Source organism: Sminthopsis crassicaudata, chromosome 1 (assembly GCF_048593235.1).
Source record: "Sminthopsis crassicaudata isolate SCR6 chromosome 1, ASM4859323v1, whole genome shotgun sequence".
Taxonomy (NCBI): domain Eukaryota; kingdom Metazoa; phylum Chordata; class Mammalia; order Dasyuromorphia; family Dasyuridae; genus Sminthopsis; species Sminthopsis crassicaudata.
This window is the reverse complement of record NC_133617.1, coordinates 545,919,395-546,170,566: the sequence shown is the minus strand read 5'-3', so window position 1 is coordinate 546,170,566 and position 251,172 is coordinate 545,919,395. Positions and strand designations below refer to the sequence as shown.

The 251,172-nt window shown below is 32.8% G+C and overlaps 1 protein-coding gene, 1 long non-coding RNA gene and 1 pseudogene across 5 annotated transcripts; 2 read left to right on the top strand and 1 right to left on the bottom strand.

The window, feature by feature from the left end:
• Window positions 1-25,704: 25,704 nt before the first annotated feature.
• GRAMD2B (GRAM domain containing 2B) lies at window positions 25,705-95,777 on the bottom strand. 4 transcript variants are annotated; one of them, XM_074281959.1, is made up of 14 exons: window positions 95,603-95,777; window positions 52,818-52,934; window positions 46,859-46,973; window positions 45,937-46,003; window positions 44,839-44,942; window positions 38,975-39,070; window positions 37,163-37,234; window positions 36,644-36,724; window positions 33,501-33,612; window positions 33,051-33,173; window positions 32,610-32,697; window positions 31,369-31,467; window positions 29,550-29,643; window positions 25,705-26,882 (listed from the first exon to the last, which is right to left on the bottom strand). In XM_074281959.1, exons 1-14 carry the CDS (start codon window positions 95,701-95,703, stop codon window positions 26,841-26,843), a joined length of 1,311 nt encoding a protein of 436 aa, XP_074138060.1. In that variant the 5' UTR covers window positions 95,704-95,777; the 3' UTR covers window positions 25,705-26,840. The 4 variants fall into 4 exon arrangements, with proteins under 4 accessions (XP_074138060.1, XP_074138059.1, XP_074138061.1 ...); XM_074281958.1 differs by having other exon boundaries at window positions 32,610-32,700; window positions 95,603-95,776; XM_074281960.1 differs by lacking the exon at window positions 95,603-95,777 and adding an exon at window positions 74,302-74,602 and having other exon boundaries at window positions 32,610-32,700.
• LOC141550871 (uncharacterized) lies at window positions 75,069-182,010 on the top strand. Its single transcript, XR_012484692.1, has 3 exons — window positions 75,069-75,105; window positions 82,558-82,606; window positions 181,906-182,010. It is a non-coding gene; the product is annotated as an uncharacterized LOC141550871 (long non-coding RNA).
• Window positions 88,219-93,555, top strand: LOC141552249 (PHD finger protein 6 pseudogene; annotated as a pseudogene).
• Window positions 182,011-251,172: the final 69,162 nt, after the last annotated feature.

The following is a 251,172-nucleotide window of genomic DNA, read 5'->3' as shown; positions in this document are numbered from 1 at the left end:
ATGTAGAGATATGTAGAATATTCTCATGCTTATCACTATGATGATCATCAATTTAGTCTTGAAGTCATGTGGCTCTGTGGATTAGTAGATTACTATAATATAGGCCCTATATAGTTCTTCCCCTTCAAGTTCACAATCATTTAAATTTTTTTAAAAATATTTTTTTATTTTTAAAATACCTGCAGAGATAGTTTTCAACATTCACCCTGCAAAACCTTGTGTTCCAAAATTTTCTCCCTCTCTTCCTTCCAACCCCCTCTCCTAGACAGCAAGTAATCCAATATAGGTTAAACATGTGCATTTCTTCTAAACATTTCCACATTTATCATGCTGCACAAGAAAAATCATATCAAAAAAGAAAAAATGAGAACAAAATAAAAAGCAAACAAGAAACAACAAAAAGGTGAAAATCTATATTGTGATCCACATTCAGTTCCCATGGGCCTCTTTCAGGTTACACATGGCTCTCTTAATCACAAATCTGTTGGAATTAGCTTGAATCATCTCTGTTGAAAAGAGCCACTGTATCAAGAATTGATCATTACATAGATTTGCTTTCTTCTAGCATCAGCTCATGTAAGGTACTCTAGGTCTTTCTAAAATTATCCTGCTGATTGCTTCTTACAGAACAATAATATTTCATAACATTCATGTACCATAACTTATTCAGCCATTTCCCAACGGATGGACAAATCACTCAGTTTTCAGTTCCTTGCTACCATCAAAAGCCTGCTAAAAACATTTTTGCACATGTAGATCTTTTTCCCTTTTTTATAATGTTTTTGGCATATAGGTCCATTACAGACACTGCTAGATCAAAGGGTATGCACAATTTGATAGCCATTTGGGCACAGTTCCCAATTGCTTCCTGAAATAGTTGGATCAGTTTACAACTCCACTAACTATGTATTAATGTCCCAGTTTTCCCACATCCCCTCCAAAACTTATTATCTTTTCCTGTCATATTAGCCAATCTGAGAGGTGGGTAGAGGTATTTCAGAGTTCTCTTAATTTGCATTTTTCTAATCAATATTGATTTAGAGTGTTTTTTTTCCTATGACTAGAAATGCCTTTAATTTCTTCATCTGAAATTGTTCACATCCCAAGTTTACAATCTTGATATGAGGATCATTGTAATAAAACTTGTATGGTTTTTATAAACAAAAATCTATTTTTATCATCAGGTTTTTCTATTTTTGTAACTGTATCTAATTGAGATTCAATATGATTAAGAAATCCAGTATTGATTTTTAAGAAATAACTGTAAAACACTAATAGTAGTTATGTGAAAGGCTGTAAATATATCATGATAATATTAATTTGTTTTATTTCAGTCAGGCATGCTCATTTCCAGGTCATTTAATCAAATAACCTTGATCAAGTTGGATTTAAGAATGTTTCCTATAAGAAGATAAGCAGCATTTGGATGGTTTTTTTCTAAATCATTATGTACGATTCTTTTTTAAAGTTTGCCCTCTCATATTTTGTTGCATACTTTACAGTAGTTTTTCAAATTGTTGTGCCGAAATACAGATGTTATCTGTACTGAAGTTTATATTTTTAATTGTTCTTTTTACATTTTACTTATTAATGTTTTTAAAATGCTGTATGATTTGAATTGCTGTGGCCTTTTTTGTATAGTCCTAATTTCAGGTTTTTTCTAAGAGGAGAATAAAGTTCCAATTTGGGACACTAAAATAATTTCATATAGCGAAACTTAGAATGCTTTCTTTCTAAAGTGAATTTCCTAGCAGTAACAAATAATTAAATTATGTCCTCTTCCCTTTGACATTGGAGTAATTGGTTATATTAAATCAGATTTGGAGGTAGAGCATTTCTGTAGGTGTGAAGAAATAAAGTATTCTTAATATGAAAAAAAATTGATCATTTGCTTTTAAAATATTTTTATTGAAATGCTATCATCAAAAATTTCCCCATATCCCTTATCTCCCTTTCCAGAGAACCATCTTATATAACAAATAATATTTTAAAGACAAAAAAGAAAAGAAATTGATAAAACTTATTAAAACATAAAAAACCCTGAAAATATGTTTAGTATATTATACTTGAAGACCTCCCACCTTTGCAAAGAAGAGGAATGGGGATGGCTTTATATATTTCTTTATTGGAGCTATGCTTTTCTTTGTAGTTCGGCAACATTCACTTTTGATTTTTTTTTTTTTTTTTTTTGGTCATACATTGTTGTATCATTGTGCCAGTTGTTTCCTTGGCTCTACTTGCTTTACTCTTCATCAGTTCTTATAGATCTTTCCATGTTCATAATTTCTTATAGCACAATAATATTCCATTATATTCATATAATATATTTTATTTAGCTATTCCCCTTTAGATAGGCATTCACTTTGCTTCTAGTATTTTGCTATTAGAAAAAGTGATGCTATCAGTATTTTGATATCTTTGGTAATTTGCTGGGTGTAAGGTGAAACCTCAGGATTATCTTGCAATTCTTTAACTATTATTAGTGATTTGGATTATTATTCTCTTCTTAGTGATTTGAACTATTGTTTTATATGGCTATTAACAGATTGCAGTTCTTAGAACTGTTTGTTTATATCTTTTGTTTGTATAGTGGGGAGACATTCGGTTATATCTATTATTTATCTATTTCAGATACCAAAATCTTATTTGAGAAATTTGATACAGAGGGTTTTTTTAATTCATTTTTTAAAACTGTCTTATTCCTATTTGCCGATTACTTAGAAAATCCTAGGGAATCATCAAAGACACAATTGAAACAATATCTTCAGGAAAGTTGTAGCCTACAAAGTGAAGCCTTAAAAAAAAAAGAATATCAGTTAAAAAAAAATCCATGAAGTAATAATAAGGAAATCCCATTCCAAATAATTACAAAATTACATAGAATGTGGGGGATTCTGTCTACCAAAGCAGACAAAATACTTGAGCAGATTCAATGACAGAATGCTTCTTAAATAAATAGTATCTGTATTGGAGCCATGCCAATATTATAAAAGTGGCAATGCTACTAAAGTTGATTTGCAACTTAAATACTACCCTAATAAAACTACCAAATGAAATTCTTTACAGAATTTGACAAAAAATTCATCTAGAGAAATAAAACACCTGGAATGTCCAGGGAAATATATATCCAGGAAAAGAGGTGGGATTAAAGGAAGAAGAGTATTTTTGGAATACAAACTATATTATAAATAACAAAACTATTATTGATTAAAAATAGGTAGTTTCATTAGTAACATGTTTTATATTAAAGATCAAACCTTTAAAAAAAACTAGGAGGAAAGCAAATTTTATATAAATGTGTTCTTAACTAAATTTGAGATATAATAACAATGACTAACATTTCTATAACTCTTACTATATATATGCAAGGTACTGTTAAGCACTTTATAATCTCCATTTCATTCATATAATAGCCCTGGAAGGTAGGTGGTATTATCCCCATTTTACAGAAGAAAGAAGAGATTGTGTGATGTGCCCTAGTATCATAGAGTTAGCTGGATTTGAAATCAGGACTTTCTGGCCCCAGGCCCAGTTTATACATTACATGATCTAGCTATCAATACAAAAGATAAATACATAACTTTGAATAAAAGAAATTGAAAAGCTTTTATATGAACAATGTATCTAGAGCCTTTTGTTTTCAAATTTGGGGGAATGTATGCTAAATTAAAATATACAAAACTTTTTGTATGAACAACTATACTAAAACAACCTGTAGGTATTTAGGGGTCGTGTGCTTAGCATTATCAGCCATAAAAGAAATCAGAAATAGTGCCATTGTCTTTTGAAAAACTTGGAATTTACATAGGAAAATGATGTAGACTATGTACATAGAGAAGTTTGAACATTACCTATAATAGTTAAATTGTGCTATATAAGATTAAGTATCATTGAAGCTCTGAGAGGTGGAAATCAATGATTAATATAGTACTTTAGAGTCCTCACAACAACTCAGTGAAGATAGTGCAAGTATCATCTTTTTATCACTGAGGCAACTGAGGTTTAGAAATATGGTCATTTAAATATGGTAATAAAGCTAATAATGTTCAAGTTGTTATTTCCCCTGATAAACTAGCCACACAGTTTCTTAATCATCACATTTCAATAACACATTGAAACATAACCACACTTAAGATCTTACTGCCTCAGAATCAGGACATCTCTAAGATAGGGAAATTTAAAACTCGCCATAATTTGTCGTCCTATCTCTCTTAAAAAAATATCTATATCTATATCTATATATCTATATATCTGGTTTCAAAGTATATATATATATATATGTATATACTTTGAAACTTCAGTTCCTTGACCTGTTCACTAGTATGTCTTCCATATTCATGCTTCCCTTTCCTCCATGGCCTACCATTTTAATGTTTCACTAGCTCTGGTCAATCTCTGCCACTGCTACTCTAGAACATGTGAATATTTCTAGAGTCAGGAGATCAAGTTAATTTTTACCTATTGATTATACATAACCTTAGATGAACCTGATTTTTTGCTAGACAATTTTATTTGGTTTTTACCAATTCATTAACCCTTTCATATAACAACTTCCTAACCTTTTATTTTTAACACCAATCTATTCTGTTACATACAAGTGACTTAAGCTACCTAATTGAGAAGACTGAGATCTTTCTGTATGAACTGAAGCTATACAAACCAAACTCCTTGTCAACTTTATTCTTTAAAACTAAATAGTGTTAGTCTCCTATCCTTCCCTCTAAGTCACAGAAGAAATTTCTATTACTCTTTAGAACTGATGGATTCATCAGCCTGCACTTTTGATCCCATTTCTTGATTCCCTTTTGAGAATATTGTTCCACTAGTCCCTGTTTTTTGTGTTTTGCATCTTTGATTTCTGTAACTGGTTTTTCATTTGTATACATTAGATCTTCCTAATTAAAAAAAGCCTTCCTTAGCCTCTTCTAAGGCTGTTTTTCCTTTGCTGCTATAATTTTCTTAGTAAAAGTTGCCTTCATTCAATGGCTACATTTTCTTTTAATTGTGTAATTCTGCTTACTTCCTTACTTTCCTGAAACTAACTTTAAGATCACAAGGGAACTCTGCCAAAGTAATCATGTTTTCTTCATTTTTTTTTTTCTATTTTATTAATATGACTACTGTTTTTGACACCACCATATTTACTTCTGGTTTTTCTAATTACTTTTCTCTCTCTCAAAAGATCACAGGCCTTCAATTTAAAGGACCATAGAGATCATATAGTCTATCCTTCTAATTTTACAAATGAAAGGAAGCTGTAACAAGGAAATAATTTCACAATGTCTATAGACATTCAGGGATTTTAGTGACTTTTTCTATGCTCTTCTCAAACCGTTAACATGGATTTGGCCTGAGCTCTCTTTTCTTTCCCTTGTTCATATAGGTTCAATTTTCTCTCCCATATCCATTTCTGCATTTATTTTTTTCTTCCTCTCATTCTCTCTACCTTTCCCTTTGCTTGTCTCTCTCTCCCCTCTCTGTCTTCTCTCCTCACCTTTTCTCCTCCCTTGCCCCTCATGAAGACACCATAAATGGATTTATCTAACCACAAAACTTTGCAAAAGTCATCCAGAAACATCATGAATATAGAAAAGAGATTCTGCCAAAAAAGTAAATTACGGTACAAACAAATTTCCCAGCATGAGTCATACAAACTTATAGTATATAGAGCTAAAGCAGAGGCCTTTCTCAATGCTGTCAGAAACTTATAACATGAAGCTGCAGGTCCTGTATAAGTAGTCCCTATGAACATTTAGAATGGAGATTTCCCTAAAATTGCAAGTCTTGTGTTTCTTTTGAGCTACTGCAATTATGGTTTGCTCCTAGAGCACAATGCCTTCTTTGAAGTGGACATGTCATGCTGGGTAGACCTTTGTCAGTATCTCCCATGTCACACAATTGATTTCAAAGTTCTTCAGAGAGACCTTAAGAGGGTCTTTGTATTGCTTTCTCTGACCTCTGGTGAGGTTCTGTCTTCTGTGAATTCTCCATAAAATAGTCTTTTAAGCAAACATACATTTAACATTTGAACAAAATGGCCAGCTTATTAGAGTTGTGCTCTTTATTGTATATCTTCAATGCTTAACAATTTAACTCTAGAAAAGACCTCAATGCTCTTACATTATACTGCCAGGTGATTTTCAGAATCTAAAACAATTCAATGGAAGTGATTCAGTTTCTTGGAATGGTGCTAGTATACTATCCAGATTTTACAGACATACAACAGTGAAGTCAGCCCAATAGTTCCATGGACCTTTTATTTGGTAGGCGGCTTAATACTTTTTTCCCCTCACACGTTTCTCCAAAATCCCCCCTCTCCCCCAAACAGTTCTGGCAATGTGTGTCACCTTCATCATCTATATTTTTATACCATCAAGGTTAAGTGAACTTAGCCATAGTATTCATAATTTTTCCATTTGCTATAACCAGTGGTCAAAGAGTTATAACACTATTAGGTCTATTTCCAAAGGTGATTAGAGATAAAGGAAAAAAAATCTCTATGTTCCAAAACATTTATAATAGCACTTTTTTTGTTGGCAAAGAACTAGAAATTGAGGGGATGCCCATCAACTGGGGTATAGTTAAACACGTTGTAGTATGTGATTATGATGGAATATTACTATGCTATAGAAAAATATGGAAATACCTATGAGAAATAATGAAGGATGAAATGAACAAAAAAGAATGTTCTGTATAGTATTAGCAATATTGTTCAAAGAAAAAATGTAATATTATAGGATCAAAACAACTACAAAGGATTTATGAAGGAAGCTGCTATACACCTGCAGAAAGAAAAAAAGTGATGAACAGAAGTACATATGTAGTATGGTTTTACGTTTGTGTGTGTGTGTGTGTGTAATGGTGGCCTCCTGTAGTATTGGAGTAGAGAGGGAGGGAGAAAAAAGGAAAAAATATGACCAATAATCACTTTCTATTAGATAAATGAACAAAAGATAGAAATGGTTCTCAAAAGAATTTTAAAGTGTTCATAATCATATGAAAAAAATGCTTAGAGAAATGTAATTTCTCTAAGCTTTTACCTCATACTCCATATATTGCAAAAGATGACAAAAAAGGCAGTCATCAATGTTCAAGGCTTTGTGAGATGATAAATGCAGTAATACATTGTTAGTGGAACTGTGAAATGGTCTAATAATTTAGAAAGGCATTCGGAATTATGAAAATAAAATTACTTTAGTCCATATCCTTTGAATCATTGACAGTTTAACTCTAGAAAAGACCTCAATGCTCTTATATTGCTAGGCTTGGTTGTTGTCTTTTTTTTTTTTTTCTTAAAGAAGACTAATATCACTGTTGGAGTTAAGATACAATATGTGCAATTGTGACTGATTGGACCAAAATAAGTTTAGAAGGCTCTATTATCATAGATTCAGCACAAGTAATCCATATGCACCTGGGTTTATGACCTAAGAAACTTATCTATAAGAAGAAAGTTCCCCCCCTCCCAGATACCAATATATGTACAGCAGAATGTTTTGTGATAGTAAAGAATTGGAAACAAGGTAGTTGCCTATTGATTGGAAATAGACAAAATAAATTCTGATACATGAATGCTGTGATATTACTGGGCTGAAAGAAATTAAGAATGTAATGAATACAGAGAAGCATGGAAAAATCTACATGAACTAATGAAGACAGATGTAAGCGGAAATTATATATGCAATGACTACACAACAATGTAAATAGAACAACCATGCACAGAAAAATATCAACAGTTAAGGTAGCAGATTATAAAGATCAAGCGTAATTCAAATTAAGAGATAGGAGCAGACATTCTCAACCCACCGCTTCATGCAAGTGAAAGGACATTTATATTACAAATTGCATAATTTATTGGAATTTTTAAAGTGCATTAACAAATTGTATTGTTTTTTCATCCTCCTCCTCCTCCTTTCTGCCTTCCCCCCCTTCCCTTCTCCTCTGTCTTCTTTTTAAGATACTATTTGTTAGATGAGATATCTCTCTGAGATTGGGAGAGTGAAGGTAACTTTGATGATATTAAAAAAGATATTAATTCAAACTTATTTTATTTTTTAAAAAAATCTATTTAATTTTTACAAAAATTTTATGCATAGGTAATTTTTCACCATTGACAATTGCAAAACCTTTTGTTCCAACTTTTTCCCTCCTTCCCCCCACCCCTTCCCCCAGAAGGCAGGTTGACCAATACATCAAACTTATTTTAAAAAGAAAGTTACATATTTAAAAGAAAAGTTTTAATACATAATATGCATATAGTATAGTATGTATAGTACATGTCTTATAATATGATTAAAGTATACAACTCAAAATTTCAAGTGTAATTCTCTCCTTTTATACTATATATATATGGAGATTGAAATTTTATTTGGTATTTGTTGAGTTCAGGATTTTTTTAAAGGTGAAGAACCAATACTTGTATGATTTCCTGTCACTTATCCTCTTTTACACCTCTGTACAAGCCTCATGGATACCAAAGTATGCAGGTATTCAGCAAATCTTTCCAGTTAATTGAATTTGATGAAAAGTAGAGCTGGTACTCACTTCACACATATTAGGTTTGGGCATACCAGAGCTGATACTTACAATTTCTTTATACACAACATATAATATATATATAATAATATATTTTTGTCTTTTAGTACTACAAGCAAAAACAAATGTTTCTAGAAGTTTGAAGGTACTTTCCTTCAAATGTGTCATAAATTAGTGGGATCTGTGGTATCTAATACAACAGTATAACCCAAATTTTCAAGTCTGACCATCATCTCCATGTGGGATTCAAGTGGAAAACACCCCTTTGAAATTTCTTATGGGATCATGATCTTTGCTTGTGAGAATTGGGATAGTCTCCTTCCTGGTCTCATGTCATTTTCCTAAATCTGTTGTGGTCTTTAGCTTCTGTGCCACTAGAACTACATTCTGTTTATGAGAGCATAAAACCAGTATGTAGCCATATTCTCCACAGTTTTGATAGAAGAATAGTCTGTCTTTCTAGTTTTCTAGTGATAGTATTCATATTTTAGGTTAGTTTGTGCTCTACTCCCTTTCAACAATTCCTTTCCCGGTAGAATTAGTTTTCCCTATTTCTTATCAATATTTCTGTGAGTTTCTTCAGTTGATTCTGCACCAGCAAGGCTCATCCCCTATTTGGTTATCTTGGATGATGCATGAGGAAAAGAGATAAAATATCTGTGAAAGTGGTAATTTACATTCATTCAGATGCTCCATGTATTTTAATTTAATTCATTTTTTTACATTAATATTTTGACATATCCTTAAATCACCATAGCTACTAGTCCTTTGGCTATTTGTTTTAAATTTCTCTTAGCTTCTTTTTTTTTTTTTAATTATTTTAATAGTTTTTATTTACCAGATATATGCATGGGTAATTTTACAACATTGATAATTGCCAAACCTTTTGTTCTAATTTTTCCCCTCCCCCCCAGATGGCAGGTTGACCAATACATGTTAAATATGTTAGAGTATAAATTAAATACAATATATATATACATGTCCAAACAGTTGTTTTGCTGTACAAAAGAATTGGATTTTGAAAGAGTGTACAATTAGCCTATGAAGGAAATCCAAAATGCAGGTGGACAAAATTAGAGGGATTGGGATTCTATGTAGTGGTTCATAGTCATCTCCTAGAGTTCTTTTGCTGGGTGTAGCTGGTCCAGTTCATTACTGCTCTATTGGCACTGATTTGGTTCATCTCCTTGTTGAAAATGGCCACATCCATCAGAATTGATCATCATATAGTATTGTTGAAGTATATGACGATTTCCTGATCCTGCTCATTTCACTCATTCTTAGCTTCTTTTTCAAGAAGAACTATTCCTTTCTGTATTATTCTCAATATGACAAAAATTTGAATAGGAACTCCCTTTTGTGATGAATGATATTGCCAAACTCTGAAAGCTTTAAGTCTTCTGACACATTAAGTGCTCTAAAAATTATTTTTATACTTCTATGTGTGTATTCCAGATTTTCTCTATCCTAGATCCCACAGATATTTTAAAAACAAAATCATGTTTTTGAAACATGATTGAAAATTTAATAAATAAATCTAATAAATAACTAATTTTAATGAAAAAATTTCAACAACAATTCCTCCCCCCCGCCCCCCGAGTACTATTGAACATATTTTAAGAAATAAGCAAGGGTTAAATTGTCTTCTGGTCTAGTCTTTTAAAGATCTTTAAGTTCTTTTCATGGAGGCAAGGTGTATATGCTTGGACTGAATTCAGGTTTATCCTGCCAATATTACACTAATATAATTGAAGTACTTAAGTCCTGATAAATAACTAGATGATAATTCTGGGAAACAATGGAAAGGGGAAAGGGCATTTCAGAGAAAGAGGAGGAGGCAGAAGGAAATTATTATCTCACATACATTGATAGAGCTAATATATATCTAATAAATGTATCTCTCCATGAATACATATATATGTAAAATCTATTTGTATACATATATATATGTAAATTCAGATATATGGGTAAATCTATATATGTATTAGATATAGATTTCTACATGTAGTTATATACATAATATATATGTATGTATATATATATGCATGTGCATATATCCACACATGTACACATGTATTTCTAATTTGATTCATATCTATGATGTAGGTGTATGAAGTCATAGGGCTTATTCATAGGGCTTATGTATTTTAAGGGTGGTTATGAAATGGATCATTATACCCTTAGAATGCAAAACTCAAAGTTAGTTCTATTGTAATTTTGCTAAATTTTCATTTGTTGATTGCTTGTCTATATAGATGCTGATATAGTCCGAATAAATACTGATATTAAATCAATAGAAATTAAAGTTTCACCTTTGCTTAATCACTGGATCAGATTACTAGTTTTTGTCTCTAATAGAAATGTTCACTTTTTTTTTTTTTGCATTTAAACAGATCAAGACAACTTGCCTTTTTAAAAATTAATTTATTTTGTAAACAGTATTTATATTTCTAATTACATGTAAAAATAGTTTTCAACATTCATTTTTATATTTTTTGTTTTCAAAATATATATAGATAATTTTTCAACATTGACCCTTGTAAAACCTTGTGTTCTTTGTGCTTTCCCTTCCTTCCCTCTACGTCCTCCCCTAGATGGCAAGTAATCCACTAAATGTTATACATGTTAAAATACATGTTAAAACCAATATTTGTAAACATATTTATACAATTATCATTCTGCACAAGAAAAATCAGATCAAAAGGGGAAAAATGAGAAAGAAAACAAAATGCAAGTGAACAACAACAAAAAAAGTGAAAATGATATGTTGTGATCAACACTCAGTCCCACAGTGCTCTTTCTGGTTGTAGATTGTGATGTTCTCTTCTCTAAAGTGTAATGTTCTCTGGGTTTCTTGGGGAGCTTTAGTTTCAGTTCAGTTCAATAATCCCAAATGCAGCCAGGAGTTAAAAGTCCAAATCCTTTATTTTCTCCTTCAAAGTCTTGAATCTTTTCCTGGAGCCCAGTTAGCTTTAATAGAGGCCTATCTCTCTCTTTGGTTCTGAGAGCTCTCTCGAAATGTCTCCAGCCAGCACAAAGGTGGAAGTTGGAATGAATCTTCTCCATCTTCGAGAGTGGGATGGTGGGCTTCTGTGGGCTTGTGTTGAGCTTCTTGCTTACATTTCTGCCTGACTTGTGAATCTTCTTGAAGTCCAAGAGTGGGCTTGTGAACTCCTTATATATGCTCTCTAAAGGTGTGAACTAAGTACATAAGCATTAGTACCTTGTTTCAAGTTCTGGCCCATAACAGTAGATGGTTCTCTTCATCACAAGATCATTGGAACTGGCCTCAGTTATCTCATTGTTGGAAAAAGTCATATCCATCAGAATTGATCTTTGTATAATATTGCCGTTGCCATGTACAATGATCTCCTGGTTCTGCTCATTTCACTTAGCATCAGTTCCACAGGCCTTTCTAAAATCATCCTTCTGATCGTTTCTTATAGAACAATAATATTCTATAACATTCATATACCATAACTTATTCAACCATTTTCCAACTGATGGGCATCCACTCAATTTCTAGTTTCTTATCACTACAGGAAGGGTTGCCACAAACAATTTTGTACATTTTCCCTCCTTTAAGATTTCTTTGGGATATAGGCCCAGTAGAAAAACTGCTGAATCAAAGGGTAGGAACAATTTGATAACTTATTCAACATAGTTCCAAATTGCGCTCCAGAATGGTTGGATCTGTTCACAATTCCAATAACAATGTATTTAGTGTCCCAGTTTTCCCACATCCCCTCCAAAATTTGTCATAATCTTTTCTTGTTATCTTAGCCAATCTGAGAGGTGTGTAGTGGTATCTCAGAATTGTCTTAATTTGCATTTCTCTGATCAATAGTGATTTAGAGAACCTTTTCATATGACTAAAAATGATTTTAATTTCTTCATCTGATAATTATCTGTTCATATCCTTTGGCCATTTATCAACTGAAAAATGACTTGAATTATTATAAAATTGAGTCAATTCTCTATATATTTTGGATATGAGGCCTTTATCAGAACCCTTAAATGTAAAAATGTTTTCCCAATTTATTGTTTAACTTCTAATCTTGTCTGCATTAGTTTTGTTTGTATGAAAACTTTTTAACTTAATATAATCAAATTTGCCTATTTGGTGTTCAATAATGAGTTTTACTTCTTCTTTGGTCACACATTCCTTCCTTCTCCACAAATCTGAGAGGTAAACTATTCTATGTTCTTCTTATTTGCTTATAATATCATTTTTTAGGTCTAAATCATGAATCCATTTTGATCTTATCTTGGTATATGGTGTTAGGTGAGGGTCAATGCCTAGTTTCTGCCATACTAGTTTCCAATTTTCCCAGCAGTTTTTGTTCAGTAGAGAGTTCTTACCCCAAAGCTGGGATCTTGGGTTTGTTAAACACTAGATTGCTATGGTTATTAACTATTTTGTCCTGTGAACCTAACCTATTCCACTGATCGACAACTCTATTTCTTAGCCAGTACTAAATGATTTTGATGACCACTGCTTTATAATATAGTTTTAGGTCTGGCACACTAGGCCACCTTCATTGGCATTTTTCCCATTAATTCCCTTGAAATTCTTGACCTTTTGTTCTTCCAAATGAACTTTGTTATTTTTTCTAAAGTGTAAAATAATTTCTGGAAAGTTTCATTGGTATGGCACCAAATAAGTAGATTAATTTAGTATTGTCATTTTTGTTTTATTTGCTTGGCCTATCCATGAATACTTGATATTTTGCCAACTGTTTAATTCTGACCTTATTTGTGTGGAAAGTGTTTTGTAGTTGTGTTCATATAGTTCCAGACTTTCTCTTGACAGATAGATTCCCAAATATTTTATACTATTTGTATTTTGAATGGAATTTCTCTTTGTATCTCTTGCTGTTGGGCTTTCTTGGTAATATATAAAATGCTAATTATTTATGTGGATTTATTTGATGTCCTGCAACTTTGCTAACATTATAAACTGTTTCTAGTAGTTTTTTAGTTGATTCTCTAGGGTTCTTTAAGAATACCATCATATCATCTGCAATGAGTGATAATTTAGTTTCCTCATGACCTACTCTAATTCCTTTAATTTCTTTTTCTTCTCTTAATGCCAAAATCAACATTTCTAATACAATATTGAATCATAAGGGTGATAATGGGCAACTTTGTTTTACTCCTGATCTTACTAAGAATGGTTCTAATTTGTCTCCATTACATATGATGCTTGCTGATGGTTTTATATATATGCTACTAATCATTTTAAGGAAAATTCCATTTATTCCTATACTCTCTAGTGTTTTTAATAGGAATTGGTGTTGGATTTTATCAAATGCTTTTCTGCATCAATTGAGATAATCATGATTTTTCTTAATTTGATTATTGAAATAGTCATTATTCTAATAGTTTTCCTAATATTGAGCCAGCCCTGCATTCCTGGTATAAATCCTAATTGATCATAATGTATTATCCTGGGGATTACTTTCTATAATCTCTTTGTTAATATTTTATTTGATATTTTTGTATCAATATTCATTAGAGAAATTGGTCTATAATTTTCTTTCTCTGTTTTTATCCTACCTGGTTTAAGTATCAACACCATATTTGTGATAAAAGGAACTTAGTAGAGTCCTTTATCCCCTACCTTTTCAAATAGTTTATATAGTATTGGAATTAATTGTTCTTTAAATGTTTGGTAGAATTCACATGTAAATCCATCTGGTTCTGGAGATTTTTTTCTTAAGGAGTTGATTAATAGGTTGTTTTATTTCTTTTTCTAAAATGGGACTGTTTAAGTAATTTATTTCCTCTTTTGTTAATCTCGGAAATCTATATTTTGTAATTATTCCTCCATTTTACTTAGATTATTAAATTTATCGACATGTAGTTGAGCAATGTAGCTCCTAATTATTGCTCTAATTTTCTCTTCATTGGTGGAAAGTTCTCTTTTTCATTTTTGAGACTAACAATTTGATTTTCTTTTTTCCTTTTTCTAATCAAATTAACTAAAGGTTTCCTTTGCCTTTTGGAATGTCAGATTCCAGGCCCTTTGATCATTTAAGGTGGAAGTTGCTGGGTCCTGGGTAATCCTGATTGTGGCTCCTTGGTTTTTAAATTGTTTCTTTCTGGCTTCTTGAAATATTTTTTCTTGTTCCTATAGTTCTGAAATTTAGCCACGATCTTCCTTGGAGTTTTCATTTTGGGATCTCTTTCAGGAGGTGATTGGTGAATTCTTTCAATGTCCATTTTGCCTTCTGATTCTAGGATATCAGGGCAGTTTTCCTTTATGATTTCCTGAAAGATAATGTCTAGGATTTTTTTTTTCCATCATGGTTTTCAGGAAGTCCAATAACCCTTAGATTGTCTCTCCTAGATCTATTTTCCAGGACCATTGTTTTTCCTAGGATGTATTTCATATTCTCTTTTCTTTTTTTCATTTTTTTGGTTTTGTTTGACTGATTATTAAAGTCTTATTGAGTCATTCACTTCCTTTTGTTCAAATATAATTTGTAGTATATTATTTTCTTCAGTTACCCTTTTTAGCTCCTTTTGTATTTGGCCAATTGAATTGTTTTATTCATTGCATTTTTTTTTCCATTTCACAAATTCTGTTTTTCAATGAATTGGTATCTTTTTCATATCTATTTTATAAAATTAGTTATATGCTTTTCCCATTTTATCAAATCTATTTTTAAAAGAGTTTTCTTCAGATAATTTCTGTTTTTCATTTTCCATACCCTCTTGTAAAGATCTTATTTCTGTTCTTCATTTTTCTTCTAATATTCTTTTAAGTTTCTTTTTGAAATCTTCCAAGAAAGCCTTATGAAATGGGAACTAGCTCATATCTTCTTTTGGGGCTTCCTCTGGAGTCGATAAGCCTCAAACCTCAGAGTTTGAGGTCTGTTCTCTTTCTCCATAAGAGTTGTCTATGGTTAGAGTTCTTTTTGCTTTTTTTGTTCATTTTTTTCTTTTTTTGAGTTTGAGATCTGCTCTTAAGGCAAAGGAGCAATAGCTGCTTTAATTTGCCTTGAGGCTGATGTATCTGACTGACTTCAGGTGCTGGGTAATCACAGGCAGGTGCTGAATTCTTCTGGGGCTCAGCAGCTTTCAATTTGCCTTTTGTATGATTTTTTGGGGGTGTTGCTCCCTACTTGCATTCAGGACATAGTAGCCTAAGAGCCTCACAGAAGATTCCCTAATTCTCTGAAGCTGCAACACTCTGGCTCCCTGCCCCAGCTTCTTGCCTTGGGCTCTCTGTACTGTGGTCTGGGTTTGACAGACTGTCCCCTGCCAGTTTGAAACAGACATGTTCTGAAGTTCTTCCAAAGTATCTTTTGGAAATGAGTTGTACTCCAAATATTTGTGTGTTCTTTCACTCCAAAACCATTTTAGAGGCTGAATCTACTGTTGGTTTGAAAGAAGGTCAAAGGAGATCACAGAAAATCATGTCTTCTCTCCACTTCTTGGCTCTGTTCCAATATGTGCAATTCTTTTTTTTAAAATTTTTTATTATATATATATTTTTATAATATTATCCCTTGTATTCATTTTTCCAAATTATCCCCCCCTCCCTCTATTCCCTCCCCCCGATGACAGGCAATCCCGTACATTTTATATATGTTACAATATAGTCTAGGTACAATACATGTGTGTGAATATCATTTTCTTGTTGCGCAATAAACATTAGAATCCGAAGGTACATGCAACCTGGGCAGACAGATATTAGTGCTAACAATTTACATTCACTTCCCAGTGTTTTCTTCTCTGGGTGTAGCTACCTCTGTCCATCACTGATCAACTGGAAGTGAGTTGGATCTTCTTTATGTTGAAGATTTCCACTTCCATCAGAATACATCCTCATACAGTATTGTTGTTGAAGTGTACAGTGATCTTCTGGTTCTGCTCATTTCTTTTTTTTTTTTTTTTTTAATTTTTTTTATTATATATATATATATTTTATAATATTATCCCTTGTATTCATTTTTCCAAATTACCCCCCCTCCCTTATTCCCTCCCCCCGACGACAGGCAATACCATACATTTTACATGTGTTACAATATAGTCTAAGTACAATACATGTGTGTGAATATCATTTTCTTGTTGCACAATAAACATTAGAATCCGAAGGTATATGCAACCTGGGCAGACAGATATTAGTGCTAACAATTTACATTCCCCTCCCAGTGTTTCTTCTCTGGGTGTATCTACCTCTGTCCATCATTGATCAACTGGAAGTGAGTTGGATCTTCTTTATGTTGAAGATTTCCACTTCCATCAGAATACATCCTCATACAGTATCGTTGTTGAAGTATACAGTGATCTTCTGGTTCTGCTCATTTCACTCAGCATCAGTTGATTTAAGTCTCTCCAACCCTCTCTGTATTCCTCCTGCTGGTCATTTCTTACTGAGCAATAATATTCCATAACTTTCATATACCACAATTTACCCAACCATTCTCCAACTGATGGACATCCATTCATCTTCCAGTTTCTAGCTACAACAAAAAGAGCTGCCACAAACATTTTGGCACATATATGTCTCTTTCCGCTCTTTAGTATTTCTTTGGGATATAATCCCAGTAGTAGCGCTGCTGGGTCAAAGGGTATGCACAGTTTGATAACTTTTTGGGCATAATTCCAGATTGCTCTCCAGAATGGCTGGATTCTTTCACAACTCCACCAGCAATGTATTAGTGTCCCAATTTCCCCACATCCCCTCCAACATTTGTCATTATTTGTTCCTGTCATCTTAGCCAATCTGACAGATGTGTAGTGGTATCTCAGAGTGGTCTTAATTTGCATTTCTCTGATCAGTAGTGATTTGGAACACTCTTTCATGTGAGTGGATATAGTTTCAATTTCTTCCTCTGAGAATTGTCTGTTCATATCCTTTGACCATTTATCAATTGGAGAATGGTTTGGTTTCTTATAAATTATGGTCAGTTCTCTATATATTTTGGAAATGAGACCTTTGTCAGAACCTTTGTTTTTAAAAATATTTTCCCAATTTGTTACTTCCCTTCTAATCTTGTTTGCATTAGTATTATTTGTACAGAAACTTTTTAGTTTGATGTAATCAAAATCTTCTATTTTGTGATCAATAATGATCTCTAGTTCTCCTCTGGTCATAAATTCCTTCCTCCTCCACAGGTCTGAGAGGTAGATTATCCTCTGTTCCTCTAATCTATTTATTATCTCCCTCTTTATGCCTAAATCATGGACCCATTTTGATCTTATCTTGGTATATGGTGTTAAGTGTGGATCCATATCTAATTTCTGCCATACTAATTTCCAGTTTTCCCAACAGTTTTTTCCGAATAATGAATTTTTATCCCTAATGTTGGAATCTTTGGGTTTGTCAAAAATTAGATTGCTATAGATGTACCCTTTTTTGTCCTTTGTATCTAATCTGTTCCACTGATCTACCGGTCTATTTCTTAGCCAATACCAAATGGTTTTGGTGACTGCTGCTATATAATATAGCTTTAGATCAGGTACACTTAGACCACCTTCCTCTGAGTTTTTTTTCATTAGTTCCCTTGCAATTCTTGACCTTTTATTCTTCCATATGAATTTTGTTGTTATTTTTTCTAGGTCATTAAAATAGTTTCTTGGGAGTCTGATTGGTATAGCACTAAATAAATAGATTAGTTTGGGGAGTATTGTCATCTTTATTATATTCGCTCGGCCTATCCAAGAGCACTGAATGTCTTTCCAATTATTTAAATCTGATTTTATTTTTGTGGCAAGTGTTTTGTAATTTTTCTCATATAATTCCTGACTTTTCTTTGGTAGATGGATTCCCAAATATTTTATACTATCAACATTTGTTTGGAATGGAATTTCTCTTTGTATCTCTTGCTGTTGCATTTTGTTAGTGATATATAAAAATGCCGAGGATTTATGTGGATTTATTTTGTATCCTGCCACTTTGCTGAAATTTTGAATTATTTCTAGTAGCTTTTTAGCAGAGTCTTTGGGGTTCTCTAAGTATACCATCATGTCATCTGCAAAAAGTGATAGTTTAATTTCCTCATTTCCTACTCTAATTCCTTGAATCTCTTTCTCGGCTCTTATTGCCGAGGCTAGCGTTTCTAGTACTATATTGAATAGTAATGGTGATAGTGGGCAACCTTGTTTCACTCCTGATCTTACTGGGAAAGGTTGCAGTTTATTTCTATTGCATATTATGCTTACTGACGGTCTTAAATATATACTCCTGATTATTCTAAGGAATAATCCGTTTATTCCTATACTCTCAAGAGTTTTTAGTAGGAATGGATGTTGGATTTTGTCAAATGCTTTTTCTGCATCTATTGAGATGATCATATGGTTCTTATTAATTTGATTATTAATATGGTCAATTATATTAATAGTTTTCCTAATATTAAACCAGCCCTGCATTCCTGGAATAAATCCTACTTGATCATAGTGTATTATCTTGGAGATGATTTTCTGAAGTCTTTTTGCTAATATCTTATTTAAGATTTTAGCATCAATATTCATTAAGGAGATTGGTCTATAATTTTCTTTCTCAGTTTTCGATCTACCAGGTTTAGGTATCAGTACCATGTCTGTGTCATAAAAGGAATTTGGTAGGACTCCTTCATCCCCTATTTTTTCAAATAATTTATATAACATTGGGGCTAATTGTTCTTTAAATGTTTGGTAGAATTCACATGTGAATCCATCTGGCCCTGGGGATTTTTTCCTGGGGAGTTGATTAATAGCTTGTTCTATTTCTTTTTCTGAAATGGGACTATTTAAGCAATTTATCTCCTCCTCTGTTAATCTAGGGAGCCTATATTTTTGGAGGAAGTCATCCATTTCACTTAAGTTATCAAATTTATTGGCATAAAGTTGGGCAAAGTAACTCCTTATTATTTCTCTAATTTCCTCTTCATTGGTGGAAAGATCCCCCTTTTCATTTGTAAGACTATCAATTTGATTTTCCTCTTTCTTTTTTTTGATCAAATTTACCAAAGGTTTATCTATTTTATTGGCTTTTTCATAAAACCAACTCTTGGTTTTATTTATTAATTCAATAGTTTTTTTACTTTCAATTTTATTGATTTCTCCTTTTAATTTTTGTATTTCGAGTTTAATTTTTGGTTGGGGGTTTATAATTTGGTCTTTTTCTAGCCTTTTAAGTTGTAAGCCCAATTCGTTAATCTTCTCTTTCTCAATTTTCTTCAAATAAGCCTCTAAAGATATAAAATTTCCCCTTATTACCGCTTTAGCTGCATCCCAAAGATTTTGATATGATGTCTCATCATTATCATTATCTTGGGTGAAATTGTTAATTGTTTCTATAATTTGCTCTTTCACCCAGTCATTCTTTAAGATGAGATTATTCAGTTTCCAATTACTTTTTGGTCTATTTACCCCTAACTTTTTACTGAATGTAGCTTTTATTGCATTGTGATCTGAGAAGAAGGCATTTATTATTTCTGCCTTCCTACATTTAATTTTGAGATCTTTATGTCCTAGTATATGGTCAATTTTTGTATAGGATCCATGAACTGCTGAGAAGAAAGTATATTCCTTCCTATTGCCATTCAGTTTTCTCCAAAGGTCTATCATACCTAGTTTTTCTAATGTTCTATTTACTTTTTTAATTTCTTTCTTGTTTGTTTTGTGGTTTGATTTGTCTAAATCTGAGAGTGCAAGGTTGAGATCTCCCACTATTATAGTTTTATGTCTATTTCTTCTTGCAGTTCTCTTAACTTTTCCTTTAGAAAGTTAGATGCTATACCACTTGGTGCATATATGTTTAGTATTGATATGGCTTCATTATTTATGCTACCTTTCAGCAGGATATAGTTTCCTTCCTTATCTTTTTTAACGAGATCTACTTCTGCTTTTGCTTGATCTGAGATAAGGATAGCTACCCCTGCTTTTTTGGCTTTACCTGAAGCATAATAGGCTCTGTTCCAACCTTTTACCTTTACTCTGTATGTATCTCCCTGCTTTAAGTGTGTTTCCTGTAGGCAACATATTGTAGGGTTCTGCTTTTTGATCCAATCTACTATCCGTCTCCGTTTGATGGGATCGTTCATCCCATTTACATTTACAGTTAAAATTACTAATTCTGTATTTCCTGCCATCGTATTATCCCCAGATTATGCTTTTTTCCCTTGACCCCCCTGATCCCCCTCCCCGATATTTAATTTATAGACCCCCCTTGTGACGCGCAACCCTCCCTCTTTTTTTTTTTTTTTTTTTTTTTAGGATCCCTCCCCCCTCCCTCCAAGTCCCTTCACTTATTCCCCTTTTCCTTTTCCCTTTTCCTCTCCCCCCTTTTAATGAGGTGAGAGAAAATTCTCTGAAAAACAAATATGTTAATTATTTACTCTTTGAGCCTCTTCTGATGAGAGTAAGATTCACACAATGATTCTCCCCCTCACTAAGTTCCCTCAGATATGGTGTATTTTCTATGTCTCTTCCTGGGATGTAGTTTCCCTCTTTTTATCACTCCTTCCCCTTTTTCTGAACCGACCTCCTTCCCTTTACTACACCCCCCTTTTTTTCTTTTATATCAGTAAAATCAAATTATCCTTGAGTATTTTTTATATACCCACAACAGAGTTACAGTTCTCAAGGGTTCTGTGTACCTTTTTCTGTTTCTCTTCAGTCTTGTGGATGTAGATCAAATTTTTTGTTTAAGTCTGGTTTTTTTCTTAGAAACATATAGAATTCCTCTGTTTCATTGAATGACCATCTTCTTCCGTGGAAAAAGATGCTAAACTTAGCTGGGTAGTTCATTCTTGGTTGCAGTCCTTGATCTTTTGCCTTACGGAATATCAGGTTCCAGGCCCTTCTATCTTTTAATGTGGAGGCAGCCAGATCTTGGGTGACCCTTATTGTGGCACCTTGGTATTTAAATTGTTTTTTTCTAGCTGCTTGCAGGATTTTCTCCTTTGTGTGGTAATTCTGCAGCTTAGCCACAATATTCCGTGGTGTTCTTTTTTTAGGGTCTATTTCAGAAGGAGTTCGATGAATTCTTTCCACATCTACTTTCCCTTTTGTTTCTATTATCTCTGGACAGTTCTCTTTGATAATTTCCTGTAAAATAGAATCTAGGCTCTTTTTTTGGTCATAGTTTTCTGGAAGTCCAATAATCCGCAGATTATCTCTCCTAGATCTATTTTCCAGGTCTATAGATTTTCCCAGTAAGTATTTGACGTTGTTCTCCAGCTTCTCATTTTTTTTGTTTTGTTTGACTGATTCTTGGGTTCTCTGTGAATCATTCATTTCTATTTGTTCCATCCTGACTTTTAAGGAGTTATTTTCTTCTTTCACAGTTTTTAGTTCTTTTTGTAAATGCCCAATTTCGTTTTTAAATGAATTATTTTGCTCTATTGAATTTTTTTCCATTTCCCTAATTTTTTTTTTTTGAGAATTATTTTCTTTTTCCAATTCAGAAATTCTATTTTCTTGAGACTTTTTTATCTTTTCCAATTCAGAAATCCTACTTTCCTGTGTTTTTTTAACCTTTTCTAATTCACTAATTTTGTTTCCCTGCATCTCCTGTGAATTCTTTATTTTTTCCAACTCCAATTTCAGGACGTTGTTATTCTCTATCATAACTTCCCTTTCCTTGCCCCATTTTTCTTCAATCTCCCTCAATTTCTTAAGAGCTTCTTCTAGGAGAGAGTTATGTGATGGGGGGCAGGAATCGTTCCCCTTTAGGTTGTTATCTTCTGAATCTTTGCTGTTAACTTCCTCGGGGTTGGATACCCGCTCTTTCTCTGTATAGAAGGAATCTATAGTTTTTCTAGCTTTTTTGCTCATACTTAAAAAATGTTTTGGGGTCTGTCCCTGGGGTAGGAAATTATTTACTTCTTTACCAGCTTCCTCCCAGACCGGATGGATGCAGCGGCCCCTGCGCCCGCGCTAAGAGAGAGCTCTGGGAGAGAGTTCCCCACCCCCTCCCTGGAAGCGCCTCAGAGGTGATTAGCACTGCTGTGCTTTGAGGGCGTAGAATAGTGAAGACAGCACGAAGCCCAGCCTATGTGTCCGGGTGGGGAGTGGATGTCTGCAGCAGGTGACGTGAGAAGCCCCTGCGCTCAAACTGGAAGTGTCTGCCAGAAACCGCGGTCCCTAGTTCAAAGGTTCCGCTTCTCTGGGACTTCCTGGAGCTGAGTTCCACTCCCTCCAGCTAAGCTAGGCCGTGTGTGTTGCCTTGGGACGTATCCACCCACTTGTCAGTCTCTTAACTATTCTCAGGAGGTAGCTGAGGCCACACCCCCTGGTGCCAAGTCTGCCCCAGGGTGGGGGGGGGGGAAATCTAATCTGAGTTTTAAAATATTTTGGCTTTCTCTTCTGAACTGCTAAATAATTAGCAGAGAAGAGCTAACAGCCTGTGCCAGATTCCTTTACCTCAGTGGCTTCTCTGATCCCAGAGCCCTTCCCAGCGCAATGGGCGCAGTGTGCCCCTACCCCACTGTCTGTGCTGGTCTTTCTTATTCCTCCCCTGAGAACTGACCTTTCCTGTTGAAACTCCAGATTCTCTTCAGCTGGTAAGTCGTGCTTCCAGTCCTTGTGGTATCTATCAGTCCTGAGCTAATTTTGAGACTTAATTTATCTAATTGGTTGTGAGGGAGTGAGGACGTTCACTGAGTAGTGTGTTTCTTCTCCGCCATCTTGGCTCCGCCCCCGGTTCTGCTCATTTCACTCAGCATCAGTTGATTTAAGTCTCTCCAAGCCTCTCTGTATTCCTCCTGCTGGTCATTTCTTACAGAGCAATAATATTCCATAACCTTCATATACCACAATTTACCCAACCATTCTCCAACTGATGGACATCCATTCATCTTCCAGTTTCTAGCTACAACAAAAAGAGCTGCCACAAACATTTTGGCACACAATATGTGCAATTCTTAAAAAAGGTTTCCATGTTTATCATGAACAGCTTGCCTTTTGTGAAAGAAAAATATATTACAACTTCTTAGAGTGAGATGCTTGTGCCTAAAATACAGAAGTAGTTGATATTTGTTACTTCTCCAAGTTTACTGTACCCTTTTCTTTTCCTAATGATTGAGTTTGCAATTTCTTTTGGCAATAACTTGGCAGTAGTAATAATTTATAGAAAGGAATTTTAGTTAATTAACCCTTGGGCGAGTGCTAGAAGAAAGTGCCCTCCTCCTATGGGGATTATCTATGGTACAGAGAGATGCCTGTTTCTTGTGTAGCAAGTACTGAGAAGCTAGAGTACCTGAGACTTGAACCCAAGATAGACTTTGGATCTGGAACTTGGAACTATGCCCAATGATTTTGTCTAGACCCCACCCAGATGACTTTATACATTCAGGAAATCATGGAAGAGTTTCTATTCAGGGCTACACTTCCATGTTTATGAGCTGTGAAATTCTGAAAAGTCTATTGTCTTTCAATCTCTTTCCTTTCCTTACAAACCCAAACTCTGTTCTCTGGCCACACTGTGATGTCAATCACTTAGCTCTTTCTTTGGCTATAACCCCTGAATTAGTGACATTCTTTTCCCTCTTCCATCTAACCCATTGATGAATTAGTTAAACTACATTATCCTCTTCTCTGGAAATTTTTGACCTCTTATCATATCAAGGATCATGCACTTTTAGCCTCAGGCTTTGCCTTCCCATACTATACATTGCCTTTATTCCTACATATCTGTAGGAATCTGTAGGATCTCTAAGAAACTGGAGAAAATAAGGAAATCATGTTAACTAGGCCTACTACAAATTTGGGTTACATAATCTCTATTTAGCCTAAACTATTGGAAGTCCATCCTTTTACACTTTTCTAATTTAATCACTATCTCATTCACCATAGCTTCTCTTTCAAACCTTTTCATCTTTTTCCAAACCTCCCATGGTTCTATTTCCCCACAACCTCTCAGCTAAGAAATTTGCTTCATAATTTACTGAAAAAAATTAAAAGATATTTGCTGAGAGGTTCCTCTTTTTCTCTTCTTCTAATCTCACATCTCCCCAGATACCTTATGTCTCTTATTCCTCCTTCACTCCTTTTGATAAAGCAAACCTATTGTTGTGGTATAGCTCCTAGGGAAGATGTAGCAATATTCCTAAAGTGACCTGGGAGTGCTAGAAACAATGATAATTGTCAGATAATAATCTGTAGGTCAATAGCACAGTTGCTGAGTTCAATAGTGTGGTACGGTTTCACCTCTAATTCAACATGGATGTGGCTCCATCTCTGAGCCCTAGAATTAAATATTCCTCAAGACCACTCTGCAGTTTTACCTCTAAGTGACAGAATTCAATAATGGTGCAATTTCACCCCTACCATACCTCAATTTTACTTCTAAGCATAAAATTAATTTTTCCTATAAAATTATTTTCTTGCTCCTGATTCTTTGCTAAATTCCCTTGGAATTTAGCCTCCTGGCATAGTAAATCTTTACCTCTTAACTTTGAGACAAACTGAGTTTATAAATTCTTTTGCCATATCAATGACACTGACCTGGGGATGCTAATATTGTTGGGGTATCTTAAGCCTCAACACCATCACTATGCACAACTGATCACATTCCATCCCATTTTCTCTAGTAAATTATTCCTTTTATTATCTTTTATTTATCTTCAAAATCTCTCTTTTGGCTATTTTCCAGGATATACAAATATATCCATTTCCACTATCCACAAAAACTCCTTTGAAACATCTATCCTCTCTTATTATTGATCTATTCCCTTCTCTTCTGTCAATAATGTGCCTCCATTTTCTCTCTTCTTAACTTATTAAAGTTTGGCTTCCAATCATTCAATCTTATCAATCATTCAAAACTGCTTTCTCCAAAGTTAATTCAAAAGCAACTCTGACATCATCCAACTCTTTATCCTGGATTCCATTACAACCAGGTTAGGAACCAAATTTCCTGAAGCCTGCAGAGATGGAATAGTTTAAGACAATGATTGTTGGGTATGAGGAATTAACTAAGTGAAGACATTCTCATGAGAAAATAGTATTAACTGTGATTTAAGACTTTATGATAACAAATAGAGCTATAGCTAAAAGTTGCAGGTGATTGTCCCCTCCTATTTCTGACTATTTCTTAATTAGCATTTAAGTACTTCTTTTAAAGGTGATGATAGCTTTGAATTATTATTCAATATTAATAATAATAATATTAACTTATTAAGAGCTGATTTTTTTGCCGGTGGGCTATCAAATACAAAAGAGACAATCAACTTATTTTATTAGTTTATTTGATTTAATAATAAAATACATTTCATAGAAATGATTATAAAATGTGTTTTACAAATGGAATATTTTGTACTTACAGATCTTATAGTACATAATGACAACTTAGTAAATAGAAGATATAGCAATTTCTTAATTTCACATGAACAAAAAAGAAAAGTCCATTATTATCTGTTGAAATGGATTTCTGTATTGAATCCAAAAATTACCTTTAATATTTATATTCTGTGCAAAAATCACTGTTATGCTTTTTTTTGTTTTAAAAATTAGTTTCTCAAAATGAGCTTTAATATAGGGCTCCAGTCCCATACCTTTTTTAGGGAAAAATCACTTGGAAATAGACATTAACTACAAGAAAAGAAAAAGCCAACTGAGTACTTAAATCCACTTTGTGTATTATTAATACTGACCCTCTATTGAGAAATTAAAATTCACGGTTTATTTAAAAGAGGATAGAGAAATAGGAGAAAAAAGCTAGGAATTTATTTTGCGCATTCTGGATCATTTACACTTAGGCTTTTAAAAGCCTTAATTAATTTATTTGGGCATCTATCTATTAGGCACTTTAAAAAGAATCACAGAGTATTAGCAATGGAAGAAATTTTAGAAGTAATTTATTCCAATCCCTATCTAACTCATGGATCCAGTCTGTATTTGAATACTTCTAGATATGGGAATTTACTTTTTATGAGGTTGCCTCTTTTATTTTTGGACAACCCTAAATTTATTGCCCAATTTTAAAGTTAAAGGTGAAGAGTTTTAAGGGATAAAGAAAGTGTAGAAAGGAAGAAGTAAAACAGAGTGGAACATGTTTGCTGATGTTACAGTCACTGTTGTATCTCAGTCATCCAAACCTGAAGACACAGTTATATGGAACAGTCTCCTTTGATATATCCAAGGAAATGAGATCCATTCTCTCCATGAAGTAGTAGTGAAAACATCCTCAGAGTCAATGTTAATATTTATTGCACAATAATCAAGTCACTTCCCATTTTCTTTAGACAGTAGCCATAAAGTGCAAAAGTGGCTTTGGATTTCAATTAATCAGTGTCTCTGTCCAGCAGAGTGCTCTCCACAAATATTGAAGTTGCTTTTTAAAAGTTGGCCCCAAGCAATCAGATAAGTCAGTCACCATTCTCCAGTAGCCTTTGTAAATTGTTTTGTATCTAAAAATGATATAAATGAAGTTCCCATTATTAATAATAATGATCATAATTCATATATATATGCATATATATAAAAGATTTAAGATTTACAAAATCTTTCTGTATCATAGCTTTATGTATTGTAGATTACATAAATACCATTATTCCCACTAAAAAGATCTGAGATTTAGTATGGCTAATTAATTTGTTCATGGAAATAGTAAGTGATATAGCTAGGACTCAAAACAAGGGTTTTGTACTTTTGGCCTTTTCATGCTATTTACCATTCAATTCAATTTGTTAAGTGCCTATTATATAGTAAACACTGAGCTAGGCACTGGGAATACACAAAAAATAAAACAAACTTGCTTTCAATGAAGGGAGAAACAATATTACACTCATAAATGAATATAAAATAATTTCTTGGAAGCATGAGGGTACCAGCAATTGGGGGGAATAAAAAAAACCTGGGTAGAGAAGGTACTGTCCAAGGTAAGCTTTGAATGAAACCAGAGATTCAAAGAGGGGGAGATGAGAAAGGACAACTTTTCAGACAGGGGGGTATTCTTTACAAAAGCATCTCCTGTAGAACTATTAAGGCCAAATTGTTTCCTCAAAAGCAAGATTTTTTTTTTTTGCATGTGTTTTGTTTTTTATATTTTAAGAAAATGATTGTTTTTTGACAACTATTTAGATGAAACCATTAGATCTTTCTATATCAAAAGGGTATGTGAATTAAAAACATGGAATAAGAATCGAAAAGAAAAGCAATACACAGGAACAAGTAGCTAAATACCCCTATGCAGGCATGAGAAAGTAATATCAAGGTCTTGCTTAATTCTAAGTATTACCTAAATATACAAATAAAAGAATTGATCCTTGAAAGCACAAACTGAATTGCAGATGATTTTTAAAAATTATATTTTATTTTTTAAATTAACTGGAATTTATTTTTTCTTTTCTACTTTATCTCACCTCTACTGAAAGAAAGAAAGAAAAACAAAACCTCTCATTTATTTATTGTGCAGAAATACATCAACTGCAGAAAGTAAAATTTATTGCTATTTAGATTATCTAGACTGTGATTTCCTATGGCAGAAGAATGCACTGATAGGAGAAAGAAGCACAAAAAACAAATGGAAAGATAAAAAGTTAACTCTATTCTTTTTTATGTAACATAAAGGTGAACATCACTAAAACTTGCTATGAGATTGGGGGGGGGGAAATGTCAGTAAAAACAAGAGGAGCTTCTGAACTGACATCATGTATCCTCATTTTCCAAACACCGATATTTTTATTGCTTTAAGACATTTCCTGTTTTAATGCTCTGCCTTCTTTACCTCAGTTGAAAACATCTGTCTTCTTGTCAGACTCAACCTAGTTTATATTTCCTTTGAAGATTTCTCTGATTTTCCCAGTTGAAAATTATCTGTTCCAAGAGAAGTGATGGACTCAGCATACAAATTAAAGCATTTTTTTGCATAACAATGTGGGAATTTGTTTTGCTTTACTTTACATATTTGTTATGTTTTTTTTTTTTTTTCCTTTTTCATTTGGAGGTAGGGAGATAAAAGGATGAGAAAGCAGGCATTTTTTTTTTAGTTGAAATAATAAAAGAAAATTCTCTCCTGACTTAAATTTTCATAAAGATTCATAGCTTTAAAGCTGGTAGGGATTTTAGAGGTCATCTAGGCAACACTCTCAGATGAAGAAACAAGCCAGCAATCTTAAAATGATTACACAGGTATTAACCAGTGGAGCTGGGACTTAGATGTAGGTCCCTTTTACTCCAACCCCCACTCTTTTCAGTATGCCATGCTGTTCTTTGTCCATATCACATTCTATCTTGAGTTATGCTTATTTATGTAAATGTCTTCAATTAAGTTTTAACCTTGAGATTTTCTTCTTTGTATTCCCAGTGCATAGTGCCTCATACTTCAAAATTAATTGAATCAGTAGCTTACACATGACATTTTAAAGATCAAATGAGAAAATGTATGCAAAAGTGCTTTAAAAGGTTTCAAATATATAGTAGTAATTGTTAGAAAGTAGTTTTGTTAGAGAAGAGTAGTTTTTGTTGTTATTATTGTTATAAAAGTTTCTTCTTGATTCTTTATTTCTTAGTGTTCTGAGTGACAGGTCTTTGAGACCAAGAGACTTATGATCATAACTTGACAATCATCTTCAAAGAAGCAGACATTTAAAAAAATAAGGATCTATGACTATAGTGAAAATTGAATCTGCAGCCAGGATACCACATCTGAATTCTAGCTTTGGATTTAAATGTGACCCAAAGGAAAATTATTTAATCTTCTCTTGAATCTCAGTATTTTTAATCTTTCAAATGGGAATGAAATGTGCATCTCTTAGGAAGGAGAAATACCACATAGTGTAGCAGGTATGATATCTGTTTAGGAAGAAAGTCATAAGGCATATAGAACATAATATCTGTAAAATATCTGAAAATACTAGACTATCCCCAAGAGAATATTCATGTCCTACATATAGGAAGTAGTGATGTTGCTATACCATCATCCTACTGTTAGCTTTTTTTGAACATGGGACACAGGAATAAGAAAATCTCACACAGGAAGTAGGGCAGGATCCAGGGAAAAGCCTATAGCTCAACAATGTTCAACATTTGGTATTTAACATTTAGGATCCATGCATATAGGAATGAAAAGCCACCTTTTCCAGTTTTATTATATTGGCTGTTAACTCTGCACAGAGAGCTTCAGTATTGACTTCCAATTGTGATCCCAAGGAATGTGATGCTTTTTGTCTGTAAGAACAACAATAAAAACGAATGAGGAATGCAAAGGAGAGCAAAAACACTGAAATTGCACAGAACAAGAGAAAGCTCATAAAGGAACAGTAAGTACTATACTCACTAATAAATGAGATTATAGCTACTCATATACTCCATGTTACATGCTTTAGGGAACTAATTCTATAAGAATTCATCAGTCTAGTTGTATGTATTCTATGACTGATATTCATATTAAAATCTCATATTCTGTTGAAAATCAATAGAAGCTATTGTTATATTCCTAAGAGATTTCCATTTTTAGTAATGAATGTGATTTTTGACATACAAAAGGAATATGCTTTTTGATGAATTCCTTTTAATAATTTCCATGGTATAATTCTTGATCCTTGTAGGGAACTTATGGTTGAAGGTAGGGGTAAGAAAAATGTGGAGGAAGACCAATTGCAGAAGATCAGATACCCTAATACTGAAATTTGTACCAGTAGTCTGACCACATAACTTGAATCTTATGGGACAGGGAAGGGGCCAGTAAATGATGTGCTTGTATTCTGCAACTAATGACAGATGATATTGTATTCTGGATCCTTAATAACCACTGATGTAAGATAACACATGTTACAAAATATTATTTGTTGAATTTGGATAATTTTGTATTTAGCAACCCTAGGTCCTTCCTGAAAATTATTAATTTGTATATTGTCTAAGAATTACACTGAGATATTTCTTCAGGCTTTTTTATGTGGATTTACAACGTCATGAAGATCTGTGTTACTTGGACTTTTTTTGTAACTAAAAGACAATGTATGAACTTCTCCAGTATCCAGAGATCTTTTTGGAATTTGGAATATAGATAGATATACCAAATACATGCCAGGTTATTTGCTAAGGACAGAGGTGACAATGTCAGTTTGAAAGGAGAAACAGCTTTTATTTTCTCACTCTAGACTGTAATTCATTTTCTTTGAGACTCATTTGAAGTATAGTGTAGGGAACTCCTACCTTGACTGAAATGGCAACTGCTTTCACATAAGAAGAGCACTATATTGGTCCAGACTCTAGACTAGAGGAACTGTTATTGGCATATGGCATTATATATTATATAAATGTATATGTATGTGGGAAAATTTATGTAAAGAAACAGAAAACTCATAGAGAAGTTACAACTCATGAAATGGGCTTTAAGTTGCATTACTAAAAATAGAAATATCTTAGTAATATGACTAGATAGCTTCTATTGGTTTAAGTTGCTTAAATAGTTATTATCATGAATAAGCCATTCCTTCAGAGCAATGAACTTTAACCACATTGATTTTGTATTGCCTGAAAGTTTTTCTTATGACATATGAATTAATATAAGAAGTTACTCATGGAGAAATTTGCTGCATTTACATTTTCTGCTTATTTACTCTTACCCCTTCAGTAAATCAAATAATATAATCTATGAATTGATCAGGAATAAATGAACATTTAGGGTATGTTAATAGTTCCTTACAGAAATTCATCCTTGGAAAAATGATAGTTATGTAGCTGGATTTACTGTTTGGCATACCACCACAACAAAATAGTTTAGAGACTACAACTTTATTTTTATATACCCTCTTCTACTTTCCAGTCCTCAGGATCTAGCATTGTGCCTCACATACAGCATATGTTCAACAAATATTTACTGAACAGACCTAGTCAAACACTGTCCAACTACAAATGGGAGACAATCATAGTAATAAGATATTCTCTTACTCATGAGAATCAACCATAGAGGTTATTGATCTAAGTCGTTCCTCCAAAGCATTGATTCTGTGTCTCATGTAGAAGGTAGAAAAGATAAGTGCACATACACTGCAAAAGAAAAGGAAACACCACTCTAAGTTTTTGACTAGGGCACAAATGTTTGTAATATAATTCATCTAGAAACCATAACAGAAAAAAAATTAGGTTTTAATTTTTTACAAATTTCTTCCCTCTCAACAGCCCCATGAAGGACAAGCACTCCCATTTTATAAATGAACAAACTGAGACTCAAATTGTTGAAGTGACTTGTTCACAATCATATAGCTAGTGAATGTTTTAGTTGGATGTTAAACAGGTCAAGAGATATATCTTGGGTCACACACAGTCCATTAATTAAAGTGCTATAGGAATCAAACTCAGGCTTTGGGATTTCTGGTCCAACAGTCTTTCAATTATATTTCAATGATTTTCAAATTAAGGGGGAGAAAAGGGTCTACTTGTCAAATCCTCAGTCTAACCTGTGGTTATTTACATGTATATTTACAGTAGTTAGAAATCTCTTTCCATCCTCCTGGCAGTTGGAGGGGGGTAGAAAAAACAGATTAAAATCATTGAAAACTTCATTTTAGCTAGTTGTAATTCCTTCTTTTACCAAAGTAATAAACAGGAAGTCTAATGATTTAAATTTTATAGCTTAAGAAAGCTGTAAAACATTCCCAACATTGTGAGGAATCACTAACAAGCACATAGTTAAGCAATGGCATTGCATGGATCCAAATCTTGATTCTTAGGAATATGCTTTTTTCTACTATACAAAAACCTTCATTTTAGTTTTCCTACTGTTTCTCCTATTTCCTAAAGAAGAAGCATTTATAAAGAGATACCTTTTGCTGGTTGGTTAGTTGGTTATTGTCCTTCATTCTCAAAGAGGACCAAAATGACATCACTATGTTAGAGTCCAGTTACAGTGTGTCTGATTGTGGCTAATATGAGATCAGAATGCTCTGCCACAGGTCAGACACAAATAGTCCCTATGGAATTTGGGGTGGACTCTAACTTTGCACATCTCATGTTTCCTATGAGTTAATTCAATTCTGCTCTGCTCTGCTAACTAGCTAAAAGGAATGGGGTGGAAAAGAAGACTTGATGAGTCAAATGGGCATTATAAATAACTGAGAGTTAAAGTTAGTGAAGATGTGAAAGTATCACAGACTATTTGCTTGTCACTCATAGTTAATTCGTGTACTTACACAACTGCATAGAGTATGAGAATGTGGCGGAGTGTCAGACATTTCTGGGATCTTAATTTATGGAAGACTCCAAAGGCTCCTGACTGACCTGCTGAAAGCAAACTGGCTTTAAAATTTAGTTCAATGCAATACTTTACAATCAATGTCCTAATAGCATACATGCACACAGACAGATAATTCGTACTTTAGAAAATTTTTTTTTTCTGGTAATAGGAGCAGAAAAACCAGTCCTCCCAGATGCCAGTTTAGCTGCCTGCTTTAACTTTTTCCCCATAAAAAACCAAATTCAATGACTTCTCACCTTTTCAAGGAACCAAAACAAGTAGCCTAAAAGTTCACAAGAGGGAGAGAGAGAAGAAAAGGCAAAGAATAGTTCCACACTGGACAATTTGGACCTCAGCAATTACAAATGGATGGCCAGAAAACACCTGTTATTCTTACTGTATCCTGGAGGGCTCTTGGCTTTTCCTTTGGGCACACAATTCACATGAGATTCTGTATGAACTGATTTTGTTTCTCCCTTAATGACTTTCAGAACTGTCTGGGACTCCATCACATGAAAATCTGTCAAAACAAAATCAGGCTCCGTGCAAGTTTGCCTCAGGTGTACATTTTAATTAGTCATCACATTAGAAAGGGAGCAAATCCCCAATTGGTTTCACTTTCAGAGAGTTAGAAATATTTTGATGGTGACTTGAGAAATACTGAGAAAACTAAGAACAAATAGTATTTGTATGAAGTTTTAAAGGAAAAAAAGTATGTGAAATTAATGATTTCACCCATTAATTCTCCCCATCATTTCTATGCCCACCCTTAACTAGGAATGTAAATTTTTTTTGGACCTTATACAGAGAATTGAATTTTTGTCCATCACAACAATGTCCTCCAGACCTTGAGAATTTTCAGATTCAGGAGTCTGAGATCCAGAACTGCTATATTCCTTCCTTCCTTGCTTGTTTTGCTGTACCACTCCATCTAAATCTGACAACTCATCATTGGAATCCTAAAGAGAAAGAATAAGGTCAGAGACTATTTTTGTTTTACTAAATAGCCGACTTTTATACATTTCTGGTTTTCATATTTACCAATGATCCATGTAATGGATAAAATGATCTATTCTATACTGTTGGAGATTTCTCTAACTGCTGATCATTTAGTATAGAATTATTGTATCTGATGGGCAGTTAGCTTTATGTCTGTAGGCAAAAAGCATCTAGTTTTTTGAAGCTACAGATGGCTGGAGAAGAAATTTAGGAGCTAAAACTTAAATGTTTTTCTATACTCACCAACCAATTTACTTAAAGTGTAATTGGCACTTCAGAGTAAGGAATTCTACCATTTGAAATAATTATTAGAAAGATGTGAGGAAAACAAATGTGAGGTAAATTATCTTAAATGGAAAAGTGAGAAGTGAAAATATAACATAAAAAAGGGGGAAAAAGAGGTGGAAAAGTGGTAATCAGCTCTTAAAAGCAATGCATAATTTTAATATGTCCTTTTCAAGTAAAATCAGTCAGCAGAAAAAACTGTTTTGAGACTTAACTTTTCCAAGGAAGATCTAATGTGAGTCATTGATTCCTGGAATTTTAAATTAATGTTGTTGATGGAATTACTGAAAATCAAAATAAGAAATTTCAGAGATTTTTCATATGCCACTAATTCCCTCAAATTATGTGGGAACTGTTTTTGTGTTACTGTACAAAGTCATCATAATAGAAACCATGGCCTTTTTTTTTTCCAGTCCCCATATAATTTGAGGGAAACAATGGCATATGAAAGATCCATGAAAGTTCCCCTTTTAATTTATTAGCCCAGTAAACTCCCAAGAATAATAAACTCCCAAAGAATGTCTATTATTCAGGCCAATGTTTCTCACCTTGTAACCCAAGAACCACTGCAGAGTTACTGAGTTATTGCAGAATCCTTGAATCCATATATTCAACAACAACTATAATTTTGATCTGTTTTATTTTAACCAAAACATGCAGTTATGATTATAGTCAAAATTATATGGGATTTGTAAGATTTTTGATGTTTTAAAGGGAATCTTTATTCCTTGCTGTTTTTTTTTTCTCTCTCATCCTTTGTATCTATTTTATATCTATCCTGTCCCCAAGTCTCCATTATATTTTCCCTCCCTTTTATTTGTATTTTTGTTACCCTGTCCTGTCATCCAGAGCATGTTTCTTCCTTTTCTGAAGGAATTCAATTGCATCCCTCCCTGCCTTTTGGGAATTTGTTCCTTTGATCATTTTCTCGGATGTAATCTTTTCTTATCTTTTGGTTCCTTCCTAACAGCTTAAAAACATGTCCTGTATATTCCCCATCTTAAAACACATTTACATGATACTTAATGCAACTCCATCCTCTATTTCTTTTTCTCTTTACAGTCAAACCCTTAGGAAATGTCATCTTGACTTGTTGCCACCACTTTATTTTCCAGGCAATTCTCAACCACTTGCAATCTGGCTTTCAACCTCAGCATTCAACTAAAACTATGATCTCCAAAGTTTTTGATGATTTCTTAATTGCCAGATCCTTTCTGTGGCATCTGTCACTTGAGCACACCTTCCTTCTACATGTTCTCTTCAATTTTGGCTACTATGGTATTGATGCCTCCTGGTGCGTTTACTAAGGCAGCTAGATAGCACAATGGATTGAGCTCTAGGTCTGAAGTCAGGAAGATCTGAGTTCAAATCAAATCAAAATTTGCTTCTTCTTCCAAGGCTCTGTCTTGGATTCTGATGTTTTTCTATATTCTCTCTTGGTAATCTCATCAGCACATCAGTAAATATAGGAACCCATGATTACTCCCAGATCTATGTATTTAGCCTAAAAGTAATTTTTAATCTTTATGTCTGTGTTGCCAACTGGGTATACTATTGGCAATCTAATATTCAATACGTGTTCCTCTGTAAAATACCTCCCTCCAAAATTCCCCATGTTTGTTGAGGGTAACAGTATCTTTCTAGAAGATTTTTCTAGAAGACTTTTGCAATCCAAAATTTTCCTATTTCATATTTAATAAAATTTCATATTATTTGTTAAGTCTTAATTTTAACTTTACATCTTTCCCTTTCTCCCCAATTATAAAGCTATAATTCTAGTTTAGGCCTCCTTAACATCTTGACTGAAGTATTACAATAGCATCCTAATTACTTTCCTTGATTTCAGTTTTTTTTCCCATATAACTGTAAAAATAATCTTAAAGTACAGGTTTGACCATGTCATTCCTTTCCTCAAAAATTTGTCTCCCAGTTGTCATTAGGAGAAAAGTATATATTCCCTAGCTTGGCATTTAAGGCCTTGAAAATTTAGCTTCAATCTACTTTTCCAAAATTATTTCATTCAATTTGTCTATCTAGTCTATATTCCAGGCAAATGAGCCTATTAGCAAAATATAATAATAAATAAATATAAACAAATAAATAGATAAAAAATAAATAATAAATTTCCTCAAACCAGTATTCTACACCTTCTTCCTACCCCAGTCTTTTCATTAACTGTCTCTCATGCATAGAATATAGTCCTTCCTTATCATTGCCTTTTACAGTCTTTAGGACTTGGAAGGGGGTTTAAAATGGAGATTTTTTTGGGGAAATTCAATAGTGCAAGAAGGGGCCTATAGAGGTAAAGGAGAATGCAGTTGACATAGTTGAAATCAGGTAGCAAAATTCAGAATTAAAGCATGGCTGGTCTATGTCCTTACTCAAAATGGAGGTTCTAGAAGAAACTTCCCCCAATAAAAGGGCTCTTTTGTCAGGACAATATCTTGTCCACAGAGCCTCTTTATTGCCATAGAAACTCCAATCTACTAGTGAACCTTTTTTTTTTTTTTTTTTTTTTTTTTTTTTTTTTTTGTAAAAGGAAAAGGGGTAGTTTCTGAAAGTTTTTATTGGAGCATAGAATTTTAAAGCTTATACTCCTGCTGGCTGGTCACACTCAAGATATTTGATTTGTTCACTATCTCTTTAAAGTCAAACTTATTGGATATCTTTGTGTTACTTTCCAGACAAAGATGTAGAGAAACCTACCAGAGGCAAAGATGAAGGACGATCAGCCCGGAAACTGTTTTCAGGAGATGAAAGACTGGGGCTGTTGCCCACACTTGTATTCTGAAAATCAGTGAAGTAAAAAAAAATATTATAAGGTTACAAGGCATTTGTGTCATTGTATACTGAAAAAAATGATGGAATTGAAATCAGAATCCCAACTCTGCTAATTATTACCAATATAATTTATAGCCATCAGTTTTGTTATTTGTAAAATGAAGTTATTAAATTAGATGACCCCATTTTAAGTCCCTTCCAGTTGTAAATCTGAAATTCTAAGTTAGAAACAGCATACAAAAAGGTAGCAATGATAGTTCTCCTAACTAATCAGGATGCCTTTTTCCTTTGTTTCTCCCTTCTTTTCTGTTTAAATTATTAGTTTTTGAGAAAACTAATTGATTGAATATAGGATTTCATAGGAAAAATTAAATAATACAAAAATAATTTTTAAAGGAGAAAAGAAGGGTTTGGGGACATTTAAAAATATATGTCAGTACTTACTTCTAGATGGCTGCATACTGATTTTATTAACTTGTAGGTTGTATCTCTGGAGAGCAAGGAAACGAACATGTGCTGTGAAACAAACCAGTCCAAACTGTTACAAATACGAAAAGTGGCAAGATTTCAGAAAGACACATGCTATATTCTTTACATTTAAGCTAAGTGCATATAGACATTCTTTTTCACTCACTTATTCTCATTCTTCCTTTTCATTCTACCTTTAGCCATCTCATTTTTCTTTCCTCCTACTGAATAACAAAAGTCATAAATAATGAGGACACTTTGATCAATTGGTCCCAGCACCTAGCCCTTATATATAATTCTCAATACAAAGAGAAACATGATTCTGAGCCATAGAGGAAAAGTTATATACCTGAGAAGAGATCTGATGACTTTTAGTAGGTCTCCTTTAAAGTTTGCTTTCAGAGACATTCAACAGTTTTTATTTTTTTTAATTTAATTTTTATTTTATTTTATAATTATAACTTTTTTTTTGACAGTATATATGCATGGGTAATTTTTTACAACATTATCCCTTGCACTTACTTCTATTCAGATTTTTTCCCTTCCTCCCTCAACCCCCTCCCCCAGATGGCAGGCAGTCTTATACATGTTAAATATATTACAGTATATTCTAGATACAATATATGTGTGTAGAACAGAATTTCTTGTTGCACAGGAAGAATTGGATTCAGAAGGTAAAAATAACAGTTTACACTCATTTCCCAGTGTTCCTTTTCTGGATGTAGCTGATTCTGTTCATCATTAATCAATTGGAATTGGATTAGCTCTTCTCTATGTTGAAGATATCCACTTCCATCAGCATACATCCCCGTACAGTATCATTGTCATTCAACAGTTTTTTTTTAAAAAGTTACACTAAAACCTAGACTTACAATTGAAATGTTCCCAGGAATTATAAAATAAAGTATTTCTTTCCCATAACACTCATGGCTTTTCTGTTTAGAAATGCTTAGAAGTGCAATATGTAAAATAAATACAACCAGAAGAACCACAAAGACAATTTGAAAGCTTTCGACTTTAAGAGGAAAGGGTTACTAAGAATGGCAATTTCCAATTTGGGAAGAACTACATAAATAAAGAAATGAAATAAATAATTTTGTCCCCTTTAAATTCAGAAGAATTATTTTATCACTGGTTTGTGATTAAGACTTTTTACCCAAAGAGAAGCCAGATATGTATACAGGAAACATTTGCCTAGGAATAGCCTTCCAAATAAACAAACATGTCGAATCATTCATATACACCTAACTTATCAGGATAAATTTTTAAATTTTATTCCATTCTTCTCTCCTCAAATTGCAAGTTTTAAAGAAATGTGACTAGTGATTGAACACAATATTTCATAGGAATAACCAAGAACTATATTATATAATTTTGTTTTATATATATATATGTTATATATAATTTTTTAAAGAAGAGAAGAGAGATTTGAAATAATAGACATGTAAATATATCACATGAAAAAATATCAAAATTTAGTAGGTGCAAACAAGAAACAATTATAATTAGTTCTTCTCCTCTTCTTCCAGACTTCTAAGTACCAAGGTAGCACTACTATGTTAACATGTAGAAATATTGACTTTAGGGCTTCAGGGTCATGCAATGTTATTTGCATGCGAAGTTTTCATAGGTTTTGTACATGATGATAAAGATGGATATGCACCATAATTTTAGATGACTAGAATTTAGGTGATCTCCATTAAGTCAGAAAATAATAAAGAGATAGATGAGTAAATACTGTTATATACATATATATACCTATATATATATGAAATGTCTCATACATACCCTTTCTGTGTCTGTTGAAATAATCAGTGCATTTGGCACCAACAGGGCAGTTTTGGTTTTCTTTATTAGAGTTACTGAGAGTGCTGGAATACAGATCTGTAATGGAATCATCAAATAAATAGTTCAGGTTTCCACAAAAATGGATTAAAATCTTCATGTTATTATTGTAAGTTAAAAAGAATATCATAGTAATAATAAATCTAAGCCAAACTAAATACAGTAATAAGTTCTATAGCTTTGATGGAGAAAAGTGAACTATAAAGAATGACAAACAGGTTATAGTGGGAAAAGGAGGGCTGGGAATCATGACACATTAGCTCTTCATGGTCCTGACCTCTCCTCAGTTGCTCTGAGAACCAGAGCAGACTATCTTGCCTCTCTGAGCCTCCTTTTCTTTCTTTTACTTTTCTTTACTTTATTGTGAATTTAAGAAACAAAACAATCATTTACATAATAAAGTGCAATAGAAAAAAAGGGGACTCCACCTGAAACTATAGATTTATCATGTACAACTTGCTTTTCCTTTTAAATATACAGCAAAATAAACATGTAACTTTTTTTATACCTTCCTTTCCACATCTCTCTAGCTATCATTAGACACAGATGTGTATGTATGTATGTATCTACTGCATAAAATATATATATATATATACATATATATATATATATATATAGTTTTATATATAGTTATATATGTGTGTGTGTGTATACATACATTTATGTACACACTCTTAAGTATGTCAGTTGTTTCTATTACTGCATTTTCCCTTTATAAGACCTTAAATTAATTTGGTTATTCATAACAGAATGACTTGGTTGCTCAAAATTGTTCTTAAAACAATATTGCTGTTACTATATACAGTGTTATCTTGTTTTTGCTCATTATTTTGTAGGTCTTTCCGTGTTTTTCTAAAATATTTGAACTTATCATTTATTATAGCAGGTAGTATTCTATACTGAATATATACCTCCAACTTGTTTAGCGACCTCTTCTTTCCACCTCCAGTTTTCTTTTTTCATAAAAAGAACTAGATTGTACTACAATGGTGATTCCCAATCTTTTCAAGTATGAAGATTCCTTAATGTTAATTAAAAAAAACAATAACCCTCTGAGTAGATACATTAATTATTATGAACTATTGATTGAAAAAATTATGATTAAAAAATCTGCTCTAGATTCAGAGCATTCAGTGATACCTTTAAATGAATTTTTTTATGAGATAATATATATAAAAGTGCTTTGTAAACTTTGAAGTTATCAATAAATATTAGTTATTATCATTGCTATTAATCTATATTAATATGCTATATTATTTAACTATATATATATAGCTATATCTATTTAGAAAAGTTATATATATATGTGCAAGTTATTATTAAGTGTGCTTTGCTTATTTTATTCAGTTTATGAATGCTTACTTATAGATTCATATACAGAAATAGAGAACATTTAGAGGATTGCTATGGCTGATATTCTACCCTATGGAATTCATTGTACTAGAAGAGCTCTAAGTTTCCTTATAGTTTTAATATTTTATGATTCTCTGGTTCAAGAATGTATAATATACATAGTTGGAGTTATGAGATAGATACTCCATTTAAGAATTTGCCACTCTTTCTATACTGTATCCTTCCAACAGAGTTTTGTCAAAGGAATGATTAAATCGAAAATTTTTTATCACTAAGGGAAGGCAAGGAGCATTTATTAAGTTCCTACAATGTACCAGAGTAAAGTGCTTAACAGATATTATTTTATTGGGTTCTTACAACAACCTTGTAAAATTGGTGGTATTACTATTCCTATTTTATAGTTGAGGAAATTAAGGCAGACAAAGTGTTAAATGATTTGCCCAGAGTCACCTAGCTAGTAGATATTTGAGATGGAATTTGAACTCATGTCTTCCTAATAATAGGTCTAGTACACTACTCACTATACCACCTAATTGGTTTAATAAAGAGGCAGAGTAATATGATCAATATTATCTCTAATAAACATTTCTTCTCTCAGTAGTTACACTTATCTATTTATTTACTATATAATTATGTTTTATGCTTTTTGGTGTAGGCTTAATTAGGGAAAGATGAAATCTTTATATATTAGAATAGTTAGCTAACATGGTTGATGAAAAAAATTCAATATCCAGCTTTGTTTCTAAGGAATTAATTCATATGCAGGTCAAGAGACCATTAGAGTTGAAAGTGAAACATTTTGTACTAATTAAAGTAAACTAAATGTGTGACCTTGATCAAAACATTGAATCTTACTGATCCCTTGTAAAAACCCATCTTAAAATTAAGGGGTTTGACTAGATGGTATTTAAGGTCCCTTTTAGTTCTGATTCTAATATGTAATTTATTTTAGGTGATATTCCTATTCACCAATGATTTGCTATGAAAGAAAATTTCCAATATAAACACAACACAGGAAAGATTGAAAAAATGAAATATTAAGAGCAGCGTGTAGTCAAATGTGAAGACAGTTAACTATTTTACAAAAAGAATCTAAAGCATAGCTAATCACAAGAGATTGAGCTAGAGCTATCTAGAAGTAGTTGATTGTGATATGTTCTAGAAGAGATAAAATAATAAGGAATAGATACATGAAGATGAGTAACAATCCAAGAAAATTACTCATTTTCTTAATCAAATGACAAAAATATCAAATCATATGTTGCTATAGAATAAATTTTAGACTAAACATTATAAGTATCCTAGAAAAGAAGAATTTTAGGCCAATTATTTTATGTACTAATGAATGAACTGGAAAAAAATCATAAAGCCATCGCTGACTGGGCCCATTATAAATTTATGCTATCTAATCCCACTTGCAGCAAGGCAACCATACTGGATTTCTCATCCAATTTGCTATTATGTTTTCCAAGGTCTATTCTAAGCCATCTTGTTTCTCTATTAATCTCCTCCAGTGTTTGTTCCTACTCAGCTGAGCACTTTACTTCATACTTCCCTGAGAAACTAATGGTATTTGCTGTGAGCTCTATCTTATCCTCTCTTCAACTCACATAGCATAGAAATCTTCCTCTTTTTTCCCCACTTCTGTTTCAGATGAAGAGGTGGCCCTTTTTTGCCAAGAATTATCTCTCTCTCTCTCTCTCTCTCTCTCTCTCTCTCTCTCTCTCTCTCTCTCTCTCTTTCTCTCTCACTATATATATATATATATATACATATATATATGTATATACATATATATACATATATATATATATATATATATATATATACATATATATACATATATCCAGTTCTTCAATACCAACAGGCATTTGTCCATGTGACAACTTCACCTTAGCTTCCAAACCATTCCTTCTTCCCACCTTCCCTATTCTGTCAACGGCAACATCATTATCTTAGTCATTAAGGCTCACAAATCTAGGTGCCACCCTCAACTTTTTATTCTCACTCCACATATTCAATCTATTATCAAACTTTACAGTTTGTATCTCTACTTCTTCTCTTGTATATGTATGCATTTATTTTCACTACTGACATAGATATTACTCTACTTTAGTTCATTGTCACCTCTTAAACTGACAATTGCAACAGGCATTAAATTGGTTTCTTTGCTGCAAGAGCTCACCTAAGGTGTTGCCACAGAGAAAAATAAGGCTCTCTGGTAGCTTTCTATTTTAAAAAATTTTTCTTGGCTACTCAGTTCTTATATCAGTTTCTCAATACCAATGAAGCTTTGTCAGCACCTACTAAATTTCAGTATCTTAGTTCAATAGTTAGTGAATATTTACTAAGTGCTTGTGAAGAGCCAGATACTGTGCTAAAGCCTCAGAATATAACTAAAGGCTAAAATATAATGCCTATCCTTAACGAGCTGTCATTCCAATGGGGAAAGCAATGTATAAATAATTATGCATTTCCAAAGTGTAAATGAAATTTAATCTCAAAGGGAATTTGGTAGAATAAGTCTCTTGCTGAAAGTGGATTTGAGCTCAGTCCTAAAGGAAACCAGAGAAACTAACAGATGAAAGAAAAAAAGAGTAAAGATATGGGATAAAAACACTGATGATGGAAAGTCATAGGTGAGGAATAGGAAGTAGGCCAATATAGATGGATTATAGAATGCACAAAGGTAAGTATAGAAATATTAAAAAAGTAAAAACGGTCAGATTGTGAATGACTTTTAAATGCCAATCAGAAGATTTTATACTTGATATTTGGAGTTAACAGGATTAATGAGACACAGTCAGGACTGAGCTTTAGAAAAATCAGTGTCTGGTTCAGCTTTCATCTCCCTTTGGAGGCATCTCAGCCTCCCTGAGAAGTCAGGGGGCATGACAACCTGTGCTTTACTTGAAGCAGAGATACTTGCAATAAAGAAGGATCTATATAATAATAGCAAAATGCTTATAGTTAGTACATGCACAGTGTGCTATAGTGATGTAATTGTACTAAGGTATTTAAGGTTGAGAGAATTTGAAATAAACGGACTCCATGCTTGACCATCCATGTGAGTCCCTGTTTCTTCACTCTTCTTCTAATATCAAGGACTCATGCTGGTATTGAGATCCTCCAGAGAGCTAGTCTAGATGGTACAGGGGAGAAAGATAATTTCTGTTTGGATAAGTTGAGTCTGAGATGGCTATAAGATATTCAATTTAAGTTATCCAAAAGGCAGTTAATTATGTGAAATTCTACATCTATAGAGCTGGATCTATAGATTTGGGAATCATTAATTGAATCAATGGGAGCTGACGAGGTTACCAAATAAGGTAACACAGACAGAAAAGAGAAGAGAGTCTAGGAGAGAGCTTTGGCTGATACTTATATAATGAAACCCTGAGTAACTAGGTGTGACAGAGAAAGATGAAGTATTGATGGAATTACACCTTAAGGCAAGCAGGGAAGGGCACTAATGGGGATATAGTCCTCTCTGGAGGTTGGGGATAGTCCCACCTAGCTATGTCCAGTCAGAAATCTGACCCTGTCAAACCCTTGAGTAAATGTCTCCTATAAATTTTTTGCTGAATCCCTTTTAGGGTTATATAGCCCACCATGGGACGCTGCCTTGTGGTTTTTCCTCTCCCCCCATGCATCATAGTGTCTTTCCGCTCATTCTCTCACTGTGTCTCATGCTGTCTTTCTAAGGGAATATTACAATCTACTACAACATCATGGGATATTCCCTTTCTCCTGGTTAATTGTGAGTTCCACTAGTAAACTTGTCTTTTTCATTGTTAATTGTTAAAACCCCTTTCTTCGCTAATTATATGTTTTTCCAACTCTCTTTCATATTTACCATTCCTGGTATCTATTATATTTCTTCATTTTGTCTGCAATCTCTTCTCAAAAATAAACCAATGTTTTGCCAAAGAGAATGGCCATTGTGAATTTTGTCATTCTCAATATTTGATGCAGAAATTTTTCTCCTAAAACACATCATTAGGTGCTTGAATCACATCACTCCCAGTTAATGGGAGTGTTCTGGATGAAGATCATCAAAGAAGACTGAGAAGTATCAGTCAGAAGCATCCAGATTAATCTGGAAAGCATTGTCAAAAGCCTAGAGAGGAGACAGTATGTAAGAGGACATGTTGATCCACAAAACCTTAACTCTTTTTTCTAAGTTATAAGAATGATTTGCTATATGGCAACAGGAATCTAATATTTGCATAAAGAACTCATGGAAACTAGGTATAAAAAAGTAAGGATTAAAAAAGAGCTATATTTATAAATCTTTCACATGCCGAGTTTATGAGTGATAATATTTAAATATATATATATATGTATATATATATAATATATATATATATATATATACATATATATATATATATATATATTTTTTTTTTTAAATCTCAAGAGGCTTGTTATTTCTCCCCCAATTACAAACTAACCTTGGTGTCTTTGCCAAAGACTTTGGAACAGAAACAAATCCAGTTTTCTGATACAAACAGTTTTCCTTGGTATAGTATTTCCTTCTGCAGAGCACAAGTAAAACCTGAAACCAGGTATAAAAATATTCTATTATGCAAAAATTTTTTTCAAAGGGAACAATATTTTTGGTTAGGGAAGCATAGAAAGGGGATATATACAATTTATTATCTAACTTCATACAATACTTGCTAAATTATGAATTTTTAATGAAATAAAATTACTTATACTAGAAAGGAGAAAAATTCTGTTTTATAAATCTCAATAACTTTGAAACCAAACTGAAAAATAAAAACTGAAGAGCCATACTCCCATTTAAAGGTTTTCCAAAAGTTTTCCAAAGTAAATATTATTCTCCATATGAGGACACATTGATATATCACATATTCTCCTATTTTTCTTCTGGGAGATTTCAAAGAGACTAAGTTTTTCCGAAGTATTTCTCACTGAAGTAATGGCACTTCATGATATATACTTTCCTTTTAGAGACTGTAAGAAATATCCAGAACTATACTTAGAATATTTGTACCTCAGACAAATGAAATGAAAGTGGCTTTTAATTCATTTGACCACTATGGGGAATACAACGGCTGGAGAGTAGTAGAAGTCCGCCAAAGAGGAGCTTATCTAAGTTACAGCTAATAAGGAAAAGAAGTAAGGCATCTTATAACTTTCCATTTTAGCAAATATTTGGTAAATAGTGTTTTCCTCTGCACTGTTAAGACTTGCAAATAATATCAGTATCCTCTAGATTTTGGTCTTCTGAATAAAGATTCAATTATCCTATCCTAGTTGCAGCTCTAGAAGGATCTTGAAGAACTTCAGTATGTTTTTACTTTGGAAAGATAAGAATGAAACATTTGAAAATTGCTGTTTTTGTAGCATCAACTTTCACAACTTTTCCACTTAACTGTCTTTATGGATCAATTTCAGCAATAGTCAATTGTCACCACTGGTTTTGGAGGTCTATTGAATCTAGTGATTTACCTCAATTAATTTTCCAAGAGAGAAATATGTAAAACATTAGAGTTAAAAAGAAAATAAAACAGAATAACACTTACTTTGTATCAGTGATTCCGCACTTGGGACTTCAAGAAATAACTTGTGAAAGTGCTTGTTTGCCTTATACTACAATGAAAACAAAATATATTGATGATCTTCATTAATCACTGAAGATTTTTCCTTCTTCAATTGTCATGATTTACCCAAATCTCTTACCCACCCAAACTTCTTCTTTCTCCTCACTACGTACACCTGAATATGGATATAGTGACATTAATTTTGATATATTTCTTTAGAAAACAAGTGAATTTTAAGTTGTTGGAGACTTTTTCCTCCCAACTATATATCACAACAGTGAGATCAACAAGATTAGTGAATTACAAGTGGGACAGAAACTGAATTATGGAATAACCTTTCTGATCATATTGGTGATTATATAAACTCTTGCTTCTCCCCCAGGTCTGCACTAGAAAATTTTGAATAGGAAATGAGATGAAAATTCAGAAGCATGAAAAAGGAAATACACTAGATTTAATTTCCAAGGCTTCAGTTTCTATGTCTGTTAAAAGTAAATATTTCATAAGATTCTTCCAAAGTATAACAAAATATGTATATATGTATATATCCAAAACATCTCAGATTAAAACAGTTTTACAAACTCTAATGCAAGTAACTTCTCACAACACTATGTGCAGGAACTAGCTCTAAGTGCTAAGGGAGAAATGAAGGTATAGTGCATATATTCCTTGCTTTTATGCTGCTTACAATTTATTTTATTGGCTTCTTTAATGTATTCTATTTTGAGTCATCTAAAAAAATCACAGTACATAAATTTTAAAAAGATAGGTAGTCTTAGTCTGCAAGCTTACAGATTATTTAAATTTCCTTCTTTTACTTCTTATAATCGGAATTCGAGCTATCTTATTATTTGTTAAGTGAAGGTGGAAAAATAAGAAAAGGAAGAAGAAAAACAAGAATTACCTGACTTGTAGAGTTTAATTTTTTCCTTTCAGCTTTAGAATCGTTTTTGTTGTCTGTTTTAGAATCACTCTTACAGTCACTCATTAAGGAGAAAACATCACTGCTGGTCTTTGATCTGGAGAGAGAAAATCCTAGATTTCATGAAACTAATATTTTGGTTATGTTTTTTCATTGATCTTCCTTAAATTATCCTGATTATTTTATCATCTCACAATATAATAACTTAATTTTTCATTTCCAGGTCTTGAAAGTCAGTGTAATACTATCTGAAATTTATTTGACACCTTCTTTTTGATCTCCAGAGGAACCTTCCTTGTAATACAAGAAATAAACTTTAGAAGAAAGAAATTCTATAGCTGCAAAAATGGTAAAAAATTTTTAAAGAAGAATTTGCTGGTTTCAAACTTTAATCAATATGGCTGCTGTAGAGTTTTATATATCAATATATTTTCAATATGAACACAAACATCCATTTATTGATTCACTTCAATGGTTTTTCTGAGTCCTATGCAAAAAAGTATTTTGCTAGGCAGTAGCTGTCTTTAGAAAGTTTACAATCCATTTGAGAAGACAAAAATACACATACAAAAATTAAAACATAATACAAAGTAATATATGTGCCAAAATGAGTAATAAAGACAATGAATACTCCAGAAGTTAGTAGAATGGGAAGCATCTATGGTTTTGATTATATTGTGGGAGAAATGGATGAGTATTTGTTTTGTTTCCACAGTTATAAAAATTAAATTGGAGAAATGAAATTTAAATTAGAAAACTGAAACCCATAGGGATATTGGGGTGGTCAGAATGGAGGTTCTCTCCAACAATTAATTAGTTGTTATTGATGACAAAACTCATTAATCTGGCAAATGTTAAACTGATATTTTAATTATAAAATATTTTACCCATTTTTGAGACTTTTTTGTGTTACTCTATTAGTCAACATTTTAGGCTAGTTTGGATTACTGGATTATCTTATAATTGTCCAACATTTTAATAGTTTTTATTTACCAGATATATGCATGGGTAATTTTACAACATTGACAATTGCCAAACCTTTTGTTCTAATTTTTCTCCTCCTTCCCCCTCCTCTGACGGCAGGTTGACCAATACATGTTAAATATTTTAGAGTATAAATTAAATACATTATCCAACATTTTAAACCAGAAGGATAGCTCTACGCTGCTTAAGCTAAGGGAAAATGTGACTTCTAATTTACTAAGAGAATGCTAAACATGAAATTGCCAACAGCTTTAAGAGACTTGCTTAAGTTACTTGTTGAACACATGGAGAATGAATATCACCCAGGGGAAGTCCTATCTCAGTATTCTCTAGAATTGAAAGCCTTTATAAGATGGGTTCATTCTCATACATTTTTGATGTTTTAAGGGCTGCAGTTTTCCATTCAAAAATCTCTCTTCCAATAAACTCAATTGAGTTACTCTCTTCAGTTGTCTCTGATGTTTCTCTCTTTGACATTTTTGTAACAGTGAATTAAGCTTCTCACTGTTAATCATCTCCCTCTCAGCTAACCAGGACTCATGCCTTTTCTCTAAAAATAACACAGGATTGTCCCTCTGCAAAGTGGCCTCAGGCTTGGACAAAAGCAAAGTTATTTCTTCCTTAGGCCAAAGCCTTTTGTAGTCTAGTAAAAGTCAGCTATGGAAAGCTTGAGCCCTGTAACTTCATGGCATAAACGCAAATGTTAGCAATTTAAAAAAAAAGATGATTTTTTTTCTGGAATTTTAGAAAAACAGCCTATTACTAGTAGAACTCACAATTAACCAGGAGAAAGGATATACTCCTTGAGGTGGGAGTATGCCCTTAACTAATAGGCTAAATCTATAGAGGAGTTGAACACCTTACAGAGTTAGTTAGCTATAAGAAAGAGAAAGACACTATGAGACATATTGGGGGGCATTTGAGAGGAAATTACATGAGAAGTGGGGGAGGGATGAAGAAAAAGTCAAAGAGCCTTGGTGGGGGTTCAGCAAAGATGTTGTGAGCCATGGACAGAAATTTAACCTCAGGGATTTGATATAACATGGATTTCTGGCTGGACACAGCAAGGTGGGCCTACCCATAACCTCCACAGAAGCTGGGACTATAAGGTTAAATTGATCCCCCTTAGTGCCCTTCCTGCTTGCTTCAGGGAGTCATTTTATCAATGCTTCAGGTTCTCTCTGCCAACCCTATCTGAAGCCTGAGGGAAACTGTTCCCTTTATTGAAGTTGTGTTCTCTTTAAGAAACTGTATTTCCTTTTGATCTGGTGATCAGGGGCTGGAGTCTCAGCCCCTCTTGGGGAAGGCATATTCCCCCAGATAAGTTATTTTTCTGGGATGCCAGAGCTTTTCATTCAATTAGAAATCCTGGTCAAAAAGCACTCCTTTGAAGTGTTGTTAATTCCAATAGGAGATCTGGGCTGAAAATTGATGAGCATCTAAGCCTTTGAACCTTGGCTCCTGAAGCCCCAAGACTCCTTAAAAGAGCAATATCTGGACTAGTTCCTTGCAGATGGCCCAAGCAATTTGCTCTTAGCATCAAAACTCCATTTATTTAATAAGTCTTTGCTACTATAGAAGTCAGTCCCTTGGCAAACTGATTTCCATCCAACAATAAACTTTCATTTTGCAATTAATAATTCAGGAATAAGTGAACTCTTTCACTTTTAAACCTGCGACCAATTAAAGGGGATTTTAAACAACTTTCTTATTGTCACTAACCTCATCACCACTGGGAATTGAGGTCATTCAAACCTCATCATATCTACTATTCATGATCTGATCAGGGAGATTTTTAAATGTAAGACTAGAACCGTTAGCATTGCAGACACTTATAAGAGTGGATCCCATCATCTTCCTTGACCTGGAGGTCTTGCTACTCTAGACTATTGAGATAGGAGTTCTCTTGGGTGAGGTCATTCACTCTTCATGTGTATTTGTAACCATGGAATTAAATCCCTTTCTGAAGGTAGACATGCTCAGTATTTTCTCAACCAATTAGGAATTAGATATTGTTCTGCATATGCAACATGCAGTACAATTCTTTCTCTTTGGGCACACATACTGGGATATTAAACTATAAAGAAATTAAACTATAAAAAGGAAAAGAAAAAAAACAAAGCAAAGTAACACGATATAGTGGAAGTACTGAACTTGGATTTAGGTGAGACTTATGTTCATATGGTGTCTCCAATATATTTGCCATATCTTACTGTTTTTACTTCCAAAACACTTTTCATATTTGCTCCTTCCCTCCACTCATACAAAAATTGTCTTAAATCAGGCCCTCATTACTTCTTACCTGTTCTATTATAATAACCTAGTCTTCCTAACCCAAATCTTACATATCATCAACCAATCAATCCACATACCTGCCAAGGTGACAGTTCCTTAATCATAGTGGATATGTCAATACTTGGCTGTTTATTTTCTCTTAGCAAACACAAACTCTTCCTTAGGTATTTAAAACTTTCCCCAAATTGGCTCTAGTTAGTAAGCATTCATTAAATGCTTACTATGTTCTAGGCATTATTCTAAACACTAAGCACACAAAGAAAGGCAAGAACAAGGCCCTATATTTTGTTTTTAAATTCTAAATTCTAATAGTACAGAGAAAATGCAAATAAATACATATATACAAGATGAATACAAATGGAAGATAACCTCAAAGCAAGGTGACTTAACACAGGGTGAATCTGGTATGATCTTTTGCAGAAGGCAGGATACAGATGAGTACTGAGGGAAGCCAATGCAACTAGGAGGCAGATATGAATTGAGAAAGCCTTCCAGTCATGGGGAGCAGTCAATACAATAAGATGGAATTGAGAGATGGAACGTCATGAGAAGAACAGCAAGAAGCCAGTTTTATTGGATTATAAAGTACATTAAAGGGAAAAAAATTATAAGAAGAATGGAAAAACAGAAAGGAACCAAGTTATGAGTGTCTTTAAATGCCAAAGAGAAGATTTTATATTTGATCATGGCCATGCAGATAGGTAACAGAGTACATAAAGTGCTGGGTCTGATGTTAGGAAGATTCCTCTTCCTGAATTCCAATTGTCTTTAGATAGTTAAAAGCTGTGTGACCTGGGCAAATCTTTTAACCTTCTTTGCATTAACTCCTCATCTGTAAAATGAACTGGAGAAAGAAATGGCAAACCACTCCAGCATCTTGGCCAAGAAAACACCAAGTATTATCATGAAATGTTGGACACGACTGAAATGACTGAATGATAAAAATTGGCAACCACTAGAATTTCCTCAATGGAAGTGTGACATAGTCAGACATGAGCATTAGCTTGGCAACTAAATGAAAGACACTTTGGAATGGGGAAAGATTTGAGGGAACAAGACTAATCAGAAGACTATTCCAAGTATGAGGAAATGAGAGTTGTAGGGGTGGAGAGACAGGAAGATTATTTATATATATAGATATGTATATGTATATGCTTAGCAACAAATTGTAGATGTGTGGTGAATACAAGTGAGGAATTGATGATGACAGAGAGGTTGTGAGCTTGAGTAGGATGGTTTTGCTTCAACCAGGCATAGGAAAGTTGGTAAAGGGAAAGGGTTTTTGGGAAAGATAATGAGTTTTGTTATGGATGTATTGAGTTTGAGATAGCTATAGTCAACTACAAGACATCTAGTTTTAGATGTCCAAAAGACAAGTGGGGATGCCATTTGGGAGTTCAGGAAAGAAGTTAAAGCTGGAAATATAAATCCAGGAATCATTTCAGAGAGGATAATTGAAACCACAGGAGCTAATGAAATAATCAAATGAGATAGTAGTACAGAAGCAAAAGATAAGACAGTCCAGGAGAAAGAGTCTTTAGGGATATTCAAAATTATTGGGCATGACCTGAATGAAGACTGGTCAAAGATTAAGAAGGGTCAGGCAGATGGATAGGAGATTAACCAGAAGAGAGCAATGTCACAATAACCTAGAAAAGAGAGATTTCCAGGAAAAGAGAGTGATCAAATGTTTAATGCTGTAGAGGGATTGACTGAGAAAGTCATATTTGGTAATAAATGATTAATATATTAGAAATTAGTCAAGTTTTTTTGGGGGGAGTGTATGTGTGGGTATGTTTGTTTGTTGAAATCTGTTGTAATTTTGGGAGGTTACCTGACATATAGAGATTAGAGAACTAGCTTTGAATCAGAAATATTTGAATTCAAGTCCTGCTTGTGCCAGATACTGGCTGTATAACCTGTTTTCCCTCATCCAACAATGGCTACTATTTCCTAAGGGAAATTTTAGGAAGGATTTCAGTCATGTTTCACTTCATTCTTGAGGTTCTCAATAGAATCTTTCTCCTTGATAGCATATTGCCCACTTTTCACCTCCTTTTCCCCTAGCCCCACTGATTAATGCTCACTTTAACTTAATAGTGATGTGAGATAGAATTAATATTTATATATTATAGGATGTATAACTATAGTGCCTAAAACTCTAACATTGAAATTCTTGAATCCATTCCATTCTATTTCTTCTAGGAAAAAGAAATAGTTTGATATATAGTATCAGAAAACGAACAATCAATTAATTGTTCAAATAAGCAAATTCTCTTTTGCTTCTTCTCTTCTCTTATTATAACTTACCATTTGAGAGATTTAAATATTGTTTTAGATTACTATTTACTAGTTATCAAATGATTCTTCTTTCTTCTTCCAGTCAGTCAGAATGTGTACATATATCTATATCTATATGTACATATAGATAGATAGATATAGAATTCTATCTATCTATATATATATACATTTATATATATATCTATATATAAGAATATACAGTGGAAGGAAGATGAAAAGCTGCCATGAATTAAAGAAACAAATCCAAGTTAAATTATTTTCCAACAAAAATAGTATGAATCTTTAAAAATAATTTTCCTGGAATAGTTTTGTAAAGGTTTGTTTAGAAGTGAGTATTTTCTGTTTGGATTTAGGACTTTACCTTAAGCAAGTGATTTTTTTCTGGTCCAATGATTCTATCTCTGGAGATACTGGCATCTGTAGTATTGATGACTTGCCAGCCTTCTTTTTCTCTTCCACACCATTTTCAGCTTCTGAACTACAGAAGAGAGAAAAACATTTCTCCTTAGACATGAACAATAGATAGGAATAAAAAGTAGTAAAATAACTCAATGTTGTAAAGCACAGCTTTATCTTTAGTGTTCTCAGTTCAGACTTGATATTGAAATAAATTATACACTTGTGAATCATTGAACTAAGGAGATTTACTTTGTACAGTACATATACAGTGGCCCTTGGTTGCTCTGGATGTGGATCCTCTTGTCTTTATCTGGAAACATACCTGGTCAAAATGTCATCAGGGCATGTTGGCTCTTTTGATCTCAGGCATACAGCAACTCTAAGAAGCCCTAATTATAATGGCTGGGACTTTTTATACTTTCACTATAAGAAACTGCCTCAGGAAAGGTAGGGCCAATCAGTTCTGAGGAAGCTATCTCTGAGAGAAGGTCATTGAGGTTATTTGGGGTGGTAGGGGGAGGGAAGAGGATGGGAAGGAGGTTATGGAAGTCATGCCAGGAAAATATTGTTCCTATTACATATTGTCTCTGCTCCAAATTACTGTGTCACTCAGAGGTCTGTGTTTTTAAAGTGATCTAGCACAGGTTAACAATCCTGGAAGTTGTAAAGCAGGTTACCTAGCAGTCTCTCATGACTCTGCTCAAGTTCATGTTTCTGGAGACCCTTATCCAGAAAGACCAGAGTTCATGGAACCTTTGGCAGGCATCAAGGGATAGCCAGAAAAAACCATGGATCTTCAAGGCATACTTCTTTGCATACCTTCCCCTCTACCATTGCTTTTTTTTAAATCTAAAAACTGATTATTCACAGTTTTTTGACTATAATATTAATTGTGGAATGATTCATATTCTTGTAGATTTTACTAAGTTCTTTATATATTTGTCATATGAGAGCTTTATATGAAAAACTGTCCATATAATTCCTCCTATATTCCCACCCTTTTGATCTTGGATACATTTTAAGAATTTGTACAAAACCTTTTAATTTACTCAAAATTATTCATTTTATACCTCACTCTGCTATCTCTTGCTTATTCGTAACTTGTTTGATTATCCATAATTCTGACAAGCATTATATTCTATATTTAAATTTTTTGCAATATTTCTTTATATTTAGGTCATGAATCATTTTGACCTTATTTTGGTAAATGGGATAAGATATTTATTGGTCTATGCACAATTTCTGCCATACTACTTTCAAGTGTTTTCAGCAATTTTTTAAAAACAAATAATGAATCCTTTTCCCAAAATTTTAAGTCTTTATACTTGTTAAGTATAAGATTACTATATTTATCTGCTTCTGTTAAATGTACATCTACTCTGTTCCATTGAACTATCTTTCTATTTCTTATCCAGTACCAAATAGTTTTGATAATTACTGTCTGAGAATATAGTTTAAAATCTGATATTGATAAATCTCTTTCCTTTACATTTTAAAATCAATTCCCTTGATATCCTTGACCTTTTATTCTTTCAAATGAATTTTGTTATTATTTTTTCAAATTCAGTAAAATAACTTTTAGTAATTTGATTGGGATAGCACTACATAAATAAATTAGTTCTGGTTAATCTTGTCATTTTTATTATGTTGGCCCTTCATACAGATGAGTATCACTATATCTCCAATTATTTAAATCTGATTTTATTTGTATAAAAAGATTTAAAAAATAATTTTCCTCATATACTTCCTGGGTTGTACTTCTAAATATTTTATACTATACAGAATTATTTTAAATAGAGTAACTTTGACTGTCACTTCTTCCAGAGTTTTGTTTGTAATATATAGGAATGCTGTGATTATGTGGATTTACATTATATCCTGATACTTTGCTAAAGTTATTGTTTCAATTCATTTTTTGATTGAGTCTTTGGGATATTCCAAGTACTTCATAATATCATATGCAAAAAGAGATAGTTTGTTACCTTGTTTCCTAATCTGTTTCTATGTTTTTCCTGCTTTTATTGCTATTGCTAAGATTTTTAATACAATATTGAATAAATTGGTGACAGATGCATCCTTGTTTTACACCTGATCTTATTGGAAAGGCTTCTAGCTTATCTTCATTACAAATAATGTTTGCTTTTAGTTTTGGATAACATTTTTTTTGTCAATTTATGAAAAAAATCCATTTATACCTATATTTTTAAATTATTTTAAATAGAAATTATTGTTGTATTTTATCAAAAGTCTTTTCTATATCTATTGAAATAAATATATAATTTTCAAAACCTTTTATTATTGATATGATCAATTATGTTAATAGTTTTCCTTATGTTAAACCATTCATCTCTTCCTAGTATAAATCCCACTTACTCATAAGGCATAATCTTTTAAATATGTTATTATCTTTCAGCTACTATTTTATCTAGGATTTTTGCATTCATCATCCTTCATGAAATTTGTCTATTTTCTTTCTCTGTTTTTACTCTTCCTGGTTTAGGTATCAGTATCATATTTGTTTCATAAAAGGAATTTTTAGGATTCCTTCTTTGCCTTCATTGTAAATACTTTAAAAATATTAGAATTAGTTGGTCTTTAAGTGTTTGATAAAATTTACTTGTAAATCCATTTGGTCCTTGTACTTTTTTTCTTAGGAAGCTCATTTGTTCAATAGCTTGTTCAATTTCTTTTTTATAAAATCTGTCTATTTAGATATTCTATTTCCTCTCCTAATAATTTAGACAATTTATACTTTTGTAAACCTTCTTTCATTTCCCTTACATTGTCAAATTTGTTGGCATATATTTGGATAAAATAATACCATATAATTTCTTTAATTTCATTTTTGTTAGTGGCACATTCACCATTTTCATTTTTAATACTTTGATTTCCTTTTCTTCTCTCCCTTTGTCTCTCTTTTTTAAACCAAATTATCCAATTGTTTATTTTATTATTTTTTATATAACTAACAATTTGATTTATTAATTAAATCTTTTTACACTTGATTTTATTAATCTCACTTTTAATTTTTAGAATTTCCAATTTAGCATTTAATTAAGAAATTTCAATTTTCTAGTTTTTAAAATTGTGTCCCCAATTCATTGGTCTGTTCTTTCTCTGTTTTATTGAGGTGAGTTTTTGGAGATATATTCTTTTCTCTGATCACTGCTTTTGTTGTATCCTATAAATTTTGCCACATTGTTTCATTGTTGCCATTCTCTTTAATGAAATTATTTGTGTTTTATGATTTGTTCTTTTACCCATTTATTCTTTAAGATTAGGTTGTTTAATCTCTAATTTGTTTTGAAAAAATGATCTAAGTCTTTGTTGATAATTAAAATGAAAATTTAAAAAACCTTGAGGTGTAATTTTATATCTATCAGATTGACTAAAATGATTGAAGGGAAAGTCACAAATGTTGGAGGGGATATGGAAAAATTGGCTCAATACTTCATTATTAGTGGAATTTTGAACTCATCCAACCATTTTGGAGAGCAATCTGTAATTATTTTCAAAAAGATTATTTATTATCTATACCCTTTAACCTCACAATAACACTACTAGATCTATTTCCAAAGATGATTAAGGAAAAAAAGAAAAGAAATCATATATTTTAAAATATTTGTAGCAGTTCTTTTTGTTGTGGCCAAGAACTGGAAATTGTGGGGATGTCTGTCAATAGAGGGGAATGACTCAGAAACTTGTGGTATATGATTGTGATAGAATACTATAATGTTATAAGAAATGATGAGCTCAATGATTTTAGAAATATGTGGAAAGACTTGCACAAAATAATGAAGAATGAAATGAGCAGAACAAAAAAAAAAAGAAAAAGAAAAAGAAAAACACTCTATACAGCAATAGCCATATTATTTTTAAGAACAACTCTGAGAAACGAAGTCATGGTGACTATTATCAATACCCAAATTAACTACAAAGGATGTATGAAGGAAGACTATCTACATCCAGAGAAAGAACTGATAAAAAGAAGTATCTATAGAAAAATTTTACATACATATATGTGTGTATGTATATACGCATGTGTATGTTTTTATGTATGAATATACCTATTTATGTCTAATGGCAGCCATCTTTAGGGTGGGGGAAAGTGAAGAAAAAAAGAAAAAAATTTGTATGATAGCTATTATACATTTAAAAGGAATAGTAAGTTATATATAACAGATTTGCAGGTTCATGTGCCATCATGTTTTTTTTGTTTGTTTGTTTCATTTTGTTTTGTTTTTTTAAAGAAAAGCAATTGCTTTTCTTTTACTTGGTACTAATCACTACTTAACGGATGATTTGGGGTCATTATCCCCAGAGTTGTCTATTATGGATTGATTTGAGGTAGTTCCATGAGCAAGATCAGTAAAACATAGGAGGCTTCTATTGTTAAATGGAAATAGTATGTTAAAAATTACGCTTGTTTAGGTCCCTCTAGTGTGAGTACTGTTCACAAACAGACTGTGTCAAGAAGCTACTGCCTTCAGTCTAGATCTTGAAACCTTGTCCTCTTCACTAGCTCAGTGATTTCCAGCTGTAGTGACTCGAGTTCTGAAAAATGCCAATTTGCCTAGTTAAACATTAGTTTCATCTGCTATAAAAGAGGCATATGCAACTGAAATTCTGCAGTTATTAATATGACACTTTACTATAGTTAACTGATACAAGAAGAATTGTTTATTGTGCTAGAAGTATCCATACAAAGGACCTGACATTTTTGGATCTCTTCCTGCTCATCACCATTTCTCATCAGATGAAATCTAAGACTACATTATATGCTGTAATTCTAATGCTCTTGATGCATGTATGGTTCATTATCACCCTTCTAAATCACAGTATATTATGAGCTGCAAATATGTGACATTACTTATCACATTGGTCAGACTGTGAGACTGTCTTTCTAAATAGGGCAGGAAATCTTAGGATTTTTGGCTTTTATCAAATTCTTTTATATTTTTATTTTGTTTTTGTCTTGTTTTGTTTGTTTTTGGTTTTTCCTTTCCCTCTCTTTTCATCCCATGTCAGGAAGATTGTCCAATAATTGAAATGGTGAAAGGTCCTTTAGAACCCTACTTCTTAAACTGTGGTTCATGGCCCCATATGGGGTCTCATAACTAAATGTGGTGGTTGCAAAATTATGATTTGTTATCAGTAAATATTTGATTTATATACCTATTTTATATATCTATAAATCTGGGGTCATGTAATAATTTCTCGGGCAAAGAGGAGTCATGAATGGAAAAACTTTAAGAAGCCCTGCTTTAGAAGATCATTAGAACCTTCCACCAAGGACTGGCATATGATAGGAACAGCATTTTCCTGACAGAGCTTCACTGATTTCCTCCCCCAAGCAACCTAATTGGCATAGCTTCCCTGAGGCAAATTTCTTACAACTGAGGCAGGATCCAGCTTCCCTGGGGCAGCTTTCTGGGGCAGCTTTCTGGTTTGGGGGCAGACAGTATAGCTGTGATTTCTTAGACTTGGTAGGTGCCTGAGATCATCAGAGTTGTCATACTTGGATGACATACTGATCTGATGAGGTCAGATGGAGACAATGTAGGCCATATCTAGAGAACTCATATACCACTGTAAGCTTGCTCTATATCTTTGCTTTATTTGGACCTCCTTTGTTCAATAATAGTGTTTCATTTCATCCCACTATCAAACTAGAAGTAAGAGCATTCTGGTTGTATCTCAGATGTCATACATCTAAGCTTCCAACATCTACCATCATAATTCGATTATTCCAAGTATTGTACCAGGTATAGAGGAGGGAATCCAATACTTCTTTTCCTCTTCACAACAAAAATGGAGACAAACAACTTTAATTCAACTCTTGAAACACTTGGCTAACATGTCCACCCTACTAAAAAGTTTTATATGCATGTGTTAGTCATTCTAAAATAAGGGTATATAAGCAATCATACTGGCATAAGGTCTTATTAAACTATATCCTATTTGTAAATAAGAACAAATGTATTATTTGTTATTCAGCTCAGAAAATATTTTTCTAATTACAGCAAATTTTTTTGATTAAATCTTTTTAAAAATCTACTTAGTCTTTATAGTACATAAAATCTATCATTTAATTTCTTTATATTAATAAAAGAAAAGTCTGACAAAAATCCTATCTAATTTTAATATATGCTATTTATTTAGAAAAATCTGTGTTGCTGATTGCTTTAGTTATACAATTGCTACTAAATATATTAGATTTAACATATATTTCTATGATGTTTAGCATACATTGGAACACTTGCCATCTAGGGGAAGGGATGGGGGGAAATGGGAACACAAGGTTTTGCAAGGGCTAATGTTGAATAATTATCCATGCGTATGTTTTGAAAAATAATAAGCTTTAATAAAGGGAAAAAATAAAATAAAATTGCTGCTAAAGTGTACAAAAGTGATTTACCAATCAATTGTTTCATTACATATATATTAAATTTTAAAAAGTCATCATATCCAGTTATTTTCTAGTCCAGAGTAAAATAATCTATTTTTAATTCATAAATAAAGAAAATTTTCCTTTAGTTTCCTGATATAATCCAATGATTTAGAGTTAGAAGGGATTTGGAAGAATAGAACTTTAAGAAAGGCAAACTTAAAAAAAAGGTAAACTGGACATTTGTATATATAAATACACATGAATCTTGTTTACCTTATAGCTGTTCTACCCTTACTGATTCTTCATCATATCCAGTATACCATGAAAAGCTACATATACCCATCTCAGGTTCTGGGAAGGTAGCATTGGTAGGAAAAAGATGTGAAATTGGTCCAAAAAAGAATTGGGATAGGAAGGAAAACTAGTTATTATAAAAGGGAGAAAAGGTAAGTAAGAAAAAGTGGAAAAAGGACTCTGAGGAAATCTCATGATCCATAAATTTTCATTTTAGGATTTTTTCTCATGCTCAGAATGCCATGAACTATATTTCTATAACATTAAAATATATTAATGATCCACATCAAATGAAAATTCTTAATAGATTAGCAACCATGAAGCTATTTTATTTCACTGGTCTTATATTAATTCAAACAATAAGCATATATTAAGTGCTTTCTATGTGCCAGACTCTGAAAATAACAAAGACAAAAACAAAACAGTCCTTGCTTTTAAAAAGCTTACATTCCACTGAAAGATAAGAATATAAAAAGTGAAAGGAAGAGAGAGAAGAGAAAAAGCTTTTACATAGTATTTACTGCATATCATATACTGTGCTAAGTTTTATAAAGTCTTATTTGATGCTCACAACAATCCTGTGAGATAAATGCTATTATCATTTCCCTTTTATGATTGTAGATGCAGGCAAAGAGAGGTTAAATCATTTGCCCAGGGAGGGTCTGATACCAGATTTGAACTTGGTATTCCTAACTTCAATCCCAGATCTCTATTCACCACACCACTACTTGTATCTAATGAATTATATATGAGTCATAGTTCATATACCTGATTTCAGCAACAATTTCCAGAAAAATCCTAAAATTCATTAGTAAATGGTTTATGAATACAAATGAACTGTGCTGTGGAAATACAAATGATGTACAGTGGAAACAGTTCACTACAAAAAGTTATGTCAAACCTACCTCATTTACTTTTTTAGACAGAATTACCAGACGGTCAATCAAATAAATAATGCACAGTAAATCATAAGAAAATATAATAATATTTGATTGTATGTATTGCCACTGAAATGGCTTTTTTCAAAGGCCACTGATGTTATTTTACTAAAATCAAAGGCACCTTTTATTTTGAACTTGAATCCATTTCCTAAAAGGAATTATGTATTGGATGTAGAGTAATTATAGTTAAATACAAAAAGTGAAAAAAGAAATAACTTTAATAAGGTAAGATCCTAATTAATTACTACTGTAATACTTTAATTCTTATTCAGTCAGCTCTTTTATTCACCAGCCTCTGTTGCCAATGCAAAGAACATAAGACAAAATCAAAATTTTATGCAGAGATGCATCTTGGGATTCTTTATTGCTGTAAGGATTTTGCAGAACAATCCAGAAAACTATTCTTATTATGCCAGAAAAATAAAAATGGTTCAACATTAATCATTGAGAATTTAATGCAAGACTTTAATAATGCAGAAAATGTCTTTGAAAAATTGGGATATTCATTTGAAAAAACCAAACCAAACCAAAAGGACAGACTTAAAAGGATTTTTCTTTAAACAATCAGTAAAACAAAGCTAACAAAGGATCAACTCTTGAAATTTCTTCTAGTAATAAAATAAGAATGCCTCCTTTCTTCATAATTACTTGACAGAGTTCTAGACTTTAGCATTAAGAGAAAAAAATGAAAAGCACAAAAATAGGCAAGAAACAAAACTATTATTATTTGCTGATGACATGATGATTTAATTAGAAAACAGAGAAAATTGGATAAATATATACAGAGAGAGAGAGAGAGAGAGAGAGAGAGAGAGAGAGAGAGAGAGAGAGAGAGAGAGAGAGAGAGAGAGAGAGAGGTAGTAGAAATATATAAAATGAAAAGCCATTCCCCAATAGAGCAAAAAATTTAAAGAATTTTCAAAAGAATTACAACCTATCATTAAGTCCCCTGTTGAATATTGCTTCAGATATCTAACAATAAGAGAAATCCTAATCAAAACAACTCTGATGTTTTACTTCATACCCAGTATATTGTGAAAGATTTTAAAAGATGGGAATATAATGTAATTAGTGTCGGAGGGACTGTGGAAACTGCATTTGTTTATTATTATGGAAACAACAATGCTTTATGGAAAACAAAATGCTTTGCACACTTTCAATGGTTATCAACTGATTTAGTGTCAGCTATTGTCCACTCAGTCCTCAGCTCAGTTCCTCCTAGATGTTTACTGCTGATGACATCACTAACTCAGTCAAGTGAGTCACAGATAACTAAAACATGTTCTATAATTTCGAGCAACTTTAATTCTTTCTCCTTAACCGGGCATGATTATTCTTTAATAAAAATATCTGACAAAAAAGAGAGATAGCATAGTAAAAACAATAATTACAAATTATGTCCCCATAAACCTGGGACACACTGTACCATAAATACATGTAATGTCCATGGAACAAAAACTTGAGCACAATGGTCTGAGTTACTTTATAGGGAATAGATGTGGCCAATGCTACTCAGTTCCTTTATCACTAGTGGGTTCTTTCTATAGAATTTCCCAATTCCTTTTCCCCTGCCCCCCCCCCCCCAAGATCTCTGATAGGCAGGTTACTTAACTTGGACTCACACTATCTGCTGTTCTCTACAAGGGAATTCTCAATGAACAGGGCTCTTCCTAGAGTCAACGGCCAATTCTCTCTTTTGACTAGAGAGCATACTCCTTAAACTTGCATTTGGCTTTGAGTGAATGTTTCTCAGTATCCACATCTATCTGGAATACAGTGTCTTTATTCTCCCAGCTGTTTATTAAATTCTTTCAGACTGACTCTCCAACTTCTGAATGGGATGTCTTCTTTCGAAAAAATACCTCTGACAATGGGGGTGGGAGGCTCAGGATGAGGAGGGGATGGGGAAGAGGACGTTGGAGGGAGGAGAGAATTCTTCCTAAGATGAAGAACTGGGTTTTTTCCTGATTACTAACGCTTGCCATAACTGCCTTTAATTGCTAACTGTCTCATTGCCCTCAGTGATGTGGCCAATTTTTAAATCAGTCAACTTTCTGGAGACTGTGTGTGTGTGTGTGTGTGTGTGTGTGTGTGTATTTAATGAAGAGGATGACAGTATTTAAAAAAATTGTAAACACATTAAAACTTCATCTGTTACTTTGTCACCTAAACTGGATAAAATATCAGGATGTGACATTCAAGTTTATGTAGATTTATCACTTACACAGATTTCTGTATTTTAGTCTCAGAGTTTTGAAAACTGCTCATGTATACAGAATGCTTAAAATAGAGCAATTACACAAAGTTTAATCTCACTAAAATAAAAAATGCAAAAAGATTACAAAAAAGATGAAGTATTTACAACATTCCTTCTACCCTTCAACTTTTTGGATTATGTGACATATTAAGTGGGTATCTAGGTGGCACAATGGATTGAGTGCCACGCCTGACTACAAGTCAAGGAAGACTCATCCTCCTGAGTTGAAATCTGGCTTTAGGCACTTACTAGCTGTATGACCTTGGCTAAGTCAGTTAATCCTGTTTGCTTTGGTTTCTTCTGTAAAATGAATTGCAGAAGGAAATGACAAACTTCTCCAATATATTTGCCAAGAAAGCACCCAATAGGGTTATAAAGAATTGAACACGATTTAAATGACTCAACAACAAAAAAGTGTTACACAGAAATTTCTGGACCTGAATTTTGTAGGTAGTCTTATTTGTACCTTCATTTTAAGGATAATTATTGTGCCATGCTGGAGGTTGTTAGCAAATATATGAATTATTTTTGCTTAAATGTTATCTACTATAAATACCTGTTTTTTTTTTTTTTTTCAAAAAAACCAACCGACCAACCAATCAAAGGAAAAAACCAAAACAAAACCCAAACCTCTCAACTTCAAGGAAAGACAACAGGTATCTTTAACTTCTTTTAAAGAAATATGTATATTTATATAAAAGTTCTTATTAATCCAGAAAATACATATATTTGCTTTGTGAAATAGCAAGTTAAGCCATTTTGCAATATAAGAAAATGGGTGTCATATTAGTTGTGCCAAAACAATTCATATGTGATTATTCAGAAGTATTAATACTTCTTATGAAGTATTATAATACCTTATATATTATATGATAATATAAGCATTATTATACCTTCTTATGAAGATTAATGTATTAATTACTCCTATTTTCCTGAGACAAGATTTTTTTTGAAGTCCTACTTTATAAAGAAAATTTACCTATGCAGGATCATATGATATATCAATGAAAAAGGTAATATTAATGTAGCTTAAGACCTAAATTTGCCTTAAGATCAACTATTAAAATTAATAGCACTCCAGGTCCTCAAAGAGAATGACAGTAGGCCTAAGAAGGTTATAGGACCCTAGATTTAGAGCTAGAAGGAACTTTAGAGTTTATTAAATACAGGACCCTAATTTTATAAATGAGGAAATTAAAACTGAGGACAGATAAACTCTTGCCCAAGGTTACAGAGTTAATAAGTACTTGAGCCAGTTTTTGTGAATTCAAGCATAGTACTCTATCCATTATTATGCTACTGTTTTTCAGTAATTTAAATACTTTCTTCTCTTATATTTGGTTTCTTAGTTTCTTTCCTTTCTTTTTTTTTTCTTCTCTCCCCTCCTTGCCTTTCTTCCTTTCTTCTTTCCTTCTCCTTTCCTCCTCAAGGGAAGGCCTCCTTCTTCCCTCCCTCCCCTTTCTTTTTTTCCTTCTCTCTGTCTCTGTCTGTCTATCTGTCTGTCTCTCTTTTGTCCTACTCCTCTTCCTGTTCTTCCTTCTCCTCCTCCTCTTCTTCTTCCCTCTTCTTTTTCCTTCCTTCTTCTCCTTCTCCTCTTTTTTCTTCTTTCTATTCAGACTCAACTTTTCCCTCTCCAGTTGTACAGAAATGTTTTGGATTTCCTTTCTTTGTATAACCTTTTTTTTTTCTATTTGGTCTTTATTCACACTTGTTCTTAAATATGAAGTCTTTGAAAGTGTAGAAAAAGGGCTGAAAACTTTTTATTTTTGCAGCTTGGAAAAAGCCAGAATAAATTTTGAGAGTGGAAATGAAGTTTTTAAAAGTTAACCTTCAAGATGAATCTATTCTATATTCATGCTTTAGAAAGATTCTTTGAACAAAGTGTATAATGATGTAAATGAAAAGGTCACTAAAAGGAAGTTAAATTATGAATAAATGAAATACTGCTACTAATAATCTCAGTGAACAGATCTCTCCTTCCAGCAGAGAGGCAGGGAACTATTCTGGCAGAATGTTACATATTTCAGTAGATAAAGTCAACATGTTTGTTGTTTTAGCTTCTCTGTTTTTCTTTTGCAAAGGATGGTTCACATTTAAGGTGTCTGTGGGGCAACATATCAAAAAATCACTATTGTGAACACGAAAAACATTACTAAAATTTATTTTTCAATTTAAAATATTATTTTAGTATTTGTGGCAACAAAAGTAAATGCAGGGAGATGAACCAGATGTTAAAAATTGTCCTAAAGTGAAAGTTTATTTCTTTGACTATATAGTAGTCTATAAACTGAAATTCACATGAAGTCAGTCTTTCCATGAAGATGGATAAAGGAAACATAGACTATTAATATATTCTGAGTTCCCATAAAACTGGGTGAAAGGCTGTGAAATAAGTTCTTGGTTAAAATCAAATGTTTCTATCATTTTTTTTGAGGGGGAAGTGGTCAGATTTTTTTGCTTTCATATGTTCTTAAGTGATACAGTTCAGAGGGAATTTTTAGTAATCAGAAATTTCAAAAATAAGTAAAAAGAAGCATAGTTAACTCTCTTTTATACTTCATATATATTTCTTAGACTTATTCAGAACAAGAAGGCTTAATGAACAAATCTTTTACTCCATAGCCCTAAGTTTCTCAGGCACAGGGAAATGGCTTCTGGGAGTGGCATCTTCATAAGAGTTGCTTCTCATTTTTGAAGTCTTAATAAGAAGCAATAAGAATGATTGGTTCTACTACTAATAAAATTACCTCCTACAGATTACTATCTTCTTTTATTGGTAGAGGCATTAGTTCTACTAAGCAAAACAATAATTGCATAAATATATTATTTGATGAATTATATTCTTAATTATGCATAATTTAAGTATTGAACTTGCTGGATGATGTTTTAATTTGAAAGGGATTTATTTTGGGGTGGAAGGAGTGGGAAGGGGGAGAGATGAGTCATTTTATGTATACATTTTTAAAGTTAGGTGCTAGCACTTTTGTGAGATGCAAGAATTAGATAAGAAATATTTAAGAGGTCTGTCTCATTATAACAAAGTAGATTGTTTTCCCTTTTGCAATGGCCATTTGAGAAGATGTGAGGAAAGCATATTTTATTTAGAATTAGAAAACCAAAATTCCAATCCCAAGACTGTTACTTGTTGTGTTATCTTTGGGGAATCTATAAAGATGGTTGAAATGGTCAGATAATTTTTAAGGTTCTTTCTAGCTCTCAATTTATTGATTGATAACATAGTATCATAGATGATTTGGTAAATGAAAAAACATTTATTTTCTGTCATAAAAACAATGAACTTTATCAATCATATTTTAGGGAAATGAAACATTTAATTTCAGGATAAAGGTAAAAACATAGCATATCATTGATTTATCTTTGATTACTCATAACAGAAATCAATGGTATACCAAAGAAATTTCCTATGCTGTGTCCCTATTAGGAAAGAAACAAGACTAGAAATCCCCCATTCTTAAATTACTGATGAATCCTGATATCTCAAGAATGCTGCTGGGATTAGGGAGTGATTCCTGAATAGAATAATTGACAAGGCCTAAGTTCCATGTGTGGGTGTATAGAGCCACACCACATAATTAGGTCTCTGAATATAGAAGAGATGTATGAATTCATTCTCAACATCCATACTATCTTCATTTTATACCAGCTTTTGCCTATGACTCAGGTATAGTTCTATCCCCAAGTTATTACTACTGTTGTTCTTCCCCATTCCTTTAGTCCTGGTCTAAAGAGTATATGCATGAGGAAATGTTGAGGAATAGATGACTTGGGTAATAAAATGACATTTGACTTAGACACTTTCCTTTCTTATGTATGGTCAACATAAATATATGGATGTTACTTTTGTTAGAATACTAAAATGCCATTCAGTATAATTTTGCATATGAACTATATGAAGTAGAAAACTTTGCTAATTTAATGTGGTTTGGTTAATTTTGAACTAATGAGATGTGGGATGTTACATTTATTCTAATGCTTTTTTTTTTATTGAAAAGAATACTTGATCTAGAAAGAAATTTAGAATTGGGTGAGAAAAATTATTTGATTTTTACTTTTAAGTCGTGATCCCACTATTGACCTCAAGGTGATAACTGGCAAAAAGAAAGTTCAAATATACATCAAAAGATTCATAACATCACTTTTTAAACTAAACATCTGCATTTATTGGGCAATGGCTGAACAAATTATAGTAAAGTTAGAGGTTTAGAGGCAGAAATGACCTTAGAAGTCAACTATTACAACATCTTTATTTTACAGTTTGGGAGGCCAAAGAGACCAAGTGATTTATGTAAGGTCATGTAGATAGAAAGTAGCAGAACTGGGATTTGATTTCAGATCCTCTGGTTCTAAATCTAATGTTCTTTCCATAGTAGTATATGCCAGTCATGGGTGTAATAGAATAAGGAATTATAAGGAATTGAATTTGAGGAATTCAAAGAAATGTAGGAAGAACTTTGTGGTCTAACAGAATGTTAGAAAACAGTATCCAAAATGATTACAAAAATATAAATGAAAACACTAAAATATAAAATATTTGAACAGTATCATCATCAACTTTAGATTGAAGAATGAATGATGAAATAGAATTTTCTCTTCTTTGCAGAAAGGCAGTAGAAACAGACATAGAATGTTAAATTTGGGGCTTATGTACTGTTACTTAGACATTTTACTTTTTTTTTGTATGAGATGGTACTCTAGGAGGACATAAGGAATGGATAATGTAAAAAAAAGCCTCCAAAAGAATAAATTTAAAAAAATAAATGTGGAGATCTTGGCACAAAAAGTATGAAAGATTATAATTCTCAGATCTCAAATCTCAGATCTGGCTTTGAGTAGTTCCAGAGATGCCAAAAATCTCTTTCATTTTGCCAGTCTCTTGTAATTGTTTTAGCAATCCTAGAACAACTATTTGTTAGAATTCGCTATGTATATGTAAAACCTGTTGCCCAACTAGAAACAGTCTTGTTCTCCCACATAAATTACTTAAGGCATTACTCGATGCATTACTATACTATATTAAGAAATTTGTACTTCTGAAGGAAAATAGTCTTTCTTTAGGATTAGGCTTTCATAATGACAGATTAGGCAGCTGTCTATATAGTGTGAGGAGTAGTACCATTTGGAAGTCTTTCCTACTCCAAAATAGAAACAAATAAACAACATATACAGATACAAAATATCTCTAGTAGGCTACTTAGGCATAAAATGTCATTGTTTTTAATTAATTATTTTTGATTAAGGCATTAATTGGGCTGTCAAAACATAAATATCTTTAAAGGAAGAGGTGTCATATTAAACTGTTACCATTCACAGATGCCTTAGAGTGAATTACTTTATCAGAAGTTTCCCTTGCCCCCCAAACTACTTGCAATTAAAAGGAAAGACAAGCTATAGAACTTAAAATTTAGAAGGTATAAGAGGTTAGAGTCCCAAATTTCAGGGGCTAGGATGAATAAGACAAGGTAAAAGACCAGAAAGGAAAACAGGAGGATGCTCCTATAGGTAGATATAGTTAACTAGTTCAACTTTAGTCTTTTACTCTCATCAGGGCAGCTAGATGGTATAGTTCATAGAGTACTGGAGTCAGGAAAACTTGAATTCAAATTTGACTTCAGCTATGTAGTTCTGAGTAAATCAATTAACCCTGTTTGTCTTGCTTTCCTCATTTGTAAATGAGTAGAAGAAGGAAATAGCAAACCATTCCAATATCTTTGCTAAGAAAACCATGAATGGGATCATGAAGAGTTGGACGTGATTGAAACAACTGAATAATAATAACTAATCTCAAATTATTTGCTTTCCTATCCTATTGATGCTTATGCCTTGCCAGATTCCAAAATTTTGATTAATTATGTTTCTCTGTTCTTATTCTTTAAATTAACAAACATTTATCAAGTAACAAGTATATGTCAGACCTTGTTTTGAATGCTGGTGATGCAAAAAAAAAAGCAAAATTTTTCTACATCTTCAAAGAAATCACATTTTAATGGGGGAGAAAATCAGAATATACAAAGTAAATATAGTGAGAAGGTAATCTTTGAGCAAATAGTAGTAGCAGCTGCCTAATTTGCAGTTGATATGATAATTATTATGAGAAGCTTCCTAGGAGATCTGAGTTTTAAATGAAGTTATAGATTCCAAGAGATGGTAGTGAAGAGGTAGAGCATTTTTGTCATTGACAATAGCTGTTGAAAGGACACATAGAGAAATGGAGTGTTATAGGAAGAAAAACAGTTGGTCAATCAGTAAGCATTTATTAAGTGCCAACTATGTGCCAGATACTGTATTCAGAAAGAGACAAAAGATAGTCCCTGTCCTTAAGAAGCTCATAATCTAATAGGGAGATAATAAGTAAACAAATGTGTACAAACAATTTATATACCAGATAAATAGGAAACAATCAACAGAGGAAAAGCATTGGAATTAAGAAGAACTATAAAAGGCTTCCTGTATAAAAGGAGATGTTACCTGGGAATTGAAAGTCAGGCATCAGCCTGGATCAAAGGAAATGCATAAAAGTAAGAGATGGAATGCCTTATTGTGGAATAGTATGGAGGCAGTGTCACTCTATCAAAATGTATGTGGAGGGATATAAAGTGTATGAAGATTAGAAAGATAAGTGGCTAGTTATGACAGGCTTTGAATGCCAACTAGAGAGTTTGACATGATTTTGGAAATAATAGAGAACCACTTGAGTTCATTGAGTGGGAAAAAAAGGAGTAACATGATCAGATATGTACTTTAAAAAATCACTTTGGAAGCTAATGAGGGACTAATTAAAGTGGTAAGAGACTTGAGGGACTAATTAAAGTGGTAAGAGACTTGTGGCAGACGGATCAACTAGCAAACTATTGCAATAGTTCACTCATGAGGAGATGAGTGTTTATGTCAAAGTGGTGGTAATGTTAGGGGAGAGATTACCTTCAAGCAATGTTGCAAAGATGAACAGGCTTGGGAAAAAATGGAATGGGGTAGAGGAGAGTAAGATATAGGGGAAAAATCAAGTGTAGGTTAGATGGGAAGAAACTGAAAATTAAAGGTTTAACAACAAGGTAGGGCAAGGTTTAGATGGCTTTATGTTGCATTATCAGGTAACTATGACCTGGGATCCAAAAGACCTAGATTCAGGGCAGATAAAGCCAAGAGGATTTTAGGAATGAATCAGTGGCAGGATAGATAGTAGGACTTGAAGACAATTACAAATGATCACTAACCTAATCAATAGTTAGTAACTGCTAATTAGTAATCTAATTTTTGATCTAATCCTGAAGGGTTAGAATTAATTACTCCCATCTTTTAAAAATGTGACCATACTTAGTATTCTGATTAGTCTCCTCATCAGTAAACTTCTAGCTGCTGAATCATCTTGATTGTCTCATGTAAGAAGTGGTGCTGGAGATAAACTTTGAAGAATGCTAAGACTTTAAAATACTTTATAGTTTATAATAGACTTTAAGTCCTTTGTAGTATATTTCCAGGAAAACTTGGGTTTAAATCCTGTTTCTGACAGACACTGGGTAGATTCCTTAACTTTTCAGTGTTCTAATGCTATAAGATTATATATAGCCAAGAAGGTATAGCCTACATTGGTAATCATAGGGTTCCTTATCCTTTTTTTTTTTTTTTTTTTTTTTTTTTTTTTTTTTTTTTTTGCAAATTAAGAAATAGAAGAGGTAAAGTAACTTATTTATTTGTCATACAGGAAGTAGCATAATGGAAACCTAAATTCTGGTTTCCTTATTTCTAGTCTAATGCCTTCTAACTCTAATATTTTATGTCTTTATAGCTGAATAAATGTAAGTTAAAATGATACAATTAAATTGAATTAAAATTGATATATGAGATGTCATTGATCTATGAGATGTTACAGTATATTTAAAATGTCATAGATGTATATAAAACATTAGAAGTCACTTATTCCAACTGTTCTATTTTATAGATGATGAAGGAGAATCTTTAAGAGAGGTGGTTAAGTGGCAAAACTGAGATTCAAACTTACAACTAGGAAATCCAAGTTCAGCATTTTCTATTGGACCACACAGCTTTCTGTATCTTATAAAATTAATATACTTCAGGATTTCTATTACCTAATTACCTTATCAAATGTTACATCTATCAGATTATAGGATCATCTTGCATTACTGAAATGAAGACAATTCTGATTTATGATTCATTAGGCAAGAAATAGAAACATAGTTTTAGTTGTTTTTGTTTATAAAAAAAGGTTGGGAGGAATTTGAGATAAAAAACAAATACACTAACATATACATATTAAATTGTTTGAAGTACCTCTAACTAAAAGAAGGTTAGTTAAAGTATAGTTCTTAAATGGTTTAAAAATATCTTGCAGTTTGAAGAGGGAAAAGATTAAGTGGCAAAGCTTGTTTACCCTGGCAGGTAGGCACCTAATCAATGCTTGTGGATTGAATGATTCTAAGACTCAAATTACACATGTCAGACCAAACCTGATGAAATTCATTTAAATAAAATTGTGAATATTTATAAGATGACCTTCTTTGAATTTGAAATATAAACAATTTATCATTTGGAGATCATTACAATATTTTTGCTTGACTCATGTTCAATGGGAATTGTCACAAGATATAAGGAAATATTAAAGAACCTAGATATACATAGTGACTATTTCTGATTCTATAAGCCTTATTTATAATGCAATGTTTTCTATGTACATTTACTACCATCATCATGTCCCTTAGACATTACAAATAAAATGCAGGTCAAATGACTTGCCTTAATGACCATCAGTGTATTTCAACTTTATTTCTCTACTTAAAAGAAAATGCTTTGTTAAAAGAGAAATACTACTATTTTATAATATCCAGGAAGGGCTAAATATATTTTTTCTGTTAGTAGAAATATATTATTCATAAACATGCCTTGCTTACATTAAGGTAGCTGAAATAAGAAAAATCTTTTCCCCCCCTATAAAATGTATTTTTCAAAACAATTTTCTCAACTTCAAAAGAATCAGTTTGGTTACAAAATGATGATATTACTTAAAAAGGCCAGTGGTGTATGCTTTTCAATTGCTGGGGTAAGTAGTCCTAGATTTAGTAGATTAAAATCTTATGTAAGTACCTATGGCAAATGTTTCCTAATGTTATGTAGATGACAATGGAACAACTGGCCCAGCCATCTCTTACCCCTTGCCCTTAAAATAGGACTGACCCACTTTTTTTTTTCCTTATTGTATATCTCTTTTATATTATTTTATGTATGTAATTCTTTGTGGGTAATATGCTATAACTTATTTGAATGTACCATGTGTCTTTACATTGTCCTTTAATTTTGAATTCAGAGAATGGCATTTTTGATTCATAATTCTTCATCCAAATAGTCATGCTGAAAAGGTGAATTTCTGTTTCAGGGAGTACTTAAAAGTATTGCACAATTTTGCAAACATAATCTATTCTGTTTTCTTTCTACTATTAGATTTTTGATCTAGTTTATCTAGATATTTGCAGAATTTAAATAGATATATAAATGAACTGATAAATTAATTCTCTGGTCTATGAGTTATTCTTTATCTACTTAATCACTCATGTATTAATTAATCTAATTAATTAGTTAATCAAAACCTTTTGAATGATATATATTTCATTTAGGAAGCTCTGCAGTAGTTAAGGCTTAATTCAATAAGAACAATGTTTTTGACACAGAAGTAATCTGAGGATTTCTCTACCTATCAGAGATCCCTATTCCACCTTTTCATGCCACCTTTAACAAACATACATTTTCATGATTCCAATTCTCAAACAAGATAGTCTTTTTCTCAAAGCAATGATTCAATTTTCATTTGACTAATCAGTTCTTTAACAAATATTACTGAGAATCCTCTTGAAAGGGAAAATCTTGATGCTCAAGAAAGAAGGAAAACAATGTGATTTTCTGACTAGATAACGAATACAGATCCAAGCTTGCACAGTCAACTTAGAAAAACTATATAAAATATACTACCGTTCTGTCTTATTTTTCTATGTTCCAGTAGAGCATATTTTAAGATAAGATGAATATTCTCATTTCAGGCCATCTATAGAACGCTGTTCTGAGCATATGAAGGTCCTACTATGTGCAGAGTAATGTACTTAGAAAGACATAAATGCATATATTGTTCTTGACTTCAAAGAGCTAAAAGTTAATCACTAGGGTAAATCTCTATTTTTTTTTAAACAGGAAACCTTTACCAACTCCTCTTAATTACAATACCTTCCTTCTGCTAATTATTTCCTTATATCCTAATATATAGCTTTTGTATTTATTTGTTTACATGGCATCTTCCCCAATAGATTGTAAATTCCTTAAAGTCAGGCACTTTTTTGCCTTTTGGTATCCTCAGTGCTTGCACCTGGCAGATAGTAGGTGCCTAATAAATATTTACTGATTAAGTGAAGAAGAACATTGCAAATTGGGATCATGGAAGGCTTCCAAGTGGAGGTAATACTTGAATTAGACTAAAAGAATGGTATAATTTTAATTTCTCTCTCTCTCTGTCTCTGTCTCTCTGTCTGTCTGTCTCTCTCTTCAAAGTAAGAGGTAGAAAACTTAGTCAAACCTAGTCATATGAAATAGTATGAGTTAAGCACAGAGGTGCCAAAGTGAAGGGATGAATTTGGGACATGTGGAAAAGAGTTATATGAGATCACTTTGGAAAGAATGAGTGAATTGATATTATGTAAAGCTAAGCAAAAGTGTTGAGCTTTATTGTAGATCAGGTGAAGAATTCTGAGCAGAGAAAAGACATGATTAAATTTGTGAATTAGCAAAGTAAGTATGGCAGAGGTTTGAAGGACGATTTGGAGACGGGAACAGAAAGAAGGGACATACTGGGGAGAGAGTGTGGAGACAAAATCTACAAGTCTTGATAATTGATTGAATATGAAAAGTGAGGAAGAAGAATTAAAGATGACACCCAAGTTTTAAACTAGTAGTATCACTGAAAGGAAAAAAAAATATGTCAGAAAGAACAGATCCAGGATAGAAGAGGATAGAAACAGTATTTGGATGATCTATAGAAAAGGGACCAAAGAATTGTGGAGTCTGTTAAAAATGGGGAGATTAGAATACTCAATAGATATTTTGGGTAAGCTCCATCTGCTTAATCAGAAAAGGGTACAAAATCACCGACCAATCTTTTCGATTTAAAAAAAAAGTGGATAATAACATCATTAATATCAACTTCAGGGTAATGGATGGCAAAAACCCCACAAGTGTAGATAAAAGCTAGGACTACAATTATGGAAAATCTGACAGAGAAATCAAAAGCAGAATGAATGACAGAAGCTTTTAATTTGAATAGAACATATACTAAACTAAATATGAAGCTAAATAGAATATTCATTTAGAAGTGTTTTCAGCACAAAACCCAGAAGCAAGAGATCTAAAGCTGCAAGTTAAAAAAACAGGAAAAAAATTATGTATGCCATGACTTTTTAGATATTGAATTCTCTCTGAAACGGTGTAATAAATTACATGGAGAAAAGCTCTTTTTCTTATGTATTCATAGAAGGCAGAAGAAAATACTCACTGGAACAAACCAGCCTTGCTCTCCTTCCTGCTGAGAAATTTTGCCGGTTTTATATCTTCCCAGTCTTGCAGTAGTTCAGTCATTAGGCCCTTCTCGGGGAGCTGCGTGTTCTCTGAATGCCTATGGCTGGCTCCACTTCTTCCTTTTCTTTCCCTCTCTCCCTACCCTACCCTGCAACTCAATTGAAATTAACTTTCCACCTCCGTGCCTTCTTCACAGTCACACAACTCTTAGAATTCTATGCATCCAAGGGAGGGTAAGTCTTTGTCTGGGTTTAACTGGGACAAGTTTTCATTGGTGCTACTGGTTGAACTGAGTGTTGAAGTTAGAGAGCGAAGGGGAGGGCAGATGAGAAGTGACAGTTTCTTTCCCCAACCCAAGAGGAGATGAAGAAAAAAAAAAAAAGAAAACCTGTTCAACAAGTCTTTCTGGAACAGGAAGCATTGACTAGGGCGTTTAAAACAGTCGACTGACAAGTCACAATATGTTTAACTCTTTTAAAAATGATTATTTTTTTCTATTAATACTATGAAATGAGAAATTCCAACTTCAGCCACTATCCGTGACTACAGGAAATGAATAAGGCTGAGTGAGGTTAAAGTAACAACAGAGTTTGCCAAATTCACTGTGTAGTTCTTATTCTACAACTTAAATTATTCAAACAGGATGTTGCCTCATTGAGTACTGCCTCCTCATTGCTTAAACAATAGATCTGCTCAGTTTTTTTTGTGTGGGAATGACATAGGTAAAAAGAAATTGCAGACACATGCGACTGCCTGGTTAACTCTTCCGTACTGGGTAAAGGTGGGTATTTGAATGAGATTTGAAAGGAAAATTAATGAATCTACCTTTTTCTTACTTTTTTTTCCCCAGAAATATTTGATGTTTCTATCTCCATTAAGAAAGGGGTTTGGAATTGGAAGTATATCCATTTATTATTAAACCAAATAATATCTATTAGATAGTGTTTTCTAATTTTTTATGGAGTAATAAAGGAAATTATTAAAATTAGCAGTAACAGTTTCTTTAAAAACTTTCCTAAAGTAGGGAATAACAGGAGAATTTTCCCTCCCCAAAAATAGTCACTTTGATGCTGCAAACATTTAAAATATTTTAAGTTTATCCATTTCTCATGCTGTATTTTACAAGAGGCAAGAATAAGGTTAAAGAGGGATTATGTAACATTTGAGATCATCTCTCAATTCTCCTCTTTTAATTGCTAAAGCTCTTCTCTCAATTTATTCCAGAATTGAGTAGCTTGCTTTAAAAAAAAAAAAAGAAAAAAGGTGGGGTTAAGGTTTATACTCTCAGCCAATCATGAGAAATCTTCTAAATGTTCCCAGTTTCCTTTATCCAATAGACAAGTCCTAGAATCTTTTCAAGGAACAAACCCTTTAAAATCTAAAAGGTCACAGATTATTCAATGTCTGAAAAGGACAGTCTGAAATGTTTGCCTTCATGAATGAATGAATTAAAAAATATTAAGGCATATATATTATATATACATATAATATATATTATATATATATATATATACACATATAAAAATTATCAAGTATTATAATACAGATAGCATAATAGTGGATAGGCAACCATATTTTGAACTGAAAAATGCCAGGGATGTTGAGTAGAGTGGAGGAGAAATCAAAGATTCTGTTGCTTATGTCACTTAATCTCTCTAAACTTAATTTCTTTATCTCCTTGAGGGATTTGACAAGTTTGTTTTTAAAGTCCCTTCCAACTTTAAGGATATGAATCTTTGATTATAATTCCAGAACTGGATAAGGCTAGGGTAGGAGGGAAGATAGATGTCCATAGATCCTTAGAAACTTGAAGAAATTAGGGATTATTTTATTTATTCTATTATTTATGTATTCCTTAATCATTTAACATATATAAAACTGTTCTTTTTTTTTTTTTTTTAATTAAGGTGTTATCCTTTTTTCCCTGTGTATCGCTACTGATGTTTTGAAGCATTTTGCCCCTAATTCCATTCATCCCATAAGTTCTATGGTTTTTTATTGCATGACTTGTGTTTTTTTTTTTTTTTTTTATGAACACATATACTGTGTTATAGCAGAACCAGAAGTTTTTTTTTTCCTTCACATAACCTACATTTTCCCCTGGTAGGCTCAAATGGGTTTCTTTTTCTCTCTTAGTTCATCACTGATGTTGCTAACAATTCCATTTGGTATCATTATAGATTCTTTGATTTTAGGAAATTAATATCTTTAATAGAAAAGATGGTTAGACACTTATCCAGGATAGCACATAAGTTTTAACTACCATCCCTGAGTAGTCATCTCTTCACTTGGGGTTTTTATTGATGTCTTTTATTCTACAAAACAAAATCACTATGGCTTTTCCCAGTAACCCTCTTGGAAAGACATATTATATAAAAAATATTATTTTTAAAGACAAAGAAAAGAAAATGAGGAAAAATCATCACGACCCATAAATACATTGAAAAAATCCAAAAATATCTAAAATGTGCAACACTCACAAAGGGGTGGCTTGAAAATGCCCTCTTCATATATCTTTATTTAATTTTAATTAATTTTACCTTTAAATTTAATCTTTTAAAATGATTTCCCTTGATCTTCAAGATATATAACTTTTTCAAGTGGATTTGTTATTTAATCAAATTTTACAATTTTCTTTGATAATGTGATTAGCATATCATTAAAATTCTAAATTAACTTAATTAGTATTATCATTTTAATTATGTCCAACCATAACCACAGAATATTTCTCTAGCTATTTAGCTATAAGGATTTCTTTAAGGGGAATTTTATATTTGAACATGTATGTATGTGTGTATGTATATGTATATATATATATGTATAATGTAAGTATATATATTGTGAGCACATGCACTTTGGAAATTGATCTTCAAATATTTTATACATTTTATAATTAGTTCAATGAAATTTTTCCTTCTATTATTATCACTTGGATTTAATTATTATTATATGAAAATATTATTGATTTTTGAGGGTTTACTTTATAGCCCATGATTTTTCTGAAGCTATTATTTATATGAATTAATATCTTTACTGATATATTAGGATGTTATAAATAAACTTTCATGTCACCAGCAATTTGGGATCTAGCTTTCTATATCTATCTACCTATTTATCCTTGCTGATTATTACACATTTAATTTTTTTTCTTGCATTATTGCTTTGGCTAGCATTTCTAAACTATTCAGTAGAGAAAGTAAGCATCTTTACTTGCTCTACTTCCTTAAATGAGTATGGTATTTTGTTGAAGACTCTGTATATATTGAGTTAATCATGTGGGTTTGAGCATTTTTTTTAAACATGATTAATTATGTTGATTCTTTGTTTTCTTGATGTTGAATGAAACTTGCTTTCCTATTGTAAATCTAACTTGGTCATAATGAATAATTTCTTGTATAATTCACTCTAGTCCATTTAACAAGATTTTAAAAAATATTGAATTGGTTTTTATCACTGATATTGGTCCATAATTGTCCTACATCTTATTCTTTCATGGTTTTTGTATTTGGCCTATATTTATCTGATAAAAGGATCTAGACAATGTGGTTTCCTTTTTAGTTTTTGAAAATAAATTTGATACTATGAGTAATGATTATTTTTTAAAGTGTTGATAGAATCCTCTTTTGAGTTCATAAAAAGTGGGAGTTTTTTCCTTTGGGAGTTCCATTAATAGCAGTTTTATTTCCTTTTCTATGGTTAGATTAGCTAATTTTTCTTCTTTGTTTTCTGTTTAAGTATTTTGAGTTTTTGAATATATTCCTTTATTTCTTGTCTTCTTAATTTTGTTAGCATATACATATACTTAGTAATTTCTGATAATATTATTTCTTCTAGTTTTCTTGTGATTTCACTCTGTCCCTTTACTATTTTGTTGATCAATTTTCTGCCCTCTTTTCTTTTTAATAAGGTTGACTAAGAATTTGTCAATTTTAATCTTTTCAGAGCCAGCTTTTAGTTTTATATATTATTTCATTTTTTGTGCACTTTATTTCTTTATTTTTTAATATACCTTGTACTTATGATATAGTTATTTATTTGACTTTCTCATTTTAAGAAGGTACATTCAGTTCCTTAATCTTCTCCTTGATTATTTTCTTAATGTATATTTGTAAGTTTATGATTTTTTTCCCCCCTGAAGACTGCTTTAACTTTATCTCAAAAAATTTGACTTGTTTCAGCATTATTATTTTCTTTCACATAAGTATTACTTCTTTGATTTGATTTTTGATCCACCCAATATTCAGAAATTCGTTATTAAATCTTTGTTTGAGTCTTTATTTCTTATTTGTGGTCTCTGAATGGATCATTATTTTTTAAAAATTATGGTCCAAAGAACATGTTTGATATTTCTACTTGTTTGTATTTCCTTGTAATATCTATGTACCTTAATACATGGTCAATTTTTGTTAAAGTTCTATTTGGTATTGGAAAATTAAGATAATGTCTTATCAATCTCATTTAAAAGATGCAATAAGTCTTGTGGGCCTAATTTCCATATCAATTTGTTCAGTTCTAGTTCCTATTTGTTAATCTTATTTTTTTTTTTTTTACATTTTTTCCCCCAAAATTAAGAGAGGAACATCAAAATCTCCTCCCACTATTATATTATTGCATAAGTCTTTTTGTAATTCAGCTATTTTCTTCTTTTATGAATTTATATGCTATGGCACCAGGAGTAGAAAATTTATTATGATTTATTGTTCCTGCTTCTTTTTACTTACTGTAGTTTTCTTGTTTATTTCTTTTTATGTTGGGAATGTTTGTTTTTGCTTTGACTGATAGTATGATTATTATTCCTGATTTTTCAGATTTATCTAACATATAGCAAATTTTGTCTCATTTTTACTCTTTTTCTTTTTTAAAGGTATTCTTGTAAGCAAAGGATTGTAAAGTTTTGTTTTCTTAATAAATTTGTCATTATTTATGTTCACTTTTAGAGTTATGAAAATGTTAGTTTTTGTTCCACCCTCAAAGACAATAATTTGTCTCTTCAGTTATTTTAGCCTAATCTAGATGGAATCTTCTAAGATTCAGTCTAAAATGTTTTTTTTCCCCAGGTTTATTTCTCTATCATCATCCTCCATCATTTGTTTTGGCTTACTTTTGCAGCCTTCACTCATTTATTTTTATATTTTTAGAGAAAAATCTATTATTATTTTGATGCTGTTTTGTTGTTAATGCCATGAATATTCTTCTTTTTATTTTTCTGGGGTAATTTATTTTATTTCTTCTGCCTTCCTCAATTTTTCTTTTTTTATGCTTTGCTTATATTTCTATTGTCTTGGAAGTTTACAAAGACAAAATTCACTTAGATAGTTATTGATTAAGTCTCAGTTTTGCATTTTATGCATCCTTAGTTTTCTTGCTCTTACAAATGAATCATTTCATTCTTTCTTGTGATTTCTGGTGTGATTAGAATAGTCCTGATTATTCAACTTTCTTTTTCTTTATATTTGAAGGTCTTTCTCTTGATTGCTAGCAGAATTTGTTATCATTGGAATTTTAATTTAATCACTGTATGTCTTGGAATTTGCATCATAGGAATTTTTTCTTCTGCAAAGATTCTGAGAATTTTTTAGAATTTGTTTTACATGTTCAGAAATTTGGGGAAGTATTTCTTGTTTTTTTATATTATGCCTTTCATAATTCTTAATTTGTCATGTTCTTCTGGGAGATCTATAATCTTTAATTTGTCTCTAAACATTTTGCCTGTTAGTTCAAGATATTTTGCCTTTATAAAGGACATTTAAAAAAATTACTGCTTTTTGCTTCTCTTTTTCCAGATTATTTCTCACATCTGTTTTCTTGCATCCCCAATCCATTGTTTTTCTTGTCTTTCTTTGCTACTATGGATTTAATTTTTTTCTGTTTTGACAATTATTTTTCCTACACAAGTTCTGTTTTCATAATTATTATTTCTTAAAACTTTCATACTCTCTTGAGAATCTGTAGGTTTCTCTTTTTCATCAAGTATTAAATTCATTTTCTGTTATCTCATAATATTCGTTCATAGATGTCTGGGATCATTTATATGATCTAGAGACCTTTCCATCTTTTTCCTTTTTATAAATATCTTCCTTGTTGTTTGTGTTCAAGATATTTAAATTTTATTTTGAATTCTCAGTAATTTCAGTTATTTTCCTTTGTCTTTCAATATTGCCCACTTTCTGAGTAATTTTCCTTTGATAGCTGTTTCCCTGAAGGCTGGACCGCAAAGCTTTTTCAGCTTCTTCACATATCTGGCAATTTACATTTAACTAGCATTAGTTCCTGCCACAAAAGATTTCTAAGTTGATAGAACTATATCTAGCTGGATTCCAGTCCCTTTTACTTCAGTCCTGGTGGAATCACACACATACTTGCATCCTATCTCTCTTTCTCTCAATACTCTGCTGAATCCACTTCTAGCACAGATTATTGCCATGCTTCAGTCCCATCCAGAATAAGCTTCTTTACTATATTATGTAAAACTGAAAATAATCATCATATATAATCTTCCATGTTGTCCTTCACTTCTGGCAACTAAGTAGTACAATGGAGAGGTCACTGGATCTGGGGTCAGGAAGACTGTGGTCTTCTGACTATCTCAGAGTTTATTAACTTTGTGACCCTGGGCAAGTCATTTGACCGCTACTTCAGTTTTTTTTCCTTTGTAAATTGAGAATAATAATAACACCTACTTCATAGAATTGTTTTGAGGATCAAATGAGATAATATTGGCAAAGAACTTTATAAGCTTTAAAGTCACATAGAAATGCTAGCTATTGTTATGGCTATTCTTTTTTACTCATACTCCCAAGAGATTGTTCTCTTTTAAGTTTTTAGTGAGCTTTGCCACTGTGGATTCACATTTTTATATTCTGTCAATTAGTTTTGCTGTGCAGGTCATGCATTATGTTTCCATAAATTTTTCTCCTTCACAAACTATTTGGAAACATCCATAGTCACTTGAAAATCAAGTGTTCCATCGTTTCAAGAGTTTCATGATTTAAGAGAATCATGGTTTCTCTTCATCAAGTTTTTCTTCATTATTTTCCCTTATTTTGCAATATTTATTCAGATATTTGGACTTCTTTAGATGATATGAAGTCTATATTCCCTTTTGTTAGCATCTTTCCTTTTGATTTATCTTCTTGTGTTTAGGAAGCTCTTGTGCTTTAATTGAGCTTTTCCTTTTCTGAGATCTTTGGCAATATTGGTTGTTTTGCTTTCTATTCCCTGTTTTATTTTCTGATATCTCCTTTGGTGGCAGGTTCCTTGAAGGCTAGGTCTTAAAACTTTCTCAACCTCTTTGTATACAGGGCAATTCACATTTTACTGGTCTCAGTGTCAGCCCTAAATGACTTTAGGGTGACAGAACTGTATCCAGTTGAATTCTAATTCACTTTACTTCAGTCCTGGTGAATACGTACAGTGGATGACTTTCTATTTTAGTTTCTTCTTTTTCTCAGTTCTCCAAGTCCTCTTACATCACAGATTGCTGTCATGCTTCAGTCTCCTCCAGAATAAAATGGTCTTTTGGCTTTCTTTGGAGAAGGGATTGTGTTAGAGAGGAGATGCTGAGTTTAATACTGTTTCAAGGCAACATTTTAGGGAATAGGGATTAGTTTTCTCTGCTTCCAGTTCATTGAATTATTACCTTGTTAGATTTCTTGGTGTTTTAAATTATAGAGACAGCCAAAATTGCTTTAACTTGTATACATAATTATGATTTTTATAATATTTGAGAGGTCCTGAAGATCGGAGACAGTGTCTAGTCCTCTGTTTGGTTGGTTCAGCCATAAATAGCTTTTAAACATGGTTCAATTATGCTTTTAAAAACATAACAACACAATGTATCCAAATAGAATGTGACTGAGAAAAGAGGGAGTTAGTACATTCAACAAAAATACTTTAGAAAAGTTCCATTAATTTACTTTTAATAATCCTTCTAGTGTAACTTTATACAAAGTAGCTCTTAAATGTTTTCACAGAGTAACATTATTTAAAGAAGTGATATCCTTTGTTTTCCCCCTTTGTTCTTCTGTTACCAGCTTAGAATTGTGCTGGTTGCTAAGTATAATGTTAATATTTACAGTAAAAAAAATAAAAACAGTGATAGATATCTGTAATGAATAGGAAACAATGTCAGTATTTCTGTATAATTTTGAACATATATTGGAATAATTATTTTCAAGAAAATTTGACATATTTTAACAGTGATTGTCTTTTTCTTCTGTTTTAATCTTCCTAGTCACCTTGACTTTAATAACTCCTGATGTCTGAATATAAGGTGATTGCAGGTAGGGATTGTCTGATTATTGGTATATTCTCAGTCTATAATACAGAGCCTATTATATATGTGATAATTAATTCCTTTGTTGATTGATACCATTTATTTAGTATATTAAGAAGCTGTTTCTCCTGCATTGTACTTTAATACAATATTTACATAAATACGTATATATATGTATATACATATTTATGACTTGCTAAAATTAATTGGTTGAAATTGTATATAAAATACAAGAATATGATGAGGTAGTAGAAGAGGCAATAACATTGCTCCTGAGACTGAACTTTTTTTTTTCCCTTAGGGTAGAGAATGGAAGAATCTTAGAGTAAAAAACAAACAAACTGGGGAACTCTCAATTACAGAGCTCCAGTGGTACTTCATAGTTATGTGAGGAGGAATAGTCTGATATTTGCTCCAATGCAAGATATAGTTGTTGTTCTTTAAGATATTCAGAGCATTCTTGAGAGCTGGTTGGTTCAATGGACTAAAGGCTCAAACTATTTACATAATTTCCTTTTCATCAATAACTCTAGGTACTTTCTCTGATATTTTGTTGGTGGAAAATGTTGGTTAATTTAGGTAAGAGAGATTTTGTTCAGTTCAATCAACTTGAGTTGTTGTGGAGTGAATATCCTTTTCCTGCTATGGTTCAGTAAATCTTTTGTTTACTCTTGAATGATCTCCCAGTGTCTCATATTGTTCTATAGGGGTACTAAAATCCCAAGAGCCTGCATCAGACCTGAACTGGAAAAATTGGTATAATATTGCAGGATTGGAGCATAACAAGCTTCATGAAGAGCAGAATGAGTAATTCAGAGGAAGGTGTGCTTTATGCTTCTGGTAGATTTTTGGTGATGCTGTTAAAGATGATTGCTCTCTGTGAGTTCTTCTCTCTTCTCCCATTAGATTTCTTTTCAATCAAAGCAGATTTTTCATCATTAAAAAAGAACAAATTAAGAAGTACTTGTTATGATCTGCTCTTTCTGGAACTGGATGCTTTTGTTCTACTAATAGTCATCATAATTGTCTCAAGGGAGATCTACTGAAAAAATCTCTCTCATATATAAATGAATCCTATTTGTGTATGAATAGTAAAAGAATTGTTGGGTTTTAAAATAGCTTTTTGGAAATGTTAATGCAGTAAAACAAGGGTCCTTTAGTTCAATAATTGTATTTGGACAAAGCCAGCCATTGAGGAATGAGACTATAAACCATGAAGAACACCAAGAATGGAAGAATACAAACCAAAGTATATGGATTATCTAATATTTGTACTGAAGGAACCATTTGCGTTTTATTTTTGAATATGACATTTGAAAGGCCAGCTGGAGTTTTGCCACAAAGAGTTTGTTGTGATACTTTTGTATGTCACTGGGTAAAATCCTTAAATAGACAATACTTAATTCTCCCCACAAAGCCCAGAGACACTTCTGAAAATGGGAATATAAATAAGTGAGCTTAATTAGATATGGACAGGCATCAGTTTAAAAAGTTTCAACTTTCACCTCCTAACTGAATCTTCCCCCTTTCTTTCAATCACTGAAGCTTCCAGTGAGGGACTCCTGAACAGTTCAGATCCTAAGAGAATTTCACAACTCCAGTAGAAATACTTTTTTTTTTTCCCCTTGAGGCAATTGGGGTTAAGTGACTTGCCCAGGGTCACACAGCCAGGAAGTGTTAAGTGTCTGAGGCCACACTTGAATTCAGGTCCTCCTGACTTCAGGGCTGGTGCTCTATCCATTGAACCACCTGGCTGCCCCTACAAATACTTATTGTTTGCATTTGGCAAATACCATTCATATACCAGCCTAGAAGAGTTTCTGCCTTTTTATTTTCTTTTCTGCTTTGCTTTGTATAGCTGGAAAATCTTGGGATGAATCATAGTAGCTTTTGGAATTTAAAATGGGTTGCTCAAAATAACTGTATGGACATGTATACATATATTATATTTAACTTATACTTTAACATATTTAACATGTATTGATCAACCTGTCATCAGGGGGAAGGGATAGGGGGAAGGAGGGCAAAAGTTGGAACAAAAGATTTTGCAATTGTCAATGCTGAAAAATTACCCATGCATATATCTTGTAAATAAAAAAGCTATAATTAAAAAAATAGAAAAATTACCCATATATTTTGTAAATAAAAAGCTTTAATAAAAAATAGAAAAAATAAAATAAAATGTGTTACTCAGAGGTTTGACTGGCATCAAGAAGAATTTCCTGCTTTAAATAGCGTAGCTACTAATAGGAAGAGGGATTCAAACCCTGAAGTGATCCTTTGGAATTTCTCTATCTAATGGTACAATTCTTGTTCTCCTCAACTGTTATGAACTCATTAAAGTTAATGATGTTCTGGTCTTAGGCCCCTAGTAGTACCAGTACTTACAACACTTTTGCCAAGCACAGTATAGCTCTCCAGCAACTCTCAATATATGTGGACAGAGGAACATTTCCACAAAGTCCTTAGCAGATGAAGATTATGTGTTTTATTCTTCTGCAATTCCCTTTCCTTGAGGGCTCACAGGGAGGATGAGGTCTTAGTATGCCAGGGAACACATAGTTGGTTGTGATATAGGGAAATTATCCTTAATCAGTAATGAGAATTAGTGATTATGCAGGAAGTGCTATCATCTTTACTAAGTAACCCTGATGTTTCTGGTATTGTTCCTTTTAACATTTTGTGAACCACAAAATTTGAAATCATTCATCATATGGATCTGATCCTTTTAGACCCAGGCTCAGTTCTTTTTGAGAAGAACAAATTCTATCAGGTGGATATTACATTGTGGTTTTGGTTAATTTGTTTTTACTGTATTTCTGTTTTAATTTTTCTTTTTCTCCCTTAGTGTTTCCTATATCAGTAATAACCTCTAGAAGATCTTAAAAATATTACCACAAAAGTATATATATTACTTATTAGGGCAATATCCTGAGAGCTGCTCTTATGTAAGTAAGGCTACTTTTTCCTCAAAAGTTAGTCAGAAGTCATGTGACCAACCATATGGGAGATTAGGCATTTTTTCCAATCTTTATAATTTCTCATATCTAAATAAAAAGTGCTGGACTATAGATGAGACAATTTTAGCTATCTATGTAGTCCAGGACACCAAGAATCTAAACAAAGTAAAATCTCATTGCATGATTTATGTACTAGCAAAACATACTGATTTTGAAAAAAGAATTGACTTAATACACAGAGGTTTCTCAAAAGAACATGACGAACTAAAAAACAACAATATGTGATATGAGGGACTATTCTAGAAAACGAACAGAAATTCTGAACACAAGAAAAAAAATACACTAATCAAAGAATATCCATGTACCTTTAGGAAAAAAAACCCTCAAGATTACAAATTACAACACATAAGTGACTGAATTAATTATTCAATTGAACAAGAAAAAACTTTTCAAGCCACTAGGAAAAAGACATGGTAGAAAAGTAGGCCTGAAACATCATGTTTTAAATCTCACAACATCCTACTTATAGGGGAATCAGAGTTTTTTCATCCTAGGACTAAATTACAAAATGGAAGAGAGAAAGAAGATAGGAATAGTCAAAGTTTAACAATAAAAGAAAAATAAGTGTTGTCTCTTAGAAAGAAGAGATACCATAGAGGGGTGAGAGGCAAAGAGAGATCATTAAAAAAAGAAGGAAAAAAGGGGGAAATCTTGTTTCAGTAGTGAAAGGGGTACTGCTGATAAATTCTCTTATGAATAAAGAGCAATGGGAATTTTTGCAATAGATATTATCTTACAGGGATTTGATGATTATAGAGACTACTCATTCTGCCTCAAGAGAAGGACAATCAGAACTCCTGGCGAGGAAATGGACCCAGAGAAAAGAGGCATATTGGGGGGAAAATGACCAAAAGAAGGGCAATGATCAATAATGAATGGCATAATTAAGGGCATAGGAATTATTCTCCATATGGATTTTTCTAAAAGTGTAGCACAATGGGAAAAAAAAGGTCCCAGGGGCAAGAGCTACATAGTAATAATAGAAATTGTTGGAAGAGAGAACCCCAAATAGTTACCTCAACAATATTAATTCTATGAGGAATACAAGAAAAAAGGACTAAATAAATATAAGCATCAAGAATCAAAGAACAAAAGTTTAGAATAGTTAGAAAAGTAAGAGAATGAAAACAGAATTATTTTTAGAAAAGGAAGTGAAAAATGATATTTTAAAAAGTAACAAAAATTGAAGGCAAGAAGAAGGAAATTCTACTTAATAACTTAAAGGAAAAAAGACGGGAAGAATTAATTAAATTAAAGCAAACAAAAAATAATAATCAAAACTCTGATAATCAAGAAAAGTGGTAACAAATTTGGGAAGGGGAGGCTTGAGGGTCAAAGGGAGAGTCAGTGTTGAGTCAGAGTTGACTAAAAAAAGATTTAAGTTAAAATAACTTGAGAGACAGTATTAAGTTTAGAGCAACAAGGGGAAAATCACAATTTGAAAAAATTTAGGCAGAAAAATTATAAAATTAACTCTCATAACTTTTATGGAAGGTGTTAAACAATCCAATAAAATGAAAAAGTCATTAGAAACCAAAACATAAAAATTTGTTGCTCACAAGAAACACATTAAAAAAAAGACACACACAGAATAAAAATAAAGGTGCATAATAAAAAAATTCCTATGTATCAAGCGAATCCAAAATTCAAAACAAATTCTGAAATTAGATGTTAAGGTATTGGAACATTTACATTCAATATTGATATTGATTTGTTGCATATACTTCCTTTCAGAATAATGTGGTTTTCTTGTTTACTATTTTTAGATGGTAAATTTTTGTTTTTGCTTGTTTGATAGTATGATTATAACTCCAGCTCTTTTGGACTCACTCAATGCATAGTAAAAAAACCCACCAAAAAACAACTGATTTATACATAATGAATTTATAAAAAAAACATTAAGTTACAGAAAAATATAGATTGTAAAATAATAGTGACAAAAGACCACAACATTCCTCAATTTTGATTAAGTCTAACAGAAAGATAAGCAAAACCAAAACATATGAAACTAAAAATTTCTGGAAAAACTAGATTCAAAAGACTTATAGTGTCTTTTAAAGGAACCACACATATTTCTCAACACCTTATATAATAAATATATATATCACTAACATTGACAATGTATTAGGACACAAAGATATAAACAACTATAAAAAGGCAGGAAAGTAAATCCATTCTTTTCAAACCATAACATAATAAAAGTAGTCAGTGGTTCAGGGATCACAAAGTTCTTAAAAGAAGAATCAATAATGAAGTTTTATCATTAGGACAAAAACATTCATAGAAACAGTAATTTTGTACAAGAAAATAATAATGATGAAACAAAATATAAAGATTTCTTGGATCTAAGTAAAGCAATTCTCAGGAACAAAAATCTTATCTCTACAAACACATATTAACAAAATTGGAAAGGAGAGGATTAATGAACTGAATTTGCATTTTAAACACTAGAAATTCCTGAAATAAGCAAATAAAATAAGCAAGAAAAATGTTAAAATGTAAGAGAAATAGGTAAACTGGAAATGAAAACATTTTTCATAGAAATGACATGAAAAACCTGGTTTTTTGAAAAACCTATCTGATTCTTTACTGGTAGAAAATGATGGACAACAAGAAGGTAAAACTAAGATGTCAGAGTAGAAGGAAATAGTGCGGGAATCTACATTCTCTATCCAAAAACAACCACCAAAACAAAAACCCTTCTTCTAAACAGTTCTAGAAAACTACCTGACAGAATCCTTGGAAATAAAGGAGTTGGCAGAGTTAGTTTTGTTGTTATCTCTAAAGAAAACAAGAAACATTATTTTGTGGGATATAGTTATTTCATATTGCAGTATTCATGAGAGGTATTTGCACCAAGACCATTACAAAAATAATACTAATTCATATACCAGGAAATATACGGAATGAAAAGTAAGAAATTCACAACATAAAACAACTTTGCACACATTTTTATATTTGGGGATTTCAATGCAAATGTGGATAAAGGGAAAGACAATGAAAAATTTTATTTAGGAGTAACTAATGAGAAAGGCAAAAGTCTTGTAGACTACATATGCAACCACATTATGAATAATTACTGTGAGACAAAAATGATGAGATTCTAACCATGTTGTGCACCAAGTGATATTACAACAAACAAAATTGATTATATTTTAATTGAATGAAAACTGCTTTTTACTGATGTGGGAGTTATTCCTGAATCAGATAACTTATTAACCTGGAAATATTAAATATAATGACTAAAGTTATTAAAGAAAAATAAAAATGAGAAAAGACATGATGCGGAATTGAAACAATTTCAACCTGAGGAAAGGACCTTGATTGTGATTATGGTAATTTCAGACAGCTGTTTAATGTAAACAATAAACATTATCTCTTTTCCCAGGAAAGAGATATTACCTTTCAAAAGAAGGTTTTTGGTTTTGTTTTTGCCAGTTGACAATGTTTTTCACTTTATTGTTTTAATTATATTTTTTCCCCAGTTACATATCGAGAAAATTTTTAGCATTCATTTTTACAAGATTTTGAGTTCCAGATTTTTCTCCCTTCCTCTTTCTTCTCCCCGTTCCTAAAATAGTAATCATTTTGCTGTAGTTTATACATGTAATATAATGTAAAACATATTTCCATATTAACTACAGTTGTGAAAGAATAAATCAAAAGAAAAAAACATAAGGAAACAATAAAGTGGAAAAATGTGCTTCAATCTGTATTCAGAGTAATCAGTTCTTTATCTGGTTATGGATAGCATTTTCCTATATTATAGAGAAGAGCTAAGTCAGTCATAACTGATTATTACATAATTTTGTTCATGCTGTGTTTGATGTTTTCTTGGGTCTGTTCATTTCATTTTGCATCAGTTCATACAAATCTTTTCAGGTTTTCCTGAAACCTGCCTGTTCATTATTTTTTATTCCACAATAGGCTGCTATAAATATTTTTGTACATGTAGGTCCTTTCCCCCTTTTTTATGATCTCTTTGGAATTTAGACTTAGTAGTGATATTGCTGCATCAGATGGTATGCACAAATTTGTTGTCCATACTTTGTGCCAGGTACATATTGAGGATATGAAGGCATAAATGAAAAATTGTTGCCATTAAATAGTTCATCTTCTAAAGGGAGAGAAAAAATCCCAGGGAAAAAATAAATTGATTTAAACCATATAATTTAAGATGTCATGTTGCAATCCTTAAACTCTTAAGGTCCTATCTAAATTTTAAAATGCTTTTAAAAAATCCATTTGGGTACTTATACCTTCGGAATCTAATACTTAAAGTGCAACAAGAAAATGGTATTTACACAATATATTGTATCTAGGTTATATTGTAACACATTTAAAATGTATGGGATTACCTAAGGGAGGGAGTAGAGGGAGGGAGGGGATAATTTGGAAAAATGAATACAAGGGATAATGCTATAAAAAAATTACTCATGCATATATACTGTCAAAAAATATAAATAAAATAAAAAAAATCCATTTGGGGACAGCTAGTTGGTGTAGTGAATAGACTACCAGCCCTAAAATTAGGAGGACTTGAGTTCAAATGTGACTTCAGACACTTAACACTTACTGGCTATGCAACCCTGGGCAAGTCACTTAATCCCAATTGCTTCAGCCAAAAAAAAAATCCATTTATCTAAGAAGATACCAAAACATCAGAGAAATTAGCAAAAAATGACAAGTTTGTAACAAGAAATCAGAAAAAGTTTACACATTGAAATAACTCTCCCATTGCAATGAAATAATTCAGTTTACCAAAAGAGACATAATATATTATCTCATATCTCATCCAGGGGGAAATTTCCCTCCCTTAGAACTTTATTTATTATGAATTATCATAAATTCAAACAAACATTCAAAAGAGTTCCCAGCAACTGTATAGTTAAATATGGCTTGAATTTATTTGGGTGCGACTTTCTTTTCTTGGTTGTAAGCTTTAAGAAAAGTACACTTCAAAAATGCCGACCCCAGAAGAATGTTTATACTCTTTTATTAGAGAGATTTTAGAAAAAGTGATTCTACAGACAGTTAAAACTTAGCAATAATTTGTCTATCATTTAGTGTTTTTTTTTTAAAGTCCAAAAGACATTCTGGCCTTATTTATTGCTAATTCAATGAATCATTGATAAATTAAAAATGGATAGACAAACTAAGTTACCTATGTTTGAAACTAATTTTCAAAGCAAAATTTTGGACTTCTAAAATAAAAAGAACTTGTGTTCTTACCTCCCCTGCTCCCAACCATCTACAATTTGATTTTGTAAAAGACTTTTGAGGAAAATAAAATAAGATTTTTTTTCTTCAATTTTTTTAAAGCAGCACACAGTACTTTTTAGTTAGTTTCAAAATTTTAGTTTTTTAAAATTCTCACTTATTCTTCAACCCATTCAATAATGAATTCTTCCAAGTAACAAGAAAAAATGATGAAGTGAATACAAATGACACAGGTATTATTTCTGATAGTATAAATTGTCTTACAAAGTACCTATTATGTGCCAAGTACCATGTTTAACACTCTTTATTGAGAGGAGAGAGACATTATCTGTTCTCCAAGACCATGAACATTCATTATAATTTGTTAGAATACAAAACCTCCCAGATTTTAAGGAATTTATCATGAAAATTTGACATATGAAAGAAAACAATTTCCCTAATTCAAATTCATGTCTTAAATATTGTGTTATCCTAAGGATGAGATGGGATTACAGAGGGTTGATGTGAGCAAAGTGAATTAGTTGGGATAGATAAAAATAATTCATTTGTCTTAAATTATTGATAAGAATTTGGGTATGTATAAAATGCCACTAATAATCAAGAATTTCAAAGGAAAGCAATTCTGAGAATTTACCTTTTGCTCATCAGAAGGGCAAAGATTAAGAAAAGGAAAAATGTTAAAAAGTCTATGGGGAAAAAAGCACATTGATGTACTGTTGATAGGTCTGTGAATGGCCATAACTATTCTGGAAAACAGTTGGAATTATATACAAAAAGTAACTACACATGTATGTCGTTTAATTGAGTTTTACCACTGGTAGACCAAAGAAAGGAAATCAAGAGGAAAAGAGCTTATATGTACAAAATATTTATAGCAGAACTCTTTGTTTAGCAAAAACCTCAAAATTAAGAGAATGTCTATCAATTGAGGAATAAACAAATAAGTTGTTGTATACGAATATGATAAAATACTATTGTGGTATAAGAAATGAGGAAATAGCTTTTGTAAATCCAATATAGACAAAGAACATACATTTATTGATATCTTTTTTCTTTTGCTAAGTCAATTGGGGTTAAGTGATTTGCCCAGGGTCACACAGCTAGGAAGTATTAAGGGTCTGAGGCTGGATTTGAACTCAGGTCTTCCTGACTTCAGGGCTGGTGCTCTCTTTCCACTACATTACCTAGCTGCCCCTTTTTGATATCTTAAAACTAGAAGATGGTTGCACATCATAAATTTAAGTTTTTTTCATCAGCATTGGTAGTCTCACACCCTGATGATGAGAGTCTTGATATATTTTCTATGGAAGATATTCAAAAGGAAATAAAAAGAGGCACTCAACTGATGTGCTTTTTATGCCATTATTGTCTAGGCGCAACAATTGACTATTATGTTAAAAAGTGCCCCAGGACATAATATTACCATTGCACATTGCAAGACAAGGCTCAAATATGAGAGGAATCTTCACAAAGAATTTACTTGGTGTATTGTGAAAAACACAAGAGAAATCCACATAACTCTGAAGTCACTGATGTAGAAGGTAGTATCAATAAATATGAATTGTAGTCTTTATCACTCATGGGAAAAAAGAAAATTCACAAAGGAAAGCCAAGAAAAGTGATTTTTAAAGGGAAAGTCAGAAGATTGCCCCTTCAAAAAAGATCTACATCCTCTCATGGCACCAATAAAATAGAGAGTAATTCCTATAAAGTGATGTTTCCACATAGAAGGAGTTCTAGTGATACTAGGTGGATTTTGTTGTGAGGTGAAGAAAAGAAAGGAAAGCTTCACATGTTTAATGTGAAAAAGGCATTTACACATTAAAAATGCATATTGATCTCTTCTGATATAGTTCAACTCACAACAAGAAGAGCTGAATTTGGCGATATTGATATTAAAATAGTTTTTTTTTTAAAAGATCAGGCATTGAAAATGAATGAAATGTACACTTTATAGGTTACCAGGTGCTACTATTGGATGTGGAATAAAAGCTTGTGTCAACTTACAGTTACTACTGTGGTGTACCAAGCAGAACTAAGTGTATTGAAAATATGACATAAGGGATTTACAAATTATGTTGTAAAAACATAGTGGAAATGATGAGTGAGATAAAGAAAATGAAGAATAAGAAAGCAAAAGCTGAGGAAAAATAGCAAGTAGTGGCTCATCTCTTCAATAACTCTAAGGATACTATGTATGGAAGTTATTTCTGATTTAGGGATGCTCATCATACAGTGTGTCGCTGATATGAGTAAATGCAGGTAGATTAAAATATCTATGTGTTTAGTTGAGAGCATGTTGTTAGAGAGCCTGTAGATATGAAGAAGGTTTGTAACTTTATTTGATTTTATATTTTAAAAGAGAGTGAAAGAGCTAATTTTTTCAATAATATGGATGCAATGTAAAAATAATGTCAAAGAAATTGATGAAAAAATGCAAAGGAAGCAAGTTTTGTTGAACCAGACCTCCAACTATATTGTAAAGCAATAAGTATTAAATCTATCTAGTATTGGTTAAGAAAAAGAAAGATAGGTCTTATGGTGGACGTTTCTAGTCTGTGATTGCTATTATCTCATGCATCTGAGAAGTATAAAATGAAAGTCCTGGCTGACTAGAAGCTACTACTTTCTGGAGAAGAAAATGACCAGCATCAACAAATGAGCTCAAAGATGCTCTGGCTTGCTAAAAGATAAAAACTTTGAGGGGTTGTATAGAACCAAGGTGAAGGCAAAATGCCGGCTCATCAGTCCGCAAAACAATTCCTATTGTAATTATAATCTGAAGTTCAAGCTAGATGAATGTACATGATTGTTTTCAGTAGTATAGAGAACTTACTTGGCACTACCTGCCTGAATGAGAGGTAGTGTTGGTGAGGGCTTGGAAGAACAGACTTTCTTTACCTAGCTTGTAGCTTTTAGAGAGGACATTCTTGGTTTCAGCTTCTCTTTAGAAAGGGAAAATAAATTTTGGGAAGCATAAGAGACATATGGAAGAACTGATACTTTAACATATCCCTGGTTTCCAATTTCCCATTTAAATTCTTGGGGAATTTCTCCTTAGGTAAGATCAGAGAAAATAAATCTTTTATTTTAAATTGAGATCTTTTTCTACCAATGTGTGCTCATTCATTTATGGATTATCCGATATATTCTAATCCCTATAACTTCTTTTGTTTTTGTTTGATATTTAATTATATAAATGGATTTATTCCATATTAAGTTTTTGGAATTTAGCATTTGGCATTTAGTAGAAAGAGTTTCAAGCCTTCAGACACAAGTTTGAGATATTTCTTCCCTATTAAAGATTAGTGACCAGCATAATAAATTGAAACTAAAGGAATTTCTTTATCCTTGACTTGCAGTTTTCAACAGGTAGTTGAATACCTACTTGTCTGATACTTCCTTTCTTTAAAGATTAGCTTCATGGTTCCAATCTCTTATTCTCTTCCAGGCAAGTATCAAAGTCTCCTTTGGAGACAGGTAGATTAGATGCCAGAGATTTTGCTGTATATTTCCTGAGAACTGAATTTAGACAAGCTGAAGTAGACATATATATATGTAATCTAAACAACCACCATGCATGCTTCATACAATGATCAAAATATTAAGAGAAAAGTTAATTTAATGGTTTAAATTTTTGTCAATGAATGATTATGTCTTGTTATTTTAAATATTCTTTGGTAGTAGAGGAAATAAAGAGCTATTCTATACATGATTTATTTTATATAATAATTAACTTTCAAAAGGGCACCCTGATAATTTTTAAAAGGGTGAAAGACCATACACATGAACTGGATCAGGCTTTGTGTAAGAGTTTATAAATTCTAGAATAAGACATAGTGAATCAGAAGCAATGAAAAAAAAACCTGGTTCTTCCCTTTAGATGTTAGTTTCCCCTTGGACTATAAGTGAAACCAGAGTAGGAACTTTGTAAAGTAATACAGCCTATTGGCCCAGCATATAATAAGACCACTTCATCTTTAGATAGAGATTTGTTAGAAAATACTTCCACAAATATCTTATTTGATCCTCATGGTAGTGATTCAATGAAGCTAAATTTTCATTCTTAAACATACTGATAATATTAACATTTCAAGTTCACAATGTACTTTACATGTGTATATTTCACTTGATTTTCAGAATACTTATGTGAATTAGCTAGATACTAAAAATATTATTACCTTCATTTTACAATTATTATTAGTTAACAACAGTTTTATAATTCAAACAAATGCACTCAAAGCAAAACCAATTAAAATCACTATATTCATAATAACATAGTTGAGGCATAATATACTCCTCCCCCTCTTTCCTGCTGTGTCTATTGATTGTGTATAGGAAAACAAAGTCATTTTTCTAAATCTCTAATTATATCTTTGATTCCAGCTATTTGTTTTTGCTTTATTTATATAGCTGAAGCTGAGCAAAGGTTCAGGTAGCTGCATAGCCAAATTGTTTTTCAATTATTAATGAACATATTCTAATTCCTGTTTTTTAATATTGAGCAGTCATTTTATTTTATTCTTTCTGAAAAATATTTTTAGGCTATACATTTCTGTAAATTCGGTAAACCGTCCCCATATTCTCTTGTTTTGATTTAAATTTTATTTCATATCAAGGAGAAAGAGCAAACCACAGTGTTAATCATAGCATAGAGGCTATAAAGTTTGAGGCTATTAATTCTACAGCAGTAGTATAAGGAGAATATCATGGACAAATCAGTCGAATGAAAGAATAAAAAATACTCAATTATTGGTACTTACCTAAGAAATACAGATCCAGGACTGTCGGCTGGACTTAGCTCCTCGCTCAGCCCTTCATACTGAAAAACGCTATCACTAGAGAATTGTCTTTTCTTCGCCATTGTGTTTGAGTTCTGAAAATCAGGAAAGACGCCTTAAACACTCATAGATACTCTCTGAAATGATCATAGAAGAGCAGGGTTTTTTCACTTCAGGACTTTCTCTTAGAGTGACCTCTAATCTACAGAATGCCTCTTAAAAAAAGTTAATGAGTAACTATGAGTATGGTTGAAGTGGTTTCCTTTTACCTACATTTTTTTTTCATAGGCAAAATATCGAGTTATCTCAGATGCATATTATTAGTCATATTAGCACTTTTGGAAATCTGTAATCATGGAAAATAAATGGGAAAGTATATAAATTTTAAAAAAAATCTGCTCATTGAACTTGTAATTAAGAAACTAGAGATATCTAAAACACAAAAACAAATCAAAATGCTTTTAATAATTATCCAAAGTTAACTACTATTCAAAGGAACACTAATGGACTAAAAATCAAAAAAAGTTATATACATTAGAATATACTAGGCAATACACATGGGGATTGATTTCTCCCAGTAGGAGGAAGATGTGTGTGTATTTGTATTTGTGTGTGTGTGTGTGTGAGAGAGAGAGAGAGAGAGACAGAGAGAGAGAGAGAGAGAGAGAGAGAGAGAGAGAGAGAGAGAGAGAGAGAGAGAGAGAGAGAGAGAGAGAGGGGCAGAGAGACAAGACAAAGACACAGAGAGACACATAGACATACAAAGACACAGAAACATTCAGACAGACACACATACAAACATAGAAATAAAGAGATACAAGAGGGAGACAGAGAGGGAAAGAGAGTGCTGGAACACTTAATCTTAACCTCCAAACTGGAAATTTGTATGTGCTTGAAGCATTGCTTTTGCTACATACTGATTTCTTCCTCCATTATTTTTTCCCTGTTCCCCACTGCTCTAAATCAACCTGCTACTGAGTTTAGAAGTTGAAAACAGTTAGAGAAGTTAGAAAGTTAGAAAAAAGTTAGAAGTTAGAAAAGTAGTTAGAAAAAACTAGAGTAGGAGTTAGAAAAAACTCTTTTCATCAAACTCACATAGATGGAAAACATCCAACCATTCTGGAGAGCAATATGGAATTGTGCCCAAAGAGCTATCAAGCTGTGCATACTCTTTTATCTAGCAGTTTTCTATTGGGTCTGTATCCCAAAGAGGTAATAAAAAAAGAGAAAAGGACCCACATGTGTAAAAATGTTTGGAGCAGCCCTTTTTGTAGTGGCAAGGAACAGGAAACTGAGGAGATACCCATCAGTTAAAGGATGACTGAATAAGTTATGATACATGAGTGATACGCAATATTATTGTTCTATTATAAACGATCAACAGGATAATTTCAGAAAGGCCTGGAGAGACTTACATGAAATGATACTAAGAATCAGGAGAATATTGCAACAAGAAGATTCTGTGATGATCAATTCTGATGGATGTGATTCTTTTTAAGAAAGATATGATTCAGGCCAATAGACTTATGATGGAGAGAGACATCTGCACCCAAAGAGGATTATGGGGAAAGTGTGGTTCACAACATAGTAATTTCATCTTTTTTTGTTATTGTTTGCATGTTTTTGTTTCTAATTTTTTCCTTTTTGATCTGATTTTTCTTGTGTAGCATGATAATTATGGAAATAAATGTATAAAAGAATTGCAAATGTTTAATATATATTGGTTCTATCTAAGGGAGGGGATGGAAGGAAGGGAAGGAGAAAAATTTGGAACACAAAATTTTGCAAGAGTGAATGTTGAAAACTATGCCTTATGAAAGTAAAAAGCTAAAAAAATAAATTCTTGGATAAAAATAAATTCTTATGTAACCTTGAGTTACATAAGAGTACACAAACTGTGAACAAAATAAATATAAAGTATTCAGGCATGGGGAAGGCACATTTTGCTGGGAGGGTCAGGAAAGGCTTCCCTTTGAAACTGGTGATTAAACTGAGTCTTGAAGTAAAAAGGAATAAGATGAAGAGGTCAGGAGAGAATGCAGGTAAGATGGGAGAAGGTGTAACAGTGCAAAGGCTTGGAGATAGGTACTAGAGTATTAAATATGAGGAATAAAAGAAGGCAAGTTTGATTGGAGCATAGAATGTGGTATAGAGGAATAATATATTATAAAAATATGTTGGAGTCAGGTTACAAAAGGCTTTAAATGTTAATAAAGGTATTTTTATTTGGTCCTAGAGGCATTAGCATTTATTGGTAAGATTTACATTTTTATTGAGAAATGGCTTTGACAGTTTGTGGAAAGAATGGATTGGATTGTAGGATAGAGGGGAAAGGAGACTAATTAGGAAACTATTGAAATGGTCTAAATAAGAGATAATGATGAAGGCATAAGCCAAAGTGGTGAATATGTGAGAAGACACCAATTTTGAGGTGAGATCAATTTTGAGAAAGAATGAAAATTGTAAACCTGGGTAAGTGGTAATTTTAGAAGAAAGATGATTTCTATTTTGGACTTGTTGAATTTGAGTTACCTATGGTATTTTTAATTTGAAGCATTAAGTAGATAGAGATACACAATTGGAGCTCAGGAAAAAAAAGTCTAGGGCTAGATATCTATCTCTGTGAATCTTCTACAGAGAGATCACAATTAAACCAGTAGGAGCTGATGAGTCCACTAAGTGATAGAGAGTAGAGAAAAAAGAGGACAGCATCTTGGGATATATTTATAAATATCAACTATGATGTGGATGACAGGTCAGCAAAAGGAGAAGAAGAAATGGAAAAATGGATTAGAGGAGAATGAAAGGTCATACTCTCACAAAAATTCAGAGAAGAAAAAGAAGTATTTAGGAGCATAGAATGGCCAACATTGTGAAATGCTATAGAAGGGTCAGGTCAACAAGCTTAAAGGTATTTTAAAATTATTTTATTTTTCCAAATACATGTAAAGAGAGTGTTCAACATTTATATTTGTAATACTTTGTGTTCTAAATTTGTCTCCACTCCTCATTTGTCTCCCCATTCCCCAAAATAGCAATCAATGCTATAGCAATGATATAGGTTAAATGTGTACAACCCTTTTATTTATTTATTTTATTTTATTTTAGCTTTTTATTTGCAAGACATATGCATGGGTAATTTTTCAGCATTGTCCCTTGCAAAACCTTCTGTTCCAACTTTTCCCTTCCTTCCCCCTACTTCCTCCCTCAGATGACAGGTAGAACAATACATGTTAAATATGTTAAAGTATATATTAAATACAATATATGTAAACATATCCATATAGTTATTTTGCTGCACTAGAAAAATCAGACTTAGAAATAAGGTAACATTAACCTGAGAAGGAAATAAAAAATGCAAGGGGATAAAAGCAGAGGGAGTGGAAATGCTATATTGTGGTTCACACTTCCTTCCCAGAGTTCTTTCACTGTATGTAGCTGGTTCTCTTCATCATTGAACAAATGGAACTGATTTGGTTCATCTCATTGTTAAAGAAGGACACATCCATCAGAATTGATCATCATCTAGTATTGTTGTTGAAGTATATAATGATATCCTGGTCCTGCTCATTTCACTCAGCATCAGTTTAGCATTCAGTCTCACCAGGCCTTTCTGGAAATCATCCTGCTAGTCATTTCTTATAGAACAATAATATTCCATAACATTCATATACCACAATATATTCAGCCATTCTCCAATTGAAGGGCATCCCTTCAATTTCCAGTTTCTGGCCACCACAAAGAGGGCTGCCACAAACACTCTTGCACATACAGGTCCCTTTCCTTTCTTTAAGATCTCTTTGGGATATAAGCCCAGTAGTAGGACTGCTGGATCAAACGATATGCACAGTTTGATAACTTTTTGAGCATAGTTCCAAATCACTCTCCAGAATGGCTGGATGCATTCACAATTCTACCAACAATGTATCAGTGTCCCAGTTTTTCCATATCCCCTCTAACATTCAGCATTATCTTTTCCTGTCATCCTAGCCAATCTGAGAGATGTGTAGTGGTATCTCAGAGTTGTCTTAATTTCCATTTCTCTGATTAATAATGACTTGGAGCATCTTTTCATATGGCTAGAAATAGTTTCCATTTCTTCATTCAAGAATTATCTGTTCATATCCTTTGACTATTTATCAAATGGAGATGTATAACCCTTTTAAACACATTTCCGTATTTGTTATGTTGTACAAGAAAAATCAGACCAAAAGGAGAAAAACCCAGAAGGAAAAAAACAAACAAAAAGGTGGTCAAGATTTAGTTTCCATAGTACTCTCTTTGAATGTTACTATCATTTTCCATCCCAAGCCTATTGGAATTGCCTTGAAACACTGTATTTTTGAGAAAAGTCAAGTCATCACAGTTGATCATTATATAATTTTGTTGATACTGTATACAATGTTGTAATGTGCTGTTGTCTCCAGAAGCTGCCGATTGCTCTCTGGGAGGAGATCTGCTGTGTCAACTCAAATCTCTCAGACAGATTCTTCTTCCTGTAGAGAACCGTTGTCTCCAGACAGTTGCCTTTAACTCTGGTGCAGAGAAGTTATTTCCCTTCCTGCAGAGAGCTGCCTTAAGTCTGGTCTAGAGCAGAGACTCCCTATCTCTGGAGTGCTGTCCTCTTTTATCCTCCCAGAGAATGGGCGTGGGATAATGCAAGGGCTTCTGGGAAAAATTACTTCAACCAATGAACTTGCTCCTCCTAAGCATGCAAGCTCCTCTCCAGTAAAGGCCGGAACTAGAGAATTGTCAAGTACCGACTTAGCACTTAGTAAGAACCTAATATCTCATTATCTCATTAGCACTTAGTAAGAACCTAATACAATGTTCTCCTAGCTTAGCTCACTTTGCTCAGCATCAGTTCATATAGGTCTTTCTAGGTTTTTCTGAAATCAGCCTGATCATCATTTCTTATAGAACAATAATACTTATTGCCTTCATATACCAGTTATTATTATTATTAATTATTCAGCCCATTCCCCAACTGATGGGCATTCACTCAATTTTCTAGTTCCTTGCCACTACAAAAAGAACTGCCATAAACATTTTTGTACATATGAGTTTTTTCCTTTTTTCAATTATTTCTTTGGCATGTAGTCAACAATCATTTTTAAGCACTCACTACATGTTAGGTGCTAAGCTTTATGATTACAAAAGAAAGTAAAAACAATCCCTTTCCTCAAGAAGCTCACATTCTAGAGACATCATGAAAAAAACAAAAAAACTTTGAACATTATTAATATTCCAAGCATAGAGCACAGTATTCTAAGCTTGGACATAGCCAATCTATGACAAATTCTTTCACAAGTATCTATAGTGATAGGAAGGAAGTAGATTCAAGCTTAGAGAGAACATAAGATCATTCACAGTCTAGTTACTGAGAATTCTTTTCTTACATTTAATGTAGAGTACTCCAACAAGTCCTTTAAAACATGTTAAATGTATGTTCTCCTGTCCTTAGTTCCTAGTATAATCACTGTTGCTGATCAGCTAGGGTGTGTAATTAGGACATTGCTAGGAAAAAGGAGGTCTAATAACCTTCAGGTCTTTTGAAGGTCTTTCTTTCCACAAAGATGGGGTCAAGGTGCGAGAGGGGAGACCTAGTTCTGGAATATAAAGTTGCTTGGTCCCTCACAAAAGGGTAGCTTTAAACTCTCAAGAGAAGAAAGGCCCAGAACAATCTAAGCCTTAGTCATAAAAGGAGAAAGACTCCAACCAAGCAAGCTCCAGATATCTGTAGCCACATGAGAAAGCTCCCAGTAACAGTTGCCTTAGAACCCTGTCCACAGCAGAAAAGAAAGGCTCAAAGCAGCATTCAGACAGTTCTGGCCCCAAATAGCATCCAGAAAGCCTGAGTCTGAGTAACAGCAAGAAACGAAGCTAGACAAATTCTGAAGAAAGTAGGATCTAGTTATAGTTATCACAGTCAGGAACAGAATTTTGCCTATACATGAGCCTCTCATCCACATTCTAAGGCTGGTGATACAAGTAAATCATAAAGTGTGTGCCAAATACAACAAATATCTGCGATTGAAAGATACTCAAATGATAAGAAAGAAGAAAGTGTCTCCAAAGAAAATTCAAGTATAGACTCAAAGAAAAAAAAGTCTTTACTATAAGAAACATGATAGTATTTGCAAGAAATGAAAAAAAGCAATACCTAGAAAGAAAATACTCACATATCTTAGAAAAGTGGAAAAATTTACCAAAGAAGTGGTAATGGATTACATAGAAGACAACATTTTTGCTATGATATAACAAGAAATATTAAAACTAAGTCAAAAGGCTAAAAAATAGAATAAGATTTAAGGTATCTTATTAAAAATAATTGGAAAATTTGAGATAAATCTTGGAAAGATAATCAAGATAGTCAAGAAATTATAATCTAAGAATCATAAAAGTATTTAAAATAGCAATCTAAAAAACTTTTGACACCATATTTCAAAACCCACGAATGAAAGCTGTGCAGGTAAATTAGAATCTAGAGGACAACGTGAAAAATGGAGTTTATTGGTCACTTTCTGAAACAAATCCTCAAATCAAACCTCTAATAATGTCAGAGATAAACTCTAGAGCTTCCAGATCAAAGAAAAACATTCTAAAAGCAGTTAAAAATAAAAGATTCAAGCACCAAGGAGTTATAGCCAGGATAACAGGCAGCTGACATAATAAATTAGAAGAGAGATTGGAATACTACATTCCAAAAGGCAAAAGACAAAGACTTATAATTAAGGAAAACCCACTTCTGTGATAAAATTATGTATAACTTTATAGGGAAAAAATGGGTTTTTATTGAAAAAAAGTATTTCTAAGACTTCCTGATGAAAAGGCAGGAACTGAGTGGACCCTTTGAAATATAAATAAAGGAGATGATAATAGCTTACATTTATGTGGAGACTTAAAGTTCACAAGACACTTTACAAATATCTCATTTTATTATACACCAGCTATTTGTCAAGAGAAATATGTAAATATATATATATATATATATATATATATTTAAGTGGTTGGAACTGTTTGCAGATAAACTATTTACATGTTAATAAGATGACAGGAAAAAATGTCTTAGGGCTCAAAAATCCTAGAAAAATCTAAATAAGATGAACATAAAATGATATCTGGATATTTTATTATTTTTTTTTCAATATTTTTAGAAGATAGAAATAGGATGGGCAGGAGATTATCTAGGGAAAAAAAGAGTAAGAGAAGAGAATTCTCTATTTCATATAATAGGATTGTATGAAATGAAGAATATTCAAATATAGGATAAATTATAGTATGAATGGATCCTTTCCTTTTTTTTGTTAAAACTTTTTACTTTCAAAATATATGCATAGATAATTTTCAACACTCACTCTTGCAAAATCTTGTTGAAAAGAGCCATGTACATTAGAATTGATCATCATATTCCTGTTACCATGTACAAGTTTTCTCTTGGTACTATTCACTTCACTTAGCATCAGTTCTTGTAAGTGGTTCTAGATCACTCTGAAACATCCTGATGATTGTTTCTTAAGAACAATAATATTCCATAATATTAATATACCATAATTTATTCAGCCATTCTCCAACTGATGGGCATCCATTCAGTTTCCAGTTTCTTGCCACTACAAAAAGGGCTGCCACAAACATTTTTACACATGTGGGTTCCATTCCCTCCTTTAAGATCTCTTTGGGATACAGGCCTAGTAGAAACATGCTGGATTAAAGGGCATGCATAATTTGATAGCTCTTTGGGAATAGCAGGAACCTTACTTTCATCTGAACTGGACAAAGTGCTAGAAATGTTACTTATAGCAATAAAGCAATAAAGTAATATAGCAAGAAAAAAGTTGAGGGACTAAATATAAAATGAATTTCAAAATCTTTTTTTAGTCTTTTTAGAAAAATCATTTTATCTCTTTGAAGAATTCTTGTTGGACTTGTATCCCAATCTTATTTTTCTTTAGGGCTTTGTTTATAGATATTTTCAAGTGATTTCTTCTCAGTTTATGTCTTGAGCTTCTCTGCCATGATAATGTCTTTTAAGGATGGGATTCTTTTTTTGTTTGTTTGTTTGTTTGCTCATATCTTCATCCTCCAAACTACTGCTTGAGATTGGACTTTATATTAGTATGGATTGTGCAGATTTCTTGGGGAAGACTGGACTGAGCTATTGCCTTTTGGATATTTTTTTCTATTTTCTTGTGGATATTCTTGTTGTTATTCCAGGATTTCATGGACAACTCAGGCTGAAAACTTTCGATCATGTCAGAATGATACAATCTGAAACAAAGTCTACTCAATGTTCTGCTGATCTGAGCTTTATATGTTTGCATCTGTCCAATACACCTGTTGTCTTGTCCTTGGTTGAAGGCTACAAAATTGCTTTTGGATTTAACTGCCATTTGCTAACTGGGAAATTCTGCAGATTAAGAGTTATTTAGCTAAAGGCCTTACTGTCCTGATTATTTAACTGCAGGTTTTAATTTAGGCTGAAATCTAGAACTAAGTCTTTGTTCCTCTTGTTGGAATCTGAGCCACACAGCTATTCTTTGTTTCTCAATCTGTTTCTTTATCAGTATATAGCAAGACCCCCTGATCAAGATCACAATTCCTCTTCTCTGATAACTCCTAGGTGCTGGTTCCCTCCTCGATCTGTTCTGACAAGGAACTAGCTAATGAATGACAGCTTTCAGATGGCATGTGACCTTCTTTTTCCTGACCCCCTCTTACTATTCTTGTATTTCCTGCATTTCTGCTCATATTGGTCCTTTTTTGGTCCTTGGTGCTAGAATTTTCTGCATGTTGCAACTTCTTGTTAACCTTCCTCCCTAGTGTCTGAAGACCTCTCTTTTCATCTCTATGCTGACCTGAGTCAGAAAAATTGAATTACTGGGACTTTTTTCTTGGCTAGCCCTGTCAGGATTTAGTCTGATACATTTTCTATATATATTTTGGAAGATGTGTAGTAGTAGAGCTGGGCTTTTCATTACTCTGTTATATTGGCTCTACGGTAAAAACTAAATTATTGCTTTTTGTAATAATATTATGTCTCTAAAGAATTTTAAAGAGTCATATAAAATGAGCTTAAAGAATACATTCAGTAAAGTTGCTTCTTACATAAAATAAATTCATATAAATCTTCAGCATTACAGCAGGAAGAAATAAATTGTATTCAAAATAACTACAGAAATGTACCACATGTACCAAATATTTGAACATTTACCTATGAATACATAACATTCATGTATGCCAATAGGACTTCTTAATCAAAAGATATAAATATTTAAATCATTTTCTTAGCATAATCCATAATGGTTTTTTTTGCAACATGATTGAACATGATTCATAATTTAGAGCTGCACCAATAATCTATTAGTGTACTTATTTTTGCAAAATCCTTCTAGAATTGACTATTTGATCCTTTGTCATCTCTGCCAATTTGTGGGAAATAAGAAAAAACCTAAAAGATATTTTGATATTAATATCTATTTTCTAGAAATCTTTCTTATGCTTGTTATTTTAGTCAGCAAAAATCCACATTCTCTTGCTCCCCCAATACTAATAGTGTGATACTGTACAAGGAAATTAGATAATTAAATTAAATTAGGTAATATTGGCATTTTTAATTGGTTTGACTCACCTTCAAGCATGGACATTTCTCCAATTATTTAGATCTGGCTTTATTTATGTAAAGTATTTTATACTGTATTTATAAAGTTTCTGTGTGTTGGCAGGCAGACTCCTAAGTAAATTATACTGTCTGTAGTTATTTCAAATAGAAATTGGGATTATTTTATGTCTTAAACTTGCTGAAGTTTTTGATTATTTTAATTGGTATTTTAGTTGACTCAAACCATGTTATCATTTTAAAATAACCTAACACTCTCTGAGCCTCAGTTTCCTCTTTCATAAAAGTGTGATCAATATCCAAAATTTCTCATTATTTCTAGGGCACTAGAGACATAATGAAGGGGGGAAAACACTGAATACGTCTAAGTAGTAAAGGAAAAGTGAGCCTCCCCATCTTTAATTTTGTTTATTACTAACATTGGTCTAATTGGCCAACAAAGAATCTTTCTGAACCTGCTTCATTTTTGGTGCTCAGTAATTGTGGTTTGTCAGAGTACTCATCTTTCATTTTTTGTTACTTTGTTTTATAATTTTTAAAATGTTTATGCTATTTTACAAAATTTTCACCTATTTCTTCTCATTTCACTTCAGATATCTTCCCAGTTTTCTCTGAAATTTCTACTTTGTTATTTTTTATGGGCAAAATCATTTCATTGTATTCATATTCCATACTTTGTTTATCCATTTTCCAATACATAGGCACACCCTTAGCTTTCAGTTCTTTTTTATTATAAAAATAACTGCATATGGGTTCTTACAGATGAGGAAACTAAACTAGGCAGAGGTTAAATGACTTGTGCAGGATTATATAGCTAGTGTCTAAGATCAGTTTTGAACTTAGGTGTTCCTAATTCAAGGCTCAACATTCTATCCACTGTGCCATTTAGTTGTTTCATCTTTTGTTACAGAAATGATATAGTTATGAGCACAATGAAAACATAGTACCATGGTCCCAATATCATGGGGCCATGGACCCGTCCCATATCCTGCTGTTCTATGGACATGAACTTGCTTATTCAGCTGAGGGAGTATAATGTCTCTTTTGGACATTAACATTCCTCCTGAACATGCAGTAAAAGACATCAGAAAAATTCCTTTATTGATCTCGACTTCCAAAAGGAGAATCCTTGATTGTTTTGGTGTGTTTTTTCCAGGAGTCCCTCTTCTATGCCAGCCATAGAGCTTGCAGCTAGTCCACTGGGAAAACTTGTATAGTAATGTTAACTTTCGTTAATTAAGTTTAATGTGGGGATGAAATGAAGTACTAGTAAGTCACTGAACATTTAATAAAGGAAGATGCTTACATTGCTCAAATCCTATAAGAATATGCAGCCAGAATACAATGACACTTAATTTTTCTGGACATAACTTTCTTTGTCTTTATCCTGAAAGATGTCTGCTTAACAAATCAACAAGTCATGATGACTTGTGTGGTCTTAGGAACTCATGAAATCTGAAAGGCCCAGACTACCCTGGGCTAGACTTTTTTCTTTCTCTTATGTACGAATTTGCATTAGGGAAGCTGGGGCCACTCAGGTTGTGGGGAGAGGAAGGAACATCAAGGAAGCTATTAGAGAAATTGCTATAGAAAGTTGTTGGGGTGGGGATTTGTATCTAGGGAGAAAGTTGTATCAGGGAAGCTGGAACCATTAGTGGGAAAAAAAGCACTAATCCTATTACAATCTGCCAGCATTCCCAGTCCCTCAGAACATCTCTTATAAACAGGTAAATGGATGCTGATATCTATTTAATATGCTTCTTTTATAGCAGGTGGAGCCATCAATGTACTAGGCAAAATGGAGTTCCTCAGGAATTAGGTCCTCTTTGGAAAGGGACGAATGAGCTAACAGGAGAGATAGGGTGCTGGAACTTTTGCTGAAAAACTCAGTCTCTAATAAAGTCACAATCTGTTCGGGAAAGGCAGCTGAAGTTGTCCAGATGGGCTTGATCTTGAATATGCAATGTCTACTTGTCAGTAATAAAGTAGGTTACTTCTGCTTTACCCATCTTATTAGAGTGATCATCTTGAATCTCCTAATTTATGACAGACAACTCTGAGAAGAGTGAAAGTATGGCTTTGTGCCATATATTTTATAGGAATTAATGGCCCAATATCAGGAGAGGAAATGCTTTTCTTTTTTTTTTTTTATTATTTATTTATTTATTTATTTATTTTTATTATATATATATATATATATATATATATATATATATATATATATATATTTTATAATATTATCCCTTGTATTCATTTTTCCAAATTACCCCCCCTCCCTCTATTCCCTCCCCCCGACGACAGGCAATACCATACATTTTACATGTGTTACAATATAGTCTAAGTACAATACATGTGTGTAAATATCATTTTCTTGTTGCACAATAGACATTAGAATCCGAAGGTACATGCAACCTGGGCAGACAGATATTAGTGTTAACAATTTACATTCTCCTCCCAGTGTTTCTTCTCTGGGTGTAGCTACCTCTGTCCATCATTGATCAACTGGAAGTGAGTTGGATCTTCTTTATGTTGAAGATTTCCACTTCCATCAGAATACATCCTCATACAGTATTGTTGTTGAAGTATACAGTGATCTTCTGGTTCTGCTCATTTCACTCAGCATCAGTTGATTTAAGTCTCTCCAACCCTCTCTGTATTCCTCCTGCTGGTCATTTCTTACCGAGCAATAATATTCCATAACCTTCATATACCACAATTTACCCAACCATTCTCCAACTGATGGACATCCATTCATCTTCCAGTTTCTAGCTACAACAAAAAGAGCTGCCACAAACATTTTGGCACATATATGTTTCTTTCCGCTCTTTAGTATTTCTTTGGGATATAATCCCAGTAGTAGCGCTGCTGGGTCAAAGGGTATGCACAGTTTGATAACTTTTTGGGCATAATTCCAGATTGCTCTCCAGAATGGCTGGATTCTTTCACAACTCCACCAGCAATGTATTAGTGTCCCAATTTCCCCACATCCCCTCCAACATTTGTCATTATTTGTTCCTGTCATCTTAGCCAATCTGACAGGTGTGTAGTGGTATCTCAGAGTGGTCTTAATTTGCATTTCTCTGATCAGTAGTGATTTGGAACACTCTTTCATGTGAGTGGATATAGTTTCAATTTCTTCCTCTGAGAATTGTCTGTTCATATCCTTTGACCATTTATCAATTGGAGAATGGTTCGGTTTCTTATAAATTTGGGTCAGTTCTCTATATATTTTGGAAATGAGACCTTTGTCAGAACCTTTGTTTTTAAAAATATTTTCCCAATTTGTTACTTCCCTTCTAATCTTGTTTGCATTAGTATTATTTGTACAGAAACTTTTTAGTTTGATGTAATCAAAATCTTCTATTTTGTGATCAATAATGATCTCTAGTTCTCCTCTGGTCATAAATTCCTTCCTCCTCCACAAGTCTGAGAGGTAGATTATCCTCTGTTCCTCTAATCTATTTATTATCTCCCTCTTTATGCCTAAATCATGGACCCATTTTGATCTTATCTTGGTATATGGTGTTAAGTGTGGATCCATATCTAATTTCTGCCATACTAATTTCCAGTTTTCCCAACAGTTTTTTCCGAATAATGAATTTTTATCCCTAATGTTGGAATCTTTGGGTTTGTCAAAGATTAAATTGCTATAGATGTACCCTTTTTTGTCCTTTGTATCTAATCTGTTCCACTGATCTACCGGTCTATTTCTTAGCCAATACCAAATGGTTTTGGTGACTGCTGCTATATAATATAGCTTTAGATCAGGTACACTTAGACCACCTTCCTCTGAGTTTTTTTTTCATTAGTTCCCTTGCAATTCTTGACCTTTTATTCTTCCATATGAATTTTGTTGTTATTTTTTCTAGGTCATTAAAATAGTTTCTTGGGAGTCTGATTGGTATAGCACTAAATAAATAGATTAGTTTGGGGAGTATTGTCATCTTTATTATATTCGCTCGGCCTATCCAAGAGCACTGAATGTCTTTCCAATTATTTAAATCTGATTTTATTTTTGTGGCAAGTGTTTTGTAATTTTTCTCATATAATTCCTGACTTTTCTTTGGTAGATGGATTCCCAAATATTTTATACTCTCAACATTTGTTTGGAATGGAATTTCTCTTTGTATCTCTTGCTGTTGCATTTTGTTAGTGATATATAAAAATGCCGAGGATTTATGTGGATTTATTTTGTATCCTGCCACTTTGCTGAAATTTTGAATTATTTCTAGTAGCTTTTTAGCAGAGTCTTTGGGGTTCTCTAAGTATACCATCATGTCATCTGCAAAAAGTGATAGTTTAATTGAGGAAATGCTTTTCAAAAGTGGTAGAGTGAGTGGTTACTTGGGAATGTTTTGGCTTTTTGACTTAATGATATAACTACCCCTGGGTGATTGCCAAATATTTCTGAACTTTCCAAAAGTGCTTAAATTTGGAGAAAGAGTCCTCTAAAAATGAACCCTACAGGGAGGGAGATATAGCTAGATTGCCACTTTTAGATTTTCCAGATCTGTAGCATTTTCTGAGCCCCATTTGAAAGAAGGGTATTTGAATATGACTAGGTAAGTGGAGATCCTAAATATGGAATATGTTTTCCAGAACCTCCAAAATCCAATAAATCTCTTGAGATTCATTTCTGGATTTTGCAGAAAGTGGTATTAGTAGATTATTCTGATATATGTCTGGAATCATCTATATACATCCCATCTACTCTATACCCAAGAATTTTACTGAGTGGGCTGGATCCTGGATTTTTATGGGATTAATTTCTCTTTGTCCTTCATTTGTTTTTCTCCTCTTTGTCTTGTTCTACTCCTCACTCTTCAGTTATTTACATATCAATCATTTGCCATATATGTTCTTCCTATTTCCACAACACCTCTCCATCCATCATCTCCCACTTCCACACAGCTATCACATTAATTCAAGTCATTATTATTTCTCAATTATATTATTATTTTTATAGCCTCCTAACAGGTCTCCCTATTTCATCTTTTCCTTATGACAGTAAAGTAAAATTGTGTCCATCTTCTACTCAGCTTTGTCTTATTTTCCCTGGTCAACATTATGTCATATATATAGTGATATAATTTAATGTGTTTAGGAAGGCAATGTTCTTTCAGGTCTCTGTCAGACTGTTGTGCAATGAGGGTGAGATCAGATATTTTTGAGGATGGAAAATAGGCATACTCTATTCCTTATCAAATGAAAGCAAAACTGCTCTTGATTAATATCAACCCTAGGAATAGAGAAGACACTGGTTAGGTCCATAATCCCATTATGGGATACTATTAAAATTATTATTAAATTTTGTTACTATTAAAAATTATCCAGTAGGTAGTATAGTACTCTTAGTTATCATTCACCCCAGGAAAAATCAGTAAATCTGGGACACTTGTTTTTGTAAAAGACACAGTATTCTTTCTTGTTGGTCTACTTTTCTTGATTCCCATTTGCATTGATATAGTAGAGTGTGGTTAATTACATCTTCCCTAAGGAGTAATCTTAAAGGGCTGTCATCAGTAAGTTAATTCATTTTTAGAAAAGGAATTTACTATGTACTTTAAATATTAAATGGAGTTTTTATTTGTTTCTGGAAGTGTTTGGGAACACTGAAGTTTATCACTGAGTGTTATGATCAGGCTTATGCATTAGGAAAATCATTTTGGGAGCTGAGTAGAAGATGGACACAATTTTACTTTACTGTCATAAGGAAAAGATGAAATAGGGAAACCTGTTAGGAGGCTATAATAATAATAATAATATAATTGAGAAATAATAATGACTTGAATTAATGTGATAGCTGTGTGGAAGTGGGAGATGATGGATGGAGAGGTGTTGTGGAAATAGGAAGAACATATATGGCAAATGATTGATATGTAAATAACTGAAGAGTGAGGAGTAGAACAAAAGGGTAAGATTGTGAACTTTTATAGTTTTCCCCTTTTGTTCTGATTCTTTTTTCACAACATGATTATTGTAGAAATATGTTTAATATGATTGCATATGTATAGTCTATATCAGTTTGCTTGCCATCTTGGGGAGAGGAGAGAGGAGAGAAAGGTTAAAAAAATTTGGAACTCAAAATCTAATAAAAACACATGTTGAAAACTTAAAAAAAGGTTGTGAATAGATTGGAAGATGCCCTGGACAGAAATAAGGAAGTTCAGAAGAAGGAAAGATAATGACATCTGAAACGCAGATTGCCTGTTTTTCATGTATGACTCACTACTTTTTCATTTTAAAAAGGACATCTGAAAGTTCGTCCTAGTCTAGAGTTCAAAGTTCCCTGATATGTCTTGAGTCTCAATGTATGAGAATGCTGCAGAAGGGAGGGGATTTTCCCTTTGGTACTTGTGGAACTGTGGCAGGTATGGTAGGTACATAGGTCACTGTCTAGTTATAAGCATTCAAAAGGATTATGCCTGTCACAGAAGAGGAGACTTATGATTTGCTACCAGAGGGTAGAATGAGACATCTTCTCATTCTCTGATTGGTTGTTCATACACCACAATAGATCAAACTGTGGCCTCTTAAAGTTATGTAATCATCACTTTGGAGACAATTGCTCTGAAGATCAGATAATTGTGAGGTTGAAGAAAAAATGAACTAGAATCAGATTTCCAAAGAGCTAGAAGTTTAAATTATTTTTATGGAAACCTGGCACCACCTAGTGGACACTGAGACTAATTAATACTTTCCTTTAACTGAAGTATGTCAGTGATTTTCAAAATATGAGGTCAGTTTTTGCTTCATTTATTTTCTCAATTAAAAAAAAGTGTTAACTTTTAAAAATTAAAAAATGTAGGCTTTAAAAATTTAATTTTTTAAATTAAAAATAATTTTTTATACTTCTTAAAACATTTTGAGATATCTTAAAACAAAAGTATTTAACGTGTGTGTGTGTGTGTGTGTGTGTGTGTGTGTGTGTGTGTGTGTGTGTATGATGGACCCCTTTGTCAATCTGTTGAATGTCATGGATCACTTCTCAAAATTTAAAAAAACAAATAAATGAAAGTGAAATACAATTATTAAAATACTTTAAGAAACAAAACAAATTTACAGAATTCAATTAACCATCCCTGTATCAAAGTGCCAGTCATCATCATTATCAAGCAGTAGTTCCTAGAACTAGAAAGAGTTCTCATTATTTGACTAGTCAAATTTTATAGTTTATTTTGTGTCTGACTAACTTTTATGAACTTTCTTTATTATTATTATTGTTATCATTATCATTATTATTATTTTTGCTGAGGTAATTGGGATTAAGTGACTTGCCCAGGGTCACACAGCTAGGAAGTGTTAAGTGTCTGAGGCCAGATTTGAACTCAGATCCTCCTGACTTTAGGGCTGGCATTCTATACATGGTACAAACTAGCTGCCCCTTTTTTATTCTTTATATTTTATTTCCCCCCAATTACATATCAAGACAATTTATAGCATTTGTTTTTTTTTTTTTAACAAGATTTTGAATTTCAAAATTTTCTCCCTCTTTTCCTCCTTCTCCTTTTCCAAAAATGGTAGGCATTTTGATATAGGTTATATGTGTGCTATCATGTAAAACACATTTCCATATTAGAGTTATGAAAAAAGAAATAGATCAAAAGGAAAAAAATACTCACTAAAAAGAATAAAATAAGTAAAAATCCACACCTTGATTTGCATTCAGAGTACATCAGTTCTTTCTCTGGATTTGGATAGCATTTTACTTCATGAGTCCTTTGGACTTGTGTTAGATGGTTATGTTACTAAGAAGAGCTGAGTCATTCATAGTTAATCAGCATACAATGTTGCTGAATATTTTCCTGGTTCTGATCATTTTATTTTGCATCAGTTTGTATAAGTCTTTGCAGGTTTTTTCTGAAATCTTCTTATTCATCATTTCTTATTATGTGATAGTATTAAACAACATCCATGTACTAAAACTTTTTTAGGCATTTCCCAATTTATGGGCATCCCCTCATTTCTTTTCCATTTATTAATTAAATTAATTAATTAATCATCTATCCATTCATTCATTCATTCATTTATTTTAAAGGCACATTGTTTTATGAATCATATTGGGAGAAAAAATCAGAACAAAAGAAAAAAAACTTAGGAAAGGAAAAAAAACACAGAAAGAAGTGAACATAATGTGTTGATTTGTATTCAATTTCACCCAATCAATAATTTTTTTTCCCTGAATGTAGATGGCGTTTTCTATCCAAAATCTATTGGGATTATCTTGGATCACTGAACTACTGATAAGTACCAAGTCTTTCATAGTTGATCATAGTACATTCTTGATGTTATTGTGAACAATATTTTCCTGGTTCTGCTTGTTTCACTCAGTCTTAGTTCGTGTAAATCTTTCCAGGCCTTTCTGAAATCAGCTTGTTCATCATTTCTTATAGAATAATAATATTCCACTACTTTTATGTACCACAACTTACTCACCCATTCCCCAATTTATGGGCGTCTACTCATTTTCCAATTCTTTGCTATCACAAAAAGAGCTGCTACAAACATTTTTGCACATGTGGGTCCTTTTCCCTCCTTTTATAATTTCTTTGGGATACAAACCCAGCAATGGCACTGCTGGATTAAAGGGTGTACATAGTTTGATAACCCTTTGGTCATAGTTCCATATTGCTCTCTAGAATGGTTGGATCATTTCATAACTCTACCAAAAATGCTTTAGTGTCCCAGTTTTCCCCCATCCTCTTCAATATTTATTAATATCTTTTCCTGTCATCTTAGATGATCTGAAATATGTGAGGTGGTACCTCAAAGTTGTTTTAATTTGCATTCACCTAATCAATAGTGATTTAGAGCATTTTTTTTCATATGAGTGTAGATAGTTTTAATCATCTGAAAATTTTCTGTTCATATCCTTTATCAGTTGAAGAATGACATATTTTCTTATAAATTTGACACAGTTCTTTATGTATTTTAGAAATGAGACATTTATCAGAAACATTGGCTGTAAAATTTTTTTTCTAGCTTTGTACTTCACTTTTAATCTTGTTTTTTTTTTTTGTTTGTTTTGTTTGTGCAAAACCTTTTTAATTTAATGTAATCAAAGTTGTTCATTTGATCTTTCAAAATGTTTTCAAGTTCCCTTTTGGTCATAAATTCTTCCTTTCTCCAAAAATTTGAAAGGCCAATTATCTCTTGTTCTTCTAATTTGTTTATGGCATCACCTTTTTTATTCAAATCATGTATCCATTTTGATCTTATTTTGGTATACAGTTTTATGCCAGGTTTTTGGTATATTATTTTCCAGTTTTCCTAGCAATTTTTGTCAAATAGTGAGTTCTTTTCCCAGAAGCTGTAGTTTGGGGATTTATCAAATACTAAAATACTAGAGACAGCCAGTACCAAATGGTTTTGATAACTACTGCATTATAACATAGTTTTAGGTCTGGTACTGCTAAGTAAAAATACTTTTGTATTTTTAAGTAAAAATACTTTTGTATTTTTTTTCCATTAATTCCCTTGATGTTCTTGACCTTTTGTTCTTACAGATGAATTTTGTTATTATTTTTTATAGTTCTAAAAAATAATTTTTGGGCAGTTTGACACTGAAAAAATAGACTAATTTAGGCAAAATTGTCATTTTTATTATATTAATAGCTCAGCCTACCCTTAAGCAATTGATATTTTTCTAATTGTTTAGATCTTGTGTGAGAAGTTTTTTGTAATTATGTTCATTTAGTTCTTGGGTCTGTCTTGGCAGGTAGACACCCACATATTTTATTTTGTCTACAGTTATTTTAAATGGAATTTCTCTTTCTATCTCTTGCTGCTGGGACTTATCAGTAATATATAGAAATGCTGATGATTTGTGTGGGTTTATTTTATATCCTGCAACTTTGCTAAACTATGAATTGTTTCAAGTAGATTTTTGGATTTTTTAGGATTCTCTATATATCATCATATCATCTGTATAGAGTGATATTTTGATCTCTTTATTGGCTATTCTAATTACTTTAATTTCCTTCTTTCTTTCTTTTTTTTTTTCCTATTACTAAGGCCAACATTTCTAGTACAGTGTTGAATAAGAGTGGTGATAATGGTTATCCTTGTTTTACTCCTGATCTTATTGGAAATGCATCTAGCTTCTCTCCATTAAGATAATGCATGCTATTGATTTTAGATAGATACTGCTTATTATTTTAAGGAAAATTCCATTTATCTCTATGATCTTTAATGATTTTAATATGAATTGGTGCTGCATATTGTCAAAACCTTTTTCTTGTCTATTGAGATTATTATATGATTCCTGTTGTTTTTTTTATTGATATGGTCTATCATGGTAATAGTTTTCCTGATATTGAACCAGCCCTGAATTCCTGTTGTAAATCCTACTTGGTAATATTGTATTATCCTGTTGGTAAGTTAATGTAATTTCTTTGCTAATATTTTATTTAAAAATTTTGCTTCAATATTTATTAGGGAACCTCCCTTCAATTTCCAATATTTTGCTACCATGAAAAGGGTTCCCTGAAATATTTTTGCATATTTAGTTCACCTTCTCTTTTTTATAATCTCTTTGGGATACAGACACAGTTGCTGCATCAAAGGATATGTACAGTTTGATTGCCTTTGGGGCATAGTTCCAAATTGCTCACCAGAATGACCTTCTAAGATTAAATCTCTCATTCCCCATGATCTATTATACTTCATTATAGTTTGAAATCTTGAAACTACCTACAGCTATTAGTTTCTCCTCTGTTTACAAGGAAAACAAGCAAACCATCGATGAATAGAACCGCATTTTTAAAATGCTAGGTATTGGTGATACAAAGACCAAACAAACAAAACAAAACAAAACAAAACAAAACAAAAAAGAAAGAAAATATTTCCTTCTCTCAAGGAGTTTCTATTCTACTGGGAAAGACTACATACACACACTTATACAAACACATATATACATAATACATATTAATTTATAATACACAATATGCTATATTAAGTACATGCAGAATAAATCTAAAAGTATTTAGGTAGTTTAAATCAAGGTAATTAAGGAGATAAATAGAAGGTAGAGGGACAGAAATTATAGTTTGTAGACAGTAAGGGTCATTCATATTATTCCTTAAAAAAGAGATTCTATAAAGTGGAAATGTAGAGGCAGTATTGTAATAATCAGCATGGTGGTACGGATATTAAGGGAAGACTAGAAATTCTGATGAAGGCTGCTGATAATTTTTCAGGGTTGTTCATTAATCTCATCCACCCCAGATCCACCTTACATCTTACACCTTTTCTTACATCTTTTCTTACTGAAGGCTTCAAGAAGCTGTAGCATGCCCAAAAGCCATACCATAGTAAAATTCTCTCTATAAGTGGACTAAACTGGTTTAAGGATAATTGACAGGTTTGAAACTGCTTAGCAAGTTTGGGAGGGAGCTGTCTGTTACAAGCATGTAAAGGCTTTCCTCAGTAGAATAGACAGTTAAGAAATATTTGTTCCAATGACCAAGAAGACAGCTAAAGCAGATTTTGTGGAGTGCTTAAAGTGTGAATAGGTATCAAAGAAGCCAAAGTCATCACCTGCATCCCAAGGTATCACCAATCCTGACTTTTGTCTTCTTCTTGCTGAATGTTGATGATTCTGGAGAAGAAACCAAAGCTGAAAACTTCTTGCAACTATGTCTGTATCCCATATTTTTTGACATTTAACTATTTTACTAATTAATAATTTTGTTATTTTACTCCTACTTCAGAGTCCTATGGTGAAAGAAAAATGAAGAGGTAGCAGAAACATATTTAGAGAGCTGAAGTCACAACTGTGCATAAAGGGAAAACAAAGCAGCAATGGAATCTAGCTGCCCCCAGGGAGTCTGGGAAGCCTTTAAGTATCATAATACTAGAATGAGGAAAGGATCATAAAAGGTGCCCTAAAAATTGTTTGCTTCTTCTAACATAACTCTAACCTACTTACTGTAGCAGGTGGGGATCTTAGCATATGGTTGAAATGCATACATACACACACAACCATGCAAAATTTTTTACAAAGATGTTTCTATTTACCATTGGTACATGGAATGTGCACACACTTGTGAAATTCAATAGACCTGAAAAATGAAGTCCAGTAGACCTGAAAGACAAACATCTCTTGTGTGAAAGAGCTCAGCAGGTCTCTTATCCAAATAGCAGCCCTGAGTAAAATAAGACTGGAAAATGATGGTCATCTTGTAGAAGTCAGACAGTGAATATACATTTTTCGTAGTGGCCATGGTGAGGGGGAGTGCTTTGAAATTGGCATGGGTTTCCTAATCAAAATCAATCTAGTCAGCATGCCTGCATGTCTCCCCAAAAGAGTGAACAACAGGTTTGTGACAATACGATTGCTATTTGCAGGAAAATGCCACACCACTATCATCAGTGCATATGCTTCCAAATTGATGAGGACCTGGAGACTCATCATCAACGTGTCAAAAGAGCACAAAGTTATAATTCTGGTTGACTTTAATGTTAGAGCATGGTAAGGAGTCCTCAGGAGGAATGTAGTGGGAAAGAGCAACAGCTCCACCCTCACTCTTTCTTATTAACCTTCTAAGTTGTGTTGGGCTGGGAAATTGCTTCACTCAGTCTTTTTGTAGGTTCTGATATACTACAATTTTTTTAGACTTATTATTTAAGGGCGTTTGGAAGGATTTGGGGGAGAACTCTAGAGAGTCCCTGCTTTTATTCCACCACTTTGGTAATATTTCTGGTTCATATAACTTTAATCTGCCACTGGTGCAATACTTTCTACCATGTTATGGTCAAACTTTGCCCTGTGATACTGGAGCTTGAACTTTGTACTTAATACTCTGCTTTGTCAGGAAACCTTCTTGATTCTTTAACTAGATATCTTGCTGGGAAAGGGGACTATCTAGAGATGTAGGGGTTCTATCATTTACCAACTGTGTCAGACTGGAGTGCATCTGGGACCAATCCCTTTATCCTTCATCCAAAACTAAAGTGCTCTTACTATTCCCCTATGTTAGCCTTGTATATTGACACAAAAGCTTTTACTCCACCTCTGCAATGCCAAGTAATACCTCCCTCCCTTGCCCCCTTTCCTCACCCTATGTCAAGAGTATTAAATATTGTTGTGGGATTGCTGCTACCTTTCTGTGACTGACTGGCTCCAAATTGTAATACTTACTACTAGTCTTCCACTCCAGCGAATCACTGTCCTACCCCCACATCCATCATATCAGGAATGATTAGGCACAAAGGACGTCTCAGAAAAATCTAAGGGTCTTGTCAAGCCAGAACAAGGTTTAGGCTGTTCTTGCCAGTAGACATGATCTTTAGTACAGAAAGTTCTTATTTCCATTGGCCCTGACTGAAGGGTAAAAGAACTCTTGATGCCTTAAGCTTACATGGCTCTGTCCAGATTAGGAATGTCTAGTTTGGAATTTTTGTTCACACACACACACACACACACACACACACACACACACACACACACACGATTTGGTTGTTTCAAGGCCCCAGATATTGTGATGGCTTGTCCCCTTACATGTAGCAAGATGATGTCATTATGTGATTCAAAAGGAGGGAGACTAAATATCTCTAATCTCTTCCACTCCAAACCTTCTGTAAGGAAAACTTTGATTCCTGCTAAGAGGAGAAGCAGGAAGATGGAGCCAAAGACCACTTCACTTTCCTCAGAGAGACGTGCTAGAATGTCTATGTCTATTTGTTAACTTAAGTATTGTTAGTATAGGGAGTGTGATCAAGTTCAAGGTAATTTATGGTCATAACTTTATTATTGGGGGTTACTAGGGTCTCTTAATACCCAAGATTTGACCCCTCCCCACCAAATACCATTTCCATAATGAATTAAGAAAATCAATTTATCAATATATCAGAGGTTTCTTCTATAAGAGACAATACATCATAGAGTTCTCCCGTTGGCTGTAAGATTAACTAAGATAACAAGAGAGTAAGTACTTGACCTCAACCAAGGGAAAGTTCCTTTTAGTCTCTAGTATAGACAACTGGGAATAGAGACATGATGGCTCTTGGGCAAAGAAAAGCAAAAAACAATTCCTACTTACAAGGAACTCAGGGTCTCATTGAGGAGACAATAGGCTAAGAACTATGTGAAAACAAGATATATATTGAATAAATTCAAAATAACCAATAGAGGGAAGGTACTAGAATTAAGGGGGAGGGTCAGAGAGTTTTTTTTTTTTTTTTGTTGTTGTTTTTGGAGGGTAGAATTTAACTAAGATTTAGAGAAAGTCAGAGAAGCCAATGGGTAGACATGGGAAGGGATATAATTCATATGTAAGATGTTATAAAGGTAGAAGATGAAACCTAGGTTGCTACCCTGGGTGACTAATATAGTATTATTTCCTGATAATAATGGGAAAGTTAGGAAGTAGGGAAGGTATTAGAAGAAAGAGATTGAGTTCAGTTTAGAATTTGGATAGATTTAGGACAAGATTTTTTTCTTGATCTTGATTTACTATCCTTGGAAAGTATTTCCCACATCCTCAGGCTGAAGCATGTTCATTAATAGTGGGGTAGAGAGAATTCACTCAACAGCCAGTTATGGCAAGGAGAAGTTAGATGTCATGTGCCCTGGAATCATTTATTTTGACCTTGAGTCCAGTTCAAAGTTATGTCTTTTTCATTTCCTGCTGTCATCTCAGGTAAATTCTTACTATTCTTTGCTGTGATATTATGAAGGAGCAGATGAAGTGAGAGACTTTGATACAGTTAATATCTAGAAACACAAAAATTTGCAAAAAGCATAAATACTAAATTGATCCTTTGTAGACTATAATGTCACAGAATAATAATATAGGAAAACTTGATACAAATGAAGACATAGATGAAGTATTAATATAATTCTGGAGGTCAGGGAGTGCTTATTAAGTATTGACTACTGAGGAATATTTCTTTACTTAACTATATCACAATTTTCTTGTCCAATTTCCTAACTGATGAGCATCTCCTTTCTTTCCAGTTCTTTATTACAAAACATGTTGCTATAAATATTTTGGGCACCTGAAAACCTTCTTTTTATCAATGACCTCCTTGAAGTAGTTGAACTATTAATAGTTGAATTTAAATATACATGTATATATATATTATATAGTCACTTTGCATAATTTCAAATTTTCAAAATTGTTATACTGATTCATAGCTTCACTAGCAATGAACAAGTGTATCTATTTTCCATAATCTCTCCAACACTATTTCCATCTGTTATCTTTTCTAATTTTCTGAGTGTGACATAAAGTCTTAGGGATGTTTTGATTTATATTTCTCTTATTATTAATAACTTGAATCACTTTTATATAGTTATTAATAGCTTACAATACTTTTAAGAAACTTCTGTTCACATTTCTTAGTCATTTATATATTGAGGAATGGATTTTGTTCTCATAACATTTCTGTTAGTTTTCTATATATCTTGGATACCAAACCCTTTTTTGAGAAGTTTGCTATAAAGATTTTTTTTCCAATTCAATTGCTTCCCCTCTTAATGTAGATTCATTTTGTTTGTTTTTCAATTTCATGTAATTTCATTTTAAAACTGTTTCGCAAAATTGCCTTTATCTTTATCTCTTTTTGACTTTAGTATGTACAACCCCAGTGAACCCCCAAACTCATAGTGGGTCCACACACCTACTCTGTCTCCTCACTGTTCTTTGTGAAATTCATTTAAATTTGGTCAGGAATAGTTGTGTTCCACATCTTGCTGCTATATGGTAAGAATGGCAGAATGTTAATATTAAAATTAAAATGGTGGAATTTTGCTTTCATGGAATCTTGGGATTATTAAAGAGACTGGAATTTGACAAAGGAATACAATACATTCTTTTTCTATTTAACTTTTAGTAAAGTTTGTCCATCTATACTATTTTGTCATACACACATATTAATGGACAATCTCTAAAAGATAGTAATCAATGGCTTCCTTAAAAGCCTTATGTTTCAGAAAGTAGGCAAAATTTCATTTGAAACGGTTTTATTACATACAAAGGCAGATAAGAGTTACCAAACCTTCTTTTCCCATCTACAGATCTATTTGTACAGATGGCCATGTTTTCCCAGAAGACTGCTAATGTCACCACTTGATCTCTAGTGTAGTGTATCAGGGGAAGCATATATTTAAAGCCTGAAACTATTTCAATGTTACAAATCCATATATTTTAGAAATTTCATTTCTAGTCCAGTGTATGTTTATGGATACACAATTCATTATTAAACTGGCTGAAGTGGAAACTCAAATAAGCCATCTTTCCATCTAAAGACCATAAAAATGCTTCATAGGACATTCCTTATCCTGAATTTTTAACTGATTAATAATTGTCTTTGTATTAGTAGCTCTTCAGTAAGTTCTTAAGTAAATAATGGAACTTCATAATAGTAAGTGTCTCCAATTTGGCTCCATTAGACAAGCCTTAACAAAAATAAATTAGTTTCACATCAGGTTATTACTTAAGCATTCTCTATTTAAGAATGACCTTGATTCATAACTCTCAATGATTTTGATGGCATATAGATTAGTCATGATTGATTTTTTTCTTGATCCTTTTCTTTCAGTATTAATAAGATTTAAGACTTTTTTTCATACTTTTTTCTCTCTTATGCAGGTACTTTGCCTATTGGTCTCTCAATGTACTCACAATTGCTTTGTTTCCAGCACTAATCTCTTCTATGTACATGTGGTCCAATAAAGCTATTTTCCCTTTGTTCTCTTTAGTACCATTCTATCTCTGTAAGAATATCTGTGACTGTGTCACAGTCACACAGATTCAAGTGCAGTAGTTTCATTGCCTTTGATGAAGAAAAATTTGCAATAATGACTTTTACAAATATTTTCTATTTTCCTTCTGTTTTGTTGCCTTCCCTCTTTCTTAAATTCCTAAATGCCCATTGGATGACTTTGCTTCATGTTTTGATATCTTGTCAGGCCTTCTTTAAAATTTTTAATCTTGATATCTTCTCTTTTATTTATGACAAGACACCATTCATAAGCTAGAATACTTCTTCTTAAGGTTTTACAAATGAGTTTACATTTTTATTCAGTTTTCCCTTTTCTAAACATCTTTTTTATTTGTCAAGTAAATCAAATATTTGTTTTTGTTTGACTAAGGGGCTTTCTGAGCTTTATTGGTCTCCTCCTTGTGATAATTAATTTACATTGTTAAACTGTTAAGAGATATTGTTATCATAGATATAGTTTGTTTTACATTTTCTGTTTCTTAAGAATATTTTTTACTGATATAGGGTAATTTGAATCAAATATATCTTTAAAGTCAGATCATTGATTAATCTGATTTAAGACCAGAATTAGCTTTTAAAAAAGAGTAGGAAAAAAAGGTATAGTATACAAATAAAACCTTAATCTTGAACTTGCTTGACATGTGTGTCAGAGACAACACAGAGCCAGATAACCTGTTTCCAAATAAATTATAGCTTGTAGCCTTGCTAAGTGGCCCTTTCATGCTATAGAATAGTTTATTTTTTGGGTAACTGTTAGGTTTTCTCTGAGACTCTCACTTCATTTTATTCCTGGATCTGAAAATGACCTTGTCTGTGGCAATGTATGTCAAAGTCATTTTTGATTAAAGTTTGGGGGGGGGGCAGACAGGCTTTTACAAATGATATTTTATAATTGACCACATCTTTATAGTCACCTAATTGACTGAGCAGTAAATATTGTGTACATGATATACCACTTCTTTATAGTTTTTTACTGTAAAAGTTATCATTTTTGTAAATTGATACCACTTTTAAAATTCTCCTCCAACAATTTATCCCCTACACATGTAACAAAATAATGCAAGATTCCTTAAAAGTTATAATAACTGAGATAACATATCAGTTAATAATAATTAATACAAAGCAAGACATTAAAAAGAAAGACACAGACTCATTAGAGGTGTTTACTAATGTCATGGAGGAAGTCCATTACAAAGTCAAATTGAAAAAGACTTTCCAATAGAGTGAATTCCCCTAGATGCTTTTTTAAAGTGATTTTTTACTAACTAAAGTAAAAGATTATTTTTAAGCCTCCTAAATAAAATATATAATTACTCAAAAAAGCTCAGCTTACTTAAAAACATTAGAAAAAACTTAAGAATGAAGAATGTCTATTATTCAGATTTCTGTTATACAGTCATCTGGACAACACATAGAATTGGTCCCTCAGAACATATATTTTGAACAGATATTGTGGGCCCAGAAATGAATAGGAAGATGAAAACAGTTTGGAATGCCTTTGGAAAATTGCCCATTTATTTTCATGACTCCACATTCTTTTGGAAACAAATGTATATCTTATTAACATCTATATTTTCTGATGCTGCTGTATTATTGTGAATGATGAAATTCTATAATATTATAAGGATTATATTTGTGGATAACCAAAAAGTCAATGATGGCCATAAGTAGATTGCAAGATATTACCAAAAAAGAACTAGAGAGGAAAAGTGTATTAGAGGAAAATGTCAGTTAAATGCATGTTCTGAAACAGAAGAGCTCCAGTCATATAGGGAGATAGACATACAATTTTAAGATCTCTAAGGGAAGATCCTCAACATATTAGGTAAACTCCCTTTAGGGAATCTATGGGAAGACTGGGCCAAAAGTCATGTAGGCACAGCCAAGTTGTAATCTGAACTGATGGAGATAATGTCTATACCAATGGGACTAATTTATTTTTTCCATTTTCCATTCTATTCTATTTTTCAATATTTTCAGTTTGATTGATTTTTGATGTCTTATTAGCTCATACTTATCTAATACTAACTTTTAAAAAATTGTTTTCCTCAGTTAGCTTTTGTACTTTTCCGTTTAGCCAAGTTTTTAAAAGTTGTTTTCTTTAGTGGATTTTTGAACCTTCTTTTGCATTTGACCAATTCTACTTCTTAAGCAGATATTTTCTTCTTCCAAATTGTTGACTCTTTGCCCGTAATTCTTTTGCATCATTTCATTTCTTTTCTCTACTTTTCTTCTACCTCTCTTACAAAAGATAGCTTATTTTTTTTGAGTTTTTCCATAGTTTTTTTTTTTCTCCTTTTCTGGGCTTGAGATGATTTCCTATTTTCCTATGTAATTTTGCCCATAAGTGTTTTCACATTGTTGTTCTTTTCTGAGTTTGTGTCTTGAACTTCCCTGTACTATAATACCTTTTTATGGTCAGATTTTTTGTAATTTTAAAAAATTGTTTTATTTTTAAAAGAAAAAATTTGTCATATGCACAGCAGAATATAAAAGAGGATTCAATATATAAAGCAATAAATTTCCATTCCAAGAAAGCCTATATAATAAATATAATGATTTTTATTATTATTATTTTTTTATTTTGTCTTTTTTTTTGCTAATTTTTGGATCTTTTCCTTTTAAACTTGAACTCTGCTCCTGGGGTGGAGGGGGCATTACTTCAGGCTTCTTGTGTCTGGGCTGCAGATTCTGTCTATCGGTACTACACTGATATTTCCCTGAGGCTCTGGTGCTTGCCTGAGGAGTTAGAGAGGAAGGTGGGCTATATGGTCTGGCAGTTTATCTGGTGTTTGATTCAGCCTCCTAATGCTGGTGTGTGTTGTATGCTGATGTCAATGGGGGTGTTTCTGCATTCCCACAGTGAAGCATGTGAGTATCTGACCTTTGGAGGTTGCTGTTTTGTACAGGATTATACTGAATCACCTGGTAGTTCTTGGGAGTTGGAATCTTTCTATTCCTCTGGTTATGCTGAGTGTGTGTGCTTGTGGTCTTGGTATTGGAGTTTGCCTGCTTCACTATCTTGGGGTTCAGGATCTCCTGCTGGGGTGCTAAAGTGGAGCTTGTTGCTAACTTTCTGAGATAATTCCTGTACTGGACTGTATTCCCCTTTTGCTCAAGTGAGACAGACCTTTCTTGCCCATCTTTCAAGCAATTTGGGCTAAAAGACTGTTTTACTCTGTTTTTTTGGTTGGTCCTGCTGTTCTAGGATTTGTTTTGTGGATGCTATTTTACATTTGTTTGGAGATGGGAGAGTTACAGTAATTTGCTGCTCACTCCACCATCTTAACTACACTGATTCTCTTTAGCAGAAGTCAACTGCCTCCTAATACTGAATAGGAAGTATAGTTGTTATATGTTGGTCAAGTGGTACTAATTCAGTTTAGAAATAATAATAGTGATTAATGTAATAAAATTACATACAAAGCAAAGAATTTTGATGACAAATGAAAATAACTCACTTTCAATTCAATAAATATTTATTAAGTATGTGTCAGGTACAGTGTTAAGTGTTGAAGATAATAAGAACAAGAACAATAGTACCTGTCTTCAAGGAATTTATAATCTAATAAGGAAAGATGAAATACAAGAGAAATTTGGAAAGTGAAAGGGTGGGGCAGGTCCCTCAAGGGGTACTCAGCATGGGGACATGATACTGAAAACAAGCAGATCTGTGGATAGAAAATGGAAAGTTCAGATATCAGTTCTTCATAAAGAAGTTTTATAAAGAATTTAGGAATCCACCCTTGGCACTGCCAACAGAGGAGAAAAGAGGCTGAAGGAGTTGAGATGTGGAATATCCAAAGTCAAACTAATCAGCATAATGATGAGATTTCAGGTGATCAGTTTATCTTGAATGGGACATTATGTTCATGTTTCATGGATTCAAACGAAAGTGGAGCATTAGCAAGGAAACCATTTCTAAATTTAACTTGATCTTATCAAATGAATCCAAGATTCTTTTTACTTTAAATAAAAAAAAATATTGTCAATGATTATGCTACATGCAACAATGGTAATCTATGCTCCTATTATTAGATTGATTTTTAAAAACAAGCACAGTAATTTATAGTTTCAGTTGCATGCATAAAATATTTTTGGAAAAATGCATTGTAACTATCATACAGAAGCAATGTAAAGAGAGCTGGCCTCAGACTTAGGAAATTCTAGGTTCAAGTCCTGCTTATGACATCTATTGGTTATTTGATACCTAGCAAGTAATTGATGTCTCAGTGTTCCAAGCAACTCTATACGACAATAATTTTGCAAAGGACTATAGATCTTCATTGGTAGAGGAAGTTCCTAACATGGAGCTTATTATACTAGAGAAATAATATTTTTCAGTCAAAAAAATTCTACCAAAATTGTAACAAAGCTAATTTGGAGGAATATAATTTGTAATGAAATTTAAATCATTACTAATTAGAAAAATGCAAATAAAAACAACATTGACCTATCTTATAGTAACAGATTAACTAAAATGATAGAAGGGAAAAGTGACAAATCTTAGGATGTGGGAAAATCAGGACACCAAGTCATTGTTGGTGGAATTGTGAGCTCATCCAACCATTTTGGAGAGGAATCAGAAATGATGCTCAAAGAGTTATTTAGTTACCTATAGCCATTAGCTCAACAGTACCACTATTTGGTCTATTTCTAAAGATAATTAGGAAAAAAGGAATAGAACCTATAAGTTCCAAACTATTTATTGCACTTTCCCTATGGTGGCAAAGAACTGGAAGTTTCAGAGATGTCCATTAATTGGGGAATGGATGAACAAGTTGTATATAATTGTGATAGAATTCTAATGTTTTATAAGAAACTGTAAGCTCAATGATTTTAGAAAAACATGGAAACACTTGCATGAAATAATGAATAGAACCAAGAGGATATTGCATATAGTAACAGCAATATTGTTTTAAGAACTACATTAAACATTTCAACATTCATTTTTTTTTAAGATTTTGATCTTCTCTTGCTTCTAGACTCAAGACAACAAGCAGTCTGATATAGGCTTTATATATAGAATCATTTAAAACATTTCTATTTTTGTCATGTGCAAGAAAAATCAAATCAAAAAGAGGAAAGCAAGCAAAGGGGGGAAAAAGGTGAAAATAATATACTTCAATATGCATTCAATCAATAGTTCTCTATATTTATCCCTCTGGAAGCAGATAGTATCTCCCAATGAGAAGTATTTTTAATTAATACTTTTTTATCAATAGTATTTTATTTTTTCCAAATACAAAATGTTTTATCCTCCCCCCAAGACAGCAAATCTGATATAGGTTAAACATGAACAGTCCTTCTAAACATCTATATTTGTCATGTTGTAAGAAAAATCTCATGTAATAATGCAAGAATTAGAGGTAATTGCCAGAAGTAAAATAAATTTGATTATTTGAAAAAGAAAAACTTCTAAACAAACAAAATTTCCCAGTGGTCTTTTGCTGGGTGTAGCTGGTTCTCTTCATTGCTGATCAATTGGAACTGAATTGGATCCCCTCACTGTCGAAGATACCCACTTCCATCAGAATATATCCTCACATAGTATTGTTGTTGAAGTGTATAATGATCTCCTGATTCTGCTCATTTCAGTTAGCATCAGTTCATGTAAGTCTCTCCAAGCTCTCTGTATTCATCCTGCTGCTCATTTCTTACAGAACAATAATATATTATAACATTCATATACCATAATTTACCCAACCATTCTCCAATTGATGGGCATCCATTCAATTTCCAGTTTCTAGCCACTACAAAAAGGGCTACCACAAACATTTTGACACATACAGGAACCTTTTCCTTCTTTAATATCTCTTTGTGATATAAGCCCAGCAGTAATACTGCTGGACCAACAATTTGATGACTTTTTTGGGCATAATTCCAGATTGTTCTCCAGAATGGTTGGATTCTTTCAGAACTCCACCAACAATGCATCAGTGTCCCAATTTTCCCACATCTCCTCCAACATTAGTCATTATTTTTTTCCTGTCATCTTACCCAATCTGACAGGTGTGTAATGGTACCTCAGAATTGTCTTAATTTGCATTTCTCTGATCAATAGTGATTTGGAACATCTTTTCATATGAGTAGAAATAGTTTCAATTTCATCATTTGAAAATTGTCTGTTCATATCCTTTGAGCATTTATCAATTGGATAATGGCTTGAGTTCTTATAAATTAGAGTCACTTCTCTATATATTTTGGAAATGAGGCCTTTATCAGGACCTTTAACTGTAAAAATGTTTTCCCAGTTTATTGCTTTCCTTCTTTTGTTTGAACAAATGCTTTTAAACTTGATATACTCAAAATTTTCTATTTTGTGATCAATAATGATCTCTAGTTCTTCTTTGGTTACAAATTCCTTCCTCCTCCACAAGTCTGAGAAGTAAACTATCCTATGTTATTTTAATTTATTTATAATTTCATTCTTTAGCCTAAATCATGAACCCATTTTTATCTTATCTTGGTATACAGTGTTAAGTGTGCCTATTTTCTGCCATACTAATTTTCAGTTTTCCCAGCAGTTTTTGTCAAATAGAGAATTCTTATCCCAAAAGGTCTTTGGGTTTGTCAAACACTAGAATTGCTATATTTAATGACTATTTTGTCCTGTGAACCTAACCTATTCCACTGATCAACTAGTCTATTTCTTAACCAATACCAAATAATTTTGATGACTGCTGCTTTGTAATATAGTTTTAGATCAGGTACAGCTAGGTTGCCTTCATTTGATTTTTTTTTTTTTCATTAGGTCCCTTGAAATTCTTGACCTTTTGTTTTTCCAGATGAATTTTGTTGTTATTTTTTCTAGTCATTAAAATAATTTCTTGGGAGTTTGATTGGCACAGCATTAAATAAATATATAAGTTTAGGTACTACTGTCATCTTTATTGTATTCACTCAACCTATCTTAGAGCACTTAATATTTTTTCCAATTGTTTAGATCTCACTTTATTTGTGTGGAAAGTGTTTTGTAGTTTTGCTTATATATTTCCTGATTTTCCTTTGGCAGATAGATTCCCAAATATTTTATGCTATGGACAGTTATTTTAAATGGAATTTCTCTTTGTATCTCTTGCTGTTGGATTTTGTTGGTGATGTATAAAAATGCTGAGGATTTATGTAGATTTATTTTGTATCCTGCAATTTTGCTAAAGTTGTGTATTATTCTAATAGTTTTTTTTAGTAGAATCTCTAGGATTCTCTAAGTATACCATCATATCATCTGCAAAGAGTGATAATTTGGTTTCCTCATTATCTAGTCTAATTCCTTTAATCTCTTTCTCAACTCTTATTGCCAAAGCTAGAATTTCTAATACAATATTAAATAGTAATAGTGATAGTGGGCAACCTTGTTTCACTCCAGATGTTATTGGGAATGGTTCCAGTTTATGCCCATTACATATGATGCTTACTGATGATTTTAAATAGATGCTCTTGAATATTTTAAGGAAAATTCTATTTATTCCTATGCTCTCAAGTGTTTTTAATAGGAATGGATGTTGGATTTTATCAAAAGCTTTTTCTGCATCTATTGAGATGATCATATGGTTTTTGTTAATTTGGTTATTGATGTAGTCAATTATGCTAATAGTTTTCCTAATATTGAACCTGCCCTGAATTCCTGGTATAAATCCTACTTGGTCATGGTGTATTATCCTGGGGATGATTTTCTGTAATCTTTTTGCTAATATTTTATTTAAGATTTTTGCATCAATATTGATTAGGGAGATTGGTCTGTGATTTTATTTCTCTGTTTTCAACCTACCTGGTTTAGGTATCAGTACCATATCTGTGTCATAAAAGGAATTTGGTAGGATTCCTTCAATCCCTGGTTTTTCAAATAGTTTATATAGCATTGGAATTAATTGTTCTTTAAATGTTTGGTAGAATTCACATAAATCCATCTGGTCCTGGGGATTTTTTCTTAGGGAGTTGATTAATAGCTTGTTCTATTTCTTTTCTAAAATGGGATTATTTAACTAATTTATTTCTTCCTCTGTTAATCTGAGCAAACTATATTTTTGAAGGTTTTTATCCATTTCATTTAAGTTATTGAATTTATTGGCATAAAGTTGGGCAAAGTAACTCCTAATTATTGCTCTAATTTCCTATTCATAGTGGAAAGTTTTTCCTTTTCATTTTTAAGACTAACAATTTGATTTTCCTCTTTTTTTTCTAATCAAATTTACCAAGGGTTTATCTATTTATTGTTTTTTTTTCATAAAACCAACTCTCAGTTTTGTTTATTAATTCAATAGTTTTTTTTTTTTACTTTCAATTTTTATTAATCTCTTCTTTTATTTTTAGAATTTCAAGTTTAGTGTTTGACTGGGGGGTTTTAATTTGCTCCTTTTCTAGCTTTTTTAGTTGTAAGGCCAATTCATTGACCTTCTTATTGTCTATTTTATGCAAGTAGCTCTCTAGAGATATAAAATTTCCCCTTATTACTGCTTTGGCTGCATCCCACACATTTTTGCACGATGTCTCATTATTGTCATTTTCTTGGGTGAAATTATTAACTGTGTCTATGATTTGCTGTTTCACCATTTATTTTTAGGATGAGATTTTTTTTTCTAATTACTTTTTGGTCTATTTTCCCCTGGCCTTTTATTGAATGTAATTTTTATTGCATCATGATCTGAAAAAAATGCACTTACTGCCTTTCTGTATTTGATTTTGAAGTATTTATGTCCTAATATATGATAAATTTTTGTATAGGTTCCATGAATTGTAGAGATGAAAGTGTACTCCTTTCTGTCTCCATTAAATTTTCTTCAAAGATCTATCATACCTAACTTTTCTAGTATTCTATTTACCTCCTTAACTTCTTTCTTATTTATTTTGTGGTTTGTTTTATCTAGTTTTGAGAGAATAAGGTTGAGATCTCTCACTATTATAGTTTTGCTGTCTATTTCTTCTTGCAGCTCTCTTCACTTCTTCTTTAGGAATTTCCATGCTATACCACTTGGTGCATATTTGTTTAGAATTGATATTGCTTCATTCTGTGGTTCCTTTTATCAAGATATAGTTTCCTTCCTTATGTCTTTTAATTAGATCAATATTTGCCTTTCCTTGATCTGAGATCAGGATGGCTACCCCTGCTTTTTTGACTTTACCTGAAGCATAGTAGATTCTCCTCCAGCCTTTTACATTTTCTCTGTATATATTGCCCTGCTTCAAGTGTATTGCCTGTAAACAACATATTGTAGGATTCTGGCTTTTACTCCAGTCTGCTATCCCCTTTTGCTCTATGGGGGAGTTTACCCTATTCACATTTATGGTTAAAATGACTAATTCTGTGTTTCTTGCCATCTTGTTAACTAACCCCAGTTTATGTTTTTCTCCTTTCCTTCCCTCTTACCCCCCTCCCCAGTATTAAACTTGTGAGCACCACTTGCCTCACACAGCCCTCCCTCTTTAGGATCCCTCCCCCCACCTTAAAGTTCCTCCCCTTTTCTTACCCCTTTTCCTCACAATTTCTGTATTCCCTTCCATTTAGCTTACTCTTTCCCTTGTCACTTTTTCCCTCCCACTTTTCAATGAGGTAGGAGAAGTTTCTTTGTAAATCAAATATGTCTAATATTTTTCTCTTTAAGCCAATTCTGATGAGTAAGATATATATTATGTTCATCCCCTCCCTTCTTTCACTCAGATATAATAGGTTTCCTTTGCCTCTTTATGAGATATAGTACCCACTTTACCCTTTTTCTGGTACACTTTCCTTTCCACCTCTAGCTTCTTTTTTATATTCTAATAGTAAAACCAAATTATACATTTTTCTTTATGTATGCTCATAATAGAACTATAGTTCCCAAGATTTATTTTTACCTTTTTATGTTTTTCTTGAGTCCTATATTTAGAGATCAAACTTTTTGTTTAGTTCTGGGTTTTTTTTTTTTTTTTTTTTTTGGTCAGAAACAGATGGAATTCACCTTTTTCTTTGAATGTCCATCTTCTTTTCTGGAAAAAAATGCTCATTTTGGCTGGGTAAGTTATTCTTGGCTGCATGCCAAGTTCCTTAGCCTTTCAGAATATCAAATTCCAGGTCCTTTGATCCTTTAATGTGGATGCTACTAGACCCTGAGTAATCCTTATTGTAGCTCCTCTGTATTTGAATTGTTTTTTCCTAGCTTGTAGTATTTTTTAACTTGGTCTGATGGTTCTGGAATTTAGCCACAATATTTCTTGGAGTTTTGATTTTGGGATCTTTTTCAGAAGGTGATCGATGAATTCTTTCAATATCTATTTTGCCCTCTATTTCTATAACCTCTGGGCAGTTCTCTTTGATGATTTCCTGAAAAATAGTGTCTAGGCTCTTTTTTCATCATTTTCAGGAAGTCCAATAATCCTTAGATTATCTCTCCTAGATCTATTTTTCCAGGTCTGTTGTTTTCCCAAGTAGGTTTCCATTGTTTCATTTTTTTTTTTTTGGTTTTGCTTGGTGTCTCTTTGAGTCATTCATTTCCATTTGTTCAATTATGATTTTCAATGAATTATTTTCTTCACTTAATTTTTTATTTCTTTTTGTAATTGTCCAATTGAGTTTTTAAATGAGTTCTTTTATTCTATGGAATTTTTTCCCATTTCACCAATTTTATTTTTTAGAGAGCTATTTTCTTTTTCCAATTCACAATTCTGTTTTACAGGGAGTTGCTTTCTTTATCCACTGTATCTTTTAATGAGTAGGATAACTTAACCTCTTATCAAGCTTCCCTTTCCTTTCCCCATTTTTCTTCTAGTTCTCTTGTAAGAGCCTTTTGATTTCTTCTATGAGAGCCTTGTGTAGTGGGGACCAGAAAATATTCTGTGATGACTGCTTTAGCACCCTGGGTACCTTAGAATCAGCCAGAGACAGGACAAGCAAAAGTCCTTGGTCTTTATTCTTGATCTTTAGGGGTAGAAGTGAATTGGATGGACATGGAATCTCTGAGACCTCTCCTCTTTGTCTCCCACCCAGAAGTGACTCTGGCTAGTCTTACTCCACCCCCTAGTCCTTCCTACAATTCTTTGTATACACCAAATGATTGGGCCAGCACAGGTTAGGGGGAAGGGCCATTTCCAAGCATATTCTAATAGAGTATTGTCCAATTGGTAATAAGCTTTAAGTGCTCAGTTGTCTGACCTTAGCGCATCAACTCAGTTTGAAGCCTTTACACTCCCACTTTCTTTTGTTTTAAAACACAGGTGGTCATGCCATCCCTGACTTCTCAGGGAGGTGAGAACCCCAAAAAGGAAGTAATCACACCCTCCCTGACTTCTCAGGAAAAGATGTGAAAACACCAAAAAGGAGGTGATCATGCCCCCCCCCCAATTTCTCAGGACGGGCGGTGAAAGTACTAAAAAGGAGATGATCACACCCTCCCTGACATCTCAGGAAAGGAGAAGAAAAGTACCAAAGGGAAGTGGGGATTGCTAGTGGGTTTCTGGGCTGAAGGGTCTTATTAGAAACAGGTATGCACAAACCCATCAGCATAGGAGGTATTACACAAACACATATATGTTCCCACAGCCAATGCAGGCCCAATGTGGTATAACAAACATGAATTATACATACAATTAGTGATGCAACAAACAATATAAATCAACATGGTGTTGAAAAAGATTTCCAGAAGTCCTAGAAGGAGAATATGTAAACAACAGTCACACATACGCCTTCTTCAGCAGCCAAGAGATAGTCCAAAATCAATCTATTGTCCATTGCTTCATGTATCAGGGAATCCAATGATCTCCACAAGTTTTTGAAGTCCTGCAACAGTATTTTTATGTGTTGGGGAATCCAATGATTCCAGCAGATTTTGAAGTCCTGCAACAGTCTTATCATTTCTCAGAAAATCCAATGATTCTTGAGGGTTTTTAAGTCTTACAACAATCTTATCATGTCTCAGAGAATCCAATGATTCCTGAGAGTTTTGAAGTCCTATAACAATCTTATCATGTCTCAGAGAATCCAATGATTCCTGAGGGTTTTCAAGTCCAACTATTTTTGATGTCCATGAGTCAAATGTCATAACTGCCATGCTTTTTCAGTGGTGGGCACAGTCAGCAATGGAACCACCCGATGTTTCTTGGGTCTTCTCTTTTGTTTCAAGGGTCTGCTCTGTCTCTCTCTGATGGACAAGGTGAATATGGCTTGTTGGCACCCATTAGATTCCTTCTTCATCTATAGAGATACAAGCAAAGCATCTCCTCCAAGCAATTAACCTATCTGGTCCCTTCCAGTCACCACTTTATGGGTCTCTCCACATCACCTGGTGATTATTTAAAGATAGTGGAGCTGCTAGCACTGGACACTGCCCTTCTGGTGGGTTATAAAACTTGTTTGCCAGAGCCAGTGCATCTTTGTCAAAAATCAAGAAGTTAATATTATAAAGAGCTAGATTTAGAACTTCTCTAGGGTTACCTGTGGCTCCCCCCCTTTTTTGTTTTTGGATGGGCATCTTAATGTCTCTGTTTCTCCTCTACTATTGCCTGTCTTTGAGGATTAAAAAGGTATTCCAGTGGTGTGTAAAATCTTATAATGTGCACAAAAGTGTGCAAAATGTTTAGAAGTATATGCAGGTCCATTGTCTGTTTTTATTGCTTGTGGCACACCCATAATTGCAAATGCTTGTATAAAGAGTTCAGTGACCATTTGGGCTGTCTCTTTTGCTGCTGGTATTGCAAAAGTGAATCCTGAAAAGGTGTCTACCACAACGTGGATAAAAGATAGACAACCAAAAGACTTATAATGGGTCACATCCATTTGCCAAATTTCATTAGGTCTTAAACCATGAGGGTTCTTCCCTGGAGGGAGTGTAGGAGCGTGGAAAGGAATGCAAGCTGTACAGGCTTTTACTATGCTCCTAGCTTCTTCTCTTGTTATTCCAAATTGTAAATGTAAAGCTTGAGGAGCCTGATGATATTTAAAATGAAATTCTTGGGCTTCTTGAAATAAAGGAGTATTGGCCAACATGGTTAGAAGGCTATCTGTCTTTGAATTACCATCAAAATTAGGACTTGGAAGTCCACTATGAGAGTGGACATGCAAGATATTAATCTTACCTGGATGCTTTGTCATTAGTTAAAGAGCTGATATATTTTAGAGGCTACAAATTTTATTTGGGCTCTGGCAATTCTTTGTATCACACTTACTGAATAGTCTGAATCAGATATTATATTTATATCTCCTGGATAATAAGTAAAGGCTAGAATAATTGCATACAATTCATTCTGCTGAGTGGACTGAAAAGTTCTGGCTATTCTCTTGGTAGTTTAAATCATGAGTGTTTACAGTCCAAATATTATATTTGGATGCATCTGTAAAGATAGTTGGTCCTTTAAGAGGAACTTTAGAAATCTTTTCTTCAAGAATCCATCGTCAATTATGTAATAGTCTGGTTATCTTTAATGGAGACCCATGTGTAGAATTTGGAGCCATGACTAATAAAATTTGCCATTCTGGGATGGTTTGAAAGCATTTAATTTGTGCATTAGTATAAAAATGTTGTATATCTTGTCAGTTCTTCTCCCAGATAATTGTACTGCTTGTTTAATGGCCTTTAATAAAATTCTAGCCACAACCACTGGGTTAGGAATAAGGATTTGTTCTGGTTGTGCTGGGAGGTTCACCCACTCTATCACATTATCTCCTTGATTAAGGACTGCTGTGGGTGCCCCTTGTATAGCAAAAACTAATATTTCCAAAGGTTTTTGAGTGACTCTTTCAACCACATTGGATAAGGACAGTTCAACTTCTCTCAAAGCCTTTTGAGCTTCTTTTGTAAGCTGGTGTGGTGAGTTTAAAGCACTGTCTCCCCTTAAAATATCATATAATGGTTGGAATTGATAGGTAGTCAAGCCTACAGTGGACACATCCACTGGATATATCCTATCAATTTTTTCTTCTTTTTTTAATTATAACTTTTTATTTACAAGATATATGCATAGATAATTTTTCAGCATTGACAATTGCAAAACCTTTTGTTCCAACTTTTTCCCTCCTTCCCCCACCCCTTCCCCCAAATGGCAGGTTGACCAATACTGTTAAATATGTTAAAGTATAAGTTAAATACAATATATGTACACATTCCAAACAGTTATTTTGCTGTACAAAAAGAATCAGACTTTGAAATAGTGTACAATTAGCCTGTGAAGGAAATCAAAAATGCAGGCGGACAAAAATAGAGGGATTGGGAATTCTATGTAGTGGTTCATAGTCATCTCCCAGAATTATTTCCCTGGGTGTAGCTGGTTAAGTTCAGTACTACTCTTTTGGAACTGATTTGGTTCATCTCATTGTTGAAGATCCATCAGAATTGATTATCACATAGTATTGTTGTTGAAGTATATAATGATCTCTTGGTCCTTCTCATTTCACTCAACATTAGTTCATGTAAATCTCTCCCGGCCTTTCTGAAATTATCCTGTTGGCCATTTCTTACAGAACAATAATATTCCATAATATTCATATACCACAATTTATTCAGTCATTCTCCAATTGATGGGCATCCACTCAATTTCCTGTTTCTGGCCACTACAAAGAGGGCTGCCACAAACATTCTTGCACATACAGGCTCCTTGCCCTTTTTAAAAATCTCTTTGGGATATAAGCCCAGAAGTAATGCTGCTGGATCAAAGGGTATGCACAGTTTGATAACTTTTTGAGCATAGTTCCAAATTGCTTTCCAGAAGGGCTGGATGTATTCACAATTCTACCAACAATGTATCAGTGTCCCTGTTTTCCCACATCTCCTCCAACATTCCGCATTATCTTTCCTTGTCATTCTAGCCAATCTGACAGGTGTTTAGTGGTATCTCAAAGTTGTCTTAATTTGCATTTCTCTGATTAATAATGACTTGGAGCATCTTTTAATATGGCTAGAAATAGTTTCAATTGCTTCATCTGAGAATTGTTCATATCTTTTGACCATTTATCAATTGGAGAATGGCTTGATTTCTTATAAATTAGAGTCAAATCTCTACATATTTTGGAAATAAGACCTTTATCAGAACATTTGACTGTAAAAATGTTTTCCCAGTTATTGTTTCCCTTTTAATCTTATCTGCATTAGTTTTGTTTGTACAAAAACTTTTCAATTTGATATAATCAAAATTTTCTATTTTGTGATCAATAATGATCTCTAGTTCTTCTTTGAACATAAATTCATTCCTCTTCCACAGGTCTGAGTAAACTATCCTATGTTCCTCTATGTTCCTCTAATTTATTTATAATTTCATTCTTTATGCCTAGGTCATGGACCCATTTTGACCTTATCTTGGTGTTCAGTGTTAAGTGTGAGTCAATGCCTAGTTTCTGCCATATTAATTTCCAATTTTCCCAGCAATATTTGTCAAACAGTGAGTTCTTATCCCCAAAACTGGAGTCTTTGGGTTTGTCAAACACTAGATTATTAATTTTATTGACTGTTTTGTCCTTTGAACCTAACCTATTCCACTGATCAACTAGTCCATTTCTTAGCCAATACCAAATGGTTTTGGTAACCTCTGCTTTATAACATAATTTTAGATCTGGTACAGCTAGACCATCTTCATTTGATTTTTTTTCCCATTGATTTCCCTTGAAATTCTTGACCTTTTGTTTTTCCATATGAACTTTATTGTTATTTTTTCTAGGTCATTGAGATAGTTTTTTTGGGGTATAGTGCTAAATAAATAGATTAGTTTAGGTAGTATTGTCATCTTTATTATATTTGCTTGCCCAATCCAAGAACATTTAATATTTTTTCATTTGGTTAAATCTGACTTTATTTGTATGGAAAGTGTTTTGTAGTTTTGCTTATATAGTTTCTGATTTTCCCTTGGCAGATAGATTGCTAAATATTTTATACTATCTGTAGTTACTTTAAGTGGAATTTCTCTTTGTAACTCTAACTGTTGGATTTTGTTAGTGATATATAAAAATGCTGATGACTTATGTAGGTTTATTTTGTATCCTGCAACTTTGCTAAAGGTGTGGATTATTTCTAATAGCTTTTTAGTAGAATCTCTAGGGTTCTCTAAGTATACCAACATATCATCAGCAAAGAGTGATAATTTGATTTCTCATTACCTACTCTAATTCCTTTAATTCCTTTCTCAACTCTTATTGCCAATGTTAGCATTTCTTTCTTTCTTTTTTTCTTTTTTTTTTTTCTGAGGCTGGGGTTAAGTGACTTGCCCAGGGTCACACAGCTACGAAGTGTTAAGTGTCTAAGACCAGATTTGAACTTGGGTCCTCCTGAATTCAGGGCTGGTGCTCTATCCATTGTGCCACCTAGCTGCCCCCAATGCTAGCATTTCTAATAAAATATTGAGCAGTAATGGTGATAGTGGGCAACCTTGTTTTACTCCTGATCTTATTGGAATTGGTTCCAGTTTATCCCTATTACATATGATGCTTATGATGATTTTAAATCAAATTATACAGGTGGACTTTATGTATATTCACAACAGAAATACAGTTCTCAAGAGTTCCTCTTACCTTTTTCTGTTTCTCTTGAGTTCTATGGAAATCAAAGTTTTTTTTAAATCTGTTTTTTTTTCCTTAGAAACAAATGGAATTCATCTATTTAATTAAATGTCCATCTTCTTCCCTGGAAGAAACTGTTCAGCTTACCTGGGTAATTTATCCTTAGATGCATTCCAAGTGCTTTTGCCTTTCAGAATATCAGATTCCAGGCCCTTTTATCCTTTAATGTGGAAGCAGCCAGATCTTGAGTGACCCTTATTGTGGCACCTCGTATTTGAATTGATTTTTCTGTCTGCTTATAATATTTTTTCCTTAGTTTGATAGTTCTGAAAATTGGCCACAATATTCCTTGGAGTTTTTATTTCAGGGTCTTTTTCAGAAGGTATTCGATGAATTCTTTCAACGCCTATTTTACCTTCTGGTTCTATTACATCTGGGCAGTTCTCTTTGATGATTTCCTGTAAAATAGTATCTAGTCTCTTTTTTTAATCATAATTTTCAGAAAGTCCAATAATCCTCAGATTATCACTCCTAGATGTATTTTCCAGTTCTGTTGTTTTTCCAAGTAGATATTTAATGTTTTTTTTCTAGTTTTTCATTTTTTTGGTTTTGCTTGACTGATTCTTGATGTCTCAATGAATCATTCATTTCTATTTGTTGAGTTCTGATTTTTAATGAGTTATTTTCTTCATTAGCTTTTTTTTGTTTTGTTTTAAACTTCTTTTTGTAAATGTCCAATTGAGTTTTTAAATGAGTTGTTTGCTCTATGGAATTTTTTTCCATTTCACTAATTTTTTTTAGTGAGTTATTTTCTTTTTCCAATTCACAAATCCTACTTTCCTGGTAGTTCTTTACCTTTTCCAATTCATAAATTCTGTTTCCCTCCACTTCCTGGAAGGTTTTTACCTTTTCAAATTCATATTTTAGGAAGTTGTTACTCTCTTTCATAGCTTCTCTTTCCTTTCCCCATTTTTCTTCTCACTCTCTTTTAAGATTTTTAATATTCTGTTCCAGGAGAGCCTTTTGTGTTAGGGACCAACAATTATCAGGAGACTCTCTACTGTTAGTCTCCTTGGGGTTGAAAACCTATTCTCTTTCTCTATAGAAGCTATTGATTGTCCTTTGGATTTTTTACTCATTTTTTAAAAGCCTGTAGAGTCTGCCTTCAGGGCCAGGAGGTTACCAGCTTCTTCTGCAAAGCAGGGATAAGTGCTGATTCAGTTGCCTCCAAGACCTGTTGACTTCCTGTGACATGGCCTGTATTGTTCAATCATTCTTAATTTATCTCTTTTCAATCTATTTTCCAGTTAGTTGTTTTCCTGACATCTCACATTTTATTCTCTTTTTTATTCTTTGGATTTTGTTTTATTGGTTTTTTTTTTATATTCTTTAGTGTCTTTTTGTCCCTCCTTTTTTTTTAACCAACTTATTGTCTTTTCACAGTTTTCTTGAAATTTTCCCATTCTCTGGGAAATTGTTTTGCTCCAACCTTTTGTAGGTTCTATTGCTCCAGAATTTGTTTGGAAGCATAATTTAAAGTTGTTTGAAGGAATTTGAAAGAACTAAGATTCATCCCTGCTTTTTCTTGGCTCCACCCCAACATATAATCAATTTTCTATTGTTTTCCTCCTTTGAGTTTGAGTTTTGATCTTCTCTGTCACTATTGCAAATTTCTGTGCTCAGGTTCTTTTTTTTTAATGTTTATTTACTTGAGGCATTTGGGGTCACATAGCTAGGAAGTGTTAAGTGTCTGAGATCTCATTTGAACTCAGGTCCTTCTGACTTCAGGGTCAGTGCTCTATCCACTGAGCCATCCAGTTGCCTCATGTGGTTAGGTTCTTTTACTGATTTTGCTTTTTAGTCATTTTTCCTAGTCAATTTCTTGACTTTAAACTGTATATTAATTTTCCTCTGCTTTTCTTTCATTCTTTAAATGTTTTTAATTTTTTTCTAGTAATTCTTGTTGGATTCATACCTATTATATAATTTCCCCATAACATTTTGCCTGTAGCTGTTTTAGCATCACTTTTTTCTGTGTTTTGATTTTCCTTGTCATCCTAATATCTTTTAATGGTTAAGTTCTTTTTTAAAAAATCATTTATTGATTTTTCTAGCCTTCTTTTTAATTTTGAATTTTATATATTAAAGTTGGATACTTTCCTAGGGTGATAATAGGATTGAGTCCTCTCCCAAGCAGATTTTTTTTTGTACTGATATTTTCAAAACTAGGGGTTTGGAAGCATTCATTGCTTCCACAATAGTATGATTTTGGGAAAGAGATTTGTTTCTCCTACTCTGTCCTCTGATTCATTAGGATGCAGGAAGGTACTTGATACCTTGTAGCCACATGTGATACTTATCCTAAGAGGCTCTATCTTGTAACTTCAAGTAATACTGCTTCTCAGGGCCTTTACTCCTTTGTAAATGAAAGCCTTCTCCATCCTGTATCTATAACCCTTAAGTGGGTACAGACCATGAAGTTGGCAAATAATGCCATGTTTTGTGCTTAGTGATAGCATAGGAAGTCCATATAGCTTCTTTTTGACTGGTTGCTCATTTCCCTTTCCATTTCTGATTTGAGAGCTCCTTAAGCTGCTACTTCTGTCACTGTATTAGAGCTAGAGCTGCTGCCATGTGAACTTTAGACAACCTCTTATCCCGATTTCATAGAATTGAATTTCTGAATTGTTTGGGGATGGGAAAATGTCTCTTCCTAACCTTTTATTTTCTATGTTACTCCATAATTCTATTTGGGATATAATTTGAAAATTCTTTGGAGGAGAATGTTGGGAAAGTTTACTTGTAGTGCCTTCCTACACTCTACCATCTTGGCTCTCCATTATTCTAACTTTAAAGAATCATATTTTTCCACTGAATACTTTGTAGCTTGGAATTCATAGTAGTACTATTGATACTTTTTGAATGCACATGCAATGCGAGGCATTACCCATACTATGAAATATCACTTCTTTTCTAGATACTAGAAATTTACATCTTGTGCTACTAGTGGTTTATTTTTATAATTGCAGTGAAATGAAAGGAGATAGAAATGAACTATTGGTGAATTACATCACCAGGAAAATATCAATATTTATGTCTATTACTCAATTAATAAATGTTTATTAGGCTTTTACTCTATACCTAGTATTGTGCCACTAATGAGTCTATTTAAAAAAAAAAACAGGGGAAGGGAATTTTGGTGTTATTTATGCTTAGGGAAAAATTAATCTGGGAGAAAAGAAAGTGAAATAGCTTGATATGCTTCTGTTATTTCATTGTAGTTAAGCTCTAGGTTTAGGATATATATTAGCAACCAAGTTATGGTTAAAGTTTAATTTTGGAACAAAAAACATTATGCAAATGAAATGAAAATTATTTTCTAGACAAACTGGTCCATTAGATCTTTCTTTTCTTAAAAGAAATGGTTATGTAGCCTCAAAATAAGTTATATTTTCAGTCCATGCTGAGGAAGAAAATGAAATGTCACAGAAGTTATTCATATTGATTTCTGCTGACAATTTACAGATATTCATAATTTGTAGTTATTTTTTTACATGTACACTTTGAAATATTTTTATTGATGTTTAGATCAGAATCTTAGAATTATTTCTTTTTAAAGGAAAATTTACATAATAGAGACAAACACAAAAGCCTCCTTTCTCTTCAAGACTCTACAACTGATGACTTTTCTAAGTATTTTTAAAAATATTAATTTCGTAATTCCAATACACTTGTGATGGAAAGAGCCATCCACATTCAAAGAGAGAATTATGGAGATTGATTATGGATCACAGTATAGTAGTTTCACTTTTTTTGGGGTTGTTGTCTGTTTGCTTGTTTTTTCCCTTTTTGTCTGATTTTTTTCTTGTGCAACATGATGTGTATGGAAATATGCTTAGAAGAATTGCACGTTTAACCTGTATCGGTTTGCTTGCTATCTCAGGAGAGGGGGAAAAAAGAAGGAAGGAGAAAAATTTGGAACACAAAGTTTTCAAAAAGGCAAATGTTGAGAACTATTTTTGCATGTTATTGCTTGTCCTACTATGCTATATATTCAATTTGGATTGCTCTTATGTTGGCAAAAATTCATTAAGGAAAATTGGAGTTTTTTAGCCTAGAGGAAATTTGATTGCATGTTGAAGCAGATAACTTATGGTATGAAGATGCTTTGGGGGAGAAAATGTGCCCACTATTGATAGGGACAGTGAAAAAAATTTTCCCATTTGGATGACTTCATGTGTGACCAACTGCTTTCTAATCTGAAGGAGGCAAGTCTATCTTCTAGTAGGCCTCAGACCTATGAGGTCTCAGGGGACCGCTGTAGGGACTAAGTTTTCCCTATTATCTAAAAGCTTGATTTTCTTTTTAATCCATACTTGGACTAGTCTAAAGGATATGGATCCAAGATAGAGGGACCATTTATTGGTAAAGGATGATAAGAACCAACGTCCCACCTTGACTGATTATTGGTTTCTTGTTGCATTTAAAATCAAATTAAGCCCAAAGTAGAAGAGTCCCTCAATGAGAGTTCAGAAAGAAGACAAAGCTCTCAGTCATCCCTCTCCTCTTGAACTCCTGGAACCAGTGGACCAGTCTGTTGCTACATAAGTACTGAGACAACTTGCTTTTCTTTTTCACATAAAGGAAGAGAGAGTGATTTCTAGTCAAAGTCCCTAATTCCTGTAGGGCTTCCTACTTACAGAAAATCCCATATAGAGGAATTAGAAATTTTTCTCTAGAAGGGAGGCTTGATTTTCTTTTCCTTTAGAAAATGTATTATGTTTGGATCAATGGAAGCCTTTTGCAAGCAATATTACAGAGACTAACCTATTAGAACAGTGTAAAATGATAATGTATGAAATCATTATTATTATATATTTAGAAGTATGAAGATGATATTTGGTTATTATTATCACCAAATATTTAGAAGCATTAAATAGAATTAATTTGCTGATTTAATTATGAACTGTGCCAAATACATTGCACATTGTACAAAACAATTAAAAAGAATAGTGCAGAAGCTTTCCAAGTAACTAGAGATCTATTCAGAATTTGAGAATATCTATTTTGCCACATAAACTTTCAACTCTGTTGTATGTCATAGATATTATGATGGGGGAGATATAAAGGTGAGGAGTGACTGATTCAACTAATCATCTTGCCCCAACTACAGTAAGAAATGCACTCACTCTCGTGCCTTTTTTTTTTTAAAGACTACATTATTAAATGTATATTTTTAAAGTTTAATTAAGCTGGGCTTTCTAATTGGCATCATCTGGTAACCAAAGGGTAAAGTATATTAGTACAAAGCATACAAGGAAAAAAAATTCTCCATCTTCTCAGACTTTACTCATAAATCTGTGAATGCGTATATAGTAGCAATTCTCTGAGGATCCAGCCTGCCAGTACAAGTGAGAGATGGGAGAGGAACCTCAGAGCATGTGTTACATATGTTAAAGGCTGGTACCCAGTTAATTATTCTTTTTTTTTTTTTCTTTCCTCTATATTTTGGTCTGTTATTAACTGGAATGTACTAGAAGTGTTTTTTCTCTTTACTGAAAGGTTTGACCTTTTGTTAGAGATCAACTCCAACAGCAAGAAAATCATTATTCTTTTATGTCCTACTCAAAGTCTAGGTACAGATTTGAACATTTTATTTATTATCTGCTTTTAGTCTTTAAAATAAAGCAGTTATTACTAGAGGCGACAGCTAGATGGATCTAGCTAGCCTTTAAGGCCTCAAGGCAATGAATATCTAATTCAAGGATATCAGATAATGGCATGTGACATGATTTACATGTAGAGATTTCAGAATTCATCATGAATCTATTTATAACTAAAGAATAATCAAGAAAGAAGATGATTTAATAGATGCCATAAGGGTTTTCTGACAAAGTACATTAATATTGAAAACTTTTTTTTCCCTCATACTACAAATGATGGTAAGAAGCTAAAGCTCAGTTTTTTTAAACTTTAATATTTAAACAATTTTAATTAACCTAATAATCATTATCAAATATTAACTTTTCAATAAATTTAAAAAAGCAAAGTACACATTTTAAAGTTCTATTATGCATATATTTCCAAGTTAACATTTTGTTTTATTGTTGTTTTTTTAAAGAGGCAAGCCTAATTTTATGAAACTATTGAAAATATCCTTATTTTGTACTATACAAATTATACATGAAAAACACACACTATTAAATATTAAATTCCAGCTGAGTCTTTTGTTTCAAAATTATGTATAACAGTTGATGAAAATATGTTGGCCATTGTTTCAAATATTGCTTCAACTAATTCTGGTTTTTATATGATTCAAAAGGCATTAAAAATCCATGTAGTTGCATTTTGACGGCTTAATATTTTTGTAGGTGTTAGTAGATCCTTCATTTTATGTTCATTTATACTTATTAGAAATAATATTATAAAATATATCATAGCACATAATTGGAAACCAATATTAAGTTTCAAATATCTTAATTTTAGCAACAAAATTTTTACATTTGTGCAAAACCAAATTTGATTTATAAAATAAAAACATTTTACACTATAGGTGAAATAACATTTTGTTGTTTAGTAGTTTCAGTTGTGTATGACTATGCCACTCTCTTTGGGGTTTTCTGGCAAAGTTACTGGAATGATTTGCAATTTCCTTTTTTTTTTTTTTATTAATGAATGAGAAAATGGAGGTAAATAGGGTTAAGTGACTTGCTCAGGGTAATAGCTAATAAATGTTATGAGACTCAATTTGAACTCAGGAAGATAAGTCTTTCTGATTCCAGGTCTGGCACTCTATCCACTGTAACTGCTAGTTGCCTTAAATAACATTTTAGCTACGCACAACATAAAAACAAAAAGATGACAGAATTCTGATGTTCTTTCTCCCCCTTCATTGCTTGCTACCTTTTAAAATACAGCAAAAAAATTGTAACTAGCATCTGGACTACTCTATCTCTGTCTCTCTGTCTCTCTCTCAAATTTAATGTTCTATTTATGATGCCATACTGTTTCCCTGTGTCCCTTCTGGTTATTTTTCATTGTCAATTCTTTTTGTGTTCAATAGTACTTACATTGCTCGGTTGAGAAACTCACAGTTTTAACTACAATTTAGACATAATGAGCATATGCAATGCAAGAAATTCCTATACTTCATTAACTAAGCTACAGAAGGGGTATCTTATCTCTTACAAATTTAACCATTTCTCTTTCTGGGATTAATATTTAGAAAATATCATTTCCTATAGAGAGGACCAAGATGGATAGTAAAGATACTATAATTTAAAAATGAATAATGAACCCCCCACTAATGTCTTAGTCAATATATATCCTTCCTCCTGTCCCCCCACTTAATCATTTTATTGATTAAAGATATTGAATTTTCCTCTTGCTTTTTTCCAATTGAATACTAAAAAAGAAAAAAAAATCATTCATAACAAATATGATCAAACAAAATAAAATTTTCATATTAACTACATGCAATTATCTAGGTCTCAATCTGCATTTTAATTCCACATTTCTGGCAAAAGGTAGGTATAATACTTTATCTCTTGTTCTCCAAAATCACAGCATGTCATTTCAGAGTTTTGTCTTTTACATTATTTTACTTATAATATTGTTATAATTATACAGAATTTTTTATATCAGTCTCCTTACTTCACTTTGAATCAGTTCATAAAAGTTTTTCCAATTTCCTTTGAAACTTTACATTTTATTATTCTTATTATTCCATTCTTATTATCCCATTACATTCACATACTATTATAAGCCATTCCCCAATAAGTGGTCATCTCTGTTTTTTAGGGATTTGCTACTATAAAACTAGCTCTTATAAATATTTCTATTAATGTGAGTCTTTTTTTTCCTTTGATCTCTTTGGAGGACAGGAGAAAAGGTGATTATTAGAAAATCTGTTTGCTCCAATATGGCATCTTTTGAAGAAGGAAAATAAAACTAACCAGTAGATTTTGATGTCTTTGCAGTACCTTGAATTTGAGTTATGGTAAAGCCTACAGTATTGCCTCACCTCAAAAAATTCCACTTATATTACTATAATTATATATTATATTACAACCTTCTCCATAGCTATCTCTCTAGGTATTTTAGATGATGATTCTATGCATTCTCTGTTTCAGTTAAATTGGTATGTCCCACACACATTTTCCCATCTCACCTCTGTATCTTTCACAAGTCCAAATATAGAATGTACTTCATCCCTACTTCTAAATTTCCTTGAAAGAATACTTTGGGTTCCATAGTCTCCATTTTTTCCTTGAATTCCTTGATTTATTAACAACTTTCTTAAAATTATTCTGAATACACTTTATATTTACTTACAATGGTACCAAATTACTTGAGGCAAATAAAATGATTGCATCTATTGCCTTACAGATTTTTATATCTTAAAAATTTAATATACATTGCTGGTCTTTCATTGCAACACTTGTTTTGTATGATTTAACAAGATTTTGACACTTGCTGTTTAATTTTCATCATAACTCCTTTTATCACAATGGATATTAAACATATTTTGATGAACACTTGATTTGCCTAAGTATAGCCTTGATTATAATCCATAGATTTTTCAATGGATCTGTAAATTCTCAAATCAGATAAGTTCGCAGATAATTAAAGCATGATTATATTGTATACAATATTGTATTACAAACCAGCCAGGGAGTATAAATGTTCAGGGGAAATTAGTACCTCTGATGTCAGGGCTACTGACACCTTTTCAAGGCTGCTTTCCATCTTTGTTGGAAAGTTATCCAACTCTCTGATGTTTCATAGAAGCAATGTTTCATATTGATGATGTTTCATATTTGCATGTTTCAATGATGTTTCATATTTGCAATAATCACACCTCAGTAAACCATTTTGACAGACAGTTAAATCAAGTTAAATCAAGTTGAAGGTGATTGAGGGGACTAAAATTCATCAATGAATTAGGGAGTAGCTACCCTAAGCATATGAAAAATTCCCTCCAGTATAATGGGTGGATAGGATAATTTATTCCAATGGATATGAAAGCAGCTAAAAGAAGACTATGGAGTGCTTAGATTTTTCTTAGACTTTGAAGATGTCACTACAAGCCATCAACAGTAACCTTGACTTTTGCCCTGTCACTGGACTTTGATGACTCTGAAAGAGAGAGTAAGGCTGATGACTTCTTGCAAATCTACCTCTTTTAAATCCAAATTATATGTAAGTCAAAAGACATAACCCATACTATATTACCATCTTTACTTACTTCAAAATCCTGTGGTGATGGGAAAGTGATGAAGCAGCAGACACAGATAAACTGGGAGTTGTATTCACAATCCTGCATACAGGTGGCCAGGCTACAGGGTCATCTTCTCACTGGATGAAAACAACAGCAACAGCCTTTAGGCATCTGAGCAGCTTTTTAGCAGGACTACACTACTCACTTAATGTGAAGAAATCAGTAGGAAAGATGCCCTAAATTTTTTCTGCTTCACCCAACCCAAACTTAGCCTGCTTTCTGTGTCAGGCAGGGATTCTACCCTATCATCAAACACACACACACACACACACACACACACACACACACACACACACACACACACACACACACGTTCAAATATTTTGCAAAGATAATGCCACTCACCATTGGTATATGGAATGACAACATTAAATCCCTTAGATCTGAAAGACAAACAGCTCTTGTTATGAGAACCAATCAGGCATTTCATCCAAACAGCAGCCCTGGGTGAAACAAGACTGGAAAATAAAAGCTAATTTATTAATCAAAATTTCATGCATATTTTTCTGGCATGACCACAGTGATGGGGGGTGGTGTTGTTAACCTAACATGGCTTTCATAACCCAAATCAATCTATTCAACAAGCTTGTATGCGTCACAAAAAGAGTGAAAATGATTCATGACAATGTGACTTGCAGGAAAGTGCCACACCACCTCCATCAGTGTGTATGCTCCCACCATGATGAACCATAATGAGATCAAAGAAGAATTTTGTGAAGACCTGAGAGCTCTAATCATCAAAGTGTCAAAAGAAGACATGTTTGTAATTCTGGGTAACTTTAACACTAGAGTAGGCACAGATTATTAGACATTTCAGGGAGTACTTTGGAGAAATGGAATTGAAAATAGCAACAATGATCATTTACTGTTGAAGACTTGTATCTTGTGACTTTCTTATCATCAATGCTGTCTTACTACCTATGCAATACAACTTTGTGGATGAACCTTCACAACAAATATTGCCATTTATTAGCTATATCATTATAAGGAGAAGAGACAAACAAGATGTGACAGTGAGCAAGGTGATGTGTGGTGCAGAGTGAGAATAATCATAGAATTATCCTCTCCATGCAAAATATTCACATTCAACAAAAATGGTGGTCCTGAAGCAAGATGAATACCAGAGGACAATGTCAACAGATTAGAGTACTTCTCCATGTGTGAAAAGTTCGTTTCTAACTTGGAGGTAAAGCTAAACCAATATATGATGGGTAATAGTGGAACAGAAAAGGAGTGGTCATCTTCTAGAAATCTGGTATACAGTTCTGTATTTACTCACTTGGACCCAGAACCACTCACAAATATCAAGGTTGATTTGACAAAAATGATTGGGAAATTCAGAAACTAATAACCAAAAATCAAGAACTCCATAGGGTTTATCAACAGAATAGTTAATCTATGAAGGCAGCAATTAACTTCATAACAAGTAAAATGCAAGCAAAGTTTAGGGAGATGTGAAAGTCTTGGCTCTTCAAGAAGGCAGATAAAATTCATTTTTATGCTAATAGTTACAATCCAAAGTGCTTTTATGATACTCCAAAGATATCATAAAATTTATGGGCCAAAGATTTATGGTGTATTTCAATTACTCAGAGCTCATGGGACCACATTGATTAGTGATAAGAATATGATCCTGGAGAAATGGTCTTAACACTTCCATTGTATTCTATGTACATCATCATCAGCCAATGCTGAAGCCATTGACTCTCTAGCCAAACTTCAAATTGAAGAAGACTTTTTTTATAGCTTTTTATTGACAGAATATATGCATGGGTAATTTTTCAACATTGACCCTTGCAATCACTTCTGTAACAACTTTTCCCTTCCTTCCCTCCACACCCTCCCTTGGGTGGCAGGCAGTCTCACATATGTTAAACATGTTAAAGTATATCTTAAATACAATATATGTGTACATATTTATATAGTTCTCTTGTAGCACAATAAAAATCAGATTTAGAAAGGTAAAAATAACCTGGGAAGAAAGACAAAAATGCAAGCAGTCCACATTCATTTCCCAATATTCTTTTGCTGGGTATAGCTGGTTCTGTTCATCACTGATCAATTGAAACTGAATTGGATCCTTTCATTGCCGAAGATAGCCACTTCCATCAGAATTTGATCCTCATATAATATTATTGTTGAAGGGCATAATGATCTCCTGTTCTGCTCATTTCACTTAGCAACAGTTCATGTAAGTCTCTCCAAGCCTCTCTGTATGCATCCTGCTGGTCATTTCTTACAGAACAATAATATTCCATAACATTCATATACCATAATTTACTCAGCCATTCTCCAATTGATGGGTATCCATTCAACTTCCAGTTTCTAGTCACTATGAAAAGGGTTGCCACAAATGTTTTTGCACATACAGATCCCTTTCCCTTCTTTAATATCTCTTTGGGATATAAGCCCAGTAGTAGCACTGCTGGATCACAGTTTGATAACTTTGTGAGCATAGTTTCAAATCATTCTCCAAAATGGCTGGATTCATTCACAACTCCACCAAAAATGCATCAGTTTCCCAGTTTCCCCACATCCCCTCCAACAATTGTCATTGTCTTTTTCTGTCATCCTAGTCAATCTGAGAGGTGTGTAGTGGTATTTCAGAATTGTCTTAATTTGCATTTCTCTGATCAAAAGTGATTTGGAACACCCTTTCATATGAGTAGAAATAGTTTCAATTTCATCATTTGAAAATTGTCTGTTCATATCCTTTGGGCATTTATCAATTGCAGAATGGCTTGATTTCCTTAAATTAGAGTCAATTCTCTCTATATTTTGGAAATGAAGCCTTTATCAAAACCTTTGACTGTAAAATGTTTTCCCAGTTTATTGCTTCCCTTCTAATCTTGTCTGCATTAATTTTGTTTGTACAAAAGCTTTTTAACGTGATATAATCAAAATTTTCTATTTTGAGATCAATAATGATCTCTAATTCTTCTTTGGTCACAAATTCCTTCCTCCTCCACAATTCTGAGAGGTAAACTATCCTATGTTCTTCTAATTTGTTTATAGTATCATTCTTTATGTCTAGATCATAAACCCATTTTGACCTTATCTTGGTATACAGTGTTAGGTGTGGGTCTATGCCTACTTTGCCATACTAGTTAACAATTTCTCAGCAGTTTTTGTCAAATAGTGACTTCTTATCCCCAAAGTTGGGGTAGTTTGTCAAACACTAGATTGCTGTAGTTATTGACTATTTTGTCCTGTAAACCTAACCTATTCCACTGATTAACTTGTCTATTTTTAGCCAATATCAAATAGTTTTGGTGACTGCTGCTTTATAATATAGTTTTAGATCAGGTACAGCTAGGCCACCTTCATTTGATTTTTTTTTCATTAGTTCCCTTGAAATTTTTGACCTTTTGTGAAGAAGAAGTTTTGAATGCCATTAGGCTTCTCTCCCCTGGCTGATTCTATTCCAGCTGAGATTTACAAGACAAGGGTTCACTGATTATATAAAAACTCATTCAAATCTTCCTGATAATATTTAAAGAAGAGATTATATTCTCAGTAGTTCAGGGATGATTCCAGGGTCCACCTATATTAAAAAAAAAGAAAAGTTATCCTGTGCCTATTACAAGGAGGTCTCTCTTGGTCATTGTTGACAATATTCTTGCCAGAGAATTCCTAAATAAACTAATTTTTATCTACAGATGGTTATCTAACAGAGCTTGTATGTCTTCAGAAAAGGTCAAAGAACAATTGGTATGATATTTGCTGCTTGACAACTCCTTGAGAAATTTTGGAAGCAGAAGAGAGATCTTTGTACAATGTTTGTAAATCTGACCAAGATTTTTGATACTGCCAGTAATGAGGGATTATGGGAGATTATAATGAAATTTGATTGCTTGGAGAATCTCATTAGTTTTGTACACCAGTTTCATAATGGGATACACCTGGGTTCTTGATAATGGATGATGCTCTTGAGCTTCCATAGTCACCAGTGAAATAAAGTAGGGCTCTTTTTGATCTCAAGTTTTTCAGCATGATGTTTTCAATGATATTGTTAAAAGCCCACAACAAGAACAAAAAACAGCATCACTATCAGTTATTGCACAGACAACAAATTATTTAACTTGAAAAGGCAATAAGCCAAAACTGAAGTGGAGGGAGAGTTGGTGTGCCATTTCTTGTTCACAGATGATTGTGCACTCAGTATAGTCTTTGAGGCTGAGAAAAACAGTATGGATTGATTCTCTGCTGCTTGTGCTGCTTGTTGATAATCAATAACAAGGAAACAAGTTCTCTACTAGCCAGTACCATACCTTCAATATATAAAACCTTTCGTTATAGCAAATGGAGAAATTTTGAATGCTGTAGATAAGTTCACTTGTCTTGGACTATATACTTTTAAAGGATGCACACATAAATGATGAAGTTTATGTACCCATTGCCAGAGCTAGTGTTTAGAAGGTTCCTAAGAAAGTATTAGGCTGCCTACTAAATTGAGATTGTGTTGACCTCATTGTTCTATGTCTGTGAAATCAGAATTTTATATCAATGCCATGCAATGAAGTTGAATTGCTTCCATTTGAATTGTGTTAAAAAGATTTTGAATGTTATCATGCAAGATAAAATACTGGTCATTTCTTGAGTTGAATTACCAAGCATGCAAACTCTAATGCAGAGAGCACAACTCTGATGTCTGTCCACATTGTTTGAATGCCAAATGTACTTTAGCTAAAAGTTATTTTTTATCAAAAACTCACATAAGACAAACACTCAGATGGAAGGAAGATGAGAAATAATACAAGGACATCCTCAAAGTCTCTCTGAAGAACTTTGGAATCAATTAGGAGACATGACAGACCTCTTAACATGGTGTGCTTGCATCAAAAAAGATGTTGTCCTCCATGAGATAACCAAAGTAGCAATAATTTTTAAAAAATGTGACATGCTCAAATTTTGAGAAGAAGCCACTTCAAATGTTCATATGCACTGTTTGTACCTGATTTGTGGTAGTACTTTCAGAGCTTTTATTGATTGGCTCAGCCACAATTGGACACATTGTATTTTGACTTTGACATATTAATGTCATTTTGGTCCTCCCTGAGCATGAATAACAACAACCAACCAATGATTCAAGTCACATTTCAGTAAATCACCTACATTTATGCATTTCAATTGAAAGAAGATGCTGTTCTTGGGTTTAAACAAAACTGAAGGATGGAAATAACAAAAGACATAGACATTTACATGAAAAAGGGAAGTTCTTTTACATGTAAAGATAGTATTCCATATCTTAGGAAGTGTGTATAGTTTAGAAAGTTCAACTTCATATTAAAAAGGCCAACAGAGACAATGAACTTGCCCTTATGTTACAGAATGCCTTCATCTGCATGTTCCCTGGAGTATAAGACTCCAGCAGGAATTTGGGAAGTATAAAGGATTAATTGTCATAAGTAATGGTGGGGTTCTTCAGTGAGAGAACCTATTTTAAGCCATAAAGAATTGTTGAATAGGAATTGACAAAACTCAGAGAGCATGGGAAAGGGAGTCTTGGAGGTCTGGGGAAAATATTGATTGGGTGGTAAATATGGATTATGTCCACCTCAAAGTATGAAAAAATAATGAAGAGGGAGAGCCTAGAAGCAGAAAAAGGGAGCAAAGAGTAATTATCTTTTATATCACAATAGGGGGGATGAATAAAAGTGTAAATAATATTGGAAAAGGTAGTTACCATATTATAAAGGCAAGTCTCAGTGAGTAGAAAAAAAATGAAAGAGAAAAAAGAAAAAGTTTAAGAAGTCTAGTTTATAGTCCAATCTAAAGCAGGGAATTCTGTAGAGCACAGTAGAAAAGCTGGATGGTTTTTCAGTGTGATACTGAGGGTAAGGAGATCAAGGGAGATATGAATGAGAGAGCAGTCAGTGGGGATGGATAATGGAATTTGAACATTGTCAGTTATGGTTCAGAATTCCTGAACTGGGGTGGAAATGTTAACAGCTGAGCATTTCAGATATGTTATAATTGTCTATGGATGTCCATGGATGGTCTTTGAGTGGAGGTATCCTGGGCCAAGAAATAGCTTCATGTTTCAGGGAAGAGGAAGGGGCATCTTATGCTCATCTTGAAAAGTGTGTACAGGCAAGGAGGAAGGAAAACCTAATATATACCATATATCATAAGAGAAAACCAGCTAGTATTGAAACTAGGATATTATGTAAAAACAGGAAGAAAATTCCTGAAGAAAAATCCAAATGGAAAAAAAATCAATATCATAGCTAAAATATAAAAGTTTGAAGTAAAAAAAAACCCAGTACTACAACCTCCCCCAAAGAAGATATTTAAATACAGTTTAAAACAGTTAGAATTATGTAAGACTGGACTGCAAGTGTACAAAAAAATTTTGAAGGCAACAGAGAAAGGATATAAAAAAGAATAATTCTACTGGGAAAAATGAAAGAACTTTCAAGCCTTAATAATTAAAAAGATCAGAGTTGAATACAATACTTGGGGAAAACCCCACAAGGACAATGGACTAAGTTAAATACAACTGAACAATTGAAATGATAATGAAATGTTTTTGTGCTACTTGGGAGAGAAGAGACAAATATTCCATCAGAACTTCAAGGGCCACAGAGGCAATTAAAAAAGATAGATAGATAGGCAAATGGATACTTATTTGGTATAGATACCAAATGGATAGGTAGATATATACACTGGGTGTATATTGTTGACTTTCAAAAAGGAAAAAAAGAAATACATTAGAGAAGAAATATTAAAAAAAGGAGAAACTAATCATTTCTCAAAATTTGAGTGCATGGTAAGATGATTTAAAAAAGGTAAGTATGTTGAGGGAGGAGAAGGCATCTATGAACTCTTTTTTGAAGTTAACAAAGGAGCATTAAACATATATCAAGTTTAGGATAAAAATACATTATGTTGGACAGGGAAACAGAAAGGACCAGAAGAGGATACTTTAAAAGGGAAGGTAAAGTTGAAGAAGACACAATAATATACAAAATACATTTTAATTACAAAGAGTCGTAAGCAGAGGGAAAGTTAAAGTAAAGAAAGTGTAAAGAACTTTGCTTGGTATCTGGGCTAAAGAAAGAGAGGTAGAGGAATTGGAATAGAAAACTTCAATACATTACTAGTGTTAATGGACTTCTTTCTCTATCATTAGTTTTTGTATAAATGGGACTGCAGGGGGAGGCAAAGAAAGGAAAATGGAATGAGAGGATATAATGATGGGAAAAACATAATTAATGATCACAACTATGAATCTGGATGGGATAAACTCACTAATAAAAGAAAGGAAGATAAGAGAATGAATTAGAAAGAAGAATTCCATGATATGTTGTTTATAGGAAATACATTTGAAAAAAAAATTCAAACAGAATTGAAACCAGGGGTTGGAACAGAAATTATTTTGTCTCAAGAACAAAATCATTATCTTAGTTACGGTAATAGTACAAACAAATATGATTAAATTATAAGCAATTGTAAACTATTTTAAAGTGTTTTAAAGGCCCTTTTCATATGGTGCACTTTAGTGATTAAAAGGGCAGAAAATATTTTGTGTAAAAAATCACCAATGAGCCCTAATAAAGAGAGGAAAATAACTATATAAAATTCTGATATATAAAGAAATAGGTTTCCGTTAGTATTCAAGCCATTTCAGTCAAAATTGGATTGTGGATTATTACAAGACTCAACTATCCTTGTGGAAAATGTAGAATAACTTCTTTGCTTAGTTGTTGACAATTTGCTATTATGAAGAGACTAAGACAATTTTTTAAAAAAATATTGATAACTGGAAAAATATAAGTATAAATAGAATTTCAAAGACTCCAAAGAAAAGGAAGATGATGCAGAACTAATTTGCATCTAACTGTTTTGGGACTGAGATAACAACCAAAAGGGAGAAGTTACATATACATTTGGAAACTTAAATATAATTTTAAAAGGGCTACCAATTTACTGAGGAAAATTTGGGGTGCTAAATCTGTAAATTAAAGGTAGGAAACAGAAGCATGAGGCTCTTGTTTAAACCACTGAAGTTCACAGAAACCAAAGAAAGGAGAGAGGGAAGTTGAAACCTAAAGAAAACTGAAAACAAAGCAGAGGGGCAGAAAAACTGCTCTGGTAGAGCTGTAATACAAGTTGTCAGCTGACAGAAGGCTGCAGCAAAGTGATTTCTGATCCTTGAGAGAGAGAGAATTGATGCCATTAACCAAGAACTTTAGTGACAGTTATTATCTGTCCTTCAGCTCCATCTAGAGCTGGAGAAAAGTGAAGGTTTTCATAAGGTCTTCTTCATATTCTTTGCTTCTACACTTGGATTATGATGGAAGAACAGGGGATGTTGAAGTTATTTTGTATTCTGGTTTTAACTAGGTTTGTTTGCTTAGATTAAAGTCAGCCAAAGTTCTATTTGTACATTTGGGTGAATAAATAGCTAACTGCTTTACAATCCAGAGATGGCCATTGTGATGAACTTAAAAAGTCATCATAAAGATGACTACTCTTTATCTTAAGAAGAAAGAATTTCTAAATGATTTTTAAAGGATAATTGTAAAGTTTAAAAATTGTTAAATTTTTTCCAGTGAGGAAAATGAGAGGATTTGCCTAGCTCTGGAATTATTAAGTTCTAAACAAGAAAGTAATGTCCATATTCCTGAATGGATTAATGACATTAAAATTTGCAGTACAGAATTGTAAGTTAACACTAACACAGAGGTTTTCTTCATTGTGCTCCTCTGCCAATTTTCTATAGGTGAGGGGTGGGGAAAAGTCCTGCCCATGGGCCTTATACTGCCCAATAAATCATTTAGTCTCCCCCTGACAGGACAACCATATGTGGGACTTAAAATTCAATAAATCAAGGAGCTTTTTTATAGGGTGCAACTAAACAGTTCCTATGGGGAAATTTTTTTTCATATCAAAAGTTTTTTATTAAGAAAAGATCTAAACCATAAATTTGGCATGGAACTCAAAAAACCTCAAAAAACAAAAACTTGCAACATTAGAAATAGAAAAATTCCCAATTCAATAACAAAGTAGAAATTTTGAAAATAAAAAGTAAAATTTAGAGCAAAAATAAAAGCATTGAAATAACTACAAGAATCCATTTTTAAAATTGATTTATTTGAAAACTAATAATAGCTTTTTATTTTTCAAAATACATGCAAAGATAGTTTTCAATATTCACTCTTGAAAAGCCTTGTGTTCCAAATTTTTTTCCTTGTTCTTCTCCTCTCTCCTCTCTAAATAACAAGCAATCCAATATAGGTTGAGCCAATGAGCAATTCTTCTAAACATATGAGAAATATCATGAAAAAAATCAATTCAAAAGGGGAAAAGCACACAAAAAAGAAAACAAACAACAACAACAAAAAAGGTGAAGATATACTTTTAATCACATTCAGTCTCCATAGTACTCTCTCTCTCTCTGGATATAGATGGCTCTTTCTAGAAGCTTTTTTCATAGCTACATAAATTTATTTTAAGTGAATCATAATAATAATGTAAATTTTAAGGTTCAACTAAGGAATGTACATTACAGAAGTCAGGACACATATGAGTACATGACAGGACATGCTTCTTGTATGCTTTTCATCCATCAATTGCCCATCTACCTGCATTGTAATGACTCAGAGCACAGTCATTGTTGTACTGGGAGTGTACATGTTGTGAGAGTGTTAATATACTGTGATGAAATTATGTGATTCAGTCATGATGATATGAGAAAGAACTGAATTATTTTAGTCTAGTTTAGTTTAGTTTAGTAATTTAATTACATGTCACTGCATCATATACCAAGAAAGTATCTGTGCACAGTCATTGTGGCTCAACAGTGTGATGTCAACAGTAGTGTCATGTATAAATTTTGTCAAAAACAGAAGGTTTAATAGCTGCCAGTTTAAGGAGTTGTGGAATGATCTTGACTCTTGCATATGGTGATTTTGTTCATTACTTTGAAATGTGGCGGCTGAATCACAGGAATATGAGCATGAGACTTTATGAACTGTGGGATGAAGTCAAATAGTTAATGGAGATGTCAGGGAACTCAATGATAGCAATTGGCTATGTGATCTAGTGTTCATAGTGGACATTACCAAATATCTCTGAGAGCTGAACATCAAGCCGCAAGGCAATAATCAGCTGAGATTCTCAGCTCCTTGCTTTCAAAAGTGATAGCTTTCAAAAGCTTCAATTGAAGCTAAATTAAAGCTGTAGAAAGTGCAACTCAAAAGGAGTAACAATACATTTCCCCACTCTGGAAGAACAAAAACTTTCTACTACATTTGAAAATGTTGGTGAATGTGTGGAATTAATTGAGGCATTTAATGAAAGATTCAAGGATGTGAAAAGTAAACAAATGGAATCGAATATCTTTGCTACACCATTCCATGTGGAACCATTTGATGTGCCTAATAACCTACAACATGAAATCATTCAGCTGTGAAGTGATGACCTGAAAGCTAGGTACAGCAAACTCTCACTGCTTGAGTTCTATAAATGTTATATAAGGAATGATGAATTTCTCACTTTGAGAAGACATGCACTGATATATGTATCTGTGTTTGGAAAAACTTACTGCTGCAAGCAGTTCTTTTAAAAATTTAACATTGCAAAAATCAACTGAGCTCCACTGACCAATGAAAACCTGGAAAAACAGTTGGGAGCAACAATATCATTACCAAAGCAACACTCCTCACCAAAGAAAAGTAATTCCAGTCATCACATTAGGGGTGAGTTAATTGAATGTTTGACCAAATATTGGAAACTAATTTTTCACTTGATAATTTTGTTGATAAATTTGCAAATGATGTTATAAATATCCAAATGGCCCTTGGCAGAAAAAAAATTTCCCACCCCTGCTATTGATGAATGAAAATTCTTCATGATAAAGGTTTATATCTATATTAGATTGTATTTCATTATTTGTACATTAACTTTAATGTATTATTATCTATGAAATTTTAACTTATTGTTTTTGCCTTTTATGTCTCTTTTGTCTTTTAGAAAATATCTATGTTTGTAATCTAAAATTTTATTTATTGTGAGTGATAGATTTATATAAATATTGCATGCTATATGGATGCATTTCATTGTGAGTTGCTGATTGTATAGACAGAAGTACATTGGATAGAGACAGTAGAACTGGAATGATTAGTAGAAAAGTATATCCCTCCCACCACAGAGTTATCCCTAGGATTCTGAAAAATTTGGGGTATAAATGTATGGCAGCAGTCTATCTCTGATAATCTAGTTCTTGTGAGGGCAACTTGGAGTCAGTGAACCAATACAGACAGTAAATAGTTGTTGACTCACCTAGAGTGAGAAATGATAGCTAATGATATTGTGTCCTTTTGGTGGGTATCTATACCATATTACAATCATTTCCATTACATTTTGGGGGCTATGTATGTGTGTGTGATTTTGTCAATATCTGCTGCCACATCAGCCACAAGGTAACTAATTTACAGTTAAAGACACTATAGAGAAAGTGATAAAATCTGTGATTCCATTAGTATAGAGAACTGCTAATAAATTAACTCTATTTATGAAAGCAGGAACCAACTCTTTAAATTATAGTTTTCTAGAATTGTCTGAGGCAGTCAATTGACCATGTATAAATATAGTTACATAGACAGTAAGTATCAGAGACAGGATTTGAACTCAAGGTTATTATGGCTCTGAGACCAGCTCTCTGTCCATTATGACATACTGCCTTTCAAAGGCACTATAGTTAATTAAATAATAACAATACTTTATATACATGTAATAAATTGTATACTATTAAATTTTTTCAATTATCCACTCTCCTATTAAAAAAAGGAAAAAAATAAAATCCATTTTAACTAGTTGAACAAATTCCCATATTTGTCATTACAAAAATATATTATGCATATTGTCTTGCATATTTTATCTTAAAGGAGGTGAATAGCATTTGTCATCATCTAGCCTTTGCAACCATGGTTGATCTGAGCTCCCTTAATCTTTCAAAATAGTTCTTTTTGTAGCCCTGATATCACAAGATATATTATTCTTATGGTTTTGCTCTCTTCACTCTGCATTTTTAATGCAAATTTTTTGTTTTTCTAAAACTGTCTCATTACTCACAGTACAATAATATAATAATAATAAGATGTGTGGTTTATACTAATAAACTATAATTTATTAAACCATTTATGAATTAATTGGTACATATTTGGTTTTCAGTTCTTTGCCAACACAAAACTGCTGCTACAAACAAATTCTACACACACATACCCATAACCACACAACCACACAATACATTCTTTTTTAACTAATTTTTTTAAAGTTAGGCATGCATATTCATTTTTTACATATTTCCATATGAGTCATATTGGGATAGAAAAATCAGAACAAAAAGGAAAAATTACAAGAAAGAAAAAAAAACTCAGAAGAAAAAATGGTGTAAACTGCATTCAGTCTCCATAGTTCTCTTTCTGCATGTAGATGGCATTTTCCATCCAAAGTTTACTGGAATTGCCTTGGAGCTAAAACTATCATAGTTAATCATCACACAATCCTGCTATTGCTGTGTACAGTGTTATTTTGGTTCTGCTTGCTTCACTCAGCCTCAGTTCATGTAAGTCTTTTCAGGCTTTTCTGTTCATCATCTCCTATAGAACAATAACATTCCATTACTTTTGTATATCATAACTTATTCAGTCATTCCCCATTTGATGGGCATCTGTTTATTTTCAAATTTTTGTCACCACAAATAAAGCTATTTCAAACATTTTTGCAATTGTGGGTCCTTTTCCCTTTTTTATTTTTTCTTTGGGATACAGATCCAATAGTGTAACTGCTGGATCAAAGGGTGTACGGTTTTATAGTCCTTGGGCATAGTTCTAATTGATCTCCAGAATAGTGGGATCAGTTCACAACTCTTCCAACAATTTCCCCACATCCCTTTCAACATTTATCATCATCTTGTCTTGTCATTGTGAAATTGTGTGAAATTCTGAAAAGTATGAATTGGTACCTCAGAGTTATGTTAATTTACATTTCTCTAATTAATAGGAATTTAGAGCATTTTTCATATGAATAGCATTGACTTTAATGTCTTCATATGAAAAATTATATGTTCGTATCCCTTGATCATATATCAATGATTTGTATTCTTGTAAATTTCAATCAATTCTCTGTATTTTAGAAATGAGGTCTTTATCAGAAACATTGACTGTAAAGCTTTCTGCTTCTCTTCTTACCTTGGATGCATTGGTTTTGTTTGTGCAAAAACTTTTAAATTTAATATAATTAAAATTATCAATTTTATATTTCAGAATGTTCTCTTATTCTTCCTTGACCATGAATTCCTCCCTTCTCCATAGCTCTGAGAGGTAGATTATCCTTTATTCTTCTGATTTGCTAATAGCATCACTCTGTCTAAGTTATCCTTTATATCTAAATTTATGTCTAAATGTTTAAATTGACCTTATGTTAGTTGGGTGTTAGTGTTGGTTAATGCCTAGTTTCTGCCATATAATTTTCCAATTTTCCCAGCACTTTTTTCCAAATAGTGAGTTCTTCCACTGAAGTTGGAGTCTTTAGATTTATCAAACCTAAATTACTATAATCATTTATTAGTATGTCTTGTAAACTAACCTATTCCACTGATTCCACTTAGCTGATGGTAGTTGATCTTCATGACTTGTTCATATTCACTGAAGGAAGCATTGCTGACATCATGCCAAAAAACAATTACAAACCCTTGCGTCACTCTATTGCTGACTAGAAAAGCATGAAGGATTTGTCCATTATCTAGAACCTAGGCAAGCACACCATCATAAAATTGACCTACAGTAATAATTAACTTCTCCAGTTAGCAAAATTTTGACATAATTTCCCATAAACTCTCATGAATGACAGTATTGAAGACCTGTTCTACTCCTGGCATTTCTCCTAAAATTTTTAAATAATAAAACCATATCAACCATTCTTTTCTAAAGCTACAATGGATCTCTTGTAGATCACCATATTCCAAGTGAAATATCAGCCTATTAAGCAGGGCTCCAGCAGCTTTTGAATTTCTGTGTCATTTTCGTCAAAACAATCTTGATATTTGCAAGTATCTAGCCGAGGTGAAAAAATGCTGTACCTCAAATCTCTGAATGTTGACCACTCCTTTTCTGCTCCATTATTGTCAAGTATGTGCTCATTCAGCTTTCCTTCCTGTTCCCACTTGGAGAAATACTCTAATTTGTTAACATTAAGTTTTTTTGCTAGTGATCCTGTTTTTTTGTTGAATGTGAATATTTAGCTTGGAGAGGATGTCTAATATCAGTCCAGCACTCTGTATTACACATATCCTGTTTTTCTCTTTCCTTGTAATGATCTAGTCTATTAAATGCCAATGTTTGTTGAAAAGGAGCATCCATGAAATTTTATTGTGTTTTGATAAATGGAAGACAGCATTGGTGATGAAGTCATGAGATGCACAAATGTTCAATAGTAAGTGAATGTTGCTGTTACTCTTTTCCATTCCATTCCTCCCAAGGACTAATTGCCATGTCTAGTAGTTTGAGCCTGTTATTTGTCACCGAGAATTATAAGCTGGTCCTCATTTTAGAATATTGATGATGGGATTTTCCAGGTTTTCATAAAATATTTCTTTAATATCAACAGGATTTGTCTTAGTGGGACCAAATGCGACAATGATGATGGTATGATACTTTCCTGAAAATGGCAATCATGTTGTCATGAACCTATTTTTTTCCTCAATAGTATTTTATTTTTCCAAATACGTGTAAAGATAGCTTTTAACATTAATTTTTGTAAGACTTTTTGTTCCAGATTTTTCTCTCTCATTCCCTTATCTTCTTGCTCCTGTACATAAGAAGCAATCTGATATAGATTAAATATGTGCAATCCTTTGAGACATTTTCATATTTATCACATTTGAATGAAAAATCAGACCAAAAGGGAAAAAAACATAAGAAAGAAAGAAAGAAAACAAACAAACAATAACAACAAAAAGATGAAAACACTATACTTCAATCCACATTCAGTCTCTTTAATTCTCTCTCTGGATGCAGATAGTATTTTCCATCTTTAGTTTATTGAAACTGCCTTGAATCATTGCATTGTTGAGAAGAGCCAAGTCTATCACGGTTGATCATCACATAATCTTGCTGTTACTGTGTACAGTGTTTTCTTGGTTCTGCTCACTCCACTCAGCATCAGTTCATATAAGTTTCTCCAGGTTTCTCTGAAATCAGCCTGCTCATCATTTCTTATAGAAGAATAATATTCCATAACATTCATATACCATAACATTCAACCATTCCTCAACTGATGGACATTCACTCAATTTCCAGTTCATTGCCACTACAAAAAGAGCTGCTACAAACATTTTTGCACATGTGGTTCTTCTCCCTCTTTTATAATCACTTTGGGATACATACTCAGTAGTGAGATTGTTGGATTAAAGGATATGTGCAGTTTTATAGACCTTTATGTATCCTTGAAAGATTGCTCACAACAACTAAAGGATTGTCAAATCCTACAACTGTTCCCAGTTAGAAGATGATCCTATAGCTTGTGTATTTTGTGTGCAGCATTGTGATTATAGCTTCCAGTGTAGCATCTGCTACTCCATCACTTGTTTGTCACCACAAGTCGTTTGAGATTGGTAAAATTGTATGGAAGTTGTCTTCTATATAAATTGGATTTAAATGAGTCAATCTTGCACAAAGTGGTAAATCTCTCTTTTAGAATCATAAAAATTCAGTGGCAAGACAAAATCAAGATGGCTCATGATGGCTTGAAATGTAGCAGATGACCTTTGTCTCTTTAATGTTTAACCAAGTTCTAAATGTTTCAAAGTGTCGCTTCAGCTACCTTTATGGCTGTTGGAAAAAAAAAATTATTTTTATCTGTCCATTTTGCTGAATGAAGTCTTCATCTGCTTAGGATAGACACTCCCCCCCAAATTCCCTGAAGGCTTTGAGACCCTTGGTTACCCTCATACCAGGTGATTTAGCCCATTTGCTGAAATAGTTTACTAGAGTATGGATAAAATATAATATAATACATGCTATAGCTTCTTGAAGTCACAGATGAGATTTTGGTTAAGTGTGAATTCCAAGTAGCTTGAAAGAGAGAGGAGAAGAGGCAGAGAAAAAAAGAGAAAGATAAGGAAGGGAGCATAAAGTAGAAGATTTTTAAGGATTGTTACTATAGTCTATTATATAGTCTATATGCTAAAATGTTCCCACTTGCAATCGTGGCATAGAAAACCTGGCAAAAGCTACTGAAAACTCTCTTGTGTCTCACATGTGGGTATCCTAGCCATACAAATTATTGGAATTCCACATGTAAGACATTCAAAAACAATGTTTAGTTCCACTATTTGGATATTTAATACTGAGCCTCCCCATTGTATAGCCTGTAATCCTGGGAAGAAATACTTATACTGGTATTCCATCCTATCTCTATTTCTATTTCTCTGATCTAATGAATATGGAGTCAATCTATAAAGCTGTCCTTTTTCCCATTTGTCTTCAATACTTCCCAACATCGGGGTTTTTCCCCACTGAGTCCTATCTTCTCATTATGTGGCCAAAGTACTTAAATTTCAGCTTTGATATTTGATCTTTCTGTGAATAACATGAATTAATTTCTCCAAGTATTGACTGATTTAAACTCTTTGATGTCCAAGGGATTCTCAAAAATTTTATCCAGCACCACAATCCAAAAATGTTGAATCTGAAGTGCTTAACTTTGCTTATACTCCAACTCTCATAGTCATACATTGCTACTGGAAAAACAATACAGAACTTTGTCAGCAAATTGATGTTTCTTCTATCTATGATATCTATATTTGTCCTAGCTTTTCTTTTTCCCAAAGGAGCAAAAGTTTTTTAATTTCTTGCCTGTCGTCACCGTCTGCAATGATTTTTCATCCCAATAATATAAAATCTGACACTGCTTCCCTTTCTTTATCTTGTATTTGCCAAGATCTTACTTTTTTGTATGTTAAGCTTAAGGTCAGCTTTTACACTTTCCTCTTTCACCTGTCTCAAGAAATTTCTTAGTTCCTCTTCACTTTCTGTCATCAGAATGGTATTGTTTGTCTGCATGTTTGAGATTGTTGATATTTCTCCCAGAAACCTTAATACCAGCTTTTGATTCATTGAGTCTGACATCACATGATATACTCTGAGTAAGTTAAATAAATAAGGTGACAGTATATAATGTGGTCATACTTGTTTTCCAATATTAAATCAACCAGTTGTTTCTTATTCTTAGTCCACATGTAGGTTCCTCAGAGACAAGTTAGATGCTCTGGCACCCCTATTTCTTTGAGGATTTGTTACGGAATCAAAGTTAATGTAGTCAATGAAGCAGAAACAGATGTTTTTCTGAAACTCCCTTGCTTTCTTCATAATCCAGAGAATGTTGGCAATTTGGTCTCTAGTTCATTTGCCCCTTTGAAAACCACTTTGCTCTAATAGTTATTCTCATTTTACAATATCATTTATTGAAGGTTAGCTTGTAGAATCTTAAGTGTTCCCTTGCTGGTTATAAAATAATCACAATTGTTTTGTAATTTAACTTGCATTATCCTTTAGGATTGGGATATGCACTGAGCTTATACAATCCAATGGCTTTTGTTGCATTTTCCAAATTGCTGGCACATTGAGGGCTGCACTTTAACAGATCAGTTGGAATTCCATCACCTCCACTAATCTTATTGTTAGCAATGCTTTCTAAGATCTACATGACTTCATTCTTCAGTGTCTCTGGCTCTAGATCAGTAATCACATCATCTTTATTAATCCATCAATCAATTAATTAATTATTATCTTTATTGCACAAATCGTTTATGTATTCTTGTCACTTCTTAATTTCTTCTGTTTCTTGTTAAATGTCCTTCCATTTTATCTTTTATCATGTTCATTTCTGCATGATATCTTGACACCTATAATTTTCTTGAAATTTCTTGTCTTCCCCCTTCTATTGCTTTTTTTTTATTTCTTTGCATTGCTCATTAAAAAAACCCTTATCTTTCCTTGCTACTCTCTTGAATTCTGCATTCAATTATATCTATCATTCCATTTCTCCTTTATCTTTCATTTTCCTTCTTTATTAAACTATGTCTAAGGTCTCATAAAAGTTATTTTGCTTTTTCCTTTATTTTTCTTGGAATATTATTTGTTGCTGTCTGCTATAAAATATTATGGACCCCTAGTGCATAGTTCTTCAGACATTCTATCTACCAGTTCTAATACCTTAAATACATTCATTATCTCTACATTAATAAGACATGTTATTTAGGTCACAACTATATGGTCTAATTATTTGCCCTACTTTCTTCAATTTAAGTTTTAATTTTGCAATAAAGAGAAACTCACAATCTGATCCACAGATAACACTATTTTAACTAACTAGTCTTGTTTTAACTATAGACCTTTTTATCTTTGACTGTAAAGTATATAATCAATCTGATTTTAATCTTAGCCATCTAGTAATGTCTATATATCCTTCTGGATTGTTGAAACTTTATTCCTAAATAAAGAGAAATAGCAGGGACACTTTCTGTGTTCAGCCTAATGCCTATATATATGTGTATATATATATATACATGCAGCACAGTGAATAAGAGTGGGAAATCTTTGTACTACTTCACCAGTAAAATACTCATGGGTGATTGCCGTGGAATTTTTCTAAATTACCTAGTGAATGATGAATGCAGAACAGAGAAATAGAAATAAGGAGCACAGAAGTAGGAAAATTGACCCTTATGCTACCATATCAGTAAAAGATTCAGAAAGGTTAATATTTAAGTATTGTGTAATTGCAACCTGTGGGGCTGGAACTGTACCAGTCAAAACATTTTTTTTTTATCATTCAAAAGTATTGAAAAGGGGTAACTCACAGTTTCTAGTTGCTGAGAGGCCTGTTAGGGATTTTAGGGAACTCAATAATTTCTCCTTATACATACTATAGCTAATTTTTTAAGCTTTTTGTGGAGCCATGAATCTATATTCTATCTTTGATTCTCCACCAGACTCTCCATCATGTAGATATATAGCAGGGAAAAATATCTAAAACAATTTCTTATTAATGAGAAATCAAAACATCCTTGGAAACTTTTCAGGGTTAGATTTGGGTTCAGTAAGAAGGGAAATGCACATTGGCATCTATTTTTATATCTTTTAATAAAGAAAATATATAATAAACTAATGAAAAGGAAATAAACCAATAGGGACAAAACAACAACAATCCACTTTAATAATGTGATCATAAAAATAAGAATATTAATTATATATGGGAGGAAATATAAATTTCAAAGCTCAAAAATATAGTTTAAAAGATTGACATATTTTATGCTGATACTATTCTTTTCCTTCTCCTTATACCTACCTAACTTCTAAGTTTTCATTCTACTATTTCCTTATGGTTATCTTCCTTCTTGTCTGACTATTTCTCAGTTTCTTCTTCTGACTCTTTATCCAGGTCTCTCTGAAAATCATGGGTGCCTCATAAGTTTCTCTCCTGGTTTCTCATTTCTTTTGCATCTATATTATTTCACTCAATAATTTCATCAGCTCCCACAGATTCAATCATCACATATATAAATAAATCTCAGTTATGTTTGTCTACTCTTCCTGCCTCATGTCTCTAGTGGTCTGTTAGATATCTTGAACTTAATATAGAGATTTTAAACTTAATATTACTAAAATGGAATTTATTATCTTTTCTCCCCAATTCTCTTATCTTTATAACTTCTAAATAATTTTGAAAGTGCACATCTTTTCTACTTGCATTGTATTACAACTCAAGTGTCATACTCAACTCTCCTCCCCCTATGCAATTTATTTTTAAGTCATGGAATTTTGATATTTTCTCATTTCTCATACATATACTTTCTTCTTATAAAGCCACCAGTGCAAGCTTTCATTGCCTCTCTTTTGAACTATTATAATATCCTACCGGTTGTTCTCTCTCCCTTAAGAATTTCTTTTCTTCAATTGAAACTATATCCACTCACATGAGTGTTCCAAATCACTACTGATCAGAGAAATGCAAATTAAGACAACTCTGAGATACCACCACACACCTGTCAGATTGGCTAAAATGACAGGAACAAATAATGATGAATGTTGGAGGGGATGTGGGGAAACTGGGACACTAATACATTGCTGGTGGAGTTGCGAAAGAATCCAGCCATTCTGGAGAGCAATCTGGAATTATGCCCAAAAAGTTATCAAACTGTGCATACCCTTTGACCCAGCAGCGCTACTACTGGGATTATATCCCAAAGAAATACTAAAGAGCGGAAAGAGACATATATGTGCCAAAATGTTTGTGGCAGCTCTTTTTGTTGTAGCTAGAAATTGGAAGATGAATGGATGGCCATCAGTTGGAGAATGGTTGGGTAAATTATGGTATATGAAGGTTATGGAATATTATTGCTCTGTAAGAAATGACCAGCAGGAGGAATACAGAGAGGCCTGGAGAGACTTAAATCAACTGATGCTGAGTGAAATGAGCAGAACCAGAAGATCACTATACACTTCAACTACAATACTGTATGATGATGTATTCTGATGGAAGTGGAAATCTTCAACATAAAGAAAAGCCAACTCACTTCCAGTTGATCAATGATGGACAGAGGTAGCTACACCCAGAGAAGAAACACTGGGAAGTGAATGTAAATTGTTAGCACTAATATCTGTCTGCCCAGGTTGCATGTACCTTCGGAATCTAATGTTTATTGTGCAACAAGAAAATGATATTCACACACATGTATTATATCTAGACTATATTGTAACACATGTAAAATGTATGGGATTGCCTGTCATCGGGGGGAGGGAGTAGAGGGAGGAGGGGATAATTTGGAAAAATGAATACAAGGGATAATATTATAAAAATATATATATATATATAATAAAAATTATTTTAAAAAATCACCCCATTAAAAAAAAAAGAATTTCTTCAATCAAATTAATTTTTTTCACAAGAACAATTTTGACCTTGTTACTTTCCTATTCAATAAACTGTAGTAGCTCCTTATTATATCTAGGACCAAATGCAAAATCATCTGCAATGGCTTTTAAAGCTCTTCATAAGCTGACCTCTCCCTTCTTTTCAGTCAACTATCACCTTACTTTGTTCTGCATACTATGTAACCCAGAGACACTGGCTCCCTTGTTGTTCCTCAACCAAGATCCTTCATCTCTTGTTTATATACAGACTATACCTGTTTCCAAATTCCTGGAATTCTCCCTCCTCCTCTCTACATCTTGACTTCTCTGGTTTTCCTACAATGTCAAGAAATCTTATGAATAGTGTGCTTTCTCTCTGAGACTATCTCTAATTTATATTGCATGTATCTTTGCTTTGTTTATAATTGTTTGCATGTTGTTTCCGTCATTAGATTGTGAACTCATTGAGAGTAGGGGCTTTGGTGATTTTGTTTTCTACTTTTTGTCTTTTCATAACCAGGAATTAGTAAAGTGCTGGACACATGATACTAAATGCATAGCTTTTGAACTTTTGGTTACTAGAGGATCCTAGCTGATAAGAGTCAAATTACTCCATGATATTGACTTTTGTAAAACCTTGCTAAACAAACATAAATATTTTCTAGGGTTAAAAAATAAAGAAGATAATTCTGGTTTTGGATATATGGACTTTAATGTATCAACTGAACATTCAGTTTGAGATATATCTAAAAGCAGATATAAGATTGAAGGTCAGCAGAGAGACTGGCAGATTTGAGAATTATCAATTAAAGGATGGCAATTAAATCTAAGGGAGTTTATGAGAATACCAAGTGAATTAGTATAAAGGTAAAAAAAGAGGGCCCAAAATACAAGACTGAGGGATACCTATCGTGAGCAAGCATGATTTGGAAGGAGACAGAAGAGACATGGTCACTTACCTAGGGGAAGAAGTAGGATTGAACAGTGTCTTGAAATCTCAAATGAAGAGAGTATCAAGTTGAAGAGAGTGATCCTGTCAAAACCAGTAGAGACATCAAAGAGAATGAAGATTAAGAAAAGACCATTGGATTTTGCGACTAAGAGAACACTAGTAACTATAACTTTGGAGAGAGTAGTTTCAGTGGAATTATAAGATTAGAAGCTAAATTTTAAGTGGTTAAGAAGAGAGTGAGAGTAAAGTGGAGGAATTTAGCAAAGGGCAGAAGAGAAATAGGATGATAGTAGGAACTGATTGATAAAGTTAGGATTTCTTTTTAGGATAGCAGAGACTTGGGAGTTGTAGTGTTCTTTGGTTCAGTTTCTTGGGGGTCTTTGGGAGGAGCCTTTTTTTTTTTCAGGACAGTAATCACCACAAGGGTAGCCAGTGGTTAAAGTCCAAATCCTTTATTATCTTTTTTGAAGTCTTATCTCCTTTCTGGGGCCCATTTAGCTTTCTTAAAGGCTTTCTGAAGTTTTGGTTCCAGTGGAGAAACTAAAAAGGAGAGCCTGCCACCAAGGTGGTGTGAGATGGGATGAATGAATCTGAGTCCAAGGGCTTTTGCTTCAGCCTCCAGTCCCCTTATCTTCTCTAGCTCTGAAAGCTTCTCTTCTGTGTCTCTCTCAGTCCTTGCTTATATGCTCTACAATGAGTATAATTGAATCATACATCAGTAGGAAACCATTATTTGTTATAAGATTAAATCAATCATACTGAACCATGCTAAACTAGGTAACCACTGTCTCATCAATTCCTCTGACTTAGCTCCTTGTTTCAAGTTCAGAGTCCTGACCCATAATAGAGACTTTTTTTAGATCTTAGAAAAATGAGGAGGGAGAGAGACAGAAACAGAGACAAAGACAGAGACAGAGAGAGACACAGAGAAACAGAAAGACACATAGAGACAGAGAGACAGACACAGAGACAAGGAGAAACAGAGAGAGACAGGAGAGGGGGGGAGAAAAAGAAGAGACAGAAACAGAGAAACAGGGAGACAGGACAAAGAGAAACACACAGAGAGACAGAAACAGATAGATAGTGAGAGAGAGAGAGAGAGAGAAACAGAGAGAGAGAGAGAGAGAGAGAGAGAGAGAGAGAGAGAGAGAGAGAGAGAGAGAGAGAGAGAGAGAATGAGAGAGAGAGGAGAGATGGGAGAGAGAAAAAAGGAGAGAGGGAAGAGAGAAAAAGGAAAGAGAGAGAAAGGAAGATTGAAAATAAGTGAAAGAATAGGGATAACAGAAAGCACAATATGTTGGAGAAGATGGAATGGAATAAGATCACTTGAACAAGAAGAGGATTTAACCTTGGTAAAAAAATTAGACCACAATATTACAAGAGACAGGAAGAAGAGGTGGCAGTGATAGGAGATAAAGAAAAGGGGGAAATGGGAGTTCATAGTGAATGGCCTCAACTTTCTCCCTGTAAAATAGGCAATATTCTCATAGCAATAAAAGCTATGACTATCTTTGTGTGTGGTTGAGGTTGGGTGGAGGAGTAATTGATATGAGTTGAGTAGGTTGAGGAATGGAATGTTTAAGATATTTGAGAAGGAATCAATATGTATATAGATATCTTCTTGTTTGAGGGCAGTAGTTGTAACGGAGAGAAAAATTATGAGTCAGTTATCAAACTCATTGTGAAAGGAACAAGAATGACTTGGGAATAGACAATAACTAATAGGATTTTGACTGGGTAGTAAAGATGAACAGTTTAAAGAAAGGTTACCCCCAAACTAATCTATTTATTTAGTGCTATACCAATCAGACTCCCAAGAAACTATTTTAATGACCTAGAAAAAATAACAACAAAATTCATATGGAAGAATAAAAGGTCGAGAATTGCAAGGGAACTAATGAAAAAAAAGTCAGAGGAAGGTGGTCTAAGTGTACCTGATCTGGAACTGTATTATAAAGCAACAGTCACCAAAACCATTTGGTATTGGCTAAGAAATAGATTAGTTGATCAGTGGCATAGGTTAGGTTCACAGGGCAAGATAGTGAATAAAAATAGCAATCTAATCTTTGACAAACCCAAAGATCCCAAATTTTGGGATAAGAATTCATTATTTGACAAAAACTGTTGGGAAAACTGGAAATTAGTATGGCAGAAACTAGGCATAGACCCACATTTAACACCACATACTAAGATTAGATCAAAATGGGTCCAAGATTTAGGCATAAAGAACGAAATCATAAATAAATTGGAGGAACATGGGATGGTTTACCTCTCAGACTTGTGGAGGAGGAAGGAGTTTGTGTCCAAGGGAGAACTAGAGACCATTATTGATCACAAAATAGAACATTTTGATTACACCAAATTAAAAAGTTTCTGCACAAACAAAACTAATGCAAACAAGATTAGAAGGGAAGTAACAAATTGGGAAAAAATTTTTACAGTTAAAGGTTCTGATAAAGGCCTCATCTCCAAAATATACAGAGAATTGACTTTAATTTATAAGAAATCAAGCCATTCTCCAATTGATAAATGGTCAAAGGATATGAACAGACAATTTTCAGATGATGAAATTAAAAACTATTTCCACTCATATGAAAGAGTGTTCCAAATCACTATTGATCAGAGAAATGCAAATTAAGACAACTCTGAGGTATCATTACACACCTGTCAGATTGGCTAAGATGACAGGAACAAATAACGATGAATGTTGGAGGGGCTGTGGGAAAACTGGGACACTGATGCATTGTTGGTGGAGTTGTGAAAGAATCCAACCATTCTGGAGAGCAATCTGGAATTATGCCCAAAAAGTTATCAAAATGTGCATACCCTTTGACCCAGCCATACTACTACTGGGCTTATACCCCAAGGAACTACTAAAGAAGGGAAAGGGTCCTGTATGTGCCAAAATGTTTGTGGCAGCCCTTTTCATAGTGGCTAGAAGCTGGAAGATGAATGGATGTCCATCAATTGGAGAATGGTTGGGTAAACTATGGTATATGAATGTTATGGAATATTATTGTTCTATAAGAAATGACCAACAGGAGAAATACAGAGAGGCTTGGAGAGACTTACATCAACTGATGCTGAGTGAAACGAGCAGAACCAGAAGATCATTATACACTTCAACAATGATACTGTATGAGGATGTATGCTGATGGAAGTGGATTTCTTCAACATAGAGAAGAGCTAATCCAATTCTAATTGATTAATGATGGACAGAACCAGCTACATCCAGAAAAGGAACACTGGGAAATGAATGTAAACTGTTACTTTTACCTTCTGAATCCAATTCTTCCTGTGCAACAAAAAATTCGGTTCTACACACATATATTGTATCTAGAATATACTGTAATATATTTAACATATATAAGACTGCTTGCCATCTGGGGGAGGGGGTTGGGGGAGGAAGGGAAAAAATCTGAATAGAAGTAAGTGCAAGGGATAATGTTGTAAAAAATTACCCATGCATATGTACTGTCAAAAAAATGTTATAATTATAAAATAAAATAAAAATTAAAAAAAAAAAAAAAGAAAAAAGAAAAAACTAACAAAAACTAAAAAAAAAAAAAAAAAAAAAAGAAAGGTTACTAAGAGATGGAGGAAGAGAAAGAACCTGGAAATGACAAGGGGGAGCAAGGAGTACTACAATTTCCCCATTTTGAATGAATGGAGGTACAGGTGGTATGAAAAGGATTAATACAAAGTCTGTGTCATTAGGGGAAAGCTAGGTTTTATCAAGAAAATAGGAATTACAGAGGGCAAAGTGGAGAGGCTAGGAAAAGTTAGATTGAATCTTTAGGATGGGAGGGTGGAGGGAAATGAGAATAAGAAATTAGGTGGTAGGTGTTTAGCAGGGGTATGTGTGATGAAATTCTGAGTTCTAAGGGCCTGGAATGTGAAGGGAATGACTTATGTGTAATAATGTTCATCATTGAACAGAGGATAGCATTTTTTCTTTTCTTAATAGACAGGTACAACCAGAAATAGGAGGATTAAAGTCAAAGGAAGGGTGCCAGAAAGTCTCCAGACTGAAGGTTCAGTTTCAGAAGATGAGATCTCTGTCCCCCATATTCCCCCCAAATTTTGTGGTTTTTTTTCCCTTTTATTTATTTATTTATTTCCCCCAAATTTTGAATCCCATTTGTTTAAGGAGGGAATGAAGGGTGAAAAATTACTCTCTGAGGTAAGCAGAGAGGGGCATTGACAGAATTATCTTGTCATTAAGTGGAATTTTGCAGTACTTAAGTGGGACTTTGTTACATTCTGGAGGTCAAGTTATAGATGTCAACCTTTAGGCTACTTCTCTCTTGTCAAAGAACCTACATGTCCCCTACTTCTTTGTGAACTCCTTTTTGCAACTTAGCCCACCAGTCAATGATCAAACCTCTACAAAATCTATGCATCAAAGGCAAAGTAATTTCATCTGTCTGCATGATATAGGACAAAAGAAAGACAAAGGCAAAAAGGAAGTTTAAAAAGATGAACTAACAATATTGAGTTTACCATATCTGCCTTCCTCTACCATCCTCTTGAGTACCAACAGTGAAATTGTATTAGTTGACTTAAGAATCTGACACTAGAATTTGCAATAAAACTCAATCCTCCACCTTCTTACCAGTAGGGTGGAGATGACTGTGGAAGTCTGCTTGTGTTACAGTAAACAGTGCCATGATAGCACTCCAGGATGCAAAAACTTTCTGAGGCCATGACAGCCAGCCAATACTACAGCAGAACAAAAAATCTCTGTAGAAGAATAGAAGATAGAAATTGGCAAGAAATTATGTGAATATATGATGAGGTTAGGGGGGTAGGGATAGGAGGTTGAACTCCCTTCCAAAAAGCAGAAATTTAGGCTGGTGAATCAACACAAAAGGAGTCTGAGACACTGTGAGAGCCAATCCTCTATGAAACCATCATTAGAGAAAGGGAGTCCAAAAGGACCAATGGGGAAAATGAAGGGGACAAAGACTGAAAGGTCTTAGAAAGAAGAAAGCTCAAAGACCTTAACAGGGAAAATATTAAAATTAAAAGAAAATATGACTTTCAGATCTAATAAACTAGTTCAAGCATCTAAGAATAAGTGCTGCACAAAAGAGGAAAGAAAAAATGATTCATTACTAGATGAAAAAGAGGAATTTGAAGAGAACATGGAATCACAACATACTATTTCTGAGTGATTAAAAAGAGAAATGAGAATAAGGGCAGTAGAATTTATAGCCCATATAGTAAAAGTAAAGGACAGAGTAGAAAAATTGGAATTTGCAATGTCAAGTTTTAACAAAGAAACAATAAAAATATATAGACATTAAGGATAATTTAGAAGAAATTAAATAAAAACCAATAAGATTAAAATAAAATACTATCTCTATGCAAGTAAAACGTATTGATCTCAAACAAAATGCATGCCAACAACCTGAACAAAATAGATTTGCCCAAAGAATACAACAGGACAAAAACCCTTAATATTATATTGGGGGAAATAATAGAACTTAGGAAATGAAATACCAAATACTTCTGATGCTAAGATTGTGGAATGAGGAAGGAACCCTCTGAAGCCCTTTTAAATTCCCCTACAAACAACTTAAAAATTGCCTCATCATTGATCTAGGAGCAGGAAAGCAGCTTACTGGTCCAGCAAGAAATGTCTGTCTCACTGAAAAATAACAAGAGCAAGATTCAAGAGCAACAGCCATCAACCTCACAGCCAGAGTCTGCAGGAAAGTTCTTAGGGCAGTCTTAGAGCAATTCACAAGTGAGGTTCTCCCCTCCTGCAAACCATAGCTCCCTAGGCAAGCAAGTAATTTGTGCAATATAGCAAGTCTAACCTATGCACCCACATAAGAGGTACATTACAGCATAAGGCACCATCAAATAAATCTTTGATCCCATTGCTGACCAGTACTGAGCCTGTACCTCAGAGTTGGCCAACAGTAAGACCCCATCCTAAAAAGCTCACTGAAAAAAATAAGGCCTTAAACATTAAAATTAATCAAGTGAAAGTTAATGATTCCATGAGATATCAACAGAAGATAAAAATAAATTAAAATGAAAGACATAGAGGAAAATGTAAAATTTCTCATGGGAAAAACAACTGATTTAGAAAATAGATTCAGGAGAGATAATGTAAGAATTACGGAACTATCTGAAAATCATAACAAAAAACCTGGACAATGTTTTTCAAGAAATTACTATAGAAAAATTTTCTAATATACTAATACCAAAGGGCAAAATAGAAATTGAAAGAATTCACTAATCACCACCTGAAAGAAATCCCCAAATGAAAACTCCCAGGAACACGATAACCAAATTCTGGAATTCATAAATCAAGGAGAAAAAAACTGCAAGCAGCCAAAGAGAAATAATTCAAATATCATTAAGTTACAGTCAGGGCTACAAAGGAATTGACAGCTTCTACATATAAGAACCAGAGAGCCTAGAATATGATATTCTGGAAGGCAAAGAAGTTAGGATTACAACCAAGAAACATCTACCCAGCAAAAATGAATGTAATATTTCATGGGGAAAAATGGATATTTATTGAAATGGAGAACTTTCAAGCATCCCCAATGAAAAGATCAGAACTGAAGAAAAAAAAATTGACCTTCAAATAGAATATTGAAAAGAAACATAAAAAGCTAAAAACAAAAACAAGAAAGAAAAAAACATAAGGTTTAACTTTATATTTCTGTATTGTAAGGATGATATTTTAACTCTTTGGAACTTTAGGAAAATTAGAAGAAATGTATGTATAGAGAGTAGGTGTGAATAGAAGGAAACGTTGATGGGATGATATCTGCCAAAACAAAATAAATGAGTGAGAAAGAAGATTATACTGGAAGAAAAAGGGGGCAAATTCAATGAGAAATTACTTCATGTGAAAGAGGCATGAAAGTTACTATAATGGAGGGGTGTGTGGGAGGGGCTGTTAGGCAAAGCTTAAATCTTGTTCTCATCAAAATTGTTTCAAAAAGAGAATAACATACACACTCAATTGGAAATAGAAATTACTCTATAAGGAAGTAAAAAGAGAGAAGATAATAGAAATGGAGGGGGACGGATTGAAAGGAAAGTGGATTGGGGAGGCATTGATCAAAAGTAAAATATTTGTGAGGTGGGAAAGGGTAGGGGTAAGAGAGAGATTGGGATTAAAAAAAGAGGAAAATAGTATGAAGGGAAATACACAGTTACCAGAACTATAAATGTGAACAGGATGAATTCCCTCATAAAATGAAAGCAGATAGAAGAATGGATTAAAAATAAAAATCTTAAAATGTTATTTATAAGAACATATTTGAAGTAGAGAGATATACACAGGGTAAAAGTAAGGGCATAGCACAGAATCTATTATGTTTCATCTGAATTAAAAAGAAGAAAGCAGAGGTAACAATCTTGATTTTAGACTAAACAAAAGCAAAAATAGATCTAATTGAAAGATGTTAGGAAGAAAACTATATATCACTCAAAGATACCAAAGACAATGAAGTAATATCAATATTAAGCATATATACATTACATACGATAGTATCCAAATTTTTTTTAAAAGTTGAATGAGTTATAGGAATAAACAGTCAATAAAAGTAGACTGGGGGGGGTCTCAGCTTTCTCCTCTTAGAACTAGATATATCTAATAAGAAACAAATAAGGAAGAAGTTAATGAGGTGAATAAAATTCTGGAAAAGGTAGATATAAATCTCAGGAGAAAACTGAATGGGAATAGAAAGGAATATAAGTTTTTATTAACAATAAATGACACATACACAAAAACTGACTATATATTAGGACATGAAAACTTCACAATAAAATGCAGACAAATAGACATAGTAAATGAATCCTTTTTAGATCATAATGGAATAAAAGTTGTATCAATAATGGGCGATGGAAAAATAGATTAAATAAATGGAGACTAATTCTAAAAAAAGTGGGTCAAAGGACAAATTATAAAACAATTAATTTCATCACAGAAAATCACAACAATGAGACAATATGCCAAAATTTACGGGATGCAATCAAAGCAATACTAAGTGGAAAATTTATACCTCTAATTTCTGACATCAATAAAAGTAAAGAGTAGATCAATAACTTGGGCATGTAACTAAAAATCCAGAAAAGGAACTCATTAAAAATCCCTAATTAGATACCAAATTAAATATTCTGAAAATCAAAGGACGGATGAATAAACCTAAAAGAAGACCACTAAAGTAACAGGTAATACCAGAAAAAGGTTTTATGGGGAAAATAGATAAAACTGGCTAGTTTGATGAAAAAAAGAAAAGAAGAAAAACAAATTATTAGGATCAAAAATGAAAGGAATAATTTCATGACCATGAAGAGGAAATTAAGACAATTGTTAAGAGTTATTTTCCCCAATTATATGTCAATGAATATGATAGTCTAGGTAAAATAGATGAACATTTATTTAAAAAAAAGTATGTTAATCCCATTAACAGAAGAAGAAATTATCCCAATTTTAGAAAAAAAAATTGAGCAAGGCATTAATGAACATTCTAAGAAAAAAATCCCTAGGGCCAGATGGATCTACAAGTGAATTCTACTAAACATTTGAAGAACAATCACAATACTATTTAGAAAAAGGCAAAGAAGGAGCACTACCAAATTATTTTTATGACAGAAATCTGGTGGTGATCCCTAAATCAGGAAGAGCCAAAACAAAAAGACAATTGTAGATCAATTTCCTTAATGAATATTGATGAAAAAATTTCATATAAAATACTAGCAAATAGGATGACAGGGAAAGATAATGCTGAATGTTGGAGGGGATGTGGGAAAACTGGGACACTGATACATTGTTGGTGGAATTGTGAATACATCCAGCCATTCTGGAGAGCAATTTGGAACTATGCTCAAAAAGTTATCAAACTGTGCATGCCCTTTGATCCAGCAGTGTTACTACTGGGCTTATATCCCAAAGAGATCTTAAAGAAGGGAAAGGGACCTGTATGTGCAAAAATATTTGCAGCAGCCCTCTATGTAGTGGCTAGAAACTGGAAATTGAGTGTATACCCATCAATTGGAGAATGGCTGAAAAACTGTGGTATATGAATGTTATGGAATATTATTGTTCTATAAGAAATGATCAGAAAGGCCTGGAGAAACTTACATGAACTGCTAAGTGAAATGAGCAGGACTAGGAGATCATTATATACTTCAACAACAATACTATATGATGATCAATTCTGATGGAGGTGGCTCTCTTGAACAATGAGATGAACCAAATCAGTTCCATGTGTTCAATAATGAATAGAACCAGCTACACCCACTCTTGGAAACGAGTGTGAACCATTACATAGCATTTCCAATCCCTCTGTTTTTGTCTGCTTGCATTTTTTTATTTCCTTTTCAGGTTAATTTTACATTATTTCAGAGTTTGATTCTTCTTGTGCAGCAAAATAACTGTATAGATATGTATACATATATTGTATTTAACATATATTTTAACATATTTAACATATATTGGCCTACCTGCCATCTAGGGGAAGGGATGTGGGGAAGGAGAGGAAAAGTTGGAACAGAAGGTTTTGCAATGGTCAATGCTATATCTTGTAAATAAAAAAAAAATAAAAAATTAAATACTAGCAAAGTGATTACCACAATATATCACAAGGATTGTACACTATGAGCAGGTGGAGTTTGTACCAGAAAGAGCAAAGTAGCTGTGTTTGCAAGCAACCAGAAATAACTTACCTGCAAAAGTTAAATGTGATGAATTGAGTAGGATGGGATGATATTAAAAATCAAAGTTGAGCACAAAGAGAAAAAGTAGTCATTATTATAAATGGAAGAACTGTTACAGAGGAAGCAAGTGGGGAGTGGAGGACTGGTAATGCTGGAACCTAATTCTCCTTGCAGTGCAGTTAAAGAGGTGTAAAAAAAAGTCTTCTGAATTTTTAAACACATAGGCAAACAAATATGATACTAATACCTAAACTAGAAAGAGCTAAAACAGCTTCTAATATACCAAGTTTATTCAATCTTAAAATCCTAAATAAAATACAGGAATGGTTTTATCATAAGACAAGCTATTAATACAATTAATTGTATCAATAACAAAACTAACAAAATTCATATATGAATAGATACAAAAGCTTTTAATGCAGTACAAAACAAACAAATTATAGACATAAAGGGATTTTTCCTTAAAATAATAATAAGTAGCTGCTTAAAAACATCAACAAGCAATATTTGTAATAGGATTAAGCTAGAAGCTTTCCAAATATGATTAGGTGTGAAACAAAGATGCCTGTCATCACAACATTATTCAGTATTTTATTAGAAATGCTAGCAATACCAAAGAGAAGAGGAAAAAAAAAGAATCATAATAGGCAATGAGACAATAAAACTGCATTTTTTGTAGATAATAGGATATATTTGGAAAATCCTAAAGATTCATCTAAAAAGCTAGGGGAAACAGTAATTTTAGTAAAATAGCAAGATTATAAAATAAATTCACATAAACCATCAGCATTTCTATATACCATCATCAAAACTCTGCAAGAAGAGATAATAGGAGATATCTCATTTACAGTAAGTGTAGATAGAATAAAATAAAATATCTGGGAGTGTACTTACAAAACAAGTCCAAGAACTACATAAACATAGTCATAAACGATTTTCTATACATATAAAGATATTTAAATAATTGCAGAAATGTTAATTGTTCATGGGTGGGCAAGCCAATATAATAAAAATGGCAATTCTACTTGAGCTAATGTACTTATTTAATTCCATCCCAGTTAAATTACTAAAAAACATCTTATTGAGCTAGAAAAAATGACAAAAATCATTTGGAAGAACAAAAGGCCAAGAATATCAAAGGAATTAATGAAAAAATATAAAGAAAAACTTAGCTGTAGTTTATCTTAAACTATAGTATGATAGTAACTATCAAAACTATCTGGTACTGGCAAAGAAATAGGAAGATCAGTGGAACAGAGTAGACATAGAATACACAATGTTTATATTTGTAGCAAATGATCATAGCAACCTTGCTTTATGCTTTAGATGAAACAAAGGACAAAATCCTAATAATTAAATATTCCATTAGTTACACTTCAGATAACTATATCCTTGTCAAGTTGTGGTCAGCACACTCCACACTCAGACAAATAGTTTAATCTCTTTATTTTCTTGGTGAGGAAACTGTTGCCCAAAGTGATTAAGTTATTTGTTTGAGATAAGATGTCAGAAGTTTATTTATTTTTACTTATTTCATTTTTAATTATTTTATACATAATATTTTATTATTATTTACTCTGAGATTTTGCTTCAAGAACTTGTTTCTCTGTGTCAGCAAACCTAAAGCAAGTATTTCTGGCAATGTTTTATGATAAGGTAGAAGGACATTTGATTATATTACTCCATGTGTACATTGCAGACTCCATTCCTTTACACGAATCACAGCAGTTAAGGTCTTCTTTATACTATTGGAGAATTGTTTTGAGAAAGGGCCCCTATTTTAGTTCACTTGCATATTATTAATACATTTTAAATATATATCAGGATGCATATCATTAATATATCATGTATTAGTCTCTAATACATATTAATATATGGTAAACATGTTAAATAAATATTATTTACCTTTCCTATAAAATAAAAATTTATAACATGTAGTGATGAAAAAAATGAGAAGGTGCCATGTAATTCAGTTTGGTTGAAATTTGTTTGATTGCAATTGGAATTCAAAGATTAAAGCAACACATATATCAACCAATGCAAATATTTAGTAATGAATAAAGTTAAATTGTAGCATAGTTTCATAGATGATTTTAGAGATGTTTACTTGGCTCTTTAGATTGTTGAAATGATGGAATAAAGTGAGGAAAATTATATTTCCAAGTATATTTTAAAATTCTGATACCAATATTTAAAGCCTCTTAGTTCACATTTCGCAAGTTGTTTAATTTTGATGAATTGTTGTCTTTCTCTTTCTCTCAAATTTTTAAAAAAGTAAACATTTAGACAAATGTTGGAGGGAATGTGGGAAAACTGGAACATTAATACATTGTTGGTGGAATTGTGCAAGGAGCCAACCATTCTGGAGAGCAATTTGGAACTATGCTCAAAGGGTTATCAAACTGTGAATACCCTTTGATCCAACAGTTTATATACTAAACTGGGATTTATATCCCAAAGAGCTCTTAAAGGAGGAAAAGGGATCCACATGTGCAAAAATGTTTGTGGCAGTCCTTTTTGTAGTGATAAGAAACTGGAAACTGAATGGATGCCCATAAGTTGGAGAATGGCTGAATAAGTTATGATATATGAATGTTATGGGATGTTATTGTTCTATAAGAAATTCTCTGATTTCATAGAGGCCTGGAGAGACTTACCTAAATTGATCTTAAGTGAAGTGAGCAGAACCAGGAAATCACTATACACAGCAACAACAAGATTACGTGAGGATCAATTCTGATGGACATCACTCTTTTCAACAATGAGATGATTCAGGTCAGTTCCAATGATCTTGTGATGATGAGAGTCATCTACACCCAGAGAGAGGACTGTGGGAACTAAGGGTGGATTACAACATGCATTTTACTCTTTTTATTGTGGTTTGCTTGAATTTTGCTTTTTTCTCATTTTTTGATCTATTTTTTCTTGTGCAGCAAGATAATTGTATTAATATGTATACCTATTTTGGATTTAACATTTTTTGCTATGTTTAACATATATTGGATTACATGCCATCTAGGGGAAGGAGTGGAGGGGAGGGTGGGGGAAAGTTGGAACACAAGGTTTTTCAAGGGTCAGTATTGAAAAAATTATCCTTGCATATGTTTTAAATATAAAAAAAATAATAAAATAAACATTTGTATAGGGAAAAAGGTTGATATATTCAGAAAAGAAAGTGATGACAAAAAAGATATTGATTTTTAAAGGCTCATTGCTATGAATAATTATATACCACATAGTTGTGATTAGAATATAATTATTTCTTATAGGTTGTAAAGTTTGATTATTTATGGAAACAATTTATCTGAAAATTTTACTTTATGATTTTGTTATGTATAGAGTCAAGAAAATTTCTATTAGAAAATAGAATTTTTCACAGAAGCTATGGTTAATTACCAAGGAATCATTCAGAATCATGGCTATTATATCATAATCAGTACATAATCATAATAATAATCAATACTCCTCCCCCTGAGCCCCGAATTTGAATGAGTCCAACCGAACTTCTTCAGAAGCAGTTCTTCAGCAGTATTAAAACCACTCGATTTTAGCACGTAGGTAGCAAAAATAATTAGCTAAAATAAGAATGTTTTTCCCTTTACTCCCAATTTCTCTGTCACCTCCACTAAGTTGAGAACATGTTCCATGTCACTTGCTCCTGGGAAGGGTACTTGCTTCAGATACAAAAATTCCATTGTGCAAGTCTGACTCTAATTATCCAATATTTACTTCATTTCTCAATTATTGGGTTTTTAAAATTTAAATTAAATTAAATTAAAAAATTTTTAAATTAAAATTTTTAATTTTTTTAAATTTAAATTTTGTTTAAATTAAATTTTAAAATATTTAAATAGAAATACCTATTTCTTTGTACTCTTTATAATAATACCATCATATTGGAAAACACATACATATAATATGTGGTTATATAAATGTTTATGTATGTATGTATATTCATTCAGGAGCTTTATAATTTAGAGTCAGAAGTACTCAGTTCAAATAGTCATTCAGTTACTTGATGCCTGGGTCTCTATTTCCTCATCTGTACAATGAAAGGGTTGAAATAGATGGGTCCTATGATTCTTTTCAGTCCTAATCTTTGATCTTTTGAATTCAGTAGTCTCTATATCCAGCTAAAGTGAGATGGCACTGGATTTGTTGGCTGGGAATTCAGATTCAAAGTTTTCCTCTGCCATTTAATGTTGTTAAGTTTCTTCATCTGTAAAATGAAGAAATTGGATTGGATGATCTTTAATGTTTTTTCAAGGCTAAATCATGGGAACTGACATAAATATTGTGTGCCCTTATTTAAAAGAGGTTCTTCGGGCAGCTAGGTGGCACAGTGGATAAGGCGCCAGCCCTGAAGTCAGATCTTATCCCAGACACTTAACATTTCCTAGTTGTGTGATCCTGGGCAAGTCACTTAACCCCAATTGCCTAACCAACAACAAAAAAACTAGGGATAGTGGGAGTTCTTAGATAAAAGAAGAAGGCTCTGCTGTTCTGAATGTTAAAGTATTTATATCAATAGAAAAGTCACTTTTCATAATTTAATTAATCATTTACTTATTTTTTATCAAAATTAAGGATGATCTTTGGCCACTGTCTTAATTTAAAAATGGACCCTAGAGGCAGTGTATATTGAACAATATTGTTCTGATATAGAAATGTTTTGCAATATAATTGAGATGTAACATTTCTTGGGTTAAATTTTTTAAAAATAATTTTATGTTTGTTTTTACCCAGAAAAAGCACCCAATATATTTTCAAAAGAACAGGTGGTTGGAATCCCAAAACTGAAAGGGTAAATTGCTCCTATAAAGCATGTCATTTATATGGTTCTGCAAAGAATATCTTTAATTTTAAAAAGAATTTAAAGTTCTAAGTATGTTCACTATATATAAATTTTAAGTTATTGAAATTTCTAGATAATTTTGATTTTCTCTAGAATAAGAAGCACTTTATTTGCACTGTACAGTATCAGATGAGTGAAATTGATTTCTTTTAAACTGGAAAGCTTATAAAAAGTGTAATTGCTTTAATAATTTAAAATTACTTGATATTTAACATTTTCATGTCTTTGATCATTTCCAAATTTAAGTGTGTTTTGATAAATTTAAATTATAATGTGCAGTGATTTAAAATTGTTAAAGTGTATCAAATTCTTAAAATAAGTGTTTTAGAGATAATCTGCATTAGAAGAGGAAATTTTCTTATCTGGAAATTCCCTAAACCAATAAAATCACAAGTTCCATTCCTATCCCTATTAATCTGAATATGTGTCTCCAAAATATATTGTTCAGTCTTACAATGATATACATTGGAAAAGAGAAAAGAATATATGCATAGGTATAATTGAAATGTGCTAAAAAATAAAACTACATGCTATATTCAGATTTTATAATGTCAGATTTGGGGAAAATAAACTGCCTATATTTCCATTAATAACAACTCAAATATTCTTTGAGCAGTTATAAATTCTGGTGAATAGTATCACCTAATAGAGAATATTCCTAGACAATATTACAATTTTTTTGGGGGGGGAGGAAAGTTAGTCAAATAATCAATTAACAAGGTTTTATTGAGTTGTCTGTTATGTGTCTAGTATTGCACTAAATGATGGAGATGCAAAGTTAAAAATGAAATAGTTACCGACACCAGAAATTTCTATTCATAAAGGGAGAAAACATATAAAACTTGTACAAGTAACTGGAGTAGTAAGGGGGCCATTTGGTTGTTTGAATTTCTCCCTAGCTTACTAAATGAGAGTATAGTAAATCAGTAAAAACTTTAAAATTATCTAACAAAGCTTGCTGACTAGCAAAACAAAAGAATTAGCACATAGGTGTTAAGATCTTCCTTCTTTCAGAACCAGTGTGCAAAATGACCTGACAAATATTATCTCTCTCCTTTATTTTGAATAGATTATTTTGCACCTTGGAAAAAGTATGAACCTTTGAGTGCTTCAAACCCTGAATTGCCTAATAATAAGTTATAAAGCTTCCAGTACTTGGAGTTATGTTTTTACACTTTATAATGAAAGGAAAAAAGAATGATTACCCTTCTCTATTTCTTTTTTTTTCTATCTATTTAATTTTTTATTTTATTTTATAATTATAACTTTTTTTTTGACAGTACATATGTATGGGTAATTTTTTACAACATTATCCCTTGCATTTACTTCTATTCAGATTTTTTCCCTTCCTCCCCCAACCCCCTCCCCCAGATGGCAGGCAGTCTTATACATGTTAAATATATTACAGTATATTCTAGATACAATATATGTGTGTAGAACCGAGTTTCTTGTTGCACAGGAAGAATTGGATTCAGAAGGTAAACATAACAGTTTACACTTATTTCCCAGTGTTCCTTTTCTGGATGTAGCTGATTTTGTCCATCATTAATCAATTGGAATTGGATTAGCTCTTCTCTATGTTGAAGATATCCACTTCCATCAGCATACATCCTCGTACAGTATCATTGTTGAAGTGTATAATGATCTTCTGGTTCTGCTTGTTTCACTTAACATCAGTTGATGTAAGTCTCTCCAAGCCTCTCTGTATTTCTCCTGTTGGTCATTTCTTACAGAACAATAATATTCCATAACATTCATATACCATAATTTACCCAACCATTCTCCAATTGATGGACATCCATTCATCTTCCAGCTTCTAGCCACTATGAAAAGGGCTGCCACAAACATTTTGGCACACACAGGTCCCTTTCCCTTCTTTAGTATTTCCTTGGGATATAAGCCCAGTAGTAGTATGGCTGGGTCAAAGGGTATGCACATTTTGATAACTTTTTGGGCATAATTCCAGATTGCTCTCCAGAATGGTTGGATTCTTTCACAACTCCACCAACAATGCATCAGTGTCCCAGTTTTCCCACAGCCCCTCCAACATTAATCGTTATTTGTTCCTGTCATCTTAGCCAATCTGACAGGTGTGTAATGTTATCTCAGAGTTGTCTTAATTTGCATTTCTCTGATCAATAGTGATTTGGAACACTCTTTCATATGAGCGGAAATAGTTTTAATTTCATCATCTGAAAACTGTCTGTTCATATCCTTTGACCATTTATCAATTGGAGAATGGCTTGATTTCTTATAAATTAAAGTCAATTCTCTGTATATTTTGGAGATGAGGCCTTTATCAGAACCCTTAACTGTAAAAATGTTTTCCCAATTTGTTACTTCCCTTCTAATCTTGTTTGCATTAGTTTTGTTTGTGCAGACATTTTTTAATTTGGTGTAATCAAAATTTTCTATTTTGTGATCAATAATGGTCTCTAGTTCTCCCTTGGACACAAACTCCTTCCTCCTCTACAAGTCTGAGAAGTAAACCATCCCATGTTCCTCCAATTTATTTATGATTTCGTTCTTTATGCCTAAATTTTGGACCCATTTTGAGCTAATCTTAGTATGTGGTGTTAAATGTGGGTCCATGCCTAGTTTCTGCCATACTAATTTCCAGGTTTCCCAGCAGTTTTTGTCAAATAATGAATTCTTATCCCAAAATTTGGGATCTTTGGGTTTGTCAAACACTAGATTGCTATTTTTATTCACTATCTTGCCCTGTGAACCTAACCTATGCCACTGATCAACTAGTCTATTTCTTAGCCAATACCAAATGGTTTTGGTGACTGTTGCTTTATAATATAGTTCTAGATCAGGTACAGCTAGACCACCTTCACGTAATTTTTTTTTTTCATTACTTCCCTTGAAATTCTCGACCTTTTGTTCTTCCATATGAATTCTGTTGTTATTTTTTCTAGGTTATTTAAATAGTTTCTTGGGAGTCTGATTGGAATAGCACTAAATAAATAGATTAGTTTAGGGAGTATTGTCATCTTAATTATATTCGCTCGGCCTATCCAAGAGCACTGAATGTCTTTCCAAATATTTAAATCTGACTTTATTTTTGTGGCAAGTGTTTTGTAACTTTGCTCATATAATTCCTGACTCTCCTTTGGTAGATATATTCCCAAATATTTTATACTATCGACCGTTATTTTGAATGGAATTTCTCTTTGTATCTCTTGCTGTTGGATTGTGTTAGTAATGTATAAAAATGCTGAGGATTTATGTGGATTTATTTTGTATCCTGCAACTTTGCTAAAATTCTGAATTATTTCTAATAGCTTTTTAGCAGAGTCTTTGGGGTTCTCTAAGTATAGCATCATGTCATCTGCAAAAAGTGATAATTTGATTTCCTCATTTCCTACTCTAATTCCTTGAATCTCTTTCTCGGCTCTTATTGCCGAGGCTAGAGTTTCTAGTACTATATTGAAAAGTAATGGTGATAGTGGGCAACCTTGTTTCACTCCTGATCTTATAGGGAAAGGGTCTAGTTTATCGCCATTACATATGATGTTTACTGAAGGTTTTAAATATATGCTCCTTATTATTTTAAGGAATAGTCCATTTATTCCTATACTCGCAAGCGTTTTTAGTAGGAATGGATGTTGGATTTTATCAAATGCTTTTTCTGCATCTATTGAGAGGATCATATGGTTGTCAGAGTAGGAATCGAAGAAAATGAATTGACAAGAGAAACAATTGGTCTGTTTTGCGGGGGATGGGGCTGGATGGTATAAATGGGCTTCCTCTACAGACTGGGAGTAGGGCAGCAGAGAGCCACTAACAGAACAGCAATGGCTGTACTGAGTCTGTGCTCTGAGGCTCAGAACGCACTGAGTCAGTCCAGGTGGGGGTTGGGGGTGGCCGGGTTCTGAGAGATGCTAGCTTTCCAGGGTTTTAATCTTCACCTCCGGTGTTTACACCCTCTCTGCTGCTCCTGGCTTGCTGCCAAGACGGAGTATCCACCCTGGGGTAAAAGCCTTTTTGCAGAAACGGCAGAGATCGTACCCCTCCCCTTCAGGTCTGAGCTGTGTGAGCTGCCTGTCTCCCTCTGGCTTGCCTGCCCTCAGTCTGCGCCCAGTCTGATTGACCCTCCCCTGAGCAAACACAGACCTTTTCTGGCGACTTTCAAGGATGTTTTCTCTTAGTGATTATTTATGGATTTCTTTCTGGGTCAAGCATTAAGTCTGAGGCTTGTCATGAAGTAAGTTCTGAGAGAAAATGAGGAGCTCAAGCAGCTGTCTGCTTCCACGCTGCCATCTTGGCTGGAAAGTGTCAATTGATTTTTAAATTCTTTTTTGAGTTCTTTTATAAATTCTCTTTGGGCACAGAGCCATTTCATATTACTCTTTGGGATAGAAAGTTTTTTCTAAAGTATTCTCCTCTGAAGATGAACCCTGGTCTTCTTTGTTCCCATAACATTTCAATGGTGGGGTTCTTTCTTCTTTACCAGTTCATTTTTTTAAAATAAGAGGTATTAGCATAATCATGGGGTGTGGAATGATGCCTCAAGCTTACTTTTAGCTTTCCACTCTGACCAGGAACCCCAAACCAAGAGCTCCACCCTCCAACAAGTGCCTACAGCCAGCAATGTCACTACTTTGCTGCCTTTGCATTATGGGTGTGTTCATGGCTCCTTCTTATTCAGGGCCACATCTCACCAGCACAGCTAGGCTTGGCATTCCTAATCATCCAAGATTCCCTCAGTCTTCCCAGACTCAGACCCCAATTCCACAAATCGGCTGAAAGTTGGAAGTTTATGTGATTCCTGCTGAGTGTACAGCCAAGGTAGCTAATCCAAGGACTTCCCACTTGGTGTTTCTACAGAGCTAGTTCAGAGGTGTTTCCACTTCACACAAGTTAATCTCCAGCCTAGGATCTTTCTTCAGATCTTCCCACATTGTAGCTGGAGGACCCCTGTTCTGCCTCAAGTCTTTTTGAATTTTCACCCTGAGGCACAAATGTGTTCCATTTGTGGGGGAAATCTGGAGAGATAGAATTTTACCAACCTACTCTGCCATCTTAAGAGAATCCTCCAGAGATACTTAAAAAAAAAAAAAAAGGTAAAGGATCTATATGTACAAAAATTTTTATAACAGCTTTCTTCTAGGGTAAAGAATTGAAAATTGAAGAAAAGTCCATTACTTAGGGCATGGCTGAATAAATTATAGGATGTGGTTATGATGGAATATTATTGGGAAATGATGAGCTGAAGCTCTCAGAAAAACCTGGAACATCCTTCATGAACTCAAAGTGAAATGTACATAACAAAATGTATATAACAAATGTACAAACAAAATCATAACAAAGTTATGGCATGATCAGCTATAAATGACAGTTATTCTCAGCAACACAATGGCCCAAGATTACTTTGAAGGACTTAGGATGAAAAATGTTATCTATACCAAGAGAAAGAATATTGAGACATACCATTTTTAAACTTTATTTTTCTTGAGTTTTTTTTGGGGGGGGGCATGGAGAAGAGATGAATGTTTTCTTTCACAATAAAACTTTTACAGAATCATTTTGTATAACTTCACATATCTCTTCTTAAATGGGATTGGCAATGGGAAAGAAGTTAGAATCTGGAATTCAAAATTTTAAAAACCAATGTCAAAAAACATTTTTTATGTTACAGGGAAAAATAAAAAAATTAAATTAAAAAATAAATAAATATGCAACAAAAACACCCCCCCAAAAAATTGGCTACATTGGGTTTTGTGCAAAAAGTTTTAAATTTTCATGTAACTAAAATTATCCATTTGTTATCCATAATCATCTATACCTCTTCTTTGATCATAAATTCTTCTCTTATTTATAGATCTGACAGATAAATTTCTCCATTCTGTCCTAACTTGCTTTTGATATCACTCTTTTAAAAAATTATAATTAGGAATTTGCACAATGCATATTTTCATTGTTGTGGGGTTTTTTACATGTAAATCATTTTTAATGTTTCCATATAAGTCATATTGGGAAAGAAAACCACACAAAAGAAAGAAAAAAGCATAACAAAAAAAATAATAATAATAGTGTGCTTCAATCTGCATTCAGTCTCCATAGTTCTTTCTCTTAATGTAGATGGAATTTTCCATCCAAAGTCTATTGAAATTGTTTTGGATCATTGTATTTCTGAGAAGAGCTAAGGACCATCATAACTGATCATCACACAATCTTGCTGTTACTCACTACAATGTTTTCCTGGTTCTATTTGCTGTATTTAGTATCAGTTTGTATAAGTCTTTCTAGGTTTTTCTGAAATCAGACTGTTCATTATATCACTTTTTAGTTCAAATAATTTAGTCATTTTGACCTGTCTTGAAATACAGTGTAAAATGTTGATCCATGCCTAGTTTCTGTCAAACTACTTTGAAATTTCCCAACACTCTTTGTCAAATAATAAATTACTTTCTGAAAAGCTTAGATTTTTAGGTTCATCTAATACAAAATTACTACATCATTTGCTACTGTGTATTATTAATCTAAATCATCCACTAATTCATCAATCTATTTCCTAAGTAGTCCTAGATTGTTTTCATGATTACTTATTTATAATATTAAATTGAAATCTGGTACTATCAGACCACATTGCTTTATTTTATTGATATTTTTATTTTTATTAATTTTCTTTCATATTCTTGATATTTTGCTCTTCTAGATAATTTTTTTATTATTTTTCTAATTCTATAAAATAATTATTTGGTAGTTTGATTGGTATGATATAAATAAGTAACAATATAGGTAGAACTGTCATTTTTCTTATATTGCGTTGGCCTATCCATGAGAAGTCGATATTTCTCCATTTGTTTAGATTTGTCTTTATTTATATGAAGAGTATTTTGCAATTGAATTCAAAAGTCCCTGAGTTTTTATTGGGAATTATAATTTCCTCCAAGTCAGATTAGCTATAATGAGGGCTGCCTGTCTTTAGTCATTTAATCTTAGCTTCCATTGTCTTTTCTGTTTTGTCTCCTATCTCCTGATAATTTGACTTTTACAAAAAGATTACCATGTCAGCTTATCTGGTCAATTTTCTGTATCTTAATAATTTGGCTTCACAGTTACTTGTGATCTCATCTAGCTCCCAATACTTCAAATGAAAGCCTGTCCCTGTATAATAAAGCACCTTTATCTTTGATTGAGAAACAAAATCCACATTTTTGTCAAATGATGTATAATATTTCATAATCCCAAAGCTTCATAGTCCTGAATAATGCTTTAATTCAGGTTTTCCAGAAATAAACTTCCAAGTCTGAAAAACAGGTATATATATATATATATATATATATATATGTAAACTAGCCATAGAGAAACAAAGTCCTTCAGAAAAATTGGTACTTTTGCTCCTGAGGTATATTTTTTCCATTATTTTTCTCTCAAAACTGTCTTTACCTGTCCATAAGTAGTTTTATCTGTGTCAGCCTTTATTTCAGATCTTTCCATACTATCTGTGTATCTCTAGAAATTGCTTATCCTGAGTTTCAGGTAATTTTTTTCCCCTGACTTCTTTCATTAAATAAAAATATTCACATAAGAAGAAGGTCTTATCTTATATCTATTAATTCTATTATCCAATTAAACTAGTATTTCACCTTTGGATTTTTTTTTTAAACTTCCCAAATTACAAATGTGCCTTGTAAATTAGATATGATTTAATTTTGTTGTATTTATTATGGTGGTGACTAATTAGAGACAAGACACTATTTGAATCATCTTTTTCAATACAATCATGAGATTTATTTTTCATTTAATTTTGTTATTTTTCTAATTAACATTTATTTTCTCTCCTTCCTAGAATCCCTACCAATTGGACAATAGAAAAGCAAAACCTCACACAAAATACACAAATTTAAATAAAACAAATTCCCATACTAATTTTCAAAATGTATTTCTTAGTGTACATTTAAAGCCCATTACCTATGTTGAAAAAAAAAAGTGGGTAGCCTTCTTGGTCTTCAGTCTCCTAGACTCTTAGTTTGTCACTATTTTGAACAGAGTTCTAAAATCTTTCAGTTATTTCTTTTCAATGTAGCATTATATAATTAACTCTGGAATTTGTAAAAAGAAAAGAGAAAGCAAAATTGGATGGTATGCACATGGAAACATTTTCTTTGTTTTATAAGCACACACACACACACACACACAAGAAATTTTTCTGCCATCCCAAGTGGAAACAACACAATTATGAACCTTCAATATTTCTACTCTCAATTGCTAGAAGAGTTCATTATCAGCCGTCTAAAAAACAATATATCATCACAGAAAAGCTGAGTTAAGGAAAGACTTGCTCACATATGATAGGCTGCTATATTAAATACATCTTAATTTGCAATGCATCTGTTGTTTTCTAATTTGCTTGACAAAGTGTGAATGTCACAAACACAGTTAAATGGGCAACTCCCATATATCATGTCCTATGATACACCATATATGTATCATATAGAAGATGTATGATATTTCATATATTTATATATTATAGCTCTTTCTCAGAAATACACTGGCTCTTCAGGGAAAAAATGGCAATGTTTCATCATAGTTTCCTTTGCTCTTTGGACTAACAGGAGCTTAATCAATTGACAGCTAATCAACAAGTATTTACTATTTACCAAGCATTGTGTTAAATTCTAGGGCTACAAACAAAGGCAAAATACCTAATGCCTGCCCTCAATGATCTTATATATTATAAAGGAGGAGTCAAATACACACAATTGTACATAATAAGATATATAAAGGGAAGGTGATTTTATATGGAAGGAAGTGATGAGAAGAGGGTGACAGGAAAAGAATCTTCTGCAAAAGACAAAATTGAAACTGAATCTTGAAGGAAGTCAGGAAATACATGAAGTGAAGTGGGAGAGCATTCATATATATGGATGAAGGAGGATGCATCTGGATTACACGTGTATGCATGCATGTAGTCAATTAATCAGCCAACAAACATTCATTTAAGCACCTAAAATGTGCCAGCCACTGTGATAAGTCAGTCCCTGCCACTGAGGAGCCCATGGCATAATGGAAACATTGAAACAATCATGTACATACAAATAATGTACAGGATAAATTAGAGCCAATCTTAGATGGAAAGTACTTTTATTAATCACCCTTAAACAAATTTGATAATATGGAAAATACACAAGAAGAATTTTCTACATAATACTAATAATATTGTTTTTAAAAATAACTCTGTATGAATGTCATTTTTACTAATATAAATACCCAAATTAACTATAAAAAATGTGTGAAGAAAGAAATTTTCCCAAAAAAAGAATTGATAAATATATCTATATAGAATAATTTTACATAAATGGGTATGTGTGTATGTATGTGTGTGTTTACCCTTTGTATATAATGCTAGTATCTCTAGAGTGGAAAAGAAGAAGAAGGAATTTTGTTGTATATTTGAAAGAAATAGCAAGTTATACATAGTAGATTTACAATTTCATATGCAGTCCTCTTTTTTTTATTAGGCTATATTATGGAAATATTTTGTCTTATTCCACAAATTAAAAATAAAATAAAGCAATGAAGCTATATATATATATATATATATATATATATATGTATATATATATATATATATACACACACACATATATTATATATATATATATATATATATATATATATATATATATATATATACATAAAATCTTGAATTTATTTCTTTATATTAATGACTTTTAAAAAACCCAGCTATATAAAGAAGTTTGCAAAGGAAGTAAAAACAAAACAAAACAAAATGAAGTTAAAAAGTAAGTCAGTAAGATCCAAGAATTAATTTCTGATATTTTCCTCATTAATGCCTCACATTTTGGTGTAAATAGGATCTTATTCTGTGATGTGTGAGATTCCATGCAAAGAAGATAACAAAAATTCTTTATTGTGCAGCTAAAATGTAAATTATTTCTTTGTCTTTTTGCATTAACTTTCTCCCTCTGTTAACTAGTAACATGAAATTACATAATGCCAATCAATTTTCCATTGCAAAGTCCCACAAGAACATTCTTAAGCTATTACTAAGGCCAACTTTATGACTGAAGTCACAAGCAAATCAGCTATGTTATAAGGGTGTATGTTTAATCAATAAACAAACGCATTGGTCCCATGGAGGTGGGAGAAAAGGAAAGAAGGATTCATAAAGTATTTATAAAGCATTTGTAAAGGTTAATCAATTCAGCTGATTGCAAATGTTCTCAATTGTCAATCCCTAAACAACTCCTCTTTGATGTGAGTAATTCACTGTGGGAAGTAAAAAAACTAAATGCAACTAATTCAAGAGCAGTGAAAAGAAGTCACATTTGTCCTGATTCTTTTTCATGTTTTGATTGGGAGGTTTTTTATGTTTGTTTGTTTGTTTGTTTTTGCTTTCTTCAAATGTAAATATACTTACCATCAGGAAATAATATTTTCTTTTTATCAAGTCTATCAACATTATAAATGTAATAAAGCAAAGAATCTAATTAACCATGAATTAGGTAAATGAAGAAAAAAAAATGGGATGTTGACCTTTTATACAGTCTCCTAATATCTGTCTGTGACTAGACAGCGATAGAGAAAGTGAGTGAAAGGTGCTGCATATAATGCATTTTTGTGTACATATATGTAAAGAAACACATAAAAGTATTAATACATAAGTTATGGACTTATTTGACAATAGTATAAAAAATTGTTTGAGAATGAAAAACAGATTCTTTCCAAGTGTTCTTCAAATTTATATCAGTATCTTCAAAAAGTAACGATAATAATCCATTCTATCTATAATAGTATTAATGGGGACTATGAAAGAATATAAAAAGTACAACAGAATATAAATTAACAAAGTCATCATAAGTACTCTAAACTATAAAATGTGAACACAACTAAGGCTATTAAACAATTGTGATAATAGCCTTCAGTAGAATCAATCACTTGTGGCCCAATTCTTGATGTCTGTCAATGATCATTCTCATGTTGATTGCACGACAACAAAAGTAATGCTTAGAAAAGTTCAATCTATATATAACTCTAAAAGCAAATAAAACTTGATTCCATATCAAATATTTGTATCCACTTCTAGAATAACAATGTGCTACATTTTTAAAGGATATTTCTCCTGAACTATTAAAAGCATTCTTCAAAAATATTGAAACATTTTGCACATAGATACAACTGGAAATGCAGGACATAGACATCTACATTTAGAGTTAAGAAAAACCTGAAGTCAAACATAGTTTCAGACACTAAAAAGCCATGTGATCTTGGGTAAATCATTTAACCTCTACATCCTTTTCTTCATCTAAAACATAAGACAAAAATAGCAACTAATGCCTAGTGTATTTGTGTGGATAAAGCAAGATTAAAAGGACTTTTGTAATTCTTAGAGTATAAACAGTATCTAATTTAGATGTATTTCAGCCCTTATACACCTCTATCAGAGTTTAGGCTAACACAATTCTTGAAGAAAACCAACCAGTGTAGTGTGAATAAAGATGGATTCCTCTGTCCAAATTGCTAGCAGTGGCTATCTCATGATGGCTATCTCATGATCAAGTTGTCCATTACTATCTATTAGTTAATATAACTATTAATTCAAATTAAGGACTGACTGACCAGAAGTGAATGCTTTATTTTTTAAACTGTATAACATCTTTATTTACCCTTTATGCTTTATACTTTATCCATCTTTTGTATACATCTTTTGATATCTAAGTGGTTTATTAAATTCTGTACAGATTTAGATTAATCTCTTTGGACAAATCTCGTCCTTTCATCCTCATCAAATCACTTTATTGTGTATCTTTAGAATTTCATCTTTGTGAGCTTCTCATCCATAATGGATTGACTTGTTCTACAAAATAACAGATCTATATACTGTCTGTTCTTTTTTGAAGATTTTTGATTTTTGAAGCCTTTTTATCCAAAATCTAAGATTTATTTCACATCTTTCTTCTATTTTTCTATAGAGCAGTCATTTTCCTTTTAGGGACCCATTATTTCCACTTAAGCAGTTCCTTCCTGTTTTTGAACAAAAAGTACATAAATTCAAAATCTGCCCCTCCTCTCCAAACCCATTGTGTAATTTTTCTTGTTATTATTTCTCTACTTCTAGTGGCTGAATTTTTATTAAGACAAGTTCAAAAATTTTAGTTATATGTTTTTGGTAAAGAGAGCATTTTAGAAGTTGCCTGAAAATTGAAAATAAAAACAGGGGTATTTTGCTCAGTCATTTTCAATTGTGTCCAAGTCTTCCTGAGTCCATTTAAGGATTTTCTTGGCAAAAAATAATGGAGTGGTTTGACATTTTCTCCTCCATCTCATTTTATAGATGAGGAAACTGAGGCAAACAGGATTAAGTGACTTGCTCAGGATCACATAGATAATAAATGTTTGATGTCAGATTAGCCAATGAGTTTTCCTCTCTTTAAGCTAGCATTTTATCCACTATATTACCTAGGTGTCTATATGTGTGTTTTTAAATAATCATATGCAATAGATAATTTTTAATATCTGTATGTATATAAATATACATATTTTTTATTTGTAAACCAAGGAATTGTGGAAAGACATTGGTGTATTAAGACAGAGGACCTTATATTTTTCCTACCCCATTAAAACTTGTAAAATGGAGCAGAAGGAATAGAGGCAAAGAAAATATAAAGAAATGGATATTAGCTTCTCCATCCAGTACTGGACAGAACAATAGAAGGCAGAATCCTATAGATTCTCTCAGTATAGACAAACCAGGGTAGGTATAAGTGTAGAAGCAGTTCAAACCTATAACAGCAGTTAGAACAAAACCAAGAGTACTTGGAAATATGTTTAGGACCATTTACATCACTATTGTACCTATAATGATTAAATCATTTAGTTAATAATACTGTGAAAAACACTTCGTAAACAATAATGATACAAATTAAAAGTGGAACAGTCTCTGCTTAAAAGAATTGATATTCTAATGAAGGAGGCTGGAACATATAAGTTAACTAAAAGTCAGATGGAAAAGTCCTTTTCTCCTTAGAATATAGTGGTAAAGCAGATAGTAATGTATGTTTTTTTATTATTGCTGACCTTTTTTTTTTTTTTTGAGTTTTATTATTGGTTTTTATTTTTTCATTGAAAATATTTAAAGATTATTCCGACTTTGTAAGAGTTTCTTTTGTAACAAAATAAAACAGTTAAGAGAGTGACCAACATCTGAAAATACATGAAACATTTCATAACTACCACATAGCCCCTTTCTATTTTTTTAAATTAATAGAAATAGATTTGCTATGTGTACTACATTATTTCATCAAAAGAAAAGAAAAACAATTTCTTGTAACAAATATTCATGGTGAAGCAAAATAAATTCCTTCAGTGACTGCATAAAAATGTATATATGTCTCATTCTATATCCTAATCCACCATCTCCCTGTAACATTTCAGTTTTCATCATTCATTCTCTAGTATCATGAATGCTCACTATAATGATAATAATTCTTAGAGCAAAGTAGCTTTTTTAAAATATTGTTGTTGTATAAATCATTCTCTTGTTCCATTCTTCATCAGCCTATAAAAAGTCTTCAAAATTGTTCATTTTCATAATAATATTATAGTAAAAAGTGTTCTTATTCTGCTCACTTCACTTTATACCAATTCATATAAATATTTTCACAATAATTTTGAAATCACCTATTTCATCAGCTAGGAATCTAAGTGGTAAACTGGATAGAGTCCTATGAGTAGAAGATAAAGACCTGAGTTCTAAAACACTAAATAGATGTGTAAGCTAGGGTAATTCATTTATCCTTTGTTTGTCTCAGTTTCTACAGCTGTAAAATAGGGATAACAATAATAATAATAATGCCATCTGCAAGCATTGTTGAGAGAATCAAATGATATAACTAATATCCTTAACACAATATCTAGAACAAAATAGTTGTTGTATTAGCTAATTATTATTATTATTTCTTACAGACCAAAAGTGCTCACATACCACAATTTATTCAGTTATTATCATAATTTCCAGGTTTTTGCCCCTTCAAAATTGTTGCTATAAATATATTTGTACACAATTGACCTTTTTCTCTTTGATTTCTTTTATATATAGGCCTAACTATGGTATAGTTAAATCAAAAAGTACACACTGTTTAATAACTTCTTATATATAATTTCAAATTGTTTTCCATCATTTATAGAACCACCAAAAGACCATCAATGTGCCTGCTTTCCCATAGTTCCATCAACATTTATCATTTTTTTCCTTTTTGTTATATTTGTCACTCTATTGTATATGAGGTGAAATATCAAAAAGTTTTGATTTGTATTTCTTTAATTGGTGGGAGTTTCAAGCATTTTTTCATATAGCTATTAAAGGCTGAGGTTTCTATTACCTGAGAAAAAAACCTCCTGTTTATATTCTTAAGTCATTTATCAAATGTGAAATGGCTTTATTTCCTATAAATTAAAATTAAATCCTTATATTTCTTGGAAATGAAGACTTTAATAGATCAGCTTGTTGCAAAGATTTTTCTTAGGTGATAATTTCCCTTTTTAATATTAGCAAAATTAGATTGTGCAAAATTTTTTAAATTTTGTTTAATCAAAATTGCCTATTTTATCTTCTATTCTCTCTAATCCTTATATTTTTCACCTTTCCAAAGATCTGAAAGGTATTTTTCCTATATTTCTCTAAATTGTTTATGATGTGACCCTTTATATCTATATTATGTACACGTTTGAAGTTTTTCTTTTGTAACATATGATACATTAATCTAAATTCAATTTTTCCAGTAGTTTCAGTCAATCGGTGAGTCCTTATCCCACTAGTTGATTTTTTATGCTTATTGAATAGTAGTGTACTGGACTCTGTTTTCCCTGTTGCCATGGATCCTGGAGATCACTTCATGTGAGAAAGACGAAATTTAAGCATATCTTTACATATGTTTAGTTTGTATCACAAAAATATTTTTTAGCATTTTATAATTTTTCAAGTATTTTAAAAAAGCCAATTGGTCTGTCAAAGGTATCCCAGGCCACTGAAGGGCTTTGGATATTACTTTATTGGCACTTGCTAGTCTTCTTAATGAAATGATTATGCTCAGAGGTTTGTTCCTCATAAATATTTGTTACAAGCTCTAATATTATTAGGCTTCCTTAGTTCTTATTTCTTTTCATTATTTCTTGAAATTAAACATTTTTCCTCCATATGAATTCCTTTAATACTTTTTTTAGATATAAAAAGTTTCTTTTCATATTTTGATTGGTATGGAATTAAATAAACAAATTAATTTATTAAATACTGCAATCATTTTAATTTCTCATTCTATCAATGAGAATTTTTTTTTTTTGAGGCTGGAGTTATGTGACTTGCTGAGGGCCACACAGCTAGGAAGTGTTAAGTGTCTGAGACCAGATTTTAACTCTGGTCCTCCTGAATTCAAGGCTGATGCTCTATCCACTGAGCCACCTAGCTGCCCCTCAATGAGAAATTAATATTTTTCTAATTAAGTCTATTTTTTCTGCAAATAGATATTTGTAGTTGTATTTACATAATTCTTGTGCATATCTTGGATTATAGATTCATGTGTATTTCATAGATTTTGTAGTAATTCTAAGTGAGATTCTCTTTCTATTGCTTCCTAATATATTCCATTGATATTTTATTGGTACTATTGGTGATTGGTATTGTTGGTATTTTTTCATTGTATATTTGGATGTCTGTTGAATGTAATCAGTTTTTAGTTGATCCTTCAACTCATGTTAAATACACCATCATATCGTCTGGAAAAAAAGTTATAATTTTGTTTCTTTTTTTAACCTATAGTTATTCTCTCAATTTCTTTGATAATTATATAAGATTTTTGTTGTCTGTTCCTTAATATTTTTCTAATCTTTTATTTAAATGTTATATATCTATTTTGACTGGGAATAATGAACTATCTTTTTTTCTATTATGATTCTCCCTTTTTATGTACCAAAATCATTTCTGTATCTGAGAAGGAATTTGTTAAGCAATCCTGTTTAGATAAATAGTTGTGATTTCTTTATGTGAACACTGCCTGTTCATAGACATTGACTATTTAAATATTGGGGAATGATTTGTAGTCTTATAAATTTGACCCAGTTCTCTATATATTTGAGAAAGGAAGTTCTTTATCAGAGAAACTTGTAAATTTGTTTTCACAGTTATGAGTGCTATGTATTTCCTTCCAACCTGTCTCCCCTATTTGTCCTATTTTTTCTCTCTTTTTACCCTGTACACCATCTAAAGTGTTTTGCTTATGACGATCTCCCATTAATTTCCCTTCTTCTTATCAGCCCCCACTTTTTCTAATTCACCTTCCCCTCCCATTTCCTATAGGATAAGATATATTTCTATACCCAAGTGTATTTGTTATTCCTCCTCTGAGACAATTGCAATCAGAGTGAGGTCCAAGTTCCCCCTCTTCATTATCACCTGTCTTCCCTTCTGTAAATGCTCTCTTACATCTCTTTTATGGGAGATAATTTACTCCATTTTCACTCTTTCTTCTCCTTTCCCAATGTATTCCTCTTTCTCATCCCTTAATAATTTTTGGATATAATCCTAAAAAAATCAAGTCATACCCATGCCCTTTGTCTAGGTTTACTTCTCCCAACAACCCTTATAATAAGAAATATCTCAGGAATTTCAAGTATCATTTTTTCATGTAAGAATGTAAAAAGTTTCATCTCATTGTATCATTGGTGATGTCTCTTTCTTGTTTACCTTTTTATGCTTCTCTTCAGTCTTGGGTTTGAAAGTCAAATTTTTTATTCAATTGTATCCTCATCAGGAATGCCTGAAAGGTCTTCTATTTTGCTGAATATTCATTTACACTCTGAAGAATTATATTCAGTTTTATTGGGTGGATGATTCTTGGTTGTAATCCTAGCTCTCTGGAATATGATATTCCAATCTCTTCTATCATTTAATGTAAGAGCTGCTAAATATTGTGTTATTCCTACTGTAGTTCCATGATACTTACATTGTTTCTCTCTGGCAGCTTGCAATATTTTCTCCTTAACCTGGGAGCTTTGGATTTTGGCTGTAATATTTCTGGGAGTTTTCATTTTGGGATCTCTTTCAGGACATGAGTTTGATTTTTACTATTATTATTTTTGCCCTCTTATTGAAGAAAATTAGGGTTATTCTTGAAAATTTATTGGAAGATGATGCCAAGCCTTTTTTTTAATCATAATTTTCAGGTAGGCCAATAATTCTTAAATTATCTCTTCTGGATATGTTTCCCAAGTCAGTTGCTTTTCCAATGAGACATTTCATATTTTCTTCAGTTTTTTTTATTATTTTGTTTTCATATAATTATTTCTTGATGATTCTTGAAGCATTAGCATCCACTTGCTCAATACTAATTTTAATGAGTTATTTTCTTCAGAGAGCTTTTTACCTTCTTTTCCATTTGGCCAATTCTACTTTTTAAGGAGTTCTTTTCTTCAGTGAATTTCTTCACTTTTTTTTCAATTAGCCAATTTTGTCTTTTTGTGTACTTTTCTTATGCAGAATTTTGTGTTTCATATAGTGTTATTGTTTAAGTATTTTTTTGTGCTTCTATGAGATTATTGATTCTTTTTTCATGATTTTCTTAGATCACTCTCATTTATTTACCCAATTTTCCTCCCCTCCCATATTTGATTTTAAAATTCCTTTTGAGTTATTCCATGAATTATTTGTCTGCCTGGAGCCAATTCATATTTTTTGAGGCTGGGTGTAGCACTTTTGAATGTATTCTCTTCATTAAATTCTACTCTTACTCTCATACACATAATAAGAAAAGGGGGGAAAGAGTCACAATTTCACATCAAAGTTCTCTTTTAGTTATATTTTGTATGTGGAAATATTCATTTTATTTGATGTTTTTTAAGCTTTAATATAAAAGTGGAATTGACATTAAATCCAATCAGTTTATCCTAGCTTTCTTGCAACAAATGATAAGAAGGCTACATAATCAATTTATTAATAGTTCTCAAAGTCTGAAACTTTTATGAAGGCTATTTAATGAACTGATATGATATCAGTTTTATTTCAGCTGACAAATTTCAAAATATCCTACATAAAATCATTAAACTAAGTGGAATTGAAGAACTAAATAAATTGAAGCACTTATTGTTCTAATTAAACACAGTGAGAAATAATCACCTTGCAGAGGGAAAGAAAAAGAGAAGTTTTTGTTTCAGGCCTCAACATGGATCTCCTCCCCTAACTTTTGGTTGAAACATCAGCATGATTTCTCAAGAGAGAGTAAGAAGATAACTTCCAACTTACTCAAATTTTAACTTCAGAGAGGAGAGTATTATATGTACCTGGATTTGTGTGTGAAGAAACTTTAGCTGAGATTTATATGTGAAGGAACTTAGCTTTCCATTTTTATATAGGAAGCTTGATTTTTTAAAAGTTGATTAAATAATTAATTAAACCTGCTCTTTTTTAATTGGTTGCTGAATAAAGCATACATTTTAGTGAGAATTGGAGAAGGAGAACTATCTAAATTTTCTCAGGACCTAGTATCAGTGGGGGTTTTTTTCATATCAAGTTTTGAAATATTTGGATATGACAGAAACTTGTGTTAAGTTGATGCCAAAGGTAAAGTGTGTAATAACCACAACCAATGATTTATCTGGCCTCATTTAAGAAACTTCTACATATCTATAGAAATGTGGGATTCTCTCATACTTATAAACTTCAAATATGACATGTAAAGCTAGCATGTTGTGTGTACTAAAAGTTTTTCACTAATGTCATTTACATAATTTAATATAACCAATCTGAACATTTTACAATGAGCCTGTCACAAGTCCTACAATGGTGATCATACTATGATATATGATTTGATATATTAAGTGAAGCATTTTAAAATGCAAAAAAAAAAAATTCACTCCTTGAACCTATGGTGCATCCTCTCAAAAATCAACATCAGTATAAAGTACACACACATAGAGTGAACTAAGAAACACACACATGGCCAAAATAACATATCTTTAGCACTTCAAGTCACTCCCTTGGTCTCCCTGAAAAAGCTCTTCTTTGCTGCTCAACTCATTTCTGTAAATGGATTCTATCTGGACCTTCTCTGGTGGGAATGATATAAGGTGAATTGTTCTACTTCAAGACACTATAGTGTTAGGGAGAATGTGTAAGAAAAAATACCCCTATGCCATTGTATTCTAATAGAGGTGACATTCCATTCCAAAAGCTAAATTCTTCTTCCTTCACTGTTTTTTTTTTTTTTTTTTTTTTTTCCTGAACTTCCAGAGATGATTTTGGACCTCCATAGATCTGTTCCCACAAAGTGCTAATTTCTGTAGATCTACCTAACTTTATTTGATATTTCAGCCCATTATGCTAGATGTGCTATAATTTCACTAAGTTCACTAAATATTCCATAAAGAAATAGAGAAGGGGAGACTTCCTGCCAAGATGGCCGCGTGGAGGCAGACAGCTGCTTGAGCTCCTCATTTTCTCTCAGAACTTACTTCATGACAAGCCTCAGACTTAATGCTTGACCCAGAAAGAAATCCATAAATAATCACTAAGAGAAAACATCCTTGAAAGTCGCCAGAAAAGGTCTGTGTTTGCTCAGGGGAGGGTCAATCAGACTGGGCGCAGACTGAGGGCAGGCAAGCCAGAGGGAGACAGGCAGCTCACACAGCTCAGACCTGAAGGGGAGGGGTACGATCTCTGCCGTTTCTGCAAAAAGGCTTTTACCCCAGGGTGGATACTCCGTCTTGGCAGCAAGCCAGGAGCAGCAGAGAGGGTGTAAACACCGGAGGTGAAGATTAAAACCCTGGAAAGCTAGCATCTCTCAGAACCCGGCCACCCCCAACCCCCACCTGGACTGACTCAGTGCGTTCTGAGCCTCAGAGCACAGACTCAGTACAGCCATTGCTGTTCTGTTAGTGGCTCTCTGCTGCCCTACTCCCAGTCTGTAGAGGAAGCCCATTTATACCATCCAGCCCCATCCCCCGCAAAACAGACCAATTGTTTCTCTTGTCAATTCATTTTCTTCGATTCCTACTCTGACAAAATGAACAAAAAATTCAAAAGGGCCCTAACCATTGACAGCTTTTGTATGGAGAGAGAGCAGACTTCAAACACTGAGGAGACTAAAAACAGACTGTCCCCAGAGGAATCCCCTAAGGGGGATATGAGCTGCTCCTCAATACAAAAGAATCTCATAGAGGAAATCAAAAAGGCTCTCACAAGAGAGCTGGAAGAGAAATGGGAAAAGCAAAGGGAAGCTTGGCAAAAGAGCCTGGAGAAGTCATCCCATGCATTCAAAGACAGAGTAGATAAAGAAATCAAATCATTGAGAAACAAGATTAGTGAGCTGGAAAAGATAAACAACTCCAAGGAAAAAGAAAACAGCTCTCTAAAAAATAAAATGGATAAAATGGAAAAAAATTCCATAGAAGATAAAAACTCAATTGGACAATTACAAAGAGATATAAAAAAAGTGAGTGAAGAAAATACATCATTGAAAATTAGACTGGAACAAGTAGAAATGAATGACTCAAGGAGAAACCAAGAGGTAGTCAAGCAAAACCAGAGAAATGAAACAATTAAAAGAAGGTCAAGTACCTTACTAGAAAGACAACAGACCTGGAAAACAGATCCAGGAGAGACAATTTGAGAATAATCGGACTCCCTGAAAAATGTGAGGAAAAAAAGAGCTTGGACACCCTTTTCGAGGAAATTATCAAAGAGAATTGCCCAGACGTTCTGGAAACAGAGGGTAAAATAGACATTGAAAAAATTCATCAGTCACATACTGAAAGGGACCCTAAAATAAAAACACCAAGAAATATAGTGGTCAAGTTCAAGAACCATCAGACAAAGGAAAAGATATTGGAAGCTGCCAGAAAAAAGCAATTCAGATATGGAGGATCCACAATAAGGATAACCCAGGATCTAGCAGCGTCCACATTAAAAGAACGAAGGGCCTGGAACATGACATTCTGAAAGGCTAAGGAACTTGGTATGCAGCCAAGAATAACTTACCCAGCAAGAATGAGCATCGTTTTCCAGGGAAGAAGATGGACATTTAATGAAATAAATGAATTCCATCTATTTTTGATGAAAAAACCAGACCTACATAAAAGGTTTGATCTTCAAATACAGAACTCAAGAGATTTCTAAAAAGGTAAAAAGAAATCTTGAGAACTATACTTCTGCCAAAAAAAATATGTAAAGAACATATGTACAATTTGTCTTAGAAACTAGAGGTGGAAAGGAAATTATATCATAAAGTGTAAAGTGATGGTACTACATCTCATGAAGAGGCAAAGGTAACTTATTATATCTGAGAGAAAGAAAGGAGGGAGATGAACATAGTGTGTATCAATAGACATATTCGATTTATGGTGAAACTTCTTCCACTTCTTTGAAAAGTGAAAGGGAAGGAGTAAGCTAAGGGGAAGGGAATACAGAAATTATGAGGAAAAGGAGTAAAATAAGGGGAGGAACTTTAAGGTGGGGGAGGGATCCTAAAAAGGGAGGGCTGTGAAAAGCAAGTGGTGTTCATCAGTTTAATACTGGGTAGGGGGGTAAGAGGGAAGGAAAGGGGAAAAGCATAAGCAGGGGATAATAGGATGGCAAGCAATATAGAATTAGTCCTTCTAACCATAAATGTGAATGGGGCAAACTGCCTCATAAAGAGGAAGCAGTTAGCAGACTGGATTAAAAGTCAGAATCCTACTATATGTTGTTTACAGGAAACACACCTGAAACAGGGTGAGACATTCAAACTAAAAGTAAAAGGGTGGAGCAGAATCTATTATGCTTCAGGCAAAACCAAAAAAGCAGGAGTAGCCATCCTCATCTCAGATCAAGCAAAAACAAAAATTGATCTAATTAAAAGAGATAAGGAAGGGCATTATATCCTGCTAAAGGGCAGCATCAATAATGAAGCAGTATCAGTATTAAACATATATGCACCAAGTGGTGCAGCATCTAAATTCTTAAAAGAGAAATTAAGAGAGCTGCAAGAGGAAATAGATAGCAAAACTATAATAGTGGGAGATCTCAACCTTACACTCTCAGAATTAGATAAATCAAACCACAAAATAAATAAGAAAGAAGTCAAAGAGGTAAATAGAATACTAGAAAAGTCTGATATGATAGATCTTTGGCGAAAGCTAAATGGAGACAGAAAGGAGTATACTTTCTTCTCAGCAGTTCATGGAACCTATACAAAAATTGATCGTATACTAGGGCATAAAAACCTCAAAATCAAATGTAGTAAGACAGAAATAGTAAATGCATCCCTTTCAGACCACAATGCAATCAAAATTACATTTAATAAAAAGCCAGGGGAAAATAGACCAAAAAATAATAGGAAACTAAATAATCTTATACTAAAGAATGATTGGGTAAAACAGCAAATCATAGACATAATTAATAACTTCACCCAAGAAAATGACAATAATGAGACAACATACCAAAATATGTGGGATACAGCCAAAGCAGTAATAAGGGGAAGTTTTATATCTCTACAGTCCTACTTGCATAAAATAGAGAAAGAGAGGGTCAACGAATTGGGCTTACAACTAAAATTGCTAGAAAAGTAACAAATTAAAAACCCCCAGACAAACACAAAACTTGAAATTCAAAAAATAAAAGGTGATATTAATAAAATCGAAAGTAAAAAACTATTGAATTAATTAATAAAACTAAGAGTTGGTTCTATGAAAAAACCAACAAAATAGACAAACCCTTAGTAAACCTGATTAAAAAAAGGAAAGAGAAAAAGCAAATTGTTAGTCTTGAAAATGAAAAGGGTGAACTCACCACTAATGAAGAGGAAATTAGAACAATAGTTAGGAGCTACTTTGCTCAACTTTATGCCGATAAATTCGATAACTTAAATGAAATGGAAGAATACCTTCAAAAATATTGCTTGCCCAGATTAACAGAGGAAGAAGTAAGTAGTCTAAATAGTTCCATCTCAGAAAAAGAAATAGACCAAGCTATTAACCAACTTCCTAAGAAAAAGTCCCCAGGACCAGATGGATTTATATGTGAATTCTACCAAACATTTAAAGAACAATTAACTCCAATGCTATGTAAACTATTTGAAAAAATAGGGATTGAAGGAGTCCTACCAAATTCCTTCTATGACACAGACATGGTACTGATACCTAAACCAGGTAGATTGAAAACTGAGAAAGAAAACTATAGACCAATTTCCTTAATGAATATTGATGCTAAAATCTTAAATAAGATATTAGCAAATAGACTTCAGAAAATCATCCCCAGGATAATACACTATGACCAGGAATGCAGGGCTGGTTTAATATTAGGAAAACTATTAGTATAATTGACCATGTTAATAATCAAATTAATAAAAAACATATGATCCTCTCAATAGATGCAGAAAAAGCATTTGATAAAATCCAACATCCATTCCTACTAAAAACGCTTGCGAGTATAGGAATAAATGGACTATTCCTTAAAATAATAAGGAGCATATATTTAAAACCTTCAGTAAACATCATATGTAATGGCGATAAACTAGACCCTTTCCCTATAAGATCAGGAGTGAAACAAGGTTGCCCACTATCACCATTACTTTTCAATATAGTACTAGAAACTCTAGCCTCGGCAATAAGAGCCGAGAAAGAGATTCAAGGAATTAGAGTAGGAAATGAGGAAATCAAATTATCACTTTTCGCAGATGACATGATGCTATACTTAGAGAACCCCAAAGACTCTGCTAAAAACTATTAGAAATAATTCAGAATTTTAGCAAAGTTGCAGGATACAAAATAAATCCACATAAATCCTCAGCATTTTTATACATTACTAACACAATCCAACAGCAAGAGATACAAAGAGAAATTCCATTCAAAATAACGGTCGATAGTATAAAATATTTGGGAATATATCTACCAAAGGAGAGTCAGGAATTATATGAGCAAAGTTACAAAACACTTGCCACAAAAATAAAGTCAGATTTAAATATTTGGAAAGACATTCAGTGCTCTTGGATAGGCCGAGCGAATATAATTAAGATGACAATACTCCCTAATCTATTTATTTAGTGCTATACCAATCAGACTTCCAAGAAACTATTTTAATGACCTAGAAAAAAACAACAACAGAATTCATATGGAACAACAAAAGGTCTAGAATTTCAAGGGAAGTAATGAAAAAAAAAATTAAGTGAAGGTGGTCTAGCTCTACCTGATCTAGAACTGTATTATAAAGCAACAGTCACCAAAACCATTTGGTATTGGCTAAGAAATAGACTAGTTGATCAGTGGCATAGGTTAGGTTCACAGGGCAAGATAGTGAATAAAAATAGCAATCTAGTGTTTGACAAACCCAAAGATCCCAACTTTTGGATAAGAGCTGAGAACTTAAAGATCAGTATAACTTGCTCTGAAAAGAGCTGCAAAAACTTGTATGAAATAGAGAGATAAGGTGAAGAACTTACAGGAATATATGAATTCTTTTTCTGTATTTTATTTTCATTATTTCTGTTTTCCCCTATGACCTGTATAATATGTTCAGGTCCATATTTAATTGAGCCTTGGTCAGCTATAAACATATTTACTTAACCTGAACTGATGACATTTATCATTATTTGACATGTATTGATTTTTAGTCTATTAGGGTGACCACTATCTGCTTGATTAAGCCTGAAGGCCTGATTTTCTGTTTCCTAGAAATTAGGTGATTTTGGGGAAACAGAAACCTTCCATTCCAATCTCTTTGAATAGCAACAACCAATTAGATGCCTCCCCCTACCTTTCTCAATATTCTCTTACTTATGATGTAATCTTGTATAAAAGCTGTGTATCTTTACTACTTCTTTAGCCCTCCTACCATGAGCTTTCTCTTTATCTTGTGAAGGGATGGCTCATCCTCCAGAGGTTTTAATAAACAACCTTTCTGCTTTCTATTTTGAATGATCTCTGAGTAGTCATTTTGGGTAAGGGTCTTCTACATCCCTTACACCCTTAACTTTGGGATAATACCCCCTCTACTTGAGGAACAGAGATAGAGGAAAAAATGAAAAAAAAAGAATAATGTAAGAAAATAATAAAAGAGAGTTAATAATAAAAAAGAGTTTGGTAAAGGAGGTACAAAAATACTGAAGAAAATAACCTTAGCTCTTCATACTTCTAAAATTGTCTAAGATGACAGGAAAAGATAATGATAAATGTTGGAGGGGGTGTGAGAAAACCGAAACATTAATACATTGTTGGTGAAGTTGTAAAATGATCCATTCTGAAGAGCAATTTGGAACTATGTCCAAAGGGCTACAAAATTGTCCATAACCTTTGAGCTAGCAGTATCTTTCTTGGGTCTGTATCCCAAACAGATAATAAAAAAGGGAAAAAAACCCATGTGAAAAAATGTTTGTAGCAGTTCTTTTTGAAGTGGCAAGGAACTAGAAATTGAATGGATGCCCATCAATTGAGGAATAGCTGAATAAATTATATTCATATGTAGCATATGAAAGTGATGAAATATCATTGTTCTATACAAAATGATGAGCAGACTGATTTCAGAAAGGCCTGGAAAGACCTGCATGAAATTATGCTGAGTGAAGTGAGCAGAATAAGGAGAATATTATATATAGTAACACGATTATATGATGATCAGTTGTGATGGATTTGGCTCTTCTTAGTAATGTGGTTATTTAAGGCAATTCCAATGGACTTGGATGAAAAATGCCAATCATATTCAGAAAGAGAGAGAGAGAGAGAGAGAGAGAGAGAGAGAGAGAGAGAGAGAGAGAGAGAGAGAGAGAGAGAAGGAATGATGGAGGAGGGAAGAGAGGGAGAAAAGAAGACAGAGGGAGCCAATGAATTATGGAGATTGAATGTGGACGAAGGCATAGTATTTTCACTTTTTTATGTTTTTTTCTTTCTCATGTTTTTTCCCCCTTTTCGTCTGGTTTTTCTTGCACAACATGACAAATATGGAAATATGATTAAAAGATTACACATATTTAACCTATAACAGATTATTTGCTGTCTTATGGAGAGGGAAGATAAGAGAGGGAGGAACTAAAATTTAGAACGCAAAGTTTTACAAAAATGAATGATTGAAAAGATAAAGTTCTGAAAAATGACTGAATTTTAAAAAAGGAAAAATGAAAATAACTCTACAGGCAAAATAGGTCAAATAGTAAGAGAAGAAGAAAAATTTACATGAAAAAAATTTACAAAATTCACCAAAGAGATCTCTTTAAAATGTAGAATTGCCCAAATGGAAAAGAAGGTATAAATGCTCAGTGGAAGAAATAATTCCTTGAAAATTAGAATTGGGCAAATAGAAGTTAATTATTCCATGAGATAGCAAAAAATAAATAAAATCAAAACAATGGAAAAATAGAAGAAAAGTATGAAATATCACTTTGGAAAAACTGATCTGGGAAATAGATCCAAGAGACATAATTTAAGACTCATTAGACTACCTGAAAGCCATCAAAAAAAGATACTAGAAATCATCTTTTAAGAAATTATCAAGGAGGGGCAGCTAGGTGGTGCAGTAGATAGAGCCCCAACCCTGAAATCAGGAGGACCTGAGTTCAAATATAATCTCAGACACTTAATACTTCCTAGCTGTGTGATCTTAGGCAAGTCCCTTAACCCCAGTTGCCTCAGAAAAAACTAACCCCTCCTCCCAACAAAAATAAAAACAAACCACACACACACACACACACACACACACACACACACACACACACAAACACAGCAAGGAAAACTGCTTTTATATTCTAAACCCAGAGGGTAAAATAGAAATTGAAAGAGTCCACTGACCATCTCCTAAAAGAGATCCCAAATGAAGATTCCCAATAATGTTATAGACAAGTTTCAGAGCTCCTAGGTCAAGTAGAAAATATTGTAAGATTATTGCAAATGAAAGTCAGAAAGAAACAATTTAAGTTTTGTGGAACCATACTCAGAATAATACAATGGCTTTTACATTAAAGGATCTGAAGGTGGAATATGATATTCATAGGGCATAGGAACTAAAATTACAGATAAGAATAATTTTTCTCAGAAAAATTGAGTAAAATCTTTCAGAGGAAAAAGTTGATATTTAATAAAAGAGAACTTTCAAGAATTCTTGTTGAGAAGATCAGAGCTGAATAGAAATTTTGACTTTCAAATACAAAATTTAAGAATAGCAAAAAATATAAACAAGAAAGAGAAATCATAAGGAATTAAGTAAGATTAAACCATTTACTGTGGGACTATAATGCCTGCAAAGAACTTTTTCTTTTTTACGATAGTTTGGAGTGTATATTGACAAAGGATGCAGGTACATATTGAATTACAATAAGATGTTTATCTAAAAAAACTGAAATTAAGGTGTGAAAAAGAAGAAAATGCTGAGGTGAAAGAGAGAGGTAGAAAAGGATAAATTATCTTACATAATTAAAGAAATTTACTGTTGAAGGGAAGGGGGTCTTACTTTCAATGGACTTTGCTCCAAGAGGGAATAATGTACACATTAAGTTGAATATAGAAATCTATTGTCTCAGTGGAAAAATTGTGGAGGAAAGGAGCAGATGAAGTGGGGATGGGGCTGATAGAAGGAAGGGTGGATTAAAGGAGGCAATAATTTGAAGAAAAACACTTCTGAGGATGGACAGGATGAAAAAAAGAGAATAAGATAAAAGGGGAATACATCACTCATTCCTATTGAAAACACTCAAAAGCATAGGTATAAAGAAATTTTTCCTTAAAGTAATAAAAAGTATCCATTTGGAAAATCCTAGCCATGCAATTTAAAGTTAGCTGCAACAAGGAGAGATAATAAGGCGACCTAATTAACACTACATTGACTAATCTACTTATTCAGTTCTACTTCTATAAAACTAGTAAAAATTATTTTATTGAGCTAGAAAAAAATAATAGCAAAATTCATTTGGAAGGACAAAAGATCAAGAAAAATGGAAGTAGGTATAACATTTACCTAATTATCATTTTTCCTTCAGTGTTGTTTATCTTATAATAAAAATTGCTTTAAAAATATTTTATTTATCTGAACCTAAAATGTGGTGATTTATATTATATACTTGTTAATATGAGTTAAAACTACAAAGCCAATTTTAAAATGTGTCCAAAACCATATAAAATAACATTGTAAATAATATATATATGTAACATTATATTTTCTGGGCAAATTTAATAGATTCAGTGCAAGTCTAGCAAGAAATTGTCATTGACATTTTCTCTTTTTTCCCAGAAAAGCCTTTATAAATTCTAAACTTTTAAATTGGACTGGATTAGGTCCCAGTGGACAAAAAATTTCAAATCTAGTGTTTTTAATTTCCTAAGTTACTGAATAGGAACCAACTTTATAACTTTAGCTAAATGTAACTTAGAGACTGTAAGAGTCAAGATATTTTAATTATTACCATCCAAAACCCAATGACAATAATCATGACATTGAAGATAATGATGATATTAGTACCACAAATAAAAAAATAACCTGCCAATTCTGTTAAACTAGTTGAAGAATGAAAAGAAATATTAAGAAAAACTTTCAAAATTTTATTTGTCTTTTCTTGGTGATTAAATAAAACAGTAGATTTTCTTATGCAATTTTGAAGTCTGCTTTGAGCTGTCACCAAAATATTGATACTATGGAATGGTGGGCTTTGCTGTCAGTTTCTTCTCTGTTGCAAACTGCAAACTATAAAGCTGCATATATAATTCATCAATGATACTACCTTGACAACTTCATGACCACCAGGTTATTAATTACATAGGGCATGTAGACAAATACTTAAACTCTGGATGTGCAATACATTGGTGATTCATAATAATAATACTTTAATTTATGATCTTAAACAAAGGTTTTATAAGCAATAATAACAATGATGATGATGACAAACATATATCCAAGGAAATGAATTACATAATTTACAAAGAAATCTGAGTCCTCAAATTTATAAACATTCAAGCCATTTTCCAATTGATACATGGTCAAATGATATAAATTGACAATTTTCAAATGATGAAATTAAAACCATTTCTAGCCATATGAAAAGGTGCTCTAAATCATGATTAATCAGAGAAATGCAAATTAAGACAACTCTAAGGTAACACTGCATACCTCTCAGATTATCTAAGATGACAGAAAAAGATAACGGCAAATGTTAGAGGGAATGTGGGAAAGCTGGGACACAAATATATTGTTGGTGGAGTTGTGAACTGATTCATCCATTTTAGAGAGCAATTTGGAACTATGCCCAAAGTATTATCAAAATGTGCATACCCTTTGATACAGCAATGCTTCTACTGAACGTCTATCCTAAAGAGTTCATAAAGGAGGAAAAGTGACCAACATGTGCAAAAAATATTTGTGGTTGGCTTTTTTGTAGTGACAAGAAACTGGAAACTGAATGGATGCCCATCAATTGGAGAATGGTTTAGTAAGCTATGATATATGTATGTTATGGAATATTATCATTTTATAAGAAATGATCAGCAGGATGATTTCAGAGAGGCCTGGAAAGACTTAAATGAATTGATGCTCAGAGAAGTGGATAGGACCAAGAGAATATTGTACACAGCAATAGCAAGATTATACAATGATCAGTACTGATGGATGGAAGTCTTTTCAACAATGAAGTGATCAAGTTCCCATGGACTTGTGATGGAGAGAGCTGTCTGCATCCAGAAAGAGGATTGTGGGAATTGAGTGTGAATCACAACATAATATGTTCACTTTTTGGTTGTTGTTTGCTTGCATTTTGTTTTCTTTCTAATTTTTTTTCATTTTTGATCTAGTTTTTCTTGTAAAGCATGATATTTGTGGAAATATGTATAGAAGAATTGCACATGTTTAAATGTATATTGGCTCACTTGCCATCTAGGAGAGGAAATGTAGGAAAGGAGAAAAAAAATAGAACAAAAGGTTTTGTAAAGGCAAATATTGAAAATTATCCATGTATATATTTTGAAGATAAAAAAAGCTTTAATTAAAAAAAAAGAAATCTGAGTCCTACTCTACCAACAATACACTGTTTCATTTAAAATATATTTTTATTTGAATTTTCTGTTATTTACATCACCTTGTTATCCCATATATTCCTTCCTTTCTGCCAACACCTCCAAGAGAGTCATATAATATGAAAAATAGTAATTTTTGAAGAGGGGAAAATAGCACACTGGATAAATATTTTGAAAAAAATCTGAAATCATGTGCAATGTGTATTACTTGTGAACCTCTCACCTCCATGAATGGGTAAGTCTAGGGTATCATATCTCTTAATTTGTGTCCTACTTGATCTTTAAATTTTAATTATATTAACTTCTTATTTTTGGTGTGTCATCACTTTTTCCTTATTTATGTTGTTTAGTTAGTGTGTATATTCTTATTTTTGGCTCTGTTTGCTTTAATCTGCATCAGTCCATATAGATAATTCCAAGTTCTTTCTATTCATTACACACAATTTATTCCAGCAAAATTTATATTCCATTACATTCCATTTACCTATTCCCCCAAGATGGGTAACTATTTTGTTTCTAATGTCTATCACATAAAGTGATGCTATAAATATTTTGGAATAAAAAAACTTTAAAAAAACCAATAGCTTCAAACCAATAGCTGGACATATTGATAAATTTATTTTAATACTTGCAAATGCTTTCCAAAATTGTTGTGCTATTTCACAAATCCAATAGAGACTGTTGCCTTTTCCACTTTATAGTGTGTCAAGGCTGTTTTCATTTGTACTTATTATTTGTAATTCATATCATCTTTGAGCATTTAGAGATGTGTGTATGTGTGTGTGTGTGTGTGTGTGTGTGTGTGTGTGTGTGTGTGAATAATTTGTTAGAACCTTGATGCAAAGAATTCTTCCCATTTGACCACTGCTCTTTTTTATTTGTCCAAAAATTTTTAATTTTATGCAATCAAGGTTCCTTTGTCTTTTGTAATTGTTTCTGTCTTTTACTTAGTTAAGAAGACATCTCTTATCTATGATTATGGGAGGCATATATTCTGTTTCTCTTCTAGTTTTTTAAAATAGTATGATCTTCAATTTTAACATCTTGTATCTATTTAGAATGCATTGTGATATGTGATGAAAAGTGTCAATCTAAGCTTAATTCTTGCTAGACTATTTTCCTTTTTAAAAATAATGTAAGTTACTTTTCACTTTCTCAAATATTTGGTTTCAATCCTGTTGTTTCCAATCTCTTTTATCTAGTTTGTCCATTTATAAATTTCTCTATTCTTTCACTAATACCAAATAGTTCAATTCACTTAATTTATAAAATGAAGAATAGAATTGTACTTATTGAAAATTGGCAAAGAAAAAAAATGCAGAAGCAAAAACTATATGTACAGAATAACTTATAAATCTAAAATGTAGACTTTGCTGAGGAGAGCCAGAATAGTTTCTATTCAGGTAGAGAATTTGGGGATCCTTTTTCTGAAAACATCAGCATTAAGTATAAGGGAAAATCTTTGAGGAATCTTAGTGATCGGTCAAGGGAGGTGAACCTATGACTTAGTGAGTGTGAATGTTTCAGAGTGTTCCTCAACATTCTAGCATTTGTCCAGATAGTGTAGGATCAGTGTTTTAAAGATATCATTCAGGTAGCCTTTTTGCTCAGTCTCTTAAGTTCAGGTTTGTTTTCAATATACCATTGATATCTGGAGAAAGGGAGTGGCATTTGGAAGTAATACAAGCTGTTGAGTAGTATTTAATACAAGCATCCATTTGATAGGAGTGCTCCTTATGGAATCATTGGGAATGGATACTATATTCAATTACATTGAAGTTATTATCCCAAGGGGAAGACTGAGGGAACTTTGGCTGATTGGAAACACCAGGCCCAGTTGTGCTGCTGAGACTTGGCCCTCATCGAGAATAAACCAGCACCTGGTGAATGCAGAAGCAGCAAGGCAGGGACAATGCTAGCTGTGGGCACTTGCAGAAGGGTAGAATTCTTGGTTTCGGGTTTTTGATCACAGTGGAGAGCTGAGGGGAAGCTTGAGGTACCATTCCCCCCCTCTATAATTAGAAGTGTTTACACTAATACTTCTTATTTTTAAAAAAAATGAACCAGAAAAGAAGAAAGAACTCTATATTGAAAGATATTATGGAAATGGAAGACCAATATTCATCTTCAGAGAACAATTTAGTAAAACAAAACAAAACAAAACAAACAAACAAACAAAAAAACAAAAAAAACTTCTACCCCAAAGAATAGTATGAAAGGGCTCCTTGCCCAGAGAGAATTTATAGAAATGAAAAAAAATTCAAAAATTGAGGAAAAGCTAAAGAAAAATATTAAAACCACCCAAGAAAAACAAGAAAATTTTGGAAAAAAAGGTGACCAATTAGAAAAGGAGGTACAATCTCTTAAAGATGAAAACAACTTTTTAAAAATTAGAATTGGGCAAGGGGAAGCCAGTGACACTATGAGAAACCAAAAAAATTTTTTTTTAACAAAACAGATTATAAAGAATGAGAAAGTAGAACAGAATGTGAAAAATTTCATAAGAAAAACCACAGATCTGGAGAATACAAGAAGAAAAAAATATATAAGAATTATTGGACTGTCAGGAAGTTGTGACCAAAAAGAGAACCTTGACATAGTAATGCAGAAAATAATCCTAGAAAATTGTCCCAAAGTGATAGAATATTAGGGGATATATATATATATATATATATATATATATATATACACACATAACATATACATATATAGCCAAATTTTGAAACTTCCAGGTAAAAGAGAAAAATTTACAAGAAACAAGAAAAAATACAATTCAAATATACTGGAGCTACAATTACAGTTGTAAGATATCAGCAGCCACAATAAAGACCTTAAGCCTAGAAATCATATTAATAGACAAGCAATAGAATTATACCTGTGGCCAAAAATACCATATCCAGCAAAATTACATATAATTTTCGATGATAAAAAATGGGCATTCAATGAACTTGCAGATTGTTAGGACTTAAGCTAAACTTAACAGACAATTTAACATATAAGATCCAATATCAAAGAGCAATTTTAAAGAATTTAATATGAACAAACTGTTTAAACATGAACAAATTGTTTAAGTTATTTTTTAACATGGGAAATGTCTACTGTATGTTTAAGATTTACATCAACAATAGGGCAAGCTCAAAAGAAAGATTGGTAGAGTAAAGGTAAAAATAGTAATCATGTTATACAAATGAGGTGCAGAGGAAGAATAGACACAGAGGCATTAGAGGGGGAAGGAGGGCTCGTAGTTCTGAAAGCCTATTCACATCGGGAATGGGATCAATAGGCAGCATTCCATATATACCATGAAGGGTATAGAACTCTCCAAAATCTATAAACAAATAACAGGGATAGGTGGATGGGGAAGCAAAGGATGAGGAATGAAAACAGGAGAGGGATCCCTAGGTGGAGGAGGTAAAATAATAACAAGGAAAGTTTTTTTTTCATATTATATCATAGTTTTTATTTTTTTAACCAATGTAGGAATATTTTATTTTAATAGCAAAGTTCAAGTAGTATGTTCCAAAACAGAACCTTAAGAACAAGTTTGACTCTTGATATATGTTAGGAAGAAAAAAAAGGACATAGACTTGGTGTATAGATAGGAATTTTAGTTTGTAAATCAGGGTCAAACTTGCATTTGTGAGTTGGCATTTATTAGGGCTATTTATATGTTATTGTTGGAAATTCTTGCTGTAGTTTTTAGGTACCTAAAACTTCTGCAGAAGTAAAGAGATTTGGACTGTATGTGAGAGGCTCTGCAAGATTTGACATCATTTTAGTTTGGAAAGGAAAAAAACCTTGTTAATACACATATACACACACAGACACAATTTCTATGACACATTAAAGAGAAAGAATCTAAAACAATTTCTTTTTCTCATTTCTACAAAATATATATTAGTAAAATTTAAAATACTCACTGGAAAGTTTCATCATGATGGACCATCTTGAGAAAATGAGCAAATGGAAGAGGAGAGAAGGATTAAACCCTATGGTCTCCTAAAGTTCAATTTATACTATTCTTAGTTACCTTGAATAATATGATTGTCATTTCTGTTATAATCCCTGAGTGCAAGCAGTAGCCAACTATATCTTTTGTCATTAAGTCATCTTGAATATACTTTTATCAGTCTTAAAGACAAAATCTCCTTATGGCAAAAAATAAAGCAAATTTGAAGGAACATGCTTAGCTAGTTTTTTGAAACCCTGAAATTAATTTTTAAAAAATCTGAAATATATTTATTACTTGTCTATTTATCCCACTTCCTAACTCAAAACATGCTTTCACTTTTCCTCATGCAATATTAAAGGATCTATCCTCTTGGTTTTTTTTTTTTTTAATTTACTTCTCTTTTTAAAAATAATTTATTAATTTTATAATTATAATTTTTTGACAGTACATATGCATGGGTAATTTTTTTTACAACATTATCCATTGTATTCACTTTTCCAACTTTTCCCCTCCCTCCCTTTACTCCCTCCCCTAGATGACAGGCAATCACATATATATTAAATGTGTTACAGTATATCCTAAATATAATATATGTGTGTAAAACCAAATTTCTTGTTGCACAAGGAAAGTTTTGGAACAGAATTTGATGAAAAACTCAGCAGGGATAGGAAAGAATCTTTGTACGTATGTTTGTGTGTGTGTGTGCGCGTGTATCTACATATGTATATATAAATATATTCTTTCTTAACTATAGCCTGGTTGGAGGTAGTTGGGGGGAATAAAAGGAGGGAAAATAATAAATCAAATAAAGGTGTGTAACAGAGATCAAAAGAACAATTTTCAAGGAAGTAAAAGACAGATACTCATGAATATAATCTCTTCTACTAACATAGATATACATTCTTAAATTGCTAATATTATTATATATTTTGAATTCTCCCTGATGTTCTGCTAGGCACATGATAATGTTCTTTTTTGTTTTGTTTCATTTTGTTTTGTATTGCTTTTCTTTTTGCTCATTCTGTCTCTTCAAATAAAAAAATTAAGAATCTGGATTCTATACTACTTGGTGTATATGTGATTAATATTGATATTGCTTCATATGTCCATGTCCTTTTTGCAAAATGTAGTTTTCTTCCTTATCTCTTTTAATTAGGTCTTTTTTGCTTTTCCTTTGCCTGAGATAAGGCTCCTGATTTTTTCCCCTTCAGCTGAAGTATAACAGATTCTTTTCCATCCCCTTACCTTTACCTTATGTGTCCCTCTGACACAAAATATGTTTTTGTAAACAATATATTATAGGATTGTTGTTTTATCCACTCTGCTATTTATTTCCATTTTATGGGAAAGTTAGTCCCATTTACATTCAAAGTTATGATTACTAACTGTTTTCCCCTCCATTCTATTCTTCCTCCTCTTTGTCTTCAATCCTTTCATATTTTCCCTTTTTTCCAGTCTTTTGTTTGTCTGCTATCTTTTTTGATCTGTCCCTCATTCTGTCAGTTCCTACCATTTACTTTTTCTCCCCTCCTCCTATTTCTGTCAGGCAAGAGAGAGTTCTATATTCAACTGATTAAATGAATTATTCTCTCTTTGAGCCAATGTGATGATAGTAACATCCAAGTGATGTTCATTGCCCACTCTCTCATCTGTCCCTCCACTGTAATAGATCTTTCATGCCTCTTTATGTGAAATAATCTACACCATTCTACTTCTCATTCCTCTTGCACCAACTGCATGCACTCTTCTTTCTCATCCCTTCATTTTGTTTTATATCATTCCCTCAAATTCACTCTCTACTCAGTCCCTCTATGTATATTCCTTCTAGTTGCATTCTTAGTGACTGATCCAGTGTCATCTCCAGGCATACTTATTTATATATTGGCATTGTGTCCAGATGGCTTCGAGAGAAAGGGAGACTGGTGGCTTTACATTCTCCTCTTACACTTAAATCCAATTCACTTGCATGTAATGTCATCACCTCCCTGATATCATGGTCCTCTTCAAGAACAAAGAAAAAACAACAATTGTTGCTGCAATTTTAAACAGGTGCTGCAATTTAAAAAAAATTGCAATTATCATCTTCCCATGTAGGGAAGTAAATAGCTTAGTTCTATTGAATCCCTTATGTTACTGTTCGCCTTTTTACCACTTCATGCTTCTCTTGAGTGAATGTTGGAGGTCAAATTTTTAGATTAGTTCTGGTCTTCTCCTTATGAGCACCTGAAATCCTATTTTATTGAATAACCATTTCCCTCCTAATGCATTATGCTTAATTGTGATGGGTAAGCAGTTTTCAATTTTAACCCTAACTCCTTTGACTTTCAGAATATCATGTTTCATGAACTAATGTTCTAGCTGCCATGTTCTGTTTAATCCTGATTGTGACTCCCTGATATTTGAATTGTTTCTTGCTGGCCACTTATAGTATTTTTTTCCCTTAACTTGATAGTTTTTATATTGGCTATACTATTTCTTGAAGTTTTTATTTTGGAATCTCTTTCCTGAAAGTGATTGGGAGGCTTTCTTTTCAAAATATTCTTGTTTTTCTTGGATTGTTCTTTTTCCCTTTCCCTTTTTTCTTTTTTTTTTTAGTTTTTCTTCAGTCTCTCTCATTTTATTTTTAAAGCCTTTTTTGAGTTCTATAAATTCTTTTTGGGTAGGGTCCCATTTAATATTATTCTTTTGAGTAAGAGAGACTATTTTTTTTTTACTTCAGCATTCTCCTCAAAAGAGGAATTTTGTTTTTCCTTATTACCATAATTGGGGGCTTTCTCCTTTGTGGGGTCATTTAAAAAATAAGAGCTTATTAGTATGATCAACTATAGTTCTGCGATATGGGGGATGACACTTCTAACTTCATGTCTTCCTTCAGTTTTCTCCCTTGGTGTGGAAATCAAAACTAAGAATTCTACCTTGCTATAAGTATCTACAGCTAGCAGCTTCCCTGCCCTACTGCTTTTTGCACTCACCTGGCATGTGCTGGTTCCTTTTAACCTAAGCCTGTATCTCAGTAATAAAGTGGGGTCTGGTGTTTCTTATCATCAAAGGTTCCCTCAAACTTCTCCAAACTCAGACTTCAGATTTCCCACAATGACTGAGAGGTTAAAGTTCCTGTTGTTGGGACTGGGGCTACCTTTAATCCAGCAAGTCCTACTTACTGTTTGAGAGGAGTTAACCTAGATGTCTTTACACTTTGCATGAACAAACCTCCATCAAGGAGTCTTTCTTCTGGACTTTTCCAATTGATCCAGAAAACCCCTGTTCTGTTCCAAGTCTTAATTGTGTTCAGCTACTCCTTATTCTCCCTGCGGTGCATTTTTTTTTTTGAGGGAAATCTGGAGAACTTAGAATTCTCTGATCTCCTTCAACATCTTCCCAGAGTCCTCCAGGTGGATTCTTTCAATGCTTATGTTGTGGTCTGGTTCTAAGACAAGAGAGCAGTTTTCTGTGAAAATTTCTTTAAAAGTGCTTCCCAGATCCTCTTTTTGATTATAACTTTCACTTTATCCAGTGATTGTGAAATTGTCTCTTCTGGATCTATTTTTTAGGTCACTTGTTTTCTCATGAGATATTTTACATTTTCTTCCATTTTTTTCATTCCTTTGAATTTGATCAATTTTTAATGTTTCTTAGCTTCCTCTTGCCCAATTCTACCTATTAAAATGTTGTTTTCTTCAATTAGCTTTTGTATTTTCCTTTCTATTTGGCCAGTTGCACTTTTTAGGAAGTTGTTTTCTTCAGTAGATTGCTGTATCTCCTTTTCTTTTTGGCCAATTCTACTTTTAAAACAGTTTCCCAAGTTGTAGATTCTTTTCACAATTCTCTTTCATCACTCTCATTTCTTTCCCCATTTTTTCTTCTTTTATCTTTCTATGATTTTTAAGATCCTTTTTCAACACTTCCATGTGTTCATTCTTGAAACCACTTTTTTTTTTTTGGTGGTTTTTGACATTGTTGTCTTCTTCAGAGATGTATATTGATCTTTCCTGTCCCCATAATGGTCAGATTCTTTTTTAGTTGTACTTTGCTTATCTTTTTTTCCATTTTCTTTAAAATTTGAACTCTGCTCACAGGGTAAGGGGTATTGTCTTAGGCTTTTTGTGACAGTTGCTTTAGCCCCTGAATATTTCCCTGGTGCTATACTAATGTTGCACTGAGAATCAAGGGGGACCTTTGTGGCTCTAGTGATCTGCAAGCTTATTTGATGTAGAGTTGGGGATCCTAGTGGAAGTATCGGGCATATTCTCAGGCCTAGTGAGCTGTTTCTCCTTTTACTCAGGGCTGTATAGAAGCATAGGGAGGTCTGGCCAATATAGGATGCCTATTTGTGTGGGGCTACCCAGAAATATATAGTTTTCCTCGAGCTGGAGTCAGCTGGCTCTACTGGATATACTAAGGCACATGGGGTTTCCTAGTGTTAGTGTTTGTTTGCTCCACTACACTAAGTAGTGTAAGTACTAAGTAAGTATTAAACCTTACAGATGCTAAAATTCTATTCAGAATCAAAGTGTTTACTTCCTACTTCCTGGCCATAGGAAGAATACTTACTGATTAATTCTAGTTATAAAAATAGACAAAAAAATTGACAAATTAACTAATCTCTCATACTTTATTGCTTACAGAAAAGGTTTTTAAAAACCATCATTTTGTAATGTTATTTTATTATGTCTCAGTAGAAAGAAAATCTTGAGATTTCTGCTTAGCATGCTTCAATCTTTACCTTTAATTAACAAATTTCCTTATTTTGTATTTCATGTTAACCTTTTCACCTCAAGCATTGCATTCACTGTGACCCCCTCTTATCCTTTACTATCTATGGACATTCAATGGAAAATAAAACAAAAACATGACATTTGCTGCAATTTCTCTTTTATCTTATTCTCATTGGTGATGCATTATCTGGGCATAAAGATTGGTATATCATTCTTTAACAATATTTTTTGATGGTATTCTTTATTTCAGGAAATCCATTATTTGATTTCAACAAAAAAATGTAGCAATGGAATACAATCCTTTTATTCTGGCAAAAGAACATAACATTTATTCTCAAAGTTGTAAATTTTTCACCTATAAAACATTCTCTGCAATTGAAATCATAATTATGTGTACTTGTCAATCAATCCTAACCTACTATAGGCCGCTTATGGCATGTTATTTTAAAAGAAAAGAATTGAGGCAGCTAGTGGTACAGTGGATAAAGCACTAGTCCTGAAGTCAAGAAGAGAAGACCTGAGTTCAAATTTAATCTTAGACACTTAACACTTCCTAGCTGTGTGACCCTGGGCAAGTTGCTTAATCCCAAATGCCTTGGCAAAATAAATAAATAAATAAAAGGATTAAAGTCTTTTAACAGAATGATAGATATACATGGTGTGTGTGCATGTCATTAGATTTCTGAAGAAAGAAATGAAGAGAAACATTACCAGTATTTGATTTTTTCATAAGGTTTAAAGAGCTATTTCAGAATACATAGGAAAAATGTAAAAAAAGTCCCTTGAATATTTTGTTCTTTTTTCAATTAATTGAAAGGTATCCATAAATCAAATTTTAAAGGGCTAATATTTGGGTAGGTGGAGCCAAGATTTCAGAGAAGGCACACATGACATTCTGAGCCTCTCTCATATCCTCACTACCAATTATTAAATTTAGCCTCAAAAATAGCACTTGACTGGTAAAATTCATGAAGATTGGAAGTGCAACAATTTACCAGCCAAAGATAATCTGGAAGATTGCCAGAAAAGGTTTGTCCTGAGCAACCAGAGCAGATCATCTCAAGCAGAGATAGAACCAGAGGCTAGTGTCTGGAGTGGACTGGGGCGGGGGTGGCCTCTGTGGTTAGAAAATGTACAGAGATGACTCTGCCATAGGCTGACTGCTTGGCTTTGGTTGCAAAACAGTAGACCAGCAGAGAAATTAAAGCCAAAGGTAGAAGGTACTATAAAAAATGCCAGAACCTAACAGGATCTGGATATACCCACCCCAAACTGGAAGTGACTCAGCACAGACCACAACACAGCTGTGCAGCAGCATTCTGCAGCATGGGGCAACACAGGGCAGTCACAAATCTGCATAGTGGGGGGTTCAGCCTGGGGCAATAGAACTTCTACAGCGTGACTGTGTTCCCCTGGGCATAGACACTTCTGGTGTGGGGTTGCTGGGCAACTGCTAATACCCACAGCAGGCTTTACCCTGGGGCAGTGACACTTCTGCTACTCAGCCTCTAGCCCCAGAGCAGTTGCTAAACTGCACAGCAGAATTCTTCTCTGGCCACTTCCACAGCTCAGCCATGATATCCACACTTGAGTCACTTCTGGTGGGGAACTTTTCCCAGAGCACTCCTGCACCTCACTGCTCTTTGAAGCACATTGACAGGACAGCTACTGTCCATATACCTATCCCTGCTCTGCAGAGGAAGCTGGTAACCTCCTTGCCCTGAAGACAGACCCTAAAGGCTTTTTAAAAAATGAGTAAAAAAATCAAAAGGACGATTGATAGCTTCTATAAAGAGCAGATTTTCATCTCTGAGGAAACTAATAGTAGACAGTCTCCAGATAAAACCTGCAAAGGGGGATGTAACCTGGTCCCCATCACACAAGACTTTCCTAGAAGAAACTATAAAAATTTTAAAAGACAGCTAGAAGAAAAATGGGGAAAGGAAAGAGAAGCTATGCAAGAGAGTAACAACTTACTGAAATGTGAATTGGAAAAGGTTAAAGAACTCCCAGAAAGTGCAGAGAAACAGAATTTGTGAATTGGAAAAGGTAATGAACTCCCAGGAAAGTAGGATTTGTGATTGGAAAAATTAGTGAAAAAAAAAATTAGTGAAATGGGAAAACATTCCATAGAGCAAAACAACTCATTTAAAAACTCAATTGGACATATACAAAAAAGTTTAAAAAGCTAATGAAGAAAATAAATCATTAAAAATCATAACTGAACAAATAGAAATGAATGATTCATTGAGACATCAAGAATCAGTCAAGCAAAACAAAAAAAAAAGAGAAATTAGAAAAAATGTTAAATATCTACTTGGAAAAACAACAGACCTAGAAAATAGATCTAGGAGAGATAATCTGAGGATTATTGGACTTCCTGAAAATTATGATAAAAAAGAACCTACATACTACTTTACAGGAAATCATCAAAGAGAACAGTCCAGATGTAATAGAATCAGAAGGTAAAATAGGCATTGAAAAGAATACATCAAGAACCTTCTGAAAAAGATCCTAAAATAAAAACTCCAAGGAATATTGTGGCCAAATTTCAGGACTACCAGACTAAGGAAAAAATATTACAAGCATCCAAAAAAAAATTCAAATACCGAGGTGCCACAATAAGGATCACTCAAGATCTGGCTGTTTTCACATTGAAGGATCGAAAGGCTTGGCATCTGATATTCTGAAAGGCAAAAGAACTTGTAATTCAGTCAAGAATAAACTACCCAGCTAAGCTGAGCATTTTCTTCCATAGAAGAAGATGAACATTTAATGAAACAGATGAATTCCATTTGTTTCTGAGGAAAAAACAGATCTAAACAAAAAATTTGATCTCCAACCATAGGTCTCAAGAGAAGCAGAAAAAGGTAAAAAGAACTCTTGAGAACTGTATTTCTGTTGGGGATATACATAAAGAGTACATGTATAATTTGATTTTACTGGTACAATATAAAAAAGGTAAGAAGAAATAGAAAGGGGACAGTGTCAGAAAAAGGGAAAAGGGGAGATAAAAAGAGGAAAACTACATCCCATGAAGAGGCAAAGGAATACTATCATATCTGAGGGAATTTAGAGAGGGGGAGGAACATTGTGTGAATCTTACTCTCATCAGAGTTGGCTCAAAGAGAAAATAATTGACATATTTGTTTTACAGAGAAACTTCTCTCACCTCATTAAAAAGTGGGAGAGGAAAAGGGAAAAGGAAAAGAGTAATAAGGGAAGGGTACAAGAAAGGGGAAGGGATTCAAAAGAGGTGGGAGGAATCCTAAAGAGGGAGAGCTGTGTGACTCAAGTGGTACCCATAACTTTAATACTGGGATAGGGAGAAAGGAGGGGGGGCAAGAAAAATAAAAGCATAATCTGGGGATAATAAGATGACAGAAATACAGAATTAATAATTTTAACTGTAAATGTGAATGGGATGAACTCTCCCATAAAGTGAAGGCAGATAGCAGCTGGATCAAAAGTCAGAACCCTACAATATGCTGTTTACAGGAAACACATTTAAAGCAGGGAGATACATACAGATTAAAAGTAAAAGGCTGGAGCAGAATCTATTATGCTTCAGGTGAAGTAAAAAATGCAGGGGTAGCCATACTTATCTCAGATGAAGCAAAAGCAAAAATTGATCGAATTAAAAGAGATAAAGAAGGAAACTAGATCCTAAATATCAGTTAACAACTCCACTAACAAGGCTTAGTGTCCCAGTTTTCCTACATCCTTTCCACCATTTATCATTATCTTTTCCTGTCATTTTAGTCAATCTCAGAGTTGTAAAATAGTTCCTCAGAGTTGTTTCAATTTTCATTTCTCTAAGTGATTTAAGGCATTTTTTCATATAATTATGGATGGCTTTAATTTCATAATCTGAAAATTGTATGTTCATATCCTTTGATTATTTATCAACTGGAGAATAACTTGTATTCTAATAAACTTGACCACTTATTTATATATTTTAGAAATAAGACTTTTATCAAAAATACTGGTTATAAACATTTTTTTCCTAGCTTTGTATTCCCCTTTTAATCTTGTTTCTGTTGGTTTTGTTTGTGCAAAAGCTTTTAACTTTAATGTAATCAAAGTTGTCCATTTTGCCTTTCATAATGTTCTGTACTTCTTTTTTGGTCATAAATTCCTCCCTTCTCCAAAAATCTAATAGGTAAATTATCCATTGATCTCCTAATTTTTTTTTTTTTTATGGCATCATCCTTTATGACTAAATCATATATACATTTTGACCTTATTCTGTTATGGGTTGTGAGATATAGGTCTTTGCTAAGTTTGTTGCATATTATTTTCTAGTTTTCCCAGCAATTTTTGTCAAATAGTCAGTTCTTATTCCAGAACTGGAGTTTGGGGGTTTATCAAATACTAGATTACTATAGATCTTGATTATTGTGTCTGTGTATCTAATCTATTCAAACTGATCCATCACTCTATTTCTTAGCCAGTACCAAGTGGTTTTGATGACTGTTGATTTATAATAATAGTTTTAGATTTAGTACTATTAAGCCACAATCCTTTATTTTTTTCATTAATTCCTTTGATATTCTTGACCATTTGTTCTTCCACATGAATTTAATTGTTATTTTTCCTAGTTTTTTGGCACCTTCGTTGGTTTGGCATTGAAAGTAGTCCAATGGTCCTTTACCTCCTTAATCTCAATAAACGAGATGCTGTCTCAAGCTTTATGTGCAACTCTGAGCCTTGACTTTTAGCACAGGGCTCCCTTGTGTTTGTAGGGGGTAGCTTTGCCTGTTCTTTTTAGGAAACAGCCTGGTTTTTCAGAGTTTGCCTTCTAAGCTGGGACTGGAGGCTGCCCCACTGATCTGTCAAGGATCCAGTTGCTGATTTCCTCACTGGCTTTCTTAGAACTGAGTGGGAGAGAGTCTCAGAAAAAGTCTGAGCTGAGGTGAAACCCTTTTCACTTTGTTGAAGTTTTTCCAGTCTATCTTGAACTAGGGAGTGGTTTCTTTCCAACAGTCTTTGTTCAGAGGCTAGGTTTCATATGGTTTTCCAGGGAAACTAGAAAAGCTCAAGCGGCTTCTTGGCTTCACTCTGCCATCTTAGCTCCACTCATAGTTTTTTTATTTTCAAAATATATGCAAAGATTTTCAATATTCACCTTGGCAAAACCTTGTGCTCCACTTTTTTTCTCCCTCCCTTCCCTTCACTCCATCCTCTAGAAAGCATGTAATCCATTATCATATCTATATTTCAAGAAAGCATATATAATGTATTCCAAGTTAACTTTTTAAATTCATCTTAAAGTTTCTCCAGAAAGTGTTGGAAAAAAAGTTTCTGGGAAATAGTGTTGTAAAGGACAAAATTCTTAGAAATAGATAACTTTCAGAAAGCTTCTGGTGTCTGGGCAACATATGAAGAAAAATAGAAGGAAATAATTCCTTCTTTTAAAAAAACCCATAAAAGTCCTTAAAATGGATTCACAATAATGAGGCCATGTAGTAGCGTTGAATAAAAACCTCACTGAATCTGCAATTGAAAAGAGATGGGATGGTTATTTTATGACCTTAGAAAACTCACTTAGCTTCTCTAGGCTTCAGATTAAAGGATCATGGAATCAAAGAATTGGAAGAGGTTTAAAGACCTGTCTGATCCAACTGTCACTGCCATAGAAATACCCTTTTAAGGTTTTCCAGAACATCCCTAGTGAACGAGAATTCAATACTTTTCAAGAGGATCTAGTCTACTTTTGGATTTTACTTTTTAATTCTTGCATCCATATCTTCTATTGCTACCAGTATTGGAGTTTAAATACACAGATGGCCTTGTGTGATAAAGTGAAAAAGAGGACACACAAAGACATATTGAAATAGCTGTCAAAAAATTACCACTCTGAATAATTTTTATGAGATATGAAAAAATTACTTAAGCAAATTAGGAGGCATCCATAAAAATAATATCTTATTTCCTGAACACCATAAACACACTTCTGTCACTCCAGAAGAAGTTAGAATTGAAATGGAACTCCTGTGTTTATGAGTTATGTAGGAGGTATATGGAGGTGGAGAGATAGAAAGACAGAAACACACAGAGGGAGAGAAACAGAGAAAGACAGAGACAGAGACAGAGAGACAGAGAGAGAGAGATGGAGACAGAAAGAAACAGAAATACATAGAGGGAGAGAGACAAAAACAAAGAGAAACAGAGACAATAAGAAAAAGAAACACATGAAAGAAACACACAGAGAGAAGCAGAGAGACAGAGAGAGAGAGAAAGAGACATAGAGATGGAGAAAGAGGAAGACAGAAAGACAGAATGACAGAGACACACACACATACAAACATATACATACACACACAGCAGAGTGGCACACAGAGGGAGAAAGACAAAGACAGAAAGATAGAAACAGAAAGAGACACAAAACAGAGAGAGTGAGAAACACATGAGAAAAATAAAGGTGGGGAGAGAGGGAAAGATAGAGAGAGAGACAGACAATGACAGAGACAGAGAGACAGGAGAGAGAGACAGAAAGAAACAGAAAAAGAAAAAAGAGAGAAATATGGAGAGAAACACTGACAGACATAGCAGAGACACAGACACATACATACACAGATACAAACACACACAGAGGAAGAGAAATAGAAACAGATAGAGATATAGAAAGAAACAGAAAGAGAGACTGGGAGAAAGAGAGAAACAAACACACAAAGAGAAGCAAAGAGAGACAGAGACAAAAGAGAGAGACAGGGGCACAGAGAGAGACAGACAGAGATAGAGACACAAAGAGAGACAGAGACAGGCAAACAGACAGACAGAGATAGAGACACAGAGAGACAGACAGTCACACACACTTAGAGGGAGTAAGGTAGAGAGAGACAGAGAGACATACACGCAGAGGGAGAAAGACAAAGAGTTAGAAAGAGACAGAGAAATGCACACAGAAAAAGAGAGACATACAGATGGAGAGAGGGCACTAACCAATGCATGAGTTGTATCTGATAATATATTATTTCACTTACATAATTCCCTGTCTCACTGGTAAAGGAAGGAACATTTTCTCATCTGTTATTCAAGAAAAAATTGTTTTTTATACCCAAGAAAAATCTTCATATCTATCCAACTTTTGTTTTCAGATAAACATCTTTTAATTATAGGTAATACAAAGATTTATCCTTCCAAAAGTGTTTTGCTAAATTTCTAAAGCTTTTTTTGGGTCTTAAATAGAACCTTCTGATTAGACTTCAAAATAGATAAAACATATAAAATGCTAAAAATATATTCCTGTGTTGTAGAATCAAATAATCAAACAATAGCACTAATCCTTTCATTTTAAAGATAGACTTGTAATTATGGGATAAAGAATTCTCTCTAAAATCAATAAAACCCTTCATAGAAGCAGGCCAACAATTATTGGCATTTTTCTATTTTGTTTGGTCATCTCTATGAAAAGAAAAGATGTATTCTACTTAAAAAATTATTTTCAGTATAACTAGGAGAAAGAATAAATTTAGTGATTCCATCTACTTACTTACATTTTTCCCTCTTGTTGCTGCCATAATCCTTAATAGTAACCCTCTCTTCCAACTATTTATTAAGTACACACCTCTTTGCCTGGGTCAAGAACAGAAGAGCAGGATGGATTAATCAAACAACTTAATATGGTTCATGGTATTTATTAGCTCTAAGAATTTCAGCAATTTGATTTCAGGTTCAGAGGCAGATTCCTTTATAGCAAAGGACAAGTGATGATGCAGGTGGCACTTGCCCCTGCTTCCCTCTTCAATACCCACTGACCATTTATCCTCAGAGCTATTGGGCTAGTAGGAGACAATGCCTCCAAGTGGGACAAAATCTGTGTGTGCTTGTGTATGTTTTGTGTGTCAGTAATACCTTAGCTCAACTAAGGTAATCACAGAATGTAATCAAATATGTAAAAATGATCATTTAGTAGAGGAAGGAGCTTCAAAACCATGGTTCTAAAATAGAGAAAGGTGCTTTGGATTGAAGAAATGAACAACCCCTGTGAATCCAGCCTAGGATACTGACTGGCAGAGATGTTGTATTCAAAAGGAATTGCATGAAAGAGGATTTCTAAACCATTCAAGACCAGGAATTTTGAGTAATCCTTTACAAAACAATTTATTCCACATGTACTTTCTGCTTAAAGTACAACTATTCTTTAAGTTTTATCTTACTTTTCTCATATATTCTCTTCATATTTATTGTAGACCTTTATGGAGACTGCTTTGAAATCTCTGTGGATCTTAGAATAATGGCTTATTATTAATGATAGGTGTAGTATAAGAAGTAATCACTCATAAACTTCCCCCCTCTCTATAATCCAAGGTAGCAGTTGTCCTTGGGGGACCAGTTTCTGAATTTTACTGAAAGTTTGGTCTACTAACTAAGAAAGAGTTTTGTTTATATAGGGAAATGTTGATTTTATTTATATTTTCAAATTAATAATGATACTATAATAGGACAATTTAAATAAAAAAGATTAAGCACACATGATTTTTAAAATAATAAAACTATTAATTGTGCTTGAAGAGGCTTAACAAGAGAATAAGAGAAATTCAACATTAACTTTCTATTGAGGATCATTTCAGAAGAATAAGCAATTAATGAAGCCAAAGAAATGAAAGTACCTGCTTCCTTTTTCATACAAGAAGATTTAAAAACTTAAGAAATATCACAATTATAAAAGAAATTTCTTTGTTCACAAAAATCAGATTCAATTAATTATCAATTAATAAATTCAACTAATTGATAATTTTAATACATTATATTTTATAGCGAGAGAATGAATAATCTAACCTTTTGTGTTTACAAAAAAAAAAAAAACCCAATACAATTTGTATAGGGATACATAATTTTGTATAATGTAAATGACATTTCTAGATTTATTTCCTTCTCTCTTTTTTTTTTTGGTGAATTATACTTGTGAAATGCCTTGTCCCAATGATTTTCATAAAAACAGCTGATTTTTAGACTTTTCTAAAGATGACAAGAGTGATTTGGGAATAACTGAGGAGAGTCATGAGTTTTAAATTCTTTTCAGCATTATTGTGCTGATTTTTTGTAAATATGATGAAATATGATAATAAGTAATATGATGAAATAAATACATGTGAAAGATACAAACCAAAAGTTGAGCTATTAACTTCTAACACTAAGGAGGGTGATAGCCCTTCATTTTTATAATCCTTACATTTCTAGTTCTTTCATTCTTTAATAATCTCTGAAAGCAAGAAAAAGCTACAATCATATGCATTAATGGTCAAGATTTTAAAGATCATTTTGCACTGTGTACTGAAGAATTTACAAAGTAACTTGATTTTTTTTTTTAAAACGAGACTCTCCTGGGGGAAGCTAGTTGGTGTAGTGGATAGAGCACCAGACCTGAAGTCAGAAGGACCTGAGTTTAAATCTGACCTCAGACACTTGACACTTTCTAGCTGTGTGACCCTGGGCAAGTCACTTAACCTCAATTGCCTCAGCAAAAATAAAATAAAATAAAATAAAAAAATAAAATGATACTCTCTTAATGCCTAAATTATTTTAGAGAAGGAAGATTTGCATGTTTGGCTAATAGCTTAAACTGAAAGAATTGAGTTTAGCTGAAAGAACTGAAGTTAATTTGCAAATGGCCAAAGATCTGTTGATTTTTGCAAGGCAGAGCTATGCTATTTACATGAACACTCTAGTTAAGATTTTCATAATCAAAAATGATTGCATTAAGAAACTTCTCAAAAATTAGGTGAGGAGTAAATTCAGGAGTATGAAGGCTTAGCCATCAAATTCTGAAACTCCTACCTTTCTCAAGCCTGCCAAATGTCCAGCTCAGAGTTAAGATGGATAATTCTTCTTTAAAAGTATAGGCAAATCACCACACATAATTATAAATGATTTAAGTCAAAGCTGGATATAATATGGTAGTTTTATGAGAGAGTGACCTTTGGTCTTGCTCACTTCATTAACAAATGTTTTACTGCTGACATTTAAGCTGTACAAAAATTTGTTCCTATGTACTCCAAGTCATGACTTTATGTCCTGAGATATTTTGCTTTTGATTAAGGTTCTATAGCCTTAGATTCTTTCTTTAATACCATTTGAATATTTTATATGAACATGCTATTCCACAATAATGCTATTTTCAAGTTCATACCTGATATATTATATGATATTTAAATGAAATCTCTGTCAGGAATGGAACACAGCAGTAGTCAGATTTTGCTGAAATGCCTTTCTGACAGGAGCCAACATTAGCAGAACTTTGGGAGTAGAAGGGAATGAATTAAGAAGTATTTGAACTTTATTTTTTCTTATGAGACATTCAGTATCCTTGTCAAGAAAAACCCAAATAAGGTCCTACAGAGTCACATAGGATTAAACAAAATTGTTACATTTGTATTTTATCTGAACTAGAGAAATGAAGCTACAGATTCTAATCTTTACTAGTAAACTATTATAAAAAGTATGACATGAAAAATAAAAAGAAAAAGTTGTAATTTATAGCTGGAAAAAGGATTATGGTTTTAACATGAAATAATCTGACTAAAATTCTTTAGTGTCTCTATGATAAAAATACAAACTATCCATTACAGGAAAAAATATTACCTATCCACATCATTACTTTTAAGATAAATAGTTTAAGGATTTGATTTGGGGAGAGGAAGGAAAAAAGATACAACCACCAAAAAACAGAGATCATAACAGTTAGTTATAAATCTTACTGCCTGTTATCAATATACACATGGCAGAGTGGGATAAGTGTTGAAGTCCTTTGGATCTTTCAAATTTTGTGAAAGATCAAATATTACATGTAAGGAAATACTAAAACTTTTTATATTTATTTTTAAATCTTAAAGAAAGGAATCCTTTTCTAGTCAAATCTCTGAAGAGGTATGAACAAAAATTTTGAATACCATTAGACTCCTCTCATGTGGCAAAATATCTGGTGATTATCCCATTTCAGCAGAGATCTACAAGGTATTTGTGTGGGATGCACAGTTCATACAAAAGCTGTCTTAAAATCTTTGGATTATCTGGCAACAGGAGGTTATCCCCCAAGAGTTCAAAGATACCTTCATTGCCCAGCCTTATAAAAGAAAAAAAAAAAATAAACTGTCTCATAAAAAGTGGTGATGAATGGGGTGGTGGTGTTTTTTTCACTCTCTTAGTCATTGCTGGCAAGATTCTTGCTAGTATTCTCCTTAATAGATTAGCCAATCTAGGAAAATGATCATGTTTTCATGAGTCAATGTGGCTTGAGAAAGGATCAAGTAATGGTAGATATGGAATATCATTTTACCTTTGGAATTATCTTTGATTATTGTCTTGATCAGGTAGGAAATATTATTGGGCTTGTTTTCTTTCTGAATTTTCTTTGAGATAGTGTTTTTAGATAACTTCATTTTTTTTTGTTTTCTTCTAATATGCCTTGTACTTCCCTGTCACCACAATAGATTTTTATAGTCAGGTTCTTAGTCCATGTTTGTTTATTTTCTCAGCATTTTTTTTATTTTGAACTTTATGATGGGATGGACTGTTCCAAGCTTCAGATTTTTTATGTTGTTGTTTTCATGTTTCTGGGAGTTTGCTAGACTTTATTCAAGTAGGATCACTATTTTCTGGGAATAGAAGTATTCTCTTTCCTAGAATTCTGACTCATAATGAGATTGAGTCCTTACTCCTTTGTGACCAAACCAAAACACTCCTCTCTATGCTAAAACTGAAATCCAGAACTGAACAATGTGCAATGGAACTGCCAAAAGGTGCCTGGCCCTATATCAATGCAAACAAAGGGATCCTCTATAATTTTTTCTAACAATATGCTCAATCTCTTTAACATCTCTGGGTAATGAGTATTCCTGGTATAGCAGACCCTGTAGTAGCCATTTCCTAGGCTAATAGTTGGTATTGCCATGATAGTGAGCTCTTGGTTGGCTGTCATCCAAGTACCACAAACCTGCAATGGACAAAGGTGGAATGAGGTGGGAACTTCTTAGATTTTCCCAAAGTCCCCTCTAAGCAACTTTTCAATATAGTCTTAAATCCCATTTTGGAGCAGTTTTTTTAGTCCAAGACAGCTTGGACGGTCAGGAGGAATATTCTTTCTCAATAGGGTGGGAGGGGAGCATAGCTCAACACAGGACAAACCTGAGAAAGCTAGTGGCAGGTTGCAGCCCAGGGGATTGGCAACAAGGTTGCTAAACCTAGGGCAAGCCAAAAGTTAGATCCTATGTCTGGGATAAAACAGGTACAACCAGTAGATCAGCAGAGAAGTTATAAGAGATCCAACACAAACACAAAAGGTAAAGAATGAGCCCCTGAAGATGAATGAATTGGGCTTGCAACTAAAAAAGATAGGAAAAAAAAGCAAATTAGCTCCCTCCCAATCAAATACCAAACTTGAAATTCTAAAAATAAAAGGAGAGATTAATAAAATTGAAAGTAAAAAAATATTGAAATAAATAAAATTAAGAATTGGTTTTATGAAAAAAGCAACAAAATAGATAAACCTTCAGTTAATTTAATTAGAAAAAGGAAAGAGGAAAAATGTTACTCTCAAAAATGAAAAGGGAGAACTTTCCATCAATGAAGAAGAAATTAGAGCAATAATTAGGAGTTATAGAAATACCTACAAATATATAGATTGCTCCCATTAACAGAAGAGGAAATAAATTACTCAAATAGTCCCATTTTAGAAAAGAAATAAAACAATCTATTAATCAAATCCCCAAGAAAAAATCCCCAGGACCAGATGTATTTACATGTGAATTCTACAAATTCTATTAAAAATCAACTCCAGAACTATATAAACTATTTGAAAAAATAGAGAAAGGACTCCTACCAAACTCCTTTATGACACACACATGGTACTGATACCTGAACCAGATAGGATGAAAACAGAGAAAGAAAATTATAGACTAATGTATCTAATTAATATTGATCTAAAAATCTTGAATTAAATATTAGCAAAGAGATTACAGAAAGTCATCCCCAGTATAATATCCCCAGTAGGATTTATACCAGGAATGCAGGACTGGTTCAATATTAGAAAAACTATTAGCATAATTGACTATATCAATAACAAAACTAACAAAAAACATATAATCATCTTAATAGATGCAGAAAAAAGATTTGATAAAATTCAACACCCATTCCTATTAAAAAGAGAGTATAGGAATAAATGGACTTTTCCTTAAAATAGTCAGTAGCATCTATTTAAAACCATCAGCAAGCATCATATGTAATGGGAATAAACTGGAGCCATTCCCAATAAGATCAAGGGTGAAACAAAGATGCCCGCTATCACCATTACTATCCAATATTGTGTTAGAAATGCTAACTTTGGTAATAAGAGAAGAAAAAGAGATTAAAGGAATTAGAGTAGGAATGAAGAAACCTAATTATCACTCTTTGCAGATGTTATGATGGTATACTTAGAGAATTCTAAGAATTAACTAAAAAACTGCTAGAAATAATTTGCAACTTTATCAAAGTGGCAGGATGCAAAATAAATCCACAGAAATCATCAGGATTTTTATATGTTACCAACAATGTCCAGTAGCAAAAGATACAAAGAGAAATTCTATTTAAAATAGCTGTCAATAGTATAAAATTTTGAGAAACTACAAGGGAAAGTCAGGAACTATATAAGCAAAACTACAAAATACTTTCCACACAAATAAAGTCAGATCTAAACAATTGGAAAAATATTAATTACTCTCAGATAGGTTGAGGGAATATAATAAAGATGCCACTACTACCTAAACTAATCTATTTGTTTAGTGCTAAATGAATCAAACTCCCAAGAAACTATTTTACTGACCTAGAAAAAATAACAAGAACATTCATCTGGAAGAACAAAAGGTCAAGAATTTCAAGGGAATTAATGAAAAAAAAATGCAAATGAAGGTGGGTTAGTTGTACCAGATCTAAAACTATAATATAAAGCAGCAGTCATTAAAACCATTTAGTACTGACTAAGAAATAGAATAGTTGATCGATAGAATTGGCTAGTTTTCACAGGACAAAATAGTCAATGACTATAGTAATCTAAGGTTTGAAAAACCCAAAGACCCCAGCTTTTGGGATAAGAACTCACTATTTGACAAAAACTGCTAGGAAAATTGGAAACTATTATGGTAGAAACTAGGCATTGACCCACACTTGATACAATATACCAAGATAAGGTCAAAATGAGTTCATGATCTAGACATAAAGAATGATATAAAAAAATTAGAAGAATATAGGATCATTTACCTCTCAGATCTGTGGAGGAGGAAGGAATTAGTGACCAAAGAAAAACTGGGAAATCATTATTGGTCACAAAATACATAGTTTTGATTATATTAAGTTAAAAAGTTTTTGTATAAACAAAACTAATGCAGACAAGATTAGAAGGAAAGCAATATATTTGGATAACAAAATTACATTCAAAGGTTCTCATAAAGGCCTCATTTCTAAAATACATAAGAGAATTGACTCAAATTTATAACAATTCAAGCCATTCTCCATAAATTCTCCATAAATGATCAAAGGATAAGAACAGACAATTTTCAGATAAAGAAATTGAAACTATTTCTAGTCAAATGAAAAGATGCTCTAAATCACTATTGATCAGAGAAATGCAAATTAAGACAACTCTGAGATACCACTACACACCTTCCAGATTGGCTAAGATAACAGGAAAAGATAACGAAAAAGAAGGGGACGTGGGAAAACTGGGACACTAATACATTGTTGGTTTGGAACTATGCTCAAAAAGTTATCAAACTCTGCCTATCCTTTGATCCAGCAGTATTTCTACTGGGCTTATATCCCAAAGAGATCTTAAAGGAGGGAAACAGACCCACATGTGCAAAAATGTTTGTGGCAGCCTTTTTTGTAGTGGCAAGAAACTGGAAACAAATGGATGCCCATCATTTGGAGAATGACTGAATAAATTGTGGTATATGCATGTTATGGAATGCCATTGTTCTGTAAGAAATTTTCAAGAGGATAATTTTAGAGAGGCCTGGAAAGACTTACATGAACTGATGCTGAGTGTAATGAGCAGAACCAGGAGATCATATTGGAAATGCTAGCAATGAGTTGGAATTAAAATGGTGGATAAAAAGTAAATATTTGTTTGAATTAACCTTGAAATACTTCTAAATTCCTTTAAATAATAACTAAAAAGAAATTCAAGAGTGATAGAATCTACAAAAATTATTGAGTGAAAAAATTTTCTAGCCAAAGATAATTTAGATGTGTAATTTAGACTAGAAAGGTCTCAACATGGTGAGAGTGTAGCATAGACCAGTTCAGGCTGTTCCAGCGTAGACTGGGCCCCAGCAAACATGAGCAGACCTTGGGTACAAATGAATCACTGGTTGCAGTGGTGATTTTCAGATGTCTTAGCCCACAGATAATAAGCAGATTGGACAACTGGGAAGAAAGAGATTACAGGAGTAATATATCAAATATTAAATATCATGGAGCCACAGTCAGGATAACACAATATGTAGCAGTTTCTCCATTAAAGAATCAGAGGGCTTGCAATTAGATGATCCAGAGAGACAAAGAACTAGAGTTACAACCAAGAATCACTTACCCAGTAAAAGTGAGCATATTCCTTTAGAGGAAAAACTAAAAATTCAATGAAATAAAGGACTTTCAAGCATTCTGGATGAAAAAATCAAAGATGAATAGAAAATTTGACTTTCAAATACAAGACTCAAAAGAAACATAAGAAAGTAAATAAGAAAGATAAATTATAAGTAATTTAATAAGTTAAAGTGCTTACATTTCTACACTGGAAAATGATTCTTACCTTCAAAAAACTTTCTCATTAGTAGGGTACTAGAGGACATTGGTGTGAGTTCAATATGATTATTAAAAAATAAAATTAAAGGATGAGAAAGAAAAATGCACTGAAAGTTGGTGATAAGAAGACATAGAATGGAGTGATTTATCTAACATAAGATGTATGAAAAAGATTTTACATTGGAAGAAAATCAGGGATTAGGAGAAACCTCAGAAAAGGCTCAAAGAAGGAATAACAGACACACTTAACTGAAAATAGAAATATATTTTACCATGCAGGAAAGTAGGAGGGAAAGCATACAAGAGCAGGGGTAAGATAGAGAGGAAGTGACATCAGGAAAGGTAAATGTCAGAAGCAAAATATTTTTGGGAATCAATAGGATAAGAGGAGAGAGAGAGAAAGAGAGAGAGAGAGAGAGAGAGAGAGAGAGAGAGAGAGAGAGAGAGAGAGAGAGCGCTAGCGCTAAATAAGAAATACATAGTTGTTATTATTGTGAAAAAATTTACAATAAGTTTCTCTGACAATAACCTCGTTTCTCAAATATATTCAAAACTGAGTGAAGCAAATTTGTAAAAATAAGAGCCATCTTTCAGTTGATAAATGGTCAGAGACTATAAGTAAACAGTTTTCAGAAAAAAATTATGAAAACTCAGTACAGATCCATCAAAATCACTATTGATTAGAGAAATGCAAATTAAAACAACTCTGAGCTATTACCACACTATCAGATTTATGATAGAAAAAGAAAGTGACAAATTTTAGAACTGATGTAGGAAAAATTAAAATACTAATGCACTGCTGGTGAGATCATATACTGATTTAACCATTCTGGAGAGTAATTTGCAACTAAGCTCAAAAGACTATGAAACTACTTACTTTTGACCAAGCAATACCACTACTGGGTATATCTCTGAAAGAGATTAAAAAAAGAAAGGGACCTTTATTTACAAAACAATGTATGTATGACAGCTTTTTTTTCTAGAAACAAAGAATTGGAAATTAGGGGGATGCTCATCAGTTATGGAATGGCTGAAATAATTGTGATAAAGTGTGATGGAATATTGTTATTCTGTAAGAAATGAGGAAGGATGTTTTCAGAAAAACATAGAAAGACTTCTATGAACTGATACACAGCGAAATGTAATGTGTACAAAAAAACAGCAATGCTGTAAGATGATCAGCTGTGAAGTAAAGGAAGATATAAAATGGGATATATCAGATTTGTGAATAGAAGAATTTATGATATATCATATTTATTAATAGAAGAATTTGTGAATAAATAAGAGATAAAACATTGTGAGATATAAAATGGATAACTTTAATTACATTAAATCAAAAGGGTTTCATACAAATAAAACCAATGTATTCAAAATTAGAAAGAAAAGAGAGAATTTGGGGAAAATTCATAGCCAGTTTCTCAGATAAAGTTTTCATATTATAAAAGCAAAGAAAACTTTGTTAAATTATAAGAATCTTAGTCTCTTCCCAAGTGATAAGTGGTCAAAGAATTTTAATAGGCAATTTTTGTATGAAGATATCAAAGCTATATAAATTCACATAAAAATGCTCGAAAAAGGCTAGTGAGAAGGAAAAATTAAATACCTCTCAGATGTCATAGTTATAAAATTGGCTGAAATGACAGAAGGGGAAAATGATGAATTGGAGGGTAGTGGGAAAAATTGGAACATTAATTCTTTGTTGGTGGAACTGTGAACTGATTCAATCATTTTGGAAACTAATATGGAATTATTCTCAAAGACTTATCATACTGTCTATACCTTTTGATCCAGCTATATCCAGAAATTTCACTATTAGGTTTGTTTCTAAGATGATCAGGAAAAAAAAATCTATATGTTCTAAAATATTTACAACAGCTCTCTTTGTGATGGCAAAAAACTGGAACTTGAAGGAATGCCTTTCAATTGGGCACTGGCTAAACAAGTTAGTTTTAAGATTATGATAGAATACAAATGTGTTTAAGAAATGATGTCATGTTATTTTCTTTAAAAGATTAAATATTTTTTCAGCAAACAAGATCTCCTTCACATTCATCACTTCACTGAAAAGATTTTATATTCCTGCCAAACCCTACTAAAGTAGTACTCATTGTTATGCACAAAGATTTCAAATTTCATTTAATGTCAATTTTACAAAATGTTTGCTACTATAAACAGTTATTCTAACTAAAAGATTTGTGAAATAGTTTTAATCTATTAATTAGTACATAATTTTTTAGTTAAATAAAAAGTTAAAAACATTTTTGGTTTCAATATAAATTTTCAATGGCTCTTTTTCTTTTTTGTTATTAAAATAGTTTATTTTATTTTTTAAAAATTTTTATTAATTTTTATAATTATAACATTTTCTTTGACAGTACATATGCATAGGTAAAAAAAAATTTTTTTTTTTTACAACATTATCCCTTGTACTCCCTTCTGTTCCGAGTTTTTCCCCTCCTTCCCTCCACCCCCTCCCCTAGATGGCAGGCATTCCCATACATATTAAATATTTTATAGTATATCCTAGGTACAATATATATGTGCAGAATCGAATTTTGTTGTTGTTGCAAAAGAAGGATTGTATTCGGAAGGTAAAAATAATCTGGTAAGAGAAACAAAACAAAACAAAACAAACAAACAAAAAAAAAACAATGCTCACAGTTTACACTCATTTCCCAGTGTTCCTTTTCTGGATGTAGCTGATTCTGTCCATCATTGATCAATTGGAATTGGATTAGCTCTTCTCTATGTTGAAGATATCCACTTCCATCAGAATACATCCTCATACAGTATCATTGTTGAAGTGTATAATGATCCCCTAGTTCTGTTCATTTCACTCAGCATCAGTTGATGTAAGTCTCTCCAAGCCTCTCTGTATTCCTCCTGTTGGTCATTTCTTACAGAACAATAATATTCCATAACATTCATATACCATAATTTACCCAACCATTCTCCAATTGATGGACATCCATTCATTTTCCAGTTTCTAGCCACTATGAAAAGGGCTGCCACAAACATTTTGGCACATACAGGTCCCTTTCCCTTTTTTAGTATTTCATTGGGATATAAGCCCAGTAGTAGTACGGCTGGGTCAAAAGGTATGCACATTTTGATAACATTTTGGGCATAATTCCAGATTGCTCTCCAGAATGGTTGGATTCTTTCACAACTCCACCAACAATGCATCAGTGTCCCAGTTTTCCCACAGCCCCTCCAACATTCATCGTTATTTGTTCCTGTCATCTTAGCCAATCTGACAGGTGTGTAATGATATGTCAGAGTTGTCTAATTTGCATTTTTCTGATCAATAGTGATTTAGAACACTCTTTCATATGAGTGGAAATAGTTTTAATTTCATCATCTGAAAATTGTCTGTTCATATCCTTTGACCTTTTATCAGTTGGAGAATGGCTTGATTTCTAATAAATTAAAGTCAATTCTCTGTATATTTTGGAGATGAGGCCTTTATCAGAACCTTTAACTGTAAAAATGTTTTCCCAATTTGTTACTTCCCTTCTAATCTTTTTTGCATTAGTTTTGTTTGTGCAGACATTTTTTAATTTGGTGTAATCAAAATTTTCTATTTTGTGATCAATAATGGTCTCTAGTTCTCCCTTGGACACAAACTCCTTCCTCCTCCACAAGTCTGAGAGGTAAACCATCCCATGATCCTCCAATTTATTTATGATTTCGTTCTTTATGCCTAAATCTTGGACCCATTTTGATTTTATCTTAGTATGTGGTGTTAAATGTGGGTCCATGCCTAGTTTCTGCCATACTAATTTCTGGTTTTCCCAGCAGTTTTTGTCAAATAATGAATTCTTATCCCAAAAGTTGGGATCTTTGGGTTTGTCAAACATTAGATTGCTATTTTTATTCACTATCTTGCCCTGTGAACCTAACCTATGCCACTGATCAACTAGTCTGTTTCTTAGCCAATAACAAATGATTTTGGTGACTGTTGCTTTATAATATAGTTCTAGATCAGGTACAGCTAGACCACCTTCACTTAATTTTTTTTTCATTACTTCCCTTGGAATTCTCGACCTTTTGTTCTTCCATATGAATTCTGTTGTTATTTTTTTCTAGGTCATTAAAATAGTTTCTTGGGAGTCTGATTGGTATAGCACTAAATAAATAGATTAGTTTAGGGAGTATTGTCATCTTAATTATATTCGCTCAGCCTATAGAAGAGCACTGAATGTCTTTCCAAATATTTAAATCTCACTTTATTTTTGTGGCAAGTGTTTCATAATTTTGCTCATAATAATTACTGACTTTCCTTTGGTAGATATATTCCCAAATATTTTATAGTGTCGACAGTTATTTTGAATGCAATTTCTCTTTGTATCTCTTGCTATTGGATTGTGTTGGTAATGTATAAAAATGCTGAGGATTTATGTGGATTTATTTTGTATCCTGCAACTTTGCTAAAATTCTGAATTATTTCTAATAGCTTTTTAGCAGAGTCTTTGGGGTTCTCTAAGTATACCATCATGTCAACCATCACGTGATAGTTTGATTTCCTCATTACCTACTCTAATTCCTTGAATCTCTTTCTTGGCTCTTATTGCCGAGGCTAGCATTTCTAGTACTATATGGAATAGTAATGGTGATAGTGGGCAACCTTGTTTCACTCCTGATGTTACAGGGAAAGGTTCCAGTTTATCGCCATTACATATGATGTTTACTGATGGTTTTAAATATATGCTCGTTATTATTTTAAGGAATAGTCCATTTATTCCTATACTCTCAAGCATTTTTAGTAGGAATGGATGTTGGATTTTATCAAATGCTTTTCTGCATCTATTGAGATGATCATATGGTTTTTATTAATTTGATTATTAATATGGTCAATTATACTAATAGTTTTCCTAATATTAAACCAGCCCTGCATTCCTGGTATAAATCCCACTTGGTCATAGTATATTATCTTGGGGATGATTTTCTGAAGTCTTTTTGCTAATAATTTATTTAAGATTTTAGCATCAATATTTATTAAGGAGATTGGTCTATAGTTTTCTTTCTCAGTTTTTGATCTACCTGGTTTAGGTATCAGTACCATGTCTGTGTCATAAAAGGAATTTTGTAGGACTCCTTCAATCCCTATTTTTTCAAATAGTTTATATAGCATTGGAGTTAGTTGTTCTTTAAATGTTTGGTAGAATTCACATGTAAATCCATCTGGTCCTGGGGAATTTTTTCTTAGGGAGTTGGTTAATAGTTTGTTCTATTTCTTTTTCTGAGATGGGACTATTTAGACTACTTACTTCTTCCCCTGTTAAATCTGGGCAAGCTATATTTTTTAAGATATTCTTCCATTTCATTTAAGTTATCTAATTTATTGGCATAAAGTTGAGTAAAGTAGCTCCTAACTATTGTTCTAATTTCCTCTTCATTAATGGTGAGTTCTCTCCCTTTTCATTTTCAAGACTAACAATTTGCCTTTTCTCTTTCCTTTTTTTAATCAGGTTTACTAAGGGTTTGTCTATTTTCTTGGGTTTTTCATAGAACCAACTCTTAGTTTTATTAATTAATTCAATAGTTTTTTTTTTACTTTCAATTTTATTAATCTCACCTTTTATTTTTTGAATTTAAAGTTTTGTGTTTGTCTGGGAGTTTTTAATTTGTTCCTTTTCTAGCAATTTTAGTTGTAAGCCCAATTTGTTGGCCCTCTCTCTATTTGCAAGTAGGCCTCTAGAGATATAAAACTTCCCCTTATTACTGCTTTGGCTGTATTCATACATTTTGGTATGATGTCTCATTATTGTCATTTTCTTGGGTGAAGTTATTAATTATGTCTATGATTTTCTGTTTTACCCAATCATTCTTTAGTATAAGATTATTTAGTTTCCTATTATTTTTTGGTCTATTTTCCCCTGGCTTTTTATTAAATGTAATTTTGATTGCATTGTGGTCTGAAAGGGATGCATTTACTATTTCTGCCTTACTACATTTGATTTTGAGGTTTTTATGCCCTAGTATATGATCAATTTTTGTATAGGTTCCATGAACTGCTGAGAAGAAAGTATACTCCTTTCTGTCTCCATTTAGCTTTTTCCAAAGATCTATCATATCAGACTTTTCTAGTATTCTATTTATCTCTTTAACTTCTTTCTTATTTATTTTGTGGTTTGATTTATCTAATTCTGAGAGTGCAAGGTTGAGATCTCCCACTATTATAGTTTCGCTGTCTATTTCTTCTTGCAGCTCTCTTAATTTCTCTTTTAAGAATTTAGATGCTGCACCACTTGGTGAGTATATGTTTAATATTGATACTGAATATTGATACTGGATATTGAATATCCACACTGGGGTAAAAGTCTTTTTGCAGAAACAGCAGAGATCATACCCCTCCCCCTTCTGGTCTGAGCTGAGTGAGCTGTCTGTCTCGCTCTGGCTTGTGTGCCCTCAATCTGTGCCCAGTCTGTTTGACCCTCCCCCGAGCAAACACAGACCTTTTATGGCGAATTTCAAAGATGTCGCCTGTTGGGTGATTATTTGTGGGTTTCTTCTCCAGTTAAGCATTAACTCCGAGGCTTGTCATGAAGTAAGTCCTGAGAGAAAACATGGAGCTCAAGCAGCTGTCTGCCTCCACTCCGTCATCTTGGCCAGAAGTCTGTCAATGGCTCTTTTCAACAATGAGATGATTCAGGCCAGTTCCTGTAGTGAGCTGTCGTCTCCAGAAGCTGCCGGATTGCTCTCTGGGAAGAGATCTGCTGTGTCAACTCTTGGACAGATTCTTCTTCCTGTAGTGAACCGTTGTCTCCAGGCAGTTGCTGTTAACTCTTGTCCAGAGAAGTGACTTCCCTTCCTGCAGAGAGCCAACTTCCCTTCCTGCAGAGAGCTGCGTCAAGCCAGATGTAATGCAGAGTCTTCTCCTCTTTTAACTCTTGTCCTTCTCCAGTCCAATCTCCTCTCCAGGCCCAATGTTGTCTCTTTTATCCTCCCAGAGAATGGGCCTGGGATAATGCAAGGGCTTCTGGGAAGAACCACTTCAGCCAATGAGCTTGCTCCTTCTATCAAGTCAACCTGAATTCTCACCTTGTAATTGTCCAGACAACCTGAATTCTCACCTTGTCACTGTCCAGACAACCTGAGTTCTTACCTAGTAATCCTAACAAGTTCCAATGGTCTTGTGATGAAGAGCCATCTGTACCTAGAAAGAGGACTGTGAGAACTGAGGGTGGATCACAACATGGCATTTTGAATTTTTTTGTTGTTTTTTGCTTGCATTTTTTTTTCATTTTTTTCCTTTTTGATCTGATTTTTCTTGTGCAACAATTGTGAAAACATGTAGAGAAGAATTGCACATGTTTAACTTATATTATATTACCTGCTGTCCAGGAGAGGGAGGCAGAGGAAGGAGAGGAAAAAAATTTGTAACACAAGATTTTACAAGGGTGAATGTTGAAAATTATCCATGTATATGTTTTGAAAATAAAAAGGGTTAATAAAAAAAGAACATGAGAACATTCAAAAAGACATGTTGATTGACAAATTATTCAATTTTATTTCATTCAATAAATATTCTTATTAAGAAAAAAAACAAGTCTTTCATGCTCATATTCTAATGCTTCTATTAAACTTTATGTTTGAATGTCAAAGTATTTCTTCTTTTTAGTAATTCACAAAATACCTCTTTATCAAGTGGTGCTAACCTTAAGCTAATAAAACTATCTCACAGTGTCATAACTCTGCTACATTGTCCTTCAAAGCTTTTATGACATTATCATTATTATATGCTTGATCAGCTCCAAGTATCAGTAGTCCTTTATGAATATCACCATCCATATGGTTATAATCTCTAAGAACCAAATGTACCATTGTGAGTCTATCATGCAAATATTTTAACCAATCAGCAAAAGCAATAAACAATTAACAAGACAATTTAGCCAACTATGAGAATTTAAATCATCAGCAATAATAGCCAATAACATCAATATATCAATTATCAGAAAATAACTAGAAAGGTGAACATGCAAATAAAAAGATATAACATACAATACCATTTGTTCGCCAACAGGCAATTACAACAGATGGTATTATTACTGAAATTGTTAAATAACAAACATTAAAATTTATAACCATTCAAGCAGAACATAGGATCCAGCTTTTCATAGAATAACTGTATAACAAAAGTGAAATCTACCTTTAAAAATTTTTAAAAAGGAAGAAATGAATTTTAAAATGCAGTAGTAGACATAAGTAACAAAACAAATTTAATATACTAAAATCTATCTTAACTTCACCATTGGAGGGATAAATTCAATTTATTATTTTATTAAATTATTTTACTGAATTAGAAAAAAAGTATTAAAAATCATTTGGAAAAACAAAAAAAGTAAAAATATGAAATGAGCAAATAAAAATACAGAGGAAAAAAGTTTAGAAGTAGCAAATCTTAAACTGTATTATAAGGCAGTAATTAGCAAACTACCAGTATTGACTGAGAAATAGAAATATAGATTAGTGGAACAGAGCAGACTACAATTTATAGTAGCAAGTAAATATAGTAATCTTGTATTTGACAAGTATAAAGAGAAGTTTAAGGGATGAACAATTATTATTTGATAAAAATTTTAGGGAAAACTGAAAATTAGTAGAGCATAAATTGGTCATAGAGCAATATCTTATACTATTTGCCAAAAGAAGATCAAAATGGATACATGATGCAGGTATAGAGATATTACAAGGACATATGATGAATATGGAGTATATATTACCTAGAACTTTTATGGATAGGTAAACAATTCATTATTACACAATAGGTCAAGAGCATTAGAAGTATAAGATGGATAATTTTGATTGCATTAAATTAAAAAGATTTTGTATAAATAAAATAAATATAGTCAATATCAAAAGTAAAGAAGAAAACTGTGATACATTTTTATAGACAGATTTTTAAATAAAGGTCTCACACACGAAATATATAAATAACTTTGTCAAATCTATGAGAATAGATGTCAACCCTTAATTGACAAGTGGTCAAAGGATATGAACAGGCAGTTTTTGATGAAGAAATCAAAACAATTTATAGTCATATGAAAAAATGATATAAATCACTATAGATTAAATAAATGCAAAGCAAAACAATTTTGAGATAGCATTTTGCATCTATCAAATTGGCTAAAATGATTGCTGGTGACAAAAACACATATTGGAGAGATTATAGAAAAATTGGGACACTCAATTGGTTAGTGGAAACTGTGAACTAATCCAATCATTTTGTAGAGTAATCTGGAATTATGCCCAAAGTTATTTAAGTTCCCATGTCCTTTGAACCAGTAATACCAATACTAAGTCTGTTTCTTAAGATTATTAAGAAAAAAAGAGAAAAGAACTTATATGTTTTACAAAAAAAATATTTATCACAGCTCTCTCTGTGATGGCAAATAACTTGAATGTATAGAGATACCTGTCCATTAGGAAGGGTTGACAAGTAGTATATGAGTATGATAGAATAGTACAGTGCTATAAGAAATGAATAGTTTATTGATTTTAGAAAGCACAAGGATGGACTTACATAAAATAATTAAGAGAAAAATGAGCAGAAAAAAAAGAAAGTTGTATGCACTAATAATGTTTTAAGAATAACTTTGAACAACTAAATAATTTTGAATATTTTTAAACTCAAAATAAATAGAAAGGACATATGGAGAAACATGCATATGTTAAATAAATGTATGTTAAAAATAATATGTTAAATAAAAGTATGAATAGAATGATTTTTAAACACACACCCACATATATGCACACATACACATGCCCACATATATTATCACATGTATACATATGTATTTGTGTCTAATGGTAGCCATCTTTAGAATGAGGGTGAGGGAAGAAAGAAAGGAGAAAAAGAAAGTTACATGATAACATTATTATATATTTAATAGTAATTGCAAGATTCAAATTATAGATTTGCAGTTTCATATACAATCATCTTTTTTCTATTCTACTATCTTATGAAAATGTTTATTTTATTTCTTAAATTGAGAAATTTCTTTTAAAAATAAAAAAGAAATAAACTAATAAAATATAAATTTTATTAACATATTTATTTATATTATTATGTTTAATTAGTATTTATTATTATAATATAATATTTATTTATAATATTAATATAATAATTTATAAATAATATGTAAATTGAAGAAAAAAATTTCAATGAAATAAAATTCTTTTCATAGTATTAAAATGCTTGACTCATGCTGAAAGCAAAAAAAAAAGTTCTGCTTACAATTCACAAAAAATTGAAATTTTAACTTCTCCTAATGCAAAAAAATAGGTTATTATTATTTCTAAATGATGATGATGATGATAATCCAGTACAAGCTGGATGTCAAGCAAAGAAATATTTAAAGTAAATTTAGTATGCATATTGTGCAAGGAGAGATAACTTTCCACTTTTAAGCATCCTTACCACTGAAGACTTCAGGGCAACCAGTGGAACTGGTGACCTCCCAAGTGAAAGAAGTTTTCTTAAAGATTCTGGAGATCAATAATACACAGACCTGGGTGTAGAATTAAGGCATCCTCCTAAAACCAGAGCCATAATATAGGAAAGTATATTAGTATAGGTTCTATAATAGTGGCAATAAAGAAGATACTTTGGATCTCTTACCTATTTTTGGATTGTGGGGGGCATACTTCTTCCTCTAGTAGTATTACTCTTCCAGATTATAAGAAAAGATCAAAATAGTAAACTAATAAATCATTGGAGCAATGGATCCTGAGGGCAAGCCAATTTGGAGATAATCTCTGCAGTGAATTTCATACTCTTAGGGAGTTCTGAGGAATTTTTACAGTTAACTAAATTGATTAGGGACTCCAGATGAGGATTTCCTTTGATTCTATTTTTAGGTATCTGAGGAGTTATTCAAGATTGATTTTATAAACAAGAATTTCTATGGTAGCTCACTCTTTAATGTGTTTAATAAATTATATCTACACAAAACTCAAACAGTCTCAGATACTGTATTATTTTCTACCTTCAGGGTGGAGCTCCACCAGAATTATTAGTCATCCTTTCTAGGCCTGGGCTGATAAACTGGTGAGATTACAAAAGGACGTTGGAACAAGCAATGGTTGTCAGAACAATAAGGCTGTGGTTATGAATGAGTACTCTAAGGGTAATACTTAGTACTTAGTACTGCCAGGTGGGCAGAAGAACACACTATCCTACAAAGAGTTTATTGGAGTGTTAGTGATATTGAATAGTGATAAAGACAGTAAAACTCCTTTTGTTCTGCCCAAGTTTAAGAAAACTTCAAAGCCCTTGGCACAACTTGCTATAGAAAACCTTCTATTCACATTTTAGGATCTTTGGAGATCTGTCCCGACATGGCCAAGACAAAATCTTTTCCGAGGCTCAGATCATCTAATCTAAGACATTTTAACAGGATATCAATGGGACCAGAGTACACATACTATACATATAACAATTACTGGTCATTGGCAGCTAAATTATTGTACCAAGGAACCCTACAAATAAAAAAAAAGCACTCAATTTTCCATAGAATTTTTTTAGAGGGCAAATCACTGAAGAGCCTGTCTTTTGAGGTTGAAGTGGTAGAAGACTGAAGATGTGGATCAGAGTTGTGGAGGTTAATCAGGAGTATATTATAGCAATGTACTTTATATGCTATTAGAAATCAGTACTTATTTGAGCTCCTTCAATAGTCTCTATGTCAATTGTTGTAAATAAGGTTAAATGGCAAATCTTGGAATTTCTCAAACCATTCCATGTAACTAAAACCAAATAAAATATGCTCTCTGATGGCAGGGAAGAAGGGAGAAACTTCTCTCCTTTCCTCCCTCCCTCTCTCTGTCTCTTCCTTCCTTCCTTCCTTCCTTCCTTCCTTCCTTCCTTCCTTCCTTCCTTCCTTCCTTCCTTCCTTCCTTCCTTCCTTCCTTCCTTCCTTCCTTCCCTCCCTCCTTTTTTCTATTCCCTATGTTCTTATTTCCTTTCTCCTCCCTTCCTTCCTCTCTCTGTCTCAGGGTATAGAAGACTTGCATTACCCATATGTGGATATAGATTGCTGTCCTGGTTCCTAATCACAAGGCAAGAAGAAGCAATAGTACAGCAGATCTTGTGGTCACAGGAGAATAGGGATCTTGGGCATGATTCTAAGTGGAAGAAAGTATTTGTAATTAGTTATAGACTGCTGCAAGTGCAGAAGAGTAGTAAACACACTTCTTAGATCGTACCACCTTGGAAGAACTGAAAACTCCCAAACTCCAGAACTATTTCTGACAATAGCAGCAAAAAAGGGCTGAAGCTTAGAAGAGTCCCACTTTATCATAGAGTTAAAAGTCAAGAATAGGCTGGAAAACAACCCTCCCCCCAAAGACCCAGACCATAGAAAGTCACTTTAAAGACTGGAAAGAGCAAAACACAAATTCAGAAGATGACAAGTCAAAACTGCTACATCCAAAGTTTCAGAGACAATGTAAATTGATCTCAAGCCCCAAAAGAATTCACAGAAGAGCTCAAAAAATGAATTTTTAAACATCAAATAGAAGAGGTAGAGGAAAACCAGGAAAAGGAATGACAGTGATGCAAGAAAATCATGGAAAAAGAGACAACACATTGGCAGAGACAGAAATAAACTACTGA

Coding starts and splice junctions, on each gene's coding strand:
- GRAMD2B (XM_074281958.1), bottom strand. CDS start 95,703: ATGGCGAAGAAAAGACAATTCTCTAGTGATAGCGTTTTTCAGTATGAA. Junction 39,071..44,838: donor TCTTTGGCAAAGACACCAAG/GTTAGTTTGTAA, acceptor ATTCCATTACAG/ATCTGTATTCCAGCACTCTC. Junction 33,174..33,500: donor TGAATCTGAAAATTCTCAAG/GTCTGGAGGACA, acceptor TTGTTTTGACAG/ATTTTCATGTGATGGAGTCC.